This window comes from Muntiacus reevesi, chromosome 19 (assembly GCF_963930625.1).
Source record: "Muntiacus reevesi chromosome 19, mMunRee1.1, whole genome shotgun sequence".
In the NCBI taxonomy this organism is placed as follows: Eukaryota; Metazoa; Chordata; class Mammalia; order Artiodactyla; family Cervidae; genus Muntiacus; species Muntiacus reevesi.
Genome location: NC_089267.1, coordinates 49,823,645 through 50,112,002, shown reverse-complemented (window position 1 = coordinate 50,112,002; position 288,358 = coordinate 49,823,645). Strand labels below are relative to the sequence as shown.

General features: G+C 39.1%; 3 protein-coding genes and 1 non-coding gene across 4 annotated transcripts; 3 read left to right on the top strand and 1 right to left on the bottom strand.

Moving 5' to 3' along the window:
* Positions 1-59,300: 59,300 nt before the first annotated feature.
* Positions 59,301-125,669, top strand: UFL1 (UFM1 specific ligase 1). The gene is made up of 19 exons (XM_065911515.1): positions 59,301-59,449; positions 60,644-60,789; positions 62,150-62,178; positions 77,961-78,058; positions 78,575-78,689; positions 81,168-81,298; positions 105,413-105,471; positions 109,184-109,330; positions 111,006-111,181; positions 111,812-111,991; positions 113,702-113,822; positions 116,140-116,256; positions 119,135-119,252; positions 120,289-120,455; positions 120,537-120,667; positions 121,933-122,013; positions 122,334-122,419; positions 122,895-123,075; positions 123,698-125,669. Exons 1-19 carry the CDS (start codon positions 59,373-59,375, stop codon positions 123,914-123,916), a joined length of 2,379 nt encoding a protein of 792 aa, XP_065767587.1. The 5' UTR covers positions 59,301-59,372; the 3' UTR covers positions 123,917-125,669.
* Positions 125,670-133,380: 7,711 nt separating this feature from the next.
* On the top strand, positions 133,381-189,758 carry FHL5 (four and a half LIM domains 5). Its single transcript, XM_065911697.1, has 6 exons — positions 133,381-133,544; positions 171,740-171,910; positions 172,706-172,880; positions 174,663-174,832; positions 179,586-179,772; positions 185,262-189,758. The coding sequence occupies exons 2-6, from the start codon at positions 171,752-171,754 to the stop codon at positions 185,423-185,425; spliced, it is 855 nt and encodes a 284-aa protein (XP_065767769.1). The 5' UTR covers positions 133,381-133,544; positions 171,740-171,751; the 3' UTR covers positions 185,426-189,758.
* On the top strand, positions 140,817-142,754 carry LOC136150683 (small integral membrane protein 15). The gene has a single exon (XM_065911379.1). The coding sequence runs from the start codon at positions 141,398-141,400 to the stop codon at positions 141,620-141,622; it is 225 nt and encodes a 74-aa protein (XP_065767451.1). The 5' UTR covers positions 140,817-141,397; the 3' UTR covers positions 141,623-142,754.
* An 87,190-nt stretch (positions 189,759-276,948) lies between the features above and the next one.
* LOC136150980 (U6 spliceosomal RNA) lies at positions 276,949-277,055 on the bottom strand. The gene has a single exon (XR_010659968.1). It is a non-coding gene; the product is annotated as a U6 spliceosomal RNA (small nuclear RNA).
* Between the last annotated feature and the right edge of the window lie 11,303 nt (positions 277,056-288,358).

Here is a 288,358-nt window from a genome sequence, read left to right as displayed (position 1 = left end):
AAAACAGCTGTATGCACCTCTACTGACTGAGTAAACTATCACACATCCCTGCCTCTCTGTCTGACAGATTTGCAGAAACCATGGGAGTGAAGGACACAAGCATGCATTTTCAGCCCCGTGGCAGACCCCACCTCGATTCATCCACAGAGCAACCCAATACCACTTGTGCCTCGGAGTACAAAAAATACAAAATTTTCTGTATACACTGCATATTTTCTTTTTTCTAGGTAATCTCTCTCACACATACACTGCACACAGAAGATACACAAAGAACTTGGATTCTTCTGATGCCCTTGTAAATATATGTGACACCAAATTTTCAACAATTCTTCCCCAAGTCTTCAGATAATCAGCATTCCAGTACAACAAACCAGCCTTTACTGGCCAAGATAAATGTAGCAAGGAATACACCAGAAGTGTATAATCCAACTTTAAGAACCCTTGCTCTCAATGAAGAAAGTGAAAGTCGCTCAGTCATGTCTGGCTCTTTGCAACCACATGGACTATACAGTCCATGGGATTCTCCAGGCCAGAATACTGGAGTGGGTAGCCTTTCCCTTCTCCAGGGCATCTTCCCAACCCAGGGATCAAACCCAGGTCTCCCACATTGCAGGTGGATTCTTTACCAGCTGAGTCAACAAGGGAAACCAGATAATCTTTGTCAAAAAGGCTAGGAAAGAGTCCCCGTGAGCAGCGGCCGGACCTGCGGTCACGCTGACGCCTCGCCAGGCGGCCCGGGACCCGGAGCGGCCCGAGCACCCTGACCCCGGCCGGCTCCCGCTCCGGGCTCACCCGGCGGGCAGGCGAGCAGGGCGCTGCCAAGGCCGGGGCGGGGCGGGGGGGATGTCGCGGCGGATGCGCGGTGAGGAGCTGGATGAGCTGCACTACCAGGACACAGATCCAGATGTGCCAGAGCAGAGAGACAGCAAGTGCAAGGTCAAATGGACCCAGGAGGAGGATGCACAGCTGAGGGCCCTGGTGAAGCAGTTTGGGCAGCAAGACTGGGAGTGCCTGGCCAGCCGCTGGCCAGGAGTCCAGGAAGGACAGGCTGGCGCTGTTCTCCATGACGGGGGACAGCGCGGCACGCCTCTTCTTCTGCCGCTTGAGCACGGAGGGCAGCGTGCCCACGCCCGAGCCCCCACGTCAGTGCTGGGGGAGATGGGGATCAGCTCGCCCCCGCTGCCACGGCTCAGGTCGGAGATGGTGAGGCCGTCCATGCGGTACTTGGTCACGCTGGGTGCCGCGGCAGCGGCTGGCCAGGGCGGCGCGGGATGCTGCTGCTGCCAGGCTTGGGGCTGCCCACGAGACTGCCCTCGGCCGACGGCTCCTCGGGGAGGTCAAACTTACTCAGGTCACACCACGCATCGGGTCCGACTCGATCAAGTCCAGGGCTTCCGAGAGGCCGGACTCCAGAGCCGGGATGAGGAGGTTGGCAGCCTCCACCACCCACTTGTAGGGCAGGCTGGTCTCTGGCGAGGAGCCTTCCTGGTCTTCATGCCTGGGGAAGTCCTCCAGGGGCCCCGGGGTCTGCACTCCGTCCAGCTCTGCGGGGATTGGCTCCTGCTCCTGGGCGGGGGTGGCCGCCGCGACCTCCTCCTCGCTGCTCTCTTCTTCCTTCAGGGCAGGGAATGCCGGGGCCAGCTGGTCACTGGTCACACTTCCTGGCCTTCCGAGGAGGGGGCACTCTGGCGGCCATCCTCGTCCTCCAGCTCCGGCAGCAAGTACATCGGGGGCTTGCTGTCCCTGGACTCACCCAGGAAGCCTCCCGTGTCCACCTTCCTCTTGATAGTAGAGTTCCAGCTTCTCCCAAGCCCTGGTCAGGCCTGGCCTCATCTCAGACCCCTGCTTAGGACGGGGGACCTACCTAGCCAGCGTGCTCCTTCTTGCAACTTATTGGTGCATTTTCTTGAAGGAATAAAAGTTGTTTTTCTCCAGCAATCTATAGATTCAATGCAATCCCTATCAAGCTACCAACGGTATTTTTCACAGGACTAGTACAAATAATTTCACAATTTGTATGGAAATACAAAAAACCTTGAATAGCCAAAACAATCTTGAGAAAGAAGAATGGAACTGGAGGAATCAACCTGCCTGACTTCAGGCTCTACTACAAAGCCACAGTCATCAAGACAGTATGGTACTGGCACAAAGACAGAAATATAGATCAATGGAACAGAATACAAAGCCCAGAGATAAATCCACGAACCTATGGACACCTTATCTTTGACAAAGGACGCAAGGATATACAATGGAAAAAAGGCAATCTCTTTAACAAATGGTGCTGGGAAAACTGGTCAACCACTTGTAAAAGAACGAAACTAGAACACCTTCTAACACCATAAACAAAAATAAACTCAAAATGGATTAAAGATCTAAATGTAAGACCAGAAACTATAAAACTCCTAGAGGAGAACATAGGCAAAACACTCTCCAACATAAATCACAGCAGGATCCTCTGTGACCCACCTCCCAGAATATTGGAAATAAAAGCAAAAATAAACAAATGGGACCTAATGAAACTTAAAAGCTTTTGCACAACAAAGGAAACTATAAGCAAGGTGAAAAGACAGCCCTCAGAATGGGAGAAAATAATAGCAAATGAAGCAACAGACAAAGGATTAATCTCAAAAATATACAAGCAACACCTGAAGCTCAATTCCAGAAAAATAAATGACCCAATCAAAAAATGGGCCAAAGACCTAAACAGACATTTCTCCAAAGAAGACATACAGATGGCTAACAAACACATGAAAAGATGCTCAACATCACTCATTACCAGAGAAATGCAAATCAAAACCACAATGAGGTACCATTACACGCCAGTCAGGATGGCTGCTATCCAAAAGTCTACAAGCAATAAATGCTGGAGAGGGTGTGGAGAAAAGGGAACCCTCTTACACTGTTGGTGGGAATGCAAACTAGTACAGCCGCTATGGAGAACAGTGTGGAGATTCCTTTAAAAACTGGAAATAGAACTGCCATATGACCCAGCAATCCCACTTCTGGGCATACACACCGAGGAAACCAGATCTGAAAGAGACACGTGCACCCCAATGTTCATCGCAGCACTGTTTATAATAGCCAGGACATGGAAGCAACCTAGATGCCCATCAGCAGACGAATGGATAAGGAAGCTGTGGTACATATACACCATGGAATATTACTCAGCCATTAAAAAGAATTCATTTGAATCATTTGAATTCATTTGAATCAGTTCTAATGAGATGGATGAAACTGGAGTCCATTATACAGAGTGAAGTAAGCCAGAAACATAAAGACCAATAGAGTATACTAACACATATATATGGAATTTAGAAAGATGGTAACGATAACCCTATGTGCAAAACAGAAAAAGAGACACAGATGTACAGAGCAGACTTTGGGACTCTATGGGAGAAGGCGAGGGTGGGATGTTCTGAGAGAACAGCATTGAAACAAGTATACTATCAAGGGTGAAACAGATCACCAGCCCAGGCTGGATGCATGAGACAAGTGCTCAGGGCTGGTGCACTGGGAAGACCCAGAGGAATCGGGTGGGGAGGGGGGATTGGGATGGGGAACACATGTAAATCCATGGCTGATTCATGTCAATGTATGGCAAAAATCACTACAATATTGTAAAGTCATTAGCCTTCAACTAATTACAATAAATGAAAAAAAAAAGGCTAAGAAATAATGCTAAAAATAAAGGCTAAAGGAGAAGAGGATTGAAACATCATTGTGTAGGTATAAGAGCTTAGTAATTAAGAACAACAATGCTGGAATGAAACTGCTTAGGTTTGCATTTCAATTGTGCAATGAACATCTTCTCATTTTTGATATTGATCAATAGAGTGAAAGACCTTCCAATATGGTATAAAACATCAAAAATAACCACTAGTATAGTAAAAATAGACCAACTCCAACTCACCAGAGGCAAAAACAAGCCAACACACTGAGTCCAAATAGGAATTCAGGAAAGAAAAAAAGAGAAACTGGCAAGTCTGAAGAACACAAAAGCATGTCACAAGTAAAGCAGAAAGAAGTCTTTTCCTCATTCTCCTCCCACTCCCCCCACCTTCCGTTCCTGATTCCTAGAAAATGCCAGTTCCCTTCCTGCTTCTTATCACATATATCACCAAGAAGAAAAGTCGACATTTGGTATTGCCTCTAAAACTGGAGATAGAAACCATGGTGCTCTTAGCACAGTAGCGCGCAGGACATATGCACTGGAATATGTCTGAGTAATAAGTCTTATTGCTTTTCGGCTTCCCTTCCTACAGAATCCAAAATACAACCACCCCCACACAATCCCAACTCTATCTAAAGTAGAAACAGATGGGACTAAAGAATAATTCCCCTGAGGCTGAGGAGAAAACAGACCAGTGGTAGCTGGGAGGTGTGAAGAGAAAGCAGAGATCAGAAAAAAACAGATTTTGAATTTCCTAGTAACTGTGAGAGAGGAAGCTTCATAAAGCAGCACAAGACTTGAACTTGAAAAGTTGGACATACAAGAAGTAGGACAGAGAAGCCGCCCCTAAATTCTACTGGGCTCTGTGTGGGTTGGGATGTCTGCCTGGAGACTGAAGTGCTATTTTTTGTGTTCTTCTGAATCCTGTGAGCATCTGATCATCTAAGAGAGCTAAGAGTAAGGACATTTAAGATCCTCCCCTCTTGACTACTAGTAAGGGGGAAAAGAGTATCTTTTTTCATTTACCTGTAGGCCTTTTGCCTTCTTGGTAACCATGTGCCCCAATATTAACACATAGTACATTCTTCGACTAGTTATTCATATATTCAACAATCTATTAATCAACTACACTGAGTAGGGAGTCTTCCAGTGGCACGGGAAGCCAGCTCAGAGAGTCCAACTTTCTGAGTGTTAAGTCGTCTGCTATCCATCTTGTGACTCTCCTTTGGATCAGCTTGGCTTGTGCTGAATTCCTGACACGTCTTTTCTGTGTTAGCAACAAATCAGAAGGCACAGCGAACATGACAACAATCTTAGTTGATGTCTTAGTTTTCTCCACTTTTATTGCACTCCACAGTGTCAGGGCAACCACCAAAAAGTGCTTTCTTAAATGTGATATAGTCTGTGACTCTGATGGTAAGTCTCTGCAGAAAAAGAAGCACCAGTTGTCCCTATGAATCACAGCTTCCAATCCTAGGCACAGCTACAGCTTGCTCTAGAGTGGTCAAATCAAATGTTTTTTGAATCTATGTTATTTTTTAAAATCTATTTGTCATGACTTGATATTTGATATTCTTGTTTGGGTCCTGAAACAGAAAGAGAACACTTAATAGAAAAGTTGGAGAAATCTGAATGAAGTCTAGAATTCAGTTAAAGAGAAGTACCAGTGTTTTGACAAATGAACCATGATGAAAACAGGTATAAGATTTAGGGGACTCTGAGTTTATGGTATACAGGAACTCTCTGTATTATCTTTGTATTTCATTCTTCTGTAAATCTAAAATTATACCCAATTAAAAATTTCTTTGAAAAGATCTCAGACTTCCCTGGTGGCACAGTAGAAAGGAATTACCCTGCCAATGCAGGACACTTGGCTTTGATCCCTGGTCCAGGAAGATTCCACATGCTGTGGAGCAACCAAGCCCCTGCCCCACAACCACTGAACCCCTGAAGCTAGAGCCTGTGTTCCACAATAAGAGAGGCTACCGCAACGAGAAGCCCCAGCACTGCAGCTGGAGAGTAGTTCACTCACTGCAACTAGAGAAAAGCCCACACAGCAATGAAGACTCAGTACAGTCAAAAAAATAAATATTTTTCTTTAATGGCAGTGCAGATGTTCAGACTATATAAACCTGTAAAGTTGGTTATTCACTTATTTAATAAATGTTTATTGAAGTAAAGTCATTCAGTCGTGTCCGACTCTTTGCGACCCCGTGGACTGTAGCCCACCAGGTTCCTCTGTCCATGGGATTCTCCAGGCAAGAATACTGGAGTGGGTTGCCATTTCCTTCTCTAGGCGATCTTCCCGACCCAGGGATCGAACCCAGGTCTCCCGCATTGGGGGCAGATGCTTTAACCTCTGAGCCACCAGGGAAGCTTGAGCACCTGTATTAGGCATGGGGGGTACATGAATGACTGACAGCCCTAGCTGTTGCACAGCCATAAAATACTAATAGGAAACCAGTGCTAGGAAAGGAAACTGACAAAATCAATAATCGGTATGGAACCCCCTCCAGATGAATGCCATCTCATTTTTTAAAATATAACAAAAACTTTAAATATATTGCAAATAGCCAATGAGATGAGAGTATAACTTTAATTTTTTAAAAAAGAGAATAAAAAGAATGAGAAGTAAACAGAAATAAAGATATGTAAATTTTAAAGTTAAGATGTTGGAGATATAAATATAGCAAAAAGAATGGAAAATGCAATTGAGAGGATAAAGTTTATAGTTTAGAAAGTCAAATTGAGAAATAATAGGTAGGAAGACAGCATTAAGAAACTCACCAGAGTGCAGAGCAGACTCAAAGAAATTTATAAAAACATGAAACAAAAATTAAAAATTATTTGTGAGCTTATAATAGAAGGTTATACTCAAAAACTTAAAACAACATTAATGTATGGTAAGGAACATTTAACACATAATTAAAGCATAACGAGGTCCTTGTAGTCAAGTATGAATTAATGAATAGATGGGATTCTAGCTAATAAAACATAAATCTTAAACCATAAGAATAAAACATTTCTTGCAATACAGCAAACTATATAACCAGAAAAGAATTCCAAATAAAAAACACCTAGATATGATGAATAAAATTTAAAGTATGAGCTCATTAGTGGCCTCCAGACAATAAAGATAGGATACCAGACTCTGGCTTAGAATCGAGAAAGAAGCACAAAGACTTAGGGAGATAATATTGGATTACAACCTGAAGGATGTCTCTTTCACTGGGTTGGGAAGATCTCCTGGAGAAGGAAATGGCAACCCACTCCAGTATTCTTGCCTGGAGAATCCCATGAATGGAGGAACCTAGTGAGCTCTAGTCCATGGGGTTGCAAAGGGTCGGACATGACTGAGCGACTTCACTCACTTAAGGAATACATTGGTGTGGGGAAGACCAACATTCTCTAAAAGCCTTGTGGCAGCTGTTTTCTGTAGACTAGAGATGATGGTGGCAGATGCCATCATAAAATCAGGCTCCCTGGTTTCATTTCCAGATGGATAGAAACCAGGTGGCACTGTTGAATCATTAGAGACTTGCTGTGTGCAATTACCATAATAAGCCAATGAGGTGGGGCAGTAATCAAAGTCTTTTATCCTAAAATGATCTCTGGTGGTAGTTAATGGAGTATGAAAATCCCTAGGCATAAAATAGATAGGCAGCCATTAAAATACTGCTTGATATGTATAAATGAAAAAAATCTTAGGTCTAGTTATGAAAACTTCACTAAATGGGGATTAAAAACCATTTGAAAAGTGGAAGTGTTAATCACTCAATGTGTCCAACCCTTTGGGACCCCATGGACCGTAGCCCGCCAGGCATCTATCCATGGACTTCTCCAGGCAAGAAAACTGGAATAGGTTAGACATTCCTTTCTCCAGGGGATCTTCTTGACCCAGGGATCAAACCTGGGTCTCCCACATTGCAGGCAGATTCTTTACTATCTGAGCTACCAGGGAAGTCCCAAGAATACTGGAGTGGTAGCTTCCATAAGCCTCTTATACTTATCCATCAGAGGGTAGACAGAATGAGAACCACAATCACAGAAAACTATCCAATCTGATCACATGGACCACAGCCTTCTCTAACTCAATCAAACTATGAGCCTTGCTGTATAGGGCCACCCAAGATGGACTGGTCATGGTGGAGAGTTCTGACAAAATGTGGTCCACTGGAGAAGGGTATGGCAATTCACTTCAGTATTCTTGCCTTGAGAACCCCATGAACAGTATGAAAAGTCAAAAAGATATGATACTACATCACTGGCTATCACAGAAATTTTTGTTGTTTAGTCACTCAGTCATGTCCAGTCCAACTCTCTGCAACCCCATGCACCGCAGCACACCTGGCTTCCCTGTCCTTCACTATCTCCTGGAGTTTGCTCAAATTCATGTCCATTGAGTCAATGATGCCATCCATCCATCTCATCCTCTGTTACTCCCTTCTGCTCCTGCCCTCAATCTTTCCTAGCATCAGGGTCTTTTCTAATGAGTCAGCTCTTCGCATCAGATGGCCAGAAGATTGGAACTTCAGCTTCAGCATCAGTCCTTCCAATGAATATTCAGGACTGATTCCCTTTAGGGTTGACTGGTTTGATCTCCTTGCAGTCCAAGGAAATCTCAAAAGCCTTCTCCAGCATGACAGTTCGAAGTATCAATTCTTCGGCGCTCAGCCTTCTTTATGATCCAACTCTTACATTTGTACCTGACTACTGGAAAAACCATAGCTTTGACTATAAAGGCCTTTGTCAGCAAAGTAATGTCTCTGCTATTTATTACACTGTCTAGGTTGGTCATAGCTTTCCTTCCAAGGAACAAGCGTCTTTTAATTTCATGGCTGCAGTCACCATCCACAATGATTTTGGAACCCAAGAAAATAAAGTCTGCCACTGTTTCCACTGTTTCCCCATCTATTTGCCATGAAGTAATGGGACCAGATGTCATGATCTTCATTTTCTAAATGTTGAGTTTTAAGCCAGATTTTTCACTCTCCTCTTTCATCTTCAAGAGGTTCTTTAGTTTCTCTTCACTTTCTGCCATAAGGGTGATGTCATCTACATATCTGAGGTTATTGATATTTCTCCTGGCAATCTTGGTTTCAGCTTGAACTTCATCCAGCCTGGCATTTCTCATGATGTACTCTGCATAGAAGTTAAAGAAGCAGGGTGACAATATGCAGGTTTGACGTACTCCTTTCCCAATTTTGAACCAGTCTGTTGTTCCATGTCTGGTTCTAACTGTTGCTTCTTGACCTGCATACAGGTTTCTCAGGGGAAATTAGTGCTGCCATCAAAGACATGAAAGATGCAGTGGTAACAATTCCTATAATCTCTTTTTGCTCCCTTATTTAGTTAGTATAAATTCCAGATATATGCTCAGGGACACCTCTGTAGGATGATAAAGTTAATCAGGTTGTGACACCAATTGCAGTTGCTATTCCCAATGTGGTATCATCACTGAAGCGCACCATCACAGCCCTTGGCACCTTTCAGGCAGTCACTGATTCAGCAAACGTTTATTTTCTATATCAGGTAGTGGAGAAAATTAGAAGTGATTCACCCTCGCTCTTATACCTCAGGGCTATGTCAGCTCTTGGCTCTTGGTCCCATAATACCCTAGGGGGACCGTGATTGCCTTGATATCCCACCGAGTATCACACTGGTTCATTACATTGATGACAGCATGCTAAGTAGACCTGGTGATCAGGAAGTAGAAGTAGATACTTTTGAAAGGCCCATGCATGCCAGGCAGAGGAGACATAAAACTCATGAGAGTTCAGTGATCAGCCCATAGATAAGTTTCGAAAGGAGCAGTGGGCTGTAGCAGGTGAGGATAACTTCTCTTAAGTGAGAAAAGTTGGCGGCACTTGGCGCTGCCCCTGCGAAGAAAGAGGCACAGCGCTTGATTGAACTTTTCAGGCTTTAGAGAGAATGTATACCTTATTTGGAAGTGCTGTCCCAATCCAATTACAAGGTTACATATAAAGCTGCCACTTTTAAGCTGGCTCCAGAGTAAGAGAAGCCTCAGTGTTGCGTACAAGCTGGGGTGCAGACGGTGCTACAATTTAGGTTTTATGACCAAGCAGATTCAAAGATACCCGAAGTGCCTCTGGCCAACAGAGGCTCAACAGAAGCACCACAACACAGATCTTAGAATCTGGGAATAAGGACATGCTGAATTCTTCCAACAACTATCCTTCATTTGAAAAGTGGCCTTGAACCAGGTCCACCAAAGACATGAGACTCTATGTGACTGTGTCTAGGACTCTCCTTTGTGAAATGAGACTTATCTGATGTGCCAAATTAGGAAGTTGGACTTGTGCAGCAGCATTTCACTCCTAAATTGAAGTGGTCCACTCAAGACCAGGTTCTAGGTGGTCCAGACAGCACAACTGAATCACGTGCACTGGTGAATCAGACCCCAGGGCGGTTGCTAATATTGCCTTTATGCCTCCCCCCCACCAACATCTATGAACACATATGCAGAGACTAGTGACTAACTCATAGAAGGGGAAAATGCACAGGCCTTTTTTAGAGTTAAATCTACAAGGTATTATGTCTCCAGCCAAGAATAATCACTGCTCTATTACAGTCCAACTTCTAGATGTCTGTAGGAGAGGGAACTTCCCCTGCTGAGCAGATCTTCAGGCAATAACTTGTGCTCCACTTTTTGTAGAAGGAGAGGTAGATGGGTACAAATCTAAACTAATCATTGGTTAATGCCTCATGAGTTATCTAGCTAGTCAGGGACCTTAGAAATGTGAAGATGGATGACGGCATGAATTGGGGGGAAAGTAACATGGATGGACGTATTGACCATGAAAACGCCTGGCTCAGCTCCCCAGCTCCATGGAGCATAACTGATGGATTGAGCTATTGCTCTCCTGGACCCACCCCCACAGTCCTGTCCAGGCCACACTTCCCAAGTGTTGCCAGTGACTTTGCACAAAGGCTTACAGATGCAGACCCATTCCTCCAGGCACAGGAATTTTTAAATGAAGTACTTTGGTTCAAGGGCTCCCTGTCAGCTAGGCAAACTTTTCTAGAATTGCACTGAGGCCTGATACACTGTGTACACGTTGCCCCTTCCTTTTCACTCCTTTTCAGAGATGTCAGAACTGCATTTCCCCACTGCCTCTACATTTTCCTTCCTTTTTGCCTTTACAGGTATTTCCTCAATAATCTTATGCATGTCGCAGGGGGCCTGTATTTTAATATTTTAATATCCAAAGATAACAGGTCAACATCCTGAAATCTTTGAATGTACCTAATTTGGAAAATGTTTCTTTGCAATTATGGTTAGTTAAGGATTTTTGGTCTGAGGACAGTATCCTAGATTACCCAGATGGGCCTGAAACACCATCACAAATGCTCTTAAAGTGAGACTTGACATACACACAAGTGGAGGGAAAGGCAACAGTGAGAGAGAGATTGGAAGATACTGGTCATGGAAGGCAGCCACCAAAAGCTGGAAGAAGCTGGGAGCAGATGCTCCCCTAAAGCCTCCAGAGGAAGTGTGCTTCTGCCCACAGCTTGATTTCAACCCAGGAAACTGATTCTCGAACTAAGTTCCAGCCTCCAGAACTGTGGAAGAATAGATGTGTGATGTGTGCTGTTTGAAACTATTCAATTGACAGTAATTTGTTAAAGCAGACACAGGAAATTAATACACATGTCTAATTCTGTCTTGGTGCCCCACTTCTTGAGGATCTGAACTAATACAAATGATACCACTTGTAGTTCAAGAAAAGAGGCAATGAGTTTTAGGGGTGGGTTCATTCACTGCCCCAGAGAAGGCAATGGCACCCCACTCCAGTACTCTTGCCTGGAAAATCCCATGGACAGAGGAGCCTGTAGGCTGCAGTCCATGGGGTCGCTAAGAGTCAGGACTCAACTGAGCAACTTCACTTTCACTTTTCACTTTCATGCATTGGAGAAGGAAATGGCAACCCACTCCAGTGTTCTTGCCTGGAGAATTCCAGGATGGGGGAGCCTGGTGGGCTGCCTTATGGGGTCGCACAGAGTCAGACACGACTGAAGTGACTCAGCAGCAGCAGCAGCATTCACTGCCCAGTAGCCTAAGATGCTATCAAACTGAGTGGTATGTGGGGCCTGGACACTCCTTGGCCCAAGGCAGCCCAAGGCTAATGGCTACCGCAGATGACATGGAAGGCATTTGGAATATCAAGAGAAACAATACCTACAAAGCAGCAGAGGTGGTTGGTTACTGATAAATTGTATTGCTAACTGCAAAGGAATAAAAAGAAGCTGAGCATTGCTAAAAGGCAGTTAGGGCTGAGTGAGAGAGCCATTGACCTGTTTCATCGCTTACAAAGTAGAAAAGACACAGCTGAGCAGCAAATTGAAGCTCTGAAAGTTAAAGATGCAGGGTTCCATAGATGACTAAATAGTTGAGGAAGGTCTGTGGTGGGAAACCAGGGTAGCCTGGCATAAGGGTCCCTGTGCTAGAAGCTGTAACATATGTAAAGCGGGGGGTGCCCCATTTGGAAGCTGCTTGCACTTCCTCTCCTGGTTACCAGTCTGATGACCAGGGTTAAATCCCAACATAACCTGCCCAAGGCCAAGCTGGGTGCAGCAAGGGAGGAAGCAAAGTAAGCCCCACAGAAGCAGCAACACCCGTGGGAGCCAGGAGAACGCATCTGGCATCGGACTTAGAGGGTGCTTAACCAAAGTGTCAGAATGTGAGACCAGATAAACTAGGGATTTATGATTTGGAACACTTTCACAGGGCATAAGATCTAACAACCTGGCAGGAACCTCAGGGTGTGGGTGCATTTGTTACCAGAATGGCTCCTGGAAGTCTGAGAAATTGATGTCCCACGCTAACAGATGGTAAAGAAAACAGGGGCTGAGAGAAGTGATATGGTGGAATAAATGTAAGGCTAGAATACTCATCAGAGGATTAATGTTCCAGTGGAAGAATAGGATGCTGAGTAAAGAACTATTCAGCAAGGCCATGAGGCATGTACTGGTCTGGGTGCCAGCATCACTAAATAGTTTGGTGGTGGCCTTCTCCGCAATGCAGGCCTGAGTGTGGCAGAGGCCACAGAGTTAGGTTTGCTTCTATCCATAGAGATGAGTCTGGGATATGGGCTTAGCAGCAGATGCCAGGAGGCCACAATTACCCAGACAATTGGCAAGGCCAGAGAGGCAGCCCAGGGGCTTTGATCAGCCAGGAGTTGTTAGTAGAGCTTCTTCTCTCTAGAGCAGTGGTCACCAACCTTTTCAGCACCAGGGACTGGCTTCGTGGAAGACAATTTTTCCATAGACCAGGGGTAGGGGGGATGGTTTCAGGATGGTTCAGAGCATTATATTCATTGGTACTTTATTTCTATTATTATTGTATCAGTTCCACCTCAGATCATCAGGCCTTAGATCGCAGAGGTTGGGGACCCCTATTCTAGAGATAAGGTAGACATGCAGTCAACGGTAGTGTTACCCAATGTCTGTTGTTGTTGCTGTTTAGTCACTAAGTCATGTCCTACTCTTTGCTACCCCATGGACTGCAGCCTTCCAGGTTCCTCTGTCCTTCACTATCTCCCGGAGTTTGCTCAAATTTGTCTCCATTGAGTCAGCGATGCTACCTAATCATCTCATCCTCTGCCACTTCCTTCTCCTTTTGCCTTCACTCTTTCCCAGTATCAGGGTCTTTTCCAATGAGTCAGTTCTTCTCATTAGGTGGCCAAATTATTAGTGCTTCAGCCTCAGCCTCAGTCCCTCCAGTGAATATTCAGAACTGATTCCCTTTCAGATTGACTGATTTGATCTCCTTGCTGTCCCAGGGACTGTTCTCCAGCACCACAAGTATCAGTTCTTTGATGCTCACTCTTCTTTATGGTCCAACTCTCATGTACCTACACGACTACGGGAAAAACCATAGCTTTGACATACTTTGTTGGCAAAGTGATGTCTCTGCCTTTTAATACAGTCAGTCAGTCATAGCTTTCCTTCCAAGGAGCAATAAATAGCCTTTTAATTTCATGGCTGCAGTCACCATCCACAGTGATTTTAGAGCCCAAGAAAATAAAATCTGTCACTGCTTCCACTTTTCTCCTTCTATTTGCCATGAAGTGATGGGACCGGCTCCCATGATCTTAGTTTTCTTTAACGTGAGTTTCAGCCTCTAAAAAGGCAAGAGCAGGAAAAGCAGGAAGGTCTGTCCCAACAATAAAAAGTCACAATCTTAGTCCCTAAATCTTAGCGAGTTCTCAGATCCAGAAAACATTAATTGAAGAGATGGGCTGTATCAGTCTCACTTTCATTTGAAGAAACTGAGGCACTGGCAAGGTAAACAGCTGGCCAAGATCACACAGCTAGTGCATCAAAGAATAAACTCAGGGAAATATAACTGCAAACTCAGGACTAAATGTTAATATGTGAAGATATCAATAATGTAGATGAATACTCACAAAAATGCAAAGGAATACAAATGACGAATGTGGCAAAATTTTAGTAAACAAAGAACATAAAACAATGTACTATCATATTAAACTTGATTAATAAGGATTTTAAATAATATGCTAAGCTAAAATTCAGGAATATATAAACTGGTACATTATTTCTGGAAGTAATTTTCACTAAAACACCTAAATTTGGGGAATTTTTTGACCCATAAATAGTACACTTAGGAATTTATTATATACAAATCTTTAAACATTTGCATAAGAGTTTGTTTACAAAGGCAATGATCAGCATAAAATATAACAGGAAAATTAGAAGAAATACCCTAATGTCTTAAAAAAAGATTGATAAGAACATTATATAATCATCTAATATAATACTATAAACCATTAAAAATCATAATGTTAGATAATATTCAATGCCATAGAAATGTCCACAAAGCACTGTTAGATGTGAAACAGTGAATTAAAAAGAATTTTTATGTTACTATGCAAGAGTTCTTATCCAAAGATTAAGTGAAAATTTAATATTCATATAATGAGGGGATAGACCTCAGAGATCAATTATAGCAATGGTCTCATTTTCTGATGAATCTACTGAAACACATAGAAGTTAATATTTTAAAGCATAAACAAAACAAATAGACTGAGAGCAATTTTGTATCCAAAAATGTGCACGTGTGTTTGTGTGTATACAGGTATATGAAAGAATTATAAGAGTTCATGTCACAATGCCACTGGTACCTGTCTACCTATAGGGCAAATAATTATTTAATGTCATAAGTTTTCTCTATTTCCATTACTTTTGCAATGAACATGTATGAAAAACCAAGAAGTGTTCTTTTTTTAATTTGCTCAATAAATTAGCATGCAATTAAAACCCCTCTGTTCCAACATCTCAAGATTTGCCTGTACAACACTAACAGTTCTCAGGTGGCATTCATTAGCATTCACATAAATCCTTTAAGCTCAAAATTACCTTAGTTAGGATGCAATCTAATTTTATTTTTAAGATCTGAAACAATAATCCCATTGCTTGAGCATGGGACTAGATCATATGAATACTGATAAGTATCTGAGTAAATATGAATATTGGTATCAGTAAAATAGAATTCATATGGAATTTTTAGCTTTATATCTAATTGTTATTTTACTTCTCAATAAATAAACCTAAGCTAAAATTAGGTCACAGAAGTACTATAGCTTTTATAATTAGTACTATAATAAGTATAAATTTAAATTTTTCCTCCTTACAATGTATCTCTTATGAGCACAGATTTCCAGGTTTCCCCAGTGACATTGACTGTTTAGTTCTCTTTACCACCATCATCAGTAAACATCATCACCACCCACTGCAATTTTGCTGTGCTGACACATTAGAAAAACCAGTACCACTGACTCCACCTCTCCCCCAGCACTAATATTATATGTGCTCAGATCCATCAGTGCTCTTCTTGACACTCTATCACAATCAGAAGTCTTTGTGCACCTGATAACTGAACCACCCCGACATACCAAGGATCTCTGGTAACAGAGAACTTAAGGCCCTCAGAACTTTGAGAAATGAGGCCATGGTTTATCCAGAGTGTTAGGTTTAACAAGTACAGGCAGGTATGAGTGGTAGGAGATGGCAGAATGAGTAACGGTTCTACATCTCTGGTACTTGAGAATTTAAGAACTGAGACCTCAGAAAAGAAAGACATGCAGTAAAGAACATGGAAGACAGAAAGGAGCCCGGGGACCTCGCTTCTAATCCGGACTCTGTGTATGTGTGTGTGTTGGTCGCTGAGTTATGTGCGATTCTTTGTGACCTCATGGACCATAGCCCACCAGTCTCCTCTGTCCACGGGATTCTCCAGACAAAAATACTGCAGTGGGTTGCCATTGCCTTCTCCAGGGGATCTTTCCAACCCAGGTCTCCTGCATTGCAGGTGGATTCTTTACCGTCTGAGCCTCCAGGGAAGCTCATAGGCATTCTGAAAGACTACAATGGTTTTACCTCTGGGGCTAGACATCAGGCCAATTTAATTCAGAGATAAAGAGGACACTTGCCAAAAAAAAATTTTAACCATTCATGCCTAAAATTATTTTACAGGCACAAAGAAAGTCTTTATTCCCCAAAGAGAGAAACACAATAAAATACTAATACCAGGAAGAGTTCATCTGAAGAGTAAGTGGAAATTTTAATTGTATACAGATTAAGAAAATTCTAGGGCTGGACCTGAGAGATCAATTACAGTAACATTCTCATTTTATGATGAGCCCACTGAAACCCAGAAAGCTATATTATAAAGAGCGTAAGTAGATTGTGTGATAATTTTCTAAATCCCAAAACACTAGAATGAGAACTGAACTTAAAATGTTAGAGACATTGTTTCAGGACAAAAATAAATGCAAATTTTCTGTACTTATATGTTAGCTTAATTAAACCTGTAACCTTGCAAATGTCATTGAAAAACAAGGGTTCAGATAACAATAACATGGTAGACCACAGAAGATTATCAGGGAAATTTGGTGCTATGCAAGACTGATATTATGATATAGTCTAGACAAGAGTTAAAAGGACCCACTGTATAGTCCTTGACAAAATAATGGACCTTTTAGGAATTCCTCCAGTAGCTTTGAGTGTAAGATAGAGGGATTGATCTTCAATGATAAGTTTCACAAAATTCTATAAAAATCACACTTTCTGCAAATTTCTTGAAGTCTCTGTCCACAAATACTTGATTGTCTACACCTTTGATCTTATCCACTGAGAACTTCTATGATTCTTGCAAAAATAGCAAAACATAGATCATTCAATCAATGAATCAATACTATTACTTTTGTCATAATTGCCTTAGATCTCATATGGCAGACCCTAAAATGAGGCATACTGTAAATATCTGCTGCCAACTTAAATACTATAGAATGATAAAAATCTTATAAAAATGATGAAATGTGTCCCACAAAAGGCAGCAGCAAAAATATAATAACCATTTATCCCCATGAATGATGAGTTTATAAATTACAGACCTGTCCTGCTAATGCCTATGAAAATTTTTACAACTAAAGATTAAAAAACAAAAATTAAAAAAAAATTCCCTCTGTAGTTATAACCAATTCAAAAGGCTTCTAATCAACGCTGATCAACTACAAGCAAGATTCTGTATGCTCTCTTTAAATATCTACTCAGTTAAAACATTATTTTAATAAATCATAACTTCTCCTTATATTTTATAACCATAGTAGTGTGCTCAATTGTATCTGACTCTCTGTGCCTCCATGAGCTGTAGCCCACCAGGCTCCTCTGTCTATGTAATTTCCAGGCAAGAATACTGGAGTGGGTTGCCATTTCCTATTCCAACTTTGTAACCATATCAGGACTTATAAGATGACTTTTAATTCTTCTCTTGAGCCTCCGTGACAAAATTCTTTAAAAGTGGTTTTCAGAGACCTGACCTTGCCAAATGCTCCACTGTTCCTTCCTCACCCCCTTTCTAACCATCAGGGAGACTCAAAGTAAAATGGTTGGTGAATATTAACTTCCTACTTCAGAAAAAAAGGGCACACAAATGTTAACCTCTGATCCACAGGTTACGTTTAGGTCTAAAAGGAAAGGAATTTTTTTCTAAGAATATTGGAAAGAAAAACACCTAATCTTATACCATTTATTCAAAGAGTGAGTATTATCCATTAAAATACTTAACTGAAAAAAAAATTGAAGAAATTCTAAGGGTCTTAAAAAAAAAACCAAACCATTTCAAGTTAAAAAAAAAAATGAATGGGATTCTCTCTTGTTAATGTATCCAGCAATATTAGGGTCTCAAGAACATTCGTTTCCATCAAACACCTGGTCTCCCTGAAAACTGGTACATTCCCATACATTTATCAAGAAATAGTTCCGATTTCTCAACTTTCCTCATTTACAGTTTCAGGGAAAGATCCTGACATCGATTTTTGCACACGACGCTGATTGAGTCCAGCGGGAATCCTGCACGTAATTCGGCAGTACAAAATGTCCCCTCACCAAGCAGACTGTGCCCCTCTTACATATTTTATAGTTTTCAATTCCCAACTTTTTTTTTCTAAATCAGTTGCTCAGCTTTTCTGAGATTTCTCCCTATATTCTCTAATATTTTAAAGCACAGAGTTTAAAATTTGGGAAAATCACTTTTAGTTTAATATTGACTTAATATCTTTAGCACACAGTCATTATGGCCTCAGGTGCCTAAAAGTTCTAAACAGTGTTAGTGGCACTGAATTTCCAACAGAAAAATTATAAATTATAATAGTCTCAAGATTAATACAGTTTACAGCAAGTGTTAATAAGAGCAAGTAGTTGTATACTTTTATTCTGTTGCCGACAGGAATAAACATAATTTGTTCTTTCTACAAGAATTTTTCATTTAGGAGGAGTGCTACTTCAAGTAACAAAATATGGGAATGAAGGGAGATTTAACATTAAAGATATTTTAGTAACTCACTTATCCAAACTTTTTGAAGTAGAAGTTTTAGAATTGGTTACTTTAGCTGCTCGGAAATATCAGGATGCTGGTGGGTTTTCCTGCTGCTTCATTGGCCCTACCCTCATGGTCACAAAATGACTATAACACCTGAAGACTCTTACTCTCAGACTATATCTCCTAGGGCATGAAAGAAGAATATGAGCTTCGGTTCACAGTTTATTCCTTGGAGGGAGGAGACATAAATGGAACTCCACCTTATCTGCTCACATTTCAGTCATATAGCTGAAGAAAATCAAGGTTTTGTTTGCAATGAAATGGAGTTGGTAGTGTCTACATCTGGAACTCCTTGCTCGACCACAGCAGAAGCCACATTTATTGGATATTTTGTGTGACCACTTTTGGGGTAGCTACATATGTACAGAAAGTTCCCAACAAATATCCACAGTAGGTATGAGAAGGAAGGTGGGGCCCTGGTGCTCAACATGTTTTTCTCCAAAATAACTCCATTTTAAAATAAGGCACCATAGTCAGAGATGTTGAGATGACTTAGGGAATACCTCAAAAACATCTAATTATCTTCACTTTATCATTAACCCTAGCTCAGTTGGTAAAGAATCTGCCTGCAATGCAGGAGACCTCGGTTCAATTCCTGGGTCAAAAGATCCTCTGGAGAAGGGATAGGCTACCCACTCCAGTGTTCTTGGGCTTCCCTTGTGGCTCAGCTGGCAAAGAATCCACCTTAATGTGTGAGATCTGGGTTTGATCCCTGGAGAGGGGAAAGGCTACTCACTCCAGTATTCTGACCTGGAGAATTCCATGGACTGTATAGTCCATGGGGTCACAAAGAGTCAGACACAACTGAACAACATGCACTTTCACTTTATCATTAACCCTACTATCGGTATATATTTTTTTAACTATACGCTGACTCACATGAATGCCAGTGGTATAGACTTTAATATTCAATATGTTTACAATGAGTGAATTTTCTAATATGTGCATTCAGTTCAGTTCAGTCACTCAGTCATGTCCAGCTCTTTGCGACCCCATGGACCACAGCACGCCGGGCCTCCTTGTCCACCACCAACTCCCGGAGTCCACTCAAACTCATGTTCATTGAGTCGGTGATGCCATCCAACCATCTCATCCTCTGTCATCCCCTTCTCCTCCTGTCCTCAAGCTTTTCCAGCATCAAGGTCTTTTCAAATGAGTCAGTTCTTTGCATCAGGTGGCCAAAGTATTGGAGTTTCAGCTTCAGCATCAGTCCTTCCAATAAATACTCAGGACTGATTTCCTTTAGGATGGACTGGTTGGATCTCCTTGCAGTCCAAGGGACTCTTGAGAGTCTTCTCCAACATCCCAGTTCAAAAGCATCAATTCTTCAGTGTTCAGCTTTTTTCATAGTCCAACTCTCACATCCATACATGACTACTAGAAAAACCATAACTTTGACTAGACAGACCTTTGTTGGCAAAGCAATGTCTCTACTTTTTAATATGCCTTCCAAGGAGCAAGTATCTTTTAACTTCATGGCTGCAGTCACCATCTTCAGTGATTTTGGAGCCCCCAAAAATAAAATCTGACACTGTTTCCACTGTTTCCCCATCTATTTGCCATGAAGTGATGGGACCAGATGCCATGATCTTAGTTTTCTGAATGTTGAGTTTTAAGCCAACTTTTTCACTCTCCTCTTTCACTTTCATCAAGAGGCTCTTTAGTTCTTCTCTGCTTTCTGCCATAAGAGTGCATTATGTCTTAATAAATCTGTACCACCACTGCCCGCCCTCCCCCCTCCCAATAAAAGGTAGCGTGGCTTCTGCATTGGTGCACTCTCTTGGAATATTTGCCCTTGGAACCTGCCATTATGTTATGAGGAAAACTCAGGACTGATGAACAGACTCCATACAGATGCTCCAACCAAAGCCACAGTAAGCTCCAACCAAAGCCACAGTAGATGCTAGTTTGACAGCTAGCATCACCTGACAGACAGGAGAGTGAGCAAGCCTCTAAGCAATTCCAGCTTCAGGTAAGGCTCCAGAGATCATGGAGCAGAAACAAGCCATCCCTGTTGGGTCCTCTCTGAATTCTTGACCCACAGGAACCATGAGAAATAACACATGATAGTTGTTGTTTTAGGCCACATAGTTTTGGAGTAATTTATTATATCAATCGATAACTGACACTAATGAAATTGCAACACAAATTTAAAATAAAATGTAAAATGAAAAGGTCTCTGGAGCAGTAAGTATATAATTGGGGGGTGAATTTATTTCTTACAATAAATCCACAAAAATTCAGGAAATCAGGAGAGGCTTGCAGCTGTGATATGCTAAATTGGTGAGCACTAACTACAATCAATAATAAATAAAGTGGGGAACTTCTCTGGTAGTCCAGTGGTTAAGACTCCTCACTTCCAATGCAAGGTGCTCAGGTTCCACCCCTGGTCAGGGAAATAAGATCAGCATGTTTCAAGACACAGCTAGAAAAGTAATTAGTAAATTAATTAAAAATCATCTTAATAATAATAAATAAAGTGACTTTGTTAGAAAGAATGAGAGGGTAGCCATGGCATAGACTGGTTAGTTGAATCACCCAGTTTGGGAGTCCCCCTCTGCCACAATTACCTATGTAACCTTGAACAGCCAGGTGGCATTAGAGGTAAAGAACCTGCCTGCTAATGCAGGAGACATAAGAGACAAGGCTTTGATTACTGGAAGATCCCCTGGAGGAGGGCATGGCAGTCCACTCCACTGTTCTTGCTTAGAGAATCCCGTGGACAGAAGAGCCTGGCAGGGACAGAAGAGTCCATAGGATTGCAAAGAGTCGGACACAGCTGAAGCAATTTCACACACACATACACACAAGACACACACACAGCCTTGAACAAATAACCTCTATGAGTCTGTTTTCTTAAATGAAAAAGATGTATTTGGGAGAATTGAATGAGATGATTCATGTTAAGTACTTAGCCTAAGGCCTGACCTGATTAGTGCTGTAGCTATCATGAAATACTTGGAGAGCCAACAGCATGGCCCTAAATTATCTCCATCTATAAAGCTGCTGCTTAACCCATAGATTTTAGAGACATAGAAATAGTAAGTCCTTTCTATAAACATGCTATCTGTGAAGTTAAAGCATCTTCTTTCACATTTTCTAATTCCTAATTAATTGCTCAAAATCGCTTGTTGAAAATAATCATAAAATCAAGAAATGCAGTTGCTGCTAAACAGATGAAGAATGAGATTTCCATTTATTTATTTTTTTATGGAATTTATGGAATTTGATGGTAGTAAATATTATTTCAGATGATGCCTTCCTTGCTAGAGAGGCAGTATCACCTTGCCATTTTTGCATGACTATCAGATGATGGCTTTTTCTACATGCTAGTTGTTATTTTAGAGAACAAGGGAAGTCAGGAGTCAAAAATAAATGATCTAAAATACAGGGAGGGAAGAAGAAAGTTGGCTGTTATTCTTCCATTTCATTTATTGCATATCTGTGATCTAAGCTCAGTGGGCCAGCAGGTTAATAAACAGCTTTAAGCAGCCATGGCCAGCTACTGATGGCCAGAGAGGATCTTAGGAAATGGATTCATCTGATACAAACATCTTCAGTTGCACTCTCTGAATGATTTGAGATGTGAACAAAAAGGGAGGTTGACCTCTAGTAAGAAACAGGCACACATTTGGAACTATGCATTTTCACTATAGCATCCTGCTACTTTAACGGCATCAGCCAAGAATGCCATCTGAGGACATTTATGAGATAAAAAACATCTTTCCAAGATTTAATGCAGATTCTTCTCTGTGTCTTACCTGTCTTGCTGTTCCTAGCGCATTACATGATTCCTAGATCACAAGAGGCACTCAATAAAGGTATGCCGAACTGAATTTAAGTACCAGGTCAGAAAGGAGTCTCAAAACCTTCAGAAGAATTCTCTACAGGCCATTGAGCATAGAGAAGTGATGTTTCTCCCCTAAGCGCAATAAAGCGTCACTATACCTCCTGTTGTCCTTTTCTCACTCCCTCCAGGCCTTTTCCAGCTAAGATGGCACGGTGTAGCTTGGTGTGCGCATGCTCAGTTGCTCAGCTGTGTCCGACTCTTTGCAACCCTATGGACTGTAGCCCACCAGGCTCCTCTGTCCACAGAGCTTCCCAGGCAAGAATACTAGAGCAGGCTGCCATTTCCTCCTCCAGGGGATCTTCCTAATCTAGGGATTGAACCCACGTCTCCTGGATTGCAAGTGGACTCTTTACTGTTGGGCCACCAGGAAAGCCCATGGCTTGGTAGATGAGTGGAAAATCTCTGCAACATGACGGTCAAGTTCAAATCCCAGCTCTGCCACTTTTCTAGATGTGTTACTTAACTTCTCAGCACCTTAGTACATCATTTGCAAACGGAGAATAGCAATGCCTACCTGTTGGGGTTATTGTAAGGAATAAATCCATAAGGATTTTCCAAGTAAACAGATTGAAGCAAGCGTAGGATAAGCAGTCAGTAAATGACAATTGTAACGATAGGCATCCGATCTGTTATTGTGTGAGGCGTGCAGCTCAGACAAGGTCCTAGTTCCCCTCTCCCTTGCCAGCCTGGTTAAGAAGTCACACAGATGCTACAGCAGAGAATGCTCTTTGCACTCACATGCTGAGAATCATGACTGGAGAGGATTTTCTTTCCACCAGAACTCTAACCAGCACGGTGGATGGAGAATCACACTGATGGTCTTTGGAAGGCCCAGCTGTGAACAAAAGCACAGTCTTATTTTATTTCGTGGACAGTTATTTTCCTGCCACTTTGGATTTGATTAATGCCAAACATGCCCTGAAAATACAACAAGCCCTTGATTTTCGTCAGCAAATTAGGTTATCTTACCAGGCTTCCCCGAAATCATCACTAGCCACTCTCAGGAACACCTCCTTTAATATGTTTTTATATAATATATTAGAAAGGCTTGATATGCTGCCACCTAGAGACAAGTATTTAGTAAACATTAGGAAGGCAGTGAAAATGAAGACCACAAAAATAGAACTTGGACATGCATTCCAAATGTCATTTTAAAATTCTATAAAGTAAATTGGTTATATACCTATTTTATATAAAGTAAATAGGATAAAGCAAAAAAGGTGAAAGTAATTCAAGGTAGAAATAAATAGTATCCTTCATAATTAATATTTTTAAAGCAGTTGTCTATCACGGGCAATGCACTAGATTAATCCTTCACTCAGAACACAATAGAAATGAACAGGAGTCAGAGCATCTTGCCTTTCAGCTTATCGCCCATTTCTGGGGGTCAGAGTCCCACCTGCCATGCCCAGAAAAACCATGTACTTCTTCAGGAGAAGAGAGACCAGATGGTGTATGCATGAGGCAATTCCAAGAGCCTCAGCACCGCTCTCCATCTCTGCACATACCTTTGGGTAAACTATTGTTAGCATTCAAGGATTGACATTACACAGTGGAGGATAGGACATAAGCAACTAGTTACATTCATTGGTTATAATTAGAAATTTCATGAGGAACAGAAGAAAAAGTTTTTTGTTATTTTCATGCCACAGGAAAGAATGTTTCCTAATACTATCTCTTAGGTAAAAAGAAAAACTCCACCCATAAATATATCAAAGTTTTCTACATTTTCCATTATTTTGTGACCAGTGCTTCCTTTCCAACCTTCAAATCTCTCTTGCTGACATGTTGTTTTGGGCAACTGTTACTGTTTTTGATTCTTGTTAATGGTATGGACCTAACAGAAGTAGAAGATATTAAGAAGAGGTGGAAACAATACGCAGAAGAACTATACAAAAAAAATCTCCATGACCCAGATAATCATGATGGTGTGATCACTCGCCTAGAGCCAGACATCCTGGAAGGCAAAGTCAAGTGGGACCTAGGAAGCATCACTATGAACAAAGCTAGTGGAGGTAATGGAATTCCAGTTGAGCTATTTCAAATCCTAAAAAAATGATGCTGTGAAAGTGCTGCACCCAATATGCTAGCAAATTTGGAAAACTCAGCACTGGGAACAGGACTGAAAAATGTCAGTTTTCATTGGAATCCCAAAGAAAGGCAATGCCAAAGAATGCTCACACTACTGCACTCATCTCACATGCTAGCAAAGTAATGCTCAAAATCCCCCAAGTTGGGCTTCAACAATATGTGTACCGTGAACTTCCAGATGTTCAAGCTGGTTTTAGAAAAGGCAGAGGAACCAGAAATCAAGTTGCCAACTTCCAATGAATCATCGAAAAAGCAAGAGAGTTTCAGAAAAACATCTCCTTCTGCTTTATTGAATATGTCAAAGCTTTTGATTGTGTGGGTCATGACAAACCATGGAAAATTCTTAAAGAGAAGGCAATACCAGACCACCTGACCTGCCTTCTGAGAAATCTGTGTGCAAGTCAAGAAGCGACAGTTAGAACTGGTCTTGGAACAGACTGGTTCCAACCCAGGAAGGGAGTACATCAAGGCTGTATATTGTCACCCTGCTATTTTAACTTATATGCAGAGGACATCATGAGAAACGCTGGACTGGATGAAGCACAGCTGGAATCAAGATTGCCGGGAGAAATATCAATAGCCTCAGATATGCAGATGACACTACCCTTATGACAGAAAGTAAAGAAGAACTAAAGAGCCTCTTGATGAAAGTGAAAGAGAAGAGTGAAAAAGTTGGCTTAAAACTCAACGTTAAGAAAACTGAGATCATGGTATCTGGTCCTATCACTTCATGGCAAATAGATAGGGAAATAGTCGAAACAGTGACAGACTTTATTTTTGGGGGAGGCCTCCAAAATCACTGAAGATGGTGACTGAAGCCATGAAATTAAAAGGCACTTGCTCCTTGGAAGAAAAGTTATGGCCAACCTAGACAGCATATTAAGAAGCAGAGACATTACTTTGCCAACAAAGGTCTGTCTATTCAAAGCTATGGTTTTTCCAGTAGTCATGTATGGATATGAGAGTTGGACTATAAAAAAAGCTGAGCACCAAAGAATGGATGCTTTTGAACTGTGGTGTTGGAGAAGACTCTTAAGAGTCTCTTGGACTGCAAGGAGATCCAACCAGTCCTTCCTAAAGGAAATCAATCCTGAATATTCATTAGAAGGACTGATGCTGAAACTGAAACTCCAATACTTTGGCCACCTGATGCAAAGAACTGACTCATTTGAAAAGACCCTCATGCTGGAAAAGATTGAAGGTGGGAGGAGAAGGGAGTGACAGACGATGAGATGGTTGAATGGCATCACCGACTCAATGGACATGAGTTTGAGTGGACACCAGGAGTTGGTGGTGGACAAGGAAGCCTGGCGTGCTGCAATCCATGGGGTCACAGAGAGTTGGACACAAGTGATCAACTGAACTGACTGACTGACTGATACAAATTTAAAAAGACGTTTCTCTTAAAATTCTGTATTGTCCTGAGGACACCTATTTCCACCTGAACTTAACTGTTCTCAAACCTTGATCTAACCAATGCATTTTTCTTATGCAAATGTTTTCCTTCAGCTATGTTAATTGAACTATGTATTTACTCTAGACTCTTTCTTGAAATAGGTTCTGCTTAAGACTCAGAACTGAGAAGGACTCAACAAACCTGTATGTTTTACTCATAAATTGTTCTCCTAATCTATGTTAATGAATCTATACACTTTGTGGAAACCTACCTTTCTTGAAGATTCATGTCAATCGTGTGACGCACCTGTTGCCAATATTATCTCAAAATGCAAGTTGTGGGTGAGGGGCCTGGTGCCACTGAGTTTGGGGACATCTCCTTTCTCTAGTTAACAGCTTGCTGGTAGGTATATAACATTGCTAAAGGCTAGCAGGCGAGCACTCTTTCTGCCCCCTCTGAAGTCTATGTCAGAAGCTTTCTCTATCTCTTTTATACTTTAATAAAACTTTATTACACAAAAGCTCTGAGCAATCAAGCCTCATCACTGGCCTCAGATTGAATTCTTCTCCTCCAGAGGCCAAGAATCCTGGTCTATTTCATGGCTCAGCAAGAACTTTTCAGTGGGACATCTCTAAAGCATTGAGAGATGCAGATAAAAGTCAACATGTGAATATTTGCATATTCATCCTTCACATTTATAGATGGGAAGCTTTCATTTCATGGAAATTAAAATTTTATTCACATGAAATCTCAGAACAAGAAGAGGATGGATGACAGTATAAGCCATTTCATCTCTGAATGGTTATTTTCTTACTCTCATACTCTGAATGGCTATTCTTAAATAGTTAAGAATATTTTTCTTAGAATTATCTATGATGGTAATGGCCTGACCAAAAACATGCCCAGATTCTAACATGCAGGATACTTTGTGCAAGAGAATTTTCCCTGATTTCTTTTAATGTTTCTTCTAAAGCAATGTAAGAGCAGAAAGTAATTCAAAACTCATGTCTTAGAAATGACTAAACTTTGCATATAAAATTATCTTGATGCACATTATTCATTCATCTAAGGTCAGTAATTCTAACCATCTACAGTGTTTCCAAATAATATTAGGTTTGTAGAATTCTGGATAATAGTAAAATGATCTCTTCATTCACCAAATCCTAGTAACCTCATGTGATTCAAAACAATATATAAATGCTAAAAATTAAAAGAAATCAGAATTGAATGGGTTCTTAGAGTTTTCATTCATAACTGTATCATAAATCATATCTAGTCTAATGATTACCAAATTTTTCCATGAAATGCTCTAACATGTAGTGTGATCACATCATCACACTGCAAAGTCCTATCCATACTGCTCTATCAAAGGACTTCCTTTGATAGATAGAGCTTCCTTGATATACCAGGATGATATATGCAAGGTAGAGTAGAATTCATAGAAAATTCCATTGACTTAGATGCCCATTAGCATCATGGAACCTGGTGATACAATATCACAAGGAAAGCTCAAAAGAATAAATTTTTCTCTAAAATTTTATACATTAAAATATCTTCTTAAATTCTCTCCCAATCTGGCCCCTAACTCCACTTCCAATATTTCATAGTAAACAAATTTAGCCACTATCAAAAAAGAGTTTTTGATACTTCTTTTTTAAGAGTTCCATCTGATGTGCTTATCTGGCAGGGTACCATATTGCCAATTAGCACTATAAAGTTTCCAGGTTTTTTGCAGGTGTCCTAGATATTTTGGTACCTGAATTACATAAATCTTTCACAGCAAATATGATAAAAATGTGTTCCCACTTTAACACAAAGATGATTGAAATAAGCGTGAAGTCAAAATGAAATATAGAATGAAAGTCTCTATGGAGGCATTACTAATTTATTTTTATTTTTTAAAAAAAGATTAAGTTTTTATGGATAACTTCTATCCCCCATGAACAAAGGAGAGTTAATAAAGACGTGCCAATGAAGACTTTAAAATTCCAAACCCTTTCTCCTAGGGATCCCGTGCAGTTCATCCAAAAAGAGTTCTAGGCTGTTAGAGGATACAACTATATGATTACTATTAGATCATAACTGAGGTCACATAAATTTTCTCAACCAAAAATTAACAGACACTCAACAATGTGTAACATTCTCATTGAAACAGTTCCACAATTAATATCCGCATTTCCTTATTGGCTTAATAAAGGTAGAATATAGTAAATGTACTTACTCTTTTCCACAGACAACTTTCCTTTATTCAACCCCTCCTCTGAGTATGCTAAGGGCAAAATAAGAGGAATCTTCTCCCCTCCTGTCCTTGCAACTCTTCACACTCAGATTAATCTGTTTTCATGAACTATGTCTGCCATGTAACTTTTCCCCTCAAACACAACCAGTGGCTTCGTGGTGAAAGCTGAAGCAACCTATCCTACCTTCAATGCCTCCTATAGGTTTTGTCCAGCCTGCATTTCTTGCCTTAGAGCCTGGTGCGTGGCCACTCAAAATCTCTCTTCTAGTTGGGCTTGGCTGGCCTTTCAAGCACATGTGATTCACTGTGGCGCAGTATTGTTCCCCAATTTCCTTCAGTTGGAATGAATTCTCATCCTTTTCCCTACCATTGAACCTTACCCATGATTTCAGGTTCAGGGAAAGTCACATCTTCTCTCTGAAGTTCTTCCTTATCAGCCCATTTCACAGTCCCTATACTTAGTAGTGATTTGTAGTGTGTTTATTATCTTTGCTAGCCAATTAATATTTATCCTATTCCTTGTATTTTTAATTAACTACATGAATATTTATATATCTTTCTCCACATAAATTTGACTTTAATAAGGATAGAGACACTCTTTTAATATTGATTTTGACTTTAATTGTCCTTCCCCAGTGTACAGTGCATAGCAGGTGTTCAACAAATTCTTAATTCATTCAAAATAAACTCAAAGAGCAACACAAGGGATTCATGCTACATATAAAGCATCCCTTTACAGGGAAACCTGCTAAGCATCGCTCTAAGTTTCTCAGAGGAAGATTATCCCCTGGGTGTCATTAAAAATAGATACAGGCTATTTTGTGCTGGATGATATAAAGGAAAGTAATAACAGGAAAGAAACATCCAGGGGTGCATTGGCCCCAGCTCTCCTGCTTCATTATTCTTTAGCTATTTCAATGGTTTACAGGCTGTAAACATCCAAAAGGAAGACAATGTAGTACCTGGATGTGTGCCTTCATTTCCAGTTGCACAGAATGAAGTAAACCAGCAGCAATAGGGAGTTCTACTTGTAGTTGAAAGTTAAGCTTGACAAACCAGCCAAAGCTCTAACATATACAATACAGCAATATCACATTACCTCAGACAGTCTTCACTCTGTGCACCTCCTGAGCAACAATAGCAAGCAGCTGCTACCAGTGCATTTCTCCCTTTCATCCTTTTAATTCCATCTTTACTGTCGTCCGCTTTGCCTGTTGATTGGTCCAGTAGACCATTTAAATTTAAATAATGTATCTTCTATTCATGATAGCGTGGGTGCTGTGTGTGTGCATGTGTGTGTGCGAGCGTGTGTGTGTACATTCATGCCTTAACTCGGGTTACTGCTCAACGTTAGTTCTTGACCTCGTCTGCACCGTCATCCAGATTGTATTGCACATCTCAATCTGAACTTCATCCTGGCAAAAACAAAGTCGCCGGTACAACAGTTAGAGAAGGCATTCCTCCAGCAGAGTGGTGGATCAGGGTGACCCTGAGCCTTCTTTGGACTTTATTTGGAGCTAGGCATGGAAAGCAAAAGTGGACTGTCCCAAGGAAAGACATCAAGGAAGAGGAGAGCGCCAAGTGCTAGCATGCCTTTGGCCTCTGTGTACCGGTGCACATTGTACGTCATTCATGACAGCTTATCTACAACTTGACTGAGCTGGAGTTCTGCTAACAGTGGCAATTTTGACGTTTCTTGGTCAGAATTTAGAGATGGAAGACTTCCAATCAATGTATGACTTGCTTCTTTATGTTGATTAGCCTTTGAGACATGTGCTGAGTCACAAACCTAAACAGAGATAATTTTTTAAATGAAAAAAGATTAATACAGTTATTGATATGGTTGATTGTGATTACCACTTTACTGCTTGGCTTCTATTTTCCTGGTTTGTTTCTTTGTTTTGTTTTGTTTTTTTGATTCTCTGCTCCTCCTTTCTTGCTTTTCTTGGGAGGAAGGAGGGGTTTAATCAAATAGTTTTTATTATTTTATTTTAACTTATATATTGACTTTTTAGTTAGAACTACCATTTGTATTACTTGGTCGTGGTTATCCTAGAGATTAATTACCACACTCTACTTATACTTAATAGTGGGTTAATTAATATAAAATTAGGAATCTTATAAGAGTAAAATTCCATTTAACTATTTCCTCTTTTGTGCTATTTTTATTATTTCTTACTTGTATTATAAATGTTTCACAAACCTCAGTCTGTTGTATTATAAAGGAAATGAAAGAAGAAAGAAATTGTCTTTTATATTTATGTATATATTTTCCATTTCTTGTTCTCTTCTCCCCTGCAGTAGATTCAATTTTCATCAGGTGTTATTTCCCTCTGGCCTGAAGGACATTCTTTAGTATTTCTTGAAAGAACAGACTTGATGATAACTAATTCTGTCAGCTTTCACTTATCTGAAAACATCTATATTTTGCTTTTATTTTAGAAGAATATTTTCACTGGATATAGAAGCATAGAAGGTAGAGGTATACATATATTATTTCACTAGTTTAAAAATGTCATTCTACTGTCCTCAGTCCTCCAACGTTTCTGGTGAGAAGACAGCCACCATTCACATCATTATTCCCGTGTATGTAACATGTCTTGTTTCTCTGACCACTTCCAAAATTTAAACTTATGTGGGCTTTTCCAAAAATTTGACTATGATGTACCTAAAGTTTGGTCTTTGACTTAATCTGTTTAGAGTGTTCTGAGCTTCCTATCTGTAAATTTAGATTTTTCACTCAATTTGGGTCATTAGTTTTTCAAACATTTTCTTCCCCTTCTATGTCTTTTCCTTTTTCGGAATTCATACTAGACATATATTGGATCACTCAATATTACCCGGGAGGCCTTTGAAGATGTGATCACTTTCCCAGTGTTTGCTTTCCTTCTCATCTTCAGATTGGATAATTTTTATTGACTTGTCTTCTCATTACTGACTTTATTCTGCATCATCCAATATGTTTTTAAGCCAATTTGGTGATTCTTTATTCATTTCAGAAACTATCCTTTCAAATGTAAAATTTCTTTTTTGAATAGATTTTCTTTCTTTACTGAGATTTCCTGTGTTCATTCTTTATAACGATTGTTTCCTTTGGGTCATTAAACATGTTTGTAAAATCAAGTTTAAAGTCCTCATATGCTAATTTTTACACCTGATTCATGTTGGGTATTTTTTTTCCCCTTGATTAAAAGTCACATTCTTCTGCTTTGCATGTTTATAGCTTTTATCTCACATCAGGTATTATGTTCCATTGTAAAATACTGTAATATATTTTCTTCACTGGAAGATTGTTTGATTTTTGTTCTAGAAGTGAGTTAAATTACTGGATGATCACCTAGAACTTGTGGAGGCTTATTGTTATGATTTGCTAGGGTAGGTAGTTGAAAAACCCTGGTAGTTTATCAAAATCTTAATTTGAAAGAACTCAAACTCGAAACTCTTGTCTTTTCTGCTTTGAGAAACAACTAATATCTCTACTCACTTTTTCATCCTTTCAGCTACTCCTTTCTAAGTGGGTTTCTTGGAGTCTTCCTTATAGTTACATAGTCCAGAAGTCAGCCAAGTATTTGAATAGAGTTCATCTTCTTATTACTGTGTCTCCTTGTCTAGGAATTCCTCTTATAGTGTATCCTCCCAAATTTTCAGCTACTCTGGCATCCTTGAACACCAACTTTTAATTTTTCAAGCCAGTAGTATTCTGGCTTTCTGCTTAAGTCTAAATGTTAATGTTCTATATTATGCAGACAGCAGAGAGACTTGTGTAAAAAAAGGTGGGGGGGGTCATACAAATGTGAATATCTCCTGTGCATATGGGTGTCTTCTTTTAAGGGTTAAATCCTAAGTCTATCTGCTTCTAGTTACTATTCAATGCCTTCAAATTATATATACACAAACATACACACACATATGTGTTACAGTTGTTACTATGAAAAGGTCAGTCCAATTATCTGCAACAACTGAGATTACTCTTCTAACACCCTTGTATGGCTCTAATTACACTTAGAATTGTAACCAGAATTCTAGATATGGCCTTCAATATCCTACATATCTGCCCCTGTCTATTTCTTCCACTCCATCTTACCTGCTCTTTTATTTTATTTCAGATATTGTATTCCACTGTAAAACAAAACCAACTCCTCTGAGTTGAATTAAATCAATAAGTAGATTATTAGTTTCATTAAAAGATTCTTGGTAGAGATAAGATTTAGGTCATATGCATTGTACTTTAGACCTAAGTTTGGTAAGGGCTGTGTGTCAAACATGCAAGGCTCACTTGAAAAGAAAAGTGAAAGTGTTAGTCTCAGACTTGTCCAACTCTTTCCGACCCCATAGACCATAGCCCACCAGGTTCTGTCCATGGGATTCTCCAGGCAAGATGCTGGAGTGGATAGCCATTCCCTGCTCCAGGGGAGCTTCCTGACTCAGAGATGAAACCCAGGTCTCTTGCAATGCACGCAGATTCTTGACCATCTGAGCCACGAGGGCAGCCCAAAGTTTGGCTTAAGAAGCTAATAAAAGGATATTGGTTTTCTGTTGGAGATCACTATTTTGATTATGGTTGAGTTCTTTTCAATCTACATAGTTGTGAATATTCTGTTATAGATTTTACAGTTTAGGTCATTCAAGACAGAGCTGACAGATTTCAGGGGGAAAATGGTGAAATATTTTCCATTCCAATTACCTCTAAAAAGTAACACTGTTAGCATCACAGCTGAGACTTTTTTCGAGTCTCTCAGGATACAGCACACATCTGGTTCAATGGGAAAAAATCTCGATTTCCTGATAACTCTAATTAATTTCCATTCATTTACTCATTCAACAAATATTTCTCATGTTGCTGCTGTGTGGTAGGCGTATACTAGGCATTGGAAATCCAAAAACTGAATGAGATCAATACAGCCTCTATCCTCATAGAGCTTGATAGCGGATTTCTCACAGTTATCTAGATTTACATATTCCATATATCACTTCTAAGTTGAAAGAGTAGATAATCAGGCACGTAGGAGTGTTACACAGAATACACAAAATAGCTCTGGATGAGGACCTGAGGGGATTTCCTGTAAAATAAATCCCATGGGCTTTATGATGTGATGTTTAAACACCCCGATTCTTATTTTTCCCTCACTTCAGATGCTGTTTTTATGTTATATCACCACCATTTTGTAAGAAGCAGTTTGTCATATTCATGAACAAAAACTTAACTTCCTTTAAGCATGTTTTCAGTGAGTACGCTTCTGTTGATTTTCCCTTCCCCCCACTGGGTGCTTCCTCCTCCTGAGGCAGAAGCTGAAGCAGAGCGCAGAGGAACCGAAGTGGCATGCTGTCCAGGGATTAAACAACCGAGTGGTTTGGAAGTAGTAGCTTCCTTGAGCTTCCTAGCCTGAGTCAACATAATGAGTCCAAGAGATTTGGGGTGAGAAGTTTCTTGGCCCTGATAATATTTTAGTCAGACTTAAAATATACCTCATCCTAATTAATTCTCACTGTCCTTCAAAATTAACATCACAGTGGTATCAAATAACAAAAACAAAGTGTTGGCAACCAGCTGGACGTAGCAACTAAGTTAAACAAGGCTCTAGATTACCTAATGTTCTGCACAAACTCCCCCTGGAGGGCCCTAAGCCGTTAGCAGCCTCCAGAGGAGGCCTGCTTGCCAAAGAGCTGTGTGAGGTGCCAAGAACAGTGGCGTCAGATCCAGTCGCTGCTTTCTTAGACTCTGGGCCCTTCCCAGATGGAACTCTCTCACCAAACCATTACTGAAGATACTCTTCCTTCTTATGATCTCTGGATTTCACGATTGTTTAAACCTGTCAGACCTTGTTTACTTTTTCAGCTTATTTTTTCTCTTATCGTTTGAGATCCTCCTCGTTTCTCCCTATTTTCTCTTTAGCTTCAGGATCTCCTGAACCAAAGTTTGTGTGTGTGTGTGTGTGTGTGTGTGTGTGTGTGTGTGTGTGGTGTATGTGTTTCTCTCATGTGGCCTGCTGGGAATGAAATCAGCAAGGATCTCTCATCCATACTTAATTTTCTTCACAGCAGGTGCTGTGGTGCGGCAGGGATGCTGGACAGAAATACAGTAGGGCTTTTGTTGAAGCTGCCATGCAAGTTACTGGAAGATCAATAAATGATTAGAACACCTAACACAGTGAATGATTCCAGTGGAGCTGAAATGAAGATATTGGAAATCACTTAAAATTCATACACACATTCTTTGGCTATCAAGATTTCAAACTTAACATGCATAGTACCTAGCCACTTTCTGAATATATTGTTTGAAAGAGATTTAAGATTGATTTTTTTCTTTATGTTTTGCTAAATACACATTGAAAACGAGAAAAAAAACAATTTAAAAAATTGATTTTGGCAATCAGTTTAATCAGGTAAAAAGTAAAGAAATTCAGTAAGAGTTCCTTTGTCCAGTATTTATAGATGTAGGGAAATTTTCATGATAGTTTATTTTTTCTAGCATAAAACTTTTAAATTTATAATAATTTGTAATAATATTATATTTATAATATTTATAATTATATTTATAATATAATAATCTTCAACCAAAGATTTCAAAATTCCTATAACAATTTCTTTCTTTCTTAAAATCTGAACACTAAATAGAACTTCATCTTTTTCTTGATACACGAATTCTAGTTACTCATTTGCCTTTGCTCTAAATGTGCCTTTAATTATAACTGTGGTTTTTACAGCTTCTCCACATTTCCATGGTTGATATGTCCCAATATCACAAAATGAGTATATTTCAAATTTCCATGTCCATACTCAGGTTGTCAACACTGATCAGCAGCCCATCTCTTTTCCTTGTTCATCTCTCTCTTTCATGCAGAATCTGAACTTTTACCTAGTTCCACACGCTTCCGATTCCACTACCCACTCTCACCTTCTTTGTCTTCCTATTACTTGAGAAAATTGAACCATGAATCTGTCAAGGACTTGTCCATTCCTACCTCAACATGTCAACATCAGCTGCCCTCCTCAGGGGATGAATGGGCCTCTCCCTCCAAACTCTGCTCTCCATCTCCTTCCAGGGTACTGGCAGAGTTTCCATCAATTATTTCCCCTGACTCTCCCATTGAAAATCTGTTTTTCCTCTTGACCTAGAAATAGACTTAAGTCTATTACACCTTAAAAAAAAAAAAAAAAAGTAAAACAAAAATTCCCATTGATGCTGTAACACATTTCAAACTCCATTCTTGTTCATATTGATTCCCATTTGTGATGATTTACTTCTTGAGTGTTTTGTGATTTTGAATTTTAAACTCAGTTAATCTAAACCTATAATGTGGGGATCTGAGTTAAGTGTGTGTCTTTCTAGAGAGTTAATTTGCTTCTGCCAGATACCCACGGCCACATTATTTTAATTTCCAGGATTTAGATTACATAAATCCAACTACAGATTCCACAAGAAATTGTGGTTATATTTAGAAATTGTTAAGAAGCACATTCTTTTTGCCCTACCTAGAATCAGAGCCAAGGACAAACAAGTGACCTTGTCATATATCTTTGCTGGTAAGAAGATGTTATTTTCCTAGCCTGTCTTTTCACTGAGCAAATATCCCTTTGAAGGAACTGACTATAGGGATCACTTTGCATAAGTGAAAGGTATTGAATCATGAAAACACAAGTTTCCTTGAATCAGAAAATACCTACTTGCAGTCACAAATCTAATATAGACTTACCATGCCAGATTGCTCCGTTTTCTTTTTTGTAAGCAATGAGGAGTGTCCTTGTGAACTTTAAAATGTTGTTGCATTATATCCAGGGCATTTGTAGTAGGTGATCTAGCCCTCCATATTGCTGGAAGCAAAAATCCCGAAGTTTCCCTAGCAGTAAAAATGTGAGTTTTGTCTGTCAAGGTGATGTCAAACTGAATCATTGCAATTATGAGGAACTCCAAAATACCAAGTTTTATTTATCTCCAGAATGAAATATTTGTATTACAACTTATTTTCTGGTAGAAAGCAAAAAATCATCCATGACTCCTCACTATTATATTAATCAGTCGGTTCAGTTCAGTCACTCAGTCGTGTCTGACTCTTTGCGACCCCATGAATAGCAGCACACCAGGCCTCCCTGTTGATCACCAACTCCCAAAGTTTACTCAAACTCATGTTTATTGAGTCGGTGATGCCATCCAGCCATCTCATCCTCTGTCATCCCCTTCTCCTTCTGCCCCCAGCCCCTCCCAGCATCAGGGTCTTTTCCAATGAGTCAACTCTTCACATGAGGTGGCCAAAGTATTGGAGTTTCAGCTTCAGCATCAGTCCTTCCAATGAACACCCAGGACTGATCTCCTTTAGGATGGACTGGTTGGATCTCCCTGCAGTCCAAGGTACTCTCAAGAGTCTTCTCCAACACCACACTTCAAAAGCATCAATTCTTTGGTGCTCATTTTTCTTTGCAGTCCAACTCTCACATCCAAACATGACCACTGGAAAAACCATAGCCTTGACTAGACGGACCTTTGTTGGCAAAGTAATGTCTCTGCTTTTTAATATGCTGTCTAGGTTGGTCATAACTTTCCTTCCAAGCAGTAAGCATCTTTTAATTTCATGGCTGCAATCACCATCTGCAGTGATTTTGGAGCCCCAAAAAATATTCTATTCTGTTATTGTTTCCATTGTTTCCCCATCTATTTGCCATGAAGAGATGGGACCAGATGCCATGATCTTAGTTTTCTGAATGTTGAATTTTAAGCCAACTTTTTCACTCTCCTCTTTCACTTTCATCAAGAGGCCCTTTAGTTCTTCTTCACTTTCTGCCATAAGGGTGGTGCCATCTGCATATCTGAGGTTATTGATATTTCTCCCAGCAATCTTGATTCCAGCTTGTGCTTCCTCCAGCTCATCATTTTGCATGATGTACTCTGCACATAAGTTAAATAAGCAGGGTGACAATATACAGCCTGGACATACTCCTTTTCCTATTTGGAACCAGTCTGTTGTTCCATGTCCAGTTCTGACTGTTGCTTCCTGACCTGGATACAGGTTTCTCAAGAGGCAGGTCAGGTGGTCTGGTATTCCCATCTCTTTCAGAATTTTTAAATAGGTAAATGTAAAAATCTACATTGCAATAGCTAACTATGTAAATTATGCTTAACATTATTTCCATTTCAAAAGGTGGAGAAAATCAAGCCTTAAAAATTTAAGCAGACTGTCTAAAGTCACACACAAAAAAGGGATCAATCTAGTATGTAAATCTAGAAAAGTGAAAGTGAAAGTCACTTAGTCGTGTCCAACTCTTTGTGATCGTATGGACTGTATAGACCATGGAATTCTCCAGGCCAGAATACTGGAGTGGGCAGTCGTCTTTCCCTTTTCCTGGGGATATTCCCATCCAAGGGATTGAATCGAGGTCTCCAGCATTGGAGGCAGATTCTTTACCAGTTGAGCCACAAGAGAAGCCCAAGAATACTGGAGTGGGTAGCCTACCCCTTCTCCAGCAGGTCTTCCCAACCCAGGAATCAAAATGGGGTTTCCTGCATTGCAGGCGGATTCTTTACTAACTGAGCTATCAGGCAAGCCCATGTAAATCTAGAACTCCCTTTAAACACACACACACACACACAATAAACAACAAGATTATTTCCTCTAGTCATGTCTGACTCTTTGTGACCAGGCTCCTCTGTCCATGGAATTCTCCAGGCAAAAACACTGGAGTGGGTTGCTATTATCTTTATCAGAGGATCAAACCTGGGTCTCCTGCAGTATAGGCAGATTCTTTACTGATTGAGCCACCAGGAAACCCTTTATGCCCTCCAAAGACCTTTAATAATGCAATTATTGAGTAGAGACTACAAAATCACTATCTTTAGAATAAAAATAGAAGATGTACAGAAGGAATCTAAAACATACCAGAAGAAGGAGACTTTGTAGAAAAATGTTTTAAAAGTATAAAATGGAACTTATAAGAATTCGTTTCCAGTAATTCTTAGCAAAGTAAATCAGATCCACCTTCAAGCTGCTGCTGCTGCTGCTAAGTCACTTCAGTCGTGTCCGACTCTGTGCGACCCCATAGACGGCAGCCCACCAGGCTCCCCTGTCCATGGGATTTTCCAGGCAAGAGTACTGGAGTGGGTTGCCATTGCCTTCTCCACCTTCAAGCTAAGAACTATTAAACTGGCAAAAAAAAAATTTTTTTTTATTAAATCTGCTGGATTCCATTTGAGGATGAAAGAGGCAGGGATTAATCAAAAGAACAAGATCTAGAGAATGAAATAAAAAAGAAGAGTTATGAATTTGAGGCCACTTTTATGTACGTGTTTATACCATAAAGAACATCTTAGAGAATCAGGAACTTAGCAGGATTTTGAACAGATTATTGTGCGAAGAGAGCAAATATTGGAGTTCACGGCCTGCCTAAGACAGGGGTAATGATAAATAACTTGGACACTGGTTTGGAACCACAAAGAAATATATCCTACAAATATGGTTCTATCATTAAAAGACAGGCTTTTAAGAGAACTGAAGCCCAGATAAGAATCATCTCAAACTTACATTAAATTAAGATGATCTGAAATTTCTAGCTAACTACAAGGAAAAATATAAATCCTCTCTGGTGGAAGGTAACATTAATATGCCCCTAAATTATTTCTATTACTTTGCACTAAATATGATGCTTACATTAAAAAATAAACAAGATACAGGGAGACAAGGTAGCTTGATCACAACTAAGAGAAAAACAGATAATAGAAACAAATAAAAAATTCAAATAATATATTATTAAAAGTAGATTTGAATATTTTTAAATAAGATTTAAAACATGGCAGATAACTAAAAGTTGCATAAAAAAGAATCAAAAATTCTAGAGCTGAAAAAACATAATGACCAAATACTAAGAAATCAATATATAGGGTCATAGTAAATTAGTTACAGATGTAAAAGAATAAGTCACCTGGGAAATAGGTCAGAAAATAATGTACAGAATAAATCACAGAGAAACAAAAGGAAGGGAAAAAAGAAAATTACATAGGAGATTGATAATGAATACCGTGAAAAGTTTGAAAAGATGTATAATTGGCAGTTCAGAAGAAGCAGAGAGAAAAATGAGGCTGAAATATAACTGAAAAGATTATGGCTATGGAATTTTCAAAGCAAAAGAGATCAAACCACAGATTTAGGTGGCATTAGGAAACCTAGAAGAGATAAATACCAAGAAAGCTATTGAGGAGCTAGTAGAAGATTACTAGCATAAACTCTAATCAAAGATTTAGTACCAAAGTCTCAGTAACTCTCTTGGATTTACTCTGTGGATTCAGTGGCTCCTAAAATTCTTCCTATCATATCCATGTTATAGGCACTAAAATGCAGGAAGAGGCAAGAGAAACCTCTTCTTCCCAGATTTATCAACTTCAAAGAGCTTTCCCTCAAAGGCAACTCTGGCATCTCCTTGACCCCTTTATTTGCAATAAATGTGAGGAACTGAAATTTTTTCATCTAGTTACTTTGTCACCCTACTGTAGTTGAGATATAACTTTTAACAAAAGTGGAGAGAATGGATCTTTGGAGAGTAATCAGCAATATTTAAGCATAGAAGCAGGACAATCAGTTGATGAACTCTTTCCATCACCCATTTGGAGAGGAGCAGGATGATGGTGGTGGTGGTTGTGAAAAGTGGTTGGATTTCTGCAGATATTTTGAGGATCTGATGGGATTTACTAATGAATAGTTAAAGGCTATAATAGTTTTACTACTAATAGCTCTTTGAAGAGAGCATTACTAATGGATCTACTTCATAATGAAGTAATTTGAACCGAGAAAGGAATAGATGAAAGATGAAACTCAGAGGAAAGAAAATGTTAAACGTCTGACTAGTTTAAAGAATAAAAACTGTAGAATAGAGTTTAAAAATCACATAAGTGGAAAAACTAAAATTTTCTAAGGTCTGTTGACTTTAAAAATACTCACAACCTATAAGTTGAGAGTTATATTTTACTTGGTGGGGATTTTTAGAACTTCAAGCCCATCTCAAGTGACCCTGGGGGAACTGTTCCAAGGAGGGGGGCTATGGGGGGTGGGGAGGAGTCAGAAGTTTTCGACAAAGTAGTCTGAATATCAAAAGATTATTGTTATTTAAGGAAAACCAGATATCTCAGGTTAAGGGATTTAACACTTTTCTATTTACAGGAAGATACTGAAATCATTCCTTTCACAGGCATCTCAGCTGTCTGAGGCCAACACTCTGAGATTTGATTTTTCACGTCCTTAGTTCCTCTCTCACCATAGGGAGTGGCATTGATTCCTGGCACTGCCAGATCACAGGTATTATTCTCCTTCCTGGTTGCTCTGGAGGACTGGAAATGCTGATGGCTATGACAGCCTTATATATTGATAGGGCAGGAAATACTCCATTTTTCAGGTCTTGGTAATATTTAAGAGTAGAGCAGATAAAGATTGTTAGAGCCAAAATGAGGGAGAAACCTATTTTGCCAGAGATGAACAAGAGTGGGAAGGGTATTTCAGAAAGATAAACTGTTACGTGTAAATCTGCAGTCTTCCAGGAATCCTGCAGGTACTAAGAGAGTGATAATGTGGCACTGGATTCCAGCCTTCCTTAGGAGACTTTTTCCTTTCAGGAGAATTTTAGGAGTGTATTTCTTTGACAGTGAAGAACCATCAAATGCTTTTTTTTTTTTTTTTGGTTTTGGTTTTTTTTTTTTTTTTTTTTTCCAGTGGGTTTTGTCATACATTGATATGAATCAGCCATAGAGTTACACGTATTCCCCATCCCGGTCCCCCATCCCACCTCCCTCTCCACCCGATTCCTCTGGGTCTTCCCAGCCCACCAGGCCCGAGCACTTGACTCATGCCTCCCACCTGGGCTGGTGGTCTGTTTCACCATAGATAATATACATGCTGTTCTTTTGAAACATCCCACCCTCCCCTTCTCCCACAGAGTTCAAAAGTCTGTTCTGTACTTCTGTGTCTCTTCTTCTGCCCTGCATATAGGGCCATTGTTACCATCTTTCTAAATTCCGTATATGTGTTAGTATACTATAATGATCTTTATCTTTCTGGCTTACTTCACTCTGTATAACGGGCTCCAGTTTCATCTATCTCATTAGAACTGATTCAAATGAATTCTTTTTAACGGCTGAGTAATATTCCACGGTGTATATGTACCACAGCTTCCTTATCCATTCGTCTGCTGATGGGCATCTAGGTTGCTTCCATGTCCTGGCTATTATAAACAGTGCTGCGATGAACATTGGGGTGCATGTGTCTCTTTCAGATCTGGATTCCTCAGTGTGTATGCCCAGAAGTGGTATTGCTGGGTCATATGGTAGTTCTATTTCCAGTTTTTTAAGAAATCTCCTCACTGTTTTCCATAGTGGCTGTACTAGTTTGCATCCCCACCAACAGTGTAAGAGGGTTCCCTTTTCTCCACACCCTCTCCAGCATTTATTGCTTGTAGACTTTAAAAGCACAAGTGGTATGACTTAAGCTATATTTTAATACAATTATGTTTTAAATACAGATATGTTGTAGAAATGTAGACTGAGATCAATAAAACACCCTGGAGAAGGAAAGGGCAACCCACTCCAGCATTCTTGCCTGGGAAATCCCATGGACAGAGGAGCCTGGTGGGCTACAGTCCAAGGGTTGCAAAGAGCCAAACACAACTTAGCAACTACACAACAACAATAAAACATACAAAAATGAACAAAAACATAAATACATATAACCCTCAGTGTAAAAAAATCAACAAAATTGTTCATAACTTTTTATAAATATATAAAAATAACTGTAATTATAAAATAATTATATATTTAAAATATACATATATATAGAAATCAAGTTGTTGTTCAGCTGCTAAAAATCAAGTATAAGGTGGGTTGCTGGGAGAAATATCAACAACCTCTGATATGCAGGTGCTACCACTCTAAGTGAAGAGGAACTAAAGAGCCTGTTGATGAGGATGAAACAGGAGAGTGAAAAAGCTGGCTTAAGACTCAACATTCAACAAAATAAGATCATGGATTCTGGTTCCATCATTTCTTGAAAAATAGATGGGGGAGAAAATGGAAACAGTGACAGATTTATTTTCTTGAGCTCCAAAATCACTGCAGCCAAAATCACTCCAAAATCACTCCAAAACAGTGACCACAGCCATGATTCAAAGACACTTGCTCCTTGGAAGGAAAGCTTTGATCAACCTAGACAGTGTAGTAAAAAGCAGAGACATCACTCTGTTCACAAAAGTCCATCTAGTGAAAGCTATGGTTTTTCCAATAGTGACATACAGATGTGAAAACTGGAACATGGACATGAGGGCTGAGTGCCAAGAATTGATGCTTTTGAACTGTGGTCTTGGAGAAGACTCTTGAGAGTCCCTTGGACAGCAAGGGGATTGAACCAGTCAATCCTAAAGGAAATTCCTGAATATTCATTGGAAGGACTGATGCTGAAGCTGAAGCTCCAATATTTTGGTCATCTGCTGTGAAGAGCCAACTTATTGGAAAAGACCCTAATGCTGGGAAAGACTGAGCATAGGGGAAGAAGGAGACAACAGAGGAGAAGATGGTTGGATGACATCACCCACTCAATGGACATGAATTTGAGCAACTTTTGGGAGACAGCAAAGGACAGGGAAACCTGGAGAGCTGCAATTCACGGGGTCGCAAAGAGTTGGACACAACTTAGCCACTGAACAGCAAGGCACTGTGCTGTGCACGTTTATTGAACACAAAAATGAATGACTCTGTCCCTGCTGCTGCTGCTGCTAAGTCACTTCAATCGTGTCCGACTCTGTGCAACCCCATAGACGGCAGCCCACCAGGCTCCCCTGTCGCTGGGATTCTCCAGGCAAGAACACTGGAGTGGGTTGCCATTTCCTTCTCCAAAGCATGGAAGTGAAAAGTGAAAGGGAAGTCGTTCAGTTGTGTCCGACTCTTTGCGACCCCATGGACTGCAGCCTACCAGGCTCCTCCATCCATGAGATTTTCCAGGCAAGAGGACTGGAGTGGGGTGCCATTGCCTTCTCCAGACTTTGTCCCTAGACTTAGGTAATTTATGAGATGGGTTGGTGGTGGTTGTTAGAATTGGAAAGAAGTAAAGGATGTCAGAGATAAGAGAAAGAATCTTTGGGGTTCAAGAAGTACCAAAAGATGTTTCCTGCTTTTTTTGCACCTCCTGTTCCCCTCACTAACACCCAGGCACATACAATATCCTTTTACATTTTTTGGCTTGTATGTTGTTGAACAAATGTTATGAGGAAGAGAAAACATTTTTGGATTTAGAATACTATTTTATACTGTGTATTTAAATTAGAATATTTCTTCTTCACTTAAGATGGCAATATATCAAATTTCTGAAAGCCCATAAATAATTAGTAATACTTTGTGGACTTCTAAACATGTTTCTTTTTCATATTGTTTTTCTCTACCAAATTACCCAAAAGAAAGCTATCATAAACAGAATTAAAATGTGTGAAACCTCCATATGGTTATCGTGGCTTTTCATGGTATAGCTATAGACTTTAATCTCAATTCTGCCGCTAGTGTTAGAATCAGTTTCAAGTAGAACTACTGAATATTTTTCCCTCTGTATCCCAATCTATTCTAGCATGTATCGTTTGCTTGATAGATGAATGTCTCATATTGCAAGGAGCACAGATGTGTCTTTTTCTCAGCTATAATGATGAAAAACTCCAGTAAGCAATTATTTTGTGAATGGATTTTACAGAATGCCAACTCATGCTGCAGAACTAATTCATCCTTCTGTTAACAACAAACATTCACCCAAATGTTCCCCCACCTGCCACAATAAGTGTGATAACAAATAGAAGATTTTAGAAAAACCATGTATTTACCAAATTCTGAAGCAAAGTTCAATCATAGTAATATTACAGATTTTTATGAGGAAAAATCACTAGATTTTAACATATTGCAGTATATCATAGTCTAGAACATTGTAATGTTAACAGTATTTCAAAGAAGCAATCTTATTATTAAATTTGCTTCAACCTCAGGGAAAGCAATTGAAAATTTCTAACAACTTATGAAAAATACACACCTTGAGAAGTTGGGTATTTTCTTACTGACCCATTGTTTATCCTCTAATGTTTTATTTATAACTAAAGACTTAAAGAAGCAAATTAAGAAGCTTTACTGTTGGTATTAAAAGTTTTTTAAAAATTTAAAGGAAACTCAATGCTTTCTATTATCTTTGGGGTCCTGTCTAAACTCTGGGTTTTCTACCTAATTAAAAAATCAGAAAAGTTCTTTAGGTTCATTATTTACAAAATGGAGAGTCTCCAATTACTGTACTGCATCACCACCACCTCCAAGATAATCATTGTATAACCATACTGACTTTTGTACTTCAGGTCTAAAAGGAAAAAATGTTGCCTCTGATACCCAAGCTTAGTCCACTTTAGTTTTCTGTGGTTACTGTAACAAATTACCGCAAACTTATATAACAGAAGTTTTGGGAGCCTCTTCCAGCTTTGGGCAGCTCCAGATGTTCTTTGACTAGAGGCTGCATCACTTTATCTTCTGCTCTTCTGGTGTCTGTCTTGAAATTCTTGCTACCTATCTCTTACAAGGATATATGTGATTGCATTTAGGGCTCACTCAGATAATCCAAATGGGTTTCACTGGTGGCCCAGTGGTACATAATCCACCTGCATTGCAAGAGACAGGCTTGATCCCTGGGTCAGGAAGATTCCCCTGGAGAAGGAAATGGCAACCCACTTCTGTATTCTTGCCTGGGAAATCCCATGGACAGAGGAGCCAGGTGGACTATAATCCATGAAGTCTTAGAAGAGTTGGACATGACTAGCAACTAAACAACAACAGACAGTCCAGAATAAAATTTTCCTCTCAAGAGCCTTAACCTTTGCCATTTCTTTTATCATATATTATTCACAGATTTTAGGGAATTAACAGGAATATCTTTTTCAACCTACCACACCATCTTATCTGTGGTTTTATCCCATACTTTCCTACCTCTGCTGAGATTTTTCTCTGCTGATTCCCACCCCACCTCTTACCTCTTCCTCCCTTCCCCTCATACCTTTGACTCCTCCTTGTCAATGGTTTCCTTCCCTTATCATATATTCACAGTCTGTTAGGGCTACCATAATGAAGTGTCACAGTTTGGGTGGTTTAAACAACAGAAATTTATTTTCTCACAATTCTGGAGGCTAAAAGTCTGAGATCGAGGGGTTGTTAGGATTGATTTCCTTTGAGACTTGTCTCCTTGGCTTAAAGGCAGCCTCTTCTCTCTCCCTCATACGGTCTTCACTCTGTAAATTTGTCTCCTAATTTCCTCTCCTTATAAGGACATCAATCATATTGATTAAGGACCACTCTAATGACTTCATTTTAGTGTAATAACCTCTTTAAAGACCCTGTCTCCAAATACAGTCACATTCTGATGAGGGGGAAGGAGGGTTAGGACTTCCACCTGTACATCTGGGGCGAGCACAGTTCAGGGCATAACACAAACCATTCTTTCCCACTCTGAAAACAACGGTAGCAACAAAAACTTCCCTTCAAAAGAACTATTCCCTCAAAGCTCCTTCTGTATAAGACATTTACTTCCCATCAAATATCCTGTGCTCCTCTACATTTTCTGGCCCTCTTGCTATAAGCTAGAGCCTTGGGACTAATTTTCAATAGGCAGTATGCAGTTCTATTGGACCAGTAGGGGCTTGTACTGTGAAAATGTGAATATTAAAAAAAAAAGTAATTTCATTTTAGAGTCATGGTCTCATAAGACTGGCAACAAACAGATTATAATGTTCATTTCATAAAAAGTGGTTTCTGTGATATTCTCAGCTGCATTTTGTTCTCATGCCATCACCTTTCACCAATGCATGCTTTAAGAAATAGCTTTATGAAATCCATTATGACATTTCTGTAAGAAATGTCCAAAAATCATCTCCAAAACATCTCCAAAAATCTTTGCTTCCCCAGAGAGGTCCTTTTTACTTTTATCAATGATAATCTTGTGATTGACATATTTGTCTGTTTGATTTTGGTTTTGGTTTTTTCATTCTTATATTGCTTGAAGTCATATTTAGCATACAAGTGATACAACTAGAAGGTAAGCTCAATAAAGGTAACAATTGGGACTGTCTTGGTCACATTCATGTATCCCCTATGCCTGATCAGTTCAGTCTAGTTCAGTCACTCAATCGTGTCCAGCTCTTTGCGATCCCATGGACTGCAGCACACCAGGCCTCCCTGTCCATCACCAACTCCCAGAGCCTACCGAAACTCATGCCCACTGAGTCAGTGATACCATCCAACCATCTCATCCTCTGTTTTCCCCTTCTCCTCCTGCCCCCAATCCCTCCCAGCATCAGGGTCTTTTCAAATGAGTCAGTTCTTCGCATCAGGTGGCCAAAGTATTGGAGTTTCAGCTTCAGCATCAGTCCTTCCAATGAACACCCAGGACTGATCTCCTTTAGGATGGACTGGTTGGATCTCCTTGCAGTCCAAGGGACTCTCAAAAGTCTTCTCCAACACCACAGTTCAAAAGCATCAATTATTTGGTGGGGTGCTCAATAAACATTTATTAAATAAATGAATGAGCAACTTGACAAGGTTACATGGCCTGAATATCTACACTGTCATTTTAAATTTTTGTTTTGTTTTGTTTTGTTTTACTATTGGCTGTGCTGGATCTTCACAGCTGCGTGGGCTTTCTCTAGTTGCAGTGAGCGGAGGCTATTCTCCTGTTGCCATCCTCAGGCTTCTCATTGCTGTGTCTTTTCTTGTTGAAGAGCATGGGCTCTAGGGTGCACAGGCTTCATTAGCTGTGGCTTGTAGGCTCCGTAGCTGCAGTTCCCAGACTCTAGAGCACAGGCTCAAAGTTGTAGTGCACAGGCTTAGTAGCTCCACCACACACGGGATCTTCCCAGACCAGGAATCGAACACATGTCTCCTGCATGGGCAGGCAGATTCTTCACCACTGAGCCACCAGGGAAACCCTACACTATCATCTTCTCTCCAGATCTCAACTTTCGAGTTTTCCTGATATTTCCCTACACCACATTGTTTTTTATTTGAGTGAGTGCTAAGTCGTGTCCAACTGTTTGTGACCCCAGGAGCCTACCAGGCTCCTAAGTCCATGGTTTTTTCCAGGCTAGAATACTAAAGTGGCTGGCCATTTCCTACTCCAAGGGATCTTTCTAACCCAGGGATCAAACCTGTGTCTCTTGCATCTCCTACTTTGGCAGGAGGATTCTTTACCACAGAGCCACCTGGGAAGACCGTGTTTCATTTATCAGTTCAGTTTAGTCGTTCGAGTTGTGTCCGACTCTTTGCAACCCTATGGACTGCAGCACTCCAGGCTTCCCTGTCTGTCATCAACTCCCAGAGCTTGCTCAAAATCATGTCCATCCAGTCGGTGATGTCATTCAACCATCTCATCCTCTGTTGTCCCCATCTCCTCCTGCCGTCAATCTTTCTCAGCACTGGGGTTTTATACAATGAGTCAGTTCTTCACATTAGGTGGCCAATGTATTGGAGTTTCAGCTTCAGCATCAATCCTTCCAATGATTTATTCAGGACTGATTTCCTTTAGGATGGACTGGTTGGATCTCCTTGCAGTCCAAGGGACTCTCAACAGTCTTCTTCAACACCACACTTCAAAAGCATCAATTCTTCTGCTCTCAGCTTTCTTTATAGTCCAACTCTCACATCCATACATGACTACTGGAAAAACCATAGCTTTGACTAGACGGACCTTTGTCAGCTAAGTGATGTTTATTTCTAAATCAATAATTTTGAAAATATCTTCAATAAACATTTAATTGAATAAACTGACTCAGCCAACATATATTGTTTCCACAGGCTTGATACTTTTTGTATGGTAAAAAAAATGACAGAGACACTCCTACCAAGAGACTTGCAGCATTCATTTTACCTCAAGTCAGCAGTCTTCCCAGAATGGGTTAAGGAGGCCGGCCTGGGAACATCAGTCAGGAACCTCCGTTGTCCCCAGAATCTTTCAAGCGGGGCTCGGCAAGGTCAAAACTATTTTCAAAATAGTACTAAGACATTATTTGTCTTTTTCACACTTATTTTATTAAGAGTATATAGTGAGGTTTTCCGGAGACTGCATGATGTGTGGATAGCTTAACAAATTGAATTAAGAAACTAGCTACTTTCTATTGACCTTTTAAAAAAACACTAAAACGGAGGGCACAGTTTGAATATACCTCTAGGCTAAATGCTTTTAGTCTCATAACCAAAATTTAAAACCTGCCTCAATTTCCCTATAAAGCTGACTCTGACCTTAAAGGATTCTTTAGCTTTCCTCTTATCAGCATCAATTTACAGCTTCCTAACCAAATAAGTGAACATATATGCAAACAATTAAGATAATAAATTGCTATTACCCCAAAAAAGATCGTAAATTTCTAGTTACCAATCACAATAAGAAACACTATACTTCCTCATTCATGCTTTGTAAACCTGAGCTATAACTCTGAAAGTCAATCTTTTACCGCTCTTAGTTTTGAAGTCTCCTTGTTCACAAGTTATTTGCTTCTTAATCAATAAAATATTTGTGTCAAGTAAAGTTCTCTGAATTTTCTTTTGGCAAACCCAAATGTTACAATTTACAAAAATGTGAAACAATACATTCTTCTCAGTATTTTTTGTTGTTGTTGTTCTAGAAGACTGATAACTTTACCACAAATATATATGTTAACAGGCATTTACTGAAGACATTTTCAATGATTATTTTATTTCTGTTTTAATTTTTAACATGATAAATATTGTTAGATATAACCCACATACAGAACTCTTAGGGGATACTCAAAATGTTTAAGACCACGAAATTTTTCCTGGAGTAAAAAATGAGAATCACTAAGCTAAAAAGGACAATAAAAAAGGCAGTTCAGTTCAGTCGCTCAGTCATGTCTGACTCTGTGATCCCATGGACTGTAGCACGCCGGGTTTTCCTGTCCATCACCAACTCCCAGAGCTTACTCAAACTCAGGTCCATTGAGTTAGTGATGCCATCCAGCCATCTCATCCTCTGTTGTCCCCTTCTCCTCCCACTTTCAATCTTTCCCAGCATCAGGGTCTTTTCCAATGAGTCAGTTCTTCGCATCAGGTCGCCAAAGTATTGGAGTTTCAGTTTCAGCATCAGTCCTTCCAATGAATATTCAGGACTAATTTCCTTTAGGATGGACTGGTTGGATCTCCTTGCAGTCCAAGGGACTCTCAAGAGTCTTCTTCAACACCACACTTCAAAAGCATCTATTCTTCTGGGCTCAGCTTTCTTTAAAGTCCAATTCTCATATTCATACATGACTACTAGAAAAACCAAAGCTTTGACTAGATGGATCTTGTTGGCAAAGTAATGTCTCTGCTTTTTAACATGCGTCTAGGTTGGTTATAACTTTTCTTCCAAGGAGCAAGCATCTTTTAATTTCATGACTGTAGTCACAATCCACAGTGATTTTGAAGCCCCCCAAAACAAAGTCTCTCACTGTTTCCATTGCTTCCTCATCTGTTTGCCATGAAGTGATGGGACCAGATGCTATGATCTTAATTTTCTGAATGTTGAGTTTTAAACCAACTTTTTCACTCTCCTCTTTCACTTTCATCAAGAGGCTAAGGAAAACAGTGTGGAGATTTCTTAAAAAACTGGAAATAGAACTACCATATGACCCAGCAATACCACTTCTGGGCATACACACTGAGGAATCCAGATCTGAAAGAGACACGTGCAGCCCAATGTCCATCGCAGCACTGTTTATAATAGCCAGGACATGGAAGCCACCTAGATGCCCATCAGCAGATGAATGGATAAGGAAGCTATGGTACATATACACCATGGAATATTACTCAGCCGTTAAAAAGAATTCATTTGAATCAGTTCTAATGAGATGGATGAAACTGGAGCCCATTATACAGAGTGAGGTGAGCCAGAAAGATAAAGAACATTACAGTATACTAACACATATATACGGAATTTAGAAAGATGGTAATGATAACCCTATATGCAAAACAGAAAAAGAGACACAGAAGTACAGAACAGACTTTTGAACTCTGTGGGAGAAGGTGAGGGTGGGATGTTTCGAAAGAACAGCATGTATATTATCTGTGGTGAAACAGACCACCAGCCCAGGTGGGATGCATGAGTCAAGTGCTCGGGCCTGGTGCACTGGGAAGATCCAGAGGAATCGGGTGGAGAGGGAGGTGGGATGGGGGACCGGGATGGGGAATACGTGTAACTCTATGGCTGATTCATATCAATGTATGACAAAACCCACTGAAAAATAAAAAAAAAAAGAGGCTCTTTAGTTCTTCTTTGCTTTCTGCCATAACTGTGGTATTATCTGAATATCTGAGGTTATTTCTCCCAGCTATCTTGATTCCAACTTGTGCTTCATCCAGTCCAGCATTTCTTATGATGTACTCTGCATGTAAGTGAAATAAGCAGGGTGGCAATATACAGCCTTGAGGTACTCCTTTCCCAATTTGGAACCAGTGTGTTGTTCCATGTCCAGTTCTAACTGTTGCTTCTTGACCTGCAAACAGATTTATCAGGGAGCAGGTCAGGTGGTCTAGTATTCCCCTCTCTTTAAGAATTTTCCATGGTTTGTTGTTATAAAGAAGGCAGAGCACCAAAGAACTGATGCTTTCAAACTGTGGTGTTGGAGAAGACTCTTGAGAGTCCCTTGGACAGCAAGGAGATCAAACCAGTCAATCTTAAAGGAAATCAACCCTGAATACTCTTTGGAAGGGGCTTCTCAGGTGGCTCAGTGGTAAAGCATCTGCCTGCAATGCAGGAGACTCGGGTTCGATCCCTTGGTTAGGAAGATTCCCTGAAGAAGGAAATGGCAATCCACTCCAGTATTCTTGCTGAGAAAATTCCATGGACAGAGGAGCCTTGTGGGCTGTATACAGTCCATGGGGTAGCAAAGAGTGGGATACGACTTAGCAACTCCACAACAACAATTCTTTGGAAGGACTAATGCTGAAGCTGAAGCTCTGATACTTTGGCCACCTGACAGGACGAGCTGACTTACTGGAAAAGACCCTGATGCTCGGAAAGACTGAAGGCAGGAGGAGAAGAGAGCAACAGAGGATGAGATGTTTGGAATGGCATCACCGATTCACTGGACATGAACTTGGGCAAACTCTGGGAGATGATGAGGCACAGGGAAGCCTGGTGTGCTGCAGTCCATGGGGCTGCAGAGTCGGACATGACTTGGCAACTGAACAACAACAAAGGTTAAGAAGAAGAAGCTCCTTCCTCTATGGAGTAGGAACACAAAACCAAAAACAAATGTTTTCTCTTTCCTCCTTTGAACTGCTAGTACCAGGGAACACCTATGATGTCATGACTGGGCAACATCTTGGAACACACAAAAAAAAATTCTCAATAGAATGAGAGGAATATGCGTGATGGCTACACAGATAGACAATATACAGATCTAGAGGTACAGCCCCAAAGTTCGTTTTCTCTTTTCACTTTCATCTGACATATATTCCAAACCAAAATTACCTTTCATCAATTCCTGGCTCCTGAGAAGTTAGGATTTCTATCTAATTTTCCTGGCAAAATTCCCCAATCAGAGAGATTTCTGACATCCTTGATCAGTGACCCTTATGTTTCTGATACCACTGTCCACAGATCTTTTTACATGAGGTTATTTCTCAGAGATATGGCCTTGCTCTGGAATGGCAAATATATTTCATAGCAAGTGCCAACTCTGATATATTGTTAGCGGTTGGCTGGAACATTGTAAGGAAATCTGAGGTATTTCCAGGCTTAGCAAAACAAATGCCATCATTGATTAGTGGTCTGACCTGAGTCCTAGATGTGTTAGCTTGTATATGTGTGTTTACTGATCCTATAAAATTGATTAGAACTGCTGTGGTCAAACAGCTACAGAACAAGACAATAAATGTTTAGTACATGAAAAAATTACCCCAAAATATAGCTACTATGGTGGATAATAACAGATATCAGTGACAACATCTCCCTCATAAGCAAACTCAATTCATTTAAAATATAAGCGTATTTTTTTAAGATTCAGAACAACAAATTCATCTGAAAGAGCATAAGATTTGCCTTAAAGGTTTGCAATTGCATAGCCTGTATATCTATATATATGAAGACATTTTTACCTTTCACACGAACTAGGATAGATGCCAACTACTCTTGATTATGGCATTTTAGGAACTTGGCTGAACTTACTTTCGGCAGCCATCTCCTGAGAATGAAATTTAGGAAGGTGAATTTTAAGGATGCCAGCTGTGGCTCTTGACAATCCCCAGATGTTGTCCCTGCTGCTGCTGCAGTGTGGCATCTGCTGCGAAGTCCTATTCCTTTATAATATGTCATCCGGTTGGGGTAATTAATAAACACTACATAGAGGAAGAAGGAGGAAGCTGAGAGAGGAGGAAGAACAAGAGAGAAAGAAGAAAGAAACCAAACAATGACAAATACTGAATGATATCACTTATATGTTGAATCTTAAAAAAAAAAAAAATTTTTTAATTCATAGATACAAATACCAGACTAGTAGTTGTCAGAGGTAAAGGATTAGGAGTGGGTGAAAAGGGTGAATGTTGTCAAAATGTACAAAAAAAGAAACAAAAGGAGAAGGAAGATGATAATGATGATGGTGATGACAAGGAGAAGAACAAGGGGAGGAAAAGAAAAAGAAAGACACAAGCTGCTCCTGGAGACCTGAGCCAGCCTAACTTTTCCCTTGCTTGGCAGGAAGCACAGATATTACGGATTTCTTTAGAATGTGTTCCTGTGTCTATTAACTCTACACACGACTGCCTTAGCACTGATACAAGCTGGCAATATATTCTTTTAAAGCATATTTTGTTGGTGAAATAGAAGAATTTTCAGCTCCTTGGAAAACAAAGCTCAAGCCCTGACGAGAGCACTAACTTGTTGCTTTACGAATTTGCCTTTTTTTCATTTTGCTTGGGAGTTACACTGTGGAGAAGAGTAGACAGGAAAGCAAGTGTTGCCTGGAGCTAATAAATCTGCCTCTAAATACAGTATTGTGAAGGAAGTGGGAGAAAAGTGAAATCAGAAAAGACTAATATAGAATTTGTTCCCTTGGAAACAAAAGAATGCTTAGTGCTTTTGGAATAAATAGTGGCACAAAAGGTGTGGCTCTAAAATGAAATTCTGACAATATAATCACAAATAACACTAGTGAGGAATAAGTAGGGAGGATAAACATAAAATTTTATAGTTTACAAGGTATTTACATGCATTTGACTCCATAGGTCAAGACTACAACCATTATATACCAAAGATAAATTGATGGGAACCAGAAGTGACGCTGGTTATTGCTTTACTGATGAGGGTGAAAGGTCACAATGAGCAGAAATTTGCTCCCTTACCTCCCAACAATACTGACAGGTATCAAAAGGGAATTTTAATCCTTATATTGGAGTAAGAAGAAAAAGAACAATATGCAAAACAAGACATATTCTAAGATAAATCATTAAGTAAATGATTTCATACAGTTTAAATCTTTAAAATGGGGGTTAGCAGAAAATAGTGTGAATTTCTTAAGAGTAAGTCTTAAAAAATTTACTCCTCCTCAGATTAATAAATTTGAATTATGAAATTCTATAAACCAGGTCATATTCCATGATCTTCCCCTTAAACAAAAGGACTAGCATGGTGTGGTGCTAGTGGTAAAGAATCTACCTACCAATGCAGACTTAAGAGATGTGAGTTCATTTCCTGGGTCAAAAGATTCCCTGGGGAACAGCATGGCAACCCACTCCAGTACTCTTGCCTGGACAGAGGAGCCTGGCAAGCTACAGTCCATGGGGTCAAAAAGAGTCGGACAAGACTAAAGTAACTTTGTATTCAAGACAGCTATAGCCATGTTATAGTTATGCTAACTCTTTTTTAAAAAGTAAATGAATCACACTATTAGATGTTCCTAAATTCCTTCTGGCTCTAAAATTTTTTAAATCTAAGATCCTATTGTATGAGTGTCACCAGTTATCACAGGTATATATCCTTGATTCACTCTTAATCAATTTTGTTTTTAAGTTGAATACTTAATCACTATAGAAGGCAGGTGATGGCAGAAATAACAATGTTGAATGACACAGTTAATTTTTGAACTAATCTCAGCTAATTAGTTGAACTTAATAATAGTTTGTTCTTCTTGGTATCCCCAGGGCATACCATAAAGTCTGGCATATAGTAGACCTCAAACACTATTTGTTGAAAGAATAAGTGAATGAATGGGTCAAAAATAACAAGGTGAAACTTATCAAATAAAATTAATTTGTTCAGGTACAGAATAGACTGAACTTGGTTTGATAGCAATTTAGATAAAGACCAGTCAGATACAGTTCATTACCAGATCAATTTAAGCCAAGAGTCCAATTAACAGAAGTATAATATCTAGGGAAATTAATCTCACTGTCATCACCCTAGTCAGACTATGTGTAAAATACTAAATTCCTCCTGGGTATCACTTTCTAAAGCTGACATTGCCAAGCTAGAATTTAACAAGAGAGGGTAGCCAGGATATTTAGAAATCTGGAGATCTTGTCAGGAGATATAATTGAAGCATCTGAGATGTTTAACTTGGAAAAAGAAAGCAAGAGAGACATGCTTTGAATATGTAAAGAGTTGTTTGTCATGGGAAAGATATATTAGAGTCATCCTCTGAGTCACCCAAGGAAAGAATATTGAAGTGACAGGGAAAAAGATTTCGCTTTAGTATAAGGAAGGAATTTCTAACAGTTAGATTTGTCCCAAACAGGATTAATCTGCCCTGCAAAGAAGGGAACATTTCATCATTTTAAGTGTTCAAGCAAAAAGTACATAATCTGCCAGGAACTTGCAAAGAAATTATCGCTGTGGATGGGTATTAGCATGAATGATCTGAAGAGCCTTTCCTGCCCTGATACTCTCTGATTCTATAAGCCCTGAGTGATTCACTGCCTGTCTCTTCAACATCATAATAATCTCTATTTTCATTGACTTTTCTTTTTATTTAATACCCAATTAATTCTCTTTGTTCTTTCTCCCATTACTCTCATTTGCTTGTGAGGTAGTCGCACAATCAAACGTTCATTGAAATCTCAGAAGGGAAAAAAGAAATTGCCTCTTAATAGTCACAACCAGGAATTCCCTGGCAGTCCCGTGTTTAAGACTCCATTCTTTCAATGCAAGGAGCATGAGTTCTGTACCTGGTTGGGGAGCTAAGATCTCACACTCCACACAGCAACCAAAAGAAAAAAAAAAAAAATCTCAACCTCTTTGCCCTAAAAGCAAATAGACTTCTTCCACCAGTGACTCATGCTAGTTTCCTGAGACACTGATGCTTTCTATGTATAGGATTATAGTGCCATTTTTGATGGTGGGATCGAGGTAATTGTTAAATCCCAAAGGGCAATAAGATAATGTTAGCTATGTAATTAACAATATCTTTGTAATTTCTATACAGTAACAAATAGTAAATACTGACTTGCTGAAAATATTCATTTTGCTATTGTTTCATTTCACTTTCCTAGTTGAGTTGAAGAAAGTTTACCTTAGAGGAACTTTATAGGATCACATCCCCTGCCATCTCAGTGAAGCCAACAACCCACATTACAAATGTTAGAATATCTAATTAGCCTTAGATGAATCTAAGGATGGTGCCACAACCACATACTAGTGTAGTTGAAAAGACCTTGAGTCCTTTCCGCATAATGAACATGTCACAATCTGACTTAGGCTTGTAGACACAGCTTGTTAGAAAATATTCTAGAGAATTGAAATGCTATTTTTCAAATCTACACAAGCTTGTTCTTATAAGGAATCTCTCATCTCTTATTCAGTAGGCACTTGTGCTATTTACCATTAGCCTATCAGGTAATCTATCAGATGTTGGGCAACACTGAACTATTTCCCATTCAAATTTTTATCCCTCATTCAAAATGACTGATATTATAGCTATGATACGTGGCTGCTAACTGGAGGTGGTTGCTTTGAATCTCATGATCCCAGAGTCTGAACAAATGTGTGCCCTTATCAATGGTCTAAACCAGAGCCATCCAACAGAACTTTTGATGAGGATAAAATTGGTTTTCTATACTGTCCCATAAGCTATCCATGAGCCACATGTGGCTATTGAGAACTTGAAAGGTAGCTATTGTGACTAAACAACTAATATTAAATGATACATGTATTTTTAAAGACTACTTATAGAGTAATTTTAACTTCACAGCAAAACTGTGAGGAAGATACAGAGACTTTCCATATACCCCATTCCCCCACACACATATAACCTCTCCGTTATCAATATCCCACACCACTGTGGTACATTTGCTATTAAAACAATCGATATGCTTACCTTTATTTACACATCAAAACCACCCAAAAGCTCATAGTTACATAATGGCTCATTCTTGATGTTGCACGTTCCATTTATGTGAACAAATGTGTAATGACGTCTCTCATTATAGTATCACATAGAGTATTTTCATTGTCTTAAAAAAGCCTCTGTGTTCCACCTGTTCATCCCTCTTCCCTCCCCAAATGCTGCCAACCATTGTTTTTTTACAATCTCCATAGTTTTGCTTTTTCCATAATGTTAGGACGTTGGAATTATACAGTATGTAGGTTTTTCAGATTGGCTTCCTTCACTTAGTAATATGCATTTAAGTTTTCAGCATATCTTTCCATGACTTGATAGCTCATTTCATTTTAGCATTGAATAATATTCCATTGTCTGTATGTACCACAGTTCATTTATCCATTCACCCTTGGAAAGAAATATTAGTTGCTTCCAAGTTTGGGCAATTACAAACAAAGATGCTATAAACATCCATGTGCAGGTTTTATGTGGACATAATTTTTCAGTTCCTTTGAGTGAAATACAAGGAGTGTGATTGCTAAATCATATGTTTAGAGCATGTTTAGCTTTGTAAGAAAGCACCAGACTGTCTCCAACGTAGCTGTACTATCCTGCATTACCATCCATGAATGAGGATTCCGTTGCTACACATCCTAGCCAGCATGTGGTGTTGTCAGCATTCCAGATTTTAGCCATTCTGATAGGTGTGTAGTGGCATCTCATTGTTTAAATTTGTATTTCTTTGATGACATATGATATGGAGCATCTTTTCATATGCTGTTTTGTCATCCGTATATCTACTTTGGTGAGTTGTCTGTTAAAGTTTTTGGTTCATTTTTCTTTTTTTTTTTTAATTGTTGAATGTCATGACCTCTTTTGAAAAACAGTTCTTTATCAGACGTGTCTTTCGCAAATATCTACTACCATGCTGTGGCTTGTCTTCTGTTCTCTTAACATGGACTTTTGCAGAGCAATTTTTAATTTTAATGGAAGTCCAGCTTATCAATGATTTATTTTATCTGTTGTGCCTTTGTTGTTGTATCTAAAAAGTTACTGACATGCTAGAATTCATCTAAATTTCCTCCTGTTATTTCCTAGGTGTTTCACAGTTGCATTCTTCATTTAGGTCTGTGATCTATTTTCAGCTAACTTATATGATGAGTGTAAGGTCTATGTGTAGATTCTTTGTTTCTTTCTTGCATGTGAAAGTCTAGTTGTTTCCATACCATTTACTTAAAAGACTATCTTTGCTCTATTGTATTGATTTTGTTCCTTTGTCAAAGATTATTTGACTATGCGGGTTCATTTTTGGCTCTCTATTCTCTTTCATTGATATATTTGTCTATTCCTTCACCAATACCACACTGTATTGATTACTGTAGCTTTGTAATTAGTCTTAAATTCAGGCAGTGTCTGTCCTTCAACTTTCTTCTTCTTCAACACTATGTTGGCAATTCTGAGTCTTTTGATTCTCCATATAAACTTTAGAAAGAGCTTGTTGATATCCACAAAATAAATTACCCAGATTTAATTGGGATTGTACTGAATCTACAGATCAAGTTTGGAAGAATTAGCATCTTGACAATATTGCCTGTTCCTATCCATGAATATTGACTATCTCTCCATTTACTTAGTTTTTCTCTGATTTCATTCATTAGAGTTTGTAGTTTTCCTCATGTAGATCTTATACATATTCTGTTAGATTTATACCTAAATATTTCATTTAGGGGGCTGTTACTGAAAACAACATTATGTTTTCAATCTCAACTTGTTTGTTTCTGATATAATCTTTATTTTAATTCATTTAAATAGCTTCATCTGTATAGTGATTATCCTCTTAGGCAGCACAAGCTGTCCCTACAAAATACAATCTTGAATTGAGCACCGAGTAATTGATATTTTTGAACTGTGGTGTTGAGAAGACTTTAGAGAGACTTTGAGAGTCCCCATGAGAGGACTGCAAGGAGACCAAACCAGTCACTTCTAAAGGAAATCAGTCCTGAATATTCATCCGAAGGACTGATGCTGAAGCCGAAGCTTCAATACTTTGGGGAACTCATGCAAAAAAAACTGACTCATTGGAAAAGACCCTGATGCTGGGAATGATTGAAGGCAGGAGGAGAATGGGACGGCAGAGAATGAGATGGTTGGATGGCATCACCGACTGGATGGACATGAGTTTGAGCAAGCTCTGGGAGCTGGGGAAGGATAGGGAAGCCTGGCATTCTGCAGTCCGTGCGGTCCTAAAGTCAGATACGGCTGAGCTACTGACCTAAAAATATTACTGGGTTAGTCAAAACCTTCGTTCAGGTTTTCCCGTAAGATGTTACGGGAAAATCCAAACGAACTCTGTGACCCATAGCATGATTGCCTACACAAATCAAACCGCCCTACCTTAACAGAGAAGAGGTAATGTGAACCGCAGGTTGGAGCACAGGTCCTCCCCCGCCTCCCCAAAATAAATCAAACAGAGGGCAGGGGAGGGGAAAAAAAAAAACAAAAAAACAAGAGTGGTTAACTTGATTATCACTGGGCCAGAATATTAGGAATAATGCAAACAAAGACTTGAAGTAACACTTTATTAACTTGGCTTTCCGGCAGACGAGCACAGAGACGGACGGCCCGGTTCTCCGCAGCCGCGCAGGCATCCCACGCCCAGGACTGGCATCCCACGCCCAGGACTGGCCTCCCGCGCGCGGAGGGCGGGGCTGCGGCTTTTCTGGCCCCGCCCCCGCCGGCGCGGCGCGCGCACGTTCCGTGGCCGCCTCGCGCAGTCTCTTGTCCCTCCGCGCGGCCCGTTCCGCCTCGGCTCCCGCGGCCTTTGGGCTGACGTGTCGGCGGTTTGTCGGCGGCTGGGCGAACAGGGCCGAGATGGCGGACGCCTGGGACGAGATTAGGCGTTTGGCGGCAGACTTTCAGCGGGCGCAGTTCGCAGAGGCCACGCAAAGGTGCCTGACCCTCTCTCTCCGTTTGTGGAGTCCAAAATAGCCTCGGGGGGCCACGCCGGGATCTGAGGCTGGGAACCCCAGGCCTTGGACCCCGGACCTTCCCATCCCCTCAGCGTTCCCGCCCCCTCCCTTCCTCCCAGAGGCTGGAGTGCGGTTTCCGAAATAGTTCTCGGTGGGGAAGACTTAGAACATTCCTTCCCACCCCCCTCCAAGCCCCAGCCAGGTGCAGGCGAGGCCACCCCACCTCGACGGCTGGGATTGGTGACACCCCTAAGACTGTCCCTCTGATCCTTGCTTAACTGTTAGCAAGTCCCTGAAGCATCATTGCCTATGATACTCTTCCTTAGAGCTTGAAAGGAGACGCTAACCCCAAGGTACAGTATTTTGCAAATACTGTGTTGACTTCGTAAACATTTTGCCTTCGTAAACATTTTGCCTTCTTGTTCACCAGGATAGGTGTGCTAGGCCAGAGCCATACTCCCATCTGTCATTTTTAGGGACTCCACAGACATTTGACGTTTTGGGGGGTGTGTCCTGAAAAAGCCCCGTAAGTTTGCTTTTCACCTTCACGGAACACATATAATGGTTATAGAACCCTTTTTTATCTGTTGACTACTTCTTGCCTTGTTCCTTCTGGAGCTGAAGACTTTAATCCACTGATACTGTGTTTTGTATCACTGCTTAGCAAACGAGGGCACTTAGTTAAGTGTTTGTGTAACTATCAGTTGCAAATTATGGTTTTCCTGGCCTAGCCAGGTGTCCTGCTTACAAAACTTATACATAGGAGTGAGGCAACTGTGCATTTAATAAAAGAAAATTTTCTGTTTTTTTTTTTAGACAAGCGAAAGTGGAAATTGAAACAAAAGTAGGACATGTTTTTTCTTCTGCTTACATTACATGTCCTTACTTTTCTTTTCAGATTTGAAGATTAGAAGCAGGCCTAAAAGAGCAAACTCGAAATCTACAATAGATTTGTAACAATGAACTACATGATTTAAGTTAATGTAAACCTGTTTACTCCCTAGAATTTTTTTAAATGTTTTAAATTAGTGTTATACGAAAAAAGATGCAGATGCTGTAATATAGAACATGATGACTATCCAAAGCTTTTAAAAACCCCTTGTCATACATCTTTTTAAACATATTGAGCACTGGATGTAAAAAATTCATTTTTAAAACTTTTGTTTCCCTCAGATTGTCAGAGCGGAACTGCATTGAGATTGTGAATAAATTGATTGCTCAGAAACAGCTAGAAGTAGTTCACACACTTGATGGGAAGGAATATATTACTCCAGCCCAAATTAGTAAAGAAATGAGAGATGAGCTACATGTTCGAGGTGGTAAGTAATTCCTTAGTTTTTTCTTCTGTTTCTTCGGAAAGGGGCCTGGGCGTGACCTTTCAAACCATAAATCATAAATGATTTGGAGGTTATAGGACACCCTTCTCAATTGTTAATTTGATAATCAGCCTTAATACTTTTAAATAGGTTTGGGTGAACATTATATAATTTAAATGAAGTCAAATATTGTCACTTTATAAAATCGCATTTTTTTATTTTGAGTTATGTGTTCTGTTTGTGAATTAATTAGCTGTTTCTTTTCACAGTTCTTGAATTTATTGGGTGACTCGGGTGAACTTAGCTGTCTGTTATCAGGTGATAATTATGAAAAGGGAACAGGTTTTAAATTACAGATCATTGAAAATCAAGACTGTTCTACCATGTCTTTTTAAATTTTGTTTGCAAATTACAAAATAATTTAGTATGGTGTTATATCAGATTGTAGGAAAAGCTACTACAAACACACAAAAGTTTTTGTTTCCATTGCCTTTTTGAAAAATGAAGAAATTCCTGAGCAAATTTGAATACTGTTTGATTAAAATAGATGCGTCTGTGAAAACAACTTGTTAGATATTATTAGGTACACCTTTGGTGTTTGTTTTTTATCTTACTGCATAGTCCTAATAAAATACTAGCTATAGTTTGAAATGCTTAACAGATATTCTTTAGCTAGTAAGTAATAACCTACCAGTTTCAAATAATCGAAACTACTTTATCTGAATTTTGTTGTTAATATGTCTTTGGTCACAGTAGATAAATTGTGAATGGATGAAAATAATCATAGGTCTGCCCAACTCAGTATCAGCTGATGCTGGTTATTGGTTTGAGATGAGAAATGAAACTTTGAAAATAAGCTATCCTCTATATTTTAGCCATGGATACTTATTATGCTAATAACTTGTCTTTCAAGACATTAATTACTGTGGCCCTGTTGGTAAAGAATCCACCTGCAATGCAGGAGACCCTGGTTTGATCCCTGGGTCGGGAAGATCCGCTGGAGAAGGGAACAGCTACCCACTCCAGTATTCTTGGGCTTCCCTGGTGGCTCAGATGGTAAAGAATCCGCCTGTGATGCGGGAGACCTGGGTTCGATCCCTCCCTTGGGAAGATGCCCTGGAGAAGGAAGCAGCTACCCACTCCAGTGTTCTGGCCTGGAGCATTCCATGGACGGAGAAGTCTGGCGGGTCACAGAGAGTCGGTCACAACTGAGCGAATCTCACTTTTCACTTTCATTGTGTCCTTTGCAGAAAGATTTATGTTTTGGATTTTGAAAGGTCCAAAACATAAATCTGTTGGAATTTGCAGTTTTGGGCTGGTATGTACTTACTGATAACTTAAATGAATGTCTTTTTTTTTAAAGGTCGAGTAAACATCGTTGATTTGCAACAGGTAAATTTCAGCTTTATAACAGTTTTTACTTTGATTTCTCAACTTTTATGTTACTAATTTTTTCAGTGCCTTAAGTAGTCACTTGGTATTGGTATCATATTGTGTTTGTGAAGAAATATATGACCTTCACTGATACATTTAATCAGTTTAAAAGTTTTTCTTTCTCAGTTGATTTGCTTATACTTTATTCTTTAAAATATAAACTAATAGTTACCATTTTATGTAATTATAGAGCTTATGTAATTTTGAGAAAAATCACTAGTTTCATAGTGACTGGTTTTTAGTATATGGAAGTTAAACCTAAGAGATATTTTTAGAAAATACAAGTGTATGTGTTACCAGTAAGGGTTTTTTTGTTGTTGTTCAGTGGCTAAGTCGTGTCCAACTCTTTGCAACCTTACGGACTGTAGCGTGCCAGGCCTCCCTGCCCCTCACCGTCTCCTGCAATTCACCCAAGTTCATGTCCATTGAATCGATGATGCCATCCAACTGTCTCATACTCTTCTGCACTTTCTCCTTTTGCCTTCAGTCTCTCCCAGCATCAGGGTCTCTTCTGATGAGTCAGCTCTTCGCAGCAGGTGGCCAAAGTATTGGAGGTTTAGCTTCCACCTCAGTCCTTCCAAAGAATGTTCAGGGTTGATTTCCCTTAGGCTTGACTGGTTTGATCTCCTTGCTGTCCAAGGGACTCTCAAGAGTCTTCTCTAGCATCACAATTCAAAAACATCAATGCTTTGGCATTCAGCCTTCTTTATGATCCAACTCTCACATCTGTACATGACTACTGAAAAGACCATGGCTTTGAGTATACAGACCTTTGTCACTGTATAGATTTGTCATAGCCCTCCTTCCAAGAAGCAAAAATCTTCAAATTTCATGGCTACAGTCACAATCTGCAGGATTGTGGAGGCACAGTCTGCCCAGGAAGAAAAAAATCTATCACTGCTTCCACTTTTTCCCCTTCTATTTGCCAGGAAGGAATGGGACCAGATGTTATGACCTTAGTTTTTTTTAATGTTGAGTTTTAAGCCAGCTTTTTCACTCTCCTCCTTCACCCTCATCAAGAGGCTCTTTAGTTCCTCTTTACTTTCTGCCATTAGAGTAATATCATCTGCATATCTGAGGTTGTTGATAATTTCTCCAGGGAGTCTTGATTCCATTTTGTAACTCATCCCGCTCAGCATTTCGCTGATGTACTCTGCATACCAGTTAAATAAACAGGGTGACAGTATACAGCCTTGTTATACTCCTTTCCCAGTTTTGAACCAGTCAGTTGTTCTATGCAAGTTCCAACTGTTGACTTTTGGCCCGAATACAGGTTTCTAAGGAGACAGGTAAGATGGTCTAGTATTCCCATCTCTTTAAGAATTTTCCACAGTTTGTTGTGATCCACACAGTCAAAGGCTTCTGCTTAGACAATGAACCAGAAGTAGATGTTTTTCTGGAATTCCCTTGCTTTCTCTATGATTCAGTGACTGTTGGCAATTTGATCTCTGGTTCCTCTGCCTTTTCTAAACTCATCTTGTACATCTGGAAGTTCTTGATTCAAATACTACTGAAGCCTACCTTGAAGGATTTTGAGCATAACCTTACTAGCATGGGAAGTGAGCGCAACTGTCCAATAGTTTGAACATTCTTTAACAGTGCCTTTCTTTGGAATTGGGATGAAAACTGACCTTTTCCAGTCTTATGGCCACTGCTAGGTTTTCCAAATTTGCTGACATATTGGGTGCAGCACTTTGACACCATCATCTTTTAGTATTTTAAATAGCTCAACTGGAATTCTGTCACTTCCACTATTTTTTTTTTGGTAGTAATGTTTGCTAAGGCCTACTTGACTTCACACTCTAGGATGTCTGGCTCTAGGTGAGTGACCACACCACTGTGATTATCCGGGTCATCAAGACCTTTTTTGTACAGTTTTTCTGTGTATTCTTGCCACTAATCTCTTCTGCTTCTGTTAATTCCTTACCATTTCTGCCCTTTTTCGTGCCCATCCTTGCATGAAATACTCCTTTGATGTCTGCATTTATCTTGGAGATACCTAGTCTTTCCTATTCTGTTGTTTTCTTCTGTTTCTTTGCATTGTTCATTGAAGAAGGCCTTCTTATCTCTCCTTGCTATTCTCTGGAACTCTGCATTCAATTGGATATATCTTTCCCTTTCTCCACTGCTTTTCACATCTCTTTCCTCAGTTATTTGTAAAGCTTCCTCAGACAACCACTTTGCCTTCTTGCATTTCTTTTTCTTTTGGATAGTGTTGGTCAGTACCTGCTGTACAATAGTTCTCTCCATAGTTCTTCAGGCATTCTGTCTACCAGACATAAACCCTGGAATCTATTCATCACCTTTACTGAATAATCATAAGGGATTTGATTTAGGTCATACCTGAATGGCCTTGTGGTTTTCCCCACTTTCTTTTAGTTCAAACCTGAATTTTGCTGTAAGGAGCTGATGATCTGAGCCACAGTCAGCTTCCAGTCTCGTTTTTGCAGACTATATAGAGCTGCTCCATCTTTGGCTATAAAGAACATAATCAGTCTGATTTTGGTATTGATCATCTAGTAATGTCAATGTGTAGAGTTGTCTCTTGTGTTGGTGAAAACGGGTGTTTGCTATGACCAGTGAATTCTCTTAGCAAAGCTCTGCTCACCTTTGCCCTGCTTCATTTTATACTCCAAGGCCAAATTTGCCTGTTAGTCCATGTATTTCTTGACTTCCTACTTTTGCATTCCAGTCTCCTATAATGAAAAGTACATTTTTTTTTTTTTGGTGTTCTAGAAGGTCTTGTAAGTCTTCATAGAACCATTCCACTTCAGCTTCTTTGGCATTACTGGTTGGGGCATAGACTTTGATTACTGTGATATTGAATGGCTTGCCTTGGAAATGAACTGAGGTCATTCTGTTGTTTTGGAGATTGCCCACAAGTACTGCATTTTAGACTCTTTTGTTGATTATGAGGGCTACTCTGTTTCTTCTTTAGAATTCTTGCCCATAGCGGTAGATATAATGCTCATCTGAATTAAATTTGCCCGTTCCCGTCCATGTTACTTCACTTATTATAAAGATGTTGTTGTTCACTCTTGCCATCTCTTGGTTGACCAAATCTAATTTACCTTGGTTCATGGACATACTTTACAGGTTCCTATGCAATATCATTCTTTACAGCATTGGACTTTACTTTCACCGCCAGACACATCCACAACTGAGCATTATTTCTGCTTTGTCCCAGCTGCTTCATTCATTTTGGAGCTATCAATCTGGGATAATTGCCCTCTGCTCTACCCCAGTAACATATTGGACACCTTCCAACCTGGGGAACTCATCTTCTGATATTGTATCTTTTTGCCTTTTTCTATTGTTCATGGGGTTCTCACAGCAAGAATACTGGAGTGGTTTGCCACTTACTCCTCCAGTGGACCATGTTTTGTCAGAACTCTCCACCATGACCCGTCTGTCTTGGGTGACCCTGTAGGGCATAGTTCATAGGTTGATTGAGTTTTGCACACCCCTTCACCTTGACAAGGCCATGATCTATCAGGGGGCATCAGTAAGGTACACTACACTATATGCAGGAAACTGGCCAATTTTGTGTGAATAGGTTTAATTTCTTATTTTTTCAATATTTTTTATTTTGTTTCAGAGTATAGTTGATTTCTAGTTCTTTTTCAGAATCCTTTCCCACATGGGTTATGCAGATACTATAACATTGGATAGTATTCCCTGTGCTATATGGTAGGACCTTCTGATTTATTTTATACATGGTAGTGTGTATCAGTTCAGTTCACTTGCTCAGTCATGTCCAACTCTTTGTGACCCCATGGACTGCAGCACGCCAGGCCTCCCTATCCATCACCAACTCCTGGAGTTTACTCAAACTCATGTCCATTGAGTTGGTGATGCCAACCAACCATCTTATCCTCTGTCATCTCCTTATCCTCCTGCCTTCAGTCTTTTCCAGCATCAGGGTCTTTTCAAATGAGTCAGCTCTTCTCTCAGGGGGCCAAACTATTGGAGTTTCAGTTTCAACATCAGTCCTTCTAATGAATATTCAGGACTGATTTCTTTTAGGATGGACTGGTTGGATGTCCTTGCAGTCCAAGGGACTCTCAAGAGTCTTCTCCAACACCACAGTTCAAAAGCATCAATTCTTTGGCACTCAGCATTCTTTATAGACCAACTCTCATATCCATACATGACTACTGGAAAAACCATAGCCTTGACTATCCAGACCTGTCTTGGGAAAGTAATGTCTCTGCTTTTTAATAGGCTGTCTGGGTTGGTCATAGCTTTTTTCCAAGGAGCAAGCGTCTTTTAATTTCATGGCTGCAGTCATCATCTGCAGTGATTTTGGAGCCCCCCAAAAATAAAGTCAGCCACTGTTTCCACTGTCTGCCCATTTATTTGCCATGAAGTGATGGGACCGGATGCCATGATCTTAGTTTTCTGAATGTTGAGCTTTAAGCCAACTTTTTCACTCTCCTCTTTCACTTTCATCAAGAGGCTTTTTAGTTCCTCTTCACTTTCTGCCATAAGGGTGGTGTCATCTGCATATCTGAGGTTATGGATATTTCTCCTGACAATCATGATTCCAGCTTGTGCTTCTTCCAGCCCAGCATTTCTCATGATGTACTCTGCATATAAGTTAAATAAGCAGGGTGACAATATACAGCCTTGACATACTCCTTTTCCTATTTGGAACCAGTCTGTTGTCCCATGTCCAGTTCTAACTGTTGCTTCCTGACCTGCATACAGGTTTCTCAAGAGGCAGGTCAGGTGGTCTGGTATTCCCATCGCTTTCAGAATATTCCACAGTTTATTGTGATCCACACAGTCGAAGGCTTTGGCGTAGTCAATAAAGCAGAAATAGATGTTTTCTGGAACTCTCTTGCTTTTTCGATGATCCAGCGGATATTGGCAATTTGATCTCTGGTTCCTCTGCCTTTTCTAAAACCAGCTTGAACATCTGTAAGTTCATGGTTCACATATTGCTGAAGCCTGGCTTGGAGAATTTTGAGCATTACTTTACTAGCATATGAGATGAGTGCAATTGTGCGGTAGTTTGAGCATTTTTTGGCATTGCATTTCTTTGGGCTTGGGATAAAAACCAACATTGCCCAGTCCTGTGGTCACTACTGAGGCTTCCAAATTTGCTGGCATATTGAGTGCAGCACTTTCACAGCATCATCTTCTAGGATTTGAAATAGCCCAACTGAAATTCCATCACCTCCACTAGCTTTATTCATAGTAATGCTTTTTAAGGCCCACTTGGCTTCACATTCCAGGATGTCTGACTCTAGGTGAGTGATCACACCATCGTGATTACCTGGATCATGAAGATCTTTTTTGTATAGTTCTTCTGTGTGTTCTTGCCACCTCTTCTTACTATCTTATGCTTCTGTTAGGTCCATCCATTTCTGTCCTTTATTGAGCCCATCTTTGCATGAAATGTTCCCTTGGTATCTCTAATTTTCTTGAAGAGATCTCTAGTAGTTTCCATTCTGTTGTTTTCCTCTATTTCTTTGCACTGATCACTGGAGAAGGCTTTCTTCTCTCTCCTTGCTATTCTGCATTCAAATGGGTATATCTTTCCTTTTCTCCTTTGCTTTTCACTTCTCTTCTATTTCGCTCTTATAATTTTAATGACTGAGTAATATTCCACTCTATACATGTACCACATCTCCTTTATCTATTCCTCTGTCAGTGGACATTTAGGTTATTTCCATGTCTTACTTGTTGTAAATAGTGCCCCAGTGAACATTGGGGTGGATGTATCTTTTCAAAGTATGCTTTCCTCCAGATGTGTGCCCAGGAGTGAGATTACTGGACCATGTGATAGTTATATTTTTAGTTTTTTAAAAATCTTCATACTGTTCACTGTAGTGGTTATACCAGTTTTACATCCCCACCAACAGTGTTAGGAGGGTTCCCTTTTCTCCACACTCTGTCCAGTATGTATTGTTTGGAGACTTTCAGATGATGGCTGTTCTGATTGGTGTGAGGTTATACCTAATTGTAGTTTTGATTTGCATTTCTCTAATAATTAGTGACATTGAGCATATTTTCATGTTTTTGGCCATCTGCATTTTCTAATTCAGTGAAACCATGAACCATGCCATGTAGGGCCACCCAAGACAGACAGGTCATAGTGGAGAGTCTGACAAAACATGGTCCACTGGAGAACAGAATTGCAAACCACTTCAGTATCCTTGCCTTGAGAACCCTATGAATAGTATGAAAAGTCAAAAAGATAGGACCCTGAAAGGTGAACTCCTCAGGTTGGTAGGTGCCCAATATGCTACTGGAGATTAGTGGAGAAATCACTGCAGAAAGAATGAAGAGACAAGGCCAAAACTAAAATAGCACCCAGTTGTGGATGTGACTGGTGCTGGAAGTAAAGACTAATGCTGTAAAGAACAATACTGCCCAGGAACCTGGAATGTTAGGTCCATGAGTCAAGGTCAGTTGGAAGTGGTCACACAGGAAATGGCAAGAGTGAACATCAACATCTTAGGAATCAGAATGATCTCTGTTCGTTTTTAAGGCAAACCATTCAATATCACAGTAATCCAAGTCTATGCCCCAACCAGAAATGCTGAATAAGCTGAAGTGGAACGGTTCTGTGAAGACCTACATGACCTTCTAGAACTAATACCAAAAAAGATGTCCTTTGCATTATAGGGGACTGGAATGCAAAAGTAGGAAGTCAAAAGATACCTGGAGTTACAGGCAAATTTGGCCTTGGAATACAAAATGAAGCAGGGCAAAAAAAAGGCTAAAAGAATTTTGCCAAGAGAATGCACTGGTCATAGTAAACACCCTCTTCCAACAACACAAAAGAAGACTCTACACATGAACATCATCGGATGGTCAATACCGAACTTAGATTGCTTATATTCTTTGCAGCCAAAGATGGAGAAGCTCTATACAGTCAGCATAAACAAGACTGAAAGCTGACTGTGGCACAGATCATGAATTCCTTATTGCTAAATTCAGACTGAAATTGAAGAAAGTAGAGAAAACCAGTAGACTACTCAGGTATGACATAAATCAAATTGCTTAATGATTATACAGTGGAAGTAACAAACAGATTCCAGGGATTAGATCTGATAGCGTAGCTGAAGAAGTATGGACAGAGATTCGTGACATGGCACCGGAAACAGGGAGCAAGACCATCCCCAAGGAAAAAAAAAATGCAAGAAGGCAAAATGGCTGTGTAAGGAGGCCTTACAAATAGCTGAGAAAAGAGAGAAGCTAAAGGCAAAGGAAAAAAGAAAAGATAAACCCATTTGAATGCAGAGTTCCAAAGAATAGCAAAGAGAGATAAGAAAGCCTTCCTCAGTGATCAGTGCAAAGAAATAGAGGAAAACAATAGAATGGGAAAGACTAGCGATCTCTTAAGAAAATTAGAGTTACCAAGGGAACATTTCATGCAAAGATGGGCTTAATAAACTGTAGAAATGGTATAGACCTAATAGAAGCATAAGATAGTAAGAAGAGGTGGCAAGAACACACAGAAGAACTATACAAAAAAGATCTTCATGACCCAGGTAATCACGATGGTGTGATCACTCACCTAGAGCCAGACATCCTGGAATGTGAAGCCAAGTGGACCTTAGGAAGCATCACTATGAACAAAGCTAGTGGAGGTGATGGAATTCCAGTTGAGCGATTTCAAATCCTAAAAGATGGTGCTGTGAAAGTGCTGCACTCAATATGCCAGCAAATTCGGAAAACTCAGCAGTGGCCACAGGACTGGACAAAGTCAGTTTTCATTCCAATCCTGAAAAAAGCCTATGCTAAAGAATTCAAAATACCATACAGTTGCACTCATCTCACACTCTAGGAAGATAATGCTTAAAATCCTCCAGGCCAGGCTTCAGCAATACGTGAACCATGAACTTCCAGATGTTCAAGCTGGTTTTAGAAAAGGCAGAGGAACCAGAAATCAAATTGCCAACATCTGCTGGATCATCAAAAAAAGCAAGAGAGTTCTAGAAATACATCTCCTTCTGCTTTATTGACTACGCCAAAGCTTTTGACTCTGTGGATCACAACAAACTGTTGAATATTCTGAAAGAGATGGGAATAGCAGACCACCTGACCTGCCTCCTGAGAAATCTGTATGCAGGTCAAGAAGCAACATTTAGAACTAGACATGGTTCCAGATTGGGAAAGGAGTATGTCAAGGCTTTATATTGTCACCCTGCTTATTTAACTTACATGCAGAGAACATCATGGGAAATGTTGGGCTGGAGGAAGCACAAGCTGGAATCAAGATTGCCGGGAGAAATATCAATAACCTCTGATATGCAAATGACACCACTCTTATGGCAGAATGAAGAAGAACTAAAGAGACTCTTGATGAACGTGAAAGAGTGAAAAAGTTGACTTAAAGCTGAACATTCAAAAAACAAATCATGGCATGCAGTCCCATCACTTCATAGCAAATAGATGGGGAAACAGTGGCTGACTTTATTTTTGGGGCTCCAAAATCACTGCAGATTGTGACTAAGCCATGAAATTAAAAGACATTTGCTTATAGTTTCCTTTGTTGTGCAAAAGCTATTCCAGAAAAATAAATGACCCAATCAAAAAATGGGCCAAAGAACTAAACAGACATTTCTCCAAAGAAGACATACAGATGGCTAACAAACACATGAAAAGATGCTCAACATCACTCATTATCAGAGAAATGCAAATCAAAACCACAATGAGGTACCATTACACGCCAGTCAGGATGGCTGCTATCCAAAAGTCTACAAGCAATAAATGCTGGAGAGGGTGTGGTCCAAAAGGGAACCCTCTTACACTGTTGGTGGGAATGCAAACTAGTACAGCCACTATGGAAAACAGTGTGGAGATTTCTTAAAAAACTGGAAATAGAACTGCTATATGACCCAGCAATACCACTACTGGGCATACACACCGAGGAAACCAGGTCTGAAAGAGACACGTGCACCCCAATGTTCATCGCAGCACTGTTTATAATAGCCAGGACATGGAAGCAACCTAGATGCCCATCAGCAGATGAATGGATAAGGAAGCTGTGGTACATATACACCATGGAATATTACTCAGCCGTTAAAAAGAATTCATTTGAATCAGTTCTAATGAGATGGATGAAACTGGAGCCCATTATACAGAGTGAAGTAAGCCAGAAAGATAAACAACATTACAGCATACTAACACATATATATGGAATTTAGAAAGATGATAACGATAACCCTATATGCAAAACAGAAAAAGAGACACAGAAGTACAGAACAGACTTTTGAACTCTGTGGGAGAAGGTGAGGGTGGGATGTATATTATCTATGGTGAAACAGATCACCAGCCCAGGTTGGATGCATGAGTCAAGTGCTCGGGCCTGGTGCACTGGGAAGACCCAGAGGAGTCGCGTGGAGAGGGAGGTGGGAGGGGGGATTGGGATGGGGAATACGTGTAACTCTATGGCTGATTCATGTCAATGTATGACAAAACCCACTGGAAAAAAAAAACAAAACACACACACACACACACACACACATACACACATACACACACACACACATAAAAAGACATTTGCTCCTTGGAAGAAAAGTTATGAGCAACCTAGACATATTAAAAACAGAGACATTACTTTGCCAACAAAGGTCCGTCTAGTGAAGGGTAACTTGCTTCCTGACCTGCATACAGATTTCTCAAGAAGCAAGTCAGGTGGACTGGTATTCCCATCTGTTAAGAATTTTCCACAGTTTGTTGTGATACACAGAGTCAAAGGCTTTGAAATAGTCAATAAAGCAGAAATAGATGTTTTTCTAGAACTCTCTTGTTTTTGCGATGACCCAGCGGATGTTGGTATTTTGACCTCTGGTTCCTGTGGGGTCTATGGTAACATTAATGGTGAACTGCGAGGGAGACCTTCCCCACCTGGTACTGCCAGGGCGCTGGTCCCTGTGGCGAGCCCCAGCCAGCCCACCTCCCCAGGAGGCCGTCCAGCACCAGCAGGTAGTTTTGGTTTAGTCGCCTGTTGGGTCACTGCTGCATTCCTCTGGGTGTTGGTGCCAGCAAGACTTTTTTTGTGCCCTCAAGATTAGAGTCTCTGTTTCCCTCAGTCCTGTGGAAGCCATGCAAATTCCACTGGCCTTCAAGGCCAGATTCCCTGGGGTTTCCTGCTCCTTTTGTCAGATCCCCAGGCTGGGAAGCCTGATGTGGAGTTCAGAAGCTTCAGAACAATGAGAGTATTTCTTTGATATTCTTGTTCTCCAGTTTGTGGGTCACCCACCCCACAGGAATGGAATTTTATTTTACTGTGATTGCGCTCCCTCCTACCATCTCGCTGTGGCTTCTTCTTTGTCTTTGGACATGGGGTATCTTATTTGCGGGGTTCTAGCATTCTCCTGTCAATGGTTGATCAGCAGCTAGTTGCAATTTTTGTGGTGTTGCAGGAGGTGGTGAGCACACATCCTGCTACTCTACCATCTTGAACTGAACAGCACTGATCTTAGTTTTTTGAATGTTGAGCTTTAAGCCAGGTTTTTCACTCTCCTCTTTCACCTTCATCAAGAGGCTCTTTAGTACCTCTTCACTTTCTGCCATTAGGGTGGTGTCATCTGCATATCTGAGGTGGTTGATATTTCTCCCTGAAACATTGATTGCTACTTGTGATTCATCTAGCTTGGCGTTTCACATGGTATACTCTGCATCTAAGTTAAATAAGCAGGATGATTATGTACAACCTTGATGTACTCCTTTCCCAATTTTGAACCAGTCACTTGTTCCATGTAAGGTTCTAACTGTTGCTTCTTGACCTGCATACAGGTTTCTCAGGAGGCAGGTAAGGTGGTCTGGTATTTGCATCTCTTTCAAGAATTCTCTGCAATTTATTGTGAGCCACACAGATTAACTTCAGCAATATTATCCAAAGACACGTACTGGAGACATACATAAATCCAGACTAACAGATCTCACAGTTTTTGCTCAAGGTTTAAAATGCCTCTTTGTGTTTTGGTTTTTTTTTTAATCTTGGCTTGAAGTTCTACTAATTAGTCCAAGGGCAAATCCCAGGAAAAGTGGGCTGTGTTTGTATCTCAAAGAAATAGAGGATTTCAAGCTTTCTTCTAGGTATGTTTTCTCTCAAGGTCACAATTCCTAAGAAAAAAATATTTTAATAAGCTAACTTTCTCTAATTGCCTATACAAAAGAACCAGTTTTTTTGAGAAGTGTCTGTTTGAATCTTCCACCCACTTTTTGATTGGGTTGTTTATTTTTCTTATATTAAGTAAGCTGCATGAGTTGCTTTTATATTTTGGAACTGTAACCCTAAGAAAACGATAATTCAAAAAGATACATGTGCCCCAGTGTTTATTACAGCACTATTTACAGTAGCCAGGACATGGAAGCAACCTAGATGTCCTTCGACAGATGAATGGATAAAGAAATTTTGGTACATATAAACAATGGAATGTTACTCAGCCATGAAAGGGAATGCATTTGAGTCAGTTAGAATCAGGTGGATATACCTGTAGCCTGTTACAGTTTGAAGTACGTTATTAATGCATATATGTGGAATCTAAAAAAGTGGTACCGATGAACCTATTTACAGGGCAGGAATAGAGATGCAGGCATGAAGAAAAGACTTGTGGACAGAGTTGGGGAAGGAGAGGTGGGGCAGATGAGAGAGTAGCATGGAGCATATGTTACCATGTGTAAGATAGATAGCTGACGGGAAGTTGCTGTGTAACACAGGGGACCCGAAGTGGCACTCTGACAACCTAGAGGGGTGGGACGGAGCTGGGGGAGGTTCGGGAGGGAGGGGAGCACATGTATACTCTCGACTGATGCATGTTGTTATATGGCAGACACCAAAACCATACTGTAAAGGAATTATCCTCCAATTAAAAACAAATTTAAAAAAGAACCAACTTTGCAATTTCAAAAGAGTTTTAACCAGTTTTCTCTGGAATCTAAACAATATTGTGGTCTCACAGTGTCAAAAAAAGATTATCTTTTTTTGTATTCATAGTTTTATAGCTAAAATTTAGACCAAATAGTGCTTAAATTGGCACTCATAAGAGGGGCAGACTGGCTGATGAAATGTTGTCCCAGGGTACCATCAATGGTGTTTATAACTGAAAGCAGACGGAAAGAACAAAAAACTCAGTGCCCTAGGAGCATTTTCAAGGGGTATTTCTTTGGGTTTAGAAGGAGATCCTCCCGTGTTGAATAACCTGCAACCGAGAACAGCACTCCTAGAAATGAAGTCCAGCATCCTGGAAACATTACTCGGAGGCACCTGTAAGGGATTCACAGCATCCTGTGGATTGCCTTTGATCTTTATGCTGATGGGCTTTGGGGCATCCTCTACTCCCTCACTGGTTTCTAACCAGACACCTCTGGTCAGCTTTGGTTTCTTTCAAGGTGCTCTCCCTCCCTGCCTACGGTGGACATTTGCACCAGTGCAGAGCAGTTGCTGGGTTTTCCCTTAAGCCTTTATAGACAACAGATCTCCTCTGTGTCATATAGCAAGATTTCCTACGCTGGGGTGTACTCCTCAGGATTGAGCATTTATAAAATTTATGTTGTGATCTACTGAGAATTGGCCAACTCAGTAGGCTGTCCGTAGCAGTGTATGGGCTGCAAAAGCCTGGAGTCAGTGTGAGGGGTCAGCTGAGAAGTAAAAGGAAAAACTCTTGGAGGAATTGGAGTTGAGAAGCATAATTCTTTCAGATGTGTGTGTTTTATTTTTATTTTTTTTTTTTTTTAATATTATTTTATTAGTTGGAGGCCAATCACTTTACAACATTTCAGTGGGTTTTGTCATACATTGACATGAATCAGCCATATAGTTACATGTATTCCCCATCCCGATCCCCCCTCCCACCTCCCTCCCCACCCGACTCCTCAGGGTCCTCCCAGTGCACCAGGCCCGAGCACCTGACTCATGTATCCCACCTGGGCTGGTGGTCCGTTTCACCATAGATAATATACATGCTGTTCTTTCAAAACATCCCACCCTCACGTTCTCCCCCAGAGTTCAAAAGTCTGTTCTGTATTTCTGTGTCTCTTTTTCTGTTTTGCATATAGGGTTATCGCCACCATCTATCTAAATTCCGTATATATGTGTTAGTATACTGTAATGTTCTTTATCTTTCTGACTTACTTCACTCTGTATAATGGGCTCCAGTTTCATCCATCTCATTAGAACTGATTCAAATGAATTCTTTTTAACGGCTGAGTAATATTCCATGGTGTATATGTACCACAGCTTCCTTATCCATTCATCTGCTGATGGGCATCTAGGTTGCTTCCATGTCCTGGCTATTATAAACAGTGCTGCGATGAACATTGGGGTGCACGTGTCTCTTTCAGATCTGGATTCCTCAGTGTGTATGCCCAGAAGTGGTATTGCTGGGTCATATGGCAGTTCTATTTCCAGTTTTTTAAGAAATCTCCACACTGTTTTCCATAGTGGCTGTACTAGTTTGCATTCCCACCAACAGTGTAAGAGGGTTCCCTTTTCTCCACACCCTCTCCAGCATTTATTGCTTGTAGACTTTTGGATAGCAGCCATCCTGACTGGCGTGTAATGGTACCTCATTGTGGTTTTGATTTGCATTTCTCTGATGATGAGTGATGTTGAGCATCTTTTCATGTGTTTGTTAGCCATCTGTATGTCTTCTTTGGAGAAATGTCTGTTTAGTTCTTTGGCCCATTTTTTGATTGGGTCGTTTATTTTTCTGGAATTGAGCTTCAGGAGTTGCTTGTATATTTTTGAGATTAATCCTTTGTCTGTTTCCTCATTTGTTATTATTTTCTCCCAATCTGAGGGCTGTCTTTTCACCTTACTTATAGTTTCCTTTGTTGTGCAAAAGCTTTTAATTTTCATTAAGTCCCATTTGTTTATTTTTGCTTTTATTTCCAATATTCTGGGAGGTGGGTCATAGAAGATCTTGCTGTGATTTATGTCGGAGAGTGTTTTGCCTATGTTCTCCTCTAGGAGTTTTATAGTTTCTGGTCTTACATTTAGATCTTTAATCCATTTTGAGTTTATTTTTGTGTATGGTGTTAGGAAGTGTTCTAGTTTCATTCTTTTACAAGTGGTTAACCAGTTTTCCCAGCACCACTTGTTAAAGAGATTGTCTTTTTTCCATTGTATATCCTTGCCTCCTTTGTCAAAGATAAGCTGTCCATAGGTTCGTGGATTTATCTCTGGGCTTTCTATTCTGTTCCATTGATCTATATTTCTGTCTTTGTGCCAGTACCATACTGTCTTGATGACTGTGGCTACAGATGTGTGTGTTTTATAACAAAGATAAGACCTCAGGGAGCCTGTGCACTCAGCCTGATGAAGACAGCACTGGCAGTTTAGAAATAAAAAGCAAAAGATCTTTTCCCAGGAGGATGTTGAACATATGTAGTGAAAAACAGGCCTTTCTGTGCAAAATAAGTTGGAAAGAAAGGCACAATCCAAAGGAGAAGCAAGAAAGATAGTGCACGCAGAGATCTCTTGCCATAGTGGAGTGAGACCTGCAAATTACCTTGGTAGCAATCCAAATCATGGCACCAGATGATGTTGGCAAGTGAGAGGACCTTGGTTCTTATCTTCTTCAGAGAAAGAATTCCACAAAGAGACATTTTAAAGCAGACACAGAACTTATTGGAAGCACAGTACCTGCAAAGAGAACAAAGAAGCAGTCTTTTTAAAACAAAGCAGAAATACACACCCAGGAAAGAGTGTGGGTGTCCTCCCTAATGAAGAGCATCCCAGAGAGGTGATTTAAATCACTTACATGGAAGCAGTTTTTCTGGGGTTTTTTATTTCCTCTGGCTAGTCCTCTTTCTTCATTTCCCACCTCAGAGTTGACCCAAGACTCTTCCTGATAGACTTATCCATCTTTTTGCCAAGGTGGATTCCAGCGTGGGAGCCTGTAGGAGATTGACAGCACCTATTATGGGATAGCGCCCCTCCCTTTTTGACCCCCAAGTCTTTCTACTCATGTGCAGTCCTGGAGATCTCCTTGACCTCAGGAATGATAGATGCAGTTGTCTTATTTCTTGACTCCAGCAGAGCTCAGCTTCTGCTGTTAACTTTATCCTTGAAGTGACTAGGGGAAGCAAAGCTCCAGTTTACTCCACTTGACAAACTCCAGCTGTTCAGCTCAGGGACCCATCTGCCTCCAACCTCAGAACCACCAGCCAGGACCTGCTGAGAAACCTCATTCACGATGCTGACAGTGGGTTTGGCTGACTTATTTGCAAGCCCATGGATCACACCATGGGCTGAGATGTATCAGCAGGCCTGCCCACCTGAATGCTGGCCTGCAGAGCCTCTCTTGAGTGAGAGAGTCAGGGCTGGGATGGTCCTTGGGCCAGGAGGCTCCCTATGGGACAGCAGTCCATCAGTTGCTCAGAGGCAGTGGGCAGCTTGGGTCATAGACTCAGACTCACTGCCTGATGTCAGCAGGTCAGGACCTGCCTGTTGCACTGCTTCAGGCGCTCCCTCTCACTCCTGTCTGCCTCCCTGGGGTCTAGGTGGGACTCTGAAGGTGAAGAGACCTTTGAAGTTGTGTGATTTTGTAGTGCAAGCTTTCTTAGCAAGTGAAAGTGTACAGGTTCAGAAATGAAAGTAAATAAGCAATAAGCCCCTAATTGTTTGAGATTTTTTATAATACTTCAAATCAATTTGAAATTCACCTAAGGGGAAGTAAGTTTTCATTTTTTTTTAAAGTTCTAAAATATATAATTTCAAATTTAAAAACAGTATGAACTTATCACTAATAGAATGTGTACTTATTTCCCAGGTAATTAATGTGGATCTGACTCATATTGAAAATAGAATTGGTGACATTGTTAAATCAGAAAAACATGTTCAACTAGTATTGGGACAACTGATAGATGAGTAAGTACAATAATTAAGACTACCTTTTTGTGGGGTTTGTTTGTAAGCTTAAATTTAGAATAATTGTGGCACTACGGCATTTTTTAGAACTCTTCTAGTACTGATTTTCATTATTGTACTTAAAAAGTAAGTGATTACGTGTGTGGTATACTTGGGAATAATATAAAGTTTTAATTTTTTCTGTTTTAAAGCAACACGAAACTTAATTTTTGTCATCTTTCCCATTTGAGCTTAACTCTGAAAGTAGAATTGTTCCAAAAGTCTTAATGAAAATGACTGTAGAATTTTAATTGTTGAAAACAGTTTCAGCATTTCTTATTTGATTAACCTTCCATTTAGTTACACTGATAAGAAAAATTTCAGAATATGATTAATGAATGGTGTTTATGTAAACATACCATATTAATTACTTTTGGGGAATGCCTTATTGCAGCAGAAATTAAACATAAAAAGATAAAGGAAAATTATTATTCCTAATTGAGTTTTTCCTTTTTTTTTTTAAATTTAAACTATTAGGAACTATTTGGACCGTTTAGCAGAAGAAGTAAATGATAAATTACAGGAAAGTGGTCAAGTAACCATAGCAGAACTGTGTAAAACCTATGATCTTCCTGGAAACTTTCTGACACAGGTATTTTTTCTCCTTAATGGTATAAATTGTCTTTTCAAATAAATGGTGAGTTTGAAAGGATGGAAAAAAGCTTAAACTTACTATTACTTGTTTTTCTTGCAAGTGTTTTGACTATTTCCTAGTTTTAACTATGTTCTAGCAATATATTTGGGGGATACTTAAACATTGATGGCTCTGAAAAGATTGTTTAGAAGTGATTTTAATCTTCCTGAACCCAGAGATACCCTAAACTTGGTAGACTTAAGGTCTCGGTCTGCTTGGATGCAGTAGCAAGTATACCAGAAGTGTATATCTTTATTGAATGCTTCTTTAGCAAGGATATCTTCAGTTCTGGTTGCTAGTTATAATTTAAGCAACAACTGATGAAGACTGTAATTTATAAGAGGCATCTTGTGTGTAAAGGTCACAGATGCTGCTGAACATCCTGCAGTGCGCAGAGCATCCCTTCCCAAGAGAACGTTTTCTTCCCCAGATGTCAGTGGTACTGACTTCTTCTGATGTCACCTTTTCTCCTCCTCTAAACTGAGAGCATGATAGGGAGAGGAATCAAGGAATGGCTTATAATCTCCTAATTTTTGGTACTCATGTCAATACTCAAATCAGATTATAAGTTAAATTATGATGGTGCCTGAAAATAGAGACTATTTCCTTGTTTGTTATTTTGGTTTTCTTAAAGTGGTTTAACATTTTAGAAGTCTGTTTGGAACAGTGGAAGTTAAACAGACCATGATTTGAATTCTGTCTATGACACTGCTTAGTTACTTAGGGTCAGAAAAATTATTTTTTATGCCTATTTGTGCTGCAAGTTAAATATCTGAAAATGGGAATAATTGTCTCTCATAGATGTCAGTGAGGTGTCATATATATGGTATATCAGGTGAAATGGCTGGTCTAGAGGAAGTACTCAATAAATGATGGTTTTATTTATGTACTTACTGGAACAAATAAGGGAAAAGCCAAATCATTTTAGGTATACTTATGAAAATCCAGCTTAGAGAAATTACCAAACCATAATTGCATGAGATTAATTTATAATGCAACAGATTTACTCACTCATTTTAAGTGGGTGATTTCTCCTCATTGCATCTAAAATACCATTAAGCATATAGATCTATTTTACAAAGCATTTCAGGAGACTAAGCTCCTGAGCAAGTGTATGTAAATTACATAAGATAAAATGAGTCAGTTCAGTTCAGTCACTCAGTCGTGTCTGACTCTTTGCGACCCCGTGAATCGCAGCACACCAGGCCTCCCTGTCCATCACCAGCTCCCAGAGTTTACTCAAACTCATGCCCATCGAGTCGGTGATGCCATCCAGCCACTTCATCCTCTGCCGTCCCCTTCTCCTCCTGCCCCCAATCCCTCCCAGCATCAGGCTCTTTTCCAATAAGTCACCCCTTCGCATGAGGTGGCCAAAGTACTGGGAGTTTCAGCTTCAGCATCAGTCCTTCCAATGAACACCCAGGACTGACAAAATGAGTAAATACATGTAAATCACAGAAGGCAAAAAAATATGTATTTTTGGTCAGTTTTACATTAAAGTATCAGAACAGACCAAGTGGTTTGTTATTGTGCTACTGATACATTTTAGAAATATATATAGTTTCTTTTTTCAGTTTTAATTTTTCTCAGTGTCATAGGCAGTATTGTAAAAGCTCGCTAAGAAGTCGTTTGGGGGACTTCCCTGACAGTCTAGTGGATAAGACTCTGAGCTTCCAATGCTAAGGGCACAGATTTAATCCTGGAAGATCCCACATGCCTCATGGGGCAGCAAGAAAATGGATCCTTAAAAAAAAGTTGTTTGGAAAGCATTTTTCTGTACCATAGAAGTATCAGCCAGGCTGACTTGAGTGGATTTAACTTGTTCTGGAAAGGGAAATATGTCCAATATTTCCAAATATGTTCATAAACCTGACCCCAGTCATAGTGTAGCTGTGGAGAAATGCTCTCCTCTGGTTACCAAGAAATCAGGTTGTTAGTATAGATTTATGGACACAGTTTGTTAATATTTTCATCACAGAGTATAACTTTTCAGGTCTTATGTATCCCTAGGTTGCAGAATCTTGGGATAATATTTATTCCTCTGTTAGTATTAGCAGCTCCGTATAAGATCCTCTCCAGGATCCTTGTAAACATCCTGGTTGTCTGTGTTTCAGGCTGCCTATATCTGGAAAACTGGTTAATTTCTTTTATTTTACTCTATAAATAGGCCTTATTAGCAGGTAGCTGAGTTTTTTTAACATATGAGTTATTAGACTCATTCAATTCTTGTCTTCACCATAAGATTATGAAGTTTCCTGGATCCTAAGTCTTCATTTTACTTTATATATCTTATTAATTCATGCCTGCTGAAATTACTCAATCGTATGATTAATACAACTTCAGCATGCAGCATGACTTTGGTAAACCTATACAAATGTAAATCTGTAATTTTGTTCTATCATTTTAATAAGAATTTTCATCCATCTTTACCCTCAGGCACTAACTCAGCGACTAGGTAGAATTATTAACGGACACATCGATCTTGATAACAGAGGAGTAATATTTACTGAAGCTTTTGTATCTAGACATAAAGCACGCATCCGTGGACTGTTCAGTGCTATTACCCGGTAAGCAAGTTTTAAAGTATGTGTATTTTTACATTTCTTTGATCATTGTTTGCCTTTTTTTTTTCCCCTTAAATCTTATTCAGGACCCTAGTTTATTAAACAGAAGGGGAACTTCCATGAAATAGGAATGGGGATTCCAGACTCTAGAATGTGTTCACGTTCTCTCCAACCCACATCTCTTTCTCCTACCTTCACCACCCTTAAGACCCCAAATACACTTCTGCAGAATACCCAGTTCGTATATAAAGTCACTGTGGGATCATGGAAAGAGCATGCAGTCAGAAACCCCTGGGTCATAGCTCTATCATTTAGTAACCATGTGACCTTGAGCAGGTAAGTTAGTCACCTAACTTCTTTGAGCCTCAGATTGTGCTGGATGACTTTAGAACTCTTTACTAAATAAAATTCTAGTAGTCTAATGAATAACCATTGAACTTTCAAAATCACTTTAACTGAATGTTTGGGGCCTCTGTGACAAACTCCAGCGTGGAATTAAAAAAACCTGCATTCTCAGTTTTCTCTTTTCTCCTTTCATTAAATTTATCTCAGTGGCTTTTTTGGTCCCCCAGCATATAAATGTCCAGATTTCTCCATTTTAAAACAATCAAACCTTTCTTAACCCTGGATTCCGTTCCCTCTACCATCTTGTTTATTCCTTTCTTTAAAGGGAACCATCTCAAATTGATGTCTATAGTTATTGTCTCAGTTTTCTTACCTTCTGCCACTTCTCAGCTTACCCATCTGGTTTCTTCCACTTACATAGCAATGATGTCAGTCTCATTAAATCTAATGGGTATTTCCTATCCTTGTTTTACTTGACTTTGTAGCACCATTTAACTCCAATTATGTCTTCTTCTTGAAATGTTCTCCTCTCTCTCTCTCTTTTTCTTTTTAGCACCACACTTTCCTGGTTTCTTCTTACCTCTTTGGCTGTGCCTTATAAGTCAGCTTTTCTGGCTCTTCTTCCATTCACTAGCCTTGAAGTTTTCTTTCAGGCCGCCTTCTCTTTTCATTCCTGCACTACCTGCATAGGTGCTTTTAAGTTCCAGACACATACAACTTTTACAGTATTTCTATTGAGGTGTTTTACAAGTGCCTCAGATTCAACATATTTAAAATAGCTCACTGTCCTCAGCTGTCCCACTCCTCACCTCTTCTGAATTCTTCCACTTGTGTTTCCATTTTCAGTAAATGCCATCATCAGGTTGGTTTTGCCAGAAAACTGGGAGTCATCCTTTACGCCATCCTTTCTCTCACCTCTGTTTCCAGAACACAACATCTTTTGAATTCATATTCTAAATATTTATGTAATCTTTACTTCTCTGAAATCACCATTCTCACGAATTCAGGCCATTTTTTACTGGACTGTTTTAGTAGCTTTCTAACAAGGCCCTCTTCTATTCTTCTTATGTTTCAGGATGCTCTTTTGCATGGCAGCCACAGTGATTTCCTTTTGTCATTCAGTAAATCAGAAGCGCTCATTGAATACCTGATACATGCAGGACCCTAGCAGAATGAAACACTGAAAGGTTAGAAGAGAGCTCTCAATCCGATGCAATAGTATTCTTTCTCTCTCTTTTTTAAATCTCACGCTTGTATTAACAGAAAAGTTGAAAGAGAACCTTCTTTTTCAAATTCTGTCCCATTTGAAAGAAAGTAGCTGACATTATGTCCCATTACCAGAAATACTGTAGTCTGTTTCCTACAAACAAGGGCAGTGTCCTATAAAACTACAATACAAGCATCAAAATCAGAAAACTGACCTTGATCCATTACTACCATCTAATCTTTGGATCCCATTTGTGATTTACCAGTTGAATCCTAATAGTATCCTATATAGAAAAAGGATCCAGTTCAGAATCACATATTGCATTTCATTGTCAGGTCTCCTTGGTCACTTTCAGTCTCAAACACCTACCTCACTTCCATGAGACTATTCGTTCTTTCCTTTCTGCTACTGTTTCCTCCTGATACTTCAGGCTGTCCATCATGGCAGGAGTGTCACAGAGGTGATTATGCCTCTCTGCCCCTGAGCCCTGCCAGGCGGCGTGCAGTCTAGGTCTCCCAATGGCTGCTGCTGCTCTGCTGTGCTCGGTCACATCCGGCTCTTCGCAGCCCCGTGGTCTGTAGCTCGCCAGGCTGCTCTGTTCATGGGATTCTCCGGGAGGAATGCTGGGGTGGGTTGCCATTTCTTCTCCAGGAATTACTGAGGTGCATTGTAACTTCTTAATGAGAAGGTATGGAGATTTCTCATTAAGGTTTTTTTGTTTCCCTTTATAATTATTTGTGGGGCGGGCAATTTGAGATCTTGTGAGTTACCCTGTTTTTCATCAAATTTTCAATTTATTCACTAAATCACTACAGACTTAATGGCTTTCTATATTATTCTTTGAATTATAATCCATTCTTATCATTATTTAGATTTTCAGATTGGCTAATGGAATGCCCTTCAGCCTGGCTTCTTTGTTCTTTTGACATTTCTCAATCTTTCCAATACTTCTTTTCTTTCTGATACACAAAGGAGTTCCAGGCTCAGTTCATCCTTTGCCTGTTCGACCTTAGAATCAGCCATTTCTCCAAAGACCCATGGTTCCTTTTAGTAGAGTATTTAGAAACCAATATCTGAACAGTAGATTGTTTATTGCTATTTGGGTTGTTCCTGCTCCCAAGCCCTCAGCAGACAAGCTAAAGGATACACATGGAAGGACAGGGAGGCCTGGCCTCCATGGGATCATATAGAGTTCAACATGACTGAGTGGCAAATGACAATATACATGTACACCCCTATATATATATTTTTTTTTTGCTTTTTTATTTTTGTGTATCAAAAACCATGAGTTCACACTGAAGTAATTAGTTAGAAGAATGAGATATGTAAGTAAAGTAAACGACATTGCAATTCCAAGTTGAAATAAAAATCTAGCAGCTAAGTTTCATTGTACTAAAAAAGCTAGAAATTTTGTGCAGTCCAATTAAACTTTTATTGAACATCCACAATAGTTTATGCACCCAGTAGTTTTAAGATAAAGTTCTTCAAGGAGCCCTTTGCATGTTTTTAGGAATATGTTCAGGTAGAAAGAAACAGAAAAAACATGAGAAGCTTGTAATAAGATAAACAGAGAGAGGAGAGCAAAATTCACAGAGCGTGTAATTGGACCTAATTGGTCTGTTGTACAGTTGCCAAGTCGTGTCCGACTCTGCAACCCACGGGCTGCAGCACACCAGGCCTCCCTGTCCTTCACCATTTCCTGGAGTTTGCCCAGGTTCATGTCCACTGAATTGGTGAAGCCATCCAACCATCTCATCCTCTGTTACCCTCTTCTGCCTTCAGTGTTTCCGAGCATCAGGGTCTTTTCCAGTGAGTCAGCAGTTCACATCAGGTTAGCCAGAGTATTGGAGCTTCAGCTTCCACATCAATCCTTCCAATGAGTATTCAGGGTTGATTTCTTTTAGGGTTGACTAGTTTGATCTCCTTGCAGTCCAAGGGACTCAAGAGTCTTCTCCAGCACTGCAATTCAAAAGCATCAATTCCTTGGCACTCAGCCTTCTTTATGGTCCAGCTGTCACATCCATACATGACTACTGGAAAGACAATAGCCTTGACTATACAGACCTTTGTCAGCAAAGGGATGTCTTTGCTTCTTAATCCACTGTCTAGGTTTGTCATAACTTTCCAGCCAAGAAGTATTCGTTTCCTAATTTCATGGCTGCAGTCCACATCCACAGTGATTTTAGAGCCTAGGAAGAGGAAATCTGTAACTACTTCCACCTTTTCCCTTTCTGTTTGCCATGAAGGGATGGAACCGGATGCCATGGTCTTCGTTTTTTTAATATTGAATTTTAAGCTGACTTTTTTGCTGTCTTCTTTCACCCTCATCAAGTGGCTTTTTGCTTCCTCTTCGCTTTCTGCCATTAAAGTGGTATCATCTACATATCTGAGGTTGTTGCTATTTCTCCCAGCAGTCTTGATTCCAGCTTGTAACTCATCCAGCCCAGCATTTCACATGATGTGCTCTGCATACAAGTTAAAGAAACAGGGTGATAATAAACAGCCTTGTCGTATGCCTTTCTCAATTTTGAACTAGTCGGTTGTTCCATGCAAGGTTCTAACTATTGCTTCTTGACCCGCCTACAGGTTTCTCAGGAAACAGATAATACAGCCTGGTATTCCCATCTCTTTAAGACTTTTCCACAGTTTGTTATGATCCACCAGTCAAAGGCTTTAATGTAGTCAATCAAACAGAAGTAGATATTTTTCTGGAATTCCCTTGCTTTCTCTGTGATCCAGCAAATGTTGGCAGTTTGATCTCTGGTTCTTCTGCCTTTTCTAAACCCAGTTTGAATATCTATGAGTTCTCAGTTCACACACCACTGAAGGCTAGCTTGAAGGATTTTGAGTATTGCCTTACCAGCATGGGAGATGAATATAATTGTCCGGTAGTTCGGACAGCTTTAGTGTTACCCTTGGGATTTGGGATGGAGATTGAAGTTTTCTAGTCCTGTGGCCACTGCTGGATAGTCCAAATTTGCTGACATATTGAGTGCAGCACTTTAATAGCATCATCGTTGAGGATTTTAAATAGCTCTGCTGGGATTCCATCATCTCCACTAGCTTTACTGACAGCAGTGCTTCCCAAGGCCCAGTTGACTGCACGCTTCCAGAATGTCTGGCTCTGGATGAGTGATGACACCAACGTGGTTGTCTGGGTCATTAAGATCTTTTTTGCACAGTTCTTCTGTGTATTCTTGCCATCTCTTCTATATCACTTCTGCTTCTGTTAGGTCCATACACTTTGTGTCCTTTATTGTGCTCCTCTTTGTATGAAATGTTCCTTTGATATATCCAGTTTTCTAGAAGAGATCTCTGGTCTTTCCATTCTGCTGTTTTCCTCTGTTTCTTTGCACTGTTCATTGAAGAAGGTCTTCTCCTCTGACCTTGCATTTCTCTCAAACTCTGCATTCAGTTGAGTATACCTTTCCCTTTCTCCCTTACTTTTCAAGTCTCTTCTTTCCTCAGACAGCCACTTCGTAAAGCTTGCTCAGACACTTTGCCTTCTTGCATTTCTTTTTCTCTGGGATGGTTTTGCTCACTGCCTCCTGTACAATGTTACGAATCTCTGTCCATAGTTCTTCAGGCACTTTATTTACTAGATCTAATCCCTTGAATCTATTCGTCACCTCCACTGTATAAGCATAAGGGATTTGATTCAGGTCGTACCTGATTGGCCTAGTGGTTTTCCCCACTTTCTTTAGTTTGAGCATGAATTTTGCTATAAGGAGCTGATGACCTGAGGCACAGTCAACTCCAGGTCTTATTTTTGCTGACTGTATACAATTTTTCCATCTTCGGCTCCAAAGAATATAATCAGTCTGATTTGATATTGACAGTGATGTCCACGTGTAAAGTCGTCTCTTGTTTTGTTGAAAAAGGGTGTTTGCTTTGACCAGTGTTTTCTCTTGGCAGAATTCTATTAGCCTTTGCCCTGCTTCAGACTTGCCTGTTACTCCAGGTATCTTGACTTCCTACTTGTGCATTCCAGTCCCCTTTGTTAAATAGGACATCTTTTGGTGTTAATTCTAGGAGGTCTTGTAGGTCTTTGTTTAACTGATCAACTTCAGCTTCTTCCACATCCATTGGGGCATAGACTTGGATTACTCTGATGTTGAATGGCTTGTCTTGGAAATGAACCGAGATCATTCTGTCATTTTTGAGGTTGCACCCAAGTGTACTGCGTTTTAGACTCTTTTGTTGATTATGAGGACTGCTCTATTTCTTCTATGGGATTCTTGCCCACAATAGTAGATATAATGGTCATCTTAATTAAATTCACGCATTCCCATCCATTTTAGTTCACTGATTCCTAAGATGTCAGTGTTTTCACCTGCCATCTCCTGCTTGACCACATCCAATATACCTTGATTTGTGGACCTAACATTCCAAGTTCCTATGTAATACTTTCCTTAATAGTATTGGATTTTATTTTCATCACCAGACACATCCACAACCAAGCGTCGCTGCTGCTTTGGGCCAGCCGCATCACTAATTCTGGAGCTGTTATTAGTAGTTGTCCTCTGCTCTTCTCCAGCAGCATCTTGGACACCATCCAGCCTGTGGGCCTCATCTTTCGGTATCATACCTTTTTGCCTGTTCATACAGTTCACTGGGTTCTCACGGCAGAGTCCTGGAGTAGTTTGCCATTCCTTCCACCAGTGGACCACGTTTTGTTAGAACTCTCCACTTCATCGTCTGTGTTTGTGGCCCTACATGGCGTGGCTCATAGCTTCCCTGAGTTGGACATGCCCCTTCACCACCACAAGACAATGATCCTTGAAGGGGCTAATTTTCAGGAACTGTAGATAATTTAGCTGAATATTTTAAGTAAAATAATAAAACAAATTGGCCTATATAGAAATTTGGTAAAATAATAATTTAGTCAAAAATCACCATACAGAGGTTTTAAATATTAAGTCCTATTTTGAATTAATATTTTCTGCTCTCCTAGGTCTGTCATATGGAAAAGTTATAATGTCTTAAATAGTCAACAAGAGAGGGCCAAGTAGTTTGAATAACTTAAAAGTCTGTTAGTCATATTTTTGTTGTTCAGTTGCTCAGTCATGTCCCACTCTTTGTGACCCCATGGACTGCAGCACGCTAGGCTTCCCTGTCCTTCTTATCTCCTGGAGTTTGCTCAAACTCATGTCCATTGAATTGCTGATGCCACCCAGCCATCTCATCCTTCTCCTGTCCTCAGTCTTTCCCACCATCAGGGTCTTTTCCAATGAGTCAGCTATTTGTATCAGGTGGGCAAAGTGTTGGAGATTCAGCATCAGTCCTTCCAATGAATATTTAGGGTAGAACTCCTTTAGGATTGACTGGTTTGATCTCCTTGCTGTCCAAGGGACTCTGAAGAGTCTTCTCTAGCACAATTTGAAAGCATCAATTCTTCAGCACTCAGTCTGTTGATGGTCAAACTTTCATATCCATACATGACTCCTGGAAAAACCATAGATTTGACTAGATGGACCTTTTTTGGGAAAGTGATATCTCTGGTTTATAATACACTGTTCAGATTTGTCATAGCTTTTCTTTCAAGAAGCAAGCGTCTTTTAATTTCATGACAGCAGTCACTGTCCACAGTGATTTTGGAGCCCAAAAATATAATACCTGCCATTGTTTCTGTTTTTTCCCCATGATGTGATGGGACCAGATACCATGACCTTAGTATTTTGAATGTTGAGTTTTAAACCAGCTTCTTCACTCTCCTCTTCACCCTCATCAAGAAGCTCTTTAGTTCCTCTTCGTTGTCTGCCTTTAGAGTAGTGTCATCTCCATATCTGAAGTTACTGATACTTCTCCCAGTGGTGTTGATTCCAGCTTGTGCTTCATCTAGCCCAGCGTTTCACATGATGTACTCTGCATATAAGTTAAATAAGCAGGGGACAGTTTACAGCCTTGATGTGCTCCTTTCCCAATTTTGAACCAGTCCATTTTCCCATGTTTAGTCCTGTTACTTCTTGACCTGCATACAGGTTTCTCAGGTGGCAGGTAAGATGGTCTGATATTTGCATCTCTTTAAGAATTTTCCATTTTGTTGTGATCCACGTAGTCAAGGTTTTAGCATTGTCAATGAAGCAGATGTTGATGTTTTTCTGGATTCCCTTCGTTTTTCTATGGTCCAGTGGTTGTTTGCAATTTGACTTCTGGTTCCTCTGCCTTTTCTAAATCCAACTTGAACATCTGGGAGTTCTTGGTTCACATACTGTTGAAGCCTCGCTTGAAGGATTTTGAGCATTACCTTGCTAGCATGTGGAAGAGTGCAATTGTGCAGTAGTTTGAACATTCTTTGGGATTGCCTTTCTTTGGGATTGGAATGAAAACTGACCTTTTCCAGTCCTGTGTCCCCTGCTGAGTTTTCCAAATTTGCTGGCATATTGAATGCAACACTTTCACAGCATCATCTTTTAGGATTTGAAATAGTTCAACTGGAATTCCACCACCTCCACTAGCTTTGCTCATAGTGATGCTTCCTAAGGACGACTTGACTTCACATTCCAGGATGTCTGGCTCTAGGTGAGTGATCACACCATCTGGGTCATGAAGATCTTTTTTGTATCTTCTGTGTATTCTTGCCACCTCTTCTTCTGCTTCTGTTAGGTCCATACCATTTCTATCCTTTATTGAGCCCATCTTTGCATGAAATGTTCCCTTGGTATCTCTAATTTTCTTCAAGAGATCTCTAGTCTTTCCCATTCTATTCTTTTCCTCTATTTCTTTGCACTGATCACTGAGGCAGGCTTTCTTCTCTCTCCTTGCTATTCTTTGGAACTCTGCACTCAGATGGGCATATCTTTCATTTCTTCTTTGTCTTTTGCTTCTCTTCTCTTCTCAGCTATTTGTAAGGCATCCTCAAACAACCATTTTGCCTTTTGCATTTCTTTTTCTTGGGGGTGGTTTTGTCACCATCTCTTGTACAGTGTTATGAACCTCTGTCTACAGTGTTTCAGGCACTCTTGTCAGATCTAATCCCTTGAATCTGTTCTCTCTACTGTGTAATCATAAGGGGTTTGGTTTAGGTCATACCTGAGGACCTAGTGGTTTTCCCTACTTTTTTCTATTTAAGTCTGAATTTTGCAATAAGGAGTTCAAGATCTGAGTCACCGTCAGCTCCTGGTCTTGCTTCTGTTGATAGTATACAGATTCTCCATCTTCAGCTGCAAAGAATATTTTCAACCTGATTTCAGTATGGAACATCTGATGATCCCTGTGTGTGTAGAGTCATCTCTTGTGTTGTTGGAAGAGAGTGTTTGCTATGACCACTGCCTTCTTTGGGCAAAACTCTGTTAGCATTTGCCGTGCTTCATTTTGCACTCCAAGGTCAAACTTGCCTGTTACTCCAGGTTATCTCTTGACTTCCTAATTTTGCATTCTAATACCCTGTTATGAAAAGGACATATATTTTTGATGTTAGTTCTAGAAGGTCTTGTAGGTCTTCACAGAACCATTCTCCATCTTCTTCAGCATTAGTGGTTGGGGCATAGACTTGAATTACTATGATGTTGAATGGTTTGCCTTGGAAACAAACAGAGATCATTCTGTTGTTTTTGAGATTGCACCCTTGTACTGCATTTTAGACTCTTGTTGACTGTGAGGCCTACTCCATTTCTTGTAAGAATTCTTGCCCACACTAATAGATACAATGGTAATCTGAATTAAATTCGCCCATTTCCATCCGTTTTAGTTCACTGATTCCTAAAATGTCGATGTTCACTCTTGCCATCTCTTGTTTGACCACTTACAATTTACCCTGATTCATGGACCTAACATTCTAGGTTCCTACACAATAAGTACTGTTCCTTACAGCTTTCAACTTTACTTTCACCACCAGATACAACCAACAACTGGGTGTCATTTCCACGTTGACTCAGCGTCTTCATTCTTTTCCGGAGCATTTCCCCACTCTTCTCCAACAGCATATTGACCTGGGTAGTTCAACTTTCAGTCTCATATCTGTTTGCCTTTTCATGCTGTTCATGGGGTTCTCAAGGCAAAAATGCTGAAGTAGTTTGCCATTCCATCCTCCAGTGGATCACGTTTTGTCAGGAGTCTCCACCATGACCCGTCCATTTTAGGTGGCCCTACATGGCATGGCTCACAGTTTTACTGAGTTATACAAGCCTGTGATCCTTGTGATCATATGGTTTGCTTTCTGTAATTGTGGTTTTCATTCTCTCTGCCCACTGATGAGTGAGAATAAGAGGCTAGTGCAAGCTTCCTGTTGGGAGAGACTGGCTGTAATGAAAACTCAGTTTCACTTTGGTGGCAGGGCCATGCTCAGTAAATGTTTAATCCAGTTACCTGCTAATGGGTGGGAATGTGCTCCCTCCCTGCAGTTTGGCCTGAGGTGGCCCAGTCCTGGAGTCCTGTAGTCTCTATGGAAGGGGTATAGTCTCTGTTAGGCCTAATGACAGCCTCCTCCAAGAGGATTTATGCCAACAAGCTGCACCTCCTAGGACTGCTGGCCGCAGTGTCCCGGTCCCCCTGGCAGGTCACTGCTGACCCGTGCCTCTCCAGTAGATCCCCAAACGCTGAGGCAGGTCTGACTCGGTCTCGTGTGGCGGTCACTGCTCCTGCTTTCCCTGGATCCCGGTGAGCACAGGTTTGTTTGTGCCCTGCGAGTCTCTGGCTAGTGCATAAGAGCAAAAACACAGACTGAACCTAAGCCAGAAAGCTGGTGTAAGTGGCTTAAAATAAATAGGGAGCAAAGAATTGGAGTCAGGAAAAAGTCTGGATTTTTTAATAATTTACTTAAATTATAATTATTAGAAAAGCATTCACAAGAATCTATCCAAAAGAAGTTAAAGCGCATATCCACACAAAGACATGAAAGTAAATCTTCGTAGCAGCATTTGTCATGATAGCCCCAAACTGGAAATAATCCAAGTGTCCATCAACTGATAATGGATACAAACAACAAAATATGGTATATTCATATACCAGAATACTCTTCAGCAATAAAAAGGAATGAGTGCTGATCCCTACTTTATTATTCATGAACCTCAAAAATATGCTAAGTAAAGGAAGCCAGATGCACGAGACACATATTGACTCCATTTATGAGAAATCTCTAAAAAGGCACATTTGTAGAGGCAGAAATCCTGTCAGTGGTTCTCTGGGTTACAAGTGGCAACAGCAGTTAACTGCAGACATCTAGGAAGAAACTTTTTGGGTGATGGAAACCTTCTAAAACGGGATTGTGGTGTTGGTTGCTCAGCTCTGTTAATTTATTGAGCTCATTGAATTCTATATTTAGAATTGGTTAGATTTATATGTAAGTTTTGTGTATCTAATTAAAGCTGTTTTTAAAAATATGTGTAGTCATTACAGAAAATACTGATAAACAAAAGAGATTAATTAAAGTGGATCTCTCCCAGTCAAATTCCTTAACTGGATTATAGCATTCCAGTTTCCTTTCAGTTTGTGTATGATCTCATTTTTCTTTAAAAATACAGTCATATAAGATTCAGTGACTTCCCAGGTGAGGACAGTCTCTTAGACAGAAAGAATAAACAAAAACTTAATATATAATAAAGGGCAAGGCAGATAGTCAAGATCACTAAGTTCAATTCAGTCACTCAGTCGTGTCTGACTCTCTGCGACTCCATGAACCGCAGCATGCCAGGCCTCCCTGTCCACCACCAACGGCCAGAGTTCACCCAAACCCATGTCCATTGAGTTGGTGATGCCATCCAACCATCTCATCCTCTGTCGTCCCCTTCTTCTCCTGCCCCCAATCCCTCCCAGCATCAGGGTCTTTTCCAATGAGTCAACTCTTCGCATGAGGTGGCCAAAGTACTGGAGCTTCAGCTTCAGCATCAGTCCTTCCAATGAACACCCAGGATCAAGATGACTAAATCTGAAGTTAAATTTTGGTCAGAAAGGAAATTGATCCTGGAATAGGAAGACAGATCAGTTACCTAGTATCTCAGTAGCATAATTCTGCTTAAGGATGTAAAGTTTCATGCAGTTTCTTTTTTTTTTTTTAAGTTAATTTACAGTATTGTGTTCATTTCTTGTATGAAGCAAGTAATTCAGGTGTAGGTGTATTTGTATATATTTTTCATGTTCTTTTCCATTATAGTTTATTGCAGGGTATTGAACATAGTTCCCTGTGCTATACAGTAGAACCTTATTTATCTATAGTAATTAGTGTCTCCTAATCCCAAACTTCTAATTTATCCCTCTCCTACCCCTTTTCTCCTTTGTAACCACAAGTTTGTTTTCTGTGTCTGAGTCTGTTTCTGGTTTTTAAATAAGAGCATTTGTATCATATTTTAGATTTCATATCCAAGTGATACTATATGGTATCTGTCTTTCTGTGTTTGACTTGACTTCACTTAGTATGATAATCTCTGGGTCTATCCGTATTGCTGCAAATGGCCTTGTGTTATCCTTTTTTATGGCTGAGTGGTAGTCCGTTGTATGCATGTACCACATCTTTATCCAGTCCTCTCTTGGTGGACACTCAGGCTGCTTCCGTGTCTTACCTGTTGTCAGTAGTGCTGCTGTGATCACTGGGTGCATACATCTTTTTGAATCATAGTTTTGACCAGTTTATATACCCAGAAGCAGGATTGCTGGATCATATGGCAACTTTAGTTCTTTGAGGAGCCTCCATACTGTTTTCCATAGTGGCTTTACCAATTTATATTCCCATCAGCAGTGTCGGGGGGTTCCCTTTTCTCCACATCCTCTCCAGTATTTATTATTTGATGATAGCTCTTCTGACCCATGTGAGGGGGATACCTTATTGAAGTTTTTATTTGCATTTCTCTAATTACACTGAGCATCTTTTCATGTGCATATTGGCCATCTGTGTGTCTTATTTGGGTCTTCTATTTGGGTCTAATGTCTCTTTGGGTCTTCTGCACATTTTTTGATTTTTTTTTTTAATTGAGATATGTAAGCTGTTTGTATATTTTGGAAATTAATCCCTTGTTGGTCACATCATTTGCAGATATTTTCTCACGATATGTAAGCTGTCCTTTCATTTTGTTTATGGTTTTCTTTGCTGTGTAAAAACTTGTAAGTTTGAATAAGTCCCATTTGTTTATTTTTGCTTTTATTTCTGTTGCCTTAGAAGGTTGACCTAAGAAAACATTGCTACAGTTTATGTCAGATAGTATTTTTCCTGTGTTCTCTTCTAGGTGTTTTGTGGTGTCATGTCCTACATTTAAGTCTTTAAGCCATTTTGAATTTTTTTTGTGTGTACGGCATGAGGGAGTGTTCTGATTTCATTGATTTACATATGGCTCTCCAGCTTTCCAAACACCACTTTCTGAAGAGACTCTTCTCAGTGTATATTCTTGCCTCATTTGTCAAAGATAAATTGACCATGGGTGGTGGGTTTATTCTCAGCTCTCTCTGTATTTTGTTTTGGGGGGCTTTTTTTTTGCCATGTGGCTTGCAGGATATTAATTCCCTGATCAGGAGTTGAACGTCTGCCATCAGCAATGGAAATGCAAAGTCCTAACCACTGGACCACCAGGGAATTCCTTGGGCTCTTTTCTGTTCCATTGATCTAGATGTCTGTTTTTGTGGCAATACCATGCTATTTTGATTACTGTAACTTTAAATTATTGTCTGAAGTCTGGGAGGTTTGAGCTTCCTGCTTTCTTCTTTTTCCTCGGGATTGCTTTGGCAATTCTGGGTCTTTTATGGTTTCATATAAATTTTAGGATTTTTCTGGTCCTGTGAAAAATGTCGTGAGTAATTTGACACAGATCACATTAAATCTGTAGATTGCTTTGGGTACTGTGGTCATTTTAGCAATATTAATTCTTCCAGTCCAAAGGCATGAGATATCTTGCCATTTGTTTGCATCATCTTCAATTTCCTTTGTTAATGTTTATACTTCTGAGCATATAAGTCTTTCACCTCTTTGATGAGGTTTATTCCTAAGTATTTTTTGATGCAATTTTAAAAAGGATTGCTTTTTTACTTGCTGTTTCTGATACCTTTCATTATTAGTGTAAAGAAATGCAACAAATTTCTATATGTTAATCTTGTATCATGCTACCTTGCTTAATTCATTTATCAGTTTTAGTAGTTTTTGTGTGGAGTCTTTTGTTGTTGTTCAGTCACTTAGTCATGTCTAACTCCTTGCAGCCCCATGGACTGCTGCATGCCAGGCTCCCTGTCCTTCAATATCTCCTGTAACTTGCCCAAACTCTTGTCCATTGAGTTGGTGATGCTATCCAATCATCTCATCCTCTGCCACCCCTACCTCCTTTTGCCTCCATTCTTTGCCAGCATCAAGATCTTTTCCAGTGAGTGGCCTCTTTGCATCAGGAGGCCAAAGTATTAGAGCTTTAGCTTCAGCAACAGTCCATCCAATTAATATTCAGAGTTTCTTTCTCTTAGGGTTGATTGGTTTGATCTCCTTGCTGTCCAAGGGATTTGCAAGAGTCTTATCCAGCACCATAATTCATAAACATCAGTTCTTCAGTGCTCAGCCTTCTTTATGATCCAACTCTCAAATCCACATATGATTACTGAGAAAACCATAGCTTTGTATATCTGTGTCTCTTTTTTTGTACAGACTTTTGGACTCTGTGGGAGAAGGTGAGGGTGGGATGTTGTGAGAGAACAGCATCGAAACGTGTATATTATCAAGGGTGAAACAGATCACCAGCCCAGGTTGGATGCATGAGACAAGTGCTCGGGGCTGGTGCACTGGGAAGACCCAGAGGGATGGGATGGGGAGGGAGGTGGGTGGGGGGATCGGAATGGGGAACACATGTAAATCCATGGCTGATTCATGTCAACGTATGGCAAAAACCACTACAATATTGTAAAGTAATTAGCCTCCAACTAATAAAAATAAATGGGGAAAAAAAAACACATAGCTTTGACTATACAGACTTTGTCGGCAAAGAGATGTCTCTGCTTTTTAATATGCTTTCTAGGTTTGTCATAACTTTCCTTCCAAGGAGCAAGTATCTTTGAATTTCATGGCCGCAGTGCTTTTCTGCAGTGATTTTGAAGCCCAAGAAAAGAAAATCTGTCACCATTTCGACTCTTTATCTTCTATTTGCCATGAAATGATGGGGCCAGATGCCATGATCTTAGTTTCTGAATGTTGAGTTTTAAGCCAGTGTTTTCAATCTCCTCTTTCACCTTCATCAAAAGGGTCTTTAGTTCCTCTTCACTTTGGTGTCATCTACATTTCTGAGGTTGTTGATATTTCTCCCAGCAGTCTGCATTCCAGCTTGTAATTCATTCAGTCCAGCATAGAAGTGATATAAGCAGGGTGACAAAATACAGTCTTGTCGTATTCCTTCCCCAATTTGGAACCAGTCTGTTGTTCCATGTCCAGTTATAACTATTGCTTCTTGACCTGCGTACAGGTTTCTCAGGAGACAGGTAAGGTGTTTCCATCTCTTTAAGATTTTTCCACAGTTTGTTGGATCCACACAGTCAAAGGCTTTAGTGTAGTCAATGAAGCAGAAGTATATGTCTTTGTGGAATCCTCTTGCTTTTTCTGTAATCCAGTGAATGTTGGCAAGAGATCTCTGGTTCCTTTACCTTTTCTGAAACCAGCTTGTACATCCGGAAGTTCTTGGTTCACGTAACTGCTAAAGCCTAGCATGCAGCATAAGCTTGCACAATTGTACAGTAGTTTGAACATTCTCTGCCATTGCCTCTCTTTGGGATTGGAATGAAAACTGACCTTTTCCAGTCCCGTGAACACTGCTGAGTTTTCCAGATTTACTGACATACAGAATGCAGTATTTAACAACATCATCTTTTAGGATTTTAAATATCTCAGCTGGAATTCCATCACCTCCACTAGCTTTGTTCATAGTAATGCTTCCTCAGGCCCACTTGACTTCACACTCCAGGATGTCTTGCTCTAAGTGAGTGACCACACACCGTCATGGTTATCCAGGTCATTGAGACTTTCTTACATAATTCTTCTGTGTATTCTTGCTATCTTTTCTTAATCTTTTCTACTTTTCTTAGGTCCTTACAGTTTCTGTCCTTTATCATGCCCGTCCTTACATGAAATGTTCCCTTAACGTGTCCAGTTTTCTTGAAGAGATCTCTAGTCTTTCCCATTCTGTTGTTTTCCTCTGTTTCTTTTCATTGTTCGCTTAAGGCCATCTTGTCTCTCCTTGTTCTTCTCTGAAACTCCACATTCAGTTGGATATATCTTTCCCTTTCTCCCTTGCCCTTAGCTTCTTTTTTCAGCTATTTGTAAAGCCTGCTCATAACCATTTTGCCTTCTTTCATTTCTTTTTCTTTGGGATGGTTCTGGTCACCCCTTCCTGTAAAATGTTATGAACCTCCATCTGTAGTTCTTCTGGCATTCTGTCTACGAGATGTAATCCCTTGAAACTATTCACCTCCACTGTATAATCATAAGGTATTTGATTTAGGTCATACCTGACCTAGCGGTTTTCCCTACTTGCTTCAGTTTAAGCCTGAATTTTGCAATAAGGAGCTCATGATCTGAGCCACAGTCAGCTCCCAGTCTTGTTTTTACCGAATGTATGGAGCTTCTCCCATCTTGGGCTGCAAAGAATATTGACCATCTGGTGATGTCCATGTGTAGAATTATCTCTTGGAATCTTTCGAGTTGTTTATATATGGTATCATGTCATCTGCTTATAGTGAAAATTTTACCTCTTCCCTTCCATTTTGAATAACATTTATTGCTTTTTCTTGTCTGATTCCTGGAGCTAGGACTCCTGATACTCTGTTGAATGGAAGTGGTGCGAGTGGGGACGCTTGTCTTGTTCCAAAATTTTATTAGGAAGGTTTTCAGCTCTTCACCATTGAGTATTACCTTATCTGTGGATTTGTCATACATAGCTTTTATTATGTTGAGATATGTTCTGTCTTACCCACTTTGATAAGAATTTTTATCATGAATGGGTGTTGATATATGGTATCATGTCATCTGCTTATAATGAAAGTTTGTCAGATGCTTTTTTGCATCTGTTGAGATCATGTGGTTTTGTTGGTTCTTTTGTTTATATGGTTTATCACATTCATTTGCATATGTTGAACCATTCTTGTGAACTTGGGATAGATTCCACTTGGTCATGGTATATGGTCTTTTTTATGTGTTGTTTGATGCAGTTTGCTAATATTTTGTTGATTTTTTTGCATCTATATTCATCAAACATACTGATCTGTAATTTTCTTTTCTTTTCTTTTTTTTTTTGATGGTGTGTTTGGTTTTGGTATCAGGGTGATTGTGGCTTCATAGAATGTCTTTGGGAGTGTTTCCTCCCCTTCAGTCTTTTGGAAGATTTTGAGGATTAGTATAATCCTTTATATGGTTGGTAGAATTTGCCTGTGAAGCCATCAAGCCCTGGACTTTTGTTGTAGAAAGCTTTTAAGTTAAAGATTCTATTTTACTTCTAGGGATAGGTCTGCTCAAATTATGTAGTTCTTCTTGATTCAGTTTTGGTGGGCTGATTTTTCTTCTAGTTTTTTAAATTGAAGTATAGTTGTTTGTAGTGTTGTGCTATTTTCAGGTGTATCTTTGTCTAATTTTTGTATCAGGCTGATGGTAGGTAGCTTCACAGAATGACTTTTGGAGTATTTCCTCCTCTTCAGTATTTTGGAAGAGTTTGAGAAGGATCATTATAAGTTCTTTGTATGCGTGGTAGAACTCCTCATTGAAGCCATCCAGCCCTGTACTTTTGTTTGCAGAGGGGTTTTTTTAATCATTATTATTCCTACAGATTCTATTTCACTTATAGTGATCAGCCTGTTCAAATTATCTGTGCTTAATTCCGTTTTGGTGGACTGTATATTTCTAGAAACTTGTCCATTTCTTCTGGGTTGTCTCATTTGATGACTTGTAATTATTCATAGTATTCTCTTATAACAGATATTTTTTATTTCTGTGATATTGGTTGTTATTTCTTCTCTTTCATTTCTTGTTTTATTTGGTTCTCTCTTTTTGTTCTTGGTGAACCTGGCTAGAGGTCTGCTAATTTTGTTTACCCTTTCAAAGAACCAACTCTTGGTTTTATTGATTTTCTTTTTCTATTTTTTTAAATTTCCAGTATAGTTAATTTACAGTGTTGTGTTTCAGGTGTACAGCAAAGTGATTCAGTATTATTTATATATGTATATGTGTGCATATATATATTCTTTTTCAAATTCTTTTCCCTTATAGATTATTACAAAATATTGAATACAGCTCTCTATGCTATACAGTGATTCAGTTCAGTCACTCAGTCGTGTCCAGCTCTTTGCAACCCCATGAACCGCAGCACACCAGGCCTCCCTGTCCATCACCAACTCCCAGAGTTTATCCAAACCCATGTACATTGTGTCAGTGATGCCATACAACTATCTCATCCTCTGTTGTCCCCTTCTCCTCCCACCCTCAATCTTTCCCAGCATCACGGTCTTTTCAAATGAGTCAGCTCTTTGCATCAGGTGGCCAAAGTTTTGGAGTTTCAGCTCCAACATCAGTCCTTCCAATGAACACCCGGGACTGATCTCCTTTAGGATGGACTGGTTGGATCTCCTTGCAGTCCAAGGAACTCTCAAGAGTCTTCTTCAACACCACACTTCAAAAGCATGAATTATTCTGCACTCAGCTTTCTTCACAGTCCAACTCTCACATCCATACATGACCACTGGAAAAACCATAGCCTTGACTAAACAGACCGTTGTTGGTAAAGTAATGTCTCTGCTTTTTAATATGCTGTCTAGGTTGGTCATAACTTTCCTTCCAAGAAGTAAGCATCTTTTAATTTCATGGCTGCAGTCACCATCTGCAGTGATTTTGGAGCCCAAAAAAATAAAGTCTGATACTGTTTCCACTGTTTCCCCATCTATTTGCCATGAAGTGATGGGACCAGATGCCATGATCTTAGTTTTCTGAATGTTGAGCTTTAAGCCAGTTTTTTCACTCTCCTCTTTCACTTTCATCAAGAGGCCCTTTAATTCTTCTTCACTTTCTGCCATAAGGGTGGTGTCATCTGCATATCTTAGGTAATTGATATTTCTCCTGGCAATCTTGATTCCAGCTTGTGCTTCCTCCAGCCCAGCGTTTTCTCTTGATGTGCTCTGCATATAAGTTAAATAAGCAGGGTGACAATATACAGCCTTGATGTACTCCTTTTCCTATTTGGAACCAGTCTGTTGTTCCATGTCCAGTTCTAACTGTTGCTTCCTCACCTGGATACAGGTTTCTCAAGAGGCAGGTCAGGTGGTCTGGTATTCCCATCTCTTTCAGAATTTTCCACAGTTTATTGTGATCCACAGTCAAAGGCTTTGGCATAGTCAGTAAAGCAGAAATAGATGTTTTTCTGGAATTCTCTTGCTTTTTCAATGAACCAGCAGATGCTGGCAATTTGATCTCTGGTTCCTCTGCCTTTTCTAAAACCAGCTTGAACATCTGGAAGTTCACGGTTCACATATTGCTGAAGCCTGGCTTGGGTGGTGGTTTAATCACTAAGTCATGTCCAATTCTTGTGACCCCATGGACTGTGGGCCGCCAGGCTCCTCTGTCCGTGGGCTTTTCCAGGAAAGAGTACTTGAGTGGGTTGCCGTTTCCGTCTCCAGGGGAACTTCTGACCCGGGGATTGAACCTGCGCCTCCTGCACCCCAGGTTCTCTCCTGCATTGCAGGCAGGTTCTTTGCCAGCTGAGTCACCAGGGGAGCCCACGCTGCACAGCAGGTTCTTGTTTATCTGCTTGTATAGCAGTGGTGGTTTAGTCACTCAGTCATGTCCGACTCTTGCGGCTGCACGGATGACAGCCCACCAGGCTCCTCTGCACATGGGATTTCCCAGGCATGAATACCAGAGTGGGTTGGCCTTTCCTTCTCCAGGGTATCATCCCCACCCAGGAATTGAACCAAGGTCTCCCAGGTTGCAGGCAGATTTTTTACCATCTGAACCACCAGGTAAGCCCTATATATAGTAGTGTATATGTGTTAATCCCAAGCTTTTCATTTATCCCTCCCCCGTTTCTCCCCCCGTTTTCCCCTTGGGTAACTAGATTTGTTTTCTATGCCTGTGGGTTTGTTTCTATTTTGTAAATAAGTTTATTCATATCATTTTCTAAAATTTCACATATAAGCAATATCATATGCTATTTGGCTTACTTCTGTTAGTATGACAGTCTGCACTTCCATTAATGTTTCTGCAGAAAACAGCATTTATCTTATGGCTGAGTAATACCCCACTGTGTGTGGGGGAGGTGTATCACATCGTTTTTATCCTGTCATCTGTCACTGAACATTTAGGTTGCTAAATGGACATTAGGTTGCTGTGCTGCAATGAATATTGGGATGCATGTTTTTTTCAAAGTATAGTTTTGTCTAGTTGTATGCCCAGGAGTGCAATTACAGGATCACATGGTAGCTTTGTTTTTAATTTTTTTAAGGAACCTCCATATTGTTCTCCATAGTCCCTGTACAGATTCTCATTCTTACCAACAGTGTAGGAGGGGTCCTTTTTCTCTACACCCAGCATTTATTTGTAGACTTTGATGATGGTCATTTTGACTGTTATTAGGTGATACCTCATTGTGGTTTTGATTTGCAGTTCTGTAATAATTAGCAATGTTGAACATTATTTCATGGGCCTGTTGGTCATCTGTATGTCTTTTATGGAATGTATGTCTTAAGTATTCTGCCCATTTTTTCATTGGATTATTTCTATTTTTTTTAATCTCTTGTTTTATTGATCCTTCTCTGAGCTTCATTATTTCCTTCCTTCTGTTCATTGTAGGTTTTATTTTTTCTTCTTTTTCTAGTTTTTTTAGGTGTTAGGTTGTTTAATTAAGATTTTTCTTGTTTTTGGAGGACGGCCTGTATCATTATGAACTTCCCTCTAAGGCAATTGCTTTTGCTATATCCCAGAGATTCTGTATGGTTGCACTTTCATTGTCAGGTATCCCAGGATATTTTCAGCGTTCCCTTTTGATTTCATCATGACCCATTATTTTTTTAGTAGCCTGTTGTGTCGTCTCCACTAATAGTTTTTTTTTTTTTTCCTTGTTTCTGTTTCTGTGGTCGATTTCTAGTTTCATACTGTTATGGTCAAAAAAGATACTTGAAATAATTTCTACCTCTTCAGTTTGTTGAGGTTTGCTTTATAGCCTCATCTGTGGTAACTCCTTGAAAATGTTCCATGTGTGCTCAGGAATTATGTGTATTCTTGGATCTTTTTAATGTAGTGTCCTGAAAATATCAATTAAATCTGTTCTAGTGTGTCATTGATTTTCTGTCTGGAAGATCTTGCCATTGATGTGAATATGGTGCTATTGTCTCCTACTATTATTGTATTCCCATCAGTTTCTCCCTTTATGTCTATTAGTATTTGTTTTATGTATTCAGATGCTCCTATGTTGGGTGTATATATGTTAACAAGTGTAATATCTTCTTATATTGATCCTTTCATCATTATATTTAGTGTCCTAGTTTATCTTTTTTTATGGTCTCTATTTCAAAGTTTATTTTTCCTCATGTGAGTATTGCTAGCCTCTCTTTCTTGCCACTGCTATTTGCATGATATACTTTTATCCATCCCCTCACTTTTAATTTTTTTTTTTTTCATCCAATCTGCCACTCTTTGACTCTGGATTGGAGCATTTAGTCTATTGACCTTTAAGGTAATTATTGGTATATTGGTATATATTTCCATTTTAAACCTTGTTTTCCAGTTGTTTTGTATTTCTTAATGTTTCCTTTGTCTTTTTGTCTTCCTTTTGTGGTTTGATGTTTTCTTTTGTATTATGCTTTCATTCTCTTTTGGGTTTTGTGAATCTATTGTGTGTTTTTGATTTGAGATTACCCTGTTTTTCAGATGTTTTAACACATTCCAAACCCTTGCTTCAAACTGGTAATTATATAGGCTCAAACATACTCTTAAAAATCTATATTTTACTACTCTTCTCCCCCATATTTTATGATTTTGATGTCCTTTTTCACACCTGGTCATTGTAGTTATTGTCACTTTCTTTCACAATATTTTTTTAATCTGTGTAGTGGCCTATTTAAGTGGTTTACTTTCCGGCTGTGATTTTTTTCCCCCTACAGATTGTTCCTTATTTTCTATTTAAAGAAGACCTTTCAATATTTCTGTTAGGATAGGTTTAGTATTGCTGTATTTTTTTTAGCTTTTTGCTTGTCTGATAAATTCTTTCTCTCTCCTATTTTAAATGACAGTATTGCTGGTAGAGTTTGTTAAGTTGTAGGTTTCCCTTTCAAGACATCAAATGTCACTTTCTTCTGGCCTGAAACCTTTTGTAGAGAAATCAGTCGATAGGCTTAAGTGGGTTCCCTTTGTAACTCTGTTTTTACTTCTGCTTACTAGAAACCTTTCTCTAACTGCTATTTTAATTATAATGTCTTATTGTGGGTTTGTTTGGGTTCATCTTTTGGTGGGGGGAGCTTCTGTGCTTCCTTTACCTGGATATCTGTTTCCTTCCTTAGATTTGAGAGATTTTCAGCCATAATTTCTTCCAGTGTTTTCAATCCCCTTTTCTCTTCTCCTGAGATCCCGTTATGCATAGATTGGAACACTTTATATTATCCCATAGGTCTCATATATTGCTTTCATTTGTCTTTTTGTCTGCTGCTCTTATTGGATGATTTCCATATTCTACCTTCCAGATCATTTATTCATTTTCTGTATCATTCAGTTTGCTGTTTATTGCATTTAACTTGGCTTTAATCTCAGGAAATGAGTTTTCTAGTTTTTCTTGATTCCTCTCTGTAGTTACTAGTTACTTGTTACAGAGATCTGCATTTCTATTGATAACCTTTCTTAATTCTTCAGTAGTTTTATTATCTCCTTTTTGAACTCAGGGTCTAGTAGACTGGAGAAGTTTGTTTCTTTTTTTTTTTTTCCTTTTCCTTACTGGGGAATTGTCTTGATCTTTTAACTGGGTATGGTCCCTCTTCATTTTACCTACATTTTTCTGACTGTTAATTTAGGAGAAATAGCTATCTACTGTGATCTTGGAGGACTGATTTTATGTAGGAGCATCCCTGGGTAGCCTGCATGAATCTAATATTTGGGGTGAGGGCTCTTTTTAGTACAGGTGCCTGTCAAGTCTTTTCTCAGTATGTGCTGGCTGTTATCCCCTTAATAGGGGTGTGACTGGTGCTGTGACCAGAGCTTCCAGTGGATATTGAGCAGGGCCTCCTCTTGGCTCTGTGGTTCTCAGAGCCCTGTTGGGAACAGAGCTGCTCCCCAGTTGTTGGAGTAGAAGTCCCCAGATCCATGTCAAAGCTGTGGTATGAGAAAGGCAAGTCTGGAGTGCTCCCACCGGGAGAGAAACCGCTGCGTAACTCCTCCACAGAAGCTGTCCACTGGCAGTGCACTCTGTGGTGCTGCCTATCAGTCATCCTGTGGGCTCGTAAAGTACATTGTTGGAATTGCCCTTGCCCCTTCTCAACCATGGGAATGCAGGCAATTGGCCTGGGTTTCCCTCAAGCACTGTGCTCACAAAACCACTAGTACAGATCTACAGGCTCAGGTCCCCTGTAGTTAGGCACCTAAACTGGACACCAGGTCACACACCTGGACCTGCCATGAGAGCTACAGACCCCAGTCCCACCTATGTATGTGCATGCCCCCAAAGCTTGCAGCTGTTCATGCCAGACCTGCCGCAGCCACAGGAGCGCCAGTAATCTGCTTGTATGCCCAACAGGTGCTGAGCTTGCAAAACCACCAGCATGGCGTAAATCCATAGATTGATCAGCCGCTGAGACGTAGCTCAGATTTCAGCCCCATCTCCAAATGTGGGCATCACTTCAGCTCTTCCATCCTCCCAGAGCTCATAAAGGAAGAGCCACACTGCTGTGAGCACACAGAGATTAAAGATGCTCTGGTGGGGCCCTGCCCTTCCCTTCTCTCGAGGGTTACCTTATTAACAATGGGGCTTCTACAGCAGACTCAGGCTCAATACTGTGTACACCTCCAAAGCACACTCCACCTCCTTCAGGCTGTTTCTGCACAGCCAACCCCTGTCCTCTCCCCAGGTCTGTCCCCTGGACCCCAGATTTCAGCATCCAGCCCATTATGTCCACTAGCAGACCTGTGTCCTTGGCTGGGGATTGCAGCGAGGTGGTCAGGACTGTTAGTGCCAATCTCTCTCTGTTCTGCCTGTGGCAGACTAGTTACTGCACTCTGCTCTGAGTCTCTGAAGCTCTCTTTCCATCCTGGTGGACGTTTCAGCCAGTGAAAGGGGTTCCCAGGGTGAAGGAACCATTCCTCTTTCACAGGTCCTTCCTGAGGGCCTAGAGCCTGTCCCAGCTTCCTTTTTTCTTCCTACCCAGATTCTTGGTGATCTTTCTTGCAACTTTGTTCATATGAGATCTGTCAGCTTTCAGAAGGTATTCTGTAAGAACTACTCCACATGTAGATGTATTTTTGATGTATTTATGGGAGGTATATGTATTTATCTTTTCCACCATGTTGATCGCTGGTACAATTTTTGCCTTCATTTTTTTTCTTCTAAATTAATTTATGTTTTTCATAAGCTAACCATCCTAGTTTATTTAATTCCTAACTATGTGCAACTCTATAATCAGTAAAAAGGTTTTTGTTTTGTTTTCTCTACATAAAGGCCTACAACAGTGAATTCTTTGATTTCAAGATATGGATTTCAGGAGCAGCTTCTTTACTGTGAGTTTGATTTAAATTGCATTTCATTTAATTAGCTTTTGAATAGACTAAATGTAAAACTTAATTATAATATTTTTACCTCTTTTAATCTTAAAATTTATTAAAATATTTCTAGTTGTGAAGTTTCTCTGTACCATCTTTCATGTATGTGTCTTATCTGTTATATCCACCATTTAGTATTAGGTACCTCAAGAGGAATGGAATTTTTTTTAAAATTGTGTATGTGTATAAAATACTGTGCTGTGTGTATGCATATAGAGAGAGATTTTAAATTTTAGGATTAAGAATAATTTTCACTTTGTTTCATATCAATTTTTACTAAATTTTTTTATGAAAGTAAGTGTGTGGGGGTTTCCCTGGTGCCTCAGATGGTAAAGAATCTGCCTGCAGTACAGGAGACCCGGGTTCAATCCCTGGATCAGGAAGATCCTCTGGAGTAGGAAATAGCAACCCACTCCAGTATTCTTGCCTGGAAAATGCCGTGGACAGAGGAGCTAGTGGGCTATTATACATGGCATGTTTGGCTAAAAAAATTTTACAAAAAGCTTATAGCATTAAAAGTATATTCTTAGCATTTAAAAAATACAGTAATCTCTCTAAAATAATGTTGGTCCATTGCCTATTTTGTGTGTCTGTGAAACTCTCTTTTTCAAACTTTTAATTTTGTATTGCTGTACAGTCGATTAACAGTGTGGTAGTTTATATGTATATGTATGACTGAGTTCTTTGGCTGTTCATCTGTGAAACTCTTAAGAGGTTTTGAAGGGTGTTTTTTTTCCCCTAAGCTTGACTGGAATAATTTTTTAAAGCAGTGACTTAATTTTTCAACTCAGGTATATCTGCTGTACAAGTATAAGAATTAAATAATAGAAAAGAAATTCAAATACAGAACCAAAAATTTAGTTTTTATTCACTATGTTTTACAGAATGTGGAGATAAATTTTTTAAGACAAATTAAAAATGTGATGTATTTTGGAATCTGCTTAATTGGGTTTGGTGGAATTTCATTATAATGTAAACTTCTTTAAGTAATAACTGATAATTTGATAATTTTGGTCTGTATTTAGCTTGGGTTTGTGTTGTACAGTCACACAAAATTTTAAATTATGTGTTTGAAATTTAGACCTTTTTGATGTATTCTAATTTACTCAGCAATGGAATTCTGAAATTCATTTTTAAACTAATTTTTATTTCTGTTAAAGGCTAAGTTTCCTGAATCATTTTGTCCCAGACATCTTTTGAATGTTCTTGTTGGTACACTTAGAAATAACTCCTTCCTATCTGCTTTATCGTTTTTTTAGGCAATTGATACTTAAAACAACAAAGTGTGTAGTTAAATGTTAGTTTAAATAAAAAGCATAAATTTCCCACCAACAGTGTAAGAGGGTTCCCTTTTCTCCACATCCTCTCCAGCATTTATTGCTTGTAGACTTTTGGATAGCAGCCATCCTGACTAGCGTGAAATGGTACCTCATTGTGGTTTTGATTTGCATTTCTCTGATAATTTCTCTGTTGAGCATCTTTTCATGTGTTTGTTAGTCATCTGTATGTCTTTTTTGGAGAAATTTCTGTCTAGTTCTTTGGCCCACTTTTTGATTAGGTCTTTTATTTTTCTGGAATTGAGCTGCAGGAGTTGCTTGTATATTTTTGAGAGTAATCCTTTGTCCATTGCTTCATTTGCTATTATTTTCTCCCATTCTGAAAGCTGTCTTTTCACCTTGCTTATAGTTTCCTTTGTTGTGCAAAAGCTTTTAATTTTAATTAGGTCCCATTTGTTTGTTTTTGCTTTTCCAATATTCTGGGAGGTGGATCATAGAGGATCCTGCTGTGGTTTATGTCGGAGAGTGTTTTGCCTATGTTTTTCTCTAGGAGTTTAATAGTTTTTGGTCTTACGTTTAGATCTTTAATCCATTTTGAGTTTATTTTTGTGTATGGTGTTAGAAAGTGTTCTGGTTTCATTCTTTTACAAGTGGTTGACCAGTTTTCCCAGCACCACTTGTTAAAGAGGTTGTCTTTTTTCCATTGTATATCCTTGCCTCCTTTGTTAAGATAAGGTGTCCATAGGTTCGTGGGTTTATCTCTGGGCTTTCTATTTTGTTCCATTGATCTATGTTTCTGTCTTTGTGCCAGTACCATACTGTCTTGATGACTGTGGCTTTGTAGTAGAGTCTGAAGTCAGGCAGGTTGTTTCCTCCAGTTCCATTCTTCTTTCTCAAGATTGCTTTGGCTATTCAAGGTTTTTTGGTATTTCCATACAAATTGTGAAATTATTTGTTCTAGTTCTCTGAAAAATACCGTTGGTAGCTTGATAGGGATTGCATTGAATCTATAGATTGCTTTGGGTAGTATACTCATTTTCACTATGTTGATTCTTCTGATCCATGAACACGGTATATTTCCCCATCTATGTGTGTCCTCTTTGATTTCTTTCACCAGTGTTTTATAGTTTTCTATATATAGGTCTTTTGTTTCTTTAGGTAGATATAATCCTTAATACTTTATTCTTTTCGTTGCAATGGTGGATGGAATTGTTTCCTTAATTTCTCTTTCTGTTTTCTCATCATTAGTGTATAGGAATGCAAGGGATTTCTGTGTGTTAATTTTATATCCTGCAATTTTACTGTATTCATTGATTAGCTCTAGTAATTTTCTGGTGGAGTCTTTATGGTTTTCTATGTAGGGGATCATGTCATCTGCAAACAGTGAGAGTTTTACTTCTTCTTTTCCAATCTGGATTCCTTTTATTTCTTTTTCTTCTCTGATTGCTGTGGCCAAAACTTCCAAAACCATATTGAATAGTAGTGGTGAGAGTGGGCACCCTTGTCTTGTTCCTGACTTTAGGGGAAAGACTTTCAATTTTTCACCATTGAGGATAATGTTTGCTGAGGGTTTGTCATATATAGCTTTATTATGTTGAGGTATGTTCCTTCTATTCCTGCTTTTTGGAGGGTTTTTATCATAAATGGATGTTGAATTTTTGTCAAAGGCTTTCTCTGCATCTATTGAGATAATCATATGGTTTTTATTTTTCAATTTGTTAATGTGGTGTATTACATTGATTGATTTGCAGATATTGAAGAATCCTTGTCCCTGGGATTAAAAAAAAAAAAAAAAAATTTGGTGTTAATGGCAGCACCAGTAGGTGCCAGAGTTGAAGTTTGGACTTAGGCTATCTGGATCCATACCTATCCTCTTAACCATGGCATTATATTTCTGTTATAGGTAGGGTTTAAATGTGTTGCTTCAGTTTAAACAGTGGAAGTGTAATAATTTATACAGATTTTCATGGCTTCATTTTCCACTGTTGATTCTAATAGGATCCAGGTGTCTTGATTTTCTAAATATGAGAATATTGAACTTGGTTACACCAGTGATTGTGTATTATCTATTCTGAAAGTGTATAGTCGTCTACTTTTAATCATGAGATAGATAATGGAATGTTTTTCCAAAATAGACTAAACAGTTCGACATTAATATTAATTAGTTTGAATTACAGTTCAGCATCTTTAGCTAGTTGACACATTTTCCTGAATTTATGACATGAGTATTCTCATAAATGACAGGAAAGTTTTGTCTAAAATATGATGTCTTTATTTAGTATGCAACTTGAATTTTAAATCACTTTTTTTAAGGATAATAAATAAATAGTGACATTGTAAAGTGTGTTACTTTCTGAGATTTTTACCTGCTCTGTTTGTTTTTTTCTTTTAAGCTGTTCTTGAAGAACTTGTTAATAATGGACGCTTACGAGGCACTGTGGTTGGTGGGCGACAGGATAAGGCAGTGTTTATCCCTGACATTTACTCCAGAACACAGAGTGCTTGGGTGGATTCTTTTCTCAGGCAGAATGGCTATCTGGGTAACTTTTTTTTTTCTTTCTTTAAACGAAAAATCATTTCTAATGTTAAACACATTCTTAGAAAAACTGTATTAACCCTGGGAGTGAGTAAACGTGTACTTTACTGTTGGCCAACAGACTAGAGTGGCTCTCTTTGAATATGAAAGTCACATTGAAGGTTTTTGTGAGTCATGTAACTGAGTTTAATTCCGTGGTCACTGAACAGTTGTAATGTAGAAAGGCCAAAGCTATTATTGATTGTTACCAGCCTTCCAGTAATGTGATACTATATATCAAATACTTCCAGTTCTTTTTAATTCATAAAAAGTAATTGTTTTTATAACATAATTTATGAAGTTGCCTGGTTTACATAATCTTAGAAATACTTTATTGGCTGTCAGTTTTATCATTTTTATTAGTTATCCAGTATGTCAGAAACACTGAAGTTATACTAACTTCTGTTTCTGGGGTTCCATCATTTGGATGAAATACATTGATTGAATTTAATCATTAAAACAAGTAGTGCATGTATGTGCGTATTAGTCACTCAGTCATGTCTGACTGTTTGCCTCCCTATGCACTGTAGACGACCAGGCTCCTCTGTCCATGGGATTCTCCAGGCAAGAATACTGGAGTGGGTTGCAGTTCCCTTCTCCAGGGGACTCTTGCCGACCCAGAGATTGAATCCAGGTCTCCTGCATTGCAGGCAGATTCTTTACTGCCTGAGCCACTAGAGAAACCCAAGAGATAAGTTACCTAAAAATAAGTAAATCTGTAAGTCATCAGCATTCAGTGTAAATGTGCGCTAGAACGAGCACTGACTTGACTTATGTTTTCTTGGCTTGACTTTCTATAATGTGCCTTTGCAGTTCTTCAGCCAAGAACTTGAATTAAAATTTTGTTGTAATTAATTTTCTTTTATTATTTGAGGACAGAGGTTGGTAGCTATCTCCAGTAACTTTAATGGCTGCACATTGAAGTCTTAAATATTTTACTTTTTATGTACTAGATCTTTTACTAGTATAAATTAGACTAGAAAATTGCTATCGTCAGTTGTCTGATAAAACATTTGAAAAATAAATTCCATTCCTTTAGCTAATTGTGATAAGCAAAATTTCAATTTTTGTTTCTCTAATCATTACATTCCTTTATCCTCAATTCTGCTTTTATTGCCCTTTTGTCTTTTGTCCTCATCCTTCCCTTCAACTCCTCAGTTGGAGAGTAAAAGACAAAGCAGGATTAATGAAGTACTTGAACCAATTTATCTACAAATATGTTTAGCAATAAAGATTCGGGAGTGTAACATAGGGCCCCAGTGGCTCAGCAGTAAAGAATCTGCCTGCAGTGCAGGAGGTGTGGCAAGAGCAAGGGTTTGATCCCTGGGTTGGGAAGATCCCTTAGAGAAGGAAATGGCAACCCTCTCTAGTTTTCTTGCTTGAAAACTTCCATGGACAGAGAAGCCTGACAGGCACACTGCAGTCCTTGGGGTCTCAAAGAGTCGGACACGACTGAGCACGTGTGCAAACACGGCACAAGGTGACATAACCAGGAAAGAGGCTGCGATATGTTTTATTTTTTAAAAACTCTGTTAAAATACAATGCATTCCCAAAGAATAGATTTTGATAGAACTTAACATTTTCTAAGAATTCTAAGAGTGACTAACAATTCTATTCCAATCTTGTAATGTATTTCTAGAATTTGATGCTTTGTCCAGACTTGGAATCCCAGATGCTATGAGCTACATAAAGAAAAGATATAAGACTACACAGCTTTTGTTTTTGAAAGCAGCTTGTGTTGGCCAAGGACTTGTGGATCAGGTGGAAGCATCAGTAGAGGAAGCCATCAGCTCTGGAACATGGGTTGATATTGCAGTATGTTTTATCTTTTTCTTCTTAATTTTCCTTTAAGCCAGGGACAGCTGGTATTTCACTAGTATATGACCATTTTAAGAATTAGGATACAGCTCTCAGGAGGAATACTTTCATGGTTGGGGGAGGGAGAAGGGTGTTAATGAAAATGATAATTCCAGATAGTAGAAAGAGCTAAGAAGAAATGTATTTTGGAGGCAAAGGTATCAAGAATTGAAGTTAGATTGTGAGTTTATGAGAGGAACAAAGTATGACTTGTAGGTTTAGGGCCTGATCAATGGAATGGAAAGTGGGTCCATTGGTTAAGATGGGGGAACAATGGGGAAGAGAAGATGGGAGCTGAGTTCTGAGCATACCCAGAGGCACAAACCAAGTTGTTTTGAACAGGACATGTTCAAGTTTGAGATGCCTATTTTTAGGTGTGAGTCCAGGTAGGTTAGGGAAGCAGTAGGATATGTGATTTCAGAGTGATGATAAAATTAGAAATATAATTTGGGAGATTGTTCAGCATATAGATGGTTCCAAAACCATCGAACTTAATGAGATCACTTAGGGAGAGCATGTATGTTAACAAACGGTTGATCTGTGTTACATTGCATTTATGCTTTGTTTTCATGGTGTTTGTAATTCTAGCCTCTGCTGCCCAGTTCCTTATCAGCTGAAGACGCTGCAATATTGCTTCAGCATGTAATGAGAGCTCTCGGCAAACAGGCTTCAGCTGCAGTCTTCAGTGATACTATTGTAGTCAGTGAAAAGTTTATAAATGATTGTACAGACCTGTTCAGTGAACTGATGCACCAGAAAGCTGAAAAGGTATGCCAGATTTCCTTTCACCTACTGATTGAACAGTATTTTGACATTACAGTCATCTGATGACTTGAAAATAAGGTAAGCAGCGTACCCAAAGCTGACACTGTTTCATACATTATTTTCCCTCAGTGCATCATTCCTTTTTAGCTCCTCTCCTGGATTTGTTTTTCTCCTCCTTCATTCCCATCGAACATAGAAGTTAGAACATAGGAAGCTGATTTTATAAATCAAAATCTTATCAATGAAATTATACACTTATCGCCTGAGAGTATTGATTCAACATTAAAATCTGTAAAAATGATACCATTGGATTATATGCATAATATAGAGTGTATCTGTTTATCAATACACATTATATTTACTATATCTAGCAGAGCCTCATAATTTAACCTATTTAGTAGTTACCAGCCAGATAACTTACTGAGGAAAGAAATTGTTACTTTCCAAATTGATTAGTTCCTCAGAGTAACTGCTGTGGAAGTATTTAGAAGCAGAGGTCATACCATGTCTGCTTTAATGACTGTTGAATTCATTTTTCTGGTTAACAGCACCCCCATTATAAAGTCTGCTCACAAATAGGTAGAAAAAGCCCATTTATATCTCAGACTGTTAGTAAATTCATGAGGGCTTATTAAGTATATAATTTGTGTTTATCTGTATTCCTTTTAAGCTCCTTAATAGTCTTAAAAAATGACATAACTTTTCTATATTTGGCCTGCAAACCAGCAGAAAGGAGTAAAAATTACACTGGATTGATATCTGTAAACCTGAGTTCTAATTTCAGCTTGTTTACCCTGTAGGTGTTTGACAAATAGACCTCCAGTTTCCCCAACTTCAAAGAAAAGGATGGTGATGCCTATTCTTACAAGGATAAATGTGAATTAAGGAGTGTATAAATAAAATGTCTGATACAAGTTAGCTGCCAGTCAGTAAATGACTACATTATTATTTTCATTTGTGACCTTTTACTAAACTACAGTTTAACACTATCGTGTTTTTTCTTGTTCTCCCTCCAACCACAAAAATAAATTTAGGGGAAAAAAATTTCCTTTGTTTGAACTGTCATTTCAAATAAAATGACACTAAAACAAAATGATATAACATTTCATTGGAAAACTGAAAAGGAAGTATTTCAACAAGAGAATGTTTTTCACTGCAGATTTAGAACCATTTTCTGAACTTTGAAATAGTTCATTGTTTCTAACATAAATTTACAAAAAAGCAGAGATCAAGAATGAGTCCAGAGTGGGGAAAAGTTTACATGACTAACTATGCAACTCATATGTGATCATTATTGTGGGAATGGAAATTTCATTATCTTTCTAGTAATCTCGGATATCCAAGTGGTACTGGACCAAGGAGGTCTTGAAAAGAGAGGAAGAAAGGGTCATCTGTTAGGCAGTGGAAAAATTAGCCAATAACATTTAAAGAGGATTCCATCCAGTACTGTGTGGCCAGTTAGTTGTTAAGTGATCAGGCATAGGATTTCTCATTACCTGGTGATAAATACAAAACGTCAAGGACAACAAGGAAGGAGATTGATTTGGGGCAAGGACTAACAATCTGAGTGGCAGTTGAGACAAAGCTCTATAATTCTTAGCAGTGAAACCAAACAAAAACAATTAGGATATGAGTATATAAACAAGTTTTATTTTATGCATTTTGTAATATTTTGTATCCTCACCTACAAAAAATAAGCATGTTTTATTTCAGGAAATGAAAAACAATCCTGTTCATTTAATCACTGAAGAAGATATGAAACAAATCTCCATTTTAGAAAGCATTAATACAAGTAAAAAGGATAAAAAAGATGAACGAAGGAGGAAAGCAACAGGTAACAAATTATTAATAACATGGAAGATTCAAGATGAGTTCTCTTATTCATTGCAGTGAACTTTGTATTTATCAGACCTTTAGGAAGACCTTTTATTTGTTTAATTCACCTGCTGATATTAACCAGATCTTTTGCTAATGAATTAACTTGATTATAAAAACGAAAATATTGATGGTTACTCTTTGATTTTGTGAGAATTAAGCTAGTTTCATGACCTCCTGTTCCCATTGCTCTTTAATGTTCCAGCCCTAGTAGCTTTCTTTTTTCTTTCTTGGTTCTCAGACTTTGCAAGTTTATGTTCAGTTCTACCTGGAATGGTCACAGGAGTTCAAATAACTGTTTCCTTCTTATCATCAAGAGCTCCCCTTGAAATGTCAGTTCCTCACAGAGGCCTCCCCAACCACCACCCAGAATAGTGGACAACACTGTCAGTCTCCATATATTATTCTCCTAGTTTTTTACATTACTTTTATCACTGTGATGTCTTTTATCATTTTGGAATCTTCTCCATCTCATTTATTGTTTCCCTAATACTTAGAGCACTCCTTGGCATATTTTAAGTGCTCCATAAATATTTATTGAGTGAATGAATTTCCCGAGGGCCTGTTTTTATGTATTCTTTTAATTTAGAATCACTGGAAATTATCCTAGGTATCAGTGGTATACTAGTAACTTGCATTGGGAAATTAACACATATTTTCCATACTTTTCGTCATTTGAAAAATTTTATTAGTGCTATATCACGGTTAAAGAAATTAAATATTCAATGTATCTAATAAATATAGCTATATTGACCATGCATTATAAAAACTTTATTTGCTGTGGAAGTTCACTACTTCAAGATTATTTTTCTCTTCAAAAATCTTTTTCTACAGAATCAATAATGGTATTTTGAAATTTCTCTACTCTAGGAACACTATATGGTAAACTGCTGTAATAAATCATAGTTTTCATAGCAATGCTTATTTTGTTAATTGAAGATTTAAACCCACTTAATCAGTTGGTTGTACTTGGTATAACTAGTCTGTTTTAGATCCTCCTTAAAATTCAGGGTCATCTGGTGTTTGTTCTGATAGTGCTGTTACAATAGTGTGATTACAGTTCATGGAATAATGTCAAACATAGTTACCGTAAGAAATTTATTGCCAAATGTAAAAAACACATTCACTTTAAACTTTTGTTTTGAAAGTTGTGGTTTTCTATCATAAAAGCAATAGAATTTACAGAGTATGATAAAATCTAGGTGGCTCAGCTGATAAAGAATCTGCTTGCAATGTGGGAGACCTGGGTTCAGTCCCCGGGTTGGGAATATCCCCTGGAGAAGGACACGGCTACCCACTCCAGTATTCTGGCCTGGAGAATCCCATGGACTGTATAGTCCATGGGGCTGCAAAGAGTTGGACACAACTGAATGACTTTCAGTTCACTTTGACTTTAAGGGAATTCCACTTAGAGTTTAGAAAAAAAAAATCTCTGTTTATATATATATCATTCTATTTAAAAACTGAATCTTTTTTTTTTTAAACTGAATCTTTTATGAAGAAATATATTTTCAATATTTTCCAATGCTATAATCCCATTATTATTTTATCTTGTTGAATAGATATTTTAAATGTAGATGTATAATAGAGAAATACCTCTAATTTTTACTTTTATTTATAGTGTTTTAGTCTGTTTCTTGGTTTGTATTTTTTTAGTCTTTATTTAGCCAGTAGGTGATTGATATTTTTCCACTTAGCCAATTTATGGTCAACATTTATTGAGCACCTGTTATCTGTCCAGCATGGCCTTAACCCCTAGGATGTGAACATTAGTGAGAGAGGCTCCCTACTGTCAAGAAGTTCATTGTCTTTTTTAGGGTGGTGGGAGAGTCAGCGTGTCCCCTGTAAACCTGGGGAATAATCTTTCAATCAAGAAGACAAAACCATGTTTGTGAGGTACTGGAATAGGGGCTGTTACTGAGTCTGTGGTAACAGAGATAAGCAAGTTAGGGCATTTTGAGGAAGATAGAAGGAAGGTAAAGGGATGGGTTTGGCCAGGAAAAAGTCAAAGCTTCAGAAATTAGGTGTTATTATAGAGAGACTGCATTTAGAGTAGATAAGCTATCGAAGTGACTTACTTTAATTCAAATATTTCATCTTATTATTTATTAATTTTGTTTGAATTTACAAAATATTTTAATAAATCACAACATTAAAAAGTGGCTAAAAGTTAAGTTTATTTGGCTTTTCTTTTTCTACTCTAAATATGACAATATAGTGTGATTATTTCTAAAAACAGTATTAGGTAATACTAACTAATGTCATTTTCCCACCAGAGGGCAGTGGAAGTGTGAGAGGAGGTGGTGGTGGCAATGCCAGAGAGTACAAAATTAAGAAAACCAAGAAGAAAGGAAGAAAAGATGACGATAGTGATGATGAGTCATCTCACACAGGTGTGTAGCTCATTTCATTTCTCCTTTGAATGTGTGTGATTTTTTTTAACTTACTTTCTTAGGATGCATACAGTGAGGTGTCTGTGATTATGCAGGAAGTCCTTGCTTTGCAGTTTCAGTGGGCACAGTTTCACAGTTAAATACACCAGTACCCCAACAATGCAGTTCATATTTCAGTTACCAGGGTAGTGTACTAACTGAGTAATTACATAAAGCACAGACTTTGCTGCTGGCTCCTTAATCCACAGATCACATAAATAACAGATGTGCATCATGATCTGTGACAGTCACATCACTTATTTCCAAGTTTGTCAGAGACTGATCACTGTGCGTCTCTTAACTTGCTTTATGCACTAAAAACATAGCATGTAGGTGTGTTACCTTCTTGTCCCCCGGTGATAAATCCATGTGACATTTTACAAAAATGGATAATCAAAAGAGGAAATTGGCCAACAAAGATGAATGTGTGGCAAAGGAAAGTGATACCACTGGAAATATGAATCAAGAATAAGTGGAGTTGTAGAAGAAATACCTGACTCTGGGGATGTTGAAGTTGCCTCTGTTCAAGAAACTTTAGCTGCGCAGAGGAGCTTGGTAAAGGCACACTTGACGTAATAAGTGAAATGATTATGACAAAAAGGATAAAGATGTCTGTAGGGCGTGAAATTGACAAAAAAGCTTCACCTTAAAGGAATTCCCAGAAGTGTTTCACAGTGTTGAGAGGGCAAAGAATAAAATGTTGGAAGCTGATTGAGAGTTAAAAAGGGAATTTGACAGCTTGCTCAGGCACAGAAAAGACGCTTGGGCTGTATTTTAAGTTACAGGATGAGAAGAAGGCAAGCAGTGTTCAAATTATTCTCGATAAGTTTTTTACAAAGAAAACATTTTCATTCTCAGTGTTCCTGATGCACTAAATTACAGTATACTAAATTAGAATTATTAGTCTTATTTTTCATTTCCATATACATTCATAACCAGCAATAAGAACTTTGAATGTTTTCACAAACATTTTTAAAAGGTTACAGAACAATCATAAGTTTTCCCATTGCAGTTTCAGCTTGCATAGATTTTTATGGTCTCCCAGCTTCCATGCAAAGCAAATTAGAAAATTTTATGAAAAGTGACTCTCTGCAAATTTAAGTTAAAAATAATTTTATCCATGTTTAATTTTTATGGTAACACTTAATTGGTTGGTTGCTTCTATCTAAGCAGAGGAACTAGATATATGCATCTTTCTTGGTCTAGACTTTAGTTAGTATTTGGTATGGTTAAGTTAGCAAGACACACCTTACTTTGCTATTCTAAATAAAAGTACAATATTTTTTTTATGTTTGTTTTAAAAACGAATGAAACCATGATACCTCCCCTTCTCGTTTTCCCCACCCAACACAAAGAGAAACTTGAAATGATGATTTGAGTTTTTTTTTTTTAACCTCTTCCACAGAATTTATTATTTATCGGCTTGGGAAATATAAATATCAAGTGACAAGGCTGCAGATGTTAATACGCTGCTACTTGTAATAGAACAATTGCTTAAGATCCGTCTAAAATATTCTAAAATAAGTTAAAATAGGTACTGTTCTCAACATACATAAAGCAGTATTAATTAACAGAAAAGTATCCTAGAAACTGTGAACTCAACCCTTATTTTTAATTAGCATTAAGACTACTCTATGTGAGTTCCTCAGAGGTTAAACAAGGAGTTGGGAGTGAAGGGTCATTTAAGAAAATACTTCTCTAAAATCTGTAGTCTTAAGTAATTGAGGCATTGTGATACTCCTTTTGTGTATAGTCTAGTAGGAGAGGAGCTATAAAAGAATTTTTTTAAAAGGCAATTTCAGTACTTTTGAAAAATTGTTTTGTTGTAATCTCAGAAATGGGGGATGCAGTTTGATTCTCATCTAAAATACACGCTCAACTCTGTGTAAAAGATTACTAGAAGGAAATAATACAATTTAATAACTAGTCAAATACCTACAGGAAGCAAAGTCAGAGACTTGCTTCAGACAGAAAAGTCAGATACTATTTGATGTCAGAGAGCAGGAATAAATAGCAGAACTCAGGGGAAAAAAAGGATAGTACTTTCCTATCTATTCTAAACCTACAAGAAGTAGCTGTACTTAGATCTTGATGCATACTGAAAATTGATTTTTGAGCTATTCTATTTTTATCCCTAAGGTTTCACTTTTAGAGACAGTAACCTAATTTAGCTGGAAATAATCACTTTTTTATACTTTCACAATTAATTATGGAAATATTGTTAGCTTTCTTTGCAACCCATACTTTTCCAAGTAAGTGAGTAGGCATAACATTTCCTCAGTTAACAGTTATTTACATTACATACAAATTTTCCTTGGCATAGAATTATTTTTGTGAGAGCAAAAATAATTATGGCTATAAAGCTGTAGGTTTTTTTCATCCATGCCTGTTGAAAAAGACAGTTTTTAGCTTCATTCTACTAGAATTGTGGTTCACTTGATTATAAGGATGATTTGATTTTTAGTAAATATTTATAAAGAAGGACAGTCTGCTCCATATCCATTGTTCAACAAAAAAATTATCCTAAGATCTTAACAGTCCACTTGATTGTTCTGATTTCCAGATATTTGCATCATCCAAGTTAGATTAGGGGGGGAATCATCATTACTATTTTTGATTGACATGTAGAAAACAAGTTAAAATGTTACTACTCGAAATGCCACTGTATATTCTGTTTTCATTGCTTATTGCTATTTGACATGGGCAGTTTTTGGTGACAAAAATTAACCTTAGAGACTTTATGATCAGCGATTAATAACTTACTATCTTATTAAATATGTTATTTACTTGTAGGTTGCTTATTTTTGTTGTTTTTTCCTGTGGCTCATTTTTATTACAGGAAAGAAGAAACCAGAGATTACTTTTATGTTCCAGGATGAGATTGAGGATTTTTTAAGAAAACACTTAGAAGATGCCCCTGAGGAGTTTATTTCTGAGCTTGCAGAGTATTTAATAAAGCAAGTATATGTGTTTTGTTTTATGGTAGAAATTTAGTGAGTTATTAAAATTTTCACAACCTCATAGAAAACATATAATATAGGTGTTTTGTTTTCAGAACTTCAAATTTAACAGTCACAAATTCCAGATTTTGTTTGCTTATAGAAGCAGTTCAACAAATATTTAAGTGTGCTGGGCAAGGCAGTGCCGAAAATACAGAATAGGAATCTGGAGGCGGTCTCATCTCCTCCTCTCTTCCAGTCCTAGTTGGAAGAAAAACAACATTGCATGAAAAGTAACATCTAAAATGAAAAGATTATTCTCTGTCAAACAGAAGATAAACAGTGCACTTTTACAGAGAAAATAAAGTAACAAACTGCCCTCAAAGAGAATAAATTTAGACAGCACTACCTTATAAATGAGCCAGGCTAAATTTATTTTTATACAGAAATAAATTGTATCTAACGACTATCCCTAACTACCATGACGTTTTCCCACAAGCTAGTCTGTGTGTGTAAGCTTCTCTAAACGCAGTCCCGGAGCCCAGTGCCTCTAACTTTTTGAATTTAGAAATAGAGCTTTTGTAGTCAAATTTTTTAAAATTTAAATGAATGCTCTTGTGCATAAAAGCTACTATTAATCATTTGCCACTACATTTTAAAAGTCTATTCTGTGTTTAGCATAAGGATTTTTTAAAATACAGATCTTTTTACAGTACTTTAGAAATCAAGAGTTTAAGATATTACTCCTGAGGATGGGAAACAAATTTATAATCTGCTGTATTTATACCAGATTACCTAATTTAAAAAGCTGCTCTGAATTGAATTTGAATTGAAGCGTTTGTTAAAAGTTTTTCTTGTTGTCTTTAGTGCAATAAATTTGATTACTTTATAACTTCAAATTAATTATTCTCAATTTTAATTTCTGGAATTAGAGGAAAAATTCTTGTGAACCATTCTCCAAATCTTTAAAGCCTTATTTCCACAGAAGCAAAATTTCTTATTTACATAAGCCCAGTGCATTTTAATGAACTAAATATATTTATCTTATTCATAGACCTTTAAATAAAACTTACCTCGAAGTGGTACATTCAGTTTACATGTCTTCAACTTCTTCGGCCTCTGGAACTGGTAGAAAGCGCACGATCAAGGACTTACAAGAAGAGGTTTCAAACCTTTACAATAATATTCGATTATTTGAAAAAGGGATGAAGTTCTTTACAGGTATTATACTTAATAGTGTTTTTTCATTGATTCTCAGTTGTTCTTGGAGATTCATTTTAATAAAGCATCTTTTTTTTCCAGATGATACCCAGGCTGCTCTTACCAAACACCTGCTGAAAACAGTGTGTACTGATATCACTAATCTCATTTTCAACTTCTTAGCCTCAGACTTAATGATGGCAGTAGATGATCCTGCAACCATTACCAGTGAAGTAAGTTAGTGTTTTTCTTGTCACTCTTGATGTGTTTTGCTTTGAAGTCCAAGCACATTTTATTTTCTCACATCCTAAAAGGAAAATGAAATTCAGGAAGGAGTTTTTAGCAATCTGTCAGATTTTTAGTTGAGGTTCAGTACACTGTATATACAGTTGCTACCAGGATTGGCAATATGATCAGTCTATTAACAGTACTAATAAAAGGAAATATTAGTCATTGTGTCTGGAAATGCCTTTAATATGATAGCATGCATACTTGGCCTTCTACTTCCTATTAGCATGTAGAAAGCAACAGGAGAGCATCATCTCTTTAAAAAAGATAGATAAATAAGCTCTTGGGCTCCCCAGGTGGCACAGTGGTAAAGAATCCATCCACCTGCTGGTGTAAGATCCAGTCCAGTCCAATTCAGTTGCTCAGTCATGTCTGACTCTTTGCGACCCCATCAACCGCAGCACGCCAGGCCTCCCTGTCCATCACCAATTCCCCAAGTTCACTCATGTCCATTGAGTCGGTGATGCCATCCAACCATCTCATCCTCTGTCATCCCCTTCTCCTCCTGCCTTCAGTCTTTCCCAGCATCAGGTGGCCAAAGTCTTAGAGTTTCAGCTTCAACATCAGTGCTTCCAAAGAACATTCAGGGCTGATTTCCTTTAGGATGGACCGGTTGGATCTCCTTGCAGTCCAAGGGACTCTCAAGGTCTTCTCCAACAGCACAGTTCAGAAACATCAATTCTTCGGCGCTCCTCTTTCTTTACAGCCCAACTCTCACATCCATACATGACCACTGGAAAAACCATAGCCTTGACTAGACAGACCTTTGTTGGCAAAGTAATGTCTCTGCTTTTTAATACACTGTCTAGGTTGGTCATAACTTTTCTTCCAAGGAGTAAGCGTCTTTTTATCTCATGCCTGCAGTCACCATCTGCAGTGACTTTGGAGCCCCCAAAAATAAAGTCAGCCACTGTTTCCACTGTTTTTCCATCTATTTGCTATGAAGTGATGGGACTGGATGCCGTGATCTTAGTTTTCTGAATGTTGAGCTTTAAGCCAACTTTTTCACTCTTCTCTTTCACTTTCATCAAGAGGCTCTTTAGTTCTTCACTTTCTGCCATAAGGGTTGTGCCATCTGCACATCTGAGGTTATTGATATTTCTCCCAGCAATCTTGATTCCAGCACAGCATTTCTCATGATGTCCTCTGTATCTTTGACATGTGGTGAATATACAATCTCAAAGGATTTTTTTTTTTTTTTGCCCTATAGGTAAGAAAAAAAATTCTAAGTAAATTATCAGAAGAAACAAAAGTGGCTCTCACCAAACTCCACAGCTCTCTGAATGAAAAGGTAAATAAAGCTTTACTGTGTTTAGATACTTGAGCTAGAATTTGTGATCTTTGAATGATTTTTATCAAAATAACTGAAAACTAAATTTAAAACTATTAATCCTACACTCAAGACATCTCTTTGGAGAAGAGACAAAGAAGAAAGAGACAGAGCTGGGGACACTTTACTGTCTAGTCCTAAATCACAGTTTCAAACCTAATGACAAAATGACCTTTTTAAAAATTGTATTCAGGGTATAAAATTATAAAACAGTATTACATGACTGCTTTTCTTTAGGCGACTGTTTATAGAAGTAAATAATGGTTTAAACACCTTTCCAGAGCATAGAAGACTTTCTTGGTTGTCTGGATTCTGCAGCAGAAGCTTGTGATATTATGTTGAAGAAGGGAGACAAAAAAAGAGAAAGGTAACACTCAATTAATGTCTTAAATTGGAGTCTGACTATCTGAATCCTACAGACAGAACTGTTGTATCTAAATGACTGTAGACCTTCAAACGTAGTCAGTCTTCATATCCTTAGGTGTCCCTCTCTGACCCAATGGAATAAGGTATCAGAGTTCTTAATCCCATAGCTGATCAAACCTAGGAATTAATAGACCTTCTTTATAGGAAGCCTTATTTAAACCAGTGCACTTCTGTTTGATACCCAACAATTCAAAATAAAAAACGTACTTTGAGAATCCCTGATGTATAGTTTCTCTGTCATTTTTTAGCATACTAGTTTATCCATGCTGTTCAGAACTATGTGTCTGTTGCATAAAAGGTCCCTTAAATTGTTTATGAAACTAGATAAACTGGGAAAGCTAAGAAGGGAAGAACTGAAATTGGTGAGAACTTGTCAGCATATGATAACGCGTTTGTGTTACTTTCTCTTTGTTTAGGCAGGTGCTGTTTCAGCATCGGCAAGCACTGGTTGAACAGCTAAAAGTCACAGAAGACCCTGCTCTTATTCTGCACCTCACTTCGGTTCTGTTGTTTCAGTTCTCAACCCATAGCATGCTCCATGCACCTGGAAGATGTGTCCCCCAGATCATTGCTTTTCTGAATAGTAAAATTCCAGAGGTATTATATTTTCAGTCTACTTGAAACTTTTAAAACTTTTAGATTCTGAATATTTTGAGTGGATAGATGTGAATCTAATACACAGAACATATTAACATCATGTTTCTGCTTCCTAGAATGGGAACAGTGAAGGAGGAGATTGATTTTTAAAACTCAGACTAGTTCAGGAATCCAGGATCCTTTAAGATCTATGGTAAAGAATATTCTGAATTTAGAAATTAAGTTTTTGGAAGTGATATAATAATGTTCAGTCTTCCATTTCAGTTTATGCAGGTTTAACCTGTCCTTCAAGGATCAGCTCAAAAAGTCTTACCCAACACATGTTCTTCTGAGGGACTTCTCAGCTAAAAGCAAACTGGCTTCTTTGAACTCTCATGTCACTTTATCTTTGGTGAGAGAACCCAGCTCAGTCAACTTACATTAAAATTATCTGTATTCATGTCTTATCTCCACCAAACTACCTCTTTGAGAGCAAGGACCTTGCTAGATTCAGCTTTCTACTTCTATGACCAGTAATTTGTAAAGATGAAGACCTGCAGTGTATAATGGTTGAATACATCTTACTTTGTCCCACAGAAAATTAAATCATGTTTGTTAACTTTCCTCTCCTTTCTCTTCACAGGATCAGCATACTCTTTTAGTAAAGTATCAAGGTTTGGTTGTAAAGCATTTAGTCAGTCAAAATAAGAAGACTGGGCAGGGAGAAGATCCCTTGAGTGATGAATTAGACAAAGAACAAGAGGATATCATTAATACAACTCGTAAAGAACTTCAGGAGCTTTCCTCGTCCATTAAAGATCTTGTTCTCAAATCTAGGAAGTCATCAGTGACAGAAGAGTAATGATTTTAATTTACTTAATGTTGTCATACGGTAAATGTTTTCCCCCAAAGTTAAAGGTGAGTGGTTACAAAAAAAAAAAAAAAAAATACTCATTTCACAGTCCAGAATCCCCCCAACAGCATCTCCCACACCCACAATTCAGTTAAAACAGTAGCATTGTATTCATTGTAAGTTTAAAAAAATGTAAGTTTTTGTAAATTGGGCTCTCCATGGAAGGTTTCTTTTTCACATTATTCTAAAAATTATACATTTCAAGTTTATTTTCTTCTTAGAAGCTGAATGAAAAATAAATTTTCTGATATCTTTTATCTCTAGGAAAGGACTCATTTGTTGTGTTACTAGATTTCAGGTGACATACGTAAATATAATTTACATAGAAACTTAAAATGTGGTCAGTGTTTTTTAAAGAAAGGAAAAAAACCCTTGGTGTCAAAATGAAAGTAGTATATTTTTCTTTAAAATTAATAGAGAATGCTTCAAACCTAAAATACAGAAGTTTGCCAACTGTTGTTTTTGTTTTATTACTAAGCCCTTGCTCTTATTCCTGGCAGATAGAGGGCCTCTCGTTTCCCCCACAAGAGTGAACTTGTCTGTGACTGGGGCTTCAGGCATGTGTTTACAGACACAGAATACCTGAGGGCCCCATGCGTTTCTATGCTCTATTCTAAAATAAGATGCTAACAAGAGTGAGAGAAAAAGGATCATTTACTTAGAAGTGTTACATCACATTTACTAAAAATGTAATACAGATAGTTTTCTATAACCCAGTGTGCATTTCTGAATTTCATTTTTCATATCAGTTGACACTGTCACCTAATACTTTGTTATAGGGGATCTATAATGCATTTAAATCATTGGAACTTTTCAAAAATAGAAACTTATTAAGAAATAGGTATTCTTAATTTGTAAAGATGAGCAATTAAAAGACTAAAGTAAAATAGTTCCTTGGAGTAATAATTTTAATCAAATGAGTTTTGATTATATACAATAACAACTTATTGTATATAAAAAAGGAATTATTTAAAATATAATAGTAAAATCTCAAATATTTTTTAAAATACTATTTTATATTATTCCTTATATGGCATTTAAAACGATGTTTTAAAATATTTGACTACAAAGATCAGTCTACCTCTACCCTAATTCTAGACAAAGTATTAAGATTGATTGAAAGAATATAATTTGCTAAGCAATGTCAAAGTTGATAGGAATATAACATAAATTTTAAAATATTGCCATTGGTAATTTTCTATTAATGTATTTTCATAAGGGCAAAGGAAGAAAAATGACAAATCCTCTGTGACCACAGACTCCACTTAGTTGTGTTGATTCAGATTCCACAATACACCCAACCTAATTTTTTATTCAGTGCTTGTTTAAGCATCTTATTACTTAGGTTTCAAGAGATACCAAAGTAATCCATATTTAAGTCAAAGTATCAGACAATGAAACAAAAAGCCATTCTTATTTTGTTGCATTAAACTGTCATTAAATTTTTTTCTTTTATCAAAATGGTTATTTTTCCACAGTAAATAAGCAGTTTTTAATTATTTTTGTAAATAAAATTACTTAGTTGATTTTGTATGTAAAAATCTAATTTCATTAATAAAAACTGTTAAATGTTTACTGTGCTCTTAATGGGCAGATTTAAGAATGTTATTTAGAATAAAGTTCTCTTTCTATTAAATTTTATGTACTTTGAATCTTCTAATTACTAGGATCGATGTATATGTGGGATATAAATACATTTTTAAATTTTTTTTTTTTTTTTTTTTTTCATTTTTAAATTTTATCCTGAATACTTTTAGAGGATTTCATTATGTTTGTACACAAAAGTAGTTCCATAGTCCTCTGTGTCTTTCATTCCTTGCAAGTTTGCCATTCATGGACCTTTTCACCTTAATAAATCATTTTCAGTTACCTGGATTTCAACAAATGTATAGCTAAACTTTTATCTGCTATTAGTACTTCTTACTATTGCTCACAATGGCAGGGATATTTGAATAATATGCTCAGGTATTTATGTTCTTATGTTCTATCTCCAGACCGTTTGTTTTTGAATAGTCAAAGGAAACTCATTTCTGACTGTCAGAGTCAGTGAACAGTGGCTTATCTTCATCAAAAATCAGTGAATTTCCCAAAAAGACCTTAACACGAAATTAGAAAAATAAGTGTAGAAGTTGCTTAACCTGAATGTAGACCCATCTTGAACTTTTTGGAGAATGTACTTTAGTCAGACAATTAAGCACCAAGGGTGAATTCAAAGTGCAGCAGTAATTTGAAGTAGTGTGTCTATACGGTGAAAAGAAACAGTTCATTCCTTCCTCAGAAATGCCACTTGACCCACAGCCAAATGGGATTTTTTTTCTATCAAGAACTCACTTACGTGAGTTGAGTAGGGGTGGGTAAAATGGAAGTTTTGCTGTCTTTGACTAATACCAATGAAGTCTTTGACCCCAATGTACACAGAACATAAGGAAAATGAAAGAAACACATTTATAAATTCTGGCATGTACATTTTCCATAAAATCTGGGAGCACTATTAAAGTTATGGCTATTAAAATAGCCTACAGATTCACTGAAGTTGTTCTTCTGAAGGCCACACTAAGCAAAGAGGAGAATAAATAGAACCCAGGACTCCACAGCAATGGAAGAAAAAGAAATAAAAGGAATCCAAACTGGAAAAGAAGTAAAACTGTTCCTATTTGCAGATGACATGATACTATACATAGAAAATCCTGAGGATACTATGAGAAAACTACTAGGGCTCAACCAGTGAATTCAGTCAAGTTGCAGGATACAAAAAAATATATAGAAATCCATTATATTTCTATACACTAACAATGAAATTTTAGAAATAAGGAAACCCATATAAAGAATAGGATACCTAGGAATAAACTTAACTAAAAAGACCTGTACTCAGAAAACTCTTTTAAGATGCTGATAAAAGAAATTAAAGTCCACACAGATGTAAAGAGATTACCATGTGCTTGGATTAAAAGAGTCAATATTGTTAAAATAACCATACTACTCAAGGCATTTTACAGATTGAGTGTAATCCCTATCAAATTACCAATTATATTTTTCACAGAACTGGAACAAAAAACGTTTTTAATTGTATGGAAACACAAAAGACCTCAAATAGCCAAAACAGTCTTGAGAAAGAGCTGGAAGAACCTGGCTCCCTGGCTTAAGAATATAAAGCGTCAGGAATCAAATAAGCATGATGCTGACACGGAAACACACACACAGATCAGTGGAGCAGGAGAGAGTCCAGAAAGAAGCCCAAGTGTTGAAGGTGAATTATATACAGCAGAGGAGGAAAAAATACACAGTGGAAAAAAGACAGTCTCTTCAATAAGTGGTGCTGGAAAAACTGGACAGCTGCATGTAAAAGAATGAAATTACAGTGTTCTCTACACCATATTTTAAAAAAAAAAAAAAAGACTCAATAGAGTTAAGGACCTAAATGTAAGACTGGATACTATAAAACTTGCAGAGGAAAATACAGAAAACTCATAAATTGTAACATTTTTTAATCTATCTCCTAGAGTAATGTAAAGGAAAACAGAAGTTTTAAAATGGGACCTAGTTAAACTAAAGAGCCTTGCACAGCAAGAGAAACCACAAAGAAAATGGAAAGACAACCCTCAAAAGGCAGAATGTATTTACAAATGATGTGACTGATAAGGGATTCATTTCCAAAATATACAAACATACAACTCAATAACAAAGCAATTAAAAAATGGGCAATACATCTAAATAGACATTTCTCCAAAGAAAACATACAGATAGTCAATGGGTATTTGAAAAGAGGCTCAACATCATAATTATTAGAAAAACGCAAAGCAAAATACAATGAGGTGTATCACCACACACTGGTCAGAATGGCCATCAAAAAGTCTATAAACAATGTTCAAGAGTGTATGGAGAAAAAGAAAATCTCCTGCACTGTTTGTGGAAAAATACATTGGTGCAGCCACCATTGAGCACAGTATGGAGGTTTCTTAAATACTAAAGATGGAGTTGCCATATGATCTAACAGTCCACTCCTGAGCACATACCCTGAAAAAATAAAAACTAATTTGAAAGGATACATGCACCCGTGTTCACAGCAGCACTGCGTACAGTAGCCAGGACATAAAAGAAGCCTGTAAATGCCCATCAAAAGATACATGGAGAGACGTGTGGCATATATATTATACAAAGATATATAGTATATTGGGCTTCCCTTGTGGCTCAGCTGGTCAAGAATCCACCTGGGTTCAATCCCTGGGTTGGGAAGATCCCCTGCAGAAAGAAAGGCTACCCACTCCAATATTCTGGCCTGGAGAATTCCAAGGACTGTGTAGTCCATGGGGTTGCAAAGAAACACAACTGAGCAACTTTCACTTTTCATATAGTATAGTACTCAGCCATTAAAAAAGAATGAAATAATGCCATTTGCAACAATACAGATGGGCCTAGAGTTTCATACTAAGTGAATCAACTCAGAGAGACACGGTATCACATACAATCTAAAAAATGCATGCATACTATGTCACTTCAGTCGTGTCTGACTCTGTGACCCCGTGGACTGTAGCCCTCTCGGCTCCTCTGTCCATGGGATTCTCCAGGCAAGAATACTGAAGTGTGTTGCCATTTCCTCCTCCAGGGGTTCTTTCCCACCCAGGGATCAAACCCGAGTCTCATGTCTCCTGCCTTGGCAGTTCGGTTCTTTACCACTAGCACCACCCAGGAAGCCCATATAAATGAACTTATTTATAAAACAGAAATAGACTCACAGACATAGAAACTTACGGTTACCAGAGGGGACAGCAGTGGGTGGAGGGGAGACAAGTTAGGAGTTTGGGATAAAATAGATAACAAAGACCTGTATATAGCACAGGAAACTATTCAATATCCTATAATAACCAATAAAGGGGGAAGATCTGAAAAGTATATGTGTGTGTGTGTGTTTTAGTGTTAGTCGCTCAGTTGTGTCCAACTCTTTGTGACCCCATGGACTGTAGCCTGCCAGGCTTCTCTGTTCATGAGATTTCCCAGGCAAGGATACTAGAGTGGGTTGCCATTTCCTTCTCCAGGGGATCTTCCTGACCCAGGGATCAAACCTGGGTTTCTTACATTGCAGGCAGATTCTGTACCATCTGAGCCACCAGGGAAGTGTCTGTGTGTGTACACATATATATGTATATGTGTGTGTGTGTGTATACATATATGATTAAAAAGTCACTTTGCTATATATCTGAAACATGGTAAATCAACTATAAATTTAAAAAAAAAAAAAAAAAATAGAACCCAGGTCAGACTTTTTCCAAACCATTTAGAAAGAAAGCCTGACTTTTGGACCTTCAAAAACTGTTTATTCCATTTACATCACACACAGAAAGAAGGAACAACTACATTAAACAGGTATTAAATTTTTGTAAAGTTCCCAGTGTTGTGTTTTATCTGTTTTACCAGGCTTGTCTTTATTTGCACCTCTGTTCCTCTTCAATGATTAGTAGTAAGACTTAACCTGGATGTGTGTTTGAAGAGCAGGAAGGAAGGGATTATACTGGGGTGTGAGGGAGGAAAGGGAGGACATGGTGAGCTTCAATCCTTGGCTCAATAAGCTCCTGGATCCTGTGAGACAACTCAGTACAAAGAATAAGAACACAAATCTTAAAGATGTGTCTTGCTTTCAAGGTGATGGCAAGAATCAACAGTTGTAGTTCAATACAGCGTTTGGAGAGCAGCAAGCAGAGGATGTAATGGGAGAAGGAAGTCAAACTCTTGCACTCTTGCTTTCAAGGTGATGGCAAGAATCAACAGTTGTAGTTCAATACAGTGTTTGGAGAGCAGCAAGCAGAGGATGTAAGGGGAGAAGGAAGTCAAACTCTTGCACTGCAGGGGTACTGAACCAGCTGGAGGCAACCCTCAAGAAAAGTAGGACTAGCCTGGTAAGGGCAATTCTGGGCAGAGGAAAGGAGATTCCAGACTACTAAGATAATATGAAATGAGAAATGTTGGAATCCCTAAAGTATGAGAAATATGAAAAATGGTTTGGGAAGTAGTGTAAGATGAAGCAGGAGAGACTAGAGAAGAAGGAATCACAAAATGGTTTACATGCTAAGCTGAGAAGTTAGCCATTCTCCTAAACGCAAGAGATTGCCTTTAAAGATTAACCAGGGACGTGAGGTGCTTGTCTTTTAAAAAGATCATTCACTCTGAAAGGCAATTTGACAGTTTGCCAAAATCCTTTAAAATGTATGTATTATTTGTGAGATCAATGTCTCCTGAGAAGGAAAATGTGAACTTAAAAACGTGTACAAATCTTCCCCCCCAGCCTCTGATAGAAGAGAAATGTGGATGATACCTCTCTCAAGGAAACGAGGCAGTCTTCCACCAAAGTCCTTTCCCTGACCAGTCAAGCTAAGACAGGTTTTCTCCTGTGTTTATGATTCATTATAAAGAAGAAGAAATCATTTTAGCAAATTGTTTTCCTACTGAACTGTCTTTACTTACTAGTAAAGTGCAGCCTTAAACTAAATGTTTAAGTTTAAATTAATGAACTTAGAGTATTCTGGTTTTTTTTCTTCCCTCTTTCCCACCAGAATCTAAGTCTTGTGAGTCATAAATTATAAATGCTCAGTCTAAGTTTTGGTGTTGAAGAAAACAGATCATAGAGAAAAAAGAGGAAGCATTATTCCACCACATATTTCATTATGTTGCAACCATTATTTGCAGCCACTTAAAAAATATTTGATTTGGAAAATCATTAACAGTATATCAAGTAAAAAAGATACATGCAGTGTGGTTTTGATTTTCTTATTAACCATATTTAACTATAACTGTGTAAGCATTTGCATGAAAATATTTACATAAACATTTCCTTGTATAGCTACATGTATGCATACAGAATATTTCAAAGATATTTGAGTGATGAATTGTGACTGTCTCTTGAATTGCAAGTCATTTTAAACAATTTTTTCATTATTTCAGATTTCTGCAAGAAGCATGTATTTTATAATTCAATAAACATATCTTTAAATATTGTTTTATAGCAATACAAAGAAATTATAGAAGGGGACTAGACTGAGGCAGATGCCAAATGTTTTATGACTGATAACAACAAGTGAGAAATGTGAGGGCCAGAATGCAGGGATAATGACAAATCTAGGAAATATTTAACAAAGTAGAACTACCAGAAGTTGCGGGTGGGGATGAATGATGGGGATGGTGGAAACTAACTGAGGAAAGAGAAGTCCAAGGTATGATGGGTTAGGTGATTGTGTCATGTCCTGAGACAGGAAATACAGCAGACCTCATCTGTACAGTGGGAGGTGGGGAAAAGAGGAAGGTGTTTGCTTGGGACTGCTGAGTTTAGGATGCCTACGGACCTCTGTGCAAAGACAGCGAAGAGACAACAGGATACAGGCCTAGAACCATACAGAGCAATACCAGCTGAGAATACAGGGTTAGGAGTCATAATATATTGTTAATTGTTTTCATGAGAAAACCCGTGGAGAGTATAGAGAAGCATTCTGAACTGAGAATGATCTAGGGAAGGGTGAGGTGAATAAAGGGAGAGGAAGTTGAAGATGTTAAGCCCAAGGAGAAAATTAGGAGAGAATAACTTAGTGAAACCAAGGGGAAAGAGCTTCAAAAAGAAATGGACATGGCAGAGATGAGAAATTTCAGGTAAGATTAAAGACAGGAGTGTTAACTAAGATATTTTATGGGCTTAATGGAGCTATGTGGAGTAGTTTGAGAATGGAACAGTAGGATCTCAGGTTGGATGCGTGAATGAAGATGACCCTCTCAGGAAAACACAGGGGCACTAAAGGGGGTTCCATAACTTCATCGGGACATAGGCGACTTTATAACTCCTAGACTCCACTTCCTCACCTTTAAAAGGAGAAAATTAATGCCAGTCTATCCGTGGCGTCATAAGAATTAAAAGCTACTACTAATAATAGATTTTATGTTAGATTGAATGTTTTATAATAGTTTGAATGTTCTCGTGTCCTTTCACTGAATCAATTTGTTGCTGCTCATCACATGTTTTCATTTTCATAATATCTTTTTCATCAAAGTCAGGTGAATAACAAGGCACTGAGTTGATTGCCTTTATATATTTCCCTAGCTCAAGTCTTTGATTGTATGTAACTGAGTTTGACCTCAGAAAACATTAACACATTTCTTTGGCACCTGGAACAAGGACAGCTCAAGTTTGGTCTGGGAACAGATGGAGTTAAAGCAGAACATTTCCTTCCTCACCCGCCTTTACAAACTGAAGAAATGGCCTTAGAGAGATTAAAAGTAAATGTCACTTGCTTTATAGATAAATATGACCCCCTGAGAATTCCAGTTGTAGATTAGTTCAGTATTCAAACATTTCTTTAGATCCAACTCCTGAAATATCTGGCCACTTTTTAAGTTTTGACTTCAGATTTCAAAAGACTGAGTCTGTGCTTAGGTGAAGTCATACAGCCGTGGACGTGACATAACAATTGTTGCCAGCTCACAGGGAATGAGGCAGCAGCAGGGAATGCCAGGTCCACAATACAGGTGCAGGAAGCAGGTAACTACTTGGAGTTATCTGAGTCAAATCCAAGGCTAAAAGTTCACCAGTTTCCCAGGAAGGCAGTGATAGAGGCCACACCCCACGATTCATCTCTCAAGCTACCGAAAACGCTACAGGTGAGAACATCGGGCCTCATCTCTTTCCAGATATTTCAACAGAAAAACTCTGTAGTTTGTCCATTTCTAACCTATAAGAAGATCTGATTTTAGCTCAGTTGGTAAAATATTCACCTGCCATGCAGGAGGCTCTGGTTCGATTCCTGAGATGGGAAGAACTCCTGGAGAATGGATAGACTACCCACTCCAGTATTTTGGGGCTTCCGTGGTGGCTCAGACAGTAAAAAATCTGCCTGCAATGCAGGAGACATGGGTTCGATCCCTGGGTTGGGAATATGCTCTGAAGAAGGGCATGGCAACCCACTCCAGTATTCTTGCCTGGAGAGAATCCCTAAGGGCAAAGGAGCCTGGCGGGCCACAGTCCATGGGGTCGCAGAGTCGGCCACAACTGAGCGAGTAAGCACGGAACACAGCAGCCCATAAGAAGGATTCTGTCAGTGAAATAACAGCAACAACAACAAGGAAAAAAAAACAGGAAATGCATCATCCTTTATAGAAAAAATGTTTAATTTAGATATACCCTCAATTTAGCCTAGGCAGTGGGAATTTCTTGAGTGTATGTGAATGTCTGTATGTGCACTTTATATTTTAAACTTTCTGGAGATTATCTAGACGTTTCATGTACTAATTCTGGCAGGATTTCCCTTTAAGGATGTCCTGCAGAGAACTTGCTGCTCATAATTTTAAGTAAAAATTGACGAGTGCTTTTTCAGCCCAGTAGGAGTCAGCTATGTACATGTCACAAGACTTGGAGGAAACCCACACACTTCTATTTTCTTCCTCAAAGTTACAAAGGCTGCAGTTGGGAGAGACCCTTAGATAGTTTTGGTGGCCCATTCTGTACCTCTTGGAGGTAACATATGAATGTGTTGGAGAAGGTAAACCATCATACATTCTCCTTTCATCCTGTTTAAACTGTTGGAAGAAGCGGCTTTAAGAAAAAGTAAGTTTTGTTTTCTTCTTCTTAATGTTGTCTTTGCATTTCTAATTTTTTTTTTAAGTGCAGGAGATTCTTACAAACTTTCTCATGGCTACTTAAAGGAAACTTGGTGGTGACTTGGTTTTACTTGGCAAGCAAGTATACATCTTGAAGTTTCTTAGAAACTTTTTAAAAGGCATTTGAGCCAGCAGTTATCAAACTTTATATGCTGAGCTTTTCAGATTTCTCCATTTGATGCCATGTGTATAAAGGCAACATAGTAGCTGGATAACTCTTTTGAGTTGTCTCCTGAGTTCTGAAAATTGTCTATAATTGGAGATACAGCTTCGCTGTATTCATAAAAAAAAGGAATGACTTGATTCTGGGGTTTTAATTGGCTTAATTTATTTGAATGACTAACTTTATCACTAAGGATATTTTATGGCTGGATTTATATAGCCAGAGCACAACTTAAAGTCATTTACAGATTTTGAGTTAGTGAGATTCCTGCTATAAAAAAAGAAAAAGAAAAACTGCCTATTTTTCACAAGCAGACATAAAGACAATTCCTAATCTTAGGCTTTCTAAGATTGAATTAAAATGTCTGTGTGTCTGACCCATGTGTAATATGCTGAATGAATCTAAAGCATTGCTTCTTGAAACTGAGATAGTATTGTGAAAGCATAAGTATGCTTCCCATATGTGTTTATACTTTTTCCCTCTCTAATCAGATTCTTTTTGGTGCCTGTCATCCATCTGAAAACCAAATGCAACTCCTCAACTTGTCAATCTGGGTTTTGGAAATGTGGGAACCAAAAAGAATCATTAAAAAAATGTGTAATTCTTATAAATAAAATATAACAAGTCATTTCAGCTGTCATTTCACATTCACAATATTATCATGTATAGGTTCTAGGATTTTTATTAGCAACATATATGGGTTAAAATTTAGCACAAACAGTTGCAAATATACACATTGCACAGGATATTTCTTAACATATTTGTTATGATATGTGCCTAAAGCCATAATCCAAACTGCTTGATGGGAAAGGTAAACTCTGACATCTGTTTTCTACACTTGTTCTATTTATTCCCATGTGTTGTCATTAGTTGCCAATTCCGGGACTGTTCTACCTAAACAAGAGCAGCAGATTTGTGCTTTAATGTAACATCACCTCACTGACAAGTCTACCTCTTATTTTTATTATATTTGCCAACAACATTCTGAGTAAAGTTGGATTAATTTGGGTTCCTTAAGCAAGGCTAGCAACTTTCTACTATAATATTGAAAATAAAATTTTTTCCTAGAACATGCTGCATAAGCTTAGATTTGTTTTTTCACATTTTCAATCTAGGAAATGATCTCTTTAGAACTGAAAACCAAATACTTGGGTTCACATGGAAAGTTCTGAATCAGATGTCAGTTAAACAACCTTACATTTCCATGTTCCTGTAATTCTCTTTATCCGTTCTGATAGTCATCATTTTTCTTGGTTACCTTTTGGCCCCCTGGAAGGAACTGTGAATAGGAGGGGAAGGAGAAGGAGGAAAGGGGACTCCCTCCTGCCATAATCCTGCTCGAATCCCTCCAAAATTATCAGCCTGGGCGCTATCTCCACATTAGACTTGGGATCACAGATTCTCTTAATCTGAGAATCAATGGACATGTCTCAGAAGAAAAAAGGCACATTGTATATAGATTTTTTTTCCCTTAACATTTCTGGGGTTGATATACTCTTGAAACCTGTCCTTGAGTATTCTTGAGGTGTCCTGATTATGAACTACTATTCTCCACAAAACCAGACATAACCTGGAGTTGGTGGGTTGATGCAATCTTTAAATGGATTAAGGTGGAAGTATGTCTGTCTCTCTCAATTTACCCGAGGACAGGTAGGGTTAAGGCAAAGATTTTAGCTGAAGATGACATTTAAGGGTTAGTTTTAGAAGCAGATACATAGTTAATCCATAGTCATACTTGTTCTGGGCAGTATGTCCACTGATTTAACAGTGGAAGATTCAAATATCAGAAGTTTCTTCTGTGGCGACTAAGGCTTAGAATGGAAAGGTGATAGGACTGAGCCTCTAGAGACCCCAAAAATGTGGAACAGGTGACTGCAGGGGGACCTACCTATTCTCTGGCCATTCTCCCGAACCCCCATACCGACCTGTTGGTAGATTGGGGCATAAAAGCAAAGATCTAAACCAGTGCCCGTTATCTCATATCCTCTACTTCACGGATCACGGACTTTAATCTCTCCTTCTTTATTGGCTCCTCTCATCAGCGTTTAAGCATGTTCAAACCCCCCATCTTGAAAACCTTCTGCTTCATTACCAAGCTTTTCCAGTTACCCTTATTCCTAAGCTTTATAGATCAAAATCCTGAAAGTATTGTCTACACTCTGTAAAGAATCCCCACTTTCTTAGCCCTCACTTCTCAATCTATTGCTGTCTGACTTTGACCCTCATCAGTTTTCCCCAGCTCTCACTGAGGTGATCAATCACTAGTGTATTGCTAAATCCAGCAGAAATTTCTTATTCTCTTCTTACTGTTTCAGAACCATTTTACCTTAGTCTCCACTTTCCCCATCTTGAAACACTCTTTACCCAGAGCTTCCATGATGTCCAACTCCTAGTTTTCCTCCCACCTCTAAGACCACTATGCTCAGTCAGTTTCACAGATTCCTCTTCCTCTTCCCTATATCCTAGACTCCTTTTCTCTTTCTGAGCAATGTCACAGCTTCACTTACAGTCTATTCTGTATGCTTAGGAGTCCGAAATCTTTATGTCTAGCTAAGATATCTTTCCTGAGCAACAAACCTCTATGTCTGATTGTCTGCTGCATATAGGACTTCCCAGAGCAGGTGTAGACCTTAGTGAATACAATGGAGCAAGTGGAGGGACATGAAGGGTAAGCCAGGTAGAAATTTTGACCTAGACTTTGCCCTGGGACCCCTTTCAAAATGTCCAAGGAATTTATGTGGTTTCCCCACACTCGCTCTTTGGACCTGACTGAATAGCTCTCCTTGACTTTCCCACAGTCCTCTCAAGTCTCATTTTAATCTAAAAGTAAACTCATCAACTGCCTCTCATACTTTCCACCCTGCTTCCCCCAAGTATTCTCATACAGAAAATGACACCATGATACAACCGGTTGCTCAAGCCAGAAACTGGATGTGAACTAACTCCACCTCTCCCTCAATTTACGTACCCAAAGAATCTCCAGATTCTGTCCCCACCACCTCATCCACTCACCAGCTCCCCCCCCCCTGTCACTGCCATCACCCTATTCAGGCTGCCGTCCTCCTTTATTTGGTGAACAGTGGTCCTCTCATGGGTCTCCCTGCCTCCAGAATTGCCTTCTTTGGCTTCACTCCCCATACTGAAGCCAGAGTGATTGACGTGAAACTACTGGTCTAAAAACAGATTTGATTTTGCCCATCTCTTACTGCAAGCCTTTTCCTGACTCTCCACTGGCCTTAGGGTAGTGTCCAGATTCCTTCTCTAAGTTAAAGAGAAGCAGTAGAGTTCAGTGGGTTACAGCAGATGTCCCCTAACTTTAAAGTGCTCAGGAACCACCTTGTTAAAATGTATATTTTTATTCTGTAGGTCTGGGTTGGTGCCTCAGTTTTTGCATTTTTAATAAGTTCCCAGGTGATGCTGATAATACTGATTCATGGACCATACTTTTCAAGCTAGATTAGCTGGAGCTCAAGTCTCTGTTGTATTCCTCACTAAATCTGATAACTTAGAAGAGTCACTTAGTGCGCGCGCGCGCACACACACACACACACACACACACACACACACACACGTGTGTGTGTGTGTGTGTGTGTGTTATTGTCCTTGTATATGAAATGAAGATCATGACAGTATAACTTTTTCTTGGGTTTAAAATAAGGAATAGATGTGTTATAATAAAATTACAACAGTGTCTGGCACAGAATAAGTATTAAGCACAAGGTATTTTTCTTACTAGTTAAGACTCTGAATTGGAGAAGGAAATGGCAACCCACTCCAGTATTCTTGCCTGGAAAATCCCATGAACAGAGGAAGCTGGAGGGCTACAGCTCGTGGAGTTGCAAAGATTGGACACGACTGAGCAACTGAGCCCTAAGGACAAGACCCTGAATAATTTAGCCGCTACAGTCTTCTCCAAAACAGTTTTTACTATTGCACTGATGGGCACACCCAGGAATGCACACGTGTGCACACACACACACACACATAACATGCTCTGCTTCTCAGTCACAGCAAATGACCTTCAGCACAGTAGCAATTGAGCAAATGCCTCTTTTCTGCCAAGCGTCCATGGGCACTTCTCCACAGAGCTCTCTGCCCACAGACCTAACTCACCTTACTCGTATTCAGGCACTCCTTTCTCCGGAAAGAGCTTACAGACCACCCTCTACCCAAATCTGTGTTTGGTACCACTTCTTCATATTCTCAAACTGCCAGTGTACCCTCTTGGGCTCACATTATAGTCTCATTTATTTATCTTCTATAAGACTGCATGCTCCATCAGAGCAAGGGACTATGGCAATTACTGCTGAATTTCAAGCATTCTACACACTGTTGCAAGTTTCAAATGATCAGGAAGAAAGAATGCATTTTATAGACACATTTCCAAAGACCATAAAATGAGGCATGGAGACAGGGAACAAAGATTTAAGCTCTGATGTAATAGAATGAGCTTCTCTATAAATGCTGTGTCTGAGTTGCACTGTTAACCCACTGGAAAAGGAAAAAAAAGTTTTAAATTCATTAAATAAATATGCAAGGCTAAAAAGTCAGTGCAAGAGTGATAGTATGATACAGAGGAAAGAGTCAAAGCTTTGAAGTCTGGTCCATGTTGAGTCCTCTGTGAACTTGAACAAATTAGTTTGCCTCACTTCCTTAAAGATGGAATAAAAACACCCATCTTGTAGAATTTTGTTTTAGAATAATGCTACCAGTAGTCATTTTTAGTTTTATATCTTCTCAAATTCTGCTTATACAATTCTGCTGCTACTGGACCTTAAGATTTTCCTTTGCTTATTCATTTTGCCAGAGCAGAATGATCAATGGATCTTAAGTTTTATTTTGCAGTAGACCATTTGAATGTATCAGGTTCTCCCCTCTCATTATTTAATAATACACTTTGAGTTTTATTTTCAATTTAATTGCAACGATAACATGCACTGAAGATGATGGGGAAATCGGCTTCTGGGATTCTTGCTTTCCAGCTTGAGTCTGTTCTCTTTAAAGATCTTTTATATTCAATGATTCTTGCTGTTCTTAAGACAATTTAAGTAAAATGCCATTATCATGCAATTCCTAATACTTTTTAAAAGTCTACTAATAGCTGTCCTGGTCAAGGTATCAAACTATCATTTTCCTGACAGAGTCAAAAAGTCATGTTCATTCCTTCACATATTCACTCATTCATTCAAGTAGATAAAGTCAGTATAGTACTAATATCTATAGAAATACTGGTCAAGGTGTTCAATTTTTCTTATATCATGAATCTCTCCACTGTGCTGATAACCATTTCATGGGTGAACAAGGAGATGCCTATGATAAATTTTGACCAAGGATTCTCAGTATAGAACAATGCCTTGCCTTTATGTAAAAAAATTTTTCTTCACATTAAATTCAGCATTTCTTTAGCAGTTCACAGATATAATTTGCATGCAGGGAGAAAAAATGCATCTGACACCAAGCTATCACATCACTTAAATGAAGTAAGGTGTAAAAATTATTTCTGGTCTTGTAATTACATTCATTCTATTAATTTGATGCCTTGAACATTTCTACACTTATACTATTACAGAAGATTCTAATCACTGAGAGTTTTTTTTTTATAAACTGTATTACTATAATCTAATTTTGTTCAATATTTTTCCTTATTTTCAAAGTAATATAGTATGCATTGTACAGTTTCAAAAGTAATGAACAGTAAAAAGTCTTTTTAAAAATCCATAACATTAATCAATAATTTTAACATTTGAGCATATTTTCTTCTAAACTTGTTTTCTACTCTTCAAAAATATTTATGTGGTCAAGATCACACTGATTATTTAATTCCTACTTTTTTTCCACTTAAAGCAATATTAGGAGCATTTTGCCATGTCATTAAGGAATTTTCCAAACACGATAATTTCCAGTTTTATTTTAAAAGTCATTTAGTAAATAATTTTATATTTTTTAAGCAGTGTGCAGAAGTTTTTTTCAAACCCTAGTTAAGTATAATTTAAGAGACATTCAACAAAATATAACTAAAAAACACAAAATATATTTTATGTTTTCTGTAAATGGAAGAGACAGTAAATATTTTAGATTTCAAAAACTATTCAACTCTGCAGTGATAGTTCAAAAGTAGCCACAGACTGTAAATGAAAGAGGCTGTGTTTCAATAAAACTTTATAAGACACTGAAAATTGAATGTCATATAATTTCACATATCAGAAAAATTACCCTTCTTTTGATTTTTTTTGATCACTTAAAAATGTAAAAGCTATGTTTAGGCCTCAAGACATGCAAACACAGATTGTGGCTGGATTTTTGTCTTGAGATGTAGTTGGCAGCCTCCACTCAGCAGCCTAGTTCCAAGAACCTTGGCTTCACCAAGTTTGAAAAAGTTCCATGAACACAGAAATGTGAATATATTCTTAAGGAGAGGTAAATAAATTTCAATAGGTGCTAAGAAATTCTTAAGCTAAAAATGTTTAAGAATTACTGTCCCAGATAATAGACCCAAAAGCACTTTTTTGTAAACCACGCATGTGTGTTAGTCACTCAGTCGTGTCCGACTCTTTGTGACCCCATTGACTGGCTCCTCTGTCCATGGGATTTCCCAGGCAAGAATACTGGAGTGGGTTTCCATTCCCTTCTCCAAGGGATCTTCCCAAGCCAGGGATCAAACCTGGGTCTCCCGTATTGTAGGCAGATTCTTTACGGTCTGAGCCACCAGGGAAGCCCTTGTAAACTATAAATCATTATTAAAATACCTATTAGTACTTTGCTTATTATACTTTCCACCCAGACACCAGGTGATCTGAAAAAAGTTGATTAATGAAAATAAATGTAGGCATTATCAGAATTCTATCTGAAAAACTGATACTCAGAATGAAAAATCTTATAAACTGTAATCTAAAGAGGGACCAGATAACAAATTACCAATGACATTTAAAATATAATTAATGGTTATTCTGATCAAGGTAATTAAAATATTTATTGTTTGTTTTTTGACTGAGCCAAGAGCTTAGAAATAACTATTCATTCCTTTGTGTTTTTTTAAGTTTTAAACTACAGGAGTCGGGAGTGGGGGTCCGAACCCGTCGTCCCCGGCGAGATGTAGGGGAGGCGGGTGGCGGTCGGTGCCGCGGTTTTGCCCCGGTGCTCAGCGGAGGTGGCCACGGCGCCGGCGGCCCAGGGTGTGGCGGGGATGACCTCTGGTTCCCGGGGACCGCCGGCTCTTGGAGCCCCGCCGGGCCCGCGCTCGCCGAGGCGGAGGGTCGGGGAAGCGTGGCCCCAGCGGCGGGCCACCAGGTAGGGTGAGGAAGGGTGAGCGAGGGGAAAACACAGGAAAGGACAGTGCGGGTGGCTGTAAGGTGCCCTCACCTTTAGGCGCCGTGCGGGTCTGATCCGAAGATCATGCCTGGTGGATCCTTTTCGGAAGGAAGAAGAATAATATTTATTCCTTAAAGTGTGGAGGGCGCTTGCACCTAGGGTCCGAAATTGAGGTGCACGGGAGTATATAGAATTTAAGCCTTCTCTCAGAAGTGTGTTGGTAGAGTTAAAAAAGAAGACAGCTAACCAAAGGTCATCTGAAATTGTGACTGGCTGATAATCCCAGGACAAAATTAGAGATCACTACTCAAGCATAAGCCTCCACGAAGATGTTTGATTTAAAGGCTTGGGCTGAGTATGTTGTGGAATGGGCTGCAAAGGACCCATATGGCTTCCTTACAACAGTTATTTTGGCTCTGACTCCATTGTTTCTAGCAAGTGCTGTGCTGTCTTGGAAATTGGCCAAAATGATTGAGGCCAGGGAAAAGGAGCAAAAGAAGAAACAAAAACGTCAAGAAAATATTGCAAAAGCTAAACGACTAAAAAAGGATTGAAGGAATGAACAGGCTGTGTGTCCAGAGGAAAATTGTTCAGAAAATTATGCATCTTTGAAAGGACCCATTAAGGTTTCTTTTTGGATCTTAACAGTATTACTAAACGAAGTCTGAGTCTATGGAAGAATCATGTCAGTTCTCACCTGTACTGTAGCAGCTTTTCGGCTTCGGTATAGAAGTCTGTTGACAGTTACTGTAAATTGGCATTTGTTATGCTACAGATTCTTTTAACTGACTTTCATTTGCCTTTTTGCAGCTTATGTATGAATACTAAAACGAAAACATCCTGTGAAGAAAAGTGACTTTAGATTATGAACTCTATTCAAATAATGGCTTAAAATGTGGTCCTGTTCTGGACAGAGGAGATTAAGAATGTAAAAATCAAGAGTTGTTCTGAGCAGAAAAGCGTGGTTTGGCTTAAAAGATACATGGTGTATTAATTACATCTCTTATCGTCATTATTTCTTGGAATAGAATCATTTCTCGTTTCCTCAAAGCAAAATATTATTCAATGAGTACTTCTCTATTTTCTGTATTTTTCTTACTTTAGCTTTTGAGATACTGGTAATTACCAGATAGTCTGCATTTTTAAAAATCTAATTTTATAAAGAATTTTCTTCTTATCTTGATTATGTAGAATACCACCTACTGGATATAATCATTTTTCTACTTATGAACACTGCCATTTTCTTAGAGATGACTTGAGTAGAGTAACACTATGATTTAAAGCTTAAGAGCAAAAATGCCAAACCTGTAGTACCTTGGAACCAGTTTATTTTCACTTGTGCTAAGTAGAAATGTGAAGTAGTTAACATGTCTTGTCAGATAATTTGCTGATTATATAGATACCACTTTTGTTTTTTATTCTATTCTGTTTTAATTCATGTGGTGATGATGTCCTTTACTTTTTGATCAGACAAGTTCATGGTGAAAATTAAAATTTCAACTTTCTTTTAAGGAACTTTTTAAAGAGTTACAGTTATGTCATGTGTCATAAATGGTAACAAAAGTCTTAACATTTGGAAAAAATTTTGTTTGCATTGTATTAATTGTGTGAAAAAGGTGTAAATTATGTCAAAATGAGAATGTTCGAAATAAAGAGGTAAAGGATATTTCCTTCAGTTAAATAGTATAGTTGGAACTTTTTCCTCTTTAACATGGCTTTTTTAAATGCATGGTTGATAATTTTCTTCAATAATTAATAGCTTATTAATGTTTTCCTCACCTCTAATAATGAATTTTAAATTGCAAAAAATTGTCCAGTAGCTTTAATTTAAAAATGAAACTACATATTGAAATAAATTTGATACTTTAAAAAAAAAAATAAAAATAAAAATAAACTACAAAGTTAAAATAATCAGAGAATCCTAATTTACCACTCTGATTAATAAAAACTAGCCTGTGTGTATATATACACATATTCTGTCTTTTCTCCTCTCCTGCCACATACATATGCACACAGCACAGCAAAAGGACTTGGGAATAAAGCCTTCTTTATTGGAATGTATGTATGGATTTGAAAGTCCCACTTACTCATGAGCCTCTCCTTTCAGAGCTTTAGGACAATTGTGAAATAGACACAGTGTCATACATGAATCAGTTTATCATCAATGTTTTTATTGCTAAGGCTGGGTTGGAAAACAGCTTTTCCCTGAAACTGTGCCTCCCAGTCTGAACTGAGCTTATTTGCAGAGGCAGAGAACGTGGACCCAGTGCTCCTCCTGTGGCCGGGCGGCTGCAGTGGGCTCCCCCCAGGAGAGCAGAGTTTAGCCCTACACCTTGGCAAATCCCACTGGAGGGAAGTGGGAGACACTTGAGTGGGGTCTTTGCCCAGTTGCTTCTCAGCTAAGTGACTCCCCAGGTAGAACAGAATCAGCAAGCGAAGGGACAAACGTTTCACCTTCAAAACTTTCCAAAGACAGATTCCTTTACATGGCCAGTATAGAAGTCTGAGAGAAATGAGATTCTTTAATATGATTTTTAATTCAAAAATATTCCTGCTTCTCTGTATAAATGTACGCTCTGCTGGAAGTCCAATAGAGCTATTCAAAACTGTAAAGCATGATGCTATTAAAGTGTTGCACTCAATATGTCAGTAAATCTGGACGACCCAGCAGTGGCCACAGGACTGAAAAAGGTCAATCCTCATCCCAATTTCCAAGAAGGATAGTACTAAAGAATGTTCAAACCATAGAACAGTTGTACTCATCTCCCATGCTAGTAAGGTCATGCTTAAAATCTTGCATGCTAGGCTTCAGCTTTAGTCAAACCAAGAACTTCTACATGTCCAAGTTAGGCTTAGAAAAGGAAGAGGAACCAAAGATCAAATTGCCAACATTCGCTGCATCATAAAGAAAGGGAATTTCAGAAAAACATCCACCTCTGTTTCATTGACTACACTAAAGCCTTTGACTGTGTGGATCATAACAAACCATGGAAAACTCTTAAAGAGATGGGAATACCAGACCATCTTACCTGTCTCCTGAGAAAGCTGTATGCAGGTCAAGAAGCAAGTTAGAAAGCTGTATGGAAAAACTGATTGGTTCAGGATTGAGAAACGAGTATGACAGGGCTGTCTGCTGCCATTCTGCTTATACCTATATGCTAAGCACATCATGAGAAATGCCGGGCAGGATGAGTTACAAGCTGGAATCAAGATAGGTGCAAGAAAAATCAACAACCTCAGATACGTAGATGATACCACTCCAATGGCAGAAAGTGAAGAGGAACTAAAGAGCCTCTTGATGGAGGGTGAAGGAGGAGAGTGAAAGAGCTGGCTTAAAACTAAATGTTAAAAAACTAAGATCACAGCATCTGGCCCCATTACTTCAAGGCAAATAGAAGGGGAAAAGGTGGAAGTAGTGACAGATTTCCTCTTCTTGGACTCCAAAATCACTGTGGGTGGTGACTGTAGCCATGAAATCAGAAGATGATTTCTTCTTGGCAGGAAAGTTATGACAAGCCCAGACAGTGTGGTGAAAAGCAGAGACATTACTCTGCTGATAAAGGTCCATATAGTCAAGGCTGTGGTCTTCCCAACGGTTATGTATTGGTGTGAGCGCTGGACTGTAAAGAAAGCTGAGAGCCGAAGAATTGATGCCTTCAAACTGTGGTGTAGAGAAGACTCCTGAGAGCCCCTTGGACTGCAAGGAGATCAAGCCAATCAATCTTAAGGGAAATCAACTCTGAATACTCCTTGGAAGGACTGATGCTGAAGCGCCACTACTTTGGTCATCTGATGCGAACAGCTGACTCATTGGAAAAGTCCCTGATGCTGGGAAAGATTGAGGGCAGAAGGAGAAGAGGGCGTTAGAGGTTGAGATGACTGGTTGGCATCACTGATGCAATGAACATGAACTTGGGCAAACTTCAGGAGATGGTGAGGGACAGGGAGGCCTGGCCTACTGCAGTCCATGGGGTTACAAAGAGTTGTACACAACTTGGCGGCTGAACAACAATAACAACTATAATTTTAGTTTAGTATAAATTTATCAATGTAAATTGTTGAAATGCCAAAAAAGAGAGATTTTCAGTTGATGGTATACGTCCCAGGCCTGCTTAACAGTGTGGTCTTCAGCCGACCAAGAAGAGAACAGTAGGCTAGAATTATTCATAGCAACGTGTAGTTGAGTTCAAAGTTCTGACATGTAACAGTAAGTGACCTTTCACCTATCCAGGTATGGACCACCCTCCAAGCGTGGTACCTCCAGTAGCTGTAGCAATGATCTCTGGCCTAGTTCACACCCCACCTACTGCTTCCCACACAGCTGTGTGGAGTCCTTTCCGCTTTTCCCACCTTTACTTAGAGACTCGCTTTTATTCCACCTTCAAGCTACAGATCTAAACATGCACATGGGTGCCCAGTGTGTCCAACTCTTTGCAATCCCATGGACTGTAGCCTGCCAGGCTCCTCTGTCCATTGGATTCTCCAGGCAAGAATACTGAAATGGGTTGTCTTTTCCTCCTCCAGGGAATTTTCCCTACCCAGGAATGGAACCTGCATCTCCTGCATAGGAAGGCAGATTCTTTACCACTGAGTTACAGCTCTGGAAGAAGCCTTAACTGACATTTTCTATAAATTTCCTAAAATTTCCAGGGCATCCTGTCCCTACATCCAAGTATGTCCAGATGCCCTCTCTTTCTCCTCTCGCTCACTCTCACCCACAATATTTAGTGAGTGCCCAGCACGTGTTGATAGCATGCTAGACACGAGTTAGTTTGGGGCCAACATAGCATCTGTCCTGCCCGAAGCTCCCTGTTGAGCAGGAAGGACGATTGACTAGGGCTACGGTGCCCAGCGTGTGCTGACATACGGAGAGCCATGGAGTTCTAGAGCCAGGACTCTGGTCTGGGGGCAGAGTGATAGAGGGAACGTGCTTATTGGTAAGTCCCTCCCATGCCAGAGTAGAAGTTTTCACAAGGACAGACCTAGTTTTACCTTCACTGCCAAGCACTATGTTAGGCACTCAAGAGCTCTTTGTGAAAACTACAGAAATAAAGTTCACCGTGTTCAGAGAACCGTTTGCTGTTGTTGGCTTTAAAACTGAAGAAACCAGGCCAATGCAGATGCCAGATTGTGAAAGGTCTGAAACTCTATGCTAAAGGACTTAGACCAGGAATAGGCCACAGAAAGCAATGTGATTCAAAGACAGTCATTTAAAGACTCTGCATCAGTCTGATTTCTAAAGTGGGAGGGCAGTGGCGGTTTGACCCTAAATCGGTGAGATCCTATGGCCAAAGCTCGGCTTTCTTCCTGCATTCATTCAGCACATTCTCAGGCCAGGCTCTCTTTCAGGTGCCCCGGACACAGCCCTGAACAAGGCAGAGGACACCGCCACCGCTAGTGTGACAGGTTGGCAGGCCTTAAAAGTCCACACACTGAGTGAGGGCTGGGGTGAAAATGAAAATAACACTAAACCGTGACCAGTAGTTGTCAACTAAAACTGTGACTATTTGGCTTTCAAAGGAATGACAACAGATTTTCCCCTTTGCTTTATACACAGAATTAGCATAGGCAACCTGAGATCCACACATTGTATTGCCAAAGCTGTAACCCACAAGTGCTGAGTGAAGGCCGTGAATACTTTGGGTCCAATCATTTTCCTTTGACAGATACCAAGAACTGACTCTGGTTAAATCTCTGAGACTGAGAACAGATAAAAATTAAAGCTGATTTTAAAGATTACCCTATAACTATTTCAGTGGCCACCCACTCCATCACCAACAAATTTGAAACTGTCGAGAGAGTAGCTTGTAATTATTGATTAGTGTTATCAACAAAGTACAGGATATAACGCTGCCTTGTATCTTTGTAAATCACATATTGGATAGGAAGATTATTTTGCTTCAGGTATAAATACTAGGAAAACTAGTTAGCCTTAATCTCCACCCCTTCTCCAACCCAAACCCCCTCTTCATGGCACATAAACTCACACATACATACACACACACACACCCCCCACACATGCACACACATCACTACCTCAAATTTTTAGGTGAGGATGTGGAAGAGAAAGCTTTTCTTCCCAACTGCACAGTTAATCAGTTATAACTATAACAAAGGGCTTCCCTGGTAGTTCAGAAGGTAAAGAATCTGCCTGCAGTGTGGGAGATCTAGGTTTGATCCCTAGGTCGCGAAGAGCCCCTGGAGGAGGGCATGGCAACCCACTCCAGTATTCTTGCCTGGGAAAATCCCATGGACAGATGAGCCTGCCTGGCTATAGTCCATGGGGATGCAGAGTTAGACACGCTGAGGAACTAACACACACAACTATAGCAAACACCAATAGAAACTGAATTGTCTGCTATGTTGGGGGGAACATGTACTTGCTTTTGAGGCTAATGACATGGTTTCATACAGCTAGTGGCAGCTTGCCTTCAGGCATGAAATGACCGTCTCTCTTCACGCTTGTGAGGCTGTAACCTGGACACAGTGAAAACGTAGAGATACAGTCAGTGCCAGCACTAAAAAGCCTCTTGATGAAAGTGAAAGAGGAGAGTGAAAAAGCTGGCTTAAAACTAAACATTCAGAAAACTAAGATCATGGCATCTGGTCCCACCACCTCATGGCAAATAGATGGGGAAACAGTGGAAACAGTGACAGACTTTATTTTCTTGGGCTCCAGAATCACTGCAGATGGTGACTGAAGACACTTGCTCCTTAGAAGAAAAGCTATGACAAACCTAGACAGCATATTAAAAAGCAGAGACATTACTTTACCAAAAATGTTGTATCTAGTCAAAGCAATAGTTTTTCCAGTAGTCATGTATGGATGTGAGAGTTGAACTATAAAGAAAGCTGAGTGCCAAAGAATTGATGCTTCTGAACTGCTGTGTTGGAGAAGACTCTTAAGAGTTCCTTGGCCTGCAAGGAGATCAAACCCGTCAATCCTAAAGGAAATCAGTTCTGAATATTCATTGGAAAGACTGATGCTAATGCTCCAATACTTTGGCCACCTGATGCTAAGATCTGACTCCTTGGAAAAGACCCTGATGCTGGGAAAGATTGAAGGCAGAAGGGGATGACAGAGGATGAGATGGTTGGAGGCATCACCAACTCACTGGACATGAGTTTGAGCAAGCTCCGAGGGTTGATGGTGGACAGGGAAGCCTGGCGTGCTGCAGTCCTTGGGGTTGCAAAGAGTTGGAGGTGACTGAGCAACTGAACTGAACTTCACCTTTTCCCTTTTTAAAAAATCACAGTGGTAACCAAAGCTCCCATTTCATACAAAGTTTTTGCCTGTGTTTGTATGAAAACAGCCATAGCAAATGGCTTCTATAAGGAGCCTGGAGATCTGAATTCTGGATGTTTTTTCAATGACCAGTCTGTAAGCTTAAAAAAAGTCAATTTGCCTTCCTGGACTTCAGTTTTTCTCACTTGATAGATGAGAGGAATAAACTAGAGAATTTCAAAAATCCCTCTCAGCTCCTAGATCTAGTGGTACTGTGAAAATGGGCTGAAATCAGAAGTATTTTTAAAAAGAATGAACAATATCAAAATGAGTGCAGCACTAGAGGCTTTCTCTCTAAACATCTTATTGTATCTCTAGGGGATTCCTTTCCCTAAGTTTCTCTATAATTCTTCTATGTCCCCATATCTTCCTTCCTTCTTTCTTTCTTCATCCTTGTCATAATGACTGAGATTTAATTATTTTGGTAAACTATTGAAGTAAATAGTTGGTTGTACAACTAATATATTGGAAAGTGGAAGTCAATTCTTTCTTTTTCCTTTAGAGAAATGAGATCATGCAGAGCAAAGTTGAGAAACTAATTGTGTGAAATTACCAAAACGATGGTACATGTAAGACTATAAATGGGTCACTAAACTGGCATTAAATTTTGGCTGATTTTAAGAAAATCTCATTTCTATTTCACAATTTGGTCCTAAAGTTCAATCTTTACTAACTAGGAATCTGTCTGAAAAGAAGTTTCACTAAAATTTGTTTTGATTAGCAATGTGGTTATTTCCTTTTAAGTATTTACAAAATTTTATTTGGAAGATATATTCCATTTTTCTGGAAAAAATACTAGATCTATAAACATCCTCTCTGTAGTTTCGTTTCTATCCCTGTAAAATAAGGAGCTAAAATTGATCTATCTCCTCTAGTTCTTATGTTCTATCATCAAACACAAGTGATTTAAGATAAGTAAGTTTAGTTTTTTGATTTGTGTTAAGATCTCATTTAGTTTTTAAAATAGGTCATTTGGTACAAAATTCAAAAGGTACAAAAGACTACATACAAGCAGAAAATAAGTCTCACTACCTTCCCAGTCTCTTCATCACTGTTTTGAGTTTCTTCAAGAGTGATTAGGTATTTTTAAGTTAAATGTTGATTAGTGAGAAGGTAAGATTTTTTTGATCAGTACCAAATGTTATAGCACTTTAGAATAACAAATTATATATATATTCCTAAAACTTTCTATCTACCACTAACTCCTATATATTTCAGCAAGGTTTATTTTTCCATAACTCATAACTGTTTTAAGGTATTTTGATATATATTATCTAATTTGCTCCAAAGCACCATCTTTGGGTATGATTTACAATATTCTACCTTATAAGGCAGAATACAAATGTCATATTTCTTTTGCCATATATGTATTTAGCTGCTGCCAAAATGCCAAATGGAAGGCTGATTAGAGTAGTTTTATAAACTGGTTCTTTGACTTGTGCCTGTAAAAGTCATGAAAATGATCAAAGGAGATTAAGAATTTCGAGAATGAGTGGAAATTGTGTTCCCATGAAAAGGGGCTCTTATGCCTCACGGTCAGCCTCAGTGGCGGCCTGCTGGGACTGCCACCCTCACCCCTGGTCTGTGAAGGACCAAGGAGAGGTCCACAGGACCTACCAGAGGTTCACGGGAGTATAAAGGCTGCAGTGACTATTACTGTTGCAAACAGAATAAAAAGGTCCAAAGAGACATCTATTCCAAACCCATATCCCTCTATTAAACTGCTGGTAGACTTGCAAAGACATAAGACATTTGCTACCCTCTGACTTGCCCTACCAGTTCAGAGGAAAAGAAAAAGTATCTGGTGTCTCCTCCCTAGAAATTAAGGGAAGATAGTTTATACCTGGCATGCTTCTAGTCACTAGAGATTCATAAGGATGCCATCCAACAGAATATTCAAGATGGGAGGTACTTCAGCTTATTTTCTTGATCTTGAGTCATCATCACTGTCAGTAAAAAATGACTGTAAGTTTTATGTGAGACATTTTAAAAGATCATCCAGTAAGTGCTGGACACTTCCAGGCTCCTTGTGGAGTACAGAGATGAGTAAGATACAAAGTTAGGTGGGTCTTTGGAAGCATTATTAAGAACAAAACTAGTGAAGGTGATGGAATTCCAGCTGAGCTAATTCAAATCTTAGAAGATGATGCCGATAAACTGCTGCACTCAATATGCCAGCAAATCTGGAAAACTCAGCAGTGGCCACAGAACTGGAAAGGATCAGTGTTCATTTCAATCCCAAAGAAGGGCAATGCCAAAGAATGTTCAAACTACTGTATGATTGAGCCTCATTTCACATGCGAGCAAAGTTACGCTCTAAATCCTTCAAGCTAGCCTTCAGCAGTACACGAATTGAGAACTTGCAGATGTACAAGCTTAGAAAAGGCAGAGGAACCAGAAATCAAATTGTTGACATTCATTGGATTATAGAGGAAGCAAGAGAATCCCACAGAAACGTCTAATTCTATTTTATTTACTACGCTAAAGCCTTTGACTGTGTGAATCACAACAAACTGTAGGAAATTCTTAAAAAGATGGGAATGCCAGACTATCTCACTTGCCTCCTGAGTAATCTGTGTGCAAGTCAAGAAGCAACAGTCAGAACCAGCCATAGAACAACAGACTGCTTCCAAACTGGGAAAGAGTACATCAGGGTGTATATTGTCACCTGCTTATTTAACTTACATGCAGAGCACATCATGTGGCATGCCAGACTAGACGAATCACTAAGCTGGAATCAAGACTGCCGAGAGAAACATCAACAACTTCAGATGTGCCACCCTAGTGGCAGAAAGTGAAGAGGAAGTAAAGAGCCTCTTGATGAAGGTGAAAGAGGAAAGTGAAATAGTTGGTTTAAAACTCAATATTCAAAAAACTAAGATCTTGGCATCTGGTCCCATCATTTCATAGCAAATACAAGGGGAAAAAGTGAAAAGAGTAACATATTTTCTTTTCTTTGGCTCCAAAATCATTGCAGACAGTACTGTAGCCATGAAATTCAAAGACATTTGCTCCTTTGAAGGAAAGCTATGACAAACCTAGACAGCATATTAAAAAGCAGACACATCACTTTGCCAACAAAGGTCCATCTAATCAAAGCTATGGCTTTTCCAGTAGTCATGTACGGATATGAGAGTTGGGCCATAAAGAAGGCTGAGCACCAGAGAACTGATGCTTTCAAATTGTGATGCTGCACAAGACTCTTGAGAGTCCCTTGGACTGCAAGAAGATAAAACCAGTCAATTCTAAAGGAAATCAACTCTGAATATTCATTGGACGGACTGATGCTGAAGCTCCAATACTTTGGGGACCTGATGTGAAGAGCTGACTCATTGGGAAAGACCTCAGTGCTGGGAAAGAGTGAAAGCAAAAGAAGAAAGGGGCAGCAGAAGATGAGATGGTTAGATAGCATCACCAACTCAATGGGCGTGAATTTGAGCAAACTCTGGGAGATAGTGAAGGACATGGAAACCTGGCATGCTGCAGTCCATGGGGTTGCAAAGAGTCAGATATGACTTAGTGACTGAACACCAACAAAGATACAGTGGTTGCCCTCGGTGAGCCTACATTATGGTCATAAGGAGTACAATAACCTCCTCCTCTTCAATTTATAATAGAAGTTAGAATATAAAAATTACCTAAGAGAAACACAAAGGGCCTTCATTGAACATATTGTAATACAACTTGTAAACATAACTCATGTATTTTATGTATACATTATAATATAAATTCATATATCTTAAAATGCAAAAATGTCTGCAGCTTTAAGTTAATACTTGAAATAGAACTTGCTGATAGATTCTCTTTATTTCAGAAGGCCCAGAAAAGAGCTCCTCTTCCATCACTATGTTTTATGAATTAGAAGAAGGTCATAAACCAAAAGAATCTATAATACACATTCATGCCAGGATACATAAAACCAGTATATTACATGGTTAAACTTGTCTTATTCTCAGGAAAGAACTGTGTGATTGCTTCTGAACTCTTATTTAGTGCCCTTAGTTAAATGACTGAAAGTTCTTCCTAATTTGTTTAACTTGAGTTGTCATTTTTAAGCCATTTTTTTGACTTAGAAAACTACTTTATAAGGTCTATTAGATAAAGGATATATTTATCATTTTACATTGGCCACTTTCCAAATAAAGCATACTCTTCACTTCATTGGAGAGTTTCTAATGTTATTTTTCATCAGAATAGAAGTGGTTTCTCATATTTAAAAACATTTATTGGAAGAAAAATCATGGAAAGCATTTTTTGCTTGATTCTTCTATATTCTGAGTAGCATTACTTTTAGGTTTTCAGGATTACATGGAGTTAAGATGCATTGACCAGACTTGTGATTAGAGCACTCAGCTCATCTTTCCCAAATTCCTGGGTCTGTGGTTATTACCCTAACCTGCTCTCAAGCCACTGTGTAAAGTGAATATGTTTATCATCTTCTAAGGTGAATTAATAGAATAAGGATAGAGTTTTCTCATTACTAATTATGGAAGGAAATTAGAGTTTATTTTAAAACACCAAGAAAAGAAAATAGCTGTCTTGGTTTTATAGTGATCAAATCACAATGTCTTTGTAACACATGACATTGAACTCAAAAATTGAAGGAAAAAAGGTACAAAAGACACTGCATTTTCTATCTGATGAAGCACATTCCACTAGGTCCCAGCAAAATTCTCCTGCGATCTTGTGAACTCAAACACCTGGCCCTGCAAGGAATTCAGCTGACTAGCATGTGTTAGACATTCAGTCCTTCTAGAGCAGACATAGTTTCTGCAGTGGCAGGTCACACTTCTTGCTAAATATACTTGTATTTGTCAATAGATGCAAGAAGAAGCAGGCAGAAACAGTGTTAAATAGACGAATCAATGAGCGCCCTCCCCAGTGTTGAGAAAACCATTCCGGCTCAGATGGGGTTTCCCTGGCGGCGTTAGTGGTACGGGATACACCTGCAGTGCAGGAGACATAAAAGACACGGGTTCAGTCCCTGGGTCAGGAAGATCCCCTGGAGCAGGAAATGCCAACCACTCCAGTACTTTTGCCTGGAAAATCCCAGGGACAGAACAGCCTGGCCAGCGATGGTCCATGGAGTCTCAAAGAGGCAGACATGCTAAAGCACTTCGCACAGCACAGCACACGCGGCTGATGCAGAGAGTAGGTGCTGAGCATGAAGAAGGCGACCTCAAACAGAAAAGAGGAAAAACCAAACAAAGCAAAACAAAACAGAACCAAAAAGCAATCACAACTACTATCTTCAGTATTCCCTACAGTACTTGAATTTTTCAAAAAGCTTAGAAGTGGGTGAAGGAAATATTCTCTAATATTTACATCAGATCTGCAGGTTAGTTTAGATTAGAATCCACTTCCAGGAAATGAGGCTGATCTGGGGGGTTCACAGGCAGGAAATACCCTGCCGCTACCATGTGCAGACTCTACGTGAAACATATTTACATAAATTACCACATTTAGTTCATTCCTTGTATATACCAAACCCCAGCACTAAATGAGAACTCAAGACTTTGAGAAGATCCTCAGGCAACCTAGGAACAGTATTTGCTTCTCCAGAACAACTTTTACAGAAATAATAGCAAGTTGACAGGAAGTAGAAGGGAAGACAACTTATACCTATTGAAATGATAGTGGTTCCTTCAGGATGAAAACTGAGACAAGCCTAAGGATGGATTTAAAAGCAGGAAGTTTGGTATTTGAATAGGCACAGGCCTAGATAATGCAGTTTCACCTTAAAGGTGGTATTCTTTATGTCTTGAAATTTTTCTTATATCCCAGTGAGGAAAAGAATCAAGGATGGCATTAAAACCATGTATTTTTAAGAGTCCTCTATTTTGTAAAGAATATAGCATTTGATAAAATATGGTTATTCTTATATAGTACCATGAACTACATTTTACCTCTGTATCAGTAATAGATGCCATAACTACATGATTCTGAATGTAATCCCTCCAAGAAAATCATACAAAGCAGTTGTTTTCTTTGTTAGTATCCACAGGACAAATTAACCAGATGGAAAGCTCTTGTCAGCTGTTTAGTTTCATGGGAGAGCAGTGGTATCAGCTCTCAGGGGAATTCTCATCTGACCTCTCTACACAGAACATTCAGCTTCCAACAAACTGAGCTTGTGAATACATCCCTAGAGACTAATATCAAACATTCCACCACAATTCTATGATGCTTGTTTTAGGTTATTTTTGATTAATGACCTGAAGTTATGGCTTTAGTTATTTTTAAAATTGTTTGTTGAGTTTTCAGAAGTAGTGTTTAAGGGGTTAGGAAAATAGCCTCCTTCTTCAAAATGGGAACTACAGTTATAATTGCACATTTTCCATCAAATCAAGTACACCTACAGTCAACTCACTCATGCCTTTTCCATCCCAATCGCACTTGATACTTTAGTGGGATCATATGCTGCTAAGGATGTTCTCATTTCATAGTTAAGGAAAGTAAGTGCCAGAAAGATTAAATTGTTTCCATAGCACTCATTTCTATGCTAGGGCTAAAGCAACCACTACAACAAACTATACCCTCTGCATTCCAACCCAGTCTTCTCTGTACATTGTGTGTTGGGTTATAAGCAAAATCCAGATAATAGAGGACACACAGGTCTACTCAACTCCACCATCAGAACTAGGAAAAGAAACAAAGGAAAAACCTAAGAGTATAACTTTACTAGCTACACTAACTCCTTAGTATTTTCAAATCTGAAAATTAAAATTTTTCTACTGTTCAGTTCCGCCATTCAGTTGTGTCTGACTCTTTGTGACCCCATGGACTGCAGCACACCAGGCTTCCCTGTCCATCACCAACTCCCAGAACTTGCTCAAACTCATGTCCATCGAGTCGGTGATGCCTTTCAACCATCTCATCCTCTGTCATCCCCTTCTCTTCTTGCCCTCAATCTTTGCCAACATCAGGGTCTTTTCCAGTGAGTCAGTTCTTCACATGAGGTGGCCAAAAGGATTGGAGTTTCAGCTTCAGCATCAGTCCTTCCAATGAATATTCAAGACTAATTTTCTTTAGGATGGACTGGTTGGATCTCCTTGTAGTCCAAGGGACTCTCAAGAGTCTTCAGCACCACAGTTCAAAAGCATCAATTCTAAAAAAATAAAAAATTTTTAAAAAAAAATTAAAAAAAAAAAAAAGCATCAATTCTTCAGCACTCAGCCATCTCTGTAGTCCAACTCTCACATCCATACATGACTACTGGATAAACCATAGCTTTGACTAGATGGACCTTTGTTGGCAAAGTAATGTCTCTGCTTTTTAATACGCTTTCTAGGTTTGCCTATGACAAACTTTCAAAGGAGCAAGTGTCTTTTAATTTCATAGCTGCAGTCACCATCTGCAGTGATTTTGGAGCCCAAAAAAAATAAAGTTTCTACTGTAGAACATATATTAATACTTATTTCATCTGCCCTAGTTTACACAGACTGTGGAGGATATATTTCTTCATATATCTCACTTAACTCTGCCCAAGTTCTGTCAAATTCAGTCACTCAGATAACACTGCAGTGAAACAATACTTCAGCTAACATCACAGATTTCATAAGACAATGACATTGCAATCTTGGTAAAGACAAGATTTGTCTGTGAAAATCATATTCACAGGCTGGTGCAGCTTCCAACAGAGAATTGAAGCATTTGATCATAACAGTTCAAAAACTGTTAATGGAAGCTTACTGGTACCCACAGTTTAGAGAGAAACCCTTTAATAATATCAATAGATTAGCCACCTTCTGCTGTTTCCTTGATACCTTCCTCAGCTGGGATTTAAAGGGCATTCTAGCTGACTTCTTCAGGGAAAGTGAAAAGACCCTCCTTGCCATAGACAAGAAGCTTCCTTGGAGCTTCACCTTCTGTTCCCTAATCTCTATCTCAGTCCTTGGATATATTTGCCAAAGATATAATAGATATGAATTAATTTTACTATTGAAGTCAACATATGCAAATTCTTAACTTTTTTATTCTTGAGCCTTTATCTTTTATGCTGTTGATAGAATCCTCTGTGTTTTCATTAGCACTTGTCTTGGATTCCAAGCTCATGGGAAATAGTAAGCTTTCCATTCATTCATTTCTTCAGCCATAAAGCATGTGCTGAAGCCCTGCTGTGCTCAGACATGAGACACACAGAAGTAGGCATCATCCTTCCCTTGAGGAGCTTAGAAGCTAGAAAGACACAATACAAATGTGGGGGAAACTCACACTCGTGTGAACTAATGACAGCAACTTCTGCGTCCTCAGAGATCTGAGAAAGCTACAAAGAAGGATCTTTAGCGGGACCTTGAACCATGAGGGGGTAGGCAAGGTAGGGGGTGAGAAGGAGAAGGCCATTAAAGATAGAAGTCATGTGTGAAGGCTCAAAAGTGTAAAAAAACAGTGCATTTGAAGAATAGGGAGTCATGCATGCATCCTAAGTCTCTTCAGTCGCGTCCAACTTTTTGTGACCCTATGAACTGTAGTCCGCCAGGCTCTTCTGTCCACGTGATTCTCCAGGCAAGAAGAATGGAGCGGGTTGCCATGCCCTCCTTCAGGGATCTTCCCAACCCAGGAATCGAACCCAAGGTTCTCATGTTTCCCACATTGGCAGGTGGGTTCTTTACCACTGGGCCATGGGAACTGGCTAAAGCATAGGTGAAGGGTTGATGTGTGTGTGTGTACCACATGGCCCAAGTGTGTGTGTGTGTGTGTGTGTGTGTGTGTGTGTACCACATGTCCCAAGTGTGTGTGTGTGTGTGTGTGTGTGTGTACCACATGGTCCAAGGTTAGGGAAGGGATAAAGAGATAGAAAAGTAGACAAAGGACTAAATGGTCTCTATGCTAAGTAATGGGCTTGATTTTATCGTCGAGTTGCCATGTTTTTCTCCAGGGAAAGGAGATGATCGTGAGCCTGAGATAGAATTTTCTTGAGCACTGTGAAGGATGTTCTGGAATTCCCAGGGAAACTGATCTTATTTGCAGAGCAAAAGTCACCTAGTAGAAATGTGCTTGCTTCCACTCAATAGAATGAGAAATTTTTACTAATATCTTCAATTCTATGTAAGCTACTATTGTCCATCAGAGATATAAGTGGGGGTACACAATGATTTAAGGAACGCTTCTGAAGTGGAATCAATAAGATATGGCATGGCTTCCTGATGGCTCAGTGGTAAAGAATCTGCCTGCCAATGCAGGAGATGCAGGTTAGATCTCTGGGTCAGGAAGATCCCTTGGAGAAGGAAATGGCAACCCACTTTAATATTCCTGCCTGGAAAAATCCTATAGACAGAGGAACCTGGCAGGCTACAGTCCCTGGGATCACAAAAGAGTCAGACATGACTTAGCAACTAAACACCACCACCACAATAAAGATATGTTGAGGGGAACAAGCAGGGAGGGAGGAGAGAATAACTGAAACAAGTGCATTGGCAGACTAGCTGCCATGGTTATGCATGTATCACCATGGTTTCTGTAACTCCTTATAGAGCATAGAAAAATATACTTCACTCAATGAGGCTTCCAAAATGCTCTGTACTGACCATCAGCCCACTACCTGCCCTCAGAGCAACAATTCAAATTAAAATATGAAATGGGGAGATTAAGCCCAGGTAAATCCATCTCAGCATAGTTCAAATTAAGATTCTTCATCCACTTTTAGTCTTCATCCAAGCTCTGTATATCAATCACACGTTTCAAAGACTTCAATGTTTTGAACTAACATTTTTCAGGAGCATTTTAACATTCCTTATGCCCTTTGGATTTAAATTCTTTCAACTTCTTTCCTAAAGCAAGGCAGAAACAGATCTACTTTACAGAATCAGTGGAAGACCGGAATGGGCATTTGAAGCAGTCATGCAGCACTCCCAGATGAGCAGAGATGTATTAGCACAGGCTGAGTAAGGCCACCATGAACAACCAGATGACGATTAAGCCAGAAAGTCCAGCAAACTTTGAATTAAAGAACAGTGCACTAAAAAAATAAAATAAAATAAAGAACAGTGCACTTTGTGGGTGAACCCAGAATCTGTCATACAGACTTAAGTATGTCAGAAAGAGGAAACAAATATCATATATTAATGTATATGTATGGAATCTACAAAAATGGTGGTGATGAACCTATTTTCAGGGCAGGGGTAGAGAACAGAGACAGGCATGGGTAACAGCGGGGAAGGAGAGGGCGTGCTGAACTGAGAGGGCAGCATGGCTATACGTGCACTATACCAGCCCCCTTGGTGGCTCGGACGGCAAAGAGTCTCCCTGCAGTGCAGGAGACCAGGGTTCGATCCCTGGGTGGGGAAGATTCCTGGAGGAGGGAATGGCTGCCCACTGCAGTGTCATTGCCTGGAGAATCGCATGGACAGAGGAACCTGGTGGGCTACAGTCCATGGGGTCGCAGAGCGTCGGACACGACAGTGACTCACACACACGTGTGTAAAATAGACAGCTCGTGGAAAGCTGCACACACAGGGAGCTCAGCTCAGTGCTCCGATGACCAGGGCGGAAGGGCAGGGCTACAGGTGCACATCTAGCGGAGTCGCACTGCTGTACAGCAGAAACTAACATCCTATCACTAAGCAATTATACCCCAATTAAAAATTAATTAGAATAGTACACTGTTCAGGTCAGGACTCTTTGTGACCCCATGGACTGCAGTACGCCAGACTTCCCTGTCCATCACCAACTCCCGGAGTTTACTCAAAGTCAGGTCCATTGAGTCAGTGATGCCATCCAAAAATCCCATCCTCTGTCATCTCCTTCTCCTCCTGCCTTCAATCATTCCCAGCATCAGGGTCTTTTCAAATGAGTCAGTCTTCACATGAGGTGGCGAAAGTATTGGAGATTCAGCTTCAACGTCAGTCCTTCCATGATTGTGGCATTATTTTCATCTATTCAGCAAAATTTACAAATCATGTAGTAAAGATGGAAGTAATCTTAAATACCATTTACTGTATATCCTCTCACAAAGACATAATCAACTTCATGAATCTATATAGTACTTCCTGCCTCCATGTGGAACTAAAAAGCTGTAATCGAATCAGTCTAACAACTTACATTTGATATTTAGAATAAAGGATACATGATAATCAACTCCCTTAGCTAAATAAAATTCCTGAAAACCAAACCAACATACAGACAGTGTTGGAAACCGAAAGACCCAAGTTATATCCTAGTACACTTCAACTTCTAGGATATAACTGGGGATATAATTTGGAGAAGGGACTAGCTACCCACGGCAGTGTTCTTGCCTGGAGAATCCCACGGACAGAGGAGCCTGGCGGGCTGCGGTCCATGGGGTCGCCAAGACTTAACACACAGTTGAGAGACCAAAACTAACAGGTTTCAACTTCACCATAAGAGATAAAAGCCTCTCACTTCTGAAGCTCGTAATCTCTGGCAGGAAAGCAATAAGACAAAGCTCATGCCTCATTGCCAAGTAATCAGATGAATCTCGTGCATACTGGAACCACGTTTGGCTTTGCACAATTCATGGTAAATGAGTATTGAGAGAAAACTTGTCTCCGTCTCCGCCCTTTTGCATCTAAATGGTCCCTCCCAACTCAGGAGGGGGTCATTTGCTGACCACTTTGTACATGCTTATTTGGTCTATGTATTCCTAGTGAACTTTATGTAAAATATCAGTACAGCATTCGGATGTATAATCCTCTGTCTTGAGAATGTATATAACTGCGTATTAGAGTTGTAACAAGTGGGACATTTCTCAGAGTTTCCTGACAGTTTATCTCCTAGGTTATCACTCTCGGGTTGGCTTAAATACAATTTCATTTTTCTTCTTGAAAAATAAATAAAGTAAATAAAATGATCACCCTGAGCAACTGCCCTTTGAATCAGCCCTCAACTATCCTCATATCTTCCCTGTTTGGACAACAAATTCTATGACCACCATTAGCATGCAAAAATATCCTCAAGATATTGCTACATGCATCTGGATTACTTCTCTGCTGACAAACATAACAAAAGAATGGTTTAATATAATACTTCTGCACATTTACCACCCACTCATTTTTAAAAATAAAACATATGTATAAAATATTTCCATGCTATGCAAAGTATAAGAAATAATTTTGCTTAAAGAAATCAAGTATTTTCTATATATTTGAAACCCTCTGCCACTTCCCAATTCCAATCTAACTCCAGAAGTTAATCTTAAACTGAATCCTGATTTTTGTGTTTATCATCTCTGTGCTTTAATAGCCTTAATAATATTTATTATGTTTAATAACATAACATATATTATAATTCCAAATAATCAACTTGGGCTACTTTTTAACTTTATAAAAATGCAATCCTGGTGTATGTACTATTTTATAACTTGTTTCACTCAATATTGTGAAATTTATGTGTATTAAGGAGGGCACCTGTAATTCATCTGTTTTTATTGCTGTATAGCAGTATGTTACATGACCATACATCTATTAATACTTATTTATCCACTTTTCCTTTGATGGATTTTCAGAGTTTCCTGCTGTTAGGGCTACTATAAACTGTGCGCCATGAGCATTCATTCTTTCAGGTGATCCCTGCAAGATTTATGATTCACACACTTAGGCAAGAAATCAGAGTCATTTGAAAGGTACATGTTCAACTTTACAATACAATGAAAAAAATTGCTTTTCAAAGTAGTTTTGTCCATCCATATTTCAGTCTTATTTCAGTGTGTGAGTTCTGGTTGCTCCTTATTCTCACTAACATTTCATATTTTCAGACTTGATAGTTTTTTCTGAACTCGTGTGTATAAATTATCTCATTGTTTGCTGAACAGGTCAGACAAATTTCACTGAGTAGATTGAGCTTCCTTTAAAATATTTAAGAAAGAAGAATTTTTGCTTATGTCTTTTGCCTATTTTTCTATTGGTTTACCTTTAATTCTGATTGATTCATGAGAATGTTTTATATATCCTGCATTGTAATTCTTTGTCAGTTATATATGTGACAAATATCTTCCATTAATCTCTTATTCTGTGGCTTGTATATTTTCATTATTAATAGTATCCTTCAATGTGAAATTTTTAAATTATCAATCTTTTTATTTGTAGCTAGTATTTTTGCATCTTTTTAAAAAACTTTCCCTAACCTGATCATAGAAATTTATTCACATATTTTAAGCTTTGTTTTTATGTTGATGGTAGAATTGTTACCAATATGGTGTAAGGTAGGACCCAATTTAGTTTTTTGTCATGTAAATAACCAATTACTTCAGTACTATTTATTGAATACTTTTTCTTTTACTGAACTATTATTATATGTGTATAAATGTTTGATTTGATTTTCTATTACATTGCACAGATCTTTCAGTTTATCCAGCTCTAGTACTTTGCCTTAACTACTTTAAGTTTTGGTTTTCATGACAAGCCCTCCTACTATCAAAATTTTTAGATATATTGTATGACATTTAATACAAGTATAATTTTTATTATTTTAAAGCCTTTTTAACATTGTATTTCTGGGGTATAGAAATTCTGTGAGATTTATATATTGGTTTTGTATCAAAGATCGGCGACTGTTAATGAGACTGAGCACAACTTCATGTTTATCAGTTATTTGAATATCCTCTCTGGTATAGTGTCTGTCTGAGCTTTTCTCTCCTTTATTGGCTTGTCTAGGTTTTTTCTTGCTAATTTGTAGAATTTGTGTGTGTTCTGGATATGATTCTTTAGCTGATTCTTGCATTTTCATTCTCTCTGTGTCTTCTGAAAAATTTGTTGCTGTTCAGTCACTCAGTCGTGTCTAACTCTTTGGGACTCCATGGACCATAGCCCACCAGGTTCCTATGTCCATGGGGTTCTCCTGGCAAGGATTCTGGAGTGGGTTGCCATTTCCTTCTCTAGAGCATCTTCCCACACCAGGGACTGAGCTCACATCTCCTGCATTGGCACACGGATTCTTTACCACTGAGCCACCAAGAAAACCCTTTGAAAAATAGTGGTTCTCAATTTTAATGTAGTCTAATTTATTAAAATTCCCCTATTTGGCTAGTACTCTCTCCACCTTGTTTAAGAACTCTTTCCTTGTTACAAGTTAATGAAAACATTTTCCTATATATTTTGAAAGGGCTAAAAGACGAATAACACTGTCACAAAAGTAAATTTTGAAGTCCATCAACATAGTATATCTTTATACTTCTTTGATTTTTTTTTATGTTCCTTCAAAGTATTCTATGTAGAGGTTTCACACATTCTTATTAGATTAAAATGTATTTGAGGGTCTTTTAATATCATAAATTATATATTTTTAAAAATTTCATTTTCTCTGTGTTGCTGTAAGAATACAATTGATTTTTATATATTTTACCCAGCAACTGATAGCTCCCTTGCAAATTCTAATAATATAGAATTACTTGGATGTTTTTTGCACAAAAATCAGTCACCAGTAAATGAGAGTGTATTTGCTCCTTTTCAATTCTTATATTTTTTCTCATCTTAGTGCATAGTCTATAACTTTCAGTATAAAACTGAACAGAAATGATAATCAAGGACATTCTTTTTCTTTTTCTGATCTCAGTAAAAACTACCATCATTCACCAGTAAGGATAATATTTGCTGTATTTTTAACTGCATTGAGAAAATTCCTCTAATCTTAGTTTGCTAAGCTTTTAATCATGAATTGAAGTAAACTTTTTTATCAAATGTCTTTTTGCATCTTCTAAGAATATGGCTTTGTCTTTTATTTGGTAAATGTGGTAAAATACAATGATTCTTTTAATTTTAAACTAAAACTCCATTCCTGGGATAAACTCAACTTATCATATTAACTTTTTCATATATCACTAGATTCAGTTAGTTACTATTTGTGCAACTTTCTTGTAATTACTGCAAATTTTATTATTATGAGTATGATTGGCCTAAACATTTTTTCTCATAATATTTTTGATTTTGGTGTCAAAGTTTTGGGCTTCCCTGGTGGCTCAGTGGTTAAAAAAAAAAAAAAATCTGCCTGTCAATGCAGGAGATGGGACTTCAATCCTTGAGTTGGGAAGATCCCCTAGAGAAGGAAATGGCAACCCACTCTAGTATTCTTGCCTGGGAAATCCCATGGACAGAGGAACCTGGTGGGCCACAGTCCATGGAGTCACAAAAGAGTCAGATGACTCAGTGACCTAAGACAACATCATAAAAATTTTAATGGATTCAAAACTAAATGGATCATGTTTTTTGTTTTTAATTATTTGGTATAGTTTGCTAATATTGTTACTTCTTCCTAAAAGCTTAGTAAAATTCACTGGAGAAGCCATGTGAGTTATGTAGACTTGTAATTTCAAATTCAGTCTCTCTAATAGTTACCAACCAGTTGGAACTTTATATTTCTTCTTGTTCAGTTTTAATGTTTTACTTATCTTAGAGGTTTCCCATTTTGCCTAAATTTTCAAATTCTTTAAAGTTGTTCTATGTTAATATTTATTCAGATTCATCTACATATTTATAATTTTGGTTGTTTTTCACCCATCTATCTCTGAGCTTCAGTCTGAGTTCAATATTCTTTTCCATGAAGAAGACTATTTAGTATTTACTTTAGTAAGGATGTGCTATTGATATAATCAGTTTCTGACTGTGTGAAAAAAAAAATTTTTTTTTCACTTTTATTATCAAAAGATAAACTATAGACTTCTAGGTAGGCTCCCTTTTTTTTTCCAGCCATTTTATTTTTCCATCACCTACCTTCCATTTTTTCTGTTGAGAAGTAGGTAACTTCTCAATTTATTGTTACTCTGAAAGTAATATTTTTGACTTATTTTTAAGATCTTATTTTTCTTGAATTTTTAATAGCTTTACCAGAGAAGCCTAGGTTGTGTGTCTTCAGTCTGGGTGAGGTTCATAGTTTTTGCTTTCTTTTTTAAATTTGTAACGTGATGAATTTGTTAGCTTTAACAGACTGGCCATTATTTCCTCAACAAAAATTCTCCCTCATATTCCCACCAAAATACATAAAACTACTCCTTTTACATGGAGATAATATTATTTGTAGATTAAATGGAATATTGAAAAATTGACTCCTAATCAGTTTCCTGTCTGTGGTGTATCTACCTTCCAAACCTTTCTATCACTATTCCTAGATTAATTTTCACAGATCTCAGTGCAAAACACTTCACTCATCTATTGTCAATCATCAGTGGTTGCATCTTTTCTATACAAAAAGTACGTTCATCTCTAGTTTGAAGCTTAAGCCACTGATGATCTTACCCAGGCTACCTTTTCAAACTTGTCCTCCAATTTGTACCTTCTCATGCCCTACCAACCACTTCAAATAACTTAGTTGCTGTTTTCCATGCAGGCCTCACTTATAAAGTCTAAACATCTTTCCTCCTGATTATGTTGGTCAGTCTCAATGTCCTTCCCCACATCTTCAGGAAAGGAGAGGTTGATGCAGGCTCAGATCCTGGGCTTCACTTTCCGACAGGTGTAGGTGTAAATCCTAGATTCAGCATTTTCAAGTGGTCTCAACCTCCCTAAGCTTTGGTTTTTTTCACCTGCCAGATGCGGACAGCAGTAAGGGACCCACCCTACAGGACTGTTGTGAGGATTAAGAGAGAATCTGCAGAAAGAGGTTAGCACAGCACGTGGCTTCAGGAAAGCACAGGAACATTAGCGCTCATCCTTCCTATCCGAACAGTTCCTCCCAGGGTGGCAGAGGCTGCTCCCGGCCCACGTCAGCACCCAGGCTGCCCCGTAACCCAGGGGTCAGGAACTTGCTGCTGCCACCACTGCCTCTCACAGCCCCAGACCAAGTCCCTGGCCCCTGGAAAACCTGAGTCCGAGCATTCTGAATGGTGGAAACCACACACCGCTCTATGACCCAGCCCGCCAGCAGCTACAGCAGCCGGAACATGTCCTTCACTTCGCTTCCGCCTGCCCATGCTCACACCTGCTTGGAGTTAACAGCTAAATTTGCATCCTGAATATTAGCTGTAAGACTGTCCAGGGGAAATCTATATCTGCCTGACCTCTCCAACCAGGAGGAGGGTAGAACCAGGTTGGGAGAACAAATCCTTTATACCTACTACATGATCCATCAAATGCCATTTTGTCTAAGTTCCTGAATTTTTCCAAGCTAAAGGTAATCCCTTTCCTCTTCTTAACTGGGGCTTTTTTTATTTTCACTCAACTTTAGAACTTCCTGGGAGCTTAAAGATAATTGTTCTCCTTCCCTACCCCCCAAGAAATTCTGATTTCATTGGTTTGGGATACAGATGCACTTTGGGGGAAATTTTTAAAATTCTAATATGTATCGTGTTTAGAACCATCGCTCTAAATTATTATAAATTCTCATTTCTCCTTGTCACTTCCAAACTTTTGTTTAGTTATAAAATGTCCTTACTCTTTCTACTAGATTATAAGCTCTCTGAGGATAGAATTTGAGTCTAGTCTATTTTTATGTCCTTCTGTTTATATAATGAATGAGTGAATGGTATGTGATGCCCTGCAAACACAAGCATGTTAAAGATGACCTGCATAGCCTCAAGTCCCTGCCTCTCTCCTGCTTGATGTTCTCTGGAGTACACTTCTTGTGAATTTATTAATTCTGTTCAGCATAATAGAAATATAAGTGAGTATATTGCTTACAGCATTTGCATTCTAATCATTAACTCACCATATAACATTACTTGGCACAAAATTATTTCTAGTTTTAAAAATAACATGTATCCAACAGTATTCTCATCCATGAAAGCTATGATCATAGACTCACATCCTTTTAGGCAAAAATCTAAAATCTAAAGCAGAGAATTGTCAAGAAGAAAGCCACATCCATCCATGACATTGAACTTCTGAGCTATTTATCTTATCTTCATAGGTTCTTAGATGTAACAGTTACCTCTAAATCAATATTCTAAAACCTCAGTATACAGTGATAAAAATTCTGTGCTTAAACTGTTGTGTAACTGCAGAATGACTTTGGAAGAAGTTTGACAAGAGTATATCTAATCTTATCCCACTGAAAAGCTCAATATGAATGTCTAATTGATATTGATACTAACATTTCTAAGTTCATGCCTAGAAAAGTTAAATGCTATCCAATTGGGATCTACTGTTAATATTAAAATTTCCTATGACTCATAAATCAGCTCTGTTCAAGGATTTTAAATATTTGGAAGCAAACATTTTTAAATATCTTTGCCAAATTAACCCTCAGATGGGGGCTCCTGAGATAAGAATCACATGGTCCCTATCCCCTTTCCTACAGTTTTACCTGTTAGAATATAATTGAAAACAAGTCATTTGGTCTGTTCTTATGGGTTATGACCAACCTAGATAGCGTATTAAAAAGCAGAGACATTACTTTGTCAACAAAGGTCCATCTAGTCAAGGCTATGGTTTTTCCAGTGGTCATGTATGGATGTGAGAGTTGGACTATAATGAAGGCTGAGCACCGAAGCATTGATTTTGCCTTTGAACTGTGGTGTTGGAGAAGACTCTTGGAGAGTCCCTTGGACTGCAAGGAGATCCAACCAGTCCATCCTAAAGGAAATCAGTCCTGGGTGTTCATTGGAAGGACTGATGTTGAAGCTGAACTCCAATACTTTGGCCATCTGATGCGAAGAGCTGGCTCATTTGAAAAGATCTTGATGCTGGGAAAGATTGAGGGCAGGAGGAGAAGGGGATGACAGAGAAATGAGATGGTTGGATGGCATTACTGACTCAATGGACATGGGTTTGGGTGGACTCCGAGAGTTGGTGATGGACAGGGAGGCCTGGCATGCTGTGGCTCATGGGGTCGCAAAGAGTCAGACACGACTGAGTGACTGAACTGAACTGAATGGTGGGTACAAATTATTCCCTGATTATTTAGAAATATTAATGAAAGGGATAAAGAGGAGGAAAAAAAGGCAAAAAAAAAAGTACAGAATTATGTTTAGGAGAGAATAAGGTGGTAAAATGTGACCCAATTGGATAATTCATACTCTTGCATTTTTGCCTACCCCGACCCCATTTAGAACTGTTTGTATTAAAGGTTCAAATAGTTTTAAATAGTTGGAAGGTCTTCTTTTATCCTGAATATACCTGGGTGAAAAATCTGTTGGCAAGCCTTACCATTCCCCAACTTTGGATGTAATCCCATGCCTTCTCTCATTGTCTTTTCTCCTTCCTTCCCTGCTAATCAAGATCCTTGTTCTCTTCCTTCCTTCCTAACAGATTTTCAAAAGCTTAACTTCTTTAAAATCTTCCTAGGAAGGTCTTCCTATGCTATAGCTCCTCACTCCTTTCTAAAGTCACTAAGAATTTTATGGTTCTAGTGGAATGTGTATCGTATTCTCTATGGCTAGAATACTCCTATTTAAGAAACCTCTATGTGGATGTATTCCTATACCCATAACTAAATGACAGACTTCATGAAAATGAGGACTGAATTTCTTAGTGTACTTTTCCCAACCAAGAATAAGAGAATGAACATTCAGTTTGTTCTATCTCAAATTATATTCATTATTACCAAGGTAAGAGCTAAGAGGATACAGACTTCTTGAGGGCAGAGAGTTCAGCTATTACTGAGTAGATAGTTCAATACACATTGACCTGGACCAAATGCCTACTCCCACTGTATCGTTCTATAAAATGCAAAATTATACAGTTTTGAGATATTGGACTGACTCTTTCACCCTCCCCAGCTTCTTGACATTGCTTTTGAAAAACAGGTAGAATAAGATATACTTTCTCTTTTAAAAGAAACTGGAGAAAATATGGTCCATTTTGTTAAGAATTTTTATGGAGCAAGACCTGTTATGTAATTATAATGGAGATGGGGCAGAACCATATCTTCCTGTACTTACATTTAGACAAGTATTTATATTCATTGATATATACTTCTATATCAATATTTATAAAATATTTAGAGATTTAGATTTTATATTTAGACAACTGATGGCCAAATGAGGTACAAGTATTATTGTATCTAAAGTGTGGCTTAAAATAAAAACTTGAAAATCTGCCAATTTTGTGATCCCTTTGGTTGTTTCTTCATTTTATAATATACTAAAAGCCTCACAAAATGGGAGTTTCTAAGTCCTTAGAGGCTATGTTTCATGGTACTATTAAACACATCTAAGACTAAAGAAGGACTTGACTAATGAAAATGGCATTTTCCATATGAAGTGATGAAAGTTAAAAGTATATATTTTATTATAAAACACTTGATCACTGTAAACATGAACAAAATTTGAGTTTTAAAACCTTTCAAGGGACTCACATTTATTTTCCTCCTGTTTCCAAGCCCTCAGCAATCCTTCTACTGTGTGTTGTATTTGCTAAAAAGGGACATTTCTATGGAATTAAGCAAATAGGGGATTCAATATCCTTCACAGATAATTTTGGCATGTTCCATTGGGAACTTCTAGTCTGAATTTTCGTCCTTCCTTAGAAAAGACATACATGTTCCAAATCCTGTCTTTTCTCTGTTACTGAAGATCTACTATATACAGAATTAATGACAGTGTACATTTAGCAAGACACTCAGCTGAAAATGTTACCACTAAAATAAAAGAAGGCAAACTATGTGGGAATACAATTTAAATATAGTAAATAAAAACTAGCATAAAAATCCTGTAAAAAGCATCACAATAGTGGATTTTCTCATTTTGCTAAAATTGAAAAAAAAAAAAAGAAACAAATTTCTGAGATGGAGAATTAGAAAATATCTGTAGTTCATAATATCTTTATTTTCCAAGAAAATCGGTGGTACTGCTTTTGGTGACAACAAAAAACTCGTGTTTAATCCCTAATTAATTGCCAACATCTGTTGGATCATAGAAAAAACAAGAAAATTCCAGAGAAACATCTACTTCTGCTTGATTGACTATGCTAAAGCCTTTGTGTGGATCACAACAAACTGCAGAAAATTCTTAGAGATAGGAATAACAGAGCGCCTTACCTGTCTCCTGAGAAACCTATATGCAGGTCAAGAAGCAACAGTTAGAACCAGACATGGAACAACAGAGTGGAGCACTTTCACTTTTCATGTCAAGGCCGTATATTGTCACCCTGCTTATTTAACCTACACGCAGAGTGCATTGTGGGAAATGCTGAGCTGGATGAATCACTAAGCTAGAATCAAGATTGCTGGGAGAAATATCAATAACCTCAGATACACAGATGACACCACCTATTGGCAGAAAACAAAGAGGAATTAAAAGAGCCTCTTGATGAAGGTGAAAGAGAAGAGTGAAAAAACTGGCTTAAAACTCAACATTCAGAAAATTAAGATCATGGCATCCAGTCCCATCACTTCATGGGGAAACAGTGGAAACAGTGACAGACTTTATTTTCTTGGACTCCAATATCACTGTGGACAGTGACTGCAGCCATGAAATCAAAAGATGCTTGCTCTTTGGAAGAAAAGCAATGACAAACCTAGACAGTGTATTAAAAAGCAGAGACATAATAATTTGCCGACAAAGGTCTGTATAGTCAAAGCTATTGTTTCTACAGTAGTCATGTATGGATGTGAGAGCTGGACAATAAAAAAAAAAAGGCTGAGTGCCAAAGAATTGATGCCTTTGAACTGTGGTGCTGGAGAAGACTCTTGAAAGTCCCTTGGACAACAAGAAGATCAAACTAGTCAATCCTAATGGAAATCAATCCTGAATATTCATTGGAAGGGACTGATGCTGAAGCTGAAGCTCCAATTCTTTGGCCACCTGATGTGAAGATCTAACTCACTGGAAAAGACCCTAATGCTGGGAAAGATTGAAGGCAAGAGGAGAAGGGGATGACAGAGGATGAGATGGTTTGATGGCATCACTGACTCAATGGACATGAGTTTGAGCAAGTCTGAGAGATAGTGAAGTGTCAGGAAGCATTTAACAAGAGGCTTCCTATGTGCTGTTTTGGATCTGTCAGGAACCCTCTGGCCCTTATTGATTCCTGAATATTCAGGAATTAAGAGGAGAGGCACGCCTTTCTCGGGGCTGACGAATCCAGGCATTTCTCATTACAGTGTAAGTACCCTCTTCCTTCTTATGAGCCAAATGGTAAAAGGTGATTGTTTGCAACTCTCTCTCTCTTTCATAGGGATCATCTTATGTTTTGTAAGTCTGCAATTTTAATCTTTATCTTTGCTGAGAATAACTACAGTATATATGCCCATGCCATGTTGATTAAAACACCTTTGCTCCATCAGAGCTTTGGTCCCCGTGTCTGTCTGTCTTTCTGTCTTTCTCTCTCTCTCTCTATTTCTGGCTAATTCCTTGGGGCGCAGAGGTCCGCTGAGCTCACTTTCTTGCCCGGGCTTCTAAGCCCCTCTCGAGAGGGCGCCCCGTGCCTTCACCCACTCGAGAGGGCGCCCGTGCCTACGTGCAGCAGCGCGAGCCCTAAGAACAGGGCTCTATTGGCTTTCCGCGTAAACCAGGAATTATCAGCCTCTTTCTCTCTCTTACTTTCTTATCGTTGACTCCGGACCACCAGGTTCCGGTCCATTAAAGGACCAACAGTGAAGGACAGGTAAGTCTGGCGTGCTGCAGTTCATGGGGTTGCAAAAAGTCAGACACCACTGAACAACTGAACAAAAACCTTTTGAAATCCATGAATTTTGTTTAATGGTTTTCCTAAATTTACAAAATAACTTTAATTCTTCTCTTAACCTTGGCTTTATATTTTTCATTCTATAAAATGCTGCTGCTGTTTTTCCTTCTGTGTGAATATTAGTTTAGCCCTAAAACGTTAAATAGCCTATATCTCTTTTCTACCACTGATGGTTTTAACTGCATGTCTACATATGGGATATTGCTCAATGACAGGTACAACAGTGTAGTCGGTGAGGGTGAAGCCACAGGTAAGGAGGATGTCTCAAGGGACCTTAGAACTAACTAACGTGCAGAAATCAAACTCGCATCTCTTAAGTCTCCTGCATTGGCAGGCAGGTTCTTTACCCTAGCACCACCTGGGAAGCCCAAAGATTAGGGAAATAAAAGGATGGCATAGAAAATGACAATGTACTTGATTAGTAATTTCTACTTCAGTTAGAAAAAAAAAAAACTTATTTCCATGGAACTCCACCTCCAGATCTCTACAACAAGCTAGTAAGTGATGACAGTTAGTCAAAGCTCTATCAACAGTTCATATTCATATCCTTGAGGTGAAACCAACCTATTTCAACAAATATCACTTTCTCATTGAATTCCACATTAGTGAGTGATGAATACAAGATGTTTTTTCACACTCTGGCTGCTGGCTTGATGCATTTTGCTAGCAAAACACACAGAAGCTGCCAAGATGGGAGAGTAGCCTTTCCTAAATCCCTCCAAGTGTCACCATGACGACAGCATATTTCCTAAACTGGTGGGTGTTCATATAAGAAGATATAAATCCATTCAAGTGTTTGACTCATACTGTATTGAGGCTTTATAATTTATCAAAAATTTTGCCTTTATGTATGTGAATTATTTTTCTATTCACAGGATTAAGACAAAATGACAACTGCTCGATTTTATTGCCAATACTGCATGGCATCACTTCTTGGGAAGAAGTATGTACTAAAGGATGACAATCCATACTGTGTTTCTTGTTACGATCGTATCTTTTCTAACTATTGTGAGGAGTGCAAAGAACCAATTGAATCGGGTTCCAAGGTAGGTTTAGTTCACAGAATTATTGCATATGATCAGCAGAAAAATGCATTGTGATGCCTCTTTTTCTTTAATAATCTAATGCTCTGCTACTAGATAAAAGGATTTTCAAAGCTATCATCAATCAAGTTGATGTTCAAGGCACTATGCTCAGCACTGTGAAACACATGCTTTAATCCTTACAGTGATCTTAGGAGACAGCTTAGGACGCTAAAGATTAAAGAAGTTATTTGACCAAAGTTACACAGCTAAAATGCTTTTTCTAGAATGACAAGAGTATAAATGACTAACTATGTAAACAACTGGAAGTATAAAGATTCAAAAACCTTTATTTCCTAACTTTGAATCAGTTTCATCTTCATTAAAAATATTGTGCCCTGACACCTCATACATATAGCCCATTCCTACCAGAATGCATATTGTTGTATATTTTCTCTTTTTTCCATCTTTTTTTTTAATCTTTGCTTTAGTTAAGTAGTGTTGAGATTTTGTTTACTTAAATCTTAAACAGTAATAGGATGTTATCATCTAAAAATAAAAATCATCTCAGGAAATTGGAAGAAATAGGAGAGTCCCCTTATTTTCCATCTGTCTTTCGTGACCACCCAAGGAAGCCGCAGGCTCTAGCTCTTAATTGTCACAGTCTCCTCTCTCCAGGTAGTGGTGTCAATAACATCATGCCCTCACGCTACCAGCACAACCTATAGCACCAGAGCCCCAGAGGGTTTAGTATTGTCTTACAAAATGGCCTGTTTGATCACAAACGCATTTAATTAACTTTTATTCACTGTCTCGAAGGATCTTTGTTACAAAGGCCGTCACTGGCATGAGGGATGCTTTAATTGCACCAAATGCAGTCACTCTTTGGTGGAAAAGCCTTTTGCTGCCAAGGATGAGCGCCTGCTGTGCTCCGAGTGCTATTCTAACGAGTGCTCTTCCAAGTGCTTTCACTGCAAGAAGACCATCATGCCTGGTAAGACCTCAAGGCCTCCCGGTCTGTAACTGAAGCCACAATGCTTTCAGTTAAACCCGAGCACAGGAAGAGTGGAGTGCATCAGTGCCCCCACTCTCCTTCCGTGGTTTCACTTTTCATGGCTGTAGTTACCCAAGGTCAAAAATGTTAAGCCTGAAAATATCAACTGGAAAATACCAGCAATAGCGTTCCTTAAGTTTTCCACTGTGTACTGTTCTGAGTAGTGCGATCAAACCCCTCTGTGCCTGTCCCATGACGTGAATCATCTCTTTGTCCAGAGCATCCTGGCCAGTAGTCACTTAATAGCCATCTCAGTTACCAGATCAGACTGTTGCTGTATCTCAGCGCTTGTGTTCAAGAAACCTTTATTTTAGTTAGCAATGGCCGCAAAGTACAATAGTCATGATGCTGGCAATTCAGGTATGCCGAAAAAAGCCATAAAGTGCTTCCTTTAAATGAAAAGACAGTTCTTGATTTAATAAGGAAATAAACTGCAAGTTGAGGTTACTAAGATCTAATGTAAGTAAGAACAAATTCCCCATCCATGAAATCATGAAGAAGGAAAAAGAAATTTATGCTAGTTTTGCTGTCATGCCTCAAACTGCAAAAGTTACGGCCACAGTGCATGTAAGTACTTAGATAAGATGGAAAAGGCATTAAATTCATACAGAAAGATATCTTCAGAGAGAGAGAGAGAGACCACATTCACATCATGTTTGTTACAGTATATTGTTATAATTGTTCTATTTTATTGTTATTAATCTCTTGCAATACCTAATTTATAAACTTTAACATAGGTCTGTATGTATAGGGGAAAAAACACTGTATACACACACACACACACACACTGGTATTATCTGCAGTGTCACACATCCACTGGGGATCTTGGGATGCATCCCCCACAGATAAAGGGGACTATTACACAAAGCCCTGCTTTTCAGAAAGACATCTTTCTTACTATCTCTTTATCTCATTTAGTGTACTTTAGAAATGAAAAGATTATACTTTCTGTTTCCAATGGGCAAAGTGTACTGTCTTTTATATATTGTCATAAACATAATTCATAGAAACATTTTGAACCAGAAACTGAACCAGGAAATAAAATCTACACCAATAAATAATGCTAAAACTGCATTAAACACCCTGTCCTAGGCAGAACGAATAGCATCAAAAAGCACAGCCCATCATAGGAGAATGGAATCACACATCATTTTGTATCTCAACAAACACTGGTCTGAGGGTCAGTCGTCTTTCTTTTCTCTCAGGGAAAACAAGGATCCATGTAAACGGTTACACCTTTAGGCAAGTAATAATCCTCTTTGTTGATCCTCTTCAATACCTATGGACAGCAGCATAAGAACAATTCTCTCCCATTTTCTTATTATAGATTCAAAGATTTTTCTAGGAGACTATAACTGCACAACATCAATCTCAGGAGTCTGTGCCCTGGACATTCCTAATATCCTTGTAATTCTTATTATGGCCCAGTTTATCTAAACCATGTGCAGCCTTTCAGAGTCTACTTTTATAGTCCTTTCACATCATAAAATTATGAAACAGCACAAGAATTTCCAGTGAAAGAGTGATTCACCATTATTGTGGCTGAACTCTATTGACCTCTTTTTTCAGATAAATGTTTTGGAAACCAAACACTTTTTTTTTCTGCTATGTGGCTGATTAGTTTATCACATCAACATATAGTTTAAGTGATTTGATATATTACTGCTTAAAAGAAAACAACGAGACTTGATTTGTACTAATACTCTTGCTTTTGGGGTCCAGGTTCCCGCAAAATGGAATTTAAGGGTAACTACTGGCATGAAACCTGCTTTGTGTGTGAGCACTGCCGACAGCCAATAGGAACGAAACCTTTGATTTCCAAAGAGAGTGGCAATTACTGCGTGCCGTGTTTTGAGAAGGAGTTTGCTCACTACTGCAGCTTTTGTAAGAAGGTAAATATCTGTAGAGCATAAGCTTATGAAATCTTCCAAACCAGTGCTTTTTAGCAACATGATATATTTGTAATGAACTGATGCTATCATATTATAGCCATCTTTGCACACTCACGTTAGTATCGAATTCCAACAAGTTCAAAAGCACTGCCTGTCACAGTGAGGAAGCCCATCTATTTTTGCCACCATAAAATGCCACCCAGGACATGAATTTAATGTTCCAAAAGCTCAAGTGATTTGATATTCCAGTTCCATTCACTGCTGTTCATGCAAGATTTCACGTATTCTGGTGAAGGACCCACATCTCTCTTTGAATACAAATATTTCTTAGAAAATTTTTGATCCATATAATTTCAGAGGGAGATGGATTTGTCTCACAGAGTGACTAAGGGAACCAATTTAAACAGGATATTTCACTCCTCACTTTATATCCAAGCAATGTAAATGTCTTCTTGGCTTGAAGCTTTTATATTTCTAGCAGTAGGCAGATAAGAGAATGACACTCAAGAGTGACAAGATCATTAGGGAAACATTCATTGGGCAGAAAGAAAGCTAAGCACTGCAAGTGGTTTCCCTCGCCTCCAGTTGCAAAGCTTCACGTAGGGCCTTTTAACTTGGATACCCAATCAAACTTTTTTTTCCTATTGGAAACTTTTTTTCCTTTTTCAAGTAAACTTGGTACAATTCTTTTTTTATCCTCTAAGCTTTTATATGAAAAAGTCACTCATCTCTATCACCTTGATAACATGTCTGTAATCCATTAATATATTGATGTTCTCAAATAAATCCTTGACCTGTGAGGTATCATAAGTTTCAAACACCCCTGTAATTTGTGATCAGAAAGCATGAATCATGGAAACATGTACTAATTCAGTACAGTGGTTTCTAAACACTTTTTATCTACAGGCTACTCCAGCAGATCTTTTAAAGATTATTTGTATATTTGCATCCGGACAGCTAGCATGTCATTACCACTTCCTACAAATTAACACACACAGTGAGTTTCTACATATATTTAAAATACTGATGCTGCATTTGAGGAGGCATCGATAAACTCCTAAGTTACAATTATTAAATTACACAATAGTTCAGTTCAGTCACTCAGTCATGTCCAACCCTTTGCGACTCCATGGACTGCAGCACGCCAGGCTTCCCTGACCTTCACCAACTCCCAGAGCTTGCTCAAACTCATGTCCGTCGAGTCGGTGACGCCATCCAACCATCTTATCCTCTGTCTTTCCCTCCTCCTCCTGCCCTCAATCTTTCAGGGTCTTTTCCAATAAGTCAGTTCATATCAGGTGGCCCAAGTATTGGAGCTTCAGCTCCACCATCAGTCCTTCCAATGAATATTCAGGACTGATTTCCTTTAGGATTGTGGTGGCTGAAAATTATTACTGAAAGTAACATGACATAAAACCATCTCAATCATGGAGACTTCCATTACTCTATCAGAAATACTGACTTAGAAAATGACTTTACAAGAAACAGACTCTATGAAACTGAGACAGATGAACATGAAGCTTTCAAAAGTATCAATGAAATGCATTCAGAAAGAGATGATGCAAATAAAATGGATAGATTGACCTGATTGTTTTGAGGGACAACTAAGTTGGCCATTTTAAGGCTGTATTTCTTAAGGACTTACACTAAAATGAAACTTGTGGGAGTCATCTTAAAATCATTTGCTGGGCACACGATGTAAAGTTTCCTTCAATGCTATTCAAGATTCAAATATCTTCTCTAGTATATCAGAGCTGAGCACTGTCTGGGGCCAAAGCCCTGGTGTTTCCCAGGTTAGAGGAGCCTGCCCTATATTTAGGACATGATTTTAAGTCCCCAGAAATTTATGAAATGTTTGTATTGGGTAGTAGACAGATCATAACATGCCAGATTATTTTCTATTTAATTTTTTAAAACCACAAGTCCTTTAAGGAAAACTGGATATAAATGTTTCTAATCAAGAAGATCCAAGCTGAAGAAAAACAATTTGTTTCAACCCAAGCCAAAGACCAAATATAAAACAAAAGAAAATAAGCAAAAACTATTTGACAACCAGCCCATAGAATTTTTTCATAGATTTTATTTTGTGAAACTAAAATGTATTTTCTACCAGAAAGCAAGTAACCTCAAACAGTAGTCCTTTGAATTTAAAGGCCACAAGTTTCACGTGTTCTAAAGTTGATTAACTAAGTGCAAAATCATTGTTGCCTCCACTTTGCCAGAAAAGAAAGTTGTTCTAAATCCTGGGATCAATCAGTATCAAAAACCAGGCTTGAATATTAGACTTCATCTTAGCCTGTCTGCCTCTCCAAAAGGAATATAATCACAAACAAGCTATTTTTAATGTTCCAGAGTTTCTTCTCCCTGATGAAACAATCTTTAGTGTGTACATCCAGTTTCATTTTGCTGTGAATACAGTTTTCAAGTTTTGAATCTTTTAAGACTTGCCTGCTAATCATTTGACCAAACAAATCAAAAGAATCCTGAATTCTGCTGTGCCTGTTGTAAGGCATTTGAAGTCAGTAGGGGGTATTTTAAATTGCTTTAGTTCACACACACCATTATGTTTCCCATTTACTTATTTAAAATAGTATATATTTTTTCTCGTTTACGAAAAATAACTTTCTATCAAATAGCTTTAATTATTAAGGTAGTCATTGGAAAACTTTTAAATATCTTTAGGATAATCTCTTCAAAAGCCTGGAGCATAGACAGTTATTTAATTTGTAACAATAAAACAGCTTAGAATAGACTTTTTCTTTATCTAGTTAATTTGCATACAAAGACTATGGCACCATCTCAGATATCACTTTGCTTCAGTCATTGGAAGACATTTCTATGAACGCTTGCCAGGTTCCCCAGCCACCCCCAAGAGCTCAATAGCCACAGATTTGAAAGATGCTAGGACTTAAAAATTGCTACACAAGTTTTCTAATATTTTTCCATCTGATTTTTTTTAAGGTTGTAAATATAAATGTTTGAAACTTTTATTTTTTTTTCGTTTATTTTTATTAGTTGGAGGCTAATTACTTTACAATATTGTAGTGGTTTTTGCCATACATTGACATGAATCAGCCATGGATTACATATATTCCCCATCCCGATCCCCCCTCCCACCTCCCTCTCTACCCCATCCCTCTGGGTCTTCCCAGTGCACCAGGCCCAAGCACTTGTCTCATGCATCCAACCTGGGCTGGTGATCTGTTTCACCCTTGATAATATACATGTTTTGATGCTGTTCTCTCGAAACATCCCACCCTCACCTTCTCCCACAGAGTCCAAAAGTCTGCCCTGTACATCTGTGTCTCTTTTTCTGTTTTGCATATATGGTTATCGTTACCATCTTTCTAAATTCCATATATATGTGCTAGTATGCTGTAATGTTCTTTATCTTTCTGGCTTACTTCACTCTGCAAAATGGGCTCCAGTTTCATCCATCTCATTAGAACTGATTCAAATGAATTCTTTTTAACAGCTGAGTAATATTCCATGGTGTATATGTCCCACAGCTTCCTTATCCATTCATCTGCTGATGGGCATCTAGGTTGCTTTCATGTCCCCCATCTGATTTTTAAATAGAGATATCTCAGTCTTTTAAAAGGTAGAATCCATGGATTAAACTGGGTTAGAAAATATTTTACGGAGGAATAACAAGCATCTCTGCAAAACCCTAAGACATCACACATTAAGGGTCAATGTACAGCACTGATGACTGAATCCTGGTGCCGAAAACACACAGACGCCCACAGTCATCCCATCTGTGCTAGGTACGACACTAGAATTGCTTTCCAAACATGTTTTCCCTTGGTGCTTCTTCATTCATTCAACAAAGATCTGTCAGTGGCTCATCAGTGCAAAGTAATCTCGTCTCAGTGCTCCGGTCACTGTTGGGCACACAGACTGTGGAATCAGACCGCAGGTTTGAATCCTCACGCCGTGTCCCGAGCAAGAGACCTACCTGCTCTAACTCTCTGGAGCGGATCGTCTCTAAAGAGGGAAGATACTGTGTCAGGATGTTGAGAATGTTAAGAACAGGTTAAGCACAGGACTGAAGACTGAAAAAACAGCTTAGAAATATTATATTTCGTCATTATTAGCAGATGACACGTGCCATGCCAAGTCCCGTCAGTCATGGCCAACTCTTTGCAGCCCCATGCACGGTAGCCCACTAGGCTCCTCTGTCCATGGGATTCTCCAGGCAAGAGCACTGGAGTGGGGTGCCATTTCTTCCTCCAGGGACTGAACCTGAGTCTCCTGGAGCTCCTGCACTGACACATGGATTCTTTACCATTAGCAGCACCTGGGAATGGTGTTGAGCAAATCCTTTCAGGGATGCTACTGCTGCATAAAGCATTCAGGAAAAAATCAGCTTTTTTTAAGGATTCTTAGAAGTTATATATGAACATAAGAACATAGCATAGAAAGTATCTTAAGTCTAATGGCAGATCTTTGAAGACCAAGAAGAAAGAGGAAGATGAGCAAAGAAATCAAGGGCCTATACCTTTTCCATCTTCCTGAGCTCATCATGATCCTGCTTCTTTCCTATACCACTGTAAGAGAAAAATTAGGATAATTCTCATCAGTTCCATTTGATCGAGATAGCCTTTTGTTTTACTTTGGCTCCAAAAAATTACAGGAAAAAGACACCCTCTGACACAAGGTGATAGGGTCAATCGAAGTACCACTTGTGGACAAAGAAGAGAATCACCAAAGACATTCCAGGGTCATTGCCGTCTTTGTGATCATTTGCCAGGTGATAACTTCAGGTGGGATCACGTTCCACGACCAGCCGTGGCATAAGGAGTGTTTTCTGTGCAGCGGCTGTAGGAAAGAGCTCTGTGAGGAAGAGTTTATGTCCAGGGATGACTATCCATTCTGTCTGGACTGCTACAACCATCTTTACGCCAAGAAGTGCGCCGCTTGCACCAAGCCTATTACTGGTAAGTTTACTATAGCCCCAGCAAGAAAAAGCATGGTTCTGAAAATGATACACAGTTGATTTAGGAAATGTCATTTAAAAAAAGGATGATCGTTCCCTTGTTTCCTTTTGAAACAAACATGAGTACCTATATGTAAATATGAATATTACACAGAACCCTCAAGGTAAGTATAGCGTATAAATAAGGCAGCTAGGCTCTGTAGAGGGTCATTAATACTAAACTTCACGGTACTGACTCAAAGTAAAGTAGTCTTTCAGGAAAGGAGAGTAAGATGAACAAAGAAGATCTTCACAAGGAGGCCTGAGCCGAGGTAGAACTTTAAGAAAGTGAGTGGGAAAAAGGGATACTTATAAATCAAAATGCTGCTCGATTCTAACCAAGAGTAAGGGGGCCTTAAAATAGAAAAAGTTTTAATTAAATGCAAGTGCTGTGCAAAAATCAGAAGTTATAATAATTACGATAGCATAGGTGAGGAATTAATTAAACCTCAATTTAAGATGATTCTAGCAAATGTATTATTCTCTTTCATTCTGTTCCCTTACAGTAAGTTTTAATTATGAATAGATAAAACAAGATAGCATTCTGTTGAACAAAATGTGTGTGATATGATTTGAAAACAACATAAATGGTAAATCTATCTGTGCTAAATGAGTTTTCAAGGTAAAAAAGCACATTGTATCTTCCTCAGACGTTACTTCTGAAATGCTAATCCTGTCATAAGAGAACTGACCCTCTCATCCCTGAGAAACCCAATATCTCTTCTTTTTTTCTCTCCTTGTTGAAAATGTATTTATTTTCAGTTGAAGGATAATTGCTTTACAGTATGGTGTTGGTTTCTTCTAAACATCAACATGAATCAGACATAGGAATACCTACATCCCCTCCCTCTTGGAGCTCCCTCCCACCTCCAGCCCCATCCCATCCCTCTAGGCTGTTACAGAGCCCTGATCTGAGCTCCCTGAGTCATAGAGCAAATTCCCATTGGCAATCTATTTTACATATGGTAGTGTATATTTTCATGTCACTCTCTCCACATGTCCCTTCTCTCCCTCCTTCCTCTGCTCCTGAATCCGTTAAGTCTGTTCTCTGCGTCTGTGCCTTCACTGCTGCCCTGCAAATACTTTCATCAGTACCATCTTTCTAGATTCCATACACATGCATTAATATATGATATTTGTTTTTTTCCTTCTGACTTACTTCACTCTGTATAACAGACTCTAGGTTCATCCACCTCATTAGAACCGACTCAGATAAGTCCTCTTTTATGGCTGAGTAGTATTCCATTCCAATAGCTATTCTTTCAGGTATGATCACCAAATAACATGGCAGAACTGTATTTCTGTTCTCCATTCCCAGTACTCTTCGATCATATTTTACTTCTGGCTCAGTTTATGTAACATAGGATTATTACAGATTATTTTCTCCCTTTTTTCCTCCTCTATCTTCAGATATATCACAAGTAAAATTGAATATTTATTTATCCTCAAGTAAAGAGTTTTGCTGCAAGCCCAGCTTGACGGGCTTTCACTTTCTTGCAAGGGAGGAAGTTTCCTAGATAAACAGAACATGGTCTTCTTTCTCCATACAAGGCACCATATTTTTCAGAATCTCACACTGGCCCATGGGCTACATCTGGCCAGCAAGCATGTTTTGTTTGGCCTGCATAAGCTTGGAAACAACTAACATAAAATGTCTCTCTTCAGCCAAAAAGTAAATGAAGAACCTGCCCGGGGTGAGCATACTGCGCTCATGCTCCCAGGCAGGTCATTGTCACAGGGAGCTGGTGACCGGCCCACTGTGTAGGACATGCCCCCTTTGTTCCTCCCACATCATTCAGTTATGTCACCTCTGCAGCCCTTTTGGGGACATACACTGGCAATTTTAGAACATAGGGCTCCAAAGCTTGGGCTGTTAATCACTCTGCTCTCCTGCTTCTGCATATCTGGCAACTCCTGTAGCCAAGGGAATAAGCCTCCCTCTCTACTGGTGCTAGTTAGAAATGAAACTTTCAAAAATGTAACAGTAACTGGAGCTCCAAAAACTTAGTAGAATATGCAATCACAGCTTGATGGACTCAGATAATTTATTCTACGACACTTTTCTTGAATTGGCCAGAAAAAGGCGGGGTGCAGGTGGGTTGGAGGTGGATTTCCATGAAGAAATGAGAGATTTCAACAACTTAAAAATGTTTGAAAACTCAGATGGCTAGTATGGATCTTAAAGAGCCTATTCAAACTTTGAACTTGATGAGTTTCCATTCTGATGCATCACCAAAGATGCATGTGTCTAAGTGATTTTTCTGATGGATGGCTGCAGGTCAATTACTGAACACAACTTTTTAAAAATCAGACAGAAAAACTACATTTTCCACACGAAACACAGGGATGATCAGGAACCAAAGATTTGTCCCAAAAGTAATCCAAATGCAGGATATATATTTAGAATAATCAGTCTGTTGATCATTATCTTAATCTTTTGGCTCTGTGATTGAGACACACCAGAAACTAAACGCCTGCAAAAACTTCCAACTCACTTTACTATGTCTTGATCTGATTTTTAAATATATATGGGCTTCCCAGGTAACTCAAATGGGAAACAATCTGCCTGCAATGTGAGAGATCTGGGGTCTATCCCTGGGTCGGGAAGATCCCCTGCAGAAGGGCGTGGCAACCCACTCCAGTATTCTCGCTAGAGAATCCCATGGACAGAGGAGCCTGGCAGGCTATAATCCATGGGGTCATAGAGTCAGACACGACTGAGCGACTAACACTTTTAAATATATATATATTCGCTGTAGTAGTGCGTCTTTAGAGTTGAGCTATTTGAACTAATGCACCACAGGGAACTATACTATTAATACTACATTTATCTTCTGAAAATTGTACATTCAGGCAAACAATATGTCATCCCCAGAAACTATGTTAGAATTGTTTTTAAAACATCATTTTAAATTAACTAGATCTATAAGGAACAAGCTCAAGATGTAACTACAATTTTTTTCTCCTCCTCTAAGATAGGATTTACCTTTCTAAGGGGATAAATGAAGCGGTTAGACCTAGTGGGAACAGCACTGATCTAGGGAGTAAAAGACCATGACCTTATCTCTGCCCCTGATTACTGTGTGGCTATACGTATGCAACTCACCTCCAAGGTCCTCATTTGCCTTCTTTGCAAAATGAGGAATTAAATAAGATCACATCTTTGCTGTTTTCTATTTCTGTTTACTTTCAGTAAAGTGAGTTTCAAATGTTGACTTCTTCAGACAGGAATGCTAATATTTCTGGTTATGTTCTTTAAGAAAGAAAATTCAGACTTAATTTGGTGAAGTTGGAAGCACAAACTCTGAAACAGATGGCCCAGGATTGAATCCCAGATCTGCCACTTAGCAGCTGGGTGATTTGGCCAAGAGGCTAACCTCCCTGTTTGACAATTACTGTCTGCAAAGGCGGGTTGACGATAATAACCACCCCATGGAGTGAGGTGAGAGCTGTATGAAGTAAAGGGCTTGGAATAGTGACTGATTCATCTTTAGGAGCTCAACAAAGGCCAGCTCTTATTTTACTGAATTTTCAGGGATAAATGAAACCAGATAAAACAGGTGTCAGAGTCCTGTTTCCTGGTTGACTTTCTTATTGAAAATGACCCCTAAGATCTGAGGGAGTAAACACATCCAAAATCAAAACAATTTATAACCATCTCACATGTTAAGTCAAGAGTCTCTTATATTCTTGGTACCAGATGTTTCCTTTTTATTCTTTTTTTGTAAAATTCTAGAATTATTTTTACATTTGCCCCCTGTACAAAGCTTAATAATAAAATCAAGAAAATTTCATGTGCATCAAAATGCTAAATGTGTAATAATTAAATTCACGAACAGAGGTGGTTTATGTATATATAGAACATTATTCTTGCAATCAGCTTATTAACATCTTGAATAATATTAAGGGGATTAATTGGTACATTATTGATTTACTCTCATTAGAAAGTAGTGATGGCATCATAAATAAGCCACAATTTAATCAAGAAAAGTACAAGAATTTGATGTAAATGTATCCCTGAACTAGTAAATTATATATGAAGACATCAAAAAACATTTCCAGGAAGGAAACAAAACTTCATTATCATATCTAAGGAGAATTTACCTGAAATAAAATATTTATTCACCTTTTTTGCTTTACCATCCCAAATGGAATAGTTGGAAATTATATGTGAATCAGCATATGAACTATTTTAGCCTCACTAAAATAGTGTGATAAGCAAACCACAAGAATTTCATAGCCCTAAGATCACTTGGAGAAAACCTGGCAAATGAAGATTCAAGTCTAGGGCATCCCAAACCCTTACCAGACCTTAGACCTTTTCTCCTTTTTTTACAACTCCTCAAAATCAGTTCCTTGAACTGTACCCTGGATTTATATTTGGGTAGAGAGAGAGAGTCTCATCGAAGACTCAAATTCTCATACCTTTTCTTATTAATAGAAATCCTATGGCTCAAGTAAGGCCCAAGTTGAAATGGAGGAGCTGATGTCATTGGGTAACATGGCTTCAGTGGCCACAGGAATCAGATTCACACATCTTTGTTGCAAGCCTACACTCCAGTCAACTCTGGGCAAGGTAACAAGGTTATCATATGAGGCTAGCTAAGGACAGTTCGGATGAAATTCTCTATTGGAGGCTTTTGGAAATTGTGTTTCAAGCCACAATATGACCGTGGGACTTCATCTTCAATAAAATTAAACACGGAAAAAGAGAGATGAGAACTAAAAGTCATTAAAATGTCAGATACCAGGCTGGGAAGTATTCATTTATTTTACCTTGACTTTGCTTCAAAGTAAACAGGGTCACAAGGAAGGAAAAAATATTCTTACTTAGATAAGTAAGTAACTTACTTAGATAAGCAAGTAACCTAGTAACTTACTTAGATAAGTAAGATAAGTAACTTACTTTGAAGTCTGACTTCAAAACATTCCTTTTTCTCATTGCACTACCCTATATTTCCTTATATCTTTTGGAAATTGCTCAGCCGTGTACGACTTTGCAACCCCATGGACTAATACAATCCATGGAATTCTCCAGGCCAGAATGCTGGAGTGAGTAGCCTTTCCCTTCTTCAGAGGATCTTCCCAACCCACGGATCGAACCCAGGTCTCCTGCATTGCAGGCAGATTCTGAGCCACAAGGGAAGCCTTACGTCTTAGGCAATCAGGAATTGTCTCCAAAAATATGTGCTTTGTATGCCCAAATTCAACCCACTTATGTAGATTATGGGACAAAATTGACTGGGTATCTGGCTGGGTCTCAAAGGAAGAACCCTGTGGATGGCATTCCTGAATGGACACAGGCCATTGGGGGTGACATCATTTCTTGGCTACTTTCTTGATGTGGTCTTACTCACTGTTTTATCTCCAGCTCCCAGAAGTGTACCTGATAGAATGCTCCATCTATTTGTTGGAAGACTAGATTACTCTTTTTCTCCAATTGCTTTACAGGTCTCAGAGGTGCCAAGTTTATCTGCTTTCAAGACCGCCAGTGGCACAGTGAATGCTTTAACTGTGGGAAGTGTTCGGTCTCCTTGGTGGGGGAAGGCTTCCTGACTCACAACAAGGAAATCTTCTGCCGCAAATGTGGCTCTGGGGTGAACACTGACATCTAGCAGGAGACAGTCCCTCCCCACCGGAAATCCACCTTGCTTTTGTTCTAAATCCAAAACTCAGCTGACATTGCACTTCTGACTTAATTTTTAGAAAAAATTCTTAGAGTTTATAGCACAAGTATTTTTGCACACATTCTAATTGAACTATAAGGGCTCAGAAAAAGCACAGTCTAACAGAAATGAATATACTCTAAATCACAAAGACACCTTTCCTTGCAAAATACTGCACTCTGCTGTTAGGAAATATGGGAGAATATTTCTTTATTGTAATCTAATGTATAACCTATACCTACAAGTCATGGATTTTATTACTAAAAACTGATGTTTTTCAAAACTGCAGAGTAAGAAGGATATCAAGAGATCAAATTGAAAGACAAATATATGAGCCTAAGGTTTGCATTCCTCACTAGTTATACGTAACATGCTTAGCTGTGAATGGTAGAAAAACAAAGATGGTCAGGGAAAACATCAGAAATCATCATATTTAGGTATTTTGTCATTTTATCATTCTCTTATTGTTCACAAGTACAAACTTTGGAGTTGAAAAACAAAACTACAATTTGCAATCATCCTCTCCGTTTCCACAACTAGTTGGTTACCATATTTAATCAAAGGATTTTGAGAATTCTGGGCACCTTGCCAGTCATTCTCTGCACAGATACAAAGGTGTCCTTTCCCCCCAGGCATAGTTGAAGCATAGGTTTCAACACATTTGTGTTAAAAGCATTTCAAAGTCCACAATGAAACTTTTTTTCTAAATATTTACATATTCCCTGAAAGAAAAGTCTATTCTTTCAAAAGAGCAAACCAGGATAATCATTGTCCCCAAAGGCAAACCTTTAAAGTAAATTGATCACTAAATCATCACTTGTGGAAATGAGTTTTAGGGAAGGGAGTGTGTGTTGGAACATGACTTTCATCCAGATATCTAAAGGCATAGTAGAATGCATAATTAGCTCTGAGCCTCATGCATTTTGCCTTCCAACATTTCACAGGTGATTAATGAGAAGACACAGAAGTGAGTTTTAAAGATATCTAGTAATAATAATAACCGAAAAAGAGTAACTCACTGCTGATAATTCAGGACCTGTGAAGAAGCACAGTAGAGCAATAAGGCCTGTAAATGAGGCTTCCTCCACGCCTGGGCTACCCACAGCACCGTGCCTAGAGCTTGTCCCTTACACGGACTCTGAGGGGCACTCGCAACCTTCAGGAGCCACTCTGCAAATAAACCAGTGTGCTTATTGGTCACGGCCTTCATGAAAACCTATCACTATGTGTTTATCTTTATACCACACATCTACTGATGATGACCCTAACTAGCGGCCCCTGGACAAGAATTTCCACATTTTGTAGGATAAATGGAAACCAAACTCTGCTCTCGTTCAATTATGACCCTTGGTTATAGCGTCACGGGTGCAGCAGACAGAGGTCAAGAGAGAAAATCCAGATTTGACATGGCATTTTTTATAAGTGTCTACTCTCATATTAGTGCATGAAAGGTTCGGACTGAAGTCTAATTACATGCTGTGGTTGACTACAATGGTTAAAGTAGCATAACAGAAGATTCAATTAAAATTGTTATGGAAACACAATTTTTGAAAAACTTTAAAATGCAAGAACATTTGGAGATGTTAGCAATTTAGAGATACAAATAAAAGGTCAGGCTTCATTGGCTATTTGAAAGATATAATTGTCCTTTTTTGGGTATTAACAATGCCAAGATATTTTCTCATATTAACATTTAAATGTAGGCAAAAATATCAATATTCTTGCATTGTTTGAAATTGCACATGTAGAACTGAATATGCCAATTGTTCAATGCTTTAGAATGTAATAACAGTGAACCATATATTTAGAAAGCCAAGCCATTCTGAATCTGTGTGGATATACAATATGTAATACTGTCTCAATTAATCAATCAGAAGTAAACATACAAAATGATTTTTCTTCAACAATTGGTATCGCTCAGGCATTTTGCCATGTGAGACTGGGGGCATGTGAGTATGCACATGATCAGGAGTTTTTACTTAATTCACAGAATCATTTCCAAGTCAGAGATTTTGTCCCCCTTTGATAAGTATAGCTAAGTATATCATATCACTAAGCTACCTTCTAAATGTGGAATTATCTCTATTTTTAGAAGACATTTCTTCCCTATTTAGTGGGTAGCTTAGTCATCAAACACATATTAAACATGTACAATGCACAGTTAGAGCTCAAGCTGCTATGCTTCTGGGGTGGTGGGGAGATAGATCAGGGTATGGAAGCACTGGAGTGCCAGACGCAGAGAGTTCATAAAAAGCACCACTATAGACATAACACACACAGAGCAACAACTGAGAAAAGACATTATTAGACTGACACATAAAGATAAAAGCAAAAATCATACGTAATATGTGATAGGTGGTTTAGGTCAATAAAAAGAAAACCCCTCTGACTGACTTATCAGAAGATGGAATGGACTGTCTCAGAAAGCAGTGGGCTCCCAAGATTCAGGGCATGACATCTGCACAAATAGGGAAGCAGTTAGAAACCAATCCTGTGTGCTGAGAACAGCCCAATGGCTTGGAAGTAGCAGAGCAACTGGGCCCAAGAGGAGGAAGAAATGGGATTGCTAAAGAAAAGGGTCAGATGAAGGGAGAGGATGAACTCTTAGGATAAAAGGTTTACACTTAATAGAATAGGAAAGAGAAAGCTAGTTACTGTTCTTAAAAAGGAGAAAAACGTGTAAAGAACATTGTGCTAAGCATTATGACAATGTAAAGAACATTGTGCTAATGATCGCATGTGGCGTAGAACTGAAGAGGGCAAGCTTCTGAAGTTGAAGATATCTGACCCCCGTAATACCTTTGATTAGTGGCTGCAGACATGAAGAGAGGGGCAGCAATAAGTAATGCAAACCAACAGCTAGATTTGATGATACAGATGAGCAAACAATCAACGAATCCAATAATAAGATATTTGATAAATAATTGATAATTATCAAAAATATTTGATAAATATTTAATAAAATAAAATAACCGCTGTCATGTTGTGGTTAGGGATGAAAAAGAAAAATGCAGAAGCAATTTCTGCTTTCATCATAAGAGGAAGGGTGCCCAAGTCTTCATTTTTCACTCAACAAAACCATAACACATTATATTGGAAAAATCTAGGGCCTACTGGTTAAGTGAAGTGTAATGGAGCTACAATCATGGGTTGAAAACTTACTTTAAAAAAAAAAAGAAACATTAAATTGTACTTTGGAGGGAAAGATTGCTCAACCATGGTAAAAATGAATCACTGTCAAAAAAGACCTTGGTTAAATATCACTGCAAAATTTAGTCCCACAAATGAAAAATTAACCTAAAAATGTATGTCTGTTGTTAGCATTAATAACATTTTTTAAGAAAAAATTACTTTTTAACCTACTTTTGGTATGTTGATAGCAATTCATGTTTTAAATAGGAAAAGATGGTTATAATATGCTGTAGGTGTATTTCATTGAGCACAGAAATTATTCTCAAATACAATCATAGATGTTCATTATTACAATAATATCATTTTTGCTTGTTTTATAAATTCTGATTTTCAAAATTTTCTTATGCTAAATAAGTTTTATAGTACATATTCTCAAACTGTATTTAGAGATTTATTTTTTACATTAACTGTGCAGTAAGCAAGATAGATATGGAGTAACTTTATAGTGTTTATATGTCTATTACATAGTAGTTATGAATTTTATCTTCACTTTTACAACACCTAAATTAGCCATTTGTTCAAATATCATTTCAGAGTATTAAAACAGGAATGCTGCTGCTGCAGCAGCATGATTCAATTCTCTCTGACCCAAAGAGTAATATCTCCATATCTATGTTCTGTCTTACAATGATCAAATTTTAAAATATTCTAAACTAAGAATTATTTTAATTACTATATCTGTGATTCTAAAAATATTCTATCAGAGATATCTCACTTCAGTTGAATTTTCTTATTTCTTATTTTGAGGTAGTCTTCTGCTAATTTCTTTTTATTTATATACTGGAGGAATTGGTAAGACTCTTATTGCTTTTAATCTCTTATTAATGTTGTCTAAAGCAAAATCTGACTCTGTAATAGACTTCACGTAACTTCAGCTAATCCATACTACAAGCATCAATTAAATTCTCTCTAGAGTTAAATTAGATGATTCATTTAATGTCAGAATGTATTCCACAAAAAAACATTCAGAAAAATATCTCTCACCAAACATTTTTAGTGCATTTTTTCAAGCCATAGAACTTTGAAATATGATGAAATTCTTATGGATACTCAATAAACATTTACGTTTTGGAATGGTGTTTCTTCAATGAAATGGTCAGAATATTACTAGAACTTATACTTACTTGCAGGAATATACTTTGAAGCTATATACCATGCAGGAATATACCATGAAGCTCTTCCCCCAGAACTATCAGATCTTTAGATCTTCACTGTCCTACCAGAAACATTCCAAAAGTCAGCTGGAACAACTGTAAAGAAATGTTTGGGGAAATTTGTGGTCCTCTTTCTAAGAAGAAGTAAAGGAGATGGATCAGGCTTCCCTGGTGACTCAGCGGTAAAGAACCTGCCTGCCAAAGCAGGAGACGGGGGTTTGACCCCTATATCTGGAAGATCCCTGGAGAAGGAAACGGCAACCCAGTCCAGTACTCTTGCCTGGAGAATCCCATGGACAGAGGAGCCTGGTGGGCTACAGACCATGGGGTCACAAAGAGTCAGATACAGAGCGCACACACACACACCTGTTAAATGTGGGGTTGGAGCAGATATTTCTCAAATTGATAATCAAAAAAGAGGGGAAAGGAATGGAAATAATTCAAGCTCAAGTTTCAGTTTATACAGGAAATAACAGAGTTTATGCGTATTCAGAATGCCTGGATTGTATATCTCTGTGGTTGAGAAAGGAAACAGCTCACTCTGATAGAATTATGATCCATGCCACAGAGAAGCAAAGAGTATTTGGGTCAAATATTTTCCCACGAATGGTAATAAACTTATGGAGTGGATGTCCATAAAGGGTTCTCTGAATGAGTAACATTAATGAGCTCAACAGACATCCATTCAATGACTCAAACAGTGACATTAAATGCTATTCCCATCACATCTAAAAACAAAAATTAGGTTTGACATTTATGGAAGTCCACACACCGAATCCCAAAGGCTTATCCTTTATTTATACAAGTGACAACCTACTCCTGATTTGCCTCTGTAGCATCATTTATGAAACTCTTTATCTGAGAACTCTAACCCAAGGAAATAAATGAGGGAGTATGAATAAAGAAGAAATGAAGAAAAAAGAGTGGTGATAAAAAATTAACATTCCTGAAAAAAAATAGAAAATTTATTTTAAAGACATTTTTTCCCTATAGTATAATTAAACATTTTCAAAACCAAAAGGCATTTGAAGAAAGCAAAGTAAATGGACAAAGGAAAAGAAAATTTGATAAAATTTGACTTGAGAACTACAATTTGATATCTGTCACCCAGGTGGCTCTAGTAGTAAAGAACCCACCTGCCAATGCAGGTGACGTAAGAGACACGGGTTCGATCCCTGGATGGGGAAGATCCCCTGGAGGAAGGCATGGCAACCCACTCCAGCATTCTTGCCTGGAGAATCTTATGGACAGAGGAGCCTGGCGGGCTACAATCCTTAGGGTCGCAAGGAGTCGGACACAACTGAAGCGACTTATCATGCATGCATTACCTTTCTCAAGGGAAAATTACTCTCAAATACTACCAACAGATACACAGTCACCAAAGTCAATAATATTCACAGTTCCAATGCTGTTGTTCCTCAATAGTAATAGTTCCTCAATAGTAAAGTTCCTCAAAAAGTAAAATAGGAACTAAATAGTTCCTCAATAGTAAATTGTTCCTCAATAGTAAAGACCTCAATAATGGTCTTCCATTGTTCCTTCAAAATCTGACTATAGTAATCTTTTCACTATATATATATGTGTGTGTGTGTGTGTGTGTGTGTGTGTATGGAAATAGATGTTGATTTTTATATGTATCTATCCAATTACCATGCAGTACACCTTAAATAATTTAAAAAATTAAAAACAAAATTCTCCAGTTAGTTGCCATCAATAGGTGCTCATGGCAATCTTGGAAACAGATTTCCTAAAAGAATAATAATGTTAAATATTTTCCTTATGTCTATAGGATACTCTTTTCATGTTTGATACATTTGGCTCATTATTTTTGTACACTGCTGGGGGGAGAGAGGTACTTCTGGAAAGAAATTTGGTAGTGTATATAAAAAGAGTCTTAATTTTTTTATATGCTTTTAACAAGAAATTCAAATTTCAAAGAATTGATACTGGGAAAATCATTGGAGAACCACACAAATATTTTGTACTGAAAGGTTTACTTCAGTATTCTTTAATAAGGTCCAAAATAAGAGAATAAATTAATTATGGAACCTATTTATAATTAAATACTTTAAATTAGCCATTAAAAAAATAAGACTAGTGACATGAAAATGTTCATGACTCAAGGTTGAGTGTAAATAAAATATTATTAAATATGTATGATATTTCCATGTTACTAAGTTTATTAATTTATGTGTGAAGAAAAACACTGTATGGAAGTACAATAAAATATGAACATAAGCAAAATTTTAAAGTTGTTTCCAATGGCATCCACGGCACTTGTCTCTCTCATGTCTCCTAAAGTCATACCTCCCTTGATCCATTTCTTAAGAAAAGATATTCCTACGTTTTCTCTGTCAATGAACTCCTCTAGTTTATTGACTTCAATTGCCTTATCTGTGTAACTGAGCCCAACTATACATGTCTTGCCTTCAATTCCCTTCTGAGTTCCGGACCTGAGTTTGTCTCTGCCTCTGAACATCTGCAACTCAGTACCGTGTGAACAGCTCACAACTTGATTACTCTTCCTACAAATCCCACTTACTATGTTCTGCGTCTTAGTTACATGTATCATCCAGAGTCTTTAGATTTTATGTCTTGGGCACATGCAAAGATACTCACACCATTAGTCATTAAGAAAATGCAGAGGAAAACCACAAGGTACCATTTCACAAGGACCTGAATGACTGTGATCTGTAAGTCAGGCAACAAGTGCTGTTAAGACGTAGAGAAATAGGAACACTCATACCCTGCTGGCAGGAATGTAAAGTGATGCAGCCACTTTGGAAAATAGCTGGTCACTTCCTCAAAGCGTTAAATATAAAACTATCTGACAACCCAGCAATTCTACTTCCAGTTATCTACCTGAGAGCTATGGAAACACACATCCACATAAATGTGCATAGTAGCATTATTCCTAATAGCCAAAGGAGTGGAACAACCCAAGCATTCAATTAATGACTGGATAAACAAGCAGAGCATAACCATTCAATGGAATGGCTTTTTTTTCCAATGGAATGTTAGTCAACCATAAAAAAAGAATGAAGTGCTGACACATGCCACAACATGTACTTTGAAAACGTCATTCTAAGTGAAAGAAACCAGACAAAAAAGATAATATATGTATGATTTCATTTATACGAAATGTCAGAAAATGCAAATTTATAGACAGAAAGTAGAGCCATGGTTTCCTAAGGCAGGGATAAAGGTATGAGGGATCTTTGTTAAGCGGAATGAAAATATTCTAAAATTGATTTATGATGATGGTGGCACCACCACTTGGTAAAATTACTGAAAAAAATTATTAAATTGTATCCTTGAAATCAGTGAATTATCTGATACCTAAAGTACACCTTATAAAGCTATTTTTTTTTAATCTGCCTTGGATCCCACCCCCTCCCAATCCCTTATACCTAATTCTCATAAGAAAAGCCACAATTTAAAAAATTTTCCCTTGCAAGCTTTTGTCATTCTCCACAAGCTTCATTCCTTTATGCTTCCTATGCCTAGGAGTCTCCTGCCTGTCAAAATGTTAATCACCCTCCAACATCCAAAGTTATTGCCTATGTCAAATCTTTACTGATATCCCTTAGAAAAAAAATTCACCATTTTCCTCAACTTCTTTTCCAATTTTGTGAGCCGTTTAAATAACGATTTGCATTACAGTCAGAAATGGGAGAAAATCTAACTAAAAGATGATGGTCTTTGGAGCCAGACCTATCAGGTACAGGTCTCAGCCTGGCCACTTCCCTTGGTGTGTGACACTCGGTAGTTACTAAACTCTCTGAGTCTCGATTTTCCCATCTTGAATTGGGGATCTGTAATATAAACTTCAAAAGGCTGCTCTGAATATTAAATGAAATAGATGCAAGCTGCTTCACATCTACCTAAATCATTTCACTTACTAAAAAATTAAATGCCAGTTACTGTCACCTTCCTTTCTACCCTTGCTCTGCCCCTAGATAATGCTTTTATTCATCGTTTATAAACCCAGAGCCTAACAAAATGTCTGGCACTTGGTAGAAGAGCAATAAATACTCCCTGAATTAAATGTTAGTTGTGAAATAGTTATTATAATAATATTTCGTGTTATCAGTAACCATGATAGATATGTAAATCCTTTTTGCTTCTCATCTTGATTGTGTGAAATGAAGTTGCCCATGTGAGAAGCAGCTAGACTGAAAATCAGCACTGGCAACTTCAAGCTCTGAATTTTCTACTTTGATGTCACTGTTTCCTTTTTCCAGAGACTACGATCTGTAGGATGCACTTGTCCCAGCCAGAATTCACGAGGGTGTCTTCAGACACTTAATCTTCAGGTGCCCTGGATAATAATTCTTTACTTGAAGTTTCCTCTTTCCTCAAAATAGATTTTGCATGCAGAGTAGCTTTTATGGCAAGCCAGACCGTCCCAAATACGCCTGCCAAATATGGAATCAGCCGGCCAGCAAGTGTTGGATCATGTACTTTCAGTTAGAAATGTAATTGTGCTTACTTTGCTTAAACTCCAGAGTGCATTCTCTGTGTCTCTCAAAAGTACAGAGGACTTGACTTTAACCTGTTGCTGAGTACAGACAGCTCTGAGCATCCTAAATTCTCTTATCGCACCACAGCAGCATGCGGGGGCTGCCCTGGTCCTCCGGAGGCCCCCGCTTCTCTATTTCAGCGTTCTCTTTCTGTTGACAAGCATCACTTCCCTCTGGACATAGATTCAGACTATTCACTTAATTACTTTGGAAGGAATTCCAGAAAACAGACATCTAAGCACACTTTTTTGTATACAAATCTTTATTAATAAAGATTTGTATATATTTATTACATATTATATATGTATATACATATATATACATATATATACATATGTATATACATATGTATATATACATATACATATTATATGTATATATTACATAAATAATATTTATTATATATATTATAAATATTAATAAAGATTAGTAAAACAACTAAGTGTTTATAAACGGGTCAGTCAGTCACTCAAGTCGTGTCCAACTCTTTGCGACCCCATGATCGCAGCACGCCAGGCCTCCCTGTCCATCACCAACTCCCGGAGTTTACTCAAACTCATGCCCATCGAGTCGGTGATGCCATCCAGCCATCTCATCCTCTGTTGTCCCCTACTCCTCCTCCCCCAATCCCTCCCAGCATCAGGGTCTTTTCCAATGAGTCAACTCTTCACATGAGGTGGCCAAAGTATTAGAGTTTCAGCTTCAGCATCAGTCCTTCCAATGAACACCCAGGACTGATCTGCTTTAGGATGGACTGGTTGGATCTCCTTGCAGTCCAAGGGACTCTCAAGAGTCTTCTCCAACACCACAGTTCAAAAGTATCAATTCTTCGGCGCTCAGCTTTCTTTATAGTCCAACTCTCACATCCATACATGACCACTGGAAAAATCATAGCCTTGACTAGATGGACCTTTGTTGGCAAAGTAATGTCTCTGTTTTCTAATATGTTGCCTCGTTTGGTCATAACTTTCCTTCCAAACAGTAAGCATCTTTTAATTTCATGACAGCAGTCACCATCTGCAGTGATCTTGGAGCCCCAAAAAATAAAGTCTGACACTGCTTCCACTGTTTCCCCATTTATTTGCCATGAAGTGAGGGGGACAGATGCCATTATCTTAGTTTTCTGAATGTTGAGCTTTAAGCCAACTTTTTCACTCTGCTCTTTCACTTTCATCAAGAGGTTTTTTAGCTCCTCTTCACTTTATGCCATAAGGGTGGTGTCATCTGCATATCTGAGGTTATGGATATTTCTCCCAGCAATTTTGATTCTAGCTTGTGCTTCCTCCAGTCCAGTGTTTCTCATGATGTATTCTGCATATAAGTTAAATAAGCAGGGTGACAATATACAGCCTTGACGTATTCCTTTTCCTATTTGGAACCAGTCTGTTGTTCCATGTCCAGTTCTAACTTTTGCTTCCTGACCTGCATATAGGTTTCTCAAGAGGCAGGTCAGGTGGTCTGGTATGTCCATCCCTTTCAGAATTTCCCACAGTTCATTGTGATCCACACAGTCAAAGGCTTTGGCATAGTCAATGGATAACTGGATAAAAATCCAGGGTGCATCCATACAGTGAGATACTACCCAAGAATAAAAAGTAAGAAAACTACTAATGCATGGAAAAGCATGTATAAAAATGAAAAAATCAGATAGCAATGACTATAAACTGGATGATCCCATTTAGTTGAATTTCTGGGGAAGTAAAACTACAGAGACAGAAATCAGTGGTGTTAGAGGCTGGGGGTGAGGGTATGAATTGAGACGGTTACAAGAGAAATTTGAGGAGTGATGGTAGTGGTTACATAACTATTACTTTTGTCAAAATGGTGTCTTTTTAAAAAACTTGTGTTGTGCTAAGTCGCTTCAGTTGTGTCCAACTCTGCAACCCACCAGGCTCCTCTGTCCATGGGTTTCTCCAGGCAAGAATACTGGAGTGAATTCCCATTCCCTTCTCCAGGGGATCTTCCTGACCCAGGAATTGAACCTGGGTCTCCTGCATTGCAGGCAAATTCTTTACCACGGAGACACCAGGGAATCCTAATTGTTCCTGGTGCCTAAACATGCTATTGATTTTTATATATTTATCTTAGATCCAGGAAACTTGCTGAGATTTCCTACTAGTGTTAATGATTTTAATCTAGAGTAGGCATACTTCTTGATCCATATTGCCTGGTCCTTAACAAGCACCCACAATTCTGCTGCCTGATATTATGCTCTATACGCAGCTTCTAAAGATAGGGTAATACAAGTGTTCAGTTGGCAAATGTTCAGAGACAGATCCTGGGACTGAAAACACTCTGGCTATAGAAATTTTAATCCAATTCCCATTCTTAGGTTTTTTCATGAAATTTCTCTTCCTTAAATGAGGTACGTTTCTAGCTGCTGTAAATGAGACCTATGCCAGTTTACGAGGAGAGTTATCACCAAAACTCACATCTGCTAGGATTCCCAAAAGCAAAATAAGTCCCTTTCATTTGCGGTTCGTTCTCTAACATGGAATAACTGTCGAAAACTTTTTGGGTAATTACCTTTTTCATGAACCATGGTCAGCTTTAAGGTGACAGCAACCTCCCCTACAAGTCCACACGTGTGCTAAGTCGCTTCAGTTGTGTCCGACTCTTTGCAACCCTATGGACTGTAGCCTGCTAGGCTCCTCTGTCCATGGGATTCTCTAAGCAAATATACTGGAGTGGGTTGCAGTTTGCTCCTCCAGGGGATCTTCCTGACCCAAGGATCAAACCCATCATCTCTTATGTCTCCCACATAGCAGGTGGGTTCTTTACCACCAGTGCCAACTGGGAAGCCACCCTACAAGCACATCTGATGCTAAATACAGGCAAGTGGAGGGGACTCTGCTCAGCTTAACATTCCCCAAGAACAGCCTCCAGGACCATGCCCTCACCGTGTCTGCAGTGATGTGCGAAGTACCTGTGTTTATTTCCGACAACAAAATCTAATAAAGTGGTACTTTTAATTATTCCAGCTGGGCTGATGAGACAAAGGTTTAAAGAGAGAAAATAATTGGCTTGAGGCATTATGATACAGGTGGGTCTGACTCTAGAGTCTACGCTGCCCGTGAGGCTCGCAATACACTACGTGACTCTGCCTTCTCTCTCTGCAGCAAGCCATGTGACATTATTTTTCATATGCTTTCTTTCTGCTGGTCCAAGTCCTGCTCCCCCTGTTGGGTGTCTTCTGAGTCTTTCTCCTTTTTGCCTCCACAGTTCAAGGCTTCATGACCTCTTACCCGGACGTTTTAAATTACCTCCTACTGAAATATGTTTCTGTGCCCCTATGGCCTCATCCCTACATCTATTATGCACACTTCCTTCACCAGATAACTATTTCTCAGGGAGCACCTGATCACGGCTCCGTCTTATTCAGCAGCCTTTGTTGGCTCTTCATTAGGTCTCCTCCCAGATCTAGTCCCACCCTCTCTTCCCAGACATCTCTCTCAGGATTCTTTCTGCAATGGAATGTGCATTCTTAAGAACAGAGTCTTTGTCTACATCATACATATACCTAGAACAGAGCCTGACAGAGTAGATGCTCAAATTAGTATTAGGTGAAAGAATGAAGAAACCTTCTGCTTTAACTGAATCTTATTACTCGTTGAATCCAAAATAAATGTCTTATATTTTTTCCCAACTTGATTCCTTTGCTTAAAACATGTATCTGTGTTGTAAATAAATTCATACACACTGCAAGTTCATACACATTGCTATATTTAAAATAAAATGCCTTTCTATTTCCATTAAAAGAAAATATACTCAGAGAAAAATTTAAAAGATTAAAAAGTGGAGTCCTCTCTACCATCTCCACTTAGGCAATTCAATTTCCATTAAAATTTATCCAGCTCATAAGTCAACTTCTCCAGCTGGAAACACCCTCTCTCACCTCTGTACTTTATGACAACTCTAGTATCAAACTCAATATATTTGCTCTGAATTATAGTTAATTCTCCCCCATTAATTTATGAGAGCATTTACTCAAAAACAGGGAAATGTCTAATTCAGCTTTGTAGTCCCTGTAATGCTGAGTATAAAATAAGCCTAAACAAATGCTGTTAATTTTTTTTAGGTGAATTTGATCTCAGAGCAAACCACTTCTGAACTTCTTCCCCGTAAATACTGATACACACGTAAACAACATTTTTCAACAGTTAAATGTTTTAACATTGTATTGAACAATGTTAAATAGTTAAAGTAACAACAACGTTAAATTAGTAAAATTACTAATGCCATTGACACTAAGGACTTTGACTGAATTTCATCTTCTCAGCAGCCCTCTGAGGTATGATCCTTATCACATGGGAAAGTCCAGGCACAAAGAGGTAAGTTCTCCAAGTTACCACAGTGAGTGCAAGGGAGAGCCTGAATTTTAAATCAGGAGGTTTGGCTTTCAAGTTCATGCTCTTTAGCTTCGACACTACCACTCCCTATAACGAAAAGTTCAATTTTTTTTTTTAAGTAAAGCAATGTTGTTTGTTATTTTGAACACTACTTTGTTACTGAACTTTTATTGAACCTTATTTATACTTTGACTGGTAGCTAATTGCCTAGGTTGCGGAATAGTTATTTGTCTGGCAATGGGTATTTTGATGGTTATTTTAAGCATACAGATCCTATTTAAGTTTTGTTAGATTTATATCCAAATATTTCAGTTATTTTGAAGCTTGTGTATGTTTTATTTTTTAAAACTTGGATTCATCATTGTTCATTATTTGTCTGCAGAAATACAGTTGATTTTTATGAAGACCTTGTATCTGCAACTTTGCTAAACTCATTTATTGGTCCTAAGAATGTTTTTGTAGATAGCTTCTATGTAGACAATATTTTAATTTCTTCTAGTACAGAAAAAAAATTTATAAGAGCCAAATATAAATACATCCATCTATACCACAGACCTGTAAGTATGCAAAATTTTGGAATTGAGCATTCAGTTCAGTTCAGTCCCTCAGCCGTGTCCGACTCTTTGTGACCCCATGGACTGCAGCATGTCAGGCCTCTCTGTCCATCACCAACTCCCGAAGCCTGCTCAAACTCATGTCCATGGCATCGGTGATGCCATCCAACCATCTCATCTTCTGTCGTCCCCTTCTCCTCCCACCTTCAATCTTTCCCAGCATCAGGGTCTTTTCCAGTGAGTCAGTTCTTCCCAACAGGTGGCCAAAGTATTGGAATTTCAGCTTCAGCATCAGTCCTTCCAATGAATACTCAGGACTTATTTCTTTTAGGATTGACTGGTTTGATATCCTTGCAGGCCAGGGGACTCTCAAGAGTCTTCTCCAACACCACAGTTCAAAAGCATCAATTCTTTGGTGCTCAGCTTTCTTTATAGTCCAACTCTCACATCCATGGGCTTCCCTTCTGGTTTGGCTGGTAAAGAATCCACTTGAAATGCAGGAAATCCCTGTGTTGGGAAGATCCCCTGGAGAAGGGAAAGGCTACCCACTCCCGTATTCTGGCCTAGAGAATTCCATGGAGTGTATAGTCCAAGGGGTCACAAAGAGACAGACACGACTGAGCAACTTTCACTTCACTTCACTCACTTTCATACAAGACCACTGGAAAAACCATAGCTTTGACTAAACGGATCTTTGTTAGCAAAGTAATGTCTCTGTTTTTTAATATGCTGTCTAGGTTGGTCATAGCTTTTCTTCCAAGGAGAAAGCGTCTTTTAATTTCTTGGCTGCAGTCACCATCTGCAGTGATTTTGGAGCCCAAAAAAATAAAGTCTCTCACTGTTTCCGTTGTTTCCCCATCTATTTGCCATGAAGTGATTGGACCAGATGCCATGATCTTAGTTTTCTGAATATTGAGGTTTAAGCCAACTTTTTCACGCTCCTCTTTCACTTTCATCAAGAGGCCCTTTAGTTCTTCCTCGCTTTCTGCCATAAGAGTGGTGAGCATAAGGGAACTGGGCATATTTGGATTTCTATTTTGTGTATCCACGATTTTTTTTAGCAACATTAACAGACATAATGAATTTTCTTTATAATGAAAAAAAGTCAATAAATCAATAAAAATGGAAGACTACCTTTGAGACAATTTGTGGAAAACTATTTGTCTAACTAACACTAAACCTTTCCTTCCCATAGCAGGACATTCAGAAGCCACAGCTTTGTGACAATATTGATTTTTTAAAAATAAAGACCAGTTTATTCTTTGCATTATCCACTAGGTGGCAGAAAACTGTTACCGTCTAAAGCGACATTTCTAGCTTAGTCCAGGCTCTTTGCTAAACTTCAGATTTAGGCAAATTGCTTTCACCTCTGCTTCGCAATGCTGGCCTTTTTGCACATGGCATTTTAAAGCAAACAACTATTTTTAAGCTGGGAAAGAAAAATCAGAGGTTTTCACAGTAATAAATACTAGGTATGAGCATGCTAATTGTATGTTTGCGTTGCTTTGTTTTAACATAGTGGAAACAGATGCACAGACATTGGGTGAAGGGCTGAAAGCCTCCATAGAATGTTCCATCCAGATGTCAGAGAGTATAGTTAAGCAGAAAGACCTGCAATAGGACAGTTTTCTGTAACTTTCAAGCCAACTTTCTCACCTCTGGCTGCACCCTAGACACTCAAGGGCCCTACCCAGCACTCCGAGGGTGGAACCTGGATGTTGGTATTCGTTCAAGCCTCCTCAGCTATAAGAGGGTTAGACTAGACAGTTTAGTCCTTCAGGTTCCAATATTCTAGGACTGATGTCTAACGTGCTCCTGCTCACTCGTATCTGACTGCGACCCTACGGATTGTGGCTCTCCAGGCCCCTCTGTCCATGGGATTCTCCAGGCAAGAGCACTGGTATGGGTTGCCATTTCCTCCTCATCTAATAGCGTATCTATTATTATAAGCTCTGTGACTGTAGGAGCTAATTCTGTTCCGGAGCCTTTATGAATATTAACCTAGTTAATCCCCTGCACTATGAAAGAGTTAGGGGGAAATGAGACATGAAAAGGTTTCAAAACTTGCCCAAGGCCACACAGAAAGAGAATGTTGAGATTCTTCCTGGCAGTCTGGCTTCAGAGTCTGAGCTTATAGCATTAGAGCATAATTCCCTCATAAATGGTTGATTAATCCATCTCTCTTTCTGCCTATATGTAAAAATGCACCTGTACCAACAATAGTTTCGAATATTAAGCCGTAGCTGCCGATCTTGCTGGAAATTTGGCACACTCTGTCTGGGAACTGTGCTTTGGCAGTGACTAACTAAAAAAAAATTAGTACATTGGGAGTGCTGTTGTTTTTCTGGAGGAAATTATAATTCAATTCAGTAATCCCTGGTATTTTGCAAAAGAAGAGAATTTTAAATGCACTTATTAGAATTTTCAAGAGAATCCTAATTGAATAAATTCTATAAACATCCATGACATGAATTTGATGCCAAGCCTCAAAGAGACTAATAAAAACTACCTTCTATTCACACTGTCCTCTCTTTTTAGAACCTTACTTTTTTCTGGCGTCTGAACACATGATTCTCTTGACCCATGAGCACGCTTCCGTAGAAATGCAGGTGGATGTGCTATTGATTCTCCCACGTGTGACTTAATCAGGCTGAATTCTTTGCAGGTTTCTCCTGAAAAATATACCAATACTTTTTGCCAACATTTGTTGCTAAATAAATACCCGGGGGCAGTGTTAAGTAGTAAGTATACTGTATGGTTGCTATGAAGTTTCGGATCATCTGTCTTTGAGGAAGACAGTCATATTCACAAGAATTAAATGCCTCTAAGAGTGACCATTATGTGCTATTATTTTTAGCTTTTCATGCTGGGAAACATATGTAAAAGTACAGTGAGAAGTACAATAAACACATGTACTCATCACCTAAATTCAATCAATTTTTAACACTGGGCCAATCTCTTTCCCCACACCTCTGCTTATTCCCTTCCCCTCAAACACAGGTTATTGTAAGCAAATCCCAGACATCATACTACCTCAACTGCAAATATTTTAGTATGGCACTCTAAAGAGGCTCTTTTTAAGAAAACATAGCATTTATTTGATAAAGTAAAATTTACATTTTTAGAACCTATTTTATCTAGGTCCCATTCATTATTGAATGCCCTGGTCTTAAGAAGCATAGGTTATTGTTGAGGAATTACAGTTTATTTCCAGAAAGTAATTTATCAGGCAAATGTTAATCAGGAGAAATACAAAGGGCCTCAGCAGTATACCACAATTTATATTGTTTTCTCCCTTGCACTTTCTCCAAATGTTAGACTATGTTTGGTTCTTGTCAAATAGTTGTGGTCTCCTTAGTAACCATTTACTTTGAGAAAAAAGTTTCTTCTGGGTCAAATGTCAGTAGCACATGTTGTGTGAAATAGCAAACTACAACAATTTAGTAAAACACAGAAGTTTACTGTACACTCCCCAGATTGTGGGTTGGGTAATAATTTTCAAGCTGCACAGAAGCTCCCATTGCAACTGGACAATGCAATGGAAGGAAGCTGACTTTAAAGGCAGGACTCTCAACAAGGAGTAATCTTGAGAACATCTCTATGGGCTCAGACTTCCCCTCTTGAAAATCCCTGGGTTAACATGGAGGCTCTCTCCCCAGGTAGAGCTTCCTTATACATAGTCACTTGGTCCATGAAATCCTAGAGGGCTGGGCTACAGCAAGGCAAAATGCCCTGAAATCAGTGAGAGAGGCTTTTTCTAAACCATTGTCCCATGAGGACTGGCAGCCACTCAACAATCATCTGAGAGAGTCAGGCGTATATTCTGGCCTCACCAAGTGAAGAGTTGCAGGAGGGAAAGGAAATAATTGAAAACCATAGTCTTTCTATCCTTGAGCTTCCCAAAGGGCCAGTGTGATAAATTTTAGAGTTGGAATGGGACTTGGCACTTGGTTATGGCACTGGCCCTGGGTTGCACTTTGAAGAAAAGAAATTCAAACACAAGAAGGGAGATACAGTAGGCTTCACAAAAGCGGTATTTCTACCAGCCTACAATTAACTGAAAATTATACCCTGATATTGTTCAGCACAGTGAAACATTCTATCTTCAACAGTTATATAAAACATATCTGATTCTTTTCTTTCAAAAATTTATTTCAGATCTATGAGTCTATCATTGAAATGATTCATGGTCTCTCTCCTCCCCTTTTTCTCTAATGTAAGAGTTTCATTTTCTTCATCTTTGTTCTGGCCCTGTTCTTTTCATTCCAAGTATGTATGGGTGTTTCCCTGGTGGTTCAGATGGTAAAGAACCTGTCTGCAATGCCAAAGACCCAGGTTGGACCCCTGGGTTGGAAAGATCCCCTGGAGAAGGAAATGGCAACCCGCTCGAGTGTCCTTGCCTGGGAAATCCCAAGAACAGAGGAGCCTGGTGGTCTACAATCCAAGGGTCATGAAGAGTCAGATGTGACTAAAACTTTCTTTTTTTTTTCCCCCTTTACATGCCATCACACAGCTTACCCAGCCTAACTGCCTTGAGTCACGACCTCCTCATACCCTTCACATCGCCAGTCCCTGCCCTGTGTCCAGGAACCAATCCTCTCCCTCATCCCCTGACTATTAAGAACATTCTATACATATAGCAGAATTGGGCAATAGAAGCATTTCCTTCTCTTTTTAATTAAACAACTCTACTACCAATTTTCACTAGTAAGAGGCACCATCATGTTCTTTTCCCCAATACAGAACATCAAATGTCTTGTTCTTTTCTCCCATGTTCAATTTTTTGACAAAATGTTTCATTCTCTCTATAAAACATACATTTCCTTCATAATGACCCAAGCATCCATGATATTCTCAGGCATTTCATTATACAGACTACTCTAACCTGGTCAAGGAGTTACCCAGTTCTCACCTCTGTCCCCCTTAACTCTGCTGGAGCCGTGCTGCCCAGCATCACCTCCGCTCTGCTCACGTGATAGGTCCTCGGTCAGATAAGCAGAGCAGCTAGCAGCAAACACGTGGGTGTCAGAGCTGGGTTTCAGTCTTGGCTCCATTCCGTACTGGCTATATAAGATTGGGAAAGTTGTACGCCTCACTCGTTTTGAAGATGAGAAGAATAAAGCTGAGTATGGTAATAATACAACTTTCATCACAGCACTGCTACAAGGATTACATTAACAAATGTATAAAGCACTTACTTGGTACCAGGCATCTAGTTGTTTAAAATGTGTGGCCTCTTTGGGATACAAAGTGAACTGAGAAATGACTAGAAAGCCAAAGACAAAACTGTAGGATACGCAATTTCTCCTTTCTTATTATTTCTCCATCTCTCTGTCTCTCTAGTTCTCTCTCTCTCTCTCTCTCTCTCACACACACACACACACACACACATACACACACACACTCAAGTAGTAACAAGATAAGGGTTGAGTCAATGAAGCAAATTGACTAAATGAACACTGATTCAAGAATTAGAAGTTCAGTTAACCAACAACCAGAACTGACAGCTTCATAATGATGAGTTCATAACAAAGAAAATGGTGATGGAAAAAATTACATTTGGTAAGTGTTCACAAGTATGTCTATTTCTCATATTTCTGACAATCTTCTATTTTATCACTCAACTTCCAGCTTTATTTAATCCATTATCCATGTTCTATATTTTTATTCAACTGGATTTTTCCTCTTGGCAAATCTTCTCACTACATTTATAAATCAGTCACAAAACATTAAACAAATTGCAAGGAGAAGTGTGCAGGTCTGTGTCAAGAAAATACATATACTTGAACTTTTGGAGTTTAGAATCTAAAACAGAAGCATATAGAAATTGGAAGTTTAAAAGAATATGTAGTGTGAGAGCAACCTAAATGTCCATTAACAAATGAATGGCTAAAGATGCTGTGGTACACATTAAGATATACAATGGAATATTACTCAGCCATAAAAGGAGCCATAAAAGGAATTTTCATAAAAGAGAATTCTTTTCTGTAATGTTTTCTATCATTATTTTCTAGGACTTCCCTGATAGCTCAGTTGGTAAAAAAAAAAAAAAAAAAAAAAAAAAAATCTGCCTGCAATGCAGGAGGCACTGGCTCGATTCCTGGGTCAGGAAGATCCGCTGGAGAAAGGACAGGCTACCCACTCCAGTGTTCTTGGCCTTCCCTTGTGACTCAGACCTGCAATGCGGGAGACCCGGGTTCAACCCTATAGTCCATGGGGTTGCAAAGAGTCAGACATGACCGAGTGACTTTCACTAATAAAAGGAATATATTTGAGTCAGTTCTAATGAGGTAGATGAATTTAGAGCCTATTATACAGAGTAAAGTAAGTCAGAAATATAAAAACAAATAAGTCTTAATGCATATATATGGAATCTATGTGAAAAATCTAGTGAAAACCCTGGCTTAGAACTCGGCATTCAAAAAATTAAGATTGTGGCATCCAGCCCCATAACTTCATGGCAAATAGATGGGGAAAAATTGGAAGCAGTGACAGGTTTTATTTTCTTGGCTCCAAAATCACTGTGGACAGTGACTGCAGCCATAAAATTAAAAGATGCTTACTCCTTGGAAGAAAAGCTATGACAAACCTAGACGGTATATTAAAAAAGCAGAGACATCACTTTACCGACAAAGGTCTGGACAGTCAAAGATATGGTTTTTCCAGTAGTCATGTACAGATTGTGAGAATCGCAGCATAAAGAAGGCTGAGCACAGAAGAATTGATACTTTTGAAATGTGGTGCTGGAAAAGACTCTTGAGAATCCCTTGGACTGCAAGGAGATCAAAGCAGTCAATCCTAAAGGAAATCAACCCTGAGTACTCATTGGAAGGACTGCTGCTGAAGCTGAAGCTCCAATACTTTGGCCACCTGATGTGAAGAGCAGAGTCATTGGAAAAGACCCTGATGCTAGGAAAGATGAGGGGTGACAGGGGATGGGATGGTTGGACAGCATCATCAACTCAATGGACATGAGTTTGAGCAAATGCCAGGAGATAGTAAAGGGCAGGGAAGCCTGGCATGCTACAGTTCACGGGGTCACAAACAGCCAGACATGACTGAGCAACTGAACAACAATGGAATCTATAAAGATGCTACTAGCAACCGAGAGGCCCAGCAGCAGACGAATGGATAAGGAAGCTGTGGTACATATACACCATGGAATATTACTCAACCATTGAAAAGAATACATTTGAATCAGTTCTAATGATGTGAATGAAACTGGAGCCTATTATACAGACTGAAGTAAGTCAGAAAGAAAAACACCAATACAGTATACTAATGCATATATATGGAATTTAGAACGATGGTAACGATACCCCTGTATGCGAGACAGCAAGAGAGACACAGATGTATTGAACAGTCTTTTGGACTCTGTGGGAGAGGGTGAGGGTGGAATGATATGGGAGAATAGCATTGAACCATGTAAATTATCATATGTGAAATGAATCACCAATCCAGGTTCGATGCATGAGACAGGATGCTCGGGGCTGGTGCACCGGGATGACCCAGAGGGATGGGATGGGGGTTCAGGATGGGAAGCACATGTACACCCATGGTGGATTCAAGTCAATGTATGGCAAAACCAATACAATGTTTTAAAGTAAAATAAATAATTTTTAAAAATGAAATAAAGATGCTACTGATGAACCTATTTGCAGGGTAGCGATGGAGACGCAGACATGCAGAGCAGACGTGTGGACCCATTGGGGGAAGGGGAGGGTGGGACAAATGGAGAGAGTAATATGGAAATACATGCATTGCCATGTGTAAAACAGAAAGCCAGTGGGAATTTGCTATGAGACTCAGGGTGCTCAAACAGGTGCTCTGTGACAACCTAGAGGGGTGAGAGAGGGTGAGAGGTAAGAGGGAGGGAACATATCTCTACCTACAGCTGACTCATGTTGATGTATGGCAGCAAGCAATACAATACTGTAAAGCAATTATCCTCCAATTACAAATGAATAAAATTTTTAAAAGGAATATATAATGAAAATTATCCTATTTGTGTCCCTCATCTTCCCTCTATCCTACATTTAAGTTTCTTAATCTTTCTAAAGTGAAGTCGCTCAGTCGTGTCCAACTCTTTGTGATCCCATGGACTGTATCCCCCCAGGCTCCTCCGTCCATGGAATTTTCCAGGCAAGAGTACTGGAGTGGGTTATCATTTCCTTCCCCATCTCTCTAGCATTCCATTACAGATTGTTTCTCACACCTTTTATATATAAAGGAGCCCATTACACAAGCTAATCTGTACATGGACTCTTTAAATATTTTATTTTGAGGCAATCGCAAAGCCACATGCACTTGTAAGCAATACCTTCTGAGAGATCCTGTGTCCTTTTCCCAGTTTCCCCTGATGGTAAAATCCTGAAAACCAGCAGCACGATACAACAGCCAGATGTTGACAGTGATCCACTCTGGACACAGAATACTTCCATCATCACAAGGATGCTTCATGCTGTCCTCTTGACAGCACCTGTTTTTCTATACAATGCATTTGTTTTCAGTAATTTTCCTCAAACTTAATTTAAAAAAAAACAGCTAGCCTCATTATTTTAAATTGCCTTTCTTTATTTTGAGAGGAGTCTAACATCTGTATATTTTCTTCATAGTCATTTGTATTTCCTTTTCTGTCCATTGATTTTTCATATCCTTTGAAGAACATTCTATCAGTTAGTTTAGGCTTTATATTAATTTCCAGGACTGCTTTATAAATTAGAAGCCAGGTATGATGGAAATATATTAAAATTCATCCATTTTGAATACACAGTCTGCTGTGTTTTGACAAATGTATTCACTTATGTATAACTACCAGCAGAATCAAAATATTAATATAAGACATTTCTATGACCCAAAAACTTCCCTTGGGCCAATTGTAATCAACTGCCCCTCTCAAAAGCATTCTCAAATATCATCTACTAAATAAAAAGCTGAATTAAGAATAACTAAGGAAGATATTTTATCACTACAGTCTTATTGTCACTCTCCTTTAAATCCAGTGGGTAAGTAAGGAAGAGGCTGAACTTCTTTTTTTTTTTTCTCATTTATTTTTATTAGTTGGAGGCTAATTACTTTACAATATTGTAGTGGTTTTTGTCATACATTGACATGAATCAGCCATGGAGTTACATGTATTCCCCATCCCGATCCCTCCTCCCACCTCCCTCTCCACCCAATCCCTCTAGGTCTTCCCAGTGCACCAGCCCTGAGCACCCGTCTCATGCATCCCACCTGGGCTGGTGATCTGTTTCACCCTTGATAATATACATGTTTCGATGCTGTTCTCTCAAAACGTCCCACCCTCGAGGCTGAACTTCTTTTTTCTGAGATTATGAGCTGTGAGATGACAGTAAGTATAACTTTTTTAGGTTTTATTCTGCATTTACCATTTGCCTAATAGATATTATCAGTCAACATTTGCTTCTAACTTGAAACTTGTCATCCATTAGGTCATAAAAATGAGGAAATAATTGAGTCACAGTCTATGATATAAAAACACTGTCCTGCAGATGTAGAAAACAGGCTTGAGGACAGTGTGGGGAGGAGAGGGTGGAGTGAGCTGAGAGCAGCGTTGACATATACACACTACCATGTGTAAAGCAGACGGCTAGTGGGAAGCAGACATACAGCACAAGGAACTCGGCTCAGGGCGCTGTGGTGAGCTAGAGCGCCGGGATGGAGCGGTGGGGTTGGAGGGAGGGGATGTATGTACACTTATGGCTGATTCACATTGCTGACAGCAAAAACTAGTGCAATATTGTAAAGCAATTATCCTCCAATGAAAAAAATTTTCAAACACATGCCTACACACAAGAAGGTATAATTGCTTATACAACTGTCAGTAGAACTTTTAAAAAATGATAAAATCACCTTTAGAAACAAATACAGTCCCCTACTTACCTGATGCTTTGTTCCTGACTAACCAATCATAGGTAAATGCTTATATTCTTGGGAAGAAAAATGGCAGACAGCAATAGTAAAGAGGCAACGATTCAAATGAGTGTGAGCCACGTGCCGCTGAATTTGGACAGATCCATCACCCTCACCCTGACGCTCTCTGCCTCAGAGCTGATGTGTAATCACTGAACTGCAGCCAGTTTTGCAGGGTTGAACGGGAAAGCCATTATGCACCCACAGACCAGAGTGGCAGCTTTCAATGACTACAGTTTGACTTATTTTTTAGGTTGTTTGTGTCTGTGTGGGAGGAATGGAAGCAGAGCATCTGGAGATAGAAGACAGACTCATTTTCCGTGTACTGCTGTAGGAAGCACAGGGGTACTGAAGCTTCTGCATCAGTCATCCTGGAAAATAAATGTGAACTTGCTACAGAGCACTGTGCTTCCAACACCAATATCATTTCGGGTAAGCCACTGCCAAATAAAGACCATTCCTTTAAAATTAAAAGAAAACAAAAACTGTTTCTCCATTAGAAGTATCTAAATATGATAAAGTACTACTTAAAACCATATTTATGGAGAAGATGTACAACTGTGTGGCTTTCGGCATCTAAAATAACAACTCGCAAGCTTGAGTAAACTTCTCTTTAATGGAGAGTCAAGGCTAGTTTCTAAAATTATCACAGAATAAAATAAGGAGTTAGAACATCTACAGTAAATACTTCCTCAAGCAAAAGAATGCCTTATTTGGGCTAAGCCCCAAACGAATACAAACCCTAAATAACCTGCTAAATGAAAAACTCAGTCCTATTTCAACTCCTCTCAACCAGAAAACTCCCTTTTTCATTGCTAATTACCCTATCTGTTTCCTAAACTCATGATGTGTGTTCTCAGCCGAGTCCGACTCTTTGTGGGCCCACCAACTGTTGTAGCCCACCAGGCTCCTCTGCCCATGAAATTTTCCAGGCAAGAATACTAAAATGGCTTGCCATTTCCTTCTCCAGGGGACCCTCCTGACCCAGGGATCAAAACTGTGTGTCTTGCATCTCTTGCATCGGCAGGCAGGTTTTTCACCACTGTGCCCCTGGGAAGCTGAAGGAGAGGCCCTCATCATAAAGGCTCTACATGTTTTCCATACTTCTGACCTAAATTTGAAATCCTTCCAAGCTCTAATTTTCTTCCAGGTAGTTTTTCTCCAGGAAGTTTCAGAATTAGATTTTTAAAAATAAACATGAGCTTTATTTCTTTATTTTACAGAAGTATAATTGATTTGGGCTTCCCAGGTGGTGCGGGGATAAAGAATCCGCCTGCAGATATGGGAGACACGTGTTCAATCCCTGGGTCAGGAAGACCCCCTGGAGAAGGGAACAGCAATCCACTCCAGTATTCTCTCCTGGAAATTCCATGGAGAGAGAAGCCTGGTGGGTTATAGTCCATGGGGTCGCAAAAGAGTTATACATGATTTAGCAACTAAACAACAGCAACAGAGTTGATTTATAATGTTGTATGAATTTCTGCTAATAGCAAAATGACTCAGTTATACAAATGTATTCATATATATATATATATATATATATATATATTTCCATTATATATTTCCAGTCTCCTATGGTTTACCATAGGATACCAAATATAGTTCTCTGTGCTATACAATAGGACTTTGCTGTTTTTCCGTTTCATATGTAATAGCCTCTGTCTGCTCATCCCAAACTCCCACTCCATCCCCTCCTTAACCCTCCCCCCTTGGCCACCATAGTCTGTTCTCTATGTCTAGAAACATGAGCTTTAGATACATGGTTTCTTATTGTGTAGCCTCTGAAGAATGGTACATAGAGTTTTCTTGGTACAATTTCAATTAAACCATATCATACCACTCATATTCAATGACAAAATGAGAAACAATGGTAATCACATGTAAGTTTATGCCATTTCACATGAAAAGATGCTCAACTTCACTAACTATCAGAGAGGTGAAAATCAAAACTACAATGAGGTATTACCTCACACAGGTCAGAATGGTCAACATCAAAAAAATCTACAAATAATAAATGTTGACGAGGGTGTAGAGAAAAAGGAACTCTCATACACTCTTGATGGGAATGTAAATTGGCACAGCCACTATGGAGAACAGTATGGTTTTTCCAGTAGTTATGTATGGATGTGAGAGTTGAAAAATAAAGAAAGCTGAGTGCCAAAGAATTGATGCTTTTGAACTGTGGCATTGGAAAAGACTCTTAAGTGTCCCTTGGATGGCAAGGAGATCAAACCAGTCAATCCTAAATGAAATCAACTCTGAATATTCATTGGAAGAACTGATGCTGAAGCTCCCATACTTTGACCACCTGATGCTAAGAACTGACTCATTTGAAAAGACCCTGATGCTGGGAACGACTGAAGGCAGGAGGAGAAGGGGACACAGAGAACGAGATGGTTGGACGGCATCACTGACTCAATGCACATGAGTTTGAGCAAGCTCCGAGTGTTAGTGATGGACAGGGAAGCCTGGCATGCTGCAGTCCATGGGGTTGCAAGCAGTTGGACACAACTGAATGACTGAACTGATGGAGGTTTCTTAAAAAACTTAATACAACTATCAAGTGTGTATTAGTCACTCAGTCATGTCTGACTCTTTGTGACCCTGTGGACTGTAGCCCACCAGGCTCCACTCTCCATGGAATTCTCCAGGCAAGAATACTGGAGTGGATAGCCATTCCCTTCTCCAAACTATCAAATGTCCCAGCAACCCCACTCCTAGGTTATACCCAGAGAAAACCATAATTCAGAAAGATACATGCACCCCAATGTTCATTGCACTATTTACAGTAGCCAGGACATGGGAACAACCTAAATGTTCTTCAGCGGAGGAATGGATAAATGAGACAAGGCACATATATACAATAGAATATTGTTGTTATTGTTTCATTGCTAAGTTGTGTCCGACTCTTCTGCAACCCCATGGACTGTAGCCTGCCAGGCTCCTCTATCCATGGGATTTTCCAAGCAAGAATACTAAAGTAGGTTGCCATTTCCTTCTGCAGGGGGGTCTTCCAGATGCAGGGATCAAACTCATGTCTCCTGCGTCGGCAGGCGAAGTCTATACCACTGAGCCACCAGGGAAGCCCTACAGTGGAATATTACTCACCTATAAAAAAGAAGATGAAATGGTGTCATTTGTAATGATGTGGATGGACCTAGAGTCTGTCACACAGAATGAAGTCAGAAAGAGAAAAAAATTCCATATTAATGTATATATATGGAATCTAGAAAAATGGTACAGGCAAACCTATCTGCAAAGCAGAAAGAGACACATGGATGTAGAGAACAAATGTACAGACACGAAGAAGTGGGATGGCGGGTGGGATGAACTGGGAGATCGGGATTGACATATACACATATGGTTATGTATAAAATAGATAACTAATGAGAACCTACTGTATAGTACAGGGAACTCAAAGCTCTCCAGTAACAAGGGGATATACATAAATATATTCAGGTGATTCATGCTGCTCTACAACAGAAACTAACAACATTGGAAAGCAACTCCAATTAAAAACAAATTTAAAAAAGAGAATCATCACTTTGAAATGCCATAATAATAATTGATTCAGGCAAGAATCATCCATGGAGTCCCCCACAAATTTATTTATTAATGACAAAGAGAAAAACAATAAATTTACAGAGGAGATACTTGGTAGACACCATGTTACTGAGTGGTAAAAATCAAGTAATTAGTAACGGGACTAAGTGAAGCTTCTGCTACCCGCTGTGAAACTCTAAGAAGGATACCTCTCTTCCTTGGAATCCTTGCTAACAACACATGGCCTACTGTCTAATTATGAGTTAATATCCAACATACCCAAACTGTGAGACACTCCATCAAATAGCTCGTCTGCACTTCTTTAAATTGTCAAAACCATGAGTAACAAAGAAAGACTGAGGAGCAGTTCCAGATTAAAGAGATGTGGTAGCTAAACACAGTGCACGATCCTACACTGGATCTTAGACTGCGGAAAAAATATAAGAATATAATTGAGACAAATGGTGAAATTTGAATATGGACCATTCGATAATGTATCAGTGCTAAGTATGATAGTATAATTGTGGTTATGTGGGTTATGTAGGAGAATATCTTTGTTCCTAGAATATACACACTGAAGTCTTTAGGACAAAGGGGCATAATGTCTGAGATTTATTCCTAAGTGTTCCAGAAAAAAAAAATAAGCATTTAGAGTGAGAGAAAATGGAGGAAATGTAAGTGATTGGTGTGACTGGTTAAGGGTATGGACGTTATTTCTTGGAACTATTCTATTTCTGTAAGTTTGAATTTGTATAAAAATAACAAGTAAAAAAAATAACAGAGTACATGGTAAAATTTCCTTAGGAAACTATGGAATATTTTACAAAAATATTTCAAAAAAAGATTTGGAGCCATGGAAATATACCAGGGATCATACAAGTCTATGCTAGAGCACCCTTAGCAAGAAAGGCACGGGAGATGGCTTGCTGCTCGCCGGGGCAAGCCCAGGCCCGGCTCCATGCCCCTGGCAGAGCGCAGGCCCCACCTCTAGCGGCCGCCACGGCCATGTGGCTGTTTACAGGGCGCCACATCTCAGCCACGCGGTTTGAACGTTCAAGTCCCCATGCGTGCAGCTGGTTCCATGCATGTGTTTACCTGGGAAGTAATCATGCATATTCTTTGCTTACAGAATACTTTACTCAGTATTCTGAGTAGATAGAGTTGTAGTTGCCTATCAAAAAAATTATATGCATATTTGTGTGTGCGCAGACACACACAGGACCACAACTTTTAAGGAATATACCAATTTCATAAAATGAGACTATTTTCTTCCATCTTAGTTGTTTTCCCCCAAAATATCACTCAATTTGCAGACTGTTAGGAAGACTTGTCTCCCCATTAATAGCTCTAAATCCCACATACCAAATCTCAAAGTAGGAAAGTTATTTAATTGAGATTCGATTTCCTCCTCTGCTAAACGGGGTGATACCAGCATTTATGCCATGGGATTGTAATTGTTAAAATGCAAATGCTTTGAAAGTACACAGCACAGCGACTGGCAAATGATGAGAATTCACATGAAGAACACACATGACGGTATTTTGGCCTAGAAGGACATGTGCTTGGTCATCACCAGGAAGGCTATTTCTCATTGAGCTTTTTCTCAGCTCTCTCAAGTGACATATGTAAATAACCTTTTCCTTACGTGTCAAGCAGCATATCCATTGAAAGTCTAGCTAAAATAATTTGAAAATAATCATCCAGGTCTTGCCATCAGCTTTACTAGCAGTTCATTTCTCGGGATCAATCAGATGCAAATAAGCACAATGGTTCTCCTCCTTCCACTGTCTATTTATAGTGGCCACGGGGCAGGCCTGCAGGCGCAGAGCTCACAATAGGAGCCCCCTTCCCTGGGGCCGTGTGCATTCACTGCTTCTTACAAGAAATGCCTTTTGTCACATCCTGAGATCAAATTTATTTTATCTATGATTGTTTTCACTGACAGTTTGAAAATATCTCTAATTCTATAAAGATTTTTAAGTTCAACTTCCAAGTCTCTTAAATACACACATACACCTGCTCCTTTCATAGACAGATGAAATCACTCAATTACCTTCTCAGACAAGTTAAAATAGAAAACAGTTTTCCAACTGTGAGGCACAGCACCTTCCTTTTCTTCCAGGAGGTGGCATGTTAACCGGAAAAGCTATCAGAAAGAGCTGCTTCTGTTTGGACACAGAGAATGATCCCCAGACATGGAATGTCATCTCAGATTGATTTCCCTCTCACTGTTCCTTCGAATACGTTGTTATTTGAAGAAAACATACAGAAAAAGGAAACATAATAGGACAAAAAAACACAGGCTCCCATGAGGGCTTTAAGACAGATGTTATGTAAGGAAGTGCCAAGGAACATGATTCATCTTCTTGGATTTACAAATTCCTACTTATCCGAGTAAGCAAAAGAATAAAAGAATCGCAGGAGAGCAGATCCTCGGGGACCCCCGTCCGCTCAAGTGTACTCTTTCCCCTCTCTTCTCGTTCCTCTTTTCTGACGTCTTATTTATTTGCATGTGTACACATTCTCAGTTCTTTCCCAGTTGTTTTATTCCCAGACAAGCTTCTAGAAAAGAGCAGTCTAAGCGCAGGGGCTCCATTTGCCTGCCTGATCTGCAGTGCTCGTGCTTTCTGCCCACTAGTTCTTGTTCCTTGAAGCACACGGCTGGCACAGACCCCTGGGTGCTAAAGCCAGCGGACACGCCCAAAGCCTTGTCAAGCGTGAGCATGCTCAAAGGCTACCCAAATGTGCTACACCTCCCTGCTCCCTCTCAAACTGCTGCCTCCTTAGTTTCTCTGAAGCCTCTGTTTCCCTTAAATTAATTTTCCTGCTTTCACATGCTCTCCTACCTCTGCACACTGCTCTCAGATGTAGAATTCATTCATGCCCATAGCGTCAAATTCTACCTGAATACCAATGACCCCTATGTATAGCTCAACTCTTCCACCGTAAATCACCTTTAGTGAACAGACCACTTGTTAGTCATGACCTCAAGCTCCATATTTCAGAGAGTCCAGCATCTTCCCACTCCTCACTCTGAGTCTGCTCCCATGCTTCCTCGCTGGGAATGGATCAACCTGCCGTCACAAGAGCAGCTACATGTATTCAATGTTGAGTTGGCATCGGGCAGTTCCCTGAGTATTTCACACGTGCTCTTGCATGTGATGCTAACCACAGCTCCAGGCTGGAGGTACTCTTATTGTAGCCACGTTGCAGGGGAGGGGCACAGCATCCTCACAATCTCCTTAAGGCAGACAGGAGTGACAGCCGCAGGGTGGGACTCCAGGGACAGGGTCTGGGCCCGCGGGTGGCACCGCCTCTCCATCTCCCGCCCCTTTCTTGTGACTGGCAGTTCAGCTCTGCTGAGTCAGCTCTCTAATACTGGGCTGCTCAAAAAGTCCATTCAAGATTGTTCCATAATATCTTACAGAAACACCCAAATGAACGCCCAATCGAATATTTCTCGACCTGATCCTCTCTTCATTAGCTTTGGTTTAGTCTTCATTATCTGTTACTTGATTACCATAAAAGCCTGTTTCAGTTTTGTTTAGTATAGTTGCCATTTGTTTAACATTCTTGCCCTTTCAGGGGCTTCCCTAGGGGGCTCAGACAGTAAAGAGTCTGCTTGTAAGACGGGAGACACAAGTTCGATCCCTGGGTTGCAAAGATCCCCTGGAGAAGGGAATGGCTACCCACTCCAGTATTCTTGCCTGGAGAATTCCACACAGAGAGGAGCCTGGTGGGCTGTAGTCCATGGGGTCGCAAAAGAGTTGGACATGACTGAGCAACTAACGTTTTCACGTCATTTGCCCTTTCAGCTCTCCATGTTACTGTGTGAGTTATCTCCATAACACCAATCTGATCTCATTCAACTACAAACTTCTTACCACAATATACAAGGTCCTTCAAGATGCCTCCTGCCTGTTTTCCCAGTCTCATCTTTTTTGTGTGTGATTTCAAATGTTTTTTCATCACACCAATACATGCATCTAGTTTGACAAAAATCTATTCGATTGAACTATATGAAATTGCCGATGTTCAATTTCAGTACACAAAAGCACCCATTTCATTTTCAACCTATTATTACTGAAACTCATCACAGAAAACTGTGGTTCCTGACTTTCTCTCTCCCTAGCTCCAGGCCCGCTCCCCAAAGACAACCACTTTTTATCCTTTCAGTTGATTCTTCTGGATGTGAGCTCCAGATTTCTCACCACACCCTGTAACAGTGTTAGGTCTGGTTCTGCAAAGTTCAAAGCAGTGCCTTAAATAAGAGAAGCAAGGGGTTTGTTTGCCCAGGGCTTGCTAGAATATGGCCTTTCTCCTCCTGGTTTGAGGGAGAATCCATGCTTCAGGCAGCAAGAGGGAGAAACAAACAAAAAAGCAAAAATATATATATATATATATATTTTAAAGCTCATATAAGTGCTTTCTCCCTCAAGGGAGATTTCAAGAGGCTATCACTTAAAATGTACGCATGTACCTTCTTTGCCAAAACTTCCTCCCAGCCACAGAGAGGATGGGGATGTAGGGCTCGCGCTAGCCAGCCATGTGCCAACTCTTCCCTCTGCAGGACTGACAGGCTACTGGGCGACAGCTGGAAGTCTCTGCTACATATACTCATACTTGTGATTCTAGACTTATTGCAGTTTACACTTTCACGTGTTACCAATTTCCATTTCTGATATATGTGAATTTCCTTATATGTTCATTTCCTCTCTCCTATTATTTGAATATGGTTAAAAGCCACTAGTTGGATCAATTCATGAGTATGGTTTAGGAAATATAATTTATTGCACAGAGAAGCATTATGGAGATCTAGTTCCTATCGTACGGAGCTTATTATCATGACAACTTTGTCTTATATGACCTCTATGTAAATATCTTGAATGCTTTATCTCCAATTTGCTACATATAATTTCATGCAATCTCCATGTTTTCCTGGAGCTCTCCCTCATTAAGGCCTCTGTTCTGCTACTCCAAACAAGACTGACTGTTCTCTCAGCTGGCTGAAGAGCTTTGAAGCTGGCACCCCTCTCCCTTACTCTCTTTTAGAGACATGGTTTCCTACATCCTGTCTTTTCCTCTTTCTTGATGTGTTCCCTCAATTGTCTGGAAAACATCCTCCATTAATAGCTTAAGAACATTTGCACAGAAAGCAACCCTTCTGGACAGGGCCGCATCTTCCCCACTTTTCACTGGTAGTGTGAGTATCAAGTTAGCACAAATATGTGGAATCTAGAAAATGGTTCAGATAAACCTATTTCCAGGGCAGGAGCAGAGACACAGATGTAGGGAGCAGATGTGTGGATCCAGTGGGGGAAGGGGAGAGTGGGACAAGGCGGGAGATCGGGGTTCACACACACACACACACACACACACACACACACACACACGCTACTGTGTGTAAAACAGCCCACGGGAACCTGCTATAGAGCCCAGAAGGTCAGCTCACTGCTCTGCAGTGACCTGGGTGGGTAGGCTGTGGAGTGAGGGTGGAGGTGAAGAGGGAAGGGATGTGTGTATACAAATAGCTGATTCACTTCCTTGTACACCAGAAAGTAACACAACATCACAAAGCAATTATGCTCCAATTAAAAATAAAATAGGTCCTTCTATTTTAAAAAAATTTTTTAAATAAAGTTCACAGAACTATAGATGGAGATAGATGATAGCTAGCTAACAGGTAGGTAGACAGACTTTACTTCAGAATTTTGAAAATCTTCTACTGTCTTTTTGTTTTGGGGCTTGAGATATCCAATTCTATTCTGATACTCAATCCTTTACATGTGGTCTTTCCTAATACTTAGGATATCTGTGCTCTGAAATTTCCTACTGGAGAGTCCTAGTGGGAATCAGTTTCATTCTTGGCAGTGGCAAATTGGTAAGTTCTTTAAATCTGGATATTCATATCTTTTTAATTCTAAAATATTTTCCTGTATTTCTTGTTTTATTTCCTTCCTTCCATTTTCACTCCATTTTTAATTTAGTTTTTATTTTATATTGGAATTCAGTTGATTAATGGACTTTTTTAGTGGCTCAGATGGTAAAGAATCTGCCTGTACTCAGGAGACCCGGGTTCAGTCCCTGAGTTGGGAAGATCCCCTGGAGGAGGGAATGGCTACCCACGCCAGTATTCTTGCCTGGAGAATCTCACTGACAGAGGAGCTGGGCCACAGTCCATGGGGTCACAAAGAGTGGGACGTGACTGAGAGCAAGGAAGCACGCACTCATAGTTGATTAACAATGTCACATTTGTTTCAGATGTACAGTAAAGTGATTCACTTATTCATATACATGCATCTATTCTTCTTCAGATCCTTTTTCCGTGTCGGTCATCACAGAACATGGAGTAGAGCTCCCTGTACTATATAGTAGGTCCTTGTTGGTGATGTGTTTTAAATACAGTAGTATGTATATGTTAATCCCAAACTCCTAATGTATTCCTCCTTCCCCCACCTTTCCCCTCTGCAACCACAATTTTGTTTTTGAAGTCCGTGAGTCTGCTTCTGTTTTGTAAATAAGTTCATTTGTTTCACTTTTTAGGTTTCACATATGAGCAATATTGTATGATATTTGTCTTTGTCTGACTTACTTCACCTAATATGATAATCCCTGGGTCCATCATGTTGCTGCAAATAACATTATTTCATTCATTTGATGGCTGAGTAATATTCCCTTATATATATGCACCACATCTTTATCCACTCCTCTATCAGTGGACTGGTAGGCTTTTTCCCTGCCTTGACTATTGTAAATAGTGCTGCAATGAATACCGGGGTGCATGAATCTTTTCAAATTACTATTTTCTCCAGATATATGCCCAGGAGTAGGATTGCTGGATCAGATATAGTTCTATTTTAAGTTTTTTAAGGAACCTCCATACTGTTCTCCATAGTGGCTATTCCAATTTACATTTCCACCAACAGAGCAGGACAGCTCCCTTTTCTACACATTCTAACAATTATTGTTTGTAGACTTTTTTATAATGGCCATTCTGACTGGTGTGAGGTGATACCTCATTATAGTTTTGATTTGCATTTCTCCAATAATTAGTGACATTAAGCATCTTTTCAAGTGCTTTTTGGCCAACTGTATGTTTTATTTGGAAAAATGTCTAGTTAGATCTTCTGCCCATTTTTCAATTGGATTGTTTGTTTTTCTGACATAGAGCTGCATGAGCTGTTTGTGAATTTTGGAGATTAATCCCTTTTCAGTCTCTTCATTTGCAAATATTTCACCCATTCTGTGGGCTGTCTTTCTGCTTTGTTGATGGGACTTTCTTTTTCATTTAGGTGTCTTTACTCATGCTTAGATATCTTTGGTTGACAATACATATTAAAGATGAATGTTTAAAAAGCTAACTGGTAGCTTCCAATGTGTGAATGAGATGTGTCAACAACAGACATGTTTTGGTTCGGGGTGACAGGATGGGAACCATAATTCTATTGGGGAGTTTCTAGACTTCCTATTCCATATGCAGCTCAGTATGTGAAGGAGTTTCCCCCAGAACTACAGTTCTCCAGAGAAAGGGTCTTCAATCTCCTAACTGGAGATACATGCAATATAGGCCAGATCGGATAAGAGAGTAGATCTAAGTCATCCTTGAATGAAGCCTTTCAATTAATAACCTGCATTTGCTCTAAATCCCAAGCAGTTCTTGTTCAATTTATAGAGAATAACCTCTAATCTCTTGTCTGAAGGCTATACATGTAGTTACTTATTCAAGGTACAGAGGCCTGGAAATAGTAGTTCAGATTTCAGTTCTATATACAGAAAAAAAAAATGCTTTTACCTGTACCATTTTCAGTTCCAGACTTTATTTCCTGTATTTTGATATCTATATCATCCCTAAGTTCTGACTCTGCATTTAAGGAAGCAGATCAACCCTCCTCTCTTCTGTATAAGCTTCTGCTAAGTATGTAGTATTTATTCTACCCATCGCTGATATTCAACAGGCACTCACCAGTTTGGCCATGCAAACTTCTGAAACAGAAATACTCTTGTACCTATTGGTTATTAGCCACCACCCCAAAACGCCTTGTATGTTCTCTGGCCCCCACATCATCTCCTGGAAATGCACACACACAGTTCTTCGAGGGACACAGATGGCATCCTTAAACGTGTCACTGAAAGGTTCAGTGAAGAAACCACTGACTGAGACATGGAAAGGGTTAAGGGGAGACCAAGAAGTGATGGGCAGGACCCCAGAATCATCAAGATTAGCAAGCTGCCACCTCCCCTAAACCTGAACAAATAAGGAAAGGGAAGCGTTGTCACAACCAAGCAGAGCTATTGCTACAGAACACAGTCACCCGGCAGGAACCGTGGTCTTAGGTGGATCACAGCAGACACTGCCAAATCTTGCCACAGCATGAAAGAGCCAGGGTCTGGAGCAAGGACCGTGGCATCCCCTGAGCCAACAGGAAGCCAGCAGGCAAGAGAGCCCTCTCAGCCCGAGGCTCAGGTGGGCAGTGAGCCTAGAGAGACAGACAGAAGGCTGACAGAGACCACGCCGCACCAGGCCGTCTCAGAGCGTCCCCAGGAAACTGCTCTGACACTGTATCTGGCAGTTCTTTTTGGTTGCTGGGACCCGATGCCATAATTATTTTCAAACATTTTAAATGCCCTCCCTACTCCTAATAAACAAACTCACAAACTGTAATAAACTTGTATTCACCAATATCCCTTCTCATTCTCCTTTTGCCTATAGATTTATACTCACTGTGCATGGGTAGTGGGGGTGGAAGAATGGGGGTTTAGACTTTAAAAGAAGTCTAGATTCACTTTTAAGGACACTGTTAAAAAAAAAAAAAGACACTGTCTTTGGATTCACCTCGCCACAGTTTTGCTCATCTGCTTGGAATGACTTCCATTCACTTGGCTAATTCCAACTCTCTTCAAGTCAACTCAGAAAACTCCCTACCCAAGGAAGCCCTGCCTCCCAGGTGCCCTCCTGCATGCTTTTATAACCACCGTGTGATGACCACTATCAAAACATTTTTTCCATTTTGCTGAAACTGTTTATTTCCACCTCCCCAATGACACTATTAGCTACCTGAGAGCAGGAAGAGCATACTTCTGTTCAGGGATTCTTGACCTATCAGACCATCTCCTTCTGTTGAGAAATACATTTAGTCTCTTTAACCATTCTGATATGAAACCCACAGTTAACGCAGCCTACATAAGAATCCACCTGCAATGTAGGAGACCCCAGTTCAATTCTTGGGTTGGGAAGATCCCCTGGAGAAGGGAATGGCAACCCACTCCAGTATTCTTGCCTGGAGAATCCCCATGGACAGAGAAGCCGAGAGGGCTACAGTCAATGGGGTCACAAAAAGTCAGACATGACTGAACGAATCAAGGCATCCACACATGCTGAAGAACTGTCTTCCAAGGGAGTAAATCCAACTATGCCAAGGAATCCCAAAAGCTTTTTTGACAGTTTTGGATTCTCCAGCAGAAGAAGACTGGAAACACATTTTTCAGTAGAGACAGTGGACAAAATGCAAAGAGATGAACCAGATTATTCATGGTCAAGAAGTAGACCAACTGCGAAAGGTTATTGATGTAAGCAAAACTAACCCCAATGACAAAAGAATCATTAGGTGTGCTTAGAATTTCCCCACCCCAAAAAATGCTCCCTTCATGGGCACTTGTGTCATGCCAGTAGCCAGTTCTTTGGCAAGCAGTGAACTTCATCAGGTGACAGGAGACATCATCCCAAGGGGCCTTTCAGCATCATTCACATGATCTACCACATCACAGACCTGAAGCCAAAAGACTTTAAACAAAGGCTCATGATGATTTAAATCACAATGAACCATTAAAAGCTAATTAGATCTTTCCTTAATTTCACAGTCTTCAAAAGATTGAGATAATTGATTACTTCAAATCTGAAGATTTTAAGTTTAAAGGCTACAATCATCATCTGGCTATTAAAATGGAAATAGCTGACTGAAAAACGTCTTCAAACGAGTTCTGTTTCAAGGATATAGTCAGTCTTTAAAGGGTAGTCTGAATGCCCAGGTGAAAGTTTTTGTTTTTTCTCTTATTTATTTATTTATTTATTTATTTATTTTGCTTTTTCTCTTAATAGAAAGAACTGTATCAAAAGCTATCAGTAGTTAAAAAAATCATACACCATGACCAAGTGGGCTTTATCCCAGGAATGCAAGGATTCTTTAATATCCACAAATCAATCAATGTAATACACCACATTAACAAATTGGAAGATAAAAAACATTTGATTATCTCAATAGATGCAGAGAAAGCCTTTGACAAAATTCAACACTCATTTATGATTAAAACTCTCCAGAAAGCAGGAATAGAAGGAACATACCTCAACATAATAAAAGCTATATATGACAAACCCACAGCAAGCATCACCCTCAATGATGGAAAACTGAAAGCATTTCCTCTGAAATCAGGAACAAGACAAGGATGCCCACTCTCACCACTACTATTCAACATAGTGTTGGAAGTTTTGGCCACAGCAATCAGAGCAGAAAAAGAAGTAAAAGGAATCCAGATAGGAAAAGAAGAAGTGAAACTCTCACTGTTTGCAGATGACATGATCCTCTACATAGAAAACCCTAAAGACTCTTCCAGAAAATTACTAGAGCTAATCAATGAATATAGTAAAGTTGCAGGATATAAAATTAACACACAGAAATCCCTTGCATTCCTATATACTAACAATGAAAAAACAGAAAGAGAAATTAAGGAAACAATAACATTCACCAATGCAACAAAAAGAATAAAATACTTAGGAGTATATCTACCTAAGGAAACAAAAGATCTATACATAGAAAACTATAAAACACTGATGAAAGAAATCAAAGAGGACACAAACAGATGGAGAAACATACCGTGTCCATGGATTGGAAGAATCAATATTGTCATAATGGCTATTCTACCCAAAGCAATCTGTAGATTCAATGCAATCCCTATCAAGCTACCAACGGTATTTTTCACAGAACTAGAACAAATAATTTCACAATTTGTATGGAAATATAAAAAACCTCGAATAGCCAAAGTAATCTTGAGAAAGAAGAATGGAACTGGAGGAAACAACCTGCCTGATTTCAGGCTCTACTACAAAGCCACAGTCATCAAGACAGTATGGTACTGGCACAAAGACAGAAATATAGATCAATGTAACAGAACAGAAAGCCCAGAGATAAATCCATGAACCTATGGACACCTTATCTTTGACAAAGGAGGCAAGGATATACAATGGAAAAAAAGACAACCTCTTTAACAAGTGGTGCTGGGAAAACTGGTCAACCACTTGTAAAAGAATGAAACTAGAACACTTTCTAACACCATACACAAAAATAAACTCAAAATGGGTTAAAGGTCTAAATGTAAGACCGGAAACTATAAAACTCCTAGAGGAGAACATAGGCAAAACACTCTCCGACATAAATCACAGCAAGATCTTCTATGACCCGCCTCCCAGAATATTGGAAATAAAAGCAAAAATAAACAAATGGGACCTAATGAAACTTAAAAGCTTTTGCACAACAAAGGAAACTATAAGTAAGGTGAAAAGATAGCCCTCAGATTGGGAGAAAATAATAGCAAATGAGGAAACAGACAAAGGGTTAATCTCAAAAATATACAAGCAACTCCTGCAGCTCAAGTCCAGAAAAATAAATGACCCAATCAAAAAATGGGCCAAAGAACTAAACAAACATTTCTCCAAAGAAGGCATACAGATGGCTAACAAACACATGAAAAGATGCTCAACATCACTCATTATCAGAGAAATGCAAATCAAAACCACAATGAGGTACCATTACACGCCAGTCAGGATGGCTGCTATCCAAAAGTCTACAAGCAATAAATGCTGGAGAGGGTGTGGAGAAAAGGGAACCCTCTTACACTGTTGGTGGGAATGCAAACTAGTACAGCCACTATGGAAAACAGTGTGGAGATTTCTGAAAAAACTGGAAATAGAACTGCCATATGACCCAGCAATACCACTCCTCGGCATACACACTGAAGAAACCATATCTGAAAGAGACACGTGCACCCCAATGTTCATCGCAGCACTGTTTATAATAGCCAGGACATGGAAGCAGCCTAGATGCCCATCAGCAGACGAATGGATAAGGAAGCTGTGGTACATATACACCGTGGAATATTACTCAGCCATTAAAAAGAATTCATTTGAATCAGTTCTAATGAGATGGATGAAACTGGAGCCCATTATACAGAATGAAGTAAGCCAGAAAGATAAAGAACATTACAGCATACTAACACATATATATGGAATTTAGAAAGATGGTAACGATAACCCTATATGTAAGACAGAAAAAGAGACACAGATGTACAGAACAGACTTTTGAACTCTGTGGGAGAAGGTGAGGGTGGGATGTTTCAAAAGAACAGCATGTATATTATCTATGGTGAAACAGATCACCAGCCCAGGTGGGATGCATGAGACAGGTGCTTGGGCCTGGTGCACTGGGAAGACCCAGAGGAATTGGGTGGAGAGGGAGGTGGGAGGGGGGATTGGGATGGGGAATACGTGTGACTCTGTGGCTAATTCATATCAGTGTATGACAAAACCCACTGAAAAAAAATAAAAAATTTAAAAAAAGATTGACATGATAAAATACATAGTCTACAAATATCAAATAAAAAGTGTTAAAATATTTTTAAAAAAGCTATCAGTACCTCCAATGAAAAATATAAAAAGCTATCAGTATCCTATCAATTATTAAGAACAGCTGCTTTAGGGGTAATTCCTTTATTTAAAAAAAGCCCAATTCTTTTAGAAAAAAAATTCTCTGAGCTTAGTTTACTCTTTAAGGATGTGTGAAAATTAAGAATATGAATAAGATCAGATTAAAAGTTTATAGACCTTAGAAAAACATGTGGATGTATCTGCACGAAGAATGTCAGTGAATTTCAAGTATTATTTAAGCTATCAAATATGTACAAATCAAAATATGTACTATTTGAAATTATATTTTTGTGCTATATAAATATAATAAAGCTATCAAGGGTGAAACAGATCACCAGCCCAGGTTAGATACATGAAACAAGTGCTCTGGGCTGGTGCACTGGGAAAACCCAGAGGGATGGGATGGAGAGGGAGGCAGGAGGGGGGTTCGGGATGGGGAACACATGTAAATCCATGGCTGATTCATGTCAATGTATGGCAAAAACCACTACAATACTGTAAAGTAATTAGCCTCCAACTAATAAAAACAAATGGAAAAAATAAATAAATAAATATAATAAAGCAGTAAGCTGTGTTCAAAAGAAATCAAAATACCTTCACTTCAGCATATGGAGTAATAAAGGGAAATTACTTATAATTAAGGAGATTCTACATCAATATAAAAATAGTTGAACAGGACAAAATATGACTTATTTAGATACTTGCAGTATGAATAATTCCATTGAATGTACTGACTCAATGCTGACAGATATAGGTGTATGATGTAAGAGCCTCTAATACCACAAATATCCCTTCCATCAGCAACTTGACCTTCCAAAATGATGAACAACTCTTGGCATGTTCTGAACAAAGCAAAGAACAATCTAACTATGATTTACACACAATTTGCATTCTTGGAAAAGAACGCAATACATAAATCCATACATAAATAAAATGGATCTAGGCTTTTTACTCATAACTACAAAAACAAATCTTTCACCTATTGTCCTGGGTAATATTTTCCCCTCGCATTTTAATCTCTTTGAAATTAGAACATTTATCTTACAGTCAAGGGCTTCTTACAGTCTCTTTCAACTGGGAGGCAGTCAAGATCAGCAAACTCAATCACCTGCTCATCATGTCATCACTCAACTGTATTATCTGCTTTGTGGGTATTTCCTGTGCTAAGTTTATTTACTATGTAACAATTCCTTTTAAAAGATCATGCTATGATTCAACATTGAAACAAGTATTCAAAGGCATGGAAACAGTGCAGGTGGGCATCATTTTGAAATTTTAAAACGATCATTGGAATCATGATCATCATATTCAATTTTTTCCAAAGGTACATCTAAAGTGCTTCCTCCTTTAAGAAAGAAGCACACATTCCTTAAGGAAGGTAGACGCCGTAAGAAGATAGAGGCTTACATATAGTTAATGAAACAAATGTAAGATTTCTTATCACATGTCACCCAGTGCAACAGATGTCAGGAGAATTTGTAGGTCCCTCAGAGAAGGTAAAAGAAATTTCAAAGATACAAGAGCTATGGAGAGGGACCTATGTCTCATATAGGACTAGCATTTCATAATATAGAACTAGCTATTTCATAAGAGCATTTTCACCTTTCTCAGTTATACACAATCATATATCTTAAAAATCAATGGTATCATATCAAATGAAATATGGTATGTGAATGTATGGCCAAATGTTTTAAAATCCTATGGAACCTTGTACAATTCTTTACTGAAGGACTGTCCTACAGACTGAAAGATGTCTAGAGTTTCTGGCTCCTGACACTAAATATCATGTTTGTGACCCCCCCCCCCAAAAAAAAAGAAGAATTCACGAGCTGCAAAACACCACCAGAAAGGGAAGTGGGAGTTGGGTTGTGTTATACTATTGTTGGATATTATGGCCATTCCAGGACCTAGTACATAATAGGTGTTCAATACATGCTTTTCAAAAGATGATTAACAAATGACTAAACTTTAGAATTTCCCAGTATGTTGACTATTGCGAGTTCAGTCACTGATCCTTTGTCAAGAATTGATCTTTTGATCATTCTTACTGTAGACTATAGTTCTCTTACATAAAAATTTTGCCCTCCTTTTAGTAGAGCATTGCTTAAGCAACTGCAATCACAGCATTATTCATTTATTTATTCCCCAGACATATGTTCAACAAGTACTTATTAACAATTTACCATGAGCCACACCTTGTACTAAATACTGTGAAAACAGTGTAAAATAAAAGTGTATATAGATCCTGCCCTTAGCTTATACTGTCAGAGGCAGAAAATTAAATAAGCAAAAACAATAAAATAAGTCCTCTGAAGGTGGTGAGGGGGTAGAAATAAGATTCATCTGACTTTTAGCCCATGCTAATTCATTTTGCTAGTGATCCATTCTGATTTGAAATACAGATATTATTGTCATTTCAGTGTTCTGGTGGCTACAATGAAAACCCTCTTTTTAATGCAATTCTTTTGGCTCATGGAGTGAAGGATCAGCAGTATAAATGTGGGAATGGTTTTTTTCACACTGTAAGAAAAAGGCATACTTTAAACGACAAATATTAAAATGAGAATTCTCTACACTTCTTTTTCACTTCTCGTTTATTTTCTCGAGAGCTCTAGAATGTCAGTCTCAAATTTTGATCTCAAAATGGAACCAGCAGTACTCAGAAATTTGCCTTTATAAAATGCCCAGCAAAATAGGCCCTGAACACACTTCACATTAAACACCGACAAGTTACATATGTCATCCATCCTGTCAAACATAAAGTAGAACAGTGATCCAAACAAGGGTCCCAACAAGTTTTCACAGTTTAATGAGCAATTTGATGACATGACCTCTAACTGACATTTTATTGTTGGATATATTTGAAAATACCTTTCAGAAAGTATGTTACTAAAGTCACTGGATTGCAAAAAGAAATCATTTTACAGATGATGATCAATTTTTAAAAGCATCTCTCTCTTTCCTTCTCTTTCTTACAGCAACATACACATCTACTGGAGACTCCAGCATTTTTGGAAAAATAAAACAAAGATGACTAGGCATCAGAAATAGAGATTAAATAAGTGAAGTAGGTTTACCTCAAGGTTGAATCATTATTGCAGCTAAAGATTTTACACTAAAAAGCAGCAATGTCTACTTTTTATGTTACTATATTTTTATCATTTCATGAAAATGTTTTTCCTTTGACAAAATGGTAGATATACTAATTGAAATTCATGTCTTGGATCAAAAAGCATAGTTACCAAAACTTCAGTGATATCAGGTTTATTTCTTTTTAAAGAAAGAGTCAAATGCACCCCTTTAAATACTTAGAAGATCTTTGAGAAATACATCTCTAATGTAGTTTAAAATATTCTTCTACTTTGAAATTAATTTAATATAGTGAATTAAATATTCAGTCTCAATCACTAGATTACTTTATATATTTTTTCTATTTTATTAAATTTCAGACTAATTTCCAACTACTGAAATACTTTCATGTTGATATTTGAGCAAGAACAGAAGGATTTTCCCCCTGTATCCTCTTTCTATTACCCTCCCCACCAAATCTTTATTTCACATTTCTGAGTCCTAAAGATAAGAGGTTCACTGCTTGTCAGGGTATTAACAAGATCATCTAAAATAAACCTAGTGGGTAGCACTTACAGATAAAAACAGCATCATGAATATGGATGTGGAAATAGTCAAGTTTGAAACCTTAGAAATTCATGTGCTACAGTTAAATCTGAAACCTAAAAAAAGAAATTTAGTATTTCACTGCTTCTGTCTTTTAAGGAGCTGAATCCTCTCCATTTCTGCTATAGTAACATTTTTCATGACATCTTAGAATGATAAATTGAAAAATCCCCACACATGAAAGCCTGACCTATTACCATAAAACCCACAAACACTGGTGCATCTGTATATTCTTAGCATTAAAAGCTTGTGATGGGGTCATTTAAAAGGTTTTTTCCTCCTCCTCTGTACCATTTGACTGGCAAATCAGGTAACTGGAAATGCAGCTCTGACTTCTTACAGACACCTCTTCTAAACCCCAGTGCCAAGTGAAGACAGCCTGTGAGGTACTTGCACAGATGTGGAATCATAAAAAACCTCAAAACTTACATTTCACAGATAATGAACAAAGAGCCAAAGGCATCAATATATTTACCCAATTAAGAAAAAAACAGCAAACTGCTGACTAACAATTAATAAAACCTGACTTAATCTCTCCTTAGGCTATGAATTTTGACTTGAATACAGTGTGTTAACATAAATACTGTATAATCCAGACATGCCAAAGACAAGAAGATTCACTGGAAAGCTAAAAAAAAAAAAAAAAAAAAATTTCCCTCCCTGAAATTCCATACCGTGGTGCTCCACACAATCTCTATTTTAAGGGTATAATTTTTATACATAGAAATGACTATAAAGTTGAGTGGTTAAATCATGAATTTCTTTTTTATCCCTCTACACAAAAGTTAAAGCTCTCCTTATGAATCACAGAGCAATCTATGCTTTTTTTCAGTGAGAAATTGATTTACTTATTTCCATTTCAAGCTGCTTATCTGTACCAGTTGAGGTTTTAAGCCCTTATCTTGCCACCTCTCAGAAGCAAACCCACCCGTCTTCCCTGCTTTATGACGCTGGATCTGAACTCTCCAAACTACTTTTCTTCTTTGCCAACTGCCTTGATGCTCGGTTATGCCCAAAGACGAGACTAGAGGATAAAGACATTTTTCCAGCAATTATCTGACCCATGATTTCCAGAAATTCACTCTTTGGTTCTCAGACTGTGACTGGAGTTGAGCTTGTCACTTGCTTCATGTAAGGACTCAAATGGGCTCAATAAAATCTATTGTTTTATCAGTCAATATTGTTTATCATCATTGCTACTACAGTGTTGCTCTTCTAATTAGACAATAGCATTATCTTTAAGTCAGTGTTTGAGCAAACCTTTCTGCAGTTCATGTTGGGTGCCTGTCAGAATCTGGTCAGGAGACAGACATTACACCAGTAACTTAACTGGAAAAATTTAATACAAATAATTGGTAACTTAAATTGCATGCAAAATTTAGTAGGTGGGTTGCGAAATTACAGAGAGTTTATTTGCATTGCCAAGTTTCTCAGGAAAAATTTAGGGTGCTGTTTGGCAAGAAATGGGTCTTTGAAACTGAGAATATGAGTATCTGATTTGGATAAAATGAGAATCTTCAAACCCTGAGTCAATCTTAGCCTTCCTCATCAAGAAAATGTTCTTGCTCTCCCTTGTAAGAATCTCCTTCCTCTGCTAGTAAATCCTATATAATAACCTCACCTTAGACAGATGTTTTACTAGGGAATGCCTGCTCTGCTCAAAATGTTTTCTAACTATTCCTTTGCCACAAGAGCCATAACTAGGGTCAAATTTGAACTTGCTCCAGAGGATCAAATAGAGGTGTGATTAGAGAGGAAGTAGTTTAAATACCAAAAGGATTGCAATATTTTGCTAATGCGTACTAGAAACCCTGGGGAATATGTACAAAAGCTGTTATATTAAGGAGGAGAAATTATACTACTATACCAGGCTAAATTCTTTGATATGGATGCACTTACTAGACATACTGAAATTAATGTCAGTTTTTACAGCTAGGATGTGTTCTAACAGTGTAAATAGTTGGCTGAAACTTGAACTTCATGGTGGTCTATGCTTAATGAGGTTGAAATGCCAATGTTTTCCTGGCACTAATGTAGAGAAAGGAATACAAAGCTTTATTTAGGAAGACAGAAACATTAGAATGGATTTATCCTGTATAGTTACAAGTTTTCATTCCAATCCCAAAGAAAGGCAATGCCAAAGAATGTTCAAACTACCCTACAACTCTGCTCATTTCATATGCTAGCTAAGTAATGCTCAAAATCCTTCAAGCTAGGTTTCAACAGCACATGAACTGAGAACTTCCAGATGTACAAGCTGGATTTAGAAAAGGCAGAGGAACCAGAGATCAAAGCACCAACATCTGTTGGATCATAGAGAAAGCAAGGGAATTCCAGAAAAACATATACTTGTGCTTCATCGACATCACTAAAGCCTTTAACTGTGTAGATCATAACAAATTGTGGGAAATTCTTAAAGAGATGGGAATGCCAGACTCCCTTACCTGTCTCCTGAGAAACCTGTATGCAGGTCAAAAGGAAACAGTTAGAACTGGACATGCAACAATGGACTGGTTCCAAATTGGGAAAAAAGTACGTCAAGTCTGGATATTGTCACCTTGCTTATTTAACGTATTTGTAGAGTACATCATGCAAGATGCCAGGCTGGATGAATCACAAACTGGAATCAAGACTGCCAGGAGAAATATCAACAACCTCAGATATGCAGATGATACCACTCTCATACAGAAAGTGAAGAGGAACTAAGGAGCCTCTTGATGAGGGTGAAACAGGAGAGTGAAAAATCTGACTTAAAACTCAGCATTCAAAAAATCAAGATCATGGCATTCAGTCCCATCACTTCATGGCAAATAGATGGGAAAAAAGTGGAAACAAACTTAATTTTCTTGGGTTCCAAAATCATTGTCACTGTGGACAATGACTGCAGCCATGGTATTAAGATGCTTGCTTCTTGGAAAGAAAGCTATGACAAACCTAGGCAGTGTATTAAAATGCAGAGACATTACTTGCCAACAAAGGTCCATACAGTCAAAGCTATAATTTTTCCAGTAGTCATGTGAGAACTGGACCATAAGGAAGGTTGTATGCCAAAGAATTGATATTTTTGATTTGTGGTGCTGGAGAAGACTCTTGAGAGTCCCTTGAACTGCAAGGAGATCAAATTAATCAATCCTGAAGGAAATCAACCCTGAATATTCACATTGGAAGGACTCATGATGAAGCTCCAATACTTTGGTCACCTGATTCGAAGAGCTGAGTCATTAGAAAAGACCTGATGCTCAGAAAGATTGAGGGAAGGAGGAGAAGGGGGTGACAGAGGATGAGACAGTTGGATGGCATCACTGACTCAATAGACATCAATCTGAGCAAACCCCAGGAAGATAGTTAGCGACAGGGAAGCCTGGCATGCTGCAGTCCATGGGGTTGCAAAGTTGGATATGACTTAGTGATTGAACAATGACAACAATCTGCACAGCGACACACACCAGTTATATCTGTGAGAAGACCCAGAAGATATTCCCTTTACTAGGGCATTGAGGAAAATATTAATGAGGATATCCTTAAAAATATCTGTGCTTGTTCTCTTCTTTAAGCACTAGGGACCTTTGGGATACCGCCATTGAGATGGGTTCCCTCATCACAATGGAGACTTCAAAATAGCAGAGACCGAATTTTAGCACTTTGTTGCCAAAGACAATAGGGATATTTCAAATAAAAAAAGGACTTAGGCACCTAGTGGTGGTCAGAATATTCTGACTCATAGGGACGTTTAGTGAGCTAGTAGATCAGAGTGTCCTTGAGAATGAACTATATCGACAGCTTGCTAGAATATTACTGGATTCATAAACAGATCATAATTTTTATGCCAAAAGTCTGCCACAGTGGTCACTGCCTCTCATTCAGTTATAACATGGCAAAAGGTATAGACAAAGAGGTGAAAAACTGGGAACAATAATGTCATATACCATAAGATTATTAGATGAATGAAGAGAGAGGAGGATAGCATTCCCAACTGACTCCCATGTTGTGTGTCTAATTCCAGTAAGCCATTAATAAACACTCTCAGGACAGTCAGAGTATCTGTGATCACTCACAACTATGATCTCAACTTCTAAATGTTTTATCTTTTGAACTATGGACTTAAATGAATTAAGTAGCACATATGTTTAGAATGTCTGTATTCTACTGAGGGAGATTCTTCAGGATATACAGTTCACCATACTAACAAATATAAATTAACTAACTTTCTTTTGGCAGAATCCAGAATTCCTTCTGGATTCTTTTTCTTACTAAACTATATCCTTTAGCTCTTTTAAACTATATCTTCAGCTCTTTTAAAAAGATTTAGAATATACTAGTAGGCTCTCTTAGTCTTACTCTGAAAATACTTTTACTGTGACCTCACTTTTAAATTATAGTTTATCTGGGTATAGAATTTCTTATTAAAAGTGTTTCTATCGGTACTTTAAATGTCATATTATTGTATTCAAGTACCTATTTTTGAGTAAGAAATTTCCTGTCTATCTAACTGTCATTCTTTGTTCATAGAGTATCTTTTCTGACTGGTAAGTTTTAAAATATTTTCCCTCTAATATTCTCTAGTTTAAAAATGGCTGAAAATTCTCTAAAATTAATGACAGCCAAAATTATAGATACAGAAACCTCAAGATGTGCAAGTAGGATAAATAAAAAAAATATATCTACACCTGTCTATATCATATTCAGACTTCAGGAAACCAAAGGCAAAGAGAAAATTTTGAAAATCTCAGAGGAAACGAAACTACCTAATACATGGAGAAGCAAGTATAGGAATGTCATCACAATTCTCTTCAGAAACCATGTATACAAGGAAATAGTGAAGTGAAATATTTAGAGTGTTCAGAAAAAAAGCACTAACCTAGAAAACTGAATCCAGCAAAATTACCCTTCAAAAATGGAGAAATAGACATTTCAGACAAACTTATGTTATTACTGCCAACAGACCTGCCTTGCATAAATATTAATATTAAAAGTTCTTCAGACATAAAAGTCTGAAACTCATAGATATTAATATTAAAAGTTCTTCAGACATAAAAGTCTGAAACTCATAGGTTAAAAACTCAAACCTGCATAAGAAAGAAAGACTCAGATAAGGAATAAATAAAGGTGAAATGCATGGCAACCCTCCTGGATTCGGGCCTGGAGACCCGCACGCACAGAGGAAGCTGGCAGGCAGCAGTCCGTAGGTTCACAGAGCCAGACATGACTGAAGCAACTTAGCACAAAGCTGAAGTATTTTATTTCTCCTTTTTAATTGACCTAATAAATTTGTTCAAAATAATGATAGCAATGATGTAATCAGTGATTGCAGCTTATGGCTAAGTGAAATAAATGACAGCTCTGTTATAAGGAATAGAAGGGAGGAATTGGGTATACTGTTAGAAGGTACACATACTACCCATGAAGCCTAACAGCATTTTTTGAAAGCAGGTTTATATTAGTTGTATTATAAGTGTATTTGCAAACTCTAGGGCAATGACGAAAAACAAGTATAATTTATATGCTAAGATGAATGGAAAAAGGATCATATGAAATGCTCAGTTAAAACTGGAGCAGGCAAAAAAAGAGTGGAAGACAGAAATAAAGAGCAGGGCCTTTATTTGCCCTGCTGCACACGACAGGCGTGCAAGCCCTGTCCTTGCCCAGCTTCAAGACCAACGAAAGAGCCAGGAGTCAGCAACAGTAACATCCATGGTTTCATGGATGTGGGAGCTTCTAGGTCCTGCAAGCAAGGTCCTGGAGCAACACTGCATTGTGCATAGCAAGTGGGCAGGACAGGGGGGCAGTCTCACTCCCAGGGGGAGGGGAAGGTTCCCAGTTAAAGGGGAATCGACATCAGGTTGGTTTGTTGGCTACCAGGGAAATTAGCAGACCCTTCACTGCCCCTTTGATAAGCTGTCCTGGGACAGATATTCTGATCTAAGGATCAGAACAATCACCAGCTAAGGCTGGGGTGGGAGGAGTATTTAGGAAGTTCAGTCAGGTGAGTAGGGTGTAGGTGAAGCAGGCACTGGTCAAACAGAGGATGAACACAGAGCAAGAGAATAGCCATGTTGGGTGGCCTGATCATACACTCCACCCCTAGACAGCCTGCACAACCCTTACCATCTTGGCCCACCCGTCTGGCCTGTGGTTGTTGACGTAGGATGGCAGTGCAACCACATGCCAGAGCTAAGATACAATGAGACACCAAGTATGCTCTGAACAGTCACTTGCCAGGATGCAGGCAAATTTTGGAGCCAAGGGCTTACCAGGTCAACAGAAAGGGAGTCAATGGTAGCAGCATCCTGTCCAGTTATAAGGAAAGTAAGGCCACCCCTGGTTTTTTTGTAAACCCAGAACCACCTCCATCAAGACGGATAGGCCCTGACTCTAAGAGAAACATTCTGGTGCCAGAAGTCAGCCACAGTACAGGTCTGCCACTCCACGTTATGCTGAGTGCCATTAGAGATGGACCCACAAGGTCTTTCTAAACAAAAGCAATTAATCCCACTAGTTAGATGTGTGTGTCCAGAAGCAAGCCTATTCCACTCCACAGAGTATATGGCCCAGGGCGCTCATGGGCAGTCACCCCGGCAAAGGATATGATGTGTTGTATGGTAGTCTTCTGATGAAATAGCACGTGGGACAAGAAGTCTTCCCATTGTCAGCCATCCCTACATGTTTACATTAGCCTGGTCAGTTTTTCATGAAGTTCAGAGGATGATGGCAATGAGGTCTTACTGTAGACCTGGTGATCAGACTCATTTCACAGTAAGGCCATTTTGTTGCCCAGGCTAGGGACTAAATATAAGACATCTCGCAGCCATAGCACACGGGAGATCATGACCATTAAGCAAATCACAAGCAGTAACCACATTCTGAGATACCACACCCTGAACAAGCTCAGAAGTATATTGTTGGCGAAACATTTTAGAAGCTATACATTTTATCATTTATACAAAATTGTTACACAACCATTATATCTGTGCTTTTAGCAACAGATTTAAAGAAAGCAATGTTACACATCATGAGTAGTGATACTCTGCGACAACTTCATTAGAGAATTCTTTTTCTGTCCTGGACATCAGGGCAAAAGTATGGTTAACACAACATAAATATGGACCTTAATTAGCAGAACTAGAATTTAATATCCATTGAAACATAGTATTTTTCTAAAATTACCCTCATCTCCAAACAAAGCCAAACCAAGACTAATTTATTTGCAAATTAAGTCTGGCCAATTGACTACACAGGCTCCTCCAAACTCCTCAGAAGGAGTCTCAGACTGAATTCCCAAAAGGCCTCTCGGGCCGAAAAAGCCCTGCCAAAGGCCTGCCCTCAGGACCCACCTTGGTGGATTTCTCTCTTCTAGAGGTCCCCCAAATATCAAGACTCCTGCACATGCCAGGAGACAGTTTTTTCCCATTCACGTGGTAAGGCTACTAGGAACCCAGCAATCTCCAGGTTCTGGAGGCACCAGCTGGAGAGAGAAGAAAAATGTTTCAATTCTACCCACATGTACATAGTTCACCAAATTGCTGTAAGACATAACTAGCTTGAGGGGAAGGATTTCTCCTGAAAAACACAGATCAAAACCAGACATTCCAGACAAAACCATAAACATTATAACCATATTTACCAGTTCGCTCAATAACCAATCCTTTTGTGAAAGTTTTATGGAGCCATCAGGTTTTCCATTAGGATTCTTTCATTTCTTTCCCTGTTTGGTAGCATGATCTGAAATTTATCAGAGGCCTGTACAAACAGTCAGGCCTTGTCAAACAATCCTCCCTGTGAATTTTCTTGAACATGAAGCACTTCTGCAATAGCATCAAAGTACAATAGCTATAAATGACAAAAGACTTTTAAATACATGGCTAAACATCTGATTACAATGTAATTATTAAAGAAACTTGGTTACAATAAATAGAATTATGACCAATTATAATCTAACCCTTAAAAACCTTAATCTCTAGCAAAAACCAAGAAGCAAGTAATTGTAAACTATTTGTCATAAAAGCATTTCCTTAACTGAAAACTTATACTTTAGTCTTTTTCTCCTAAGACAGCAAATGTAGATAAACTTAGACTTGCCCAGCAATTAATGGGCTTCCCAGGTGGCTCAGAGATAAAGACTCCTGCCAATGCAGAAGATGCAGGTTTGATCCCTCGATTGCGAAGATCTCCTGGAGTGGGAAATGGCATCCCACGCCAATCTTCTTGCCTGAAAATTCCATGGACAGAGGAGCCTGGCAGGCTATACTCCATGGGGTTGCACAGAGTCGGACACGACGTAGCATACACAGCAATTAATACTCCAATATTTCATCCTATTTGAAATGACCCAGAGAGTCAATTCTCTTCTTAGATCTATATACACAGAAATGGCACAGGTTTCCTGCTGGAGTTTAAAAGGCCTCTTTTTTCTCCACTCTCAGGGATCACAGGTGATTATAGTTTCTGAGAGTCCACGTAGATCATTTACATCTCAAAGGAGCAGAAAGAGAAATACCAATTCTTTCTAGAAAACTAACTCCCTCTAAGGCATATGCAAAAACCTGTTTCAGAGTGTCAAAGACTCCCATCTTGGCCATTTTCAGTGATTTTTTTTCAGCTTCTAAATAGCCAAGTCAGATTAAACAACAGTAAGGCAATAATACATATTATTCACTTATATTCACATGCCTCACTTTCAGAGGAGCAGGAATCAACATTTAATCTACCCTCACCTCAGCAGTTAGCTCAGCCTCTGTGGCCTTTCTTCATACAAAAAGCAATTGGCAGCCTTCTCTGGTGTCCCAGTGGTTAGGAATTCCCCTGCCAGTTCAGGGGACATGGGTTCAATCCCTGGTCCAGCAAAATCCCCCATGCTGCAAGGCATCTAAGCCCAGTGTGCCGCAGCTACCAAAGCCGGTGAGCCCCAGATCCTGGGCTCTGCACCAAGAGAAGCCATCAATGAGGAACCAGCGCATCACACTAGAACGTAGCCCCTACTCACCGCAGCCCAAGAGAGCACGCAGCTGCAAAGGCCCAGCACAGACAACAATAGATTTAAAACATAAATCAAGGAGAACAACATAAAAATAAAAAGCAACAGCATGCCACAACTAAAGATCCTAAATGTGGCAACTAAGGCCCACCAGCACAGCCAAATAGACATTAAAGAAAACAAACCAAAAAAAAAAAAAAAAAACGGTCAGCCTACCACTGTGCCCACTGCCTTACCCTCTAAGTTCTTTCTTCCCGCCACATGGCAGGCACCATCGCAGCAGAAGCCTTGGGAGTTGGGGGCGGGGGTGGTGTCTGTGACTTCTCTGCTCTCTCTTGGCACACTCCATTAGTCAAGGACAGCCACCCCAGGGCCCCACAGAGTAGGGGACAGCCACCCCAGAATTACCGCAGCAACTTTGGGGATCACCCCTGGAATTCTAGGGCCCTGTATTAGTGGACACCCACCCTAGAATTACACCCGTAACTTTTTGGCCCCACAGGTTAAAGGACGGCCTCGGCAACTCTCCATTGCCCACCCTCATTTCCCAGCTCGGGGCTCCTGGTCGGCTTCACCGATGGCTGGACTGTACCCTGCGGGCCTGCAAGCCCTGAGCGTGCCCAGCCTCAAGGCCAAAGAAGGAGCCTGGAGTCAGCAACAGAGATATCAATGATTCACGGACAGGGGGAGCTTACCTTTCCGGAGCAAGGTCCTGGAGCAACACCCCACCTCCTGGTATCGCAGACAACAGGCAGGACCAACCTGGCAGCAGCCTCTGCTCCCTGGGAGGACGGAGTGGAAGGTTAGCGCTGCAGGGGAATTGATATCTGGTTGGCTCATCAGTTACCAGGGAAAGTAACGGAGGGGCGCCCCTTACCACCCCTTTGGTTAGCTATTCTGGTGGAGATGTTCTGCGCTAAAGATTAAAACAATCACCAGCTGTGGGTGGTGGGGGAGGGCACAAGTACGTAGGAAGGTCAGTGATGCTCGGCTCTAAAGATTAGAACAAGAATTAGCTGAGTCAGGGAGCAAGTGTGTGAGAAGATCAGTCACATGAGTAGAGTGTAGGTGAAGCTGGGGATGTAAGAGAGAAAGAGAAGAGCAATCTTGGATGACCTGTTCATACAGCCACTGACAGAAAATGGTTACAGACATGCAAGGTATTCAACTGTATCAATAGCCATTTTAAATATGAACGATCTAAGTACCAATTGAATACAGCAACTATAAGAGAGTAAAAAAAAAATAAAATTCGAGATCCAGTATATGTTGTCTACAAGAAATTCAATTTTCATATGAAGACACAGATTAGAAGTAAAGGATGAAAAACATAATGTAGAAACATAATTTAATAACTGCTTGGTTATACTGAATTTAAAGAGAAAAAATAAACCAATTTTACACTCTTGGAGTACACAGCTGTAACAGCTCAGAACAAAAGTTGCTTACAAATGGAATTGGCAATTTAATTTCATGAGAAACACTATACTTCAAAATGGAGAAAATCTTTTATTCTGTTATAATTAGTAACTGCTATTTTTTAAATGAAAACAGTTAAGGGGAACACAAATCCATATTTATCTGAGAAAAAAATGACTAGTACACATTACAGTTTTAAAAATGAAAATAAGTTATTTTATATTAAAAGTCCCCACTAAGCAGTTTTAAATGGATCTCTGGTTGTTTTCTTGCTTTTTGACCATACTCTGGTGGTGTTATGAATCTATGGAAATTTGGCTTTATTTCCCCTGAAATTTTAATAATTTAGGAGGAGTCTATGTAGCATTTATTCTGTACCCCTCATAGCAAACGTATTATCAAATTCCCATACAATAACTTGGTGGTGGTGGTTTAGTCGTTCAGTCGTGTCTGACTCTTTGCGACCTCATGGACTCTAGCCCACCAGCCTCCTCTGTCAGTGGGATTCCCCAGACTAGAATACTGGAGTGGGTTGCCATTTCCTTCTCCAGAGGATCTTCCTGACCCAGGAATCAAACCCAGGTATCCTGAATTGCAGGTCATCTCCTTATTGACTGACCTTGCTGTCCTTGCAAATATTCATATTAATCTTTAATGAAAGACTTTCTATATAAGTTCCCAATCTCACTTACAGAAATGCTTCACTACTTCTGGTTTGAAAGTGAAGGACATTCTTCATTTTTGTCCCGAACTCAGACATATTTTCAGGAACCATCCACAAAAATCACAAAAGAATTTGACCTGGTATAGTAAGCTTGTCATACAGTTCACTAAATCTACTCCATAGATTTTTTTTTAAGATTTGGTGATTAAAAACTTCATGATAATGAGTATTTGCTCATCCATGATAGCTGCATTTGTAAACAATCACTCTGGGGGTTTTCCGGGTTCAATATTGTATCTTCTTTGACATTCATCATAAAATCAACAAACTCCATTTATATTTATAGTTTCCTTTGAGAAGAAAAAACTACCCAAATAGTTGATTTTGTAGGCCAATAGCGCACGGAGAGTCTCTAGAGAATAAAATGTGTACTTCCTCATCTAATAGACTTAAGAAACAATAATCATCTTTGGAGGCAAGCTAACATAACAAAAAAGGCAAAAAATGTTATAGACTATGGATAGCATCACACATTTTGAGTGGCAACTTAGTAAGATAGTCTGACTGAGAGATGTCCCAAGACTCCCCAAGGCTGCATTTCTTTCTACTATAGTTGGCTATTCTTATCAGGCTCCAGGCCTCGACTTCCAGCAGCCAACTGATGCTGCTGCCAACACTGCTTACCTACCTTTACTTCCTTATTACCACCACCACCCCCCCCCCACGTGCTCCCACTCACTTCCAAGACTCACACTTCTGTTTCCCCTTCTCCAGCTCAGAAAGAGAATCAGTAAGACAGCAATGACACAGCATCAGTGGGGAGGGGGAGAATCCCACTTTTTGCTCCTCTTCCCTTTCTCCTGCTGGAGTCACAGGAAGTTCTCCTTCTAGTCCTGTGATCAGCTTATTTTACAGTTTTATTCAGATTACTGAATACTTCAAGTCTCTCTCTATGTATGGTTCATTTGCTCATGTTACTTGCTGTTGAATATTGAAAGCTCATCTTCCATGCAACTAAAATATTTCTGAGAGGCTTCCCTGGTGACTCAGAGGTTAAAATATTTCTGAGTATTTTTCATACTTGTAAGACACATGGTATGTGCAATATAAACGTTACTGAAGACCCAAAAGACAAGAAGCTGGGCATAACCATAGAGAAATATGCCTTCACTTAGAGACAAAGCAAAAAAAAAAAAAAAATGGCTTGAGTAGTACAAACAACTTTTATGGAGAAATGAGGTTTCAAAAAGATAATGGAGGGCAACTGGTATAAAACTTAGAAGTCTTTGTTTACAAGTGAATTGTTGTTTAGTCACTGAGTCTTGTCTGACTCTTTTGTGACCCTGAAGGGTTGTTGCTGAGTCATGAAAGATGCTGGGATTCTTGGCCTCCGGAGGAGAGGAATTCAACCCAGGGCTAGTGACAAGGCTTGATCACTCAGAGCTTTTGTGTGATAAAGTTTTATTAAAGTTATGACAAAACCCACTGAAAAAAAATAAAAAAATAAAGTAAAAAAAAAAAATAAAAAAAAAGTTTTATTAAAGTATAAAAGAGATAGAGAAAGCTTCTGACATAGACATCAGAAGGGGCCAGAAAGAGTGCCCACCACCCGCCCCCACTAGCCTTTAGCAGTATGCTATATACCTAGCAGCAAGCTGTTAAATAGAGAAAGTAGATGTCCCAAAACTCAGAGTGACACCAGGCCCCTCACCCACAACATACATTTTGAGATAACATTGGCACCAGGTGAGTTACCCCGGGCCATAAAACAACGGACATGAATCTTGAAGAAAGGCAGGTTTCCAAGTAAATATATAGTTTCGTTAACATAGATTAGGAGAACGATGTATGAGTAAAACATACAGGTTGAGCCCTTATGGGTTCTGAGTGTCAAGCGGAACCGACTTGAAGAAAGACAGAGTCTAGGGTAAATGCATAGTTCATTAACATAGCTCAAGAAAAACATTTCCATAGGAAAAACGCATCGGTTAGCTCAAGGTTTGAGAAAAGTTAAGTTCAGGTGGAGCCAGGGGTCGTGGCAACACAGAATTTTAAGAGGAACCTCCTTTTAAATTTCTATACAGAAGGGGAAAAATCTAACACTTGTTTCCTCCTGCCTCTTAAGAGAGAGATAAAAAAAATGTCTGACATTTGCAGCCTGTTTCCTCCATTTGGAGACCTGGCCTTCCTGCCTGTTACCCTCTCATCCCCATGGACTGTATCCCACCAGGCTCCTATGTCCCTGAATTTTCCAGGCAAGAATACTAGACTGGGTTGCCATTTCCTTCTCCAGGGGATCTTCCAGATCCAGGGATCTAACTCGTGCCTCCTGCATTGGCACGTGGATTCTTTACCACGGAACCAACTGGGAAGGAAGCCCTTACACGTGAATAAATGGGAGTAATTTGAAAGCAATTTGTGGACGTTTACAGCCTGAGCACAGCTTGGTAAAAATTATTTTGGCAGCAGTGTCCAGACCATTCTAGTGTGGAGTGGCTGGCTGAATGAAGTCCAACAAGAAGATCACGGAAGTGTTCTAAATGAAACGTAATGAGTGCCTAGAAATTTGATAGTAGGTAGAGAAAAGAGGCACAGTCAGAGCAGAGAGTGATTTTTCAACAAACCTTTGTTATGTGTCTGTAGCATGCCAGGCACTGTGCTGGGTGCCAGGAATAGAACATTAGGCAAAAACAACCATGGCCTATGCACTTCAAAAGCTTAAAACGTAAATTGCATGAAAAAAAGACTTCCTTGAGAAACTCATTTTATCTGAAGGATGCCGCTGCCTACACGCTCAATTGTGCCTGACTCTTTGTGACTACATGGATTGTATAGCCCGCCAGGCTCCTCTGTCCATGGGATTCTCCAGGCAAGAATACTGGAGCGGGTTGCCCTTTCCTTCTCCAGGGGATCTTCCTGACACAGGGATCAAACCTGAGTCTCTGTGGCTTCTGCATTGCAGGTAGATTCTTTACCACTGAGCCACCTGGGTAGCCAAAAGTTGGTGTTAACTAGCAGCAGATTGAAGGTGGAGAAAGCATACACAAATAATACTACCTTTCACCAGACCAGATCTGTAAATATTTGGCTACATCACTATCATCTGCATCTCACTACCCTCATAGGACCTTGTCATTCATTTGTTCAGCAAATCTTTATTAAACAGTTTACTCTGTACCCGTTACAGTTCAAGGTGATAATGAGTATTTTCTCATCCATGATAGCTGCATTTGTAAACAATCACTCTGGGGGTTTTTGTGATTCAATATTGTATCTTCTTTGACATTCATCATAACATCAACAAACTCCATTAATATTTATGGTTTCCTTTGAGAAGAAAAAACTACCCAAATAGTTGATTTTGTAGGCCAATAGCAATGGAAAAAAATCTTAAAATATAGTGGAGGAGAGAGAAAAGTAAACTGACCGTTTCAGCACGTTGTGACAATGTTGTGCAGTTCCAGGAAAGAAAAAGCATTAATAGTAGAATTGATGCTTTCAGACTGTGGTGTTGGAGAAGACTCTTGAGTTCCTTGGACAGCAAGGAGATCAAACCAGTCCATCCTAAAGGAAATCAACCCTGAATATTCATTGGAAGGACTAATGCTGAAACTCCAATACTTTGGCCACCTGATGTTAAGAGCTGACTCATTAGAAAAGACTGGGGAAATACTGGGAAAGATTGAGGACAAAAGAAAAAAAGGATGGCAGAGGATGTGATGGTTAGATAGCATCACTGACTCAATGGACATGAGTTTGAGCAAACTCCGGGAGATAGTGAAGGACAGGGAAGCCTGGCTGACTGCAATCCATGGGATCCCAAAGTCAGACACAGCATAGTGACTGAACAACAGCAAAGTAGAAACAGCTGTGATCTCCAGTAACAAAATGATAACTCCTATTACCAAGTTCTTGAAAATCACCTTTACAGTAGAATTTTAAGTTGCCTTCAACCTTTTCTACAAGAAACTACAGTCTGGGGGTGTACAAGATGATCTGAACATCACATGTCCCCTCTCTGTCACAGGCGGTGCCTGCGCACTGTCATCTCAGGCAGAAAAAGACCAAGGGAGGTCTAGAAGGGTCACCCCTTTGCTTCAGCTTTGGGAATTTTACTGCCTTCATTGCACACACAGAATAAAACCACATAATAAAACACCTTTTCATAAACAGCAGGTGAAAAAGGGACGAAAACTAATCAAACCCTGCAGCTGCCCAAGGCACCAAACCTAAGCTGCTTATCCTCTGAGAGGAGCAGTTGTTTTCCCAGCAGTATCTCTTGTCGTGGTGAGTGGACATGATGCATAACCACAGGGCTTGTGAAAGACTGCAGGCAGGAGTCTATTTCCTGAATCCTTTCTCTTGAGCTTCCGCAGAGCTCAGAGGGGGAATTTTTGTGTATTTACGACGATTACTTGGGTACCTTCCATCACCAAAATTGGATATGTAATGTCTCACATTCTACTTATTTAGCAATAACACATTTAAGTTGCCAACTTCAGGCTTCTCAGGAAACTGTCCTGCTCATGGAATTCTGCCAACAGCCTAAGAAGGTTCTGAAGGGTTTGGCTGAGAAAAGGAAACATCGGCGAGTAATTCGATCCAGCATGAAAGGTCACAGGCGTCAAGATCTGTTGCCAAAACGCTGTTAGTGAGTATTAATTAATATCAGTTGAGCAAGTGTCTGGCATTTGACTAAGACTGTCGTTCTTAGCCTCACCCCACTAAAAGAAAAAATGTGCAGTTTCAAGCTAACAGGGGCCAACAGACATTTACCTCTCTGGCCACAAAAAAAAAAAATGGAAAAAAGGTTGATGTGATTACAAGGGTAAACCGCTCTCTTATTTCCAGGTAGACGAAGATCAGTTTTGCAGTCATTTATCTAAGACCATTTTCCACTCACAGAGAAATAAACAAAATAACTAAAATTTATTGAGCTCTAAATATGTGCCAGACCCTGAAGTGGTCATATTATTTTTATGTTTAATCATTCGGCCTTCATAAGAACCTTGCAAAGTGTTATTATCCTCATTTTACAGATGAAGGAACTGATGTGTTAAGCACTGGCCAGAGACATATAGCACCCACGAATTCTCTACCTGCGAAGCCAGGCCCTCCCTATAATGCCTGTCTTGCTGTATCTAAGCAATCCATTACTTGCAACAGGAAACTCTGCATAATAACCAAAATATTGTCTATAACTGGAGGCGACTGTCACCTGCTGACTAGCTTGGACTGGGCCACATCTCTTCCCCCACATAAAACCTTAAGAATCATTCACTAGTGCTGAGTATTTGTTTAACTCGGGCTTCCTGGGTGGCACAGTGGTGAAGAATCCATCTGCCAGTGCAGAAGGTGCAGAAGACTCAGGTTTGATCCCTGGGTCAGGAAGATCCCTGGAGGAGAAAATGGCAACCCACTGCAGTGTTCTTGCCTGGAGAATTTCATGGACGGAGGGGCCTGACAAGCTATAATCCATGCGGTCGCAAAAGAGTCAGACATGACTGAGTGCACACGCGCGTGTACACACACACAGAGGTTTAACTCTGATCAGCAACTGAACGCCTACAGCCTTTAGCCTATAGTATAAAATGGAGCATAAATCCATTGTTACAATGTTATGGTCATCGGAAGCCGACATGTGCAGAACTCAGTTTTTGATAGGCAATGAAAGAACTTTGAGTATCTCTCTTCTGCATCTTTCTTGATCTAAGATTGGCCCATCTAACATGACACATCTTGTAGAACATGAAGGATTTCCATTTTTTCTTTCACTTCTGCAAAGACACAGTTAAAAAACCCAAGATCATGACTGTGTGTGTGTTCAGTCGTGTCTGACTCTGCAATTGCGTGGACTGTAGCCTGCTAGGCTCCTCTGTCCATGGTGTTCTCCTGGCAAGAATTCTGGAGTGTGTTGCCATTTCCTTCTCCAGAGGATCTTCCTGGACCAGGAATTGAACCTGTGTCTCCTGTGCTGACAGGTGGATTCTTTACCGCCGCACCACCTGGGAAGTCCAAGGGTCATGATCACACAGACACTACAGAGGGTGTAATAGATAGTCTTGTTCTGCCCGTAGTCTGAGTCCCCGGTCGGGAAAGAAGACTCCTTGAAACAATGCAACTCGCAATAGGGGAATTTATTACTGACTCGAGCCAGGGCCTCCCGCCCTCACCAGGTGTGTGAGGACGAAAGGCCCCGAGCCCCAGTTCTCTCGGGTATTTATTAGGTCAAAACAAGCAGCAGGTAGTTGGCGCAATCGGATTGGTTACACAGTGGGTAGTTGGCATAAGCAGATTGGTTACACAGTTGCAAGGTAATTTTTGTTGGCCCTACGTGGGGCTTTCAGCTTTCCCCTGATAGGTTCCCTTTCTTCTGGCTAGGCATATGTTGATGGGCTGGCTCCAGGTAGCCTGATAATTATGTTGCCCCGGGAAACCAGGCCTACTCCTACTCTAGGCTGCCTGCCATGGCATTAGCCGTGACACCCTCACAAGTCTGTATATTGTGTTTGATTTCTTGCATATATATTTTTAATGGTGAAATGTAAAAATTTTTGAAGAAGTAAAAAGTGCTTAAATAGGAAGGAAACCTTGAGACGTTGGTTATGGTATGACCATAAATATATGAGTGAAAATCTATACTGTAAGTCTTAACCTGTGGTTAGTTAGCCCTGTTTCAATCCAGCCCAAGAACTCTGTTCTATTTGTTTCTGTTTTGTTTAACTTTCACTTTGTTCTACTTTCCTCAAGTACATAGATCCATTATTTGGATTACAAAGAGATTGGGTATTCAATAAAACAAGCATGAATTGAACTACTCCTTTTACTCTTTCATCTTACAACCTAGTTATTTCATTTCCTACCTATCACACATGACTGTTTTCTGTACTCTTATTACTGGAAGTTACAGTCAGGTCAATCTATCATTTTTCTAGGATTTGGATTTCCTTCATTATTGTGTAAATCAGTGTGTATATGTGTGTGCTTGCTAAGTTGCTTCAATAGTGTCTGACTCTTTGAGACTTTATGGACGGTAGCCTGTCAGGCTTCTCTGTCCATGGAATTCTCCAGGCAAGAATACTGGAGTGGGTTGCCATGCCCTCCTCCAGGGGATCTTCCCAACCTGGGGATCGAACCTGCACCTCTTACCTGTACTGGCACATTCTTGATCACTAGCACCACCTGGGAAGCCACCACAGGACCCTCAGATCTACCGTGAGAGTACAATGACAACATTAATTGCATTGACAACATTAAGTGCAATGACAGTATTGATTCAGTGTGCAGATGCAAACTGCTCTGCCCACTTGGAGATGTTACATTTTACATAGTCATGGGCTCTGTGAACCAGGTCGCTTGTTCACTTTATTTGGAGAACAGACAACAGAATAATGACACTTATTAGAAAGTTAGGGCTATACAGAGACCCCCAGAGAGAGAACCCCAGTGAGGGGAGAAGAAACCTAGGAAAGGAACTGACAGAGGGAAGGAGACAGCTTGGCTTTCGGTTGACTCAGACACAGATGCCCTAGGTATATGCAGGCTAGTGGCCATAAATAACCCCCGGCCTGGCGTTCTGCGATTCATGGGGTCACAAAGAGTCGGACACGACTGAGCGACTGAACTGAACTGAGCTGATGTGTGCAACCCTGCATGTGTACAACATTCCAGTGTATATTCTGGGATATGCATTATACTGGCACATCCCTCATCACATGTGGGCTTCCCTGATAGCTCCGTTGGTAAAGAATCTGCCTGCCATGCAGGAGACCCCAGCTCAACTCCTGGATTGAGAAGATCTGCTGGAGAAGGGATAGGCTACCCGCTCCAGGATTCTTGGGCTTCCCTTGTGGCTCAGCTGGTAAAGAATCTGCCCGCAATGAGGGAGACCTGGGTTCAATCCCCTGGTTGGAAAGATCCCCTGGAGAAGGGAAAGGCCATCCACTTCAGTATTTTGACCTGGAGAATTCCATGGACTGTATAGTCCATGGGGTTGCAAAGAGTCAGACATGAGTGAGTGACTTCCCCCATCCCCTGCCATAACATGCAATTTATTTCATACAAAACCTTAATGCATTTCCCAACTGAAGTAGAGTGTGTTTAGATAATGTAAATAAATCACTCCAATTTACATGGCTTGAGAATCAAGACAAACCCTGGTTTGTTCAGGTCCAAGGCTCAAATTCTTGCTTTGATCTGTCTGTACTACCTGATGTCTACTAGGAGAAAACCCACTGATGCTTCTGCATACCCTCTTTCCTAATTTTCAAATGTACTTCATTTGTAATTTATGTTCAATCAGGGATTTTATTTTATACTATCAGTATTTTTCTCTCCTATCCTTAAACAATGTAATTCACTCTCCCAATGTCAACAATCACCTATAGTCAAATAACTTGCACATTTTCATCATCCTGATTCCCCTCATAAATTCTAGAAAAATATTTATAACTGTTTATCCTATTCCTTCCCCTGAATATCCCATTGGAATCTCAAATACAAACCATCCTATTATATATTTGTAAAAATGTATATGTGGAATGGACATCAGAGTTTACTTATAATAAAAGTAGTAAGTTCATATATAGGACTTGACTTTTGTTCCAAGTGTTTCATGTGTCAACCCATTTAATTCTTCAAACAAATACATAACAGAAATACTATTCTCTCCACTTTACAGATGAGGAAACTGAGGCAGACATAAGTTAAGTAAATGGCCCAAACCACATGGATAGTAAATGGGATAAAAGAATGGGGCATTCAAACTTGGGCACTCCAGGTACAGAGTCTGCGTTCTTTACCACTATGCTCCTCTGTCTCTCCTATTTTGTAGGTAAGGTCTCTGTAACCCATGGAGGTTAGGTGATCTGCCAATGATCATACAGGCAAAGTGGCAGAATCAGGCTTTTCACATTTCTGAGCCATGACAATTCTATTCCATTGTCTTTCCCCATCTGCCCCACCGTCACCTAGGTCTTCTTTGGATTTCCTAATCCTGTTAATGATTTCATTGTCTTCTCAGTTACCCTGCCTGAAACATCTGTCATCTTTTTCCTACTCTTTTTATAATCCAATCAATTGCCCAGTCCTACAAATTTAATTTTACATTTCTCTCTCTCATCTAGTCCTAAATCTCCTTTCTTCACTGCTCCTTCCTCACCTCACCCTCTTGGGTAATTTTAGACCATCCCCCTTTGTTTTCCTCATCCCAAAAGCCAGGTCTCTCCTGCTCTTTTAAATGATTCTTTAGCCATATGCACATCCTTACTTCCAAATAATATGTGTCTGCTGCTCCTGTTTTTAACATTAGGCATTGACTATTGATTTCTCACAACAGAATAGGAAGATTTAACTCTCCCTCTTGCCAACTCCCACCACACACTTTGCAATCCTCATTCTTCAAATATAAATATATTATAATTTTGATTGGATCAAAGTTGACATTGCTATGACTAAGCAAACGCTTTTATTGATCCATGTAGCATAATATGATGTCTTTCTCTACTGAACAGTTTGTTTTTGCCAGAGTTTCATTGGCCTGATTTTCTATCATGAATTCAACCACACATTCTCCCCTATTGTGTCAGTATCTTCTCAATACATTCAAACAGCTCAAGTGTCCTTTCCATTTCATCTTCATGACATCTCTCATTGGAATTTCAGATTCAGTGCTCCATGAAGACTGTCTCGCATGCCTCACCCCCACGTCAGGCCAACCACACAGCTGCCATATTAAGATCTCCCATCACCAGCATCCTGATGATCCCCTTCTCCCAACTCCTGAGCTGAGTTTCTGTTTGCCAGACACCCAGGTCTTCATTCTAGCTACACCTTCTCATTTCACTGATGCAACATCCTGAGAAAAGGTGATGGTTTGAAACTTTTAAAGTTTCACCCTCACATTTGACTGAGACTTTGTGTAGATGTTGTTTTCAAGGTTAGAAAGCAGTATCTTCTTGTCTTCAGTGTTCCTTTCATCTGCGACATTTTTATTCTTGGTTCTTTTTGTATGAACTTCCTTCTACTATTTATTTCTGTATATAAAATAATACAAAAGCTTGTAGTATCTTTCTTTAACCTCCAGTACTCTGAATTTTCACACATATGTGCTTTAGTGTGAGTCCATTTTTATCCATTTTGCTGAGAACTCAATTCAGAGAGCCCTTTCTGTTGAAAGCTTATGTCCTTTATTTCCCTGGTGCTCAGATGGCAAAGAATCTGCCTCCGAGGCAGGTGACCTGGGTTGGATCCCTGAGTTGGGAAGATCTCCTAGAGAAGGGAATGGCAATCCACTCCAGTATTCTTGCCTGGAGAACTCCATGGACAGAGGAGCCTGGTAGACTATAGTCTATGGGGTCTTGGAGCCGGGCACGACTGAGTGACTTTCAATTCAGAGAGCCCTTTCCATTGGAAACTTGTGTCCTTTACTAGTGAGATTTATATATATATACAAATATATATTATACAATTGAAATATATATACTATTGAAATACATATACAATTGAAAATTATTCCCCTTAACTTTCTCTGTTTTCTCTTTCCAAATTTTCTGATACTTCGATTTTAGGTTGCCAGGACTATTTCTCATTTCCTCTGTATTCTGGGAGGTTTTCTTAAATTTTATTTCCAAACATTGTTCGTTTCATTCATTTTTGTTACCCTATTTTTAATTTTCAGTAATTCTTTTTTTTCTGTTCCATTTCATGATCCTGTTTCATGGATGCAATCTGCTTTTGTCTCTCAGAGGATATTAAGGCTTAATTTCTTTGAGGTTTTCAACCCCCTTCATAGTCAGTTTCTCTGTTTTGTTTCAGTCTCTATCTTCCACTCAGAGGTGTCAGCTTATATTTCAGGATAGCTCACTGAGGCTTTTTGAAAGTCTTGGATGAGTAGTTGGGGTTTTCAATGAGGAGTTTGACTAAATGGTAATCTCAAAGAGCCAGATTAGACTTGGGGAGAAACATCTGATACTCATTTCTATAAGACTTTTCTTCTTGGCTGATCAGAACCCACAGGGGAAAGATGCACTGCCTTTTTGGATGGTATAAACCTCTGCTTTTGTGTGCCTAGTCGCTCAGTCATGTCCGACTCTGCAACCCCATGGACTGTAGCCCGCCAGGCTCCTCTGTCCATCGGGATTCTCCAGGCAAGAATACCAAAGTGAGTTGCCATCCCCTTCTCCAAGGCGTCTTCCCAACCCAAGGACTGAACCCAGGTCTCCTGCATTGCAGGCAGATTCTTTACCATCTGAGCCACCAGGGAAGCTCTGGCTACTAGTATTATGGTGAGTGAGAGGGAGTGTCTCAGATTCAGAGGAAAATTTTCACTTAATGCCCGTTTTCATACAATAATCTTGCCTTCAAATCAGCCTGGTATTCTGGAGTCCAAAGACCCTACAGTTTACAATCCTTAGAGAATAAATCTCTGATTTTTCTGCCTGGTTAAAAGAGACTTTATGCAATAGAAAAAATGAACAGAGAAGCTGAAGGAAAACAGGATATGTCACTTCAAAATATGCCTCTTTGACATAAAAATTGTTTTGAACTGAAAGCAATCAAGAAGCAGAAAACCCAGGAAAAGCTCCCCACTTTCTGCCTAAAGGCAGGACATAAATTCTCCTTTTACTAAAGACAGACTCTTATCAGCCCAGAGATGGCACCAGAGGAATCTGCAAGCAAACTTTACTCCATCGGTTTCCTCCCATATACTTACCTTGTGACACTTTGCTGGCCTTGGAGACCTCAAACTGCCTTCCTTTGTCGCAACATTTCTCCACAAACATACTGTCCTTTGCTGAAGATGCTGTATAGGGTGGCCTTCTAAGCAACCGCTTTGAATTATTACTTTGGGTTTAGGTTTCTCTTGCTGATGTGTACAGCCTACAGTAATAAACTGCTGTCTTTCTCTTCTTAATCTCTCTTGTCAAAGCGTTCCAGCTGAAAGCCTAAGATGGGAGAGGTAGAAGTTTTGCCTCCTCTACACGATTGTCTTCTGCCTCCACACACGTTCAATTCACTCTTCTGTTTCAGTTCAGTTCAGTTCAGTCACTCAGTCGTGTCCGACTCTTCGTAATCCCATGGATGGTAGGACATCAGGCTTCCCTGTCCGTCACCAACTCCCCTCTGTTTATTGCCCCCAATTCTTCTGTTTATAGCCCCCAATTCCCCTGCACTCCCACAGGCACACCATGCCACACATTCCTCAGCCACTGAGAACTCTGTAATATAACTCGAGTTATTTTCCAGTTCTTCATATTTCTCAGGTCTGCTAATTAAGTTCTTGGCCATCCACCTGCTTTGCCAGCTCCCAAATTTTTGCAGTTGGCCCCTCTCCATTTCCTTTGTCCTTTTAGGTTGGAAAGCTAAAATCTCTTCACTGTCATTTTAGCAGGGATTGAAGCAGGCGGCCAAAGTTCAATTCAACTTCCCTGCTTAACTAGATATTGGCCATTGTTTTCTCTGGTCTAGTAAGTTGCTAGAGTCTCCTAATTTCTTGATCATATCAGTCTTCTGTTTAGAAATAATCAACTTTTCTGTTGACTAAAGCTATTTTCCATTGAGTAGCTGTTCTCAATCTGTTAACGGTCACCACCACTGTTCATAAAAGCAATTTTTCCATCAGAATTATCTCTCAGTGTAACGATTAATTTTCTTACATCTCTTGGGGATATGATGCTTCATATGGTATTAGCCCACCATTATGGCTCATTACCTATGATTTCCACTGACCGTTGCACCAGCCAAAATTGGCTGTTTTTTTTTTTTGTTGTTGTTGTTCCCTTAGTCTGACATGTATTTTGTCTCTCTAACTTTGTTTATGCCACTCCTCCATATCTAGAATACAAATCCTTTTGAGCTACAAATCCTTTAAAGCCCAGGTCAAATGGAGCTTTCCCTCCACTCTCAACACCTTAGAGCTATGTACTTCACACATAGCACTTTGTACACCTCATTTGGTTTTTACTAAACTAAACATATTATTTATATCATTATTTCCCTTCCTTTAGATAAGGAATTGTAGGAATTGTATCTTATACCTTTGCCAATGCAGCACACACATGGGTTCATTTAATTGAATTAAAACTATCCAAACCATAATACATAAGGATATACAATAACTTCTAAAGCCTTCAAATATTTTTCCTCTTTTATTTATTTGAAAAAGCACCAAGATATAAAACAAAAGATAAACCCCATCCACATCTTCATCTCTACGGTGTTAACTGACTCATTGCCATTGTAAAACTCTAAGCATAGTCTGAAATTTGGTTGCCAATTGTATATCTATGAGGGAAAAAATCATTTCCCAAAGTATCGTTTTTCCCATAAAATATATCCATCAAAATTTCTGTGCAACTTACTGTAGAGAAATCGCACATGACTCACTAAATCAATTTACTCAGGTAAAAGAACATTGCTGGCTTGAGGGGTTATGGGGATTGTTATAGTAACTTCAGAAAGATAGCCAAGTACCTTCTCTGAACCATTTTTAAAACCTACCTCAGCACTGAAAATATTGTGTGTTAGCAGGAAGAGAAGGCAACTGACGGTGGCACAGGATCAGTGGAAATATCTAGTGTTGTCAAAATAAATCCAGTCTTAGACTCGACAACCCCCATGCTTATTTTCCAGAGCCATATTTCAATAACTTATTTCTGATTAATGTTAGTCATTCCATCTTGTTCCATTTAGTATAAATAGCTCCCATTCATTGAGCATTTCATGCTAAACACTTTATATACTTTTAATTTAATAATTACAAAATCTCTTTAGATGTTACACTTCCCATTTTTACAAATATGTAAAATCAGGTTTAAAAGGAAGTTAGGTAAATTGCTTAAGGTCAGAAAGCAAATAAAGTGTCCTTTTTCTCTTACTTAATGATTTTAAGTACTTAGTGTTATTTTCACATGCTGCTGCTGCTGCTAAGTCGCTTCAGTCGTGTCCCACTCTGTGCGACCCCAGAGACAGCAGCGCACCAGGCTCCCCCATCCCTGGGATTCTCCAGGCAAGAACACTGGGGTGGGTGGCCATTTCCTTCTCCAATGCAGGACAGTGAAAACTGAAAGTGAAGTCACTCAGTCATGTCCGACTCTGTGCGACCCCATGGACTGCAGCCCACCAGGCTCCTCCGTCCATGGGATTTTCTAGGCAAGAGTACTGGAGTGGGTTGCCATTGCCTTCTCCGTTTCACATGCTAGTTGCCTATATATCCTTGAAACAGAATTTTCATTCTTAAGCTTTTATCCAAGAACCAATGGAAAAGCAATGCTGGGTAAAGATTTGCTTGTTATCTAGAGTGAACGTTAAAAGGGAGATTACCTATGCAGACAATATCTACCATGCATATCCTCTGCACAGTATTTGTCTGTTAGTTCTGTTTGTAATCTGTGTTTACCCAAGAGAGATGGAAACTGCATTCTTGAGAGCTGTCTGTCTTCCTTCCTTGCATTTTCTGAAAAAGACCATTGTGCCGTGTGCTGCCTCTGAATCCAGCAATATAGCCCTGCCCTAGTACCCAGAGAAGTTTTCGTCAATTCATCACAGTCTGTCTAAACCCCATGTTTTTTATTAGTTGCTTTTTAGGAACATATATTATAAGGGAAATCATATTTTTCCTTTAGGACAAAGCTAAAAGATCCAAACTTTTGTCTTTGGCTATATATCCGTTACTGTGCTGCAGTTTTAAAAGCTCCCTAGTTTGAGACCCTTCCATCATACCACACCATCTCTTCAGCAACAGAACTGAGGCTATGTTCATGATCAACCACTCAGTATCAAATAAACGGCAAACAGAGCAAAGAACAAGCATTCACTAAATTATTTCTTGAACTCCTATCATTTACAATGCGATAAATACTGAGTTGATACACAGATAAATAAAAAGTATCATTATACTGCAAATATGCAGAGGGCTTCGCTGGTGGCTCAGTGGTAAAGACTTTACCATCCAATGAACCCTGGAGGAGATGTGGGTTCAACCTCTGGGTTGGGAAGATCCCCTGGAGAAGGAGAGGACAACCCACTCCAGTATTCTTGTCTGGGAAATCCTATCTATGGGCAGAGGAGCCTAGTGGGCTACAGTACCTGGGGTCACAAGAGCGTCAGACAGGATTAGCCACTGAACAACAAAGACAATATGCAGGGCGTTCTGGCATACAGAGCACATATGATCCATCATCTAAACCCTGAATTTGTCCTGAAACAAACATAATACTTTTTGGCTGGCTATAGATGTCTTCCTGTTCTGTTCAGCCTTCAATAAATTTCTCTCCATGAATTAGACACATTAAAATTGTGAACACCGATGGTAGAATCTACATATTGAAGTCTCAGGGGAAGATCTCAGAAGTTAAGATATAAAGAGGGAGAAATCTTTAATTTTATCCTTTTTTATCAAACTTTCTTGCTTTCTTCCCGCTGCCTACCCTCTCTACCTCCTCCATATTCTCTCTCTCTCTCTCTCTCTCTCTCATTCACACACACACACACACACTGCTGTAAATTGAAAGGGTGTGTCCATCCCAAACTCATGTTAAAATATAATCCCAAGTATGATGGCATTTGAAAGTGGGTCCTTTGGGGAAGTGATCACGCCATGAGTTAGAGGCCTCATAAATGAGAGTCAGAGACCCCAGGGAGTTCCCATGCCCCTCCTTCCCGGGAGGCAAAGTGAGAAGCCAGTTCTCTGTGAGCTAGGAAGCTTGTATTCACTAGAAACTGAACTTGCAGTACCTTAATCTTGAACTTCCCAACCTCCAAAACTGTGAGAAACACATTTCTGTAGCTTATAAAGCACCCAGTCTATGATATTCTGTTATAGCAGCCCCAAAAGATTAAGGCGCACCATCTAAGGCAACTTTGGTGGAAAAAAAAAAGTTCACTACAAGGCAATCTGAGAGAGAGAAGTGTGTGTGTGTGTGTGTGTGAGAGAGAGAGAGAGAGAGAGAGAGAGAGTCGCTCAGTAGTGTCTGACTATTTGCAATCCCTTGCACTGTAGCCCGCCAAGCTCCTCTGTCCATGGAATTCTCCAGGCAAGAATACTGGAGTGGGGAGCCATTCCCTTCTCCAGCGGATCTTCCAGACCCTGGGATTGAGCCTAGGTCTCCTGTATAACAGGCAGATTCTTTATCATCTGACCCACTAGGGAAGCCCGAGAGAGAAAAGATGGTTTATTCTTTTGCTCTTTTGCTTTAGCAAAAATTTCAAAGACTGGTGCACAACAATATTACCTCGGATGCAGTCTAAAGACCTAGTTCCAGATCACCATCCCCTGGAAATTCAGTATATCTGGTAAGACCAGGAATCTGTATTTAACAATCATTCTCCAGGAGATTCCAAGGCAGTTCTGAGAAAGACCACATTTTTAGGAACTCTGTTTTAGAAAAAGAAAAGGGTTTTGATTTATTTACTAATAAATTTCCAGGGCTTGTAGCCAACTCTATCCCACCCAGACCCCCCTAGTTGCACCCACCTCCTACAGGGTCTGTTGCATCAGTGGGTAGATTCATCAAAGAGTAATGTGTTATAGACATCAGGCTGTCTCCAGGAAGAGGTGTTGGTTATGAGGAGGATGTGAGATCCAGGGAAAGACAAAAAGAGGATTTTCACAGGCTCCGTTGGAGTGCAGTTGTCTGGGGAGGCTGGGATGCTGCAAACTCTGCAAATTTGCATCCAAAATGCAAGTAATCACTTTATTTATTCAAACAATCAAACTCTTCTTCCCAACTATTTCCAGCTTCTCAAGACTGAGCCAGAGGAAAATAACAATCTTGTTCTATAAAACAGCTTCGTATATGTCAAATATAAAGTCCTTCACAACTGTTTTCAATCTGAGCCTAAATTTTAGGTTTTTTTCTTCAATCTGTAGGCTCACTGACAGGCTCTGTAGCCTTAGTTAGCATGCATGGCTTGGCTTTGCAAGTTTCACTAGGGATTGGCACAAGAAAAAAAAAAAATAGAGATGTCTGAGTGGGCTAAATGGGAGCCTGGATCTCACAGGACACTGTATTAGGTACCAAAAGTCCCCTCTGGGAATCAGCCTGGTGCGAACTGCATCTTCTCGTTCTGCAGCCTTGCAGACTGTCCACCCAGCCCCAGTTGGTAGCACTTCACTAGAAGTCAGATAAGTACATGTGACTCCTGTGAGGAAAATGTGTGTCAGGTAAGGGATAAATAAAGGAAGTCTCTGTGCTTAGTTTTCAAGTATATCTTTGGAAGTACAAAAGTTCAGAGGTTTTAGAGAAATAATCAAATCAGTGTTTTCCTGTTCTATTTTCTCAAAGTGCCCAGAGGCAGAAGTCATTTATAGGAGGGCTTAGGATGAATCCTCGGAGACCATTAGTGCCAGAAAGAGCTCCTGTCCATGCCCACTCAGATGGCAGAGGTGCACGCGCGTGGAACTGAATTGCAACTAACTTCCGCTGGTTATCTTTTCAGAGTTCAACCTCAAGAGTTCAGCTACAGTCTCCTTGCCCCCAAAGCTATGCGCCTTCTTGTGAGCAACACAGCCCCTCCATCCAGGCTCACAGACGCAGGGCTGTCTACTCCTCTCCTCCCACCCCTGGAGCTCTGCTCCAATCCTCTGGGATGGGCACTCACACTGGTGAACATGCAGTACCCTTTCAAGCTTCCACTCTGCTGCTCCTCATACTAATTTTCATCTCGCTTCTACCTCTGTTAAAATGTGTCAAGGTCTGTATTATTTACCTTTTCCAAAACCCTTCCATAAATCTCCAGCTGTTTGCCCTTCTCCTGTGCTCTTGGGGCGCTTAGTTTGAATAATTGCGTTTGGCCTATGTATAAATGTCCATGTTTCTCCCTGGAGAGTTATATGTAGATTATCTTTGTTCTTTGCCAGGTAGGTGAGAAGTCCAACACGGGTCTCACTGGGCTTAAAAAGCATCTGTAAGGCCAAGGTCTTTTTCGGAGGCTCTAAGGAAGCATTTGCCTCCTTGCCTTTTTCAGCTTCTAGAGACCCTGGTGGCTCAGATAATAAAGCATCTGCCTACAATGTGGGAAACCCGGATTCAATCCCTGGGTCTGGAAGATCTCCTGGAGAAGGAAATGGCAGCCCACTCCAATATTCTTGCCCGGAAAATCCCTTGTACAGTGGAAGCTGGTAGGCTATAGTCCATGGGGTTGCAAAGAGTTGGACACAACTGAGTGCCTTCTCTTTCTTTTTTCTTTTTCTTTTAGAGTCCACCCACATTCCTTGGCTTGTGGCCGTCTTCCACCATCTTCAAAAGTCAGCAATTTCAAATCTCTTTCTTATCCTTCTTCCATAGTCATGTCTCTCTCTAAATTGGGCCAATTGATGCAGGGTTAAATGTCCTAGCCATGTCATCTAATTCAATCTTCAAACACAAAGTAAATAATACTATGTCATTGAAAGAAAGCTGGTAGGTTAAGGAATTGCCCCAAATCATCTAGACAGGACAGAGAGTCACACATTGGTCTGCCTATTGCCATCAATTCTGACTCTTCAACTGACTAAAATTCACTACATAACATCCTCAAATTGAGTGGAGAGAAAAGGAGACTTGCACTTCCAGTCACGCAATAACCATCACAGCCATAATTCACTCTGCTTTTCTGCCCCTCCCCATACAACCCCCATAATGGCTCAGATTTGATCATGACTTTTGATGGCTTCCTCTTTCTGAAATCCTCCTGTATAAACAACAACCTGCTGGAGGAGACACAACAAAGCCCGTGTAATTACTGCATTACATCAGAAACAGAATGGGTGATATGAACGAAGGTCAAAGATGAAAAGTGAATCTAGAGGGCATTGAGGTTAAGACCTATGCTATTCTCTCTTTTTTTATAACTAAGACATTTTGGGGGCCATACAGCACGCAGGATCTTAATTCCCTGAGCAGGGTTTGAGCCCACTCCGCCAGCAGTGGAATTAGAGAGTCTTAACCACTGGACCACCAGGGAAGTCTCGATGCTGCCTTCTTTAAAATTACCTTCCTCACATCACTTTCTGAAATTGGCCCGAGTGGCACAGTGTGAATCATGATCAAAGCCTGCACGGACAGTTCCTTCCATCACATTACCTCCACGCTTCACAGACACCGATGGCCCTCCCAGCAGGCATCACTTTAAAAATCAGAGAAATTGATTTTAGCTTTTGCGGTGATGTTGTAACATTGTCATTCTTCCCACTTGGCAAAGAGTTACGTCGCAAAGCACAAATCCCTCCCTCTCCCTTCCTCCCTCCTCCAAGCATACCCATGCTGGGAGATAAGCTTACCACCGGGCACTCTGGTAAAGTCAGCATCTGTTTAGGCCAGCCTGGGCTGCTATCACAGAAAACCATAGACTGACTGGAAAATAAACAACATAAATTTATTTTTAACAGTTCTGAAGGCTGAAACTCTGAGATGAGGGTGCCAGTGTGGTCAGGTTCTAATGAGGGTCCTCTTCCAGACTGCACACTGCTATCTTCTCCTTGTATCCATCCTCCCAAGGTGAGGATGGGGCTAGGGAGCTCTCTGGGGTCTCTTTTGAAAGGGCACTCATCCCATTCCTGAGGACTCCAGGCCCTAACTCCTAATGCCACCACATTGGGGGGGTTAGGATTAGGGCAGACACACTAAAGCCATAATCACAGGAAACTAGCCAACCTGATCACAGGACCACAGTCTTGTCTAACTCAATGAAACTAAGCCATGCCGTGTGGGGCCACCCAAGACAGTCAGATCATAGTGGAGAGGTCTGTCAGAATGTGGTCCACTGGAGAAGGGACTGGCAAACCACTTCAGTACTCTTGCCTTGAGAACCCCATGAACAGTGTGAGAAGGCAAAATGATAGGACACTGAAAGAGGAACTCCCCAGGTCAGTAGGTGCCCACTGGAGATCAGTGGAGAAATAACTCCAGAAAGAATGAAGGGATGGAGCCAAAGCAAAAACAATATCCAGTTGTGGATGGGACTGGTGATAGAAACAAGGTCTGATGCTGTAAAGAGCAATACTGCATAGGAACCTGGAATGTTAGGTCCATGAATCAAGGCAAATTGGAAGTGGTCAAACAGGAGATGGCAAGAGTGAATGTTGACATTCTAGGAATCAGCGAACTAAAATGGACTGGAATGGGTGAATTTAACTCAGATAACCATTATATCTACTACTGTGGGCATTATATCTACTACTGTGGGCAGGAATCCCTTAGAAGAAATGGAGTAGTCATCATGATCAACAAAAGAGTCTGAAATGCAGTACTTGGATGCAATCTCAAAAACGACAGAATGATCTCTGTTCGTTTCCAAGGCAAACCATTCAATATCACGGTAATCCAAGCCTATGCTCCAACCAGTAACGCTGAAGAAGCTGAAGTTGAATGGTTCTATGAAGACCTACAAGATCTTTTAGCACTAGCACCCAAAAAAGATGTCCTTTTCATTATAGGGGACTGGAATGCAAAAGTAGGAAGTCAAGAAACACCTGGAGTAACAGGTAAATTTGGCCTTGGAGTATGGAATGAAGCAGGCAAAGGCTAATAGAGTTTTGCCAAGAGAACGCACTGGTTATAGCAAACACCCTCTTCCAACAACACAAGAGAAGACACTACACATGGACATCACCAGATGGTCAACACCGAAATCAGATTGATTATATTCTTTGCGGCCAAAGATGGAGAAGCTCTATACAGTCAGCAAAAACAAGACCAGGAGCTGACTGTGGCTCAGATCATGAACTCCTTATTGCCAAAGTGAAAGTGAAAGTGAAGTCGCTCAGTCGTGCCCAACTCTTTGTGACCCCGTGGACTGTAGCCCACCAGGCTCCTCCATCCATGGGATTCTCCAGGCAGGAATACTGGAGTGGGTTGCCATTTCCTTCTCCCTTATTGTCAAATTCAGACTTAAACTGAAGAAAGTAGGGATAACCACTAGACCATTCAGGTATGACCTAAATCAAATTCCTTATGACTATACAGTGGAAGTGGGAAATAGATTTAAGGGACTAGATCTGATAGACAGAGAGCCTGATGAACTATGGATGGAGGTTCATAACATTGTACAGGAGACAGGGATCAAGACCATCCTCATGGAAAAGAAATGCAAAAAGCCAAAATGGTTGTCTGAGGAGGCCTTACAAATAGCTGTGAAAAGAAGAGAAGCGAAAAGTAAAGGAGAAAAGGAAAGATATTCCCATTTGAATTCAGAGTCCCAAAGAATAGCAAGGAGAGATAAGAAAGCCTTTCTCAGCGATCAATGCAAAGAAATAGAGGAAAACAACAGAATGGGAAAGACTAGAGATCTCTTCAAGAAAATTAGAGATGCCAAGGGAACATTTCAGGCAAAGATGGGTTCGATAAAGGACAGAAATGGTATGGACCTAACAGAAGCAGAAGATATTAAGAAGAGGTGGCAAGAATACACAGAAGAACTGTAGAAAAAAGATCTTTACGACCCAGATAATCACAGTGGTGTGATCACTCACCTAGAGCCAGACATCCTGGAATGTGAAGTCAAGTGGGCCTTAGAAAGCATCACTACAAACAAAGCTAGTGGAGGTGATGGAATTCCAGCTGAGCTATTTCAAATCCTGAAAGATGATGCTGTGAAAGTGCTGCACTCAATATGCCAGCAAATTTGGAAAACTCAGCAGTGGCCACAGGACTGGAAAAGGTCAGTTTTCATTCCAATCCCAAAGAAAGGCAATGCCAAAGAATGCTCAGACTACTGCACAATTGCACTCATCTCCCACACTAGTAAAGTAATGCTCAACATTTTCCAAGCCAGGCTTCAGCAGTACATGAACCATGAACTTCCAGATGTTCAAGCTAGTTTTAGAAAAGGCAGAGGAACCAGAGATCAAATTGCCAACATCCGCTGGATCATCGAAAAAGCTAGAGAGTTCCAGAAAAACATCTATTGCTGCTTTATTGACTACACCAAAGCCTTCGGCTGTGTGGATCACAATAAACTGTGGAAAATTCTGAAAGAGATGGGAATACCAGACCACCTGACCTGCCTCTTGAGAAACCTATATGCAAGTCAGGAAGCAACAGTGAGAACTGGACATGGACAAACAGACTGGTTCCAAATAGGACAAGGAGTACGTCAAGGCTGTATATTGTCACCCTGCTTATTTAACTTATATGCAGAATATATCATGAGAAACGCTGGGCTGGAAGAAGCACAAACTGGAACCAAGAGAGAAATATCAATAACCTCAGATATGCAGTGACACCACCCTTATGGCAGAGAGTGAAGAGGAACTAAAAAACCTCTTGATGAAAGTGAAAGAGGAGAGTGAAAAAGTTGGCTTAAAGCTTAACATTCAGAAAACTAAGATCATGGCATCTGGTCCCATCACCTCATGGGAAATAGATGGGGAGACAGTGGAAACAGTGTCAGACTTCATTTTTGGGGGCTCCAAAATCACTGTGGATGGTGATTGCAGCCATTAAATTAAAAGACGCTTACTCCTTAGAAGGAAAGTTATGACCAACCTAGATAGCATATTAAAAAGCAGAGACATTACTTTGCCAACAAAGGTCCATCTGGTCAAGGCTATGGTTTTTCCAGTGGACATATATGGATGTGAGAGTTGGACTGTGAAGAAAGCTGAGCGCCGAAGAATTGATGCTTTTGAACTGTGGTGTTGGAAAAGACTCTTGAGAGTCCCTTGGACTGCAAGAAAATCCAACCAGTCCATCCAAAAGGAGATCAGTCCTTTAGCATCAGAAGGACTGATGCTAAAGTTGAAACTCCAGTACTTTGACCACCTCATGCGAAGAGTTGACTCATTGAAAAGACCCTGATGCTGGGAGGGATTGGGGGCAGGAGGAGAAGGGGGCGACAGAGGATGAGATGGCTGGATGATGTCACCAACTCGATGGGCATGAGTTTGAGTAAACTCCGAGAGTTGGTGATGGACAGGGAGGCCTGGCGTGCTGCGATTCATGGGGTCGCAAAGAGTCGGACACGACTGAGCGACTGAACTGAACTGAACTGATTCCAGCATATGAATTTGGTAGGACACAAACATTCAGATCATATCAGGATCATTCGTCTTTCCTCTTCCTTGTTCATCGGCCCATCCATCTCTCTAGTTAGTCCCTCTTTCTTGGGTAGGCATGTTGGCTCTACTAGTATTAGACAGAAGACTTCTAACAATTCTTCACCTTAAGGCCACAGTCTCATCTGTGACTACTTTCAATCCCAAAGGATTATTTAGTGCATGCAGTCGTGTCCGACTCTTTGCGACCCCATGGACTGCAGCCCACCAGGCTTCCCTGTCCAACACCAACTGCCAGAGCTTGCTCAGACTCATGTCCATGGAGTTGGTGATGCCATTCAACCATCTCATCCTCTGTTGTCCCCTTCTCCTCCTGCCTTCAATCTTTCCCAGCATCAGGGTCTTTTACAATCAAGAATAATCACCTTTCATTAGTTAATCTCAGAAAATTTTAGAAAAGTTTGTTATGCTACAGAAAATTAAGAACCAAAAACCCCAAAACTCTGAGAACTCTTTTTGCTCCACTAAAATAACTATTAGTATTTTGATATATTTCTTTTCAGGCTTTTATTTTCTGTGCAGTTGTGCAGAGATGCAGTTCTAATGTAGAGGTATAAATAACCAGCACTTCTATTTCTGCCAAAAGCATTTTCCCATATTTCTTATCTTCCTACTCAGCTTTTTTAAGCTGCATAGTATTCCAACAAAAGATTATATAACACTCTACTTACTAGTTCATTTTCAGATTTCTGCTATTAAAAGATATTAGAGTAATTAAGAGAACATCCTTTGACATTAAGCAGTGTTTCTACCAGTAATCAGCTGCTTGATCGTAAATATGCTACTTAATCTTTCTTCAGAATCTCACACAAAGAGACACTTAGTAAGCTTTCAATTAATATTTGTTGAACAAATGAATGAACCTCTTCTATGGACCAAATAGTGTCCCCTCAAATTTGAACATATATTGAAATCCTAAGCCCCAGGTTTTCAGAATGTGACTATTCTCATTGATAGGCTCTTTAAAAGGTAATTAAGATTAAATGAGGTTACTGGAGTGGGTCCTAATGTAATACTGCTGATGAACTTATAAGAAGAGATTAAGACACAAACACTCAGGAACTTCTGCCAGCAAACAAGCGGAAATTTGCTATATGACGCAGGAGAACTCAGAGTTGAAGCATGAAGGGGACGGATAGGAAAGGGAATGATTAAAGCTGCACAAATGCAGTTTTTCACTGACATGCACGGAAGCTTCTTTAAACTTTGTTCATAGGTAAATGGCTATTCTGTACATCTTCACAGGCATCAGGAAAATTCAATCCTGCTTTAGCAAAGTCACACAGTGCCTTGGTCTCAGCATAAGTCCGATTCCTAGGCTGTCCCAGAATCAGCAAAGGTGCATGCCTCAGGCTGAATGCTGCTATAACTTAACCATGAAAATTACACAGGTGCCAGGCTAGACAATGAATGCAATTGGAACTTCAGCAAATGCAGACGGGCCTCATGAACGGTAGTGAGAGGATTTGAGTACAGAAAAAAGTCTTTTCATGTGAGGCTTTTTAGATATTTGGGGGTCGTGTAAATTATTTGGTGCTTTTGCTTAGGTTTTCTATTTGTTGTTTTGTTTCGCCAGCTAGACCAAATCTTAAATTGTAACCATGCCTATAGGAACTACAGAAAAATAGGGTGTGAATTTTTAGTTTTCAATTATTCAAATGAGGCCTAGGTCATTAGTGAAACAGGCTTCTCCAAATTCTGTAATGTTTTATGCTATTCTGAACTTCACTCAGGACAAATTGGAAATGGTGGGGGGGTGCTGAGCTTACAGGGTCTTGAAAGTTTCCCCCGCTATGACCTCAGGATGGCTCGATTGTTAATTACCTAAGTTCTTAAACAGCTTAAAACTATGTAATTCTCAAATTGTGGCTAAATTCATGGAAGAGTGGTGAGTGGTGAGTGGAAGAGTATTATTTCATTAATAAATTAAAAAGTAAGTTTGTGGCCTTTAATACAGAGACACATGCTACATTCTTGGGCTCAAAGAAATATTACAGAAACACAGATGGCAATTTAAAAGCCTGTGCCTGGAACATTCTGCTCCTAGAAATCAAGTTGCTCAGTAGTCAAAGAGAAATTGAGAGTGATTAAAAAAACAAAAGTTGATTCAGTATTATACTCAGAAAAAGGGCTGTGGAAGAATGAAAACAAATCAAGGAAGACAGATTGATTCAATTGGAGGGAGAAAGAAATTTCCTCAAGAGAAAGGTTAAGATCTGAGGAACCAGATGCAGATATTAAAGGAAATGTGAGATTTTTAAGGCCAGAATAAATCAATGAGGAGGAGAATATTATAATAAGTAATATATTGTTATAACAAAGAAGCATTATACCAGTAAAGAGTAAGCAATATATTATAACAAAATATAATTATATATTATTATATCAAAATATAGTATTATGACAAAAATAATAACAAAGAAGGTGATGTGAGAATAAAATAAGTACAAGAAAAGTCTTAAAAAAAGAAGTCTTTAGGGCAATGTCTACATATGGTAGCGATCTTACTACTCTCTATTATCATTATTATCATTACTGTTGAGAGGTGTAAAGACACCAACATAACAAGCAGAATAAACAGTTAGAGGCCACAGAGACTTCCTCAAAGAGGAGGAGCAGAAAGGAGAAGGAAGAGAGGTTAACAGAAACAAATTCCACTTGGACAGAAAATAAGAGGGTTCAATGGCCAATCAAGGTCTCTGACGTCTGAACACTGGGGAGAAAAAACACTGGCATGGATCCTCACACGGCCTCTTGAAGGAAGCTTCTGTGCAGAAAGGGGGTTCTCCAGCTGAAATAGCTGTGAATTTGATGGAGAAATTCTTCCTAAGAATCAGTTTTCATAAATGAAAGCAACTTTATAAGAAGAGGCAGAGGACTGAAATGCCCACTCACAAGAAGGCGACTCCACCCTTGTTCCAGCACTGAAATCCAGAAATACCATTCTGGATGATAGAGACCTGTATTTTTTTTTTAATAATTTCAACTTTTTGGCCACACAGCTTGGCATGTGGTATATTAGCTCCCTGACCAGGAATTGAACCTGTGTCTCCTGCATTAGAAAGAAGCATGGAGCCTTAACCACTGGAACACCAGGGAAGTCCAAGTTGTGTAAAATTTTTTTTTTTACCCTAACAGCCTTTGGCCTTCAATTTCATTATCTAGCTACTATTTCTGCCTATATCCTGCCCTAGACTCCACTGGGACATAAGTCTATCTTATTCATTCCCAGATTTCTAACACTTAGCACAGTGCCTCGTATATAATTGTTGGACAAACAAATAAATTGACAGGTATGGAAGATACTAAAGTGTTCACTTTTCTTTTGGTTCTGACCATTACAAAGCATATAATTAGAAGCATAAGTATCCTTTGAAATTCTAAATGTATATTTTCCCTTGTCCTACTGTATACTGAACATCGGCCTCATGTTCTAAGGATTGGTCTGACTGTATTAGTTTCCTAGGGGTGTCATTACAGGGTGCCAGAAATGAGGGGGTGGGAGGAGCTGCTTAACAGAATTTCTTGTCCGACAGTTCTGAAGTCTATAAATCCAAAGTCAAGGTGTTGGCTGGGTGCAAGAGAAGGATCTGTTCCAGGTATCTCTTGCTGGATGATAGACGGCTGTCTTCTTGTGTTTTCATATCACTTTTCTCTCTGTGCATGTCAGTCTCTATGTCCAAATTTCCCCTTTTTATAAGGACTCAATCACATTGGATTAAGGCACACTCTAATGATCTCATCTTACCTAATTACATCTGCAGTGACCCTGTTTCCAAATAAGGTCACTCTGAAGAATTCAGGGTTAAGATTTCAACATATGAATTTAGAGAGACATAATTGAACACATAACAATGTCCCACAACACAACTGCTTTTTCATCCTGCATTGTTGATTGAGTCGACATTCAATACAAGCCACAAATAAATCTTCATTATTGTATGTCACTGAGATCACAGGGCTGGTTTGTCATCACTGTTTTACTTAACAAAAGCTGACCAACTTAGGACCTAGTATGCATTCATTTGATGTAGTTCCCTTGGTTTCAGGTAGCGCAGTATGTTGAACTGTGTCCACCCCCTTCCCCCAAAAGCAAGTTTAAGTTTTAATCCTCAGCGCCTGTGAATGTGATCATATTTAGAAATAAGGGCTTTGCAGAAGATGAGGGCCTATTGGAGAAGTGTTGGCCCTAAATCCAGTGACTGCTGTCCTTGTGAGAAGAAAAGGACACAGAGATACAGATGCAGGGAAGAAAGCCATGTGAAGACAGAAGGTTCCGTGCAGAGGCTGGAGTGATGCATCTACAGACAAGGGACGCCCGGGATTACTGGAAGCTAGCGGAAGCTAGGAAGACGGAAGGAGAATTCCTCCCCAGAAACTTCAGAGGGAGCACGGCCTTGCCAACACTATGATTTGAGACTTCTATTCTCTAAAACTATGAAAAAAATAAATTTACTTTGTCTTAAGCCACCCAGCTTGTGGTATTTTGTTATGGTAGCCCATTATGTTTGTTCTAGTGGGATCAATTTCTATTTTCATGGCAAAGCTTTTTTAATACTCTGTTTCACGAAAGCCAATAATTCTTAATGCTGTTTCCTCATCCTTTTCTCTAAATGAAATGCCACCAAAATATGCCAAGAACTTGTCTGAAACTGTCTTAGTGGTGGTATATGCTTTATTTTGTCTTTTTGCACATATTCACGGATATTTCAGTGGGAAGTTAAGAATGCATGCCAAGTACTCCTAAAGCTAACACTCTATTTCTCAAGTCTAATATGTTTAAGCATTCAGAAAGAGATCTTCTCTTGAAAAGTTAATCTCCTAAACCAACAAAGGAGAAGTAAAGTTGACAGTGTCAAGAAGAATGGGACTGAAAAATCCAGTAGGAAACAAATACCTAAAAACCAACCTCCCTGAGTCTTTTTTTTTTTTTTTTTTTACTTTTGAAATGTGGTGTTGAAGACTTTTTTTTTTTTTTTTTTTTTTTTTAATATTATTTTATTAGTTGGAGGCCAATCACTTTACAACATTTCAGTGGGTTTTGTCATACATTGACATGAATCAGCCATATAGTTACATGTATTCCCCATCCCGATCCCCCCTCCCACCTCCCTCCCCACCCGACTCCTCAGGGTCCTCCCAGTGCACCAGGCCCGAGCACCTGACTCATGTATCCCACCTGGGCTGGTGGTCCGTTTCACCATAGATAATATACATGCTGTTCTTTCAAAACATCCCACCCTCACGTTCTCCCCCAGAGTTCAAAAGTCTGTTCTGTATTTCTGTGTCTCTTTTTCTGTTTTGCATATAGGGTTATCGCCACCATCTATCTAAATTCCGTATATATGTGTTAGTATACTGTAATGTTCTTTATCTTTCAGAGGGTGTGGAGAAAAGGGAACCCTCTTACACTGTTGGTGGGAATGCAAACTAGTACAGCCACTATGGAAAACAGTGTGGAGATTTCTTAAAAAACTGGAAATAGAACTGCCATATGACCCAGCAATACCACTTCTGGGCATACACACTGAGGAATCCAGATCTGAAAGAGACACGTGCACCCCAATGTTCATCGCAGCACTGTTTATAATAGCCAGGACATGGAAGCAACCTAGATGCCCATCAGCAGATGAATGGATAAGGAAGCTGTGGTACATATATACCATGGAATATTACTCAGCCGTTAAAAAGAATTCATTTGAATCAGTTCTAATGAGATGGATGAAACTGGAGCCCATTATACAGAGTGAAGTAAGTCAGAAAGATAAAGAACATTACAGTATACTCCCTGAGTCTTAAAATCTGATGTGCTCAGCTATAAAGAAATTCCAACTGCCTGCACAGAGCTGGCCTTACCTACGATGCTCCTAAGGCACTAGAAGAGAAGGAATCATTTTATCATTAATTTTATAGCAGTGGTTCAGGGTCGCCATTTGGTGTGCACTCAGGGTAGGCTCTTGCCAAGATAACTCCTGTTAGATCTCAAGGAGGACCGAGTGGGGAATCCAAACGCGAAAGCCAGAGTCACATCATTGACCTGTCATTGAACTGGCAGCAGCAGCAATAAAGAGCATCTGCATTTACCACAAGTGGGAAGGCACCTGTTACCTTTGTAACCTTAGGGAGACTGATTCGACAATCGGGGGCTGTGTTGAGCAGCAGAAAGTGACAAGCTGTCCATGGCCTTTGCAGAGGCATCAGGAAATAAGGATCTGCAGCTTTGAGAGAATAACCCAACAAAAGGGACTAATTATTGGAGATATGATTGCTTATTATTTATATTTATTTATATTTACTATACTTAATACTTATAAAGGAATTATACCACCATTGAAGAATCATTCAAACAAAACAGAAATTAAGCCAGCATCATTCCCAGAAGTAATCTGTTAATATACATAAATGTCTAGAATTTTTCTATTTCTCTAATAATATAGTTTTCCCTCTCTTTTTACTATTTATAAAATGGGATTATATTTTTTTACAGTTTGCTTATTGGATTTAACAATATGGAAATACTTTTACAGTATTATACATTTACTTGCCTTTTTTTTTATTTTTTAGAGCAATGTTATTATTTTAATAAACATGAAGCATTCTCATTTCAAAATATTGAAACTCTCCGAAAAGTACAGAAAAGGTAGCAAAAAATATATACAAAATGTAAACAACTAAAAATAACTCTCAATAACATTAAATGAGCTTCATTCCAGATATTTATTTATGTATAAATATATATAAAATAATAGAGAGATGAATAGATATATAAAGTTTTTAATATATGTAATATTTTAAGAAATATTTTACTTGAATTTAAACAACAGGATAAGTTTTAAAACTGAAACAAAATAGAAGAATGTTGAAATAGACAAATATCCCTTCTGACAAAGGGAATTATTTGGTTAAGTTATAAGGAAAAATAACAAGCCTACAAATATTTAGCTTTAACTCCACATACAAATGCATTTAGTGTTTTAGCAGACATTATCAAGTGTCTATTTCTGCTCCCTCCCACCTTCCCCTCCCCCTAAAATCTGTTTCTTCCAGTTCCCCTCCTTCTCATAACCACGTGCTTTAGGACAGGACAGAGGGTGGGTCTTCACTGGTCACAAGCGGAAGCCCATTCTCCTCACCAGTGATTGGTTAGCACTGTAGGCACGTGATCTGACCAATGAGACGTGAAGATGACGTTGCTGGAGGACTTCCGGGAAATGTTTCCTAATTTTTAGCAGGAAACACATAGAAGCAAATATTCTGTTCTTCTGATCATTGTTGCATTTGGTTGTAATGACTGGATTGTTGCAGCCGCTTTGAAGCCTTAGAACAAATCGGGTTCTTTTAAGAATAGAAGCACAGAAAGACTCCGAGAATCTGGGTCCGTGATATCACTGTTGGACTCTCACATTAGACGGTGGGCTTCCCAGGCGGCTCCAGTAGTGAAGAAGCCCCCTGCCAATGCAGAAGACACGAGAGACTCAAGTTTAAGATCCCTGGGTCGGGAAGATCCCCTGCAGCAGGTCATAGCAACTTACTCCAATATTCTTGCCTGGAAGAGTCCTATGGACAGAGGAGCCTGATGGGCTACAGTCCACAGGGTCTCAGAGAGTCGGACGTGACTGAAGCAATTTAACACGCACATACACTAGACAGTATGGAGCAACGCTGCTTCTGGAACCTCTTGTTATATAAAGTTATAAGTACTATTGTTTAAGCTGTTTTGAGATGGATTTCTATTTCTTGAATCCAGTGTTATCTTCAAAGTTATCCTTATGGACATAAGCGTTTATCACTGATCACGTCCTGATTTTGTGTGTGGATGTGTAGGTGTCCATGTCTATAATCTAACTTAATCCAAAACAATCTAATTTAATCCTGGGGTGATTTCAAGGCAAGCTTTATTTTGTGGTGGGAACGTTCTATAATTACTCATATAACCAATCCACATTTTATTATTCATTCATAAATTTTTTTTTCAAAAATGTGTTCTGTGTATGCATATATGCATGAGCGTGTATTTACCATATGTAGTCAGATACTGTTTTTAATGCTATGGCATAACTATGGCATAGTTAAACATGAAAAATCTCTGTTCCTATGAATTCATAGTTGAGGCTGTGGGGGAAGAAAAGCAATAAAATAAATAAGGATATTGTATTATCTATAAGAAGGTGATAATTCTTATGGGGGGGAATCAAGAGCAAGAAAGAAAGTAGGGAGAATCACAGACAAAGGATGGAGTAAGGGTTGCAATTTTAAGTAGGGGGATTGGACAAGTCCTCCCTGTTCTGTGCACTTCTCATTGCATGCTGTTTAATCACATGGCTGTTCTGTAGGGGAACAACGTTAGCTGCAGAAATGAGGCTGTATCATGTGAGACATTTTTGTTGTGCAATTTTAGATTATAAAAATCCCTTGAAATGAGAACTTGGGTCCACAATGCCTCATTTGAGCAGGTATATATTTATCACCATCTGACAGCTTATGCCCAACGACACATCCCCCTGATAAGGTAATTAGATGCTTGATAGAGACACATGTGTGTGTGTGTGTGTGTGTGTGTGTGTGTGCACCTTGAAAGTGAAACAGTCTTTCCCCTCCCACCAAGTTCTGTTTCAAGTGTCAATCCAAAGACAAAAGGACCTAATATGTACTAGTTTGTCCACCTGGTTATTTACCTGTAAATACATTATATAATAGCTATTATTTTTTGAGGATAAAATAAATCTCAGATGAGGTAGCAAACTTACTGCAAGATCCTTCTACATTATTACAACTATTTTACTACCTTTTGTACTTCTCTCTCTCACACAGAATTTTACAAAGATTTTGCTCAATAAAGCATTTAATTTATTTTCCTAAGAAGCCACAGCTCTCTTTTTGCAATTCATATTTCATTGCTTCCATATCATTTAATTAAATAATTACAGTAACAAGTATAACTGATTTAAACCAACAAACAAAATCCCTGATTATTTCACAAGCAAATAAAGAGTATGACTGGACATTTTTCTTTGGATAATCAGTGCTTATCTCATAGGACTGTGTGGCCCCATCATACAGTAGAACTAAAATGTGAAAGCGTTAACACTGCTGGGTGCAATTTGTCAACCCCAACCCCTTCATCACTCTGACTTTTTTCCTCCCATCTGGCCAGGATTCATGTGGGAAGCTTTTCTCCATAGGTTAGCAGTCTGTTCCACTGTCATGCTGGACTGTGGGGAGGGGGAGCCTCTGTTAGCCTCAGGCAGGGAGAAGTTATGGTTTATGACAAGAAAACAGAGAAACACCAGGATTCAGGAGCTGGCTGACTTGTCACATACATAAAGAAGGTTGTAAGTACAAGCACAGTCAGAAAAATGAGCCAATCTGAAGTCTTTGAAGGATGTATCCAATGATCAGGCTTAGAGAATATTTCTTGAAGACTAGACAGAAACCAGGAGGTACAAAAACAGAAGAAGACAAAGGCAGGGATGAATGGAAAGCACATCTGGTCAGTGCCTTGAAGGCTGAGGCAAGCTGGATGTCACCATTTAGTCTCCATCATTCTTTCCGTATAGGAGAAGCCAATCCCTATGATAGAAAGCCCAAGGGAGCAAACAATGAGCTCGGTGTAAGCTGATAAAAAGGAATACATCACACACTGAGATTTACCCCAGTTAGATCAACAGCACTTCCCTTTCTTCCAGGGAAAGAATATTGTATCACTGTCCAACTCCACAAGCAAGACTTTCTCTAGTCTTGGTAATGATAACTTGTCACCAGTAAAACACAGAGGTTGAAAGTGTTCGTTTCCCAGGTGTGTCTGACTGTCTGCAACCCCATGGACTGTAGCCCACCAGGTTCCTCTGTCCATGGGATTCTCCAAGCAAGAATACTGGAGTGGGTTGCCATTCCCTTCTCCAGGGGATCTTCCCAACCTAGGGATTAAACTTGGGTCTCCTGCCTTGCAGGCATATTCTTTATTGTCTGAGCAACCAGGGACGCCCTTAGTTAAACCCAGAGGGAACAATATTTAATATTACTTTGTATATGTTTGCTGCAGCTCAGAAATAGAAAATCACAGGAAAAATTAAATTTACATTCTCAGGAATACAAAATAGAGGGGTATGAAATGTAGGGGTGTCCAAAGGAGAAAATTTGATATCCAAACATCTGGCCTTCAGAATACTGACAGACCTACATAAATATTTCTTGGATCGTCAGTTTCATCTGCATCTGTTCCTCCCATGGCCATGTTACGACAAGGCCACAGATACTTCCATCTTTCTCCAATCAAGAGAAGGGGTCTATGTCTCCTCCCCTTGAATGTGGTAGGCTGCGGCTTCTTTGACAAATACAGCCGGTAGGAAGAGACACCATGTGACTTCTGAGGATAAATCACAAAATCATGGCACTTCAGTCTGATTGGCTGGAAACTTTCCTGGGGAGCTCTCATTTATCAGGTAAGAAGTCCAGCTTCCCCAAGGACACCATGAAGAGACTGCATGGAGGGGAGCATCTCCCCAGACACAGCCTTTGAGCCCGCCCTGGTGATGCACCAGATATGTGTCTCCAGCCCCAGCCATTTGAGTCAACCCAGCTGAGGTCCCAAAGCAAAGACAATGCCTCGTGTGAATTCCTGACCCTTAGGAAGTGTAAGATAAACAAGATGGTTGTTGCCTTATCCCACTAAGTTGGAGGGGGAAGGTGCTCCCTTTCATAGAAAGAGATAACTGGAATAATTTCTAATCCTCTGGGACAGTGAAAGACAAAAGAAAGCAAAATACTATTTTTGCTGAGTTTTCTCTATAACACTTTTGCAGTTGTTGTAGTTATGAGAAACTACTGAGAGGTCTTGAAAACAATATGTAATTAATTTTTAAGGAATATAAGTTCTTCAAACTGGACATATTTGGGGCTTGTTACAGAAACCAAAGGTTAAATTAAAAGATTTTATCATTTAAAGCACTAAAAGATGAGAGGAGGCACCCATACACTCAACATCTTTCTGTCTGCCTTTTCCCTGCTCTTCTCCACCTCTTAGTAAACTTAATCAAAGATTACCTGTCACTCTCACTTCTGCAAGAGACAGAATTCACCTGTGCCTTATACCTGACTTTGGAACTGCCAATACTTCTTACTATGAACCAAGCAGAAAGCCACAAACCCAAAACTAGGGGGGAAATGGCTTTTGTGTAGAAAAGCTACTTTTAAATCATCCAATATGTCATTTTCCTATGGGTGACTTTCTTACAAATATTCTCAGCAACACCTTCTTAGATAACTTTTTAAGAGAAAGCTGAAAGTATATTTTCTTTTTAAAATTAAGCTCAAAATAGATGATCTCCAAAAATATGAAAAAGAATCATTTTGTTCTACAGTAGAAATTAACATATTATCAACCAACTATACTTGAATAAAATATATAAAAATAAATGATCCAAGATGCAGAAGATTGTAAGACTTTCCCATTTTGTATTTATTAAAGAAATATTTTAAAACTAAGATCTTTTGGCTAACAGTCATCAAGACAGTATGGTATGGCACAAAGACAGAAATATAGATCAATGGAACAGAATAGAAAGCCCAGAGATAAATCCACGAACCTATGGACACCTTATCTTCGACAAAGGAGGCAAGGATATACAATGGAACAAAGACAACCTCTTTAACAAGTGGTGCTGGGAAAACTGGTCAACCACTTGTAAAAGAATGAAACTAGAACACTTTCTAACACCATACACAAAAATAAACTCAAAATGGATTAAAGATCTAAATGTAAGACCAGAGACTATAAAACTCCTAGAGGAGAACATAGTCAAAACACTCTCTGACATAAATCACAGCAAGATCCTCTATGACCCACCTCCCAGAATATTGGAAATAAAAGCAAAAATAAACAAATGGGACCTAATGAAACTTAAAAGCTTTTGCACAACAAAGGAAACTATAAGCAAGGTGAAAAGACAGCCCTCAGATTGGGAGAAAATAATAGCAAATGAAGCAACAGACAAGGGAGTAATCTCAAAAATATACAAGCAACTCCTGCAGCTCAACTCCAGAAAAATAAATGGCCCAATCAAAAAATGGGCCAAAGAACTAAACAGACATTTCTCCAAAGACATACAGATGGCTAACAAACACATGAAAAGATGCTCCACATCACTCATTACCAGAGAAATGCAAATCAAAACCACAATGAGGTACCATTACACGCCAGTCAGGATGGTTGCTATCCAAAAGTCTACAAGCAATAAATGCTGGAGAGGGTGTGGAGAAAAGGGAACCCTCTTACACTGTTGGTGGGAATGCAAACTAGTACAGCCACTATGGAAAACAGTGTGGAGATTTCTTAAAAAGCTGGAAATAGAACTGCCATATGACCCAGCAATCCCACTCCTGGGCATACACACCAAGGAAACCAGATCTGAAAGAGACACGTGCACCCCAATGTTCATCGCAGCACTGTTTATAATAGCCAGGATATGGAAGCAACCTAGAGGCCCATCAGCAGATGAATGGATAAGGAAGCTGTGGTACATATACACCATGGAATATTACTCAGCCATTAAAAAGAATTCATTTGAATCAGTTCTAATGAGATGGATGAAACTGGAGCCCATTATACAGAGCGAAGTAAGCCATAAAGATAAAGATCATTACAGCATACTAACACATATATATGGAATTTAGAAAGATGGTAATGATAACCCTATATGCAAAACAGAAAAAGAGACACAGAAGTACAGAACAGACTTTTGGACTCTGTGGGAGAAAGCGAGAGTGGGATGTTTCGAGAGAACACCATCAAAACATGTATATTATCTATAGTGAAACAGATCACCAGCCCAGGTTGGATGCATGAGACAAGTGTTCGGGCCTGGTGCACTGGGAAGGCCCAGAGGGATCGGGTAGAGAGGGAGGTGGGAGGGGGGATGGGGATGGGGAATACATGTAAATCCATGGCTGATTCATGTCAATGTATGACAAAAACCACTACAATATTGTAAAGTAATTAGCCTCCAACTAATAAAAATAAATGAAAAAAATGAAAGAAAAAAAAAGATCTTTTGGCTAATTTGAAAATTACTATGTGAGAATAAATATCCCTAAGGTTTACACAGAACCACTAAATGTTAAAAAGAAATATTTTTTTCACTCTAAATTAGAAATTGTCAATTTCTTTCCTTCTTGAATATTAAGTATACTATTTTTTTTTAACACCAACTAATTTATTTATTTATTTTTTCAGTGGGTTTTGTCATACATTGATATGAATCAGCCATAGAGTTACACGTATTCCCCATCCCGATCCCCCCCCCCCACCTCCCTCTCCACCCGATTCCTCTGGGTCCTCCCAGTGCACCAGGCCCGAGCACTTGACTCATGCATCCCACCTGGGCTGGTAATCTGTTTCACCACAGATAATATACATGCTGTTCTTTCGAAACATCCCACCCTCACCTTCTCCCACAGAGTTCAAAAGTCTGTTCTGTACTTCTGTGTCTCTTTTTCTGTTTTGCATATAGGGTTATCATTACCATCTTTCTAAATTCCATATATATGTGTTAGTATGCTGTAATGATCTTTATCTTTATGGCTTACTTCGCTCTGTATAATGGGCTCCAGTTTCATCCATCTCATTAGAACTGATTCAAATGAATTCTTTTTAATGGCTGAGTAATATTCCACGGTGTATATGTACCACAGCTTCCTTATCCATTCATCTGCTGATGGGCATCTAGGTTGCTTCCATGTCCTGGCTATTATAAACACTGCTGCGATGAAAAAATATGGAACGCTTCACGAATTTGCGTATCATCCTTGCACAGGGGCCATGCTAATCTTCTCTGTATCATTCCAATTTTAGTATATGTGCTGCCGAAGCGAGCACTTAAGTATACTGTTAAAGAAAAGTATATAAAAATAATCTAGGTTTCATTAAGGATTTTATCAATATCTCTGCACCATACAAAAAGTAAATTAAATACTGAGACTCAAACACTTGTAAATAAGAAAATTAATGAAATTATTTTACCAGCTTTATATTTACTGGCAAAAAAAAAGTGTTAATTGGTTTTAAGTAGCAGCTTAGCTAAACTTCTTAATTTGTCCACTTGTGATGGTTTTGACAGTCACTTCAAACAAGCTGGCTCTCTGTCGTGCATTCAAGGCAGGATATATGGTGTGGATTTTGCTGGTTAGAACAGACACCTCAGAAGCACAGATGTAGAAACAGCAAGAGGCAGGATGTCCCAGACCCTGCCCCAGCTCAGTGGACAAAGGAAAAAGTGGTGAAATCTGTGAATATATTTTTATATACATGCCAGTATTACTTCCCAAGGCGGAACCATCTGAAGAAGGTGGAATTTCCTTGACTTTTGAAGTCTTCCATCCCTTGTTTTAGGAGAATCCTTGGCACAAACAACATGTAAATTTCAGCAGCTTAACACAAACTTTCTTGCCCATGTAATGGTATGGTCAGGGTAGGTGGTAGACTCTGCTTTATGGAATGATTATAGAACTACATATACTTCTCTCCACCATCTTTCCATTGCTAGGTCCTCTCCATCTGGACAACTGACAAGTGATAAAAGAAAGGAGGAGACACCTGCTCTGGTCATCTCAGCCTCAATGGTGATACTCATAACTTCTCATGTTCCACTGGCAAGAATCAGTCTCGTGGTAACCAGCTAGATGCAGGCTTTGCCACATATGTCAAAAAATAGGTTTCTACATTTCCCCAATTCCATGACTGTCTTTCTTTTTTTTTTTTTTTTTTCCACCTCTGGAGTAGCTACTTCTCTAATCCTAAGTAACATTATTAATTAAAATTTTTACATATCCTTTAAGATGTAGCTGGATGTGGGGGAAATATACCAAGTAATGTTTGATGTAGATATCATTGATATCTCAATAACTTGCTTCCATTATCTGTGAAAAAATACACAATTTTGGCTGAACAATTATATGAGGCATTTAAACCTTTTTATCTACCAACCTCCAGTCTTAAAAATCATATTTAAAGAAAAACTCTCAACATGTTATGCTATTCTTAGTTCAGATAGAAAATGATGCTGATTATAACAGTGTAACTATGGTGTTGCCATGGTTATCCACCTATTAATGATTAAACTTGCTTCCTTATGCTGGTTAGAAAGTATATTTTAAAAGTAGAAAAGAAGTTTCAGTTTATTAGCAGATTATAAGACCCAAAGTTCTCAAACAAAAGTTTGGATATCAGAAACCAATTCAGGCTCTGATATTCAACAGATTTTTCTCTAGTGTCCATGATGTGGGGTTTTTTTCCCTCATCAACTCAGTAGTCATTCTTCAAAGAAATAAGCATTTTATGCATCATACAGTCATTATGACTTCCTGGGCAGAGAGAAACTTGGTGAGAGATAATATGAATTATGCAAAATATAAAATTGTTTAAAACTGTAAAGCATCAGCAAATTGAATCTGTTTATTTTTTCTTGATTATTTATGAAACCCATCCTCCTGAGTCCATATACAAAACTATCACCATAAATTACCAAAGCACTCAAAGTTTCAGAATCATATGAAAAAGATGAATAGCTAATAGTTTTTCACATAAATGTCCTTGAGATTTAAAACACAAGATATTTCTGTTTACTGTATTTTTAAAAGCACTCAAATGTTTATAGGTATTTCCAGCTTCCAACACAATAGATAATTTATCTCCTTACATTTATAGTCCTCACTACTGGTTTTTAGGAAGAACAAAAGCTTGGAAAAGAGATACAAGGTATCTCTGTCTTCAGATAATTTTGTTCTATACTAGAGGAAAAAATAATAATTATATGGTAATGTTTATCTTCCTGTGCTTATCTGTTTATTCAATAGACATCTCTGGAGTGCTTAACTGCATGCCAAGCTCTGTCCTGATATGAAATGCACAAGACAGATATGGTTCCTATCATCATAGAGCTTTTAATAGCATAGGTAAGAAATGATGAAGCCCTAAACAAAGGCTTCTGAATGAAATTACTCTCTTTTTACAACAGAATGAACGCTTAGCCTGTCCTTCAAATTCTTCAGCCTATATTTTAAGCGTTACTTGCAGAGGAGTACTATGCTTGCACACCCCCCTACACACACACAAATGGTTGTTTGCATACATCATTTGGAACCAAATTCCCATGTCCAGGATTGTGTTTTCTGTCTCCAAGAAGTAAATTATATCCAGACTTCAAGACCTAACTCAAATCTCGCTTTCTCTACAAAGCCTACTCGGACTGACTGAATGGTCTCCCTGTCCTCTGAACACCTGTAGACTTTTTTTTAAGTGTTAAAAACTTGCGTAGGAAAATTTATTGAATTTATATTATGAACCAGATATGTTACAATTAGTTTTTCTCATTTTGAATCTTAATGGTGAAAAATCTGTATTTCACATATGAGAAGACGTGAATTACAGTGGAGATAAATAAGTTGTCCCAAGTTAGAGCTATAATTCAACTCATGATGTTATGATGAAAAAACGTCTGTGTTCTTTCCCACCACATCACATTGACCTAGTAACACTTTTTTATTTCTTATCAGAGTGTAAATTCTCTTAGGTCAGGAATCACCTTTATATATGTCTACATTTCCCATAATATCTAAACATAAAGCTTTATCCATTGTATATCTTGATTAAATTTTTTCATGATAATTATAATAAAAATGCAAGATATAATACAGAAAACACCTTCATTCACACATGTATGAAATAACAATTACAAGAGGTTGGGAAGACGAAAACACAGTGGGTTGAGGTAGTGAGAAAGGAAGCTGAGAACTAAAGAATGAGTAGAATTTCAGTGACTGCCATCATTAAGTAAAAGCATTCATTCCAGATATGGGAAAACTCAAGAGCAAAGGTGTTGAAATGAGAATGCCCAGGGTCCATCCATGGGACAGTGGTTGGAAGGCTCTGACTAGAGCCGAGGTTGATACACTGAAAGACAGATTAGAATGGTCAGAGTGTGGGATACACAAAATAAGGGCCCCCAAAAGACATCATGTCCAAACCCCGAAACGTGTGTTTGTTACCTTTTATAGCAAAGGGACCTTGCAGAAGTGATTCAAAGTAAAAATTTTGAGAGATTACCCTGAATTATCCAAATGGTACAGTGTAAACACAAGGGTCTTTATAAAGGGATGTAAGGAGATCGACTGTGTGGATCACAATAAACTGTGGAAAATTCTGAAAGAGATGGGAATACCAGACCACCTGACCTGCCTCTTGAGAAACCTGTAGGCAGGTCAAGAAGCAACAGTTAGAACTGGACATGGAACAACAGACTGGTTCCAAATAGGAAAAGGAGTACGTCAAGGCTGTATATTGTCACCCGGCTTATTTAACTTACATGCAGAGTACATCATGAGAAACACTGGGCTGGATGAAGCACAAGCTGGAATCAAGATTGCCGGGAGAAATATCAGTAACCTCAGATATGCAGATGACAGCACCCTTATGGCAGAAAGTGAAGAAAAACTGAAGAGCCTCTTGATGAAAGTGAAAGAGGAGAATGAAAAAGCTGGCTTAAAGTTCAACATTCAGAAAACTAAGATCATGGCATCCGGTCCCATCACTTCATGGCAGATAGATGGGGAAACAGTGACTGACTTTCATTGTGCTGTGGTTCATGGGGTCACAAAGAGTCTGACACAACTGAGCGACTGAACTGAACTGAAGGAGATCAGAGTGAGTAGAAAGAAATGTTACAATAAAAGCAAGAGGTTTGATGATAAGAGAAAGGGACCATAAGCCAAGAAATGCAGGTGGCCCAGGTGGCCTCTACAATCTGAAAAAAAAAGGGAACAGATTCTCCCATGAAGGAACCCAGCCCTGCCAACTCCTTGATTTTAGGCTTCTGACCTCCAGAACTGGAAGATATTGAATGTCTGTTTTCTTAAGTCACTCTGTTTGTGGTAATTTGTTACCTAAAATATAAGGTATCAGGAAATTTGAGGGCTGTACTAAATAATCAGGAATATCCCCTGCACGCATTGATCATTTCTAAGATAGCGATGGAAATAAAATCATTTGGAGATAAATCATGATGTTACATTTATTCACAGCTTTCTAAACAATTGTGGTAGCAATGAGAAAGGAACACATGAAGATAATTGGAGATTATCTCCGAGGAACTCAGAAAAAGGAAGAAAAATTCAAAGAAGATACATAAGTTATGAGTGTAAGAAGATCAACTGAAGTTATAAGGATTTACTATATAGCACAAGGAACTATTAATATATTCAATACATTATATAACTTATACTTGGAAATAATCTGAAAAAATATGTATCTATATATATTTGCCTTACACCTGAAACTAATACAATATTATAAATCAACTATATTTCAATTTTTTAAGTATAATTAAGAGAATTTAGGCCGAATAGTAAGTGCTAAGGAAGATTATTAGTTGTGTTGCACACACTGAGTTTAGCATGGTGATGTCATACCCATTAAACAAATAAGCCCTTACTACTAGAGAGACAAAGATGACGTGGAAATAGTGCCAACTAACTGTGAATCCATGCAAGCAAGAATATAGTCTTTTTCTCTTTACCACAAATCTAAGTACACGCAGCCAACTACAGTTAGTAGATGGTAGACATATTTGTTGATGGGGAACATATCTGCTCTTGCTAATCAAATGTATTGTAGACATTTCTGATTTTAAAAGAGCCTCATTGGGATAAGAATCTAGGTATAAAGACTTCTCTCTCTCTTAATTGATCTCCTTTCCTCCTCTTTCCAATTTTGCATCTGGATTCTAGAATCCATATATATATCCATGTGGCTTTGACGGGGAGGAATGCCCAGTCCTTCTGCCATCTCCTGAGTCTTCATGTGCCTGCTGAGCTGCGCCATGGCCCACCAGGTCCCTGGGGGTCTTTAACTCATCTCTGCTGAATTGAGAGCATCCCATGTGGACGTCTGAGCATCACTATTGCGTTGTTCCAGGTGCCATGGCCTACAGCTGCAGGATGGTGCAGCCACTTCATTCTCATTCTAACCACCTCATATCTCAACTGTATGAAAGCTCTCCCACGTTCCTCCCAGCCCTTCTATGTCCTCTGCCTCTTAGGGACCTTGGGATTCTCAGTTGCTTTCTCTGCATCATTACAATATGTACTCAATCCAGTGTAATTTTTATCAGGACCAACTGCCCAGGCCACCTGCCTTCATCTTTGTTACTATTCATTCCAGTATTCAACACGGACTTTTCTGAGACTCATGCAGGTTCCCTTAGGCTATACATTTGGAAACCCTGAATTTTCCAGACTTATCTGAGTTTTTAAAAACAATCCCTTGGCTTTTAAACCTCTTGCCTCTCTATGGCTTTTTAAGTGTCAGATTTGAAATTAAAAGGTGAACAAAGATGTTTGAGTTGTAGACAGTATCTCTTCTTTCCTTCCTTAGAGCAATAATTACTGGTCTCTTAGCCTTAACAAGACTGGACCACAGGGAATGAAAAAGAAGTATTTGAGAAAGGAAAGTCCACTGAAATCCATTTCAAAAGCTTTATATATAGAAGCAGAAGAGAAAGTTGAAGACATGCACATGAATGACAGCTGAAGGAGTGAGAAAGAGAAATAGTAATGGTCTGAGGGCTCAGCTGGGCAGCAGCTACAAAGCGGGACCAGGAGAGAAAGAGGAAAGAAGACAGGGTGAAAACACAATGATGGAGACAGGAGGAGAACCAACGTTTCAGAGACCCCAAGTCCAAGAGAAAAAGGACGTTTCCCAAGGAGGAGAGGAAGAGAAAAGTAAAAAAGTAGAGAGATCAAGGAGAATAGATACCCAGATGGAGCCCCAGGATCTGACATATGCAAGGTAACTAACCTGTCAAATGACAGGTGTGGGTTAGGGGTAGGATTTGGATTAGACCCCCAGAGACTATCCAGGTAAGGACTTCATAAAAAATATTGTCTTCTTAGTCTACTCCTGTGCCAAAATGTTAATAAACCATAATAGATCTTATATATATAAACAACATATTTATAAGCAGCATATCTAAGCTATACATATGTATATAAAAAGCTGGATATTTCTTTTTATTATCTCTATGGGAATATCACTCATTATTCATTTCATGTTTACCCCTAAACTGGTATATGACCACTCTACTAAAGTGCATCCTTTTCCTATGTGTAAAATTCATTTTTTACACATGTTTTTGCATGTTACACAGAAAAAAAACATGTTTTCTGTACATGTTACAGAATTCTCCATTTAAAGCACACCAAAGTTATTGTGAGTTCAGAAAAGAGTGACTGTAGTTCCTACTATAAAATTCCAAGGCTGGAAAAAATTCTTATTGTTCTGCTGAGCTTACTAAATATAAGAAACACTTTTGCTGTCTCAAGAACTGCTAAGCCTTCAATAAAGGGAAGATGACAGTTTGCAAGTTCAAAGGAGGGCCTATGCTATAAAAACACTGTATCAGTTCCAAAGGGAACTAATGAGAAAGTGGATTGTATACCATGTGTATGTAAAGCTCACTTCAACAGATACTCAAAGAACTGAAATTTTATACTTAAGTTACTTAATCGGTCACTGAAAAATTCACTACTATATTGTTTCCATTAAGTATTTCATCAACAAAAATGTGCTCAATAAGTCAGGCAGATATCTGCCTGCCTTATTGAGCACATTTTTGTTATAGTTTTGTATATCTATCTATAAGCAAAACTATAATCTGCCTGCCTTATTGAGCACATTTTTGTTATAGTTTGTATATAGATAGATATCAAAGAGAAAAGGATCTCTCTATGGGATTTTATATATTTTTAATAAATATAAATATATAATTTAAAAGATATATATGAAATAAAACAGCCCAGACTATAAAACTACCTGAAAGTCACAATGATCAACCAGCAAATACTTAAATAAAAAGACCTGAGCTCTAGATGAAGTGACTACAGGTACAATGTTTAAGCTTTCTGAACCCAATTTCTCCATCTATTAAATACATATGAATACTATAAATAAAAATAGTGATAGGCATAACACATATGCTCAAGCAAGATATGGCATATTAATCGGGAATATGCTACTCTTTTACTGTTGGCTTAAAAAAACTGTAGAAGTGAAATATAGCTAAGTCATGGAGTGAAGAATCAGCAAAATATTCCTAGATTCCTCCAGAATAATTTTCTCTCCACTTAATGTAATCTCTTCAGCATGTCATTCCACTGACATATTCTCTGAGTATACAGAATATCAATGAAGCCTCTGTGTCAGATTTTACAAAAATAAAAATTGAAGCTGTTTTCTGTTCTCTTTCATTTATTTAATTTCCAAACAGAAGCCCATCCTCCTGACCCACAGGACAGTTAGGACTGTCAATCTCATTTCTTTCACCAAAACTGAATAAAGCCCACCTGAGCCTTCACAGCAACAAACAAACATTAGGTTTTGAATAGAAAATGTATCTGAGGGTGATGGACTCATCCAAATCTTGACACATTCTCGAGAGGCAGGCAGAAGCACAGAGGAAGACCCTGTTACCAAATCTGGCAGGTAGAAAGAGGACACAAGATTTGCAGCTTATATCATCTAATTCACTGACCTGATTGTGCTTCCAGGGGAAGACTCAGATTTCTGAGGTGAAAAAGACGGAGAAGATAGAATAAACAGCCTGGGTAGCCCAGGGCATGCAGGGCTCTGGACGTAATACTCGCATGCGGCAGCACCACATGTAATGCGGAAACCAGCTGGTGAAGGCACAGAGTGTAGTCTCAGATAATTATTGTTTAAAAGAAAAGAAAATAGAGACTTATTTTTATGGACCTCTCACTGATGCACTCTGCACTTAAGTAAATAAACTTTCACGGGTGATAATAAATAAAAGTGGTTTTCTTCTCATCAAGTGTCCAGAGGTCCTAGGTGGAAAAAACAGCCAAACACATAGTCAGAAAAATAGCAGACAACTAACTGCCTCCTCCCCAGAAAAATAATTGGTATGTGAGGAAAACACAATGAAACACATCTTAATAATGTAAAAGTTAGATTCTAAAATGACTCCAGGGCTTCCCTGAAGGCTCAGTGGTAAAGAAGCCACTTGGCAATGCAGGAGATGCAGGTTCAATTCCTGGGTCGGGAAGATTCCCAGGAGAAGGAAATGGCAGCCCACTCCAGTATTCTTGCCGGGATAACCCCATGGACAGAGGAACCTGCTGGGCTGCAGTCCATGGGGTTGCAAAAGTTGGGCATGACTTAGCAACAAGAACAACAAAATAATTCCGGCTTTCATCAGACAGCAAATTATTATTATTTGTTAGTTTCCTTCCATATTATCAGAGAAAACTCTGGGAGAGAATTCAGATGCATATTTTATATCCATCAAATACTATTCATAAGTCTATTTTGCATATCAATTCAAGTTTTGCCACATTTTAGACAGAGGAAGCAAATTAATTCATTTTTACATGATTGTTTCCCTCTTCAGTTTTCTCCTTGATTTGGACTTATTCTCTCCCCAGTTAAAAACATTCTATACCCCCCAAAGTTCTGCAAACCTCAAGATGGTCCCGGGGATTCTTCTATCTGGAGCTATATTTCTGACCTTGAAATGAAGAGGTTTTATTTGCTTGCTTACTTTTGTTTGTTTTCATAACATATTGGAGTAGCTCTTAACAGTAAAGCCATCTGGATTTCCTCTTTCTTCTGAACTTTGCTTCCCTTTCCCTTAACTCTTTTTATTGTGCTTCTGTCTATACAGCTGAAGTGTTACAAACACTATTTATATTAGTTGTAAAAATGGACTGTAACCTTCCAAGATACTGTCCAATAATAAGGTCCTGTGAAAACTGAAGGGCTTCCCCAGTGGCTCAGCAGTAAGGAATCTACCTGCCATGCAAGAGCCATAGGAGACACAAGTTCAGGCCCTGGGTTGGGAAGATCCTCTGTAGGAGGGCATGGCAACCCACTTCAGAATTCTTGCCTGGAGAATCCCATGGATAGCGGAGCCAGGTGGGCTACAGTCCATAGGGTTGCAAAGAGTTGGACACTACTGAAGCAACTTCGCACACATGCGTGAAAATTTAAACTTTTCTCCCTAGACTCTACTGTACTTCGAACAGCTCTCAATGTTCTCTTGGTAATTTATCCTGTGTTATAAAATGAGAACTGTGGAAGCTTGTGAAGTCTGAGCCTGTATCTAATCTTATACACATAGCATCAGAGCTGGGTGGAAGTTCAGGCATCATTTTGTCCTGGGTTCTCAACACTGGCTGAGAATCCCAACCACCAGAGTGAGTTTTCAAATACTGCTGACCCAGTTCCATTCAGACCTGATATTTCTCAAAGCTCCTCAGATCATTTTAATGTGCAGGGAGGGTTGAGAGCGGCTGGTCTCATCTATCAGACATTACCAAACTGAAGCCCAGGAAGGCCCAATCACTAATCTACCTACATAAAATAAAAAACCGCAAAGAAAAGATTAAAGACCCATGTTTTAGTGCAGGGTTCTTTCAACTTCAAGGACTATAGGACTGCAAAGGTCTAAATTTCTTTCTAGCTTAGCTCTGGCCAGAACCAGCTATATAATTTGCAAAGCTAGTGCAAAACAAAAAATGTGAAGCCCCTTTTTCATAAATTGCCGAGAACTTCAAAAAGCTGGCAGCAGAGATTAAAACCAGGCTCAGGGCCCTTCTAAGCACAGAGCCTGATGCTACGGCACAGGCCACACACACCCATGAAGCCAGCCCTGGTCCAGGATTTGAAGATCTCCTGTTCATTAACAAGCTGAGTGAGAAAAAATAAAAAAGTTTTTCTAACTCCACAGCTCCAATACTTTGGCCACCTGATGTGAACAACTGACTCATTGGAAAAGATCCTGATGCTGGGAAAGATTGAGGACAGGAGGAGAAGGGGGCGACATAGGATAAGACGGTTGGATGGCATCAATGACTCGATGGACATGAATTTGAGAAAACTCTGGGAGAGAGTGAAGGACAGGGAAGCCTGGCGTGCTGCAGTCCATGGGGTCGCAAAGAGTTGGACATGGCTGAGCAACTGATCAGCAGCAGCTATAAACTGGGAAGCAGTGCTGAACGAGTCTTTAGTTTTGTTTCTTGTTTGTGTGCTTGTTTTGTTTGGTTTTTTTTTTTAACTGCAGGAGCTCTCAGAAGACTTCAATAAGCTAACGTACATCATGACTAGCCTGCCCTAGCCTGCTTCTCCCCCTGTCCAAAGCAGAATCTGTGAGACAAGGGCTTTAACTTGGGGGAGTGATCCCAGAGAACCAGAGGATGGGAATAGTAACACAGGGAAGGAAGAAATCAATACAAGGGTATGTAATGGAGCCAGCCACTGCAGTAGGAAAGTGGGCTAGATCTCCCTGGACGCCTCTGCAGAGCCACGTAGAATAAGCTTCAGCAGTGAGAAGGGTGGCGAACAGAGCCCTTATCCTCTGGGTCCTGTGGCCTGTTGGCCCTGAGCATGGACCCTATGAGGGGTTAGCCCCCTGGCCTTTCCAGACTGCATGTGTCAGGAGAGACTGGATGGTCTATCGGAGTGATACCATGTAAAGCTGGCTGCCCCAGCCAGGGCTAGCGGGATAAAGAGGCCCTGAGACCGTGACCCTGCAAGCTGGCATTCAGTCAGCAGCAGTCCAAACTGATTTTAGCTAAAACTCTTTACTTCCCCAGAATGCCTATCAACATCTTTCTGGACACATGTGCTATCTGTGGAGCATGCTTTGGAACAAGCCGAGGAGATATTGTTACAGTTAGATATTCCTTTTCAAAGAAATCACATGCTGGGGAAACCAAGTTAGGTGTTGGAAAGATCAAAGGCCTGATTAGAACAGAGAATCAAAGCCTGCCTCCAGCTGAAGGGCAGTAATTGTTTTGAATGTCCTCCCACAGGTATAAAAGCTCGAGGATTCAGGTCCCCCGACTCAGCTCTGTGCCAGCTCTCCTGAAATTCTTTAATGTATATCCAGAGAGTTTTAATAGGGCTGTCATTTGTTACGACATCTAAATCAGATATTTTTCAAATGAATCCTAGGTGAAACAGAAACCACTTTGGGCCTGCAAACTGGTAACAGTAAAAGGTTTTAAGTGAACTTGGCTACAGCTCACAATGACACAGAGAAATCCTTTCCTTGTTCAAGACAATTCTAAACACATGCACTCTCAGTCACTGAGACCGCTGGCAGCCAT

Excerpts from the sequence above, each read along its gene's own strand:
- UFL1 (XM_065911515.1), top strand. The coding sequence starts at position 59,373 with ATGGCGGACGCCTGGGACGAGATTAGGCGTTTGGCGGCAGACTTTCAG. Across the intron at positions 78,059-78,574 it reads TTGGGACAACTGATAGATGA|GAACTATTTGGACCGTTTAG; the intron begins GTAAGTACAATA and ends TTAAACTATTAG. Across the intron at positions 119,253-120,288 it reads CTTGCAGAGTATTTAATAAA|ACCTTTAAATAAAACTTACC; the intron begins GCAAGTATATGT and ends TCTTATTCATAG.
- LOC136150683 (XM_065911379.1), top strand. The coding sequence starts at position 141,398 with ATGTTTGATTTAAAGGCTTGGGCTGAGTATGTTGTGGAATGGGCTGCA.
- FHL5 (XM_065911697.1), top strand. The coding sequence starts at position 171,752 with ATGACAACTGCTCGATTTTATTGCCAATACTGCATGGCATCACTTCTT. Across the intron at positions 171,911-172,705 it reads CAATTGAATCGGGTTCCAAG|GATCTTTGTTACAAAGGCCG; the intron begins GTAGGTTTAGTT and ends ACTGTCTCGAAG. Across the intron at positions 179,773-185,261 it reads TTGCACCAAGCCTATTACTG|GTCTCAGAGGTGCCAAGTTT; the intron begins GTAAGTTTACTA and ends ATTGCTTTACAG.